Source organism: Haliotis rubra, unplaced genomic scaffold (genome assembly GCF_003918875.1).
Source record: "Haliotis rubra isolate DU_JTF1 unplaced genomic scaffold, ASM391887v1 Scf454, whole genome shotgun sequence".
In the NCBI taxonomy this organism is placed as follows: domain Eukaryota; kingdom Metazoa; phylum Mollusca; class Gastropoda; order Lepetellida; family Haliotidae; genus Haliotis; species Haliotis rubra.
The window spans coordinates 590904-834641 of record NW_025767140.1 but is presented as its reverse complement, the minus strand read 5'-3'; the positions used below and the strand labels follow the sequence as shown (position 1 = coordinate 834641).

General features: G+C 41.6%; 6 protein-coding genes across 23 annotated transcripts; 1 reads left to right on the top strand and 5 right to left on the bottom strand.

Annotated features, from left to right (window-relative positions):
- Nucleotides 1-10933: 10933 nt before the first annotated feature.
- Nucleotides 10934-25510, bottom strand: LOC124289991. Its single transcript, XM_046726652.1, has 7 exons — nt 25027-25510; nt 16708-16788; nt 16011-16061; nt 15659-15832; nt 14538-14570; nt 13600-13740; nt 10934-12967 (listed from the first exon to the last, which is right to left on the bottom strand). Exons 1-7 carry the CDS (start codon nt 25123-25125, stop codon nt 12863-12865), a joined length of 684 nt encoding a protein of 227 aa, XP_046582608.1. The 5' UTR covers nt 25126-25510; the 3' UTR covers nt 10934-12862.
- Nucleotides 25511-40477: 14967 nt separating this feature from the next.
- On the bottom strand, nt 40478-52234 carry LOC124290005 (salivary glue protein Sgs-3-like). Its single transcript, XM_046726682.1, has 7 exons — nt 52049-52234; nt 45753-46094; nt 45174-45500; nt 42771-42798; nt 42412-42443; nt 41949-42041; nt 40478-41084 (listed from the first exon to the last, which is right to left on the bottom strand). The coding sequence occupies exons 1-7, from the start codon at nt 52119-52121 to the stop codon at nt 40861-40863; spliced, it is 1119 nt and encodes a 372-aa protein (XP_046582638.1). The 5' UTR covers nt 52122-52234; the 3' UTR covers nt 40478-40860.
- Nucleotides 52235-53621: 1387 nt separating this feature from the next.
- On the bottom strand, nt 53622-63251 carry LOC124290003. Its single transcript, XM_046726679.1, has 8 exons — nt 63092-63251; nt 60891-61214; nt 60288-60488; nt 59815-59836; nt 58181-58221; nt 57463-57549; nt 55578-55697; nt 53622-54983 (listed from the first exon to the last, which is right to left on the bottom strand). The coding sequence occupies exons 1-8, from the start codon at nt 63159-63161 to the stop codon at nt 54931-54933; spliced, it is 918 nt and encodes a 305-aa protein (XP_046582635.1). The 5' UTR covers nt 63162-63251; the 3' UTR covers nt 53622-54930.
- Nucleotides 63252-73055: 9804 nt separating this feature from the next.
- Nucleotides 73056-108726, bottom strand: LOC124289999. Of its 18 annotated transcripts, none has more exons than XM_046726662.1 (14): nt 108215-108726; nt 86856-86982; nt 86033-86190; nt 84842-85120; nt 83753-84025; nt 82668-82922; nt 78503-78721; nt 77462-77743; nt 76848-76961; nt 76486-76510; nt 75879-75913; nt 74080-75378; nt 73703-74003; nt 73056-73657 (listed from the first exon to the last, which is right to left on the bottom strand). In XM_046726662.1, exons 1-12 carry the CDS (start codon nt 108294-108296, stop codon nt 75338-75340), a joined length of 1890 nt encoding a protein of 629 aa, XP_046582618.1. In that variant the 5' UTR covers nt 108297-108726; the 3' UTR covers nt 73056-73657; nt 73703-74003; nt 74080-75337. The 18 variants fall into 18 exon arrangements, with proteins under 18 accessions (XP_046582618.1, XP_046582620.1, XP_046582629.1 ...); XM_046726664.1 differs by having other exon boundaries at nt 73056-73642; nt 73959-74003; XM_046726673.1 differs by having other exon boundaries at nt 73056-73642; nt 73959-74003; nt 74395-75378.
- Nucleotides 108727-110829: 2103 nt separating this feature from the next.
- LOC124290001 (ankyrin repeat and SAM domain-containing protein 3-like) lies at nt 110830-142321 on the bottom strand. Its single transcript, XM_046726677.1, has 13 exons — nt 142207-142321; nt 136287-136491; nt 135116-135314; nt 132867-132988; nt 126917-126998; nt 125291-125423; nt 124277-124366; nt 123760-123837; nt 122676-122813; nt 119806-120673; nt 116624-116765; nt 115882-116045; nt 110830-114058 (listed from the first exon to the last, which is right to left on the bottom strand). The coding sequence occupies exons 2-13, from the start codon at nt 136478-136480 to the stop codon at nt 113764-113766; spliced, it is 2505 nt and encodes an 834-aa protein (XP_046582633.1). The 5' UTR covers nt 136481-136491; nt 142207-142321; the 3' UTR covers nt 110830-113763.
- A 302-nt stretch (nt 142322-142623) lies between these two features.
- LOC124290002 (dynein axonemal assembly factor 8-like) lies at nt 142624-224364 on the top strand. The gene is made up of 27 exons (XM_046726678.1): nt 142624-142760; nt 143508-143695; nt 145188-145800; nt 147297-147395; nt 147955-148089; nt 148827-148904; nt 149064-149190; nt 149806-149931; nt 150371-150544; nt 151038-151173; nt 152044-152185; nt 152778-153019; nt 154129-155200; nt 155590-155787; nt 171516-171622; nt 173068-173200; nt 174572-174751; nt 175414-175678; nt 175844-176081; nt 176817-177012; nt 179816-179910; nt 180267-180378; nt 181079-181202; nt 182112-182202; nt 185739-185824; nt 188455-188524; nt 223392-224364. The coding sequence occupies exons 1-27, from the start codon at nt 142739-142741 to the stop codon at nt 223482-223484; spliced, it is 5142 nt and encodes a 1713-aa protein (XP_046582634.1). The 5' UTR covers nt 142624-142738; the 3' UTR covers nt 223485-224364.
- Nucleotides 224365-243738: the final 19374 nt, after the last annotated feature.

Here is a 243738-nt window from a genome sequence, read left to right as displayed (position 1 = left end):
CTGAGTTAAATGTGCAACGATACCTGTTATTGGCAAACACATGTATCAAGCAACAAGAATGATTGGCAGTGATTAGATTCCCATGCATATAGTATTATGTCACTAAAATGGGCAGGGTAGCCCTGTGGTAAACGGGTTCGAAGGTCTACTCCCCATATGGGTAATCCCACTGCTAGAATCGACGTAAAGCTGTATATCTCACTCACTCACGCGATTCTGTCTACACAATGCAATTGCAGGTAAAGCTAATATCTTTAACAACATTCTTCTTCCTGACAGATAAACAGGCGGAAAAAACACCAATCACAGTTCTGTATACCCGTGTAGTAGGTGGAACCAAATGCATTGTACACACACTTTAATGGCTCTCATGCGTGAAAATACACCCGAGATAAACAGGCGAATAGTTTTTCCTGGAAGTTGTGTGACCAATGTCAAAGCTAATATCATATTTTAATTTGGCATTTCATCTATTCATATCAGCCACTATTTTCCTTGTTTGCACGTGCTCTAAAACAGTTTACTGGTTTCGCATTCAGAAAATAATAACCTTATCGCTAATAGCAGGGTTCATGGACATGTCGGTAAGTCGCACTTTGAACAGTAAGTCACAGCAGACGGGGCCCAACATGGGAGCTTCAACGTCAAGTGATGTAATTTTTAGGTGGCCACAAACCACTGATATTGATATTAGTATTGATACTGATATTACGAGGCGGCTTAATCAGCCAGTAGGCTAACCAAAACATGAACCTGCTTCAAACATGCCGACTGGGACCAATGATATTCCGGAGTCTCTTCTGGGCACGAATTCGAAATCATGATCAGAGATTTGGTGCATGTCTGTGGGACGTTTTCATCCATGTAGATATGTGTTGTTTTCTGCTGTTGTGAGGGGATGAATATCCAAAATCAATTGTACTGTACCGTATGCCATTAAGCACCATATTAATAACAGTCAAAATCCTCTTTATCTTATCGAAAACACGTTTCAGCGCCATACACTCAAACACATCACCAGATGACAGAATAGGGTTGTTAATCAAGTCATATTGAATCCACAGCTAAGATGATACTATCAATCTATGTCAAACACAAAGTACCTTAATGTCAAATGTAAATAACCTACGCAAGCAAGACATTTAACAAATATGAACACTCGCCCGGCATCACGGGGAAGGTTTGTCCATTTGAGCACCTGTCATCAACACCTCATCAACACTCGCTAAGCATTTTTAGGGGATTTCCCTTTCGTCCACAATTAATTATTACAATTATGATCAAATTATGACGCTAGCGGAAACTCGCTTGTCGTCCCAATATCGGACCACCTCTTCTTTCATTTCAGCAATATTTGTCAGATTTTTCTTATTGACACTTTCCTTCATAAGACTCCAAACATTTTCTACTGGATTTAGGTCAGGGCTATAGCTTGGCCAATCTAATAATGTCATATTTTGGGTCTTTATTATTTTCGAACCAGGCCTCCAGTGAATGCTTTAAATGATGTCAAAGAAGTTGGGTTGTTGTCCTGCTGGAAAATCCTTCAAAGACATTTCCATTTAGAACACGTGTCATATTTTGGGTCAGATGGAGCTTTGAACGATAAAATGTCCCACGAGCAATATCTGGACCGCTCACTGTTCATATTCCTTCAAATACACAGAGGGGGCGTTGCCCTTAACACAAATATGCCACCCCACACGTTAACTTTCGGACTGTACTGTGGGCGCTGATACAAAGGTTTTTCAGTTTGTTTGGTCCAGAATTTCAGTGTATTAGGAAACAGCCACACAGAACTTTCATCTGAGAAAATTACATTGTCCCAGTTAAAATTTCTATGCTGTAAGCACCAGTTCAACCTTCGCTCCTTTTGTTCAGGTTTCATGATCGGTGATGGAATTCCTCGACTTTTCTGCCAACCCATTTCACAGCTCAGTTCTAATCATTTCCTTACAGACAGCCACAGTTCCTCTATCAATCATATCCAGCCTTAAGTTTTCTAAACTCCTTCGTTTGTTTTTAGAAACAAGAATACCAAGCCGCCTCCTGTCACCGACAGTCAATTTTCTGGGCTTACCTGCGCCTCCCTGGTGCTCAATGCCATATCCATTTGCAATATTTTTCAAAACACGATAAACAGTGGACAAAGGGATGCCTGTTCTACTTGAAATCACTTTAGCTGATCTGATGTCCTTGTTATAATACTCTAAAAATCAACTTCCCTTCTCTAAATCATCCATACTGAGGATCACTGAAAATGTCGTCTGCTAGAAAGTAAACAAAGGGGCATAACTCTTCGCAAACTAATGAAAATGATTAACGGAGTTGTTTCTCTTGAATGAAACCAAGCACTTGATAACTGGTCACGGTTGTTTATACTAGAAATCCAATTAAACATATTCCTAAAAACGACAATAATTTCTCGTCATAGTATATTATATGTTTTAACAATGGACAAACTCGATATAGGGAGAATCTCCCATATGTGCAACTCTCATCGACATGTCGACAGCCACCAACGCTCGCTAGACCTCATCATGAGATTCCCCATTTGTCATTCACACCCTGATAACCACCAACTCCAATGTGGGCAAATGTCAGCCAGGCCTTCATAACAGTCGGCCCTCGCCAGGCGTTATTCTTGGATCTGCTATCATGTTTCCCTGTTTTCATAAGGTAAATGTCAACAGCTCAAACCGAAAGTTTCAACAACTGCCTGTACTGAGGGACGTAAACAGTAAATAGCTATTTATACTTTATTTGAACACTGATTAGCTGTAAAGGGAAAGACCACTGATGTGTAACGTAATTGTAAATGCCACCTGAGCTTGTTAATGTATTTTCATGTTGTTGTTCTCGACTTAACTCGCTCAGTTTTCGGGCTACTTTATGCTGCTCTAAGGAACTTAAACATATTTTCGCTATTTGAAATAGTTATTTCAGGGACAGTGCAGCCATATAACACATGTATATGCATCAATGGTTGTCTCCCAATATACTGTTACGTGTAGATCGTGTTACATGTTTAACATACAGGTTTAACTTGTTTCACGGATATCCCGAGATAAAACCAGTGAGTCCTTTTGTCCTGGTATAAACTCAACGTCACTTGGGTTCGTTGAAGTGTGAACGATTTATAGTTGCTGGTTAAATAATGTAAACCTATTCGAAAAGGAAAATGTAGAAAACGTTACTGGAAAGTAGTCTGAAGTAGTTTCTACACACGGAGAATACTTAAGCAATTTTATGTTGTGCACAGTTACTTGTTTCCGACAGTATACATTTCAGTTTATCTCTAAACATACTAACGGAAAAAAGCAACTGTGCATAACATAAAATTGCATTAAATAGAAGTTATTTGAAAAGTTATAAAAACAACCCTAAATAAACATGTAGCGAAGCACTTTGTCTGAAACCTGCATTGATGACACGATCTAATCTTTTCGACATCTTTTTGACGTTTTCAACATAATGGGAGTACAAGAGATTTGCCTCGGACCGGCTGTCCACGAGTGACGTCACGTTAGCGGGACAACCACATTCGGATGACCCATCTAAGGAATCAGGGGAAGGATAACAATATATGGATGAACAACTTCTTTATTGCTGTGAGAGCGACGTTTCGGTGTAGGTTCTAACACCATTATCAAGCAAGTGATGAACAGCATAAGGACGAAGGAGCATATATTCAAGTTAGGGCAGATGTTTGTACAGTACAATGGGGATTAAGAAGCCAGACACAATAACAACACAAAGGCTGGAAGCCAGACACAATAACAACACTAGAGCTTAAATGAACGCGTTAACAATTGAAGCCTGCAAAGTACACAATGGGAAGTGAATCCTGTGATATACATATATATTTTAATTATAGTTTAGCGCTTTAGCGCTCTTAAAGACTTTTTATTGTAATTTAGTGTCCCATATGCCATTTCTGGCCGGACAACGTACTGTGAATAGGTGTAATATTTAATCTATTGAGAATGTACGTTGTGTGACACCTAAATAAAAAAAATTCTTCCTCTTCTTCTTCAAAAATAGGTGATTATGAGGATGATGCGTTGTATACATAAATGGGGGATTATCGATGATGAGGATCTTTAATGAGCTGGTAGTACGTAGGAGGTACGTAGTAACCTTGGTCACGGTTGATTGATGGCTGGAGTCTTTTGATGTAGATGGCTTCTTGGAGTTTCCTAAGTTTATAGTCTTTGAGGTTGGTTGTTAGGGTTTGGGTTTTGTCCCACTGGATATTGTGGTGGGGATTGTCTTTGATGTGATCTGAAAGGGCTGATTTTGAGTCTAGTTTGGATACTGAGGTCTCATGTTCTTTGATTCGAATTTTGAGGGGTCTTGGTGTTTCACCTACGTAGGTATGTCCACAGTCGCATGAGACGTGGTAAACTGTTCCCTGTTCCCTGAATTATGCCTCTCAGAGAAGTCATCTAAGGAATCGATTCCAGACTGCCAGTTTGATTGCTCGGACCATTCCTGGCTTACGTCCAATCAGTTCCAGGACTGTACAGAACCAAGGAAGCACACACGTTCGACCCGACGGCCGGCATTACGGCCAGTTTTATTGCAACGTCACCGACAGGCACGTCTTGATGATTGGGATGGTGTTTAGTTCACTGATGAGTCGAGATTTCATCTGGACAGCTCAGGTGGCAGAGCAAGGATGTACAGACGTCGAGGTGAACGGTATGCTGACGCGTGCGTTGTGCAACGTTGACAGTTTGGTGGCGATAGCGTTATGGTGTGGTGGAGCATCACATCTGATGGCCGGACACAATCTGACGGGTTTGCAATACAGGGAACAGATCAGTGGGCCTCATGTGCAGCCGTTCATTCAAGGCCAGAGACGTAACTTCACGCTTTAGCAAGATAATTCCCTTCCACATGTTGCTCGTGTTGCTACAGCAGAACATTCCTGAGACAGTAGAACATTCCCTGGCCAGCTGTGTCTCATGACCTATCCACTATCGAGTACGCTTGGGATGAAACGGAGAGACGTTTACGTCAAGCCCAGATTCAGCCACTGACGTTAGCTGAATTGGGACAAGCGTTGGTTCAGACATGGAGCAACATTCTTCAAGCTTTCTTCAATCTCTTAGTGTCGTCTGTGCGTTGTCAAGCCTTCATCAACGCCCAAAGTGGACACACACGATACTGAATTTGAGAGCTCACTTTTCACACCACATCTCTTCAAGGTCCTAGTGTCAAATCATAGAGATGTCCATGCTACCCTGTCAACAGTTAAACATTGATTAAGGAAAACACCACAAAACATGTTATTTTCTTTGTGCATTAAAAATGACATAACATCAAATAAGGCACAGTTATTTTATTCCAGTAGTAAATGACGAAAATATGATACACGAAACCACGTGTCTGACATGGCAAAACGGATAATTTTCCCAAACTCAATTTAAGTATAGATTTACTAAACTTAATAAGCACAGCAAAAGGTGCCCATCAGTGTAACTAATATTCATACTACAATACTACTAAATTTTCTTGGCCACTTGCATCCCTACAATAGTCAGTTACAGCAGTGAACATCAGCCATGTGCTATCGTCGCCCTGAGGCGTCCAGATCAATTACCGGCAGCGACCAACTAAAATCCGGATCATGTTACCGACAGGGACCCACTAAAATCCGGATTATGGTACCGACAGGGACAAAACAAAACCCGGATCAGTTTACCAGGAAAATTCAACTTTAATATTAACCTAAACAAACCATTGCTGATAATGTTGACCGAGGGAGTGTATTTCGATTTACGACACAGTCAGTTGTATACAGATTCCTGTAAAAAGTCTGATAAGTCCCCTATGTCCAAGCAATATCAGATCCTGTAGCCCGTGTTGGGTGTAGGGGTCCAATGGGTGGGTAAAAACTCGCCATGGATGGATCTGAAGGTGCATCTCTCCAGAGAAAAAGAATGCAACATTTGCAAGGAAATATTCTTCATATCAAGTAATTGGTACATTTTAAAGTGTGCCCTGAAGACAATATGCAGATGTTACGGTATGAAATGAGTGGCATGGCGATATAGTGACACAACTCACAGCCATGGCTTCAATAAAACCTCTACAAGGTTACATGGTGAACGAGTAAATGGCAAACTGAGATGTCCTATGCTCTTTTTCAATTTGGCCCAGTGTCGTCCGTTTCCGAAAGAAGTGATAATGCGACCATCAGCGTCGACATGGTTTGACGTAATTGATATTTCTGGCTGACCAATCAGATTACATGATTGTATAATGTCATGGTAGAATCCTTATTAACGTACATCCATGAGACCAATCGTGACCCGTGACTATAAAATATCACAGTAAAACCCTCATTAGCGTAATTCTATATCTCTGGCGGACCAATCAGAACGCGTGATTGTAAAATGACATTGTACAACCCTTATCAAACCGGATGATCTAACTCTTCCTCCTACAAGGTTAATATGTTCCCGACGACTGAACCCGATAACATTCAGCACAAAGTATTACCGTTAGACTGAAGTCACATTCTGGGAAAATGGAATATTACCAGACATAAAACATTACTGACTATGTTCACTTCTGAATGTAGCCGCTCACAGTCACTTGCCCGCCCGGGTTGATCAAAACGCAATAAAGAGAGTTATCGCGAGCGAAATGGATATTTCATGTAAAGAGCACTTTGTTACGACCTATTATTGCCATAACTGGCAATCGTCGTCGGAATGGCCTATTTTCACTTTGAATGTATCAGCACCATGCAGCTATCTTTGTTAATGGATGATCCGGCTATATATATATAATATATCGTGATTCGTGTGTATGTGTGTGCGTGAATGCGTGCGTGCGTGCGTGTGCGCGCGCGTTTGTGTGGGCGGGCGTGTTTGTTTGTGTGTTTGTGTGTGTTGTGTGTATGTGCGTGCGTGTGTTTGTGTGCGTGGTGTGTATGTGTGCGCGCGCGTGTTTGTTTGCTGCTGGGGTGTCAACATTACCTTCATTACATGATGGGTCATGATAGAACAATCTGGACTTACCGCCCAGTAACTGTCCTCAATGGCATTGTATTACTCCGTTATTACGCTTTAATATGAACATTGTTCAGTGTGTCAAGTTTGTATTCAATTTGAAAATAACTCCCACGCATTGTTTCGTTAACAATATATGAGAAGAACACTTTAGTTTACCGAACTGGTGTGCATGCATGCGTGCACACGTCGTTGAAACTACCATCATATATGTGTGGAGTTGTGTTTCACCAGTATTTAGTACATGGGAAATGATGACAATGGATAGCCTGTCTCACTAGACATTCACTTGACGTGATCTGAATCCTGTTCAGTGGTACGTGATATGATACGGGGTGTGACATATTTCTTGACGTGACGTGATATTTGATTTGATATGATACGGGATAAGACATGGTGAATCTTGACATGGCGTGTTACTTGACGAGAGAAGATATAGAGCTATCTGACATGGAGGTAATTCTCCGCTTGACATAATACATGATAACTGACGTGGCTCATACTTGGCCTGATATCAGCAGTGATCAGAATTGGTCTTCAACAACACACGCTTGTCGTAAAAGGCGACTAACAGGATCGGGTGGTCAGTCTCGCTGACCATGTCACCATATCCCAACTGCGTAGATCGATGCTCGTGATGTTGATCACTGGATTGTTTGGTCCGGATTATTTACAGACCGCCGCCATATAGCTGGAATATTGCTGAGTGCGGCGTAAAACAACAATCAATCAATCATTCAATGATCAGGCAAGGTTGTTGTCGTAACTTGAAGGCATGGAGGTGAGTATAAGATGTAGTAATACTTGACATGCCCTGACAGGTTACCTGATATATTACTTGACATTCCCTGACAGGTTACCTGACATATTACTTGACATTCCCTGACAGGTTACTTGACATTCCCTGACAGGTTACTTGATATATTACTTGACATTCTATGATAATGTATCCAAGGTAGGAATATCCGGGGTAAGAAGCAGGACAGGCGACCCCCAACTAATTCGGCACATGCCCTAGTCAGTGAGAAACCTTTGTCATCTAATCATACCTGGAGATGAAACAGGGAGTTAGTGAGCTTGTGGATTAGGTTCGATGGTCACCGCTAATCCCTCGGATTTCAGTCCCCACTAAAAGAATAGCTGGCAGAGGTTTTCAACAGTATCCTTTGACCAACAGGTCACTGGCCATTCAGACATATATACACCCTACATCTTATCGTGGTCAATTGAAAGGAGAAGTTCAACCCAGGTCATTATGGTCCTGACCAGGTGCAGGGTGTTTCGAGACCAACCCTAAGTGTGCAGGCAGTAGACTGGGAAGTCGGGTGTGAGTTGGGACTTGACTTGAGTCTTTCATTTGATGCCATGATACACAGCAGTGGAATCCTCAGTCGCGGGTGTGCTGTTCATGCGGACGACATCCAATTACATCAACAAAACACGATAGTTGACAAAAGGTGATATGTAACATGACATGATTCTTGACGTGTGCTGATATCTGAGGTGACGTGGCCAGACGTTACACTTGTGACCTGACACTTCACGTGTCCTGATACTTGACGTAACATGATTCTTGACGTGTGCTGATATCTGAGGTGACGTGGCCAGACGTTACACTTGTGACCTGACACTTCACGTGTCCTGATACTTGACGTAACATGATTCTTGACGTGATACGATACTTGACGTAACATGATTCTTGACGTGATACGATACTTGACGTAACGTGATTCGTAACTTGATACGATACTTGAAGTGACATGATACATGTCCAGCCATGATGTTTGATCAAAGAAGATACATGTCCAGCCATGATGTTTGATCAAAGAAGATACTTGACCAGACATGATACATGTCCAGCCATGATGTTTGATCAAAGAAGATACTTGACCAGACATGATACATGTCCAGCCATGATGTTTGATCAAAGAAGATACATGTCCAGCCATGATGTTTGATCAAAGAAGATACTTGACCAGACATGACGAAGCTAAGTTGACACCAGGAAGTCACTGCCCTGTTACTCGCTGTTGTATCTCAGATGTTCGCTGTATGTTTCAATGATGGTTGTAAGAGGTGCTGTGCGATCGATCAACTCTTAGCATCGCTTCATCGCATCGGACAATCATTTCGTTGCACCGCCAAATCGTTTAGCCCATTAATCCCCAACTTTTAAATATTGCTTACATTCAAATATAGTTTTGCACTCAATTAAGTGTTGTTTTCAGCGTCTTCATATATTTTTTGAGACACTGCAAGATATGTTTCCGCAGCCTAATAGGGTAGATGGTGCCGAAGGTCCCCAGGTATATTCGTGTATACTTTTTTTAAAAAAAAGTAAAATCTGTTCAGATATATAAGTTCGTATTAATTAAATTTCAGCCAGTTCGTGGTGTATTTTATCAGCTCATTCAAGCATTATCATCTTAACCCAGCATCCGCACAACTGTTCTCGACATTATCAGGAGAAGCGATACATATAGAAGCGTCAACACAATCTACTTCTATGATGTTGCCAACTTCATGTTCACTATTACAAGATTACACATTAATCATGGAGTTTCAGGAAGATACTGAGTTCTAGTTGTTATGTGTTATTTCTAAAACTGGAAAGAAGAAAAAACAACTTCAGTACCATTCCTTTGTCTGACAGCAATCAAAGCCCTTCAAAGCTATGCATCCTATTGGGGTGCGCTGAAGAATCATTGTAAAATCATACAATGTAATCATTCTTGCACAAATAAGGTATTGTTCAGGTAAATTACACAGAAGATACTATCTACATGTATATGCAAAACGTCGATATTAAAAGTTGATATTTCCCAATATGTAACACGTCTTCTCACTCGCGGTCAACCGTCCCGACACCGACTCAGGTGGAATTACCCCCTTAAAAACTACTTCACACGCGCAGCCTACTTCATCTCTCTAGCACCTCAGTAATAAATGTCAGCAAGTATTTATAAGTTTGTTTTGTGGGGTTTTTTTTAGGATAAGTCTAAAAATTCGGGGTTAATGGGTCAATTGCATCGTCCATCTTTCTACCGGCCATGCAATTCAAGGGCGAAAAAGCAACACCTCCTCGGCCAAAATAAAAACCCATGATAAATAGATTCTGGCTGAAGAACACTTTCATTTGTTCTGAGGTAATAAATAGAGGGTGTTTCTTGTGTCTGGTGAAATATGATGTATCTCCCATTGAGTGATGTAAAAATATGACGTCTTCGCGTAACGAGATTTTTGTGTCAGCTTTCATAGGGAGGAAAGCCCGAAATAATGCAGGGCCTCACATTATCCACTCTGATACAATCCAAGAAGAGCTGGAATGGTCCCGACAAACATCGGAATTGACGCATAACCGTACAGGGTTCATCCCTCGTCACTAGTGTTTTCAATTGGTGTGTGCTTGTCGCAAGAGGCGACTAACGTGATCGGGTGGTCAGGCTCGCTGACTTGGTTGACACATGTCATCGGTTCCCAATTGCGCAGATCGATGCTCATGATGTTGATCACTGGATTGTCTGGTCCAGACTCGATTATTTACGCACCACCGCCATATAGCTGGAATATCGCTGAGTGCGGCGTAAAAATATACTCACTCACTCACTCAATTTGTGTGAAGATCTGGGTTAGAATTGGTCTTCCGCAACCCATGCTTGTCGTACGGAGGACTAAAGGGATCGGGGGATCAAGCTTGCTGACTTGGTTGATACATGTCATCGTATCTTAATTCTGGATCACTGGATTGTCTAGTCCAGACTCGATTATTTATATACCGCAGCCATATAGCAGGAATATTGCTGAGTGCGGCGTTAAGAAATAAACAAACAAGTTTGGTGTTAAGCAGACAAAGTGGTCCGAGTATTCTAATTAAGACTATTGTAGTTAAAATGAACTAAACACAAATATTATCTAAAAGGAATTTTTATTGATTTTTGTGTGTAAAACAAGGCTCCAATTAATATTGTTTGAATCTATTGGTAGGCACTGCTCTAAATACAAACAATTGAAAATAATACAACTAACCAGCATACCAATCGACATACCAGCATACCAATCGACATACCAACCTGTCCGTAGAAAACTCAACCTGTGCTTTACTTGTTAATAATGGGTAAATATCTATCAACCAATCACTGAATCATCCGGGTCTGTAAAGCAGTACCACGATATGTTATTGCATATAATAATTACACATCTTTAGATTATCTGATTATAACTTGCATATGCCAACGTTATGTCATTGTGGTTGAGGTCCGACTAATGATACTTTAAAACACATGGAACAAAACATTATTAAAAATCACGTGTAATCAAAACTAACTAGAAGTGTATTTGACACAAACAACGTATTCTGACAACACTGCAACCCACAGCCTCGCCCTGAAAGGGGCATTGTGTATTCACTGATATGTGTACATTCAAAAAGGCAAAGTGCGTATCGTTAAAAACATCTACATCATACTACTTAAGGAGCGAACAAGCGTGACACGAAGGATGCTTATTTGAAGATAAACGATCCTTCACGGTAAATACAGTCAAACGAATGTGCGATTACAAACGCTATATTTTCTCTATGTAGTGGCTGAGATTTACATGTAGGATGTATGAGTGCCGATTGAGGTGGCTTCGTATTAGCATTACCACGTTGTGAGCCAAACATTCCCATCGTTTGCTATGATGGATCTCACAATAAGGGGAGATAATTCCGTCTGGACTAGCCCGTGTGTTTTGTGAAGATTTTGGAAAATGAGAAAAATGCCACACCAATGTGATCTGAATCATTGTCAATGAGTGATGTCAATGAAGGTTTACGAAGAACGAAGAACAATTGTCAAGTTCTATCATATGTGTTTCACAGTAAACACATAAGGCTGATATCCATAGATCAACTCAGTCTTCATTACCCCATCAAGCTGTACCAGGAAGTCTCGGAAATACAGATCCGAGTCTTGGAAACCGAGTAAAACACTCATAATGAACTTTATAAAACTAAATATACAATGTAGCCTCCATATGATTTACATAGACAAGGAACAAACAGCACCCTAATCTAGTTCCTAAACAGGCATTATAAACAATACTTACATACATTAAATGCGGATAATGCAGCGATTTAAATACATGTACAAGGGTTCAGTATAAAACATGATGGACGCAATATAAGACATATATTACCCAAAATGACTTTCATATAGCTAGATGTATTTCACAAATCCAAATTATATACAGCTTTGTGTACAAAAATGGTGGGGTTTATAAAATGTTTCAATCGCATTTGTCCTATATAGCTATCTATATAGGTGTTCAAGGGGCCTTTCATAACGGTAGCAGATTAAACCTGGTCAGTATTATGGAAGATGGAGTACAGCGAAAAACAGTTAGTGTGAGTGAGTGAGTAAAGTTTTCCGCCGCTTTTAGCAATATTGCAGCAATCTCACGACGGTGGACAGCAAAAAATGGGCTTCACACATTGTACCCATGTGGGGAATCGAACCCGGGTCTTCGGCGTGACGAGCGAACGCTTTAACCACTAAGCTACCCCTCTGCCTCAGCAATAAACAGAAGACACAATTATGGATGGGAATTATCTACAGATACATTTTGGGGAAAACGTCAAAACGTCAAATGTATTTTGATAATGCACCTGGATTATTCAGGAACAAATATCGAATTCTTACAGAGGTTGGTTACAAGAGAGTCTGGTTTAGAGAAGTTCCATTGTAAATATCCACAGTGTATTCATAACGCTGAAACTGTCAAGAAAATTACCTATCAAGTAAATAGTAGAAAGAATAAACAAAGAGGGCAAATTCTTGGGGGGTGGGGGTTACAAGTTAAGCGACGGCCTCCCTCTCTTCCTTGATAAATGCCTTGGCTTCCTCCGTTGAGCCAGACTTCTTCCCCTTCCTTATTGAAGACTTCCGTGAAAAACAGTCCCGCTGAAGTGAAGAAAGAAACATATGAGAAACACTTATTATGTAATATAGTTCTGGACTGAATGGTAACAATAAACGAAAGAGAGGAAGAGAGAGAGGAAGAGAGAGAGACTGTTAGCTAGCCTGTACACAAGCAACATTTCAAGATTTGTACGTGTGTTTATGTGTGTGGGTGGGGGGTTGGGGGGGTGCATGTGTGTGTGTGCAGTCAAGACTGAAAGATAGCCTGTATACAATATTTCGAGATTGGAGTGCGTGCATGCGTGCGTGCGTGTGTGTGATGAGAGAGAGGGATGGGACGGTGCAGTCTAGACCGTTAGATATCAAATATACAATCCATAGTTCGGGATGCATGTCTATCATGTACAGTTAGAGATATTTGATGACTGCAACTGTTACTAATGGGTACCTCGGAAGTAACAGAACATAGCGATGATTAGGGACATCTTTAAGCAGTTGAAGTACAATGAGATGACCTCGATACAATACAGGTGTCGACAATAGCGAAGATGCATATGTACAGTGGTGTTCGAGGAACAGCAGGGCTGTGATATATCGACACAATCTTTGAGGTAGGATGTTCGAGAAACACAAATAACTAAAACTTGGATGACGAGCAATGGCGATCTACTTACACTTCTGTAACAAAAGCAGACAATGAAGATGCAGCTGATGATGCCCATGACGATGGCGATGGGGATGACGGGTGTGATGTCGTAGTGGTCAGCTGGGTTAGGTGCTGGCACGGGATTGTACTTGTCCTCAGGCTTGGCTCCCTGGAGTGAACAATGAAAGTCTGGACTTGCCGAGTATGTGTATCAATCAACATGGCCACGTTTTTTACACTAAATCGGAGTTTTCCACATGTATTTCATCCTATTTCCAAAGGACATGGAACCTCGGTCTGACAGTCAACCAGAACCCAATCACCCAGAACCCCTACACATGAAGTAATACTTTTGTCTTAATGACATTCAGACGAGTCCATTCGCCGGCTCTTGGTGGCAGATTGTTTCTGTATTGACAAGAAGCCTCCAACCAGCTACAGAGACATTTGTTGTAAGACGTGGTTTTAAAATCGTACTTGCATTCTTACAAACAACCTTCAAAAACCAATTGACGAAAAGCAACAGTGCGTAATGACATTGAGGGAACACAAGGGAAAGTGTTGATGTCGCACGTGGCCCACTACTTACGGTCGTTGGAGAACGACACAGTACGAGAGAACCTGACAGTACGAGAGAACACAGAACGAGAGAGCCAGACAGTAAGAGAGAACACAGTTCGAGAGAACCAGACACACACAGGCACGAATAGACACACAGATACACACAGGCACACATATGCATACATGCATATAGATAGATACATGTTTCAACTGAGACTTTATAAATGTACACAAACAAACACATGTACCCATACATATGCATATGTGTACATACAAATACATACACACCAACATTCAAACATTATGCGTGAATGTATTTGTAGGTTATTGGAAGATCATTACATTAGCGCTGTTTGTACATAACCGAGCAATTTCCAAATAAGATGAAGAGTAGGCTGTACTTACCTTTTGTGCAACTATGACGTGCATCACCATACCCTACAAGAAGAGGAAGAGATCACGTGGTCAGATAATGTATCAACAAGAGGGAGACGGGCATGGAGGTGAAAATAGTCTAGTACTATTGCCAAGGAAAGTAACTCTGAAATTCCTTACATGGTTCCTTGAATATCCTATACCCCGTGGGCAAAGCAGCAATACAGTCATTCCCTTTGTAAACATGTTTCAGAGTTTAAAGTTGCTGATGCTTTAGCTCAAAGTTTATGTTTAAATTATGCTTTGCATAGTTTAGCAAAGTTCAACTGTGCCGCCATTTTCATGCTTCGAAATGCGTTTTACTACGCGCGATTTGATTGGTTTGCCACGATTCTTGGCAATAATGGCGTACGGCATTGGTGCGAGTCTTCTTGTAGGTCACGGAAAGAGGCGAGTAGTTACGAATGAAACAGCACAGCATAAGTTATGTGTGCGTATGTGCCACCACACGTGTTGGCGTAGCATGCATTTCTGCATGTCATGTCCTTGCACGTCACTGTGTTTCAAGGTCGGCGCTTCATATTCCGACTAAAACATAAAGCAGCTTTTAACAGAGCTGTATATTATGTCATTCGGAATAGCCTGTACTACGAGCTCCCTACATCGATATTACAGCCTTTAAACAGAGCTGTATATTATGTCATTCGGAATAGCCTGTACTACGAGCTCCCTACATCGATATTACAGCCTTTAAACAGAGCTGCAAACGTGGCATGCATTGGGACAGAGCTGGTTATGCTGTTCTGCATAGATGTGTTTACGCAATGTGTAATATATTAGGACTGGAAATGCCTCTGTATTCCAATAAAAGAAGCGTTTAGTTTTCAACGTTTGATTCACGCCTCTGTATTCTTGAGTTAGGCAGTGTAAGAAGCGTTTAGTTTTCAACCTTTGATTCACGCCTCTGTATTCTTGAGTTAGGCAGTGTAGGAAGCGTTTAGTTTTCAACGTTTGATTCACTCCTCTGTATTCTTCAGTTAGTCAATGTAAGGCACGTTTAATTTTCAACGTTTGCTATACTTCTCTGCATTCTTGAATTAGGCAGTGTAAAAAGCGTTTAGTTTTTAAAGTTTGCTATAATGCGCACGCACCTGCCTCGCTGTGGTGCCCTGGCAGTTGAGGCCGAACAGGCTGTACTTGGCGTCGGCGGCGATGGTCAGGTTGCTGATGGTGCTGAAGCATACCATTATGTCGTCTTCGTGGTCGAAGCAGCTGGCTTGACCGGGTTGAGCTGAACCGGACCATATTGCCTTCGTGTCGCATTTCTGTAACAACAATGATGATGATGATGATGATGATGATGATGATGACAAGAAGACTATAATATATATGCAGATTGAATAATAAATTGTAATGATTATAATATATATTCAATGTTGCAGTAGCTGCTGCTGATGATAAAGGAAATTAATATCACATCGAAAATGGTAAAGATCAACTTACTTGGTCCACTGAATCCGTCTCCAGCACCATGAATGTGGGAAATACGTTGTTCTGTGCAAACAAATAAACACGATTAAAATATGACCTCTATGCATATAACGGTTATTTGATAAAACGTCTTGTCCGTCTATTTAGAATGGTACATGCTCCTGGTGGTCTGGATGACGTATGCCATTCAATGTGTAGTTGAAAGCTGGCTGGCACCGAGGCTGTGTTACACCGCGGGCCACAGTGGGCAAGCACCAGGGAACCACCATCAGCCTGGATACGTATAGTACGAACAGCCACACACACGTGCATTTACGTGGCTTTGTATGTGAAGTAACTATGAGAACGACATTGAACTCCACTTCGCCTCGATAGACACTATTTTCATGACAGAAATTATATTTAGGAACTTGTCCTGCAATCTTGACTTCTGTCGCATCTTAATCTATATCTTGATAACAATACGCGGAGCGTAGTGAAACACGTATTGTCACAAACTTTGGCATTTCTCAATTATGACAAAAATCTTATTTTTCGTAAAGACATATTTTTTCTTTCAAAGTACCAAAATACACTCTCCACATGTCTATATTTCTGGCTAAGTGTGTACATTCTGTATGCGAACTGATTCTTTATTACTGAATATATAGTTATGTTGTCTCCTAGTTAATGTAGAGAACCATATAGAACACTCAGGCCCAGCTCCAACCTTGTTGAACTTTGCGGTGACGAAGTAGACCTCACTTCTCGCTTCATTGTTGACACTGAAGTTGGTAATGGTTGCGACATGCTGGAAAAAAAAGATGAAAATATAGGATATGCACAGCGACATAGGATATGCCCAGCGATATGGGATATGCCTAGCGACAAAGGATATGCCCAGCGGTATGGCATATGCCTAGCGACACAGGATATGCCTAGGGATATGGGATATGCCTAGTGACATAGGATATGCCCAGCGATATGGCATATGCCTAGCGACACAGGATATGCCTAGGGATATGGGATATGCCTAGCGACATAGGATATGCCCAGCGATATAGGCTATGCCCAGCGGTACAGGATATGCCCAGCGATATAGGATATGCCTAGCGATAAAGGATATGCCCAGGGATACAGGATATGCCCAGCGTTAATGCACAAACCCTGTAGTGCTAAACTACACCAACTTGGATACTTGATTGGTTGCTTGGTTGGTTGTTTAACGCTGCACTCAGCAATATTCCAGCTATATGGCGGCAGTCTGTAAGTAATCGAATCTGGACCAGACAATACAATGATCAACAACATAGACAACGATGCGTGGACACGGAAGCCCTAGGCTGACGATTAATCTTTAATTATACATAATTTTGATAGTAACAAAAAAACTTTAAATTGGAAAGCAGATGGGGTGATGAGATGGGGGATTCAGAAGCTGAGGAAATCTAGACTTGCAATATTGCTAAACTTTACAGATAACATGTTTTTATCCATGGGAAGGGGAGGAGGGGGGTCGTTGATTTTATAGATGGAATGCGGTGGGGTACTTACTTCATACATTTCGTGGGGTTATTCATATTGTACATGCTTCTACATAAAAATCATCATATCACATACACACACACACACACACCACCACACCACACCACACCACACCACACCACACCACACCATACCACACCGCACACCCCGCCATAAATTATGAACGGTCTCTTTGCAGGAAGGGCTAAGCTGTAGGGAAAATAATGCTTTTCATGGACTGTGAGACCTTGCAATTTGACAGCGGGGTAACGCATCTTTCCAGCGTAAAAACACAAATCACTTGGACTCCATTGTCAAGGCTTGTAAATCAAGGATATAACTAGCACTGATTCACAAACACCCTTCTTTTAAATGCAAATGTTTGTAAATCAACATGGGAACCATTTTGTCTTGGCTAAACCGGGATTTAACTAAGTTGGACACGCAAACCTTGTCGTAAGAACTTAACGGCTGAAAAATCAGTGATACATGAAATCATCCTGCTGTTTCCAATTAATGCATTTGATTATGGCAAGCCAAAGCATTCTATGATCCTTCAAGGTTGTTGAAATTTAGTGTCATTCAATTTTACTATTACATGAGTAATATCCTCCTACATGGCAACAGGTAACAATACAGGTGTGTGACACGTGGACATGGTGCAACAAAACCCATCAACAGTGTTCCGATCCAGCCGGGTCCAATCAGACATAAGTATTCATGAGTGACCTCCCTTTATCAATATTTTACGTGCGTTTTGAAGTTGACTTGGTGAAACATACACAGTATTAACTTCACTAAATGTCATAAGTCCGCCATTACGCCGTCCCTCGCCACGGCCCTCTTTACCTCTCACACCTGGCCCCGGTCGGAGAAAATAGAACAGAAAATAGTGGGAGAAATATCAATTCCCCTGATACATCAACACTGGGTTGCATCAGTCTCAGCTCACGCCAGACTCCAGAAACAATAAGTTTATGTTTTTTATGAGATATACATAATTTAAAGAGGCGCCACCTACGTTGCAATAACAAGCTTTGAATCGGGCCTTAAGTTCACCATTCGCATATTTGACGGATTGTCAGATGACGGCATTTCAGATGCATGTAGGCTGTCTGAAATATGTACATGTGTACGATGATGAACAATGGTGTGCAAAGATGGTCAATGATCTTCAAGCAAACATTCCCTACATAATAACAATATTATACGTTGTTTATATTTTATCAATTGTGATCTGCAATGGTGTATTGTACATTGAATATAGCAATTGTCGGTCAATTGAGAGGCACGTAGTGCAGAGTTATGTCCCTTGGTATGTGTCGCCGCCAGTCTCTCCTCGCTTGCCCTCATATCGCCTACACCTCATATCGCCTACACCTCATATCGCCTACAATAATTACAATGGCCAGTTCTACCACCCCTATCATAATAATGGGTATTACCCAAGTGGCTGTTAACATTAAGCAAATAGATCTTGTAAATCGTCTGTGTGACATGACATACTCATCTACTTACATTAGTATCACTTGATCAACCATGCATGTTTTCATTGTATAAACATAACTTATTCACCATATTAATTAGGATACTTTGATCAACCATACATATGTTTTTGTAGTATGAACATGACTTACTCGTCTACTACTTTGATCACCTTAGCTGTTTTTTCTGTGTTAACAAGACCTGCTCATCTCATCATATTCTTTTTTTTGCAATGTCGTATACAAACGCTGTATGGGGCTGTCAACACACTTTTCATGCTTCTTGATTCCTCCAGCCTTGAAGAACGTTTGTATTTTCATTCACTATTGGCATGTTGACATTCAAACGAAGCACTATTCAATTAGGCGAACTCTCCTAACTTTAAATCATCTGAAATATGAAACTAAATATATCGTGTGTTTTACTCGCTGCATGCGAGTATAACACACAGTATATTCCTGTCCCTCCTAGACTAAAGCTTAGACCCTGACTACATATAATTGTGATAGTAACAAATAAACCCATCTAAACTGAAAAGAAGCCCCATGGAGACCAGAGATTTAGAACCTGAACCTGGGGAAATCTAGACTTCCTTCATTTATGGCTTTAGCATTACAGGGAGTCTAGGCAGTAGGGGAAATGTGGTTCAGGGACTGTGAGACAGACTAGGCCCTTCATTATGAGCGCGATATCTAGATTACGGGCTAAATACTGTGTAAACCATACTCTTCTAAAGTTTAACACATAGATGTCTAACGAGTAACGCCGATCAACACTTTCATTTTCAAAATATGAAATATATAATCAAAACCGGCAGATGTGTACCAAGGGACTCTGGCATCTGTTGAAGACCTGCACTCAGCTTGTTAAGACATGTTTGATCATTTTACATGTTTGCTGTGATTCCCAAACCTAAAAGATCGCCTGGTGGGATCAACATAGACCAACATACAACCGACATGTGTCCACTGATACCTTACTGTTACAGGTAAAAGTCTCCTACACGATTACATTCCACTCACCCCCTTTACCATGTCCTACCACCCCCACCCAGCTGCACACACCTGTCTTCCCCTCTACACAGTCTATCTTCTACGCTGTCTATCTTCTACTACCGTGTATTCGGTTCTACACGGTCTATCCCTTACACAGTCTACCTTCAACCCTGTATTCCCTTCTACACGGTCTAGCTTCTACAGTCTAAATTCTACCCTGTCTCTCCTCTACACGGTCTATCTTCTACACAGTCTACATTCTACCCGGCATTAATGGGTACAACAAGGACTGGTCGGCTCGGAGTCAGTATAATGTGTCTGAGTGGGGTATTCATGCTTCACTGCGGCATGGTATCTCAGTGGGCTAGCACTATAAAACCAGCTTATGTCTGGACTAGTACAAGCAGCCACACATACACATACACATGCATGCACGTCGTTAAACCCAATTTCACCTCACCTCACCTACCTTCTACCCGGTCTTCCCCTCTATACCCTGTCACACACTCTGTATTGTATTCCCGTCTGCCCTGACATTATTATTTCTATCTAGAATATTTCTATCCGGACATTCGCAGGTTCTGAATCTCCCAACTCATTGGGTCTCCGTTGCCATATAAATGAAATAAATTGTTTCTACCAAATTTTATGTATCCAGGGCAGTATAGCTGCACACCTGAACCTCATGATTGTCACCATGAAGAGATTCCAGGTCAGTATAGCTGCTCACCTGTACCTCGTATTTGTCACCATGTAGAGATTCCAGGGCAGTATAGCTGCTCACCTGTACCTCGTATTTGTCATCATGTAGAGATTCAAGGGCAGTATAGCTGCTCACCTGTACCTCATGATTGTCACCATGTAGAGATTCCAGGGCAGTATAGCTGTTCACCTGTACCTCGTATTTGTCACCATAATTGTAGAGATTCCAGAGCAGTATAGCTGCTCACCTGTACCTCATGATTGTCACCATGTAGAGATTTCAGGGCAGTATAGCTGTTCACCTATACCTCGTATTTGTCACTATAATTGTAGAGATTCCAGAGCAGTATAGCTGCTCACCTGTACCTCATGATTGTCACCATGTAGAGATTCTAGGGCAGTATAGCTGTTCACCTGTACCTCATGATTGTCACCATGTAGAGATTCCAGGGCAGTATAGCTGCTCACCTATACCTCAAGATTGTCACCATGTAGAGATTCCAGGGCAGTATAGCTGCTCACCTGTACCTCATGATTGTCACCATGTAGAGATTCCAGGGCAGTATAGCTGCTCACCTGTACCTCATGATTGCCACCATGTAGAGATTCCAGGGCAGTATAGCTGCTCACCTGTACCTCGTATTTGTCACCATAATTGTAGAGATTCCAGAGCAGTATAGCTGCTCACCTGTACCTCATGATTGTCACCATGTAGAGGTTCCAGGGCAGTATAGCTGCTCACCTGTACCTCATGATTGTCACCATGTAGAGATTCCAGGGCAGTATAGCTGCTCACCTGTACCTCATGATTGTCACCATGTAGAGATTCCAGGGCAGTATAGCTGCTCACCTGTACCTCGTATTTGTCACCATAATTGTAGAGATTCCAGGGCAGTATAGCTGTTCACCTGTACCTCATGATTGTCACCATGTAGAGATTCCAGGTCAGTATAGCTGCTCACCTGTACCTCATGATTGTCACCATGTAGAGATTCCAGGGCAGTATAGCTGCTCACCTGTACCTCATGATTGTCACCATGTAGAGATTCCAGGGCAGTATAGCTGCTCACCTGTACCTCATGATTGTCACCATGTAGAGATTCCAGGGCAGTATAGCTGCTCACCTGTACCTCATGATTGTCACCATGTAGAGATTCCAGGTCAGTATAGCTGCTCACCTGTACCTCATGATTGTCACCATGTAGAGATTCCAGGTCAGTATAGCTGCTCACCTGTACCTCATGATTGTCACCATGTAGAGATTCCAGGGCAGTATAGCTGTTCACCTGTACCTCATGATTGTCACCATGTAGAGATTCCAGGTCAGTATAGCTGCTCACCTGTACCTCATGATTGTCACCATGTAGAGATTCCAGGTCAGTATAGCTGCTCACCTGTACCTCATGATTGTCACCATAATTGTAGAGATTCCAGGGCAGTATAGCTGCTCACCTGTACCTCATGATTGTCACCATGTAGAGATTCCAGGTCAGTATAGCTGCTCACCTGTACCTCATGATTGTCACCATGTAGAGATTCCAGGGCAGTATAGCTGTTCACCTGTACCTCATGATTGTCACCATGTAGAGATTCCAGGTCAGTATAGCTGCTCACCTGTACCTCATGATTGTCACCATGTAGAGATTCCAGGGCAGTATAGCTGCTCACCTGTACCTCATGATTGTCACCATGTAGAGATTCCAGGTCAGTATAGCTGCTCACCTGTACCTCATGATTGTCACCATGTAGAGATTCCAGGGCAGTATAGCTGCTCACCTGTACCTCATGATTGTCACCATGTAGAGATTCCAGGGCAGTATAGCTGCTCACCTGTACCTCATGATTGTCACCATGTAGAGATTCCAGGGCAGTATAGCTGTTCACCTGTACCTCATGATTGTCACCATGTAGAGATTCCAGGTCAGTATAGCTGCTCACCTGTACCTCATGATTGTCACCATGTAGAGATTCCAGGTCAGTATAGCTGCTCACCTGTACCTCATGATTGTCACCATGTAGAGATTCCAGGGCAGTATAGCTGTTCACCTGTACCTCATGATTGTCACCATGTAGAGATTCCAGGTCAGTTTAGCTGCTCACCTGTACCTCATGATTGTCACCATGTAGAGATTCCAGGGCAGTATAGCTGCTCACCTGTACCTCATGATTGTCACCATGTAGAGATTCCAGGTCAGCATAGCTGCTCACCTGTACCTCGTATTTGTCACCATGTAGAGATTCCAGGGCATTAGTGCTGCTCACCTATACCTCAAGATTGTCACCATGTAGAGATTCCAGGGCAGTATAGCTGCTCACCTATACCTCAAGATTGTCACCATCCAGAGGTTCCAGGACAGTATAGCTGCTCACCTGTACCTCGTATTTGTCACCACGTAGAGATTCCAGGGCAGTAGTGCTGTTCACCTATACCTCATGATTGTCACCATGTAGAGATTAAAGGGCAGTATAACTGCTCACCTGTACCTCATGATTGTCACCATGTAGAGATTCCAGGGCAGTATAGCTGCTCACCTCTACCTCATGATTGTCACCATGTACAGATTCGAGGGCAGTATAGCTGCTCACCTGTACCTCATGATTGTCACAATGTAAAGATTCGAGGGCAGTACTGCTGCTCACCTGTACCTCATGATTGTCACCATGTAGAGATTCCAGGGCAGTATAGCTGCTCACCTGTACCTCGTATTTGTCACCATGTAGAGATTCCAGAGCAGTATAGCTGCTCACCTGTACCTCATGATTGTCACCATGTAGATATTCCAGGGCAGTATAGCTGCTCACCTCAACCTCATGATTGTCACCATGTAAAGATTCCAGGGCAGTACTGCTGTTCACCTGTACCTCATGATTGTCACCATGTAGAGATTCCAGGGCAGTATAGCTGCTCACCTGTACCTCATGATTGTCACCATGTAGAGATTCCAGGGCAGTATAGCTGCTCACCTGTACCTCATGATTGTCACCATGTAAAGATTCGAGGGCAGTACTGCTGCTCACCTGTACCTCATGATTGCCACCATGTAGAGATTCCAGGGCAGTATAGCTGCTCACCTGTACCTCATGATTGTCACCATGTAGAGATTCCAGAGCAGTATAGCTGCTCACCTGTACCTCATGATTGTCACCATGTAGAGATTCCAGGTCAGTATAGCTGCTCACCTGTACCTCATGATTGTCACCATGAAGAGATTCCAGGTCAGTATAGCTGTTCACCTGTACCTCGTATTTGTCACCATGTAGAGATTCCAGAGCAGTATAGCTGCTCACCTGTACCTCATGATTGTCACCATGTAGAGATTCCAGGGCAGTATAGCTGCTCCCCTGTACCTCGTATTTGTCACCACGTGATTATTCCAGGGCAGCATATTTAGGTGTTCTGCAGTTCACGATTGTACTGCCGTAACGAATCCGTTGGAGAACAGCTTTCCATGCGTATCAGCTGCCACCGATGAGCGGGCAACATGTGACCTTGAGTGACCTCGTTGTGCATCACCGTATCGATGGCGAATAGCAAGTCGCACGGTATCAGTCACATGACTATCTGAGTCTGACTTACAGGCCATTACCGTAAAGCTTACAGGTCACAGGGTGATACATAAAACAACATCTTCCCCACCTAACCAAAACCATACCTCCCTGCATATCTCGTGTTAGGCGAACAAGACAACTTTACTGTGCATTGTTGAACTAATTATAACAGCACATCGGAGAGCAGTGAGTGAGTAACAATACACATTCACATCATAAACAACAATACACATTCACATCATTAACATCAATACACAGCATGAACAATTCTAACATCGGCACTCTACTTTCACTGTGGGAATTCAGGCAACACAGATGAACCTGTTCAAGCCCATCTGTACATGATATAGTAAAGGTCTACATTTGTATAGGGTCAATCTAAACCACTAGCTCTGGCGAAGGCTTGGTTCCAAGCCCAACATCTATTTTAAGCCTGGTTGTTTATAACTGGTGCCATTTTCCCCTTGCTTCTGTGAGAATTTCGCCCTGCACACAAGAACTGAAATATCGCCCGGTTGGAAACACGTCGATCCTCCAATACTCGCAACCCATCGGCTGTGTGTTATACGGGACGTTGTTGGCATAACATTCTACACCGCTCCATTAACGAACGACGAACCTATGGAATATATATAGCTCCTATACAACGACGATAGCATTCTGCTGGTATCTGTGTGATGCAAGAAACCCCGTATACAGCCATGGCGATTTGACCTACATAGCAACGAGAACATGCATTGCCCATTGCCAACAGAACACAACTACGTCATATCAAAACATCTGCTTGTACTTACTGAAGGAGTGTTGACGTCCATAGACTTAAACAACTTCTCGGATTCACATGCGCTGATTAATATCAAGCCGAATATCACGGTATGTGTGAGGGCGGACATCTTGAAGACTGTAGCGTCACTTGTGAAGGTCGGGTAGACTGTCGCTCGTAGCGTCGACCACCTAGGTGCAGTCAAGCTTGTCCGCTGGGGCTGGAGGACGACAGTCGCGGTTAGCGTTCACTACGCCGGGTTGTATTGATTCAGGCGAGTCAATGCAGTGAATGACAAAACAAGCTTAGAGCCTGTCGTGAATAGCGGTTTCAATGTCACCTTAGCTTGCTGTGCAGTACAGTCAACGGTAAATACACTGTAACGTATCTTATCTGAGGTCGGTGCAGGTATAGCTGTGTGTATGGAGACAATGTTGAACACGCCAGCACTCCACGTGCAGGTATTGGGGAACACAGTGAAGGGTGAACGCGTGGCGGCGACCAGATGCCCGTAGCGATAGTTACCACACTTTCAGCTAATGCATCCCCTGGATGTCGATGGCTGCATGTTTAAAGGAGCAGTCCGCCGAATGTGGGATGGTGTAAGTGGGGTTAAAACAGAAATATTGCAGGAACCACGACAGTACGGCCATGACGGCGTGTACACATCAGATCATGGACCGGGTACCAGTGGTTAATAACACGAGCAACGTCCTCAGTGCAGTAAGATCTTAGCACAATCTTGTTATGGTGGTCGACTATCCCAAGAGGTGAATTCTCTTCTGTACAGTCACACGTATATAACGGTACGACACGGCAGGAATTGTTCCCCTACATGTTATGTCTTATATCTTCAGGGAGAAATTAAGACATGACGTCACTAAATTATGACGTCATATGACAACTGTTGACAATTCTGTGACTCGGCACTGTCTAGACGCTACAGTGGTGGTTTTACAAGGGTAACATCAACAACACATACACACATACCTCATACAGATCTATATTGCATTACGTTTTTTCACGAAGGACACATTTTTTTACGAAAATGGAAGTTGAACATTCATTACATTATCTGCAACTGTAATTACTTTTTCGTAAACATATAAACTGTGAGAACCAATCTGTCAATATTTTGTGACTTACTTACACCATATGGAACATATTTACGACGTTCCGTATGTACATTACGTTTATCACGTTCATGAAACCGAAGGACACGGGTACATTGCAGACAAAGGGTTTCTTTGTGTAAAGGGGGGCGGTGGGGTAGCCTAGTGGTTAAAGCGTTCGCTCGTCACGCCGAAGACCAGGGTTCGATTCTCCACATAGGTACAATGTCTGAAGCCACTTTCTGGCGTCCCCCGTCGCGATATTGCTGGAATATTGCTAAAAGCGGCATAAAACCATACTCACTCACTGTAAAGACCATGTACAGGGTGCGCCCTTCCAATAAACCGTGACTCTGTGTGTGACTTTGGATAACAAGACCTAATGTCATGTAAGATTTACATGATTGTGAAGTAAAACATAATCCTTCCTTAGAATATAAAGCTGACTAAATTCACCCTATTTTCTGTGGTATGTAGAAAGAAAAAAAAAGCTACAGTTGCGTCCCTCAGCTGTGTTGCTGCGTGTCAGTTATTGAGGCAAAGTTGTGCTTGACACAAACAACGTCCATACGCAGTCGACGCAGTGACTTGTAGTCAACGACGTCGCACCTTACGACAAGCAGTGTTGTAGTGGGGACTGCCATAAACGGAATAGCCACGGGTAGGTTACTGAGTAAATATGAATATTTATGTCAGTTAACTGTAAACATTTGAGCCAAAAGTGTAACGACAGTGTGCCCACAGGTACGACTCTCGGAATTCACGTGTTGACCAGACTGACATTGATGTATTGCTCTAAGCTGAATATAGTGTACAAGTATAAAAGAAAACCGTTATCGCTTCGTGCCTCGTGGCATTTTCCGTTTCAGTGTACAACACAAGTGTCCCTGCAGCTAACGAAACGATCCGGTATTTTGCTGTACCCAGCTGGTGTTAGTTTTGTTAGAACTTGATTAGACTTGCACAAGTCTCTAAGGTGATAATTAATAATTAGATCGAAAATTTCTAAAGGGAAAATATGCATAACAGACTGGCGTCCTTATCTAAACTTGCCTCTTTAAAGGATAGAATTACTATACATCCATATACTATGGGTTTAGTATTCAGTACAACCTTGGAGCAAGGCTAGTACTTGATCAGCTTGAAGACCTAGCCTGTCTTAGGCTGCGTTTACACTATTACTGTGAAGCCACGCCCCCTCGTTGGCGTTTTTTTAAGATTCGTTTGCTTTGTTTGAAATAGGTACCTTCGAATACGTACTTTTGATTAAGTGTATCAGGGTTCGGGTTTTTATTGCAGCTATCGTGTTGTACATTGAAAATGTTACAACTTTTTTCAGGATACTTGCAATGTATCATGCAACAGTTTGCATATCTATGTCAAAGTGTGAGAGACACCCATATTAACGGTAAACGCTAGAGATGGCGGGATGTCATCACTTCATCGTATCCGAACACATAGACACAAAGGCATTGACCTGGCTGGGTTTAACCGAGTATTCGCCATATCCGATTTCGTTATAACCAGTCATCTTACCCTTACCTCACCTCAGTCCAATGAGATAAATTGGATGTGTTCCATAGTTTCAATTTGATATCTTGTAAGCTTCAAAAGTAAAAATACAAACAAAGTCATTAACATGGTTGAAGGTTCGTGTCGTATTTTACGCGTAAATATTCGAGTGTGGACCAGCCGGTCAAGTGATTGGTATCATGAGCACGGCCCATGGTATTGGGAATGATGACCACCCTCTCCATACAGACATCTCGCACTGCATGCTGGGGACCCCCTTCCAGCCGGGAATATCTGTAGGGATCTCCCAGATTTACCACTCTAACAGTTCAAATATACCCAGATTCAATTTGTTAGTGTTTTAATAATGGAATGCAGTAGTGTGCGATATGATAATATACTTTCACACAAATAATATTTCCTTGCTTTATTCGACATAGTTTCCAGCTGAGCACGCCCCGAGGTTCAAAGTTCAGTGGCTGGAATTTGTTGTTTTACGCCGCAATATTCCAGCTATATGGCGGCGGTTTGTAACTAATGGAGTCTGGACCAGACAACCCAGTGATAAACGGCAAGGGCATCGATCTACGCAATTGGGATACGATAACGTGTGTCAACCAAGTCGGTGATCCTGACCTCCCGATCCCGTTAATCGCCTCTTACGAGAAGCATGGGTTCCTGAGGATTAGTTCTAACCCGGATATTCACGGGTCTCAACATTTCGTGATTCCAGGGAGCGTATTCTGTCTCACAGTCCAGGAACCGCATTATTTTCCCTACTGTCTAGCCCTCTATGTAATGCTAAAGCCCTAAATGAAGCAAGTCTAGATTTCCCCAGGTCAAGCTGTAGGTTCTGAATCTCCCGTCTCTTTCAATTAACTTGGGGTAATTTGTTTCTATCAAAATTGTATATATTCAGGGACTAAGCGTTTGTATAGTGAGAAAGTTACAGATGTTGTTACCGATATTTTGTATTGAGGGAAACTGATGTACAATTCCAATTGAAGACGAGCAATATACTGTCGAGAAGAGCGGAGCCTATGTACATCTTCAATGCACTATGTCTATTGAACACACAGGATATCTAACAAGGTATTGAACTCTGATATCGATGTATAAACTGACGGACTACCATGCATCAATAGCTAGATACTTCCATCTTTTACGTGGTCCCAATACGTCGTTTTTCCCAAATCGTGTGTCGTACGTATAAGTATTATCACAAAAATCTTTAAAAATCTACACCGAAAACAACTTAACGGCCTGTCACTCTGCCGAGTGTGGTTTCTAAACGACAGTTCAAATTAAATAACGGTTTGCAAATATTCATTGGGAACACCTCTCAGAAGTGACGATCGTCGACACGTTTCAAATAATTTGCCATGGACCTCATTTCAATATTTCATAATCGCTCGGAATTAAGAAAGCAAGGAAAGAGCAATTGTCGATTTAATATAACATTTGTCTATCGGGACAAGTATTACAAAACAACATATATGTTGCATATAATGAAAGGCATTGCCTGTTTTGTAAATTAAATGGTATCTTCGTTGTTGAAGATGAATGGCATGTGTTTTATATCTGTGATGCATATTCTCATATCAGATATAAGTACATATCAAAATATTTTAGTAAATGTCCATCAATTATTAATTTTATATCAATATTACAGAGTAAAAATGTTTATATTATCAAGGATGTATGTCTATTTTTATACTTTGTTGACAAGAGGCCTGTTACTGAAATAAAATTCTATTCGGTAAATGGGAACTACGGAGAACTGTTGAAAGTGGACATGGGGGTGTCACTTGTAAACTGACATAGGTTATGTGTACGTGCGTGCGTGCTGAAATGATTTCCTCGCTGACACGCCCTGGTAGCTACCTGAGCATCCAGCAGAAGTTCAGATCGGTTCAGATCAATAGCTGCAGCATCAGCACAGCCGACAGCGCTCTGAACATGCGCGCGGTGTCATGTTGATAATCTAGTTCAGATATCGGAGTACAGTGAGGCGGGAAGGGCCAGCTCATTGAGTGGGATTGGCCGACAGCGGGGAATCCTTCAGTGAGTCATCATGCTGAGCAAATAAATCTGGCAGCTTGATAAAGCATGCCCAGTTTCAGTAGCGAACTACCCCTGAACTCAGTGGATAGCGGTATGGGCGGGGACACACACGAGAGGGAGGGAGAGGGGAGGGAAAGATGGTCCCAGCTGTCAACTCACCCCACACATCACCTTCCTTACACAGTAATACACAGAGTTGGACTAAATCATTATTTTATACCTTAAGCCGCGCCCCAACTTAATCTGTTACCTGGAATTATAGTTTGATGAGATAGATTTCCTGAAAGAAATGTAAATAATGCGCGCTTAAAAAAATATTTTCTTACAACTAACCGCTCCCCTGTCTAACAATTCCCGAACCGCATTATTCCCCTCCCCCTAATTGCGAAATCACCTGTCTGACCTTGTCCCATTTGTATAGGGAAAGGGTCAACTGGTTAAACAGGATACACGACCTCACTGCCGACCCCGTTGTTGTCGCGGCTTCACTCTGTCGCCATGTCGACACAGAAATTCAGATAGAACATAAACAAATAGGTGATTAGGTTTGCTGCAGTCCTCGGTCAGGTATAGACCGGGCAAACAGCGCCACACAAGGGCTAACTACTTTAGATGGACACGGGTAGCTGAACAGGAGGCCGGCCAGCTGAACAGTTCTGTATCATATACCCACGTAAATAGCTACAATCATCCGAACTGGCGAAAACAACACCCTGGGGGATCACACAACACAAGGCAGCAGTTCGCAAACAGTCCTCATAAAAATTATACTCCTTTTGTTTGGACACAATCCTGTGAATATTCATGTGTGAATGGTGCATTGTGGCAAGTGCTTTGTCAGCGCGGTTGGTGATAAGGCAGTGGAGCTGTGATAAGTCTCAGTGTGTTGTGGGTGAACGAGTAATCAGCTTGACTTCTTTCTGTACGTGCCCAAGGTCGAGTGAAAAGCATGTCCGCGAATGTAGGTAATCAAGCCCTGAAACAGTTAGTGACTGAGTGAGTGAGTATGGTTTTACGCCGGTTACAGCAATATTCCAGCAACATCGCGGCTGGGAACACCAGAAATGGGCTTCACACATTGTACCCATGTGGAAAATCGAGCAAAAGTCCGTGCTTTCGAGCCACGAGACCGTACAACAACACATAGGCCGTATCATTATCTCAGGTCAAAGTATCACCATATTAAACATACATAGTGGTCAAAAGAGCGGCTTAAAACATGAGGTACGTGGTTTGTTGAGAATAGTTGTGACGAATGTGTGTATGTAACTCCCACGAACAGTTTCACGTTGATATAGTGGTCATCTGATCCTCGTGACTGTCAAGGTCATCCAAGCAAGGTCAGATACCATCCGTCTCGGCAGATACCCTCCATAGTTGTGGGCTGGTCTGCGGCGTGCGAAACACAGTGAATACGTTATCGTTGATAATTCATTGATAACTGACTATAGCCCGACTGCACAACAACAACAACAACAACAACTACTACTACTACTACTAATAATAATAATAATAATACAGCAAACCAACATCTCAGCAAACTCGCAGTTCGACTGTCGAAATAAGGTGTATATATCCGACAAGTCCGTATTTTCGTAAAGTGGAAACTGGACAACGTTTCGGCATATCAGGACTATTGATATATCTGCATGCATGTACATTGTATATCACTACATGGGATTTGCATGTCATCCTTGTTTGTAGAGCAGTACAAAGACGAATGTGCCTTATGAGGTTAGTAGGTTGTAATCTGCCTGGTTGGCGGTGAGATCAAAGGATTATCTTAAACAGCAGATAGTGTGTCGATCTACAGTTGCGGACTGGCCTTCTTTAAAGTCATAGAGCTGGGAGGAAGAGGGAGAGAGGGACAGGGTGAGAGAATGGGATGGGGAGAGTGAGAAGGGGAGAGAAAGAGAGAGAGATTAAGAGAGACGGAGAGAGAGAGAGTGAGTTGAGATTGGAAGATAGAGAGTTGTTAATGAAAGAGAGTTACTGAGAGAGGAGAGGGAGGGGTGGGGTGTGTGTGTGTGGGGGGGGGAGATTGAAAGCGAGATAGAGAGTTTCTGTAACAATAGCATGCTCATTCGGTGTATCGAATTTGTTACATCCGGGTTACAATGTGTGACGTGTTGTATCCTGGTACAGTGACACGACACCTTGAACACCTGACACACCACACACCTGACACCTTGAACACCTGACACACCACACACCTGACATCCATCTCTTGCATTAACGGCACATTTCATACTGTTCCAGGGATGATAGGTTTAGACGAGATGCAGATATGAACAGTTGATATAGTGATGTTAAAGCAGGGATAGTCCCCAGCAAACAGTTCTCGTCTTCTATTCTCCCTTGTTCAAGTGACGAACGGAAGAGGCACATCGGTAGTATTCGTGTTGCAACCACCCTGAATTCCTCATTGGACTCGACCACGGTTACCACGTGGATTCACAAACACTATACACATGATATACGTACACTATATACGTGTATTCATATACATGATACGTACACTAGATACGTGTATTCATATACATGATACGTACACTAGATACGTGTATTCATATACATGATACGTACACTAGATACGTGGATTCACAGTATGGCGCTGAAAAGTATCCCAGTACACCACAAACAACGGCGACAATATACCAACAGACATTTGCTCACATGCAGTATTTCCATAATACCGAGGCCAGACAGTGCGGGGTAGCTGCTCGTCCACCACATGCAGCACGAACCTGACTGTCTGTCTGGTGTCTCTGGATCGCGTTATTCATTCCGCCCTTACCGCACACGTGATGAGACAGCCCAAACACCACCACGTGCAGCACGGGCTGTCAGTCTGTCTGGTGTCTCTGGATCGCGTTATTCACCCCGCCCTTACCGCACACGTGATGAGACAGCCCAAACACCACCACGTGCAGCACGGGCTGTCAGTCTGTCTGGTGTCTCTGGATCGCGTTATTCATTCCGCCCTTACCGCACACGTGATGAGACAGCCCAAACACACCACGTACAGCACGGGCTGTCTGTCTGTCTGGTGTCTCTGGATCGCGTTATTCATTCCGCCCTTACCGCACACGTGATGAGACAGCCCAAACACCACCACGTGCAGCACGGGCTGTCAGTCTGTCTGGTGTCTCTGGATCGCGTTATTCACCCCGCCCTTACCGCACACGTGATGAGACAGCCTAAATATTCAGCATGTCAATTGTTTTCAGTTTCAGGTTTGGAATGTCCCTTTTAATTGGGGTTCCTTTACAATTTTATTATCTAACATAATGTTATATTTGGAATTACACTTTCTTAGTAAAGTAGATATTCTTGTACTTTTGTTGGGTTGCGTCCCATCCGGGATTCGAACCCACACCCTCAGGCAGGCACCTAATCGCCAGCACACAAAGTAGATACTTGCCCATATCAAAATGTTATATATTCAGAGACTTTTTGTACAGGAGATGACCTGAAGAATCCAAACATTCCGTATTACAGGAAATCCACAAGGGATACATAAAGAAAGAGGGTTCGATCGTGTTGCTAACACCAAATTTTGACATGTGCGCCACTTCTCTCGAACACATTCACTGTCTCCACTCTAACACATTCACACACAGCAGTCGAATCATGTAAAATATTACATGAAACCACTTACATAGGTTTCATTGTCCAGCGAAACAAGCTCTTGCTGAATAAGCTCAATAATCCCGACCGTGACATTAATCCAATATCACCCTACCAGCTGCAGCTCCTGCCACAGAGAATGTAACATGAATGCATATTGGCGCAACTTATGCATCGTTCAGACGCAAAGCTTCAGAAAAGACTAACTGTTATTTACTCACAAGGTTCATTACAACCGGCACCAGATGGGCTCAACGATGAGATGGCAGAGATCCGAAACATGCAAACATTATAATTGATTTCAGCTTCGTGTCAACCTTCATCTTGTATAACGAATCTATCGATCAGTAGCTGTATGTGCCTAGCTGCTAATCAATTACAGGGGATGTGTCATATTGAGGCCGTGTGTATGATAATACATAACGCACCACTGCTTTAGAATGTCACCGGGATGTTAGTGTGTCTGACAGTCCGTGAGGGGCGGTGGGGTAGCCTAGTGGTTAAAGCGTCCGCTCATCACGCCGAAGACCCGGGTTCGATTCCCCACATGGGTTCAATGTGTGAAGCCCATTTCTGGTGTCCCCTGCCGTGATGTTGCTGGAATATTGCTAAAAGCGGCCTAAAACCATACTCACTCACTCACCCAGCCCTTTCTACAAAGCTAAATCCGTACATGAAGCAAGCCTACATTTCGCCAGGTTCTTAATCTCCGTCTCACTGGGACTCCTTTTCAATATAAATTGCATTATTTCTAACCATCAAAATGACATATATTCAGAGACTAAGCGTTAGTCAAACGGGATGTGTGAGTGGACGGTGCCGTTCCGACCGTGAAGTGGTCATAAAATCTTCTTCACTTCTCTCCGCAATGGTGATCATCAGTGCATGCTATATTTCCACAAGTCTGTCTCACCAGAGATCATGATTTATTATATGGTCTCTGGTCTCATAGTCACTGAGCCTCACTGTTTTACTCTTCTGCCTAGCCTTTTGTGCAACGGTAATGAAGCAAGTCCAGATTTCATCAGGTCCTGAGTCTTCCATCGACAATCTAAAATAAGTGCTTGTTTGTGTCACAATTATAATACATTCGGAGACTAAGCATTAGTCTGTAATTCCACGTGACTGCTCGGCGCCTGGGTCATGTGACCATTGGGAATAAGTAGGAGATACACAATAAAATATATCACAAATATTGATATTGAGAGAAATAGTTTAACTGTAAGACAGGGACATCTTAGTGGCATTTGCATTAGTCGTTGAACGTCAGATGGCCATAGATTTTGTTAGGTATCCATCACGTGATTAACTATGAACAGTCAAGGTCAATAATATACGTTAGTACGCGTATATTCCCAAGAAGAGGCATACTCCTGACCAACGTCCAATGTCTTTCCATCCCATTCTGCATGAAGGGCAGCGCCAAGTTCTTTGAGAGTGGTCAGGCATGTTCGAACACATGAATACCGCTTTAATCCGTCTCTATTCTCAAGACAATCCCAGATTCGACGAGGCATCCTCATAAACAAATGGCAAAGTGTTTCACTCAATTCCATTCTGCCTGCAGGGCAACGCCAATTTCGTTGAGACAGACATGTTCAATGGGTGACAAGATTGTTGATGGTATGGAATGGCGTACAACCAACCACGTGTCTGTGTCTGACAACCCGATCCTCTATAAACAGGCACTGGTTACTGAGTACAGGAAACAAAACATTATCTCAGTGCAATAAAATAGCCTTCAGTACGGTTGGATAGGAGTAATGCTTTACTCGTCGCACCGATGGCCCGGGTATTATTTCCTAGTCCTATTTTTGGTGTTTTCTGTAGTGAAGTTAGTGGAATAACGCTAGCGCTACAAGCCGCGTAAAGCTATATTCACTCATCAAAATATTCCTTCACAAATGTAGTGAAAAATGTAAGCATCAACACGAAGGCAACAAATCATTGATACGTTATTACCATGACGCACAAATCAAATTTGCAATGAATTCATTTTTCAAAATGTTGAATCACACAAGCATTGATATAGTAACATGAAGAGTATTGATTTCAGCTCATTCCCTAATTCGGATTTAGTCAGAATCGTACACTTGATTCAACGTCTAGCAGACATTTATTATGATGGAATGATGTTAGTCTATTTGCAAATAATATTACTTCTTATACATGCTTTTACTACTACACGAGACCACCTCCGTGGTGTAGTGGTTAGAGCGTCAGCCCGGAGAGTGGAAGGTCGCGGGTTCGATCCCCGACCGCGTCATACCAAAAGACGTTAAAATATGGTACTTGTTGGTCCCTGCCTGGCGCTCGGCATTAATGGGTACAACAAGGACTGGTCGGCTCGGAGTCAGTATAATGTGTCTGAGTGGGGTATTCATGCTTCACTGCGGCATGGTATGTCAGTGGGCTAGCACTATAAAACCAGCTTCAGTCTGGGCTAGTACAAGCAGCCGCACATACACATACACACGCATGCACGTCGTCATATGAGCGAAATATTCTCAAGCACGACGTAAAACCCCATTTCACCTCACTTCACCTCACTACGACACGATTACCTCCCTTACATACTGAATTTCGCCACACACGGACTTTCCACAGTGAATGAATGTCATTTCTGTGTCTGGTCACGTAATCAAAATGATTCCTTGTGTGATCACCCGGCACCGTCTCCATGTGTTGAAACTTCAGGAAAGAACTGTCATGCTTTTCAGAGGTCAACAAAATCAACCCGTGAATATCCGGGTCAGAATTGGTCTTCAGCAACCCATGGTTGACACATGTCATCGGTTCCCAACTGCGTAGAACGATGCTCATGATCAGCACTGGATTGTCTGGTCCAGACTCGATTATGTACAGACCGCCGCCATATAGCTGGAATATTGCTGAGTGCGGCGTTAAGCAACCAACCTATAAATTCAAAATCGGATAATTATACAACAGATGTGAGTCACAAATGGACCCAAATTTACACACTATGAACAACAGTTTAAAACAAACAGGAATTCATTAACTTCCAATTCACATGCTCATTAAGTCCCACATACCCCATGAAAAATGCTGCTAATAGACCTCTCATCAGCAGTGTTGTGCCCAAATTAGCCGTACGGAGTTGCCTCCCTTAACCAAGCTCCCACGTCCGCTTGTCGCAACTGCCCGACAATCCCAATCTCCGGAGTGTCGGAGGGTTAACAGTGCAGCCGCTCTAATTATGTATGAATTATTTTCTAAGGATAAAGTTATGGAAACCTTAATCGAAACATGCATGAACGGACATATGGCGATTTCGACCTGTCGCATATGGATATTACAAGTGTTTCAAACCAAGGCTATCTAACATGATAGGACATTAATTAACTTGCAATCCTGGATATATGCAAGAGATAAATCTTTCAAAGGTTCCATTGAAACTGAGTATAATTGTGGAAAATGACAGTTCATATTTTGTAGTATGTTGATAGTCTTTGGGTGCCCTTAAGTTTTCAGTCACTATTTACCGGTTAAATCAGGCCATTTGAAGGAGAGAAGAAACAACTCATTCACAAACACTGTTACATTAACTCCAACACTTACAAAATGAATTTAAATTCATTAAGATTAGATTAGAAGAAAACTAAACATCAGAAAAAACATAAAAGTTATGTAACATAATCATGATAAAGTTTAAACCTGGTAAGAATATTTCATGATGGTATGCATAAATCCTCAGTTGTGTTTTAGACCTGACCCGACGGCTCGACAAACATGTAATAACCCTGTAATACTGCTTTCACCTGCATAACATTATTTGCATAGTCAGTACTTGAATTGTCCTCTAATGTCACTGTTGGCGACCCCTGAGTGCTAAGTATGCAAATCTCAGTTCAGTTTCCTCATACCAAGAGTGAGTGAGTGAGTTTAGTTTTACGCCGCACTCAGCAATATTACAGCTTTATGGCGGCGGTCTGTAAATAATCGAGCCTGGACCAGACAATCCAGTGATCAACAGCATGAGCATCGATCTGTGCCTTGGGGACTGATGACATGTGTCAACCAAGTCAGCGAGTCTGACCACCCGATCCCGTTAGTCGCCTCTTACGACAAACATGGGTTACTGAAGGTTCTCTCTAACCCGGACCTTCACGGGTCCATACCAAGAATGTACATTAGGATGTATATACATACTTCATCCGTTGCTGCATATCCCCTATTCTCTTTAAAGCGGAATTGAAACAATTTTGCACAATCTGGCAGCCTTTTCGTTACATCCTGGTTGTTGGATAATTTGGATATGTCTGAAAATGGATGCTTAAACAGACTATAATGAAATGTTCCCTTCTCGCCGTAATATAAGTGCTACATTGACTAGGGAACAGTGGTATGGTTTGTGGTGACTGTATTGTCAGCCAGTGTCTTATCACCAGAAATCACAGTCGGTGTTGTACGTAAAATTATTAATATATATACGGTAAATGACTCTGCTTAACGCTGCAACACCGAAAGTCAAATGTCACTCACTGCATATGTGGTACGTGTCATGACAACAAAACTGTAAACCACCTGACATGTGGTACGTGCCATGGGTGTGGTTAACACTGCAATACTTGAAGTGAATCGGAACAACATATGTAGTACGTGTCATGGACATATGTAGTACGTGTCATGGGTGTGGTTAACACTGAAACACCCGAAGCCAAGTGGCCCAACATATGTGGTACGTGTCATGGTGTGGTCAACACTGTAACACCCGAAGCCAAGTGGCCCAATATATGTGGTACGTGTCATGGTGTGGTCAACACTGTAACACCCGAAGCCAAGTGGCCCAACATATGTGGTACGTGTCATGGTGTGGTCAACACTGTAACACACGAACCCAAGTGGCCCAACATATGTGGTACGTGTCATGGTGTGGTCAACACTGTAACACCCGAAGCCAAGTGGCCCAACATATGTGGTACGTGTCATGGTGTGGTTAACACTGAAACACCCGAAGCCAAGTGGCCCAACATATGTGGTACGTGTCATGGTGTGGTCAACACTGTAACACCCGAAGCCAAGTGGCCCAATATATGTGGTACGTGTCATGGTGTGGTCAACACTGTAACACCCGAAGCCAAGTGGCCCAACATATGTGGTACGTGTCATGGTGTGGTCAACACTGTAACACCCGAAGCCAAGTGGCCCAACATATGTGGTACGTGTCATGGTGTGGTCAACACTGTAACACACGAACCCAAGTGGCCCAACATATGTGGTACGTGTCATGGTGTGGTCAACACTGTAACACCCGAAGCCAAGTGGCCCAACATATGTGGTACGTGTCATGGTGTGGTCAACACTGTAACACCCGAAGCCAAGTGGCCCAATATATGTGGTACGTGTCATGGGTGTGGTCAACACTGTAATACCCGAAGCCAAGTGGCCCAATATATGTGGTACGTGTCATGGGTGAGGTCAACACTGTAACACCCGAAGCCAAGTGGCCCAATATATGTGGTACGTGTCATGGGTGTGGTCAACACTGTAACACCCGAAGCCAAGTGGCCCAATATATGTGGTACGTGTCATGGGTGTGGTTAACACTGTAACACCCGAAGCCAAGTGGCCCAATATATGTGGTACGTGTCATGGTGTGGTCAACACTGTAACACCCGAAGCCAAGTGGCCCAATATATGTGGTACGTGTCATGGGTGTGTGCAACACTGTAACACCCGAAGCCAAGTGGCCCAATATATGTAGTACGTGTCATGGTGTGGTTAACACTGTAACACCCGAAGCCAAGTGGCCCAACATATGTGGTACGTGTCATGGGTGTGGTCAACACTGCAACACTCCCAGTCACATGTCACTGACAGCATATGTGATACGTGTCATGGGTGTGATCAACAAGGCAACACTGGAAGCCACGTGGCACTACATATGAGGTACGTGCCATGACTGGTTGACACTGCCACACTCGGAGCAACGTGGAACAACATATGTGGTACGTGTCATGGGTGTGGTTGACACTACAACACTCGGAGCCACGTGGCAACATATATGTGGTTCGTGTCATGACCGTTTGACACTGCAACACACCAAGCCCAGTGGCCCAATATATGTGGTACGTGTCATGGGTGTGTGCAACACTGTAACACCCGAAGCCAAGTGGCCCAATATATGTAGTACGTGTCATGGTGTGGTTAACACTGTAACACCCGAAGCCAAGTGGCCCAACATATGTGGTACGTGTCATGGGTGTGGTCAACACTGCAACACTCCCAGTCACATGTCACTGACAGCATATGTGATACGTGTCATGGGTGTGATCAACAAGGCAACACTGGAAGCCACGTGGCACTACATATGAGGTACGTGCCATGACTGGTTGACACTGCCACACTCGGAGCAACGTGGAACAACATATGTGGTACGTGTCATGGGTGTGGTTGACACTACAACACTCGGAGCCACGTGGCAACATATATGTGGTTCGTGTCATGACCGTTTGACACTGCAACACACCAAGCCCAGTGGCCCAACATATGTGGTACGTGTCATGACTGGTTGACACTGCCACACTCGGAGCCACGTGGAACAACATATGTGGTACGTATCATGGGTGTGGTTGACACTGCCACAATGGAAGCCACGTGGCACTACATATGAGGTACGTGTCATGGGTGTGGTTGACACTACATCACTCGGAGCCACGTGGCAACATATATGTGGTTCGTGTCATGACTGGTTGACACTGCAACACTCGAAACCACGTGGCACTACATATGAGGTACGTGTCATGACTGGTCGACAATGCCACACTCGAAGCCAAGTGGCCGAACATATGTGGTACGTGTCATGGGTGTGGTTAACACTGCAACACTCGAAGCCACGTGGCACTGCATATGAGGTACGTGTCATGACTGGTCGGCACTGCCACACTCGAAGCCACATGGATGGTAACAGGTACCTTCTGGCTCAATAAGGGATGAAAGAACGTCTCCGGGGGATTGTGATTTTGATACTAAACACTAAAGATTGCTCTTCTGATTACGCAATGCAAACATGATCTAGGCAGGTGATTTGCTCATCAAAGTTGTGAGTGAGTTTAAATTGTATGTCACATAAACAGTATTTCAGCCATATCGTGACTAAATCAAGTTACAGTTTTATAGTAATTGAAAAGACAGTAAAACAACTAGATTATCACAGATATAAATTAAAAAACTACTTATCAAATCAAAAACATATAGAGGACAATACATCATAGGAAACAGGCTATAGATTGCCAACAACTGAAGGTAGATCACCACCTAGGGACCATGGTGACTTACAGTACATTTGCTTCCTGCATGGACCCGAGCTGGATTTACACTGTCCCTTCAGATGTTAGCAATTTCCATCACATTTTAATTCAGCCATGGTTTAATGCAAGACAAATTATAATATTAACTTCACATCAGATTACAAATGCACTGTGAAGGTGGGTATTCACATAACAGGCTAATAACATGACGCATGTACATCTTTAATACAAACACTTGGTTTTGTTGTCCAGTCAGCAGTATTGTCTTACTCATCTTCATCCTGTACCTGGGTGGGATGGTTCCTGGGAATCTGGTTCTATCGTCCAGTAAACAGCATTGGCTTGCTCATCTTCGGCCTTTACTTGAGTGGGATGGTTCGTGGAACTTGGTTCTATGGTCCAGTAGACGGGATTGGCTTGCTCATCTTTATCCTTCAGCTGAGGGGTGGAGTCCCCGGTTGCGTTGTTAGAAGTCCAGTAAACCGGATTGTCTTGCATCTCTGTGAACAGTTAATTGATCTTTTTATTACAGTCTCTGAGGTGAGTATTAATCAGTTAGTGGCTGCTCGTCAAACAAAATATACAAATGAAGTTGACAGTTCACATTATCATGTTACCATTGTGACCTCCTTTTAGACTTTCCTTGCCACCCGTGAAGGTCCGGGTTAGAATGAACCTTCAGTAACCCTTGCTTAACGTGATCGGGTGTTTAGGCTTGCTGGCTTGGTTGACATGTCATCGGTTCCCAATTGAGCAGATCGATGCTTATGCTGTTCATCACTGGATTGTCTGGTCCACACTCGATTATTTACAGACCGCCGCCATATAGCTGTAATATTGCTGAGTGCGGCGTAAAACTAAACTCACTCACTCCATTTCCTGCCCTTGAGCGCTTGCTCTCCTCGTCCAACTGTAATGACACGTGAGGCCGCCAGTTTCTAGAAGAATCCCTTCCTGTAATCTTCGGGATGATTTGCAACAAAAAATTATGCAGGAACCCAGGAAATATGTGCTACTCTACATTTACTCCAAAAACTGATAATGTATTTGCCTCTGGATATGAATGCCAATGCGACTTTGGGTGTGACAAATCAGCTCCAAATGTTGACAAAATAATACGTTTTCTACTAAGCAGTTATCTCGAAATCATGGAAAAATACCCTATTGATTTAACATATGCCCAATGAACGATTCCTGTTTTTCGGTCCTGACCAATCGTTTCTGCAGTTGCCAGGAAGCGAAAGGTAACTTGGATGTTGTCATGTCAAGCACATTTTCGGCTCGGGAACCCTGGTCAGGCTGGAGACAACCTTATGACATGTCCAGCTTGCTTATTGTCAGCACACACAAACACCCCTTCTTACCAGCTTTAACAAATGGTACGGTATCTTCTGATTTTGAGGAACTGCTTTCGGCTGCTTCCATGGACGTCCAGTAAGCAGGGTTTTCTTCCATCTCTGTAAAGACAACGTAATGTGAAGGCACAGTTAAAGACACAGGTAGCACAGGTGGACTGGTGTTTATGTGGGTGTGAACTTTATCTACAAACACCCCTTCCCCACCTACCCACCCAAAAAAAAATCACACAAAAATAAATATTGCTATATGTCGTTTCGTATCATTTTCGTTCAATAAGTTTGTTTTGCAGCCAAGACCAAAGAGCTCGGTGTGAGACAGGGGTATACTACACAAAAATTTGTACGCCACTTTCCTAATCATTCTGTTCTTGTTGGCCTTGCATTCTGTTGTCTGTTCACTACATAATAGCAATGCCTCAGCCTACTTTACTACATGTACCTTTGTAATAATAAACATTGTATTATTTACCAAGTATGTCTTCCTGTGAATCAGTTCCTTTTCTGAAAAAGAAATAGTCAACCGTCATAAGTTAAACACTGATAATTCATAAATGAATGTCGGAATATGCTGAGGTCGATTTTCTTTCACGAAGAATTATAAATCATTAAATAATCAAAATATTTACCTTCCTTCAACACTTGCCAAGAGTCCAATTATCTTTTTGAGGAAAATTACTTTGTCAGTTTGCAGAGTCTAAATTCATCATAATCCTTTCAACCGGTGGTGAAATGGAGTACTCAGTGTGTTGCCAGTACAAACATATCATGGAAAGTTCTACATTTTGGGGGTTACTTTGAAGTGAGGAATTTTACAAAAGAAACACTTACTTTCGTAGGGATCCGTTTGATAGGTTTCCTACAATATGACGAAAAAACAAATAGTTCACTAAAGAGCTAAAAGAAATAACGAATTATCCCTCGCCGGGGCAGGTTTGGTATCAAGCATCCAATGCGTGTGCGTATAGCAAGTTGAACGTAAAATATTGAAGACAGATTACACAAACTCTATTGATGATTGAATGTCAGCTACGAGTATATTCGATTTTCTACAGGCTGCTATCAATAAACTCTAGCGCAAAGAACCGCAGGATAAAATCAAGGAATGGTTTACAAATACCGTAAATAAGATATGAGTCTAGTCTAGCGGATTCTGGAACATCTTCTAGGTATTAGTATATTACATCGACATGTGAGTATATAGGTGTCTATGGCCCTGCATAAGCTGTTCCTCTGACTGACCAGTCCTGCCTCCTATTCCGCAAGGATCTATGGTTTACATACGACACTCTTACTCAAAATGGTCAAATGGAAATACCATCAGCTGCGAGAGATGGCCATAAGACAGATAGATCTGAATACTAGTATGTCTAATGGAAATACCATCAGCTGCGAGAGATGGCCACAAGACAGATAGATCTGAATACTGGTTTGTCAAATGGAAATACCATCAGCTGCGAGAGATGGCCATAAGACAGATAGATCTGAATACTAGTATGTCAGTTGGAAATACCATCAGCTGCGAGAGATGGCCATAAGACAGATAGATCTGAATACTAGTTTGTCAAATGGAAATACCATCAGCTGCGAGAGATGGCCATAAGACAGATAGATCTGAATACTAGTTTGTCAAATGGAAATACCATCAGCTGCGAGAGATGGCCATAAGACAGATAGATCTGAATACTAGTTTGTCAAATGGAAATACCATCAGCTGCGAGAGATGGCCATAAGACAGATAGATCTGAATACTAGTTTGTCAAATGGAAATACCATCAGCTGCGAGAGATGGCCATAAGACAGATAGATCTGAATACTAGTCTGTCAAATGGAAATACCATCAGCTGCGAGAAATGGCCATAAGACAGATAGATCTGAATTTTGGGTTCGGAGAAAAATGTTGATTTCAACATATTCATATACTAGTATGTCAAACTGTGTTGGAAATATGGTACCATGATTCATCTTAAAATGTCGACAAATGCACCTCGCCATCGTTAATGGTGTTTGGCACACATGTCATGGCGCTTTTATATACATTCTTCGTTTGTCCTGGTCAGAGACCATGAAACTGGGTTTGCCGTTAGGCGCCTTTGGATGGATCTGATGATACAGGACCATGGTGACGTTGAACCGGTACACTTCCTCTGGGCGCTGCATCTCTCTGGGCGCTGCATCTCTCTGGGGAAGCAGCTGCTCACTCTGCTATATTGCAGACAAGATGATGATGTACTGATAATGTATTTGCCTCTGGATATGAATGCCAATGCGACTTTGGGTGTAACAAATCAGCTCCAAATGTTGACAAAATAATACGTTTTCTACTAAGCAGTTGTCTTAAAATCATGGAAAAATACCCTACTGATTTATAATAAGCCCAATGAACGATTCCTGTTCAACGGGACTGCCCAATCGTTTCTGCAGTTGCCAGGAAGCGAAAGGTAACTTGGATGTTGTCACGTCAAGTACATTTTCGTTCATTTGAGTGTCAAATCCCTCTTTTGAATCAGCGTTAGTAGTGGCAAACTGTATCATTCACTGATAGGATGTTCGTCTTAAAGAATGAAGTCATTCGTTGAAAAGTTTATATTTTAAACATAGCCGAAAGGGCAGTTTTGTTTCGTCCACAGAAAATGTCGGTTATAGCACAGTAAAAAGTTGGAATAGAACCCGGGTCTTTGGCATGACGAGCCAACGCTTTAACCACAAGGCTATCCCTATGCCCATCATTTGATCAGGAACATTTAACTTTGTTACGTATACATTACCTGTAATTATTTCCCATCAGTTTGGATTTATTATTTTTCGTTTGAGTATATATACGTGGTGTGCTAATTTTGGGGTCAATATCTTCAATTATACATTTAAAAAGACTTTACGTTTGGATACGTATGTGGTTTCCTGTACTATGACTCAAATGGCCTAACCCATATGTATTTCAAAAGAATTTGAAGTGATCGTCCAAACTCTCTCACAACCTTGTAACATAGGTTTTGCGCTTTTACATAGAAACACAGAAATAAAGACATAGCAATGACATGCAATAGCAAAAACGCAAAATCCCATTTATACAGGAGAAGTAATAAACAACTAAACATGTGTCCTGTTGTTTTGTTTCCCGAAATATTGCAATAATGTTACAACAGGGAGTAAATCGAACATGGTGGTCCATGACTAGTACCCACCCAACAACCCATTACTGACCTCCCAAAAATATTTACTCCAAATATTTACTTTTTCTTGATGTTCGGGTTCTCCACGCCAGGAAGACGCATAGCGCTAACGTCACAGCTCCTCCTAGTGTGCTGGGCAATATGATGTACAGCCGTGTACCTCCGCCATACGTCTCCTCTCCTGTCGTCTCTGTATGGTCTTCCACAGATGTATCTGTCTGCTCTCTGGAGGAACTGGAGGAGTGACTCGGGGGAGCTGTTGGGTGTCCATTGGTCACTGATGTAGATGTAGTTGCTGGGGGTTCTGTTGTTGGTTCAGGTGTTGATGGTGGTTCTGTTGTTGTTGTTGTTGTTGTTGTTGTTGTTGAAGTTGACATTGAACTAGAAACTGAGGTCGAATATGATTATGGGCCAGTGTATTCGTACTGGTTTGCAAGAGCCTTTGATATATTTTGTGACAGAAAGCCATAATCGAGGTGAGCGTTGCTGTGAGGCTCATTGCTAATGCTTGTTGATAATTGTTACAATTAAATAACGTGTTGGCCTAATGGCAAATTACATATCACAGGCACATCATGGTGTATTCACCTACGTACAGTGGCACGCGCAGACACACACATGTCCCTCCCATTCAGTATACCTGATTGTACTTCCAACGTAATGCTTCGGTGTCCAAAGTCCTTGGGACTACACGTCCATTCTTTAGAATCGGTCTTGAGTACACCCTGTATCATAATGGTGGACGATGTTCTGTTACAGTGAAAATATATTTTTCCGCCGTTGTTATCAAACTGTCCCTGTAAGACGGTGCAATTTTTTGTCGTGTCATTGAAGCTTGTGGTCCCAATGTTGCCACCCTTGGACCAACGCACTGGCGGGAGATCGCGACCGTCTCTAGAGTAGCAGGTGAGGGAGACGTCCGTACCCTCTGTCACAGCAAGTGTGTTGGTTTGGTCGGTAGACGGAAGGGATTTCATCAATACTGCAGTATAAACAGGGAGTAAATCGAAGAGAGTGAGTGAGTTAAAACAATTCGTCACATAGGTAGTATTTCGGCTATACCGTGACTGGAAACCTTTCATATACATCATAAATACATGTTGCTATTTTATAAAACCAGTCATGAAAGGACATAAAATAACTAGACTAAAACACATGTTCTTAAAAATTAGCACGTACTCATAAAATTACATCACCATATTTAACAATACAATATAAAAACGGGCTATAGCAAACAAATGGAGATCACCTCACTAGGGACCATGGGGTCTTACAGTACCTTTGCTGCCTGCATTGACCCCATCAGCCCTCCAGCATCTGGCGATCATCAGCAAATTTAAACAACAAAAATCCTACGATTATAAACCCTCGCAATGATAAACAGAACTTAAGTCTTACGTACTCTGTCCTGAGGACAGTTATTTTACACTACTTCAACCCCGAAGAATGAGGACTATTTTATGAACCTGCTTGACAACGACATTAGAATCTATGTCGAAACGTCGCCTATACAGAATAAAAAGTTGGATGTTCATAAAAATAGTCCTCATTCTTCATGTGCCCAACTTCTAGAATGCCAGTCAAAGAAGACATACTTCAACCCCCTTTGAGGGGACAGCCAATATCCATCACAGTTATTCATTCATTTGACCTAATTTAAAATCAAATTATTTTATTACAGTACACGATCCAAATTTATCAAATAAATCAATTTCTATCAAAACTCCAAGTACTAAATGAGATATCAGTGAAAGATCCTTCATAGATCATGATGATACGCAATTTTGATACCTTGTAATGGAAACATCTATAGTCACGCAGGACATGCAAGGCCACGATTCGTTCATCACAAGAGACACGTAATAGACGATCCTCACCTTTCAATACTAATACATTTGTAATTCTCGAATGAACAGTATCCTTTTTAACTAATCAAATCTGGACGGACAAACCAAACTGGTGTAACCGATAATTGATCCATGTAATACATTTATAGCTACTTGGGTGTCAGGCTCGATTCCTTACATGGGTGCGGTGTGGTACCTGCTCCTATTCATAACAAAAGTAAATGTGCCATTTTGTCATTTGTTTTTATTAACAGAATGAAACAAAATTCTAATGAACCAAAGTTCCATTCCTCCAGTTATAGTGTGTCATTTACTGAAGGCTCATTGGGGTGTTTTGACAGTCAGGGCGGTCGGGTAGCCTTGTGGCGTTGGCTTGTCACGCCGAAGACCCTGGTTCGAATCCCCACTGTGGTACATTTCTGGTGTGCCCCGCCGTAATATTGCGGGAATACAAATACTTACTCACTCACTCACTACTTGGGTGTGACACGTCATTAGATCACGGATGCAAGGTCTTACCAGAGTATGGGATGAAAAGTGATGTCAGAGATTCGTTGCGTGCTGCCTTTGCAGTATCACCAGTCATTGTTTTACCAATGATTCCCAAGAAGCTCGGTAGCCAACAATAACGACGTTGTATTGTCCAGCAGCAAGATCATTATATAATTCACTTGTTCAGCAGTCTTCCAGCTATATGGCGTCGGTCTGTAAATAATCGAGTCTGAGCCAGACAATCCAGTGATCAATAGCATGAGCAGTTTGGATACGATGACATGTATCAACCAAGTCTGCGAGCCCGACCACCCGATCCCGTTAGTCGCATTTTACTATTTCTTCGGAGTGTTTATTGGGGATTTACCCCTTGCCTTTCTTGAGGGTGACAAGCTATAGATTTATTCGGACACACCCATGTCCTCTAATGATTATTGAAAAGTATTTTGTTGTTAGAACCTCTTGCGACACTTTTGTGAAGATTCACATCTCTATTTTATCTTGTTTTTAGCGTTTTCTTTCATGTTTGTTAGAGATTCGGGTTTTGATGTTCACATTGATTATTTCGCCTTGGATAAAGATGCTGAACACAGGTTGGTTCTAGAACTACAGTCTGAGTGAATGTTTTCGTTGACAAAACATGAGGAGAATCAGTTCTTGCCCATGTCAAGTTGGTTTGACTGTTTGTAGATGATTGGGACACATTAGTGAGTGAGTGAGTTTAGTTTTACGCCGCACTCAGCAATATTCCAGCTATATGGCGGCGGTCTGTTAATAATCGAGTCCGGTCCAGACAATCCAGTGATCAATAGGTGTTTGTCGAAGTGGTGTGTGGGACAAAGAAAAACTGTTCCTGGAACCGGTGCCCTCAACCCACCAGATTCCCGTAATCCACCGACTCGGGGGGCGCAATCCGCAGCATCAGGTTGTCCAGTTTGTCAGCATTGGGGTGCTGTGGATCCTGTAGTGAACATTCCCCATCCCACAATTCTGATTGGCATTGGATGCCCCAGGCAATGTCTGGGCTCTCATGGAGGCAATACAGGAAATTGGCAACAGATGACATTTACCTTGACATTCGATTGTTTCATTGTGAACTTCGGTGACAACAACGAATGCCTAATTTAAACAATTTATTACGATATGTGGATTATTTATATAATACGTAAAGTATACATTTGAAACCACTTCTGCGTTTGTGTTGTTGTTTTGGGGTCTCTTTTGCATATATAACAATGTATATTTAACAATGACTGAGCTGTTCATTCGTGACTAGTCGTTTGTTTCTCAATTGGCTGTCATCCATAATATGACAGTTAGGTATTTCAGCATTGACAGAATGTGAACAGATAAGGGTTCATAAGAATTTGAAAACTGGAACATTTGGTATCATGTTTACCCAGTCAATTTTCCTTTTTGCAAGTCTGACAAACGAATATAGTGCGAGAACTTCGGTCTCCGTCTTTGGTCTGTGCAATGTAACAGAGTTGTACAGCATGCAGTGTTCCCCCACATGTCACATTACAGATGACTGATGCTGACGAAAAGGAAACTTTGTATTATAGACGAAGCAATTACCGTGCAACGAAATAATTGTATTTGACGTCTAATTGTAAACTCTCAGAGACCAAAATACTACCCTACAATCACTGTATGTACTGTTCAGACATGAGATATGTATAGTATGGTTGTTGTAAGGGGGGGTGGGGGAGGGGGGTTGAGGCTCATATCCGCCATTTTCTTTTTATGACGTAACATAGGTGTGACCTTTGTGTGACCCATCCTCCTTCGGGAGTCCCCTTTCCGGTCAAGGTGTGTGTGTGTGTGACCTTCAGGTTCACCCTAGTGGTCTGTGATTATTATTTTATGAGTTTGCCGTCTCGAGTGTTCACACAGCAAACCTTAGACTAATGCTTAGACTCTGAATATATATATAATTTTGATAGTAACAAACAAGCCCATTTAAATTGAAAAGGAGCCCTAAGGACACCAGAGATTCAGAACCTGAGGAAATCTAGACTTGCTTTATTTAGGGCTCTCACACTGCAGAGAGGGCATGGCAGTAGGGAAAATAATGTGGTTCAGGGACTGGAAGACAGACTAAGCAAACGTGTTCAACGTAGAATTAATATCACACTATGAGGGGGAATTAAGCTGCTATTTATTAGGTCAAAATATCAGAGCGCAATCACTAGCCAGTTTAAAATACGCTGTCACACAAGGAACAAGTCTTAATCTTTCGATATCTGTCAACAATAAACGGTCGTAGCTGTTAAATTTCATGTGGGCCCGTATATGATTATTGCGTGAATGGGGCGCTGTCTATGCACTACTGTCAGTACTACTACTAACAGCAGAATCACTTGCTCGCTGAGCCGTAACTGAAGAGACATGTGACAGCCGTGATTGGATGAAATAGTGTAAGGTGTTATGTTTGTTAAAAGCACCAGCATCCAGTCATTAAAACTGACAACCATTTTAAGTATGTAATGCTGTCATTTGTATCTCTTATGCTTATGCGAGTACAGATATGTTCAAGTAGGTGGCAGTTGGTGCGGACCTTGGAGGGTTGATGTGTTTAGCTTCCTGTGTGTGACTTCCTGTGCTCGCAAAGTTAGCCGGTTCAAGTTCACCAGAAATTGTTTGTGAAAATTGTCGTATTTTGCCTCATTTGACATTTGTTTATCATATAACATGGCGGCCATCTTAGATTTCCTTCAGCAAACGATATGTTTTCTATCCTATTACATCATCCAGTCTACAGATGTTATGATGAAGGTCAAATATGGGGACTAATTTTGATTCTGTCATGTTTTGATATCAAAATGCAAGAAATATTATCAAAACTCGTTTTGGAGAAAACTTGGGACCATCTTGGATTTGGGAAGCAAGGATTTGGGAAGCAATCATATTTGCCACATAGCATTAACAATATCTTAATTTACAGATTGAGACACGAACACGTTTAATTCACAGAGACATTCTTTTGTAGGAGCTGGAACAAAAATAGTGTAATGTAAATGGCAGCCATCTTTGTATTTTGAGTGGCCAATGTTATTTTCTCAGTAAGCGTACCAAAGTGAACATGTATGCTAAGTTTATTGCTTGTATCTGCCCTACTACTGGTGCAAGAGGACACGTCCATAGAAAGATGAGGATTTCTTTAGCTGTACTATTGCCGAAACACTCCTTGAACGTTTTATATGAAACTGACATGTTTTTGTTTTTTATGAAACATAAAGATAGATTATCTGTATTCACCACGTCCAACTAAATTTAGTTGTTATATGATTGCCCCTCAAATAGTAGATTATGTTGCCCTGGCATCCATTTGCTCCCAGGGACGAGATACATACCTTCTTGTATACTGATAAACAGTAGGGGATATTCAATCAATATGTGTCTATTGATATTCTATAACTTGAACAGTGTAACTGGGACATCGGAATGAGAATTGCTTTAGATTTTGGTAAAGGTTTCATCAAAGCGCCGCACGATCCATCAGGTTAAAACACATTAACTGATGTTAAAACAATATCAGATCAACGTTCAGCATACATTTATCACTGAAAAGTACAGTACCAAACTGACACGTTTCACTGTATATTTCGAATTTTATCCAGACCATTTTCACGTGTACATAATGAAAACGTTTGCACGAAATTGGCGTTTTTGCACAAAATTCGATGGAATAATCATTTTGAAAATCCACATACAATCATGCATCTTGATGCATCCCAAATAATGTCACCTCAAAATGGAATAGCGACATTTCAGTCATGATATTGACAGACAACAAATAGCAAGTACGTGGTTACCGGGGAAATGAGTGAAGTGGGGTATTACTTCCTTGTTTCTGTGACGGGTTAACTTCTTCCCTCTGCTTGAAATTACGCAATAGTCTGAGATATTATTCACAAATAAAGTATGAACGATGTTGTATGATGGGGCATTATGTATAACAAACACCTTGAAAATATATTTAAGAAAAAATGTTCCTCTTTGTTTCAATCGATAACATTTTATGTGAAATAATGTATCTGAGAACGACTGTGAATATTTTAACATATTCTACCATGATATCCGGATACAAATGATGGCTCAACAACAGCTGTAGTACATTTTTATAATTTGCATCCCAATTATTTTCCAGTTTCTAGATCCGTAAGCACAATACCAGAGCCCTTTAGTTGCGTGTAAGTGATATTGTTTTGTATAATTATTGCTTGGGATATCTGCTGTACTTGGAGTTGGCAGGCCCTGATATAACAGGGAAAACTTTCCAAGTGAAGAGAAACACACCCACTCTTGTCATTTGTTGTGCTGAACCAAAACAGTACTCATTAATTCCGGTTTCATACAGGGTGGTTTCCGGATTTCATTAAAACTGTATGTGTTTTTCTAAAATCAACTGGTTTCATGGGGATTACAAAACTATTTGAAATATAATTATCACTTTTCAACCGATTGTCTGTACCTGTGGCACATGTATGACCAGGAACTTGACGACAAGGACAAAGTGAAACGCAAGACATGACCTCAATATTTGTTTAGCTATATCTCCATTACAAATAAATATAAAAATATATCTACTTACACTTATCCCCAGCGACTGCACCATTAATTACACTGATAAGGGCGAAGTGGAACCATTTCACCCGAGTACCCATACTGCGTCAAGATCGTCAAAGCGTTAGTGACGGACAGGCTGTGGTGTAACGTCCGGGTGTTAGTCAATTTTCGTGGCGTACATTAGAACGAAAGTCGTGACAGTGAATATAGGTTTCCATAGCAATACTGTAACCGGGGGTGTTCAGTCATGACACACAGGTCGGGTTTTAAGTTTAAAGGATTTATTGGCGGAGTATACGTCAGAACAAACGCCCTGAAACATATACACATCAATGAGTACATAGATATGTACACACATGCATATGTAAAGATACATTACAATCACAATCATAATCACAATTAATATTTATATTCATATATATTCACACATTCAATCAAGCGGATGACGTGGTATAATGTAGTCAACTCATACATTTATCAAATACATTCAAGGATACACTACACTGACTATGAATACATATGATATACATAAAGACTAGCTTTTATAAATACACAACAATATTTATAAGCGTACCCTGTGGTTAGTACTGGGGCGCGGACTTACTGCACCAGTTGATTATAGCAACTGCATCTAAATACAAATAAATATACAAATATAAATACTATGGAAAGACTGGGTAACATATCATGTATGACCCACACCATACCTGTGAACACTTCAAATCATACATACATAGTTATAGACAAACACATAAATGATAAATAATACTCGTTCACTCATTCTCAAGGGTAGAAATAGGAAAGTGAAAAGCTGATGTTTAGGTGAATTAAACTGTGTATAGACTTACTGTTTTAGTTAAATTACATTTTTTGGTTATACCTATATTGATTATATAGATAATATTAAAACATGATTTTACTATAACTGCTTAAGCACTATATACAAGTACATAATGGTAAAATACAAAATGCATAACTGACCTGTAATAATGTCTGTTCAGTCCCAGTCTACAGTGGTTGTGTGCTGTGCTGGTGAAGTGCTCAACATTAGTATTTTAAACAAGGCCAATCAGGCGTAAGCTATCTTAAACAAAGGAGTGACCCAAGCTATGCACTCTAACCCCACAGCTATCCAAAGGCAGTTAAATAATATTAAAGGTGAATTAAAGACAAGTCAACGAGGAGCTAAATAGAAAGGAAGTTTATTTTATTCTGTACTTCACAGTACAAATTAGTACATTATTTCATTACAACAGTGAATATATACAAATATGTAAAATACAGATATATACATATGCAACACTGCCACAATACTTATCAGAAAACTCACATTAAATATTTCCTTATGAAAATTTGCATCCTGGCTGATCTGGACTTAGTGTGACATTTTGCCCGCGCTCCTTTCCGATAGATGGTCAGTACACCCATGCTCTGCATACCGGACTTTAATGCCAAAGTAATGAAATGTAATGTGCACTTTACACACATATTTCCTCTCTCTCTCTCTCTCGAACCCGCGACCTTCCACTCTCCGGGCGGACGCTCTAACCACTACACCACGGAATGTGATTGTAAAGCTGATATAAGATTTATTCATGTTTAAATATTCACCATTTATTACGACACGAACTATCTGCTACAAGTAGAGTGAATTGTACTCATGACCGTCTGTCTATGAATCACAGTGAAAATAGTGACAATAGCGGGATTTGCCAAAACGTAATGTACAAATAAACAACATCCTGAAGTCAAGAAACAAAAGGCAGCTCCCACAGTTACTGTCAATTCACCGGAATAGGAACACATGATAAAATACCTAACTTCTCTTAACTGTCCTCCAATTCATGTTTCTTGTCGGTCTTCACAATGCATAATGAGATCATTTATATTATAAGTTGTATGCTTCTCTCGAGGGTAATACGGTCTGATGTACGCCTCTTTGTAGCAGTGCCACTCGCGCCGGTAGACGAGGGATGATACTGCTACAAAAAGGCGTACATCAGACCGTATTATCCGATGGAGAAATTTAAAACGGATTTATCTTACCGCCCTGTTAAATGTACAAAATATGATTTGATTTGATTTTGAAGATCGATAAGCTCGCTGCTATATGACATGGAAACAAAATGGCGACAGTGAATCAGTGAAACATATTCACAGAAGCTTAAAACTGCAATATAAATGGTTTATTATTTTTAAGTTGGGTGTGCAAACGATTCAATGTATAAAATAGTTTAAATAAAGCAGTGAAAGTCGGGTAAAATAAATGTGTACACAGTGAACTCAATTTTTTTTTATTGGAACGGTTTTCGAACTCCGTGCACTGCGCCCGGCATATTATGACGTCATACTATTGTTATCGATAAAGCTTCTGGCCGTTACCGTTGCAGGTCTTAATATTTTTTTCCTGTTCGGTTCAACAGATCACTTTGATCCAATATTTGACTTACGATATCAAAGTTTCTATGGCGCATTTCGTTATAGATTTGAATTATGCTTTGGAAATATATATATAGTCAAAGGAAAATTTTAAGTATCTAGAAGCACTAATATTAGATTTACAGTATAAAATATATGTGTTATTTATTAAGTCAATAAATCAGTCGTCCCTGATCACGTGGATCTGTATGGTATATTTGTAAAAACGTGGTTGCCAATGCTGGATAAAATAGAAAACAAGAAAAAAAGGTTCACACTGATACTTTTCTTATCCGGCTGTTAAAAGCATTGAAAAATCATTTCAGCACGTATGTACGTGTGTAGCGTCCGGTCATCATGGCTGATATGTACATGATATGGTTATCCTGGTTGATGTTGGTGAAATGTTCAACTTTGCCCTTCCTGTTCATTAGATTACTCCCTTTCTGCATTTCCAGTTTAGCACAGCGCTGACTCCATTTCCGCCTTTCAGTTTGCCTCGGATCTTTGTACTTTACTGTAAAGTGCTCCAACATTAATGGCTGAAAGAAGTACAAACAGACAGATTAGATTCATTTGACCAACACTGCGGGTGTTTCCGTATCATGAATATCATATATTAGGAATAAAACTTATGTATTCCTAATACAGTATAAACCTGATAAGTAAAATTTCAAGGGACTCGCCAAAATTGTTTACTTATCAGGTATTTTACTTATCCAAACTTATCAAAACCCGGAAATGACGGCAGAACAACAGACAACATTTGTAAGTAATATGACATGTTTTGTTTGATATTAATGATACGGAAACACACGAGGTTAATAATCTCTTATTATATAATGTCATTCTCGTCCACGTAAAGTAAACTCGCGACGATGTCATCGATGAAATGTTAAACGTTTTAGGATTCGCATGGCGTGTATGGAGTTTTGTGAAGTAGTTCGTGGATTGACGTAATTTGCATACTTATCAGATTTGGATACCAAGTTTATCAGATTGCTTTATTGCACCGATAACACCATCCATTAGATGATAAAATCCAGCTCTTATGACATATATTGGTTGCTCTAGTTTCGCTGCATGCGGCGTTAAACAACAAAAAATACACACAAAAGACACAAATAATCACAAACCATCACATGACTGTTCTTCTACCCTCCCGCCTGACTGAGTGTTGTTGTCAGGGCAAGGTCTGGCTTCTGCACCTCTACCGTTTGACTTTTGAACCTTTGCATAGAGATCTGATACCTCCACTGAAAAGAAAACATACACACTTTACTAAACATTTCGTATAATTGTATCTATGTGTGACTCAGATCCATGACAGTTGTAGGATCCGGGTTGGATTGTCTCATTTGTGAAAGATAGACATATCAGCATGGATGTGTATATACATGGCACATTGCTCATATGTTATACAACTGGGTCTCTTACATCAATCAATCAATCAAGTTTATTTCGTAACAAGGCCTTAGGCCCACGTACAATATAATTAAACATGTATAATTATAAGATAGTGGTATTTGACAATCAGATTCATATGTATAAAGAACGCAATGACAATGCTTCCTTAATGTAAGAAGAACAATATGTTAGTGTTGAAAACTTGGTACAGGATAATGTGTTCAGAAAGAATTGTTGATCTATGTAATTTGGTAATGATTTAAAATATTTACAGCGCAAATCATGATAAACTTTACTCTCAAATAGGAAATGAAATTCATTTTCTACAAAATTATCATTACAAATATTACAAAGTCTTTGGTGCCTCGGAACTCCATCTAATCTACCGGTATTTTTATATATTGGAAGTGCACCGATTCGTAACATTGTTATTCGACGCCTCGCATCTTATATGTATTACGAATGAAGTTACGAACCTCCATAGATTTTAGTTGCGCATGACTCTTTGACAAAAGAACACATGAGTTCTGTCATCTTATAACAGAATGTCTTAACAAGTGCTATCGTTTGGGTACCAAAGTAAACTTGAAACCAGCCGGTTACTGCGCCGTAATAACTACATCACTAATCTCTCTGCTACATAACCTGGTCATTCCTGTTTGGGAATTTAGTGAGTGAGTGAGTTTAGGTTTACGCCGCACTCAGCAATATTCCAGCTATATGGCGGTTGTCTGTAAATAATCGAGTCTGGACCAGACAATCCAGTGATCAACAGCATCAGCATCGATCTGCTCAATTGGGAACCGATGACATGTGTCAACCAAGTCAGCGAGCCTGTCCACCCGATCCCGTTAGTCGCCTCTTACGACAAGCATTGGTTACTGAAGATCACTATTCTAACCCGGACCTTCATGGGTATGGGAATTGAAAATGGTTGGCAAAATGGTTTTGGATGATACACTGAATCTCACCTTCGACCGTCCAGACTCTACACAAAACTTTCATTTTGAAGATTCCTTAACAAAAGAAGAAGTCTTGGAGACTTCAATAACTCGTCTTGATGAGTTTCGTGTCGAGAAGAAGAAGTACTTTCTCTCGGTATTTGAATGTACATGTATATGCATAAATATCAGAAAGAAACCACCAAAATGCAGTTAAATCAGAACCAGAATCCCCATTCATGATACTTTCTTTGACACACAATAGGAAAACCTCAGTTGTACATATATTGAGCTAGGACCCACTTGGTCTGAGGGTCATGTCGTTAAAACATATACATTTGCCGTCTTCATCGCACATGTTGACAAATACTGATCATTGCTTGTTATCTCTTCCAGCAACCTTCCCCCAAGGTTATCACTTCTGCCTGTTCTGCATCCCTTTCCAATTCGAACAGGCTAATGCAGTTTATTATCACCACATCTAACTTGTGGAGTATTTCGTGTTTTAGGTATGGTTGACTTGGGCGATGATATAATATATATAACATACTGCTGAGTGCCGTTGTATCATGTGGTTATATACTGCGACGGCGCTGACTTTCCTTCTCATTTCCTTGCGCTTTCGGTTGGATCTAATCGGTCACACACAATCACATTGCGAGACAATACTTACCGCTATCAGGACGATCATTTGCTACAGGCACAGCATGCCTTGCTTCCGAAGCAGTCACATTCCCAGCTGTCCAATAGACAGGATTCTCTGTGATCAACATACAGTACACACATCAGCACCGCTTCCCATACACTCGGACCAAATATCAATTAAGCAAATGACTGAAAGGAATTTGGACATCTTGCTATCGTTCAAGGTGGAGTATGTTTACAAGCTCTAGCAGTACATGAATGCAGTGGTTATGGGATCCAGTCCAAGCCTCACACTGAGTAGGATACTTGCTTTGTTCACTTGATCATCGATCCTCAATAGTCCTTTTATGATTCTTCAACACTAAACATTACAGTTGTAGACAGAGAAGGATCTTTTATGTTATAGAAATAATAGAAAACAAGCATATTGAGTTGTTCGAATTCCAGATGTCTGGCAGATGCTGTGCTTCACCTACGTTCTTTGATTTCAGCAATGTCGTAAGCGTCTAATATCTGCTGTTTTCCCAGTCACACGAAATAAACCGTTCTTGATAATGATTTAACATTGGTGACATGTCATTAGCCTCGATAAATATAAAAGAAGACTGTTCATATTGTGCTCAAAACACTGTAAGTGGTAACATTGTGTGTTTACTACATGTCGTCTTTTTGGCCATGTGAGAATAAGCTTATGGGGAACAATCTAAATGATTTCCCAATTCTGAAAAGAACAATGCCATAATTACCTGCCATTTCCGCCAGGGATGATGAAGAGTCTGATCTCATCCTGAAACATATTTATTTCAGGTGTATTTTGAAAAATTAAAATAACATACTAAGACATATGTTAAATGTACCGAAACCGTCACCTGGTTCCGACTCGGTGAACACGTAGATCATTCTGCAGGAAATGCACTCATATATTTCCAGTCAGCTTGTCATTAGGGCTTTAGAGTAGGTTCGTTTTAAGGTTTCCTTTATAACAAATACGTGCATTTCACATGTTAGTTTATAGATGTTTTAGCTCTACATACCCGATTACCGTACACTGGTTTTACACATCATCTCATAATCTACCCCTTATCAACAGAACAAGAGTGCATGTCAATCAATGTTGACATGTTGGTTTTTTACAAGCAAACATTTTGTGTGTACAGTTAAAGGGATACGGGGATTGTTCTTTATAAGTTGTTCACTAGTCTCTAGAGGGACATTGGTTGATGTTTGTATTTGTTCCCTGAGCCCGAAGGGGAGAGGGGAACATAAAGAAACATAGAGGGTACATCAACCCATGGGCCCTGAGGGACCAGTGAACAACGTACTAGTATTTATCTTACAGAACACCTCAATGGTAATTTTGAACTGTTTGAAGCACTGGTATCGGATCATAGTATGGACTACCAGACGACAAGAAAAACAAACTAGAGTTATCTCCCTTCCATCGATTTGCATTCGCAAAACATCGGTAATTTCCGTACATCATATGTGATTCAAAGTTATTCGAGATAAAGAATTACGAACGAAATGAGTTCGGCATTCCCAGCGGGGTACATAGAACATGTTACTCGCTTGTAAGCGGGGTACATTGAAAATAACAGAAGAGCGCTCAGCCAATCAGTAAACGACATTCATGTGTGAGGCAAGATAATTGTGCATGTCCCTCACCTAACAGGAAGAGAGTCCTAACACAGCGCAACAATCAGGAAGCACTGAAACGTTACTGGGTATTGATGCAGATTAGATTGTGTCTGTCTGCTGCTGCAGCAGCATCTAAGCTGTATTTACATCCAGACATGTGCGTGTTGTTCTCTTAGGCTGTAACATCATACAGCGACTTCCTCAAGGACAGTTTTTTATCAGACAACCGGACAACCTCTACACTTGAAACCTCAGCATATTATGCATTATTCCCAATCGTGACACTGTATTAATGTTCCTCAGAATAAACGTGGGCACTCTTTAAGTAGTGTTACAAGGTCTACAAAATAATGTTCAACATCCCCAGAAAGTTTTTTCAATTGCAAAAAGACGGGTGCTCAACTATTCTGCTGACGTATTCCCCACACAGTAGGAAGATGAACACAATATTGATCGAAAATGTTCTTCCCCTATCTCCATACCATTACACAGTTCAGTGGACTGTGTGTGACCAGATCGTCTGTCGGTGTGACCTGTGACCTGAAGTGGCTATAGCTGTGGATGAGGGTGTGAACATCTATCCTCACACTGATAACCACATCTACTCGGGCTCGCAATAAAACGTTCTATTCTAGTGACAGGGACGTGTGTAGCCCATACTCATCTGCCGTGTGCTGATCTAGATCTGATTCACATCTGAGTTCATTATGGAAATATCGGGAAATAGATAGCTATGACTTACCTCCCTCTTTTGGAACCACGGTCTGATGAAGATAAATAAACATATTCTCAGCAATTGTTTTGTAATCGAAAATCAAACTACAGGGGGATATTTCAAGATGTTCCATTAATATTTCACAAGCTAAATGATAACACTTGTATTTTATCAGACAGCAGAAGGCTCTTAGGTCATAATATAAAAAAAAAACAGACAGCCTCTTCGTTTTAACAATATAAATGAGCACAGTAGTACTATCGTTTCCTGAAACATGTTATTGCAAAGTTGTGTCTGTTGCTTATCATATAATTCAATCAACTTTTCACACAAAGTGACCTGAATGACACAATGCATTTTATTTGTGATGACCCATGAGCTTACAATGAATAACATGCTGACTTGGTCACCCAGTTATAATTAATCCCATTCAGTGTGTTGGACATGTTGCTGTCATTGGTTCTACCACCAATGAGGCGTGGATGATAGGACATACTCACCACGTCTGGAAATTCGTACTTTCAGCACGCAAACAAGAACAAGAACAAGCACAAGAACAAGGATGCCCGCAGCAGTCAAACTATATATCATGGCCAAGTTGTCATCCACATCCATGGTTGGTTGTTGGTATCCCGTACTTGCATTCTCTAATCTTCGGGGAACATCAGTGGTTGCAGGTGATGTTGGCAGATCTGAAGAATCTAAAACCATTGTAAAAATATTCATGATCTATTCTGATGGCTCGCCTTGTCTTCAGGCACTTAAAAGTCTCTCCTCGAGTCATCAAACATTGATGTTCATACTGAAGCATTGGATGTTGCAAGGTGGTCCCTTTGCGGAATAATACTCTCTTTACGTGTGGTTATTCAACGTGAAGCATATTGTGGTAAAAGGAAGGGAAATATGATTTATCTAAAGAAGACGATTTTAATACAGACAGTGAGTGAGTGAGTTACATCGCAACGTGCAAGCACACGTGTTGACAACGTCAGATAGGACTGGAGGTGCCCATGACAATTATAACATGAAATGGGGTGTTTGGTAGAGAATATCTTTTTGGGTGACCAGCAGGATGTGACGAGTAGAATGTTTGGAGAAAGTACCTTGTTTGATGACCAGCAGGATATGGACGCTTTGCCTTCCGGAACTGCACGACCAGTTCTTCGCTTCAACAGTAGTAAAATTCTCAATCATTAACCAAGAGGACGTTTGGTTGCATGAGGCTGTCGTGGTTACCCCAGTGTATACATTGTTCGGTCCATACACGACATAACATTTACTAGAGTTTCCAGCTGTCTTCGCGACAAACAAACCTTCGATATTCCACTTCGCATTTAACATGCCCTCGCTGTCCTTGATATAACAGGTGAGCATGACATTCGTTCCCTCTGCCACTGTATATGTGTCTGTGGGTGGGTCTATCAATACTGAAAGATGAAATGTAACGAGTTAACAAAGGTGGTGAATGAATGGACTGAATTGCAATAATGTAACAAACCATCTGGTGAAACGCATCATGTACCCGTTGAGTGAGCGAGCGAGTGAGTGAGATTTACGGTGATTTTAGCAATATTCCAGCAATATCACCAGAATTGAACACATTGTACCCATGTGTGGAATCGAACCCGGGTCTTCGGCGTGACGAGCGAACGCTTTAACCACTGGGCTACCTCACCACCACTGTACACATGAAACAGGGGCAAGTAGTCCTAATATATTTACTTCCAACTGCTACCAATAATTTCAACAGTGACAGCGATGGTAATCGTTTGTGAACTTAAAGTGACACTTTATCCAGAAATTACCATCTGTGTATTAACTCCATATGTCAGCGAGTCTACGGGTTAAAACATCAGTGGTGATTGCGTTTCAATAACTGACAATTAATAACTGTTTTCCTACGCTTTACATTCCCACGTTTATCCCAACATATACTCAGCAGCAAAGAAAACGTCAGTACGAATTCAAAATTTGATAGGCAGTGTAATCAAATCATTACAGAAATGGACACAATAAGCGGATAAAAAACATTTTTTGTGTACAATATCTTGACACATCAATTAATAACTCTCCAGTATAACAATTCCAAGAGATTACGTGAACGTTTGCAGTCCATTCAGGCTCTTGACTTCAGTATCTAGTGTGACCACCACAAGCGGCAAATGCATGGAGTGCACCAATCGATTGATGAAGGCCATAGGCACCTGGAACCACACTCTGTGAAAGGCCTGGTGCAATAAATCGGCTGTGTTCGGACTTGGTATGACATTATTCAGTCTCCTCTGAATTTCATCCCAAAGATGCTCCATTGGGTTTAAATCAGGACTTAGGGCAGGCCACTGCATAATATTGACACCGTTCTGTTGTAGGAAGTCCCGTGTAGCTCTGGCAGTATGGGCCCGGGCGTTATCATGCTGGAAAATATTCCGGTGACGTGCGAAATGTGGTATGATGTGGTGCCGCCTCCTCTCCCGAGACCAAGGTTCAGGAACACCACATCAGTTTTGATTGGTCTTCCGTGTGTCTGGCGTGCTGTTTCGGATGCCTGCGTGAAGGGATTATGTACATACTATCGCACAACATGGCGGCCCTGCCGTCTTGTGGTCACCCTTGGTCTGCCAGTACGGGGGCGATCATGTGTGGTGTTGGTATCGTTGCTGCAGCGTGTAGATGGTCCGAACGTTGACCTGGAAGTGAATGGCAACGGCTTGTGCAGTGTGGCCAGCTTCAAGTCTTCCTAGCGCCTGGTTCCTCTGAGCTGTCGTGAGTCGCGGCATCCTTCTAACGTTGTAATGTGAATGTTTCAACCAGGTTTGGGGGGTGCATTTTATAGGGCTGGTCCTTGTGAACAGCACGTGCAGCATGAGTTGCATGGAAAAGATGGAGAACACCGCACCATCTCCGAGATCAGGTTGCGTTTTTGAGACCATTTCCTGGGTTCCATTCTGAGTTTGGGAAGGAATGTCTTTGCTCAGGTACAGTTGGAGATGTTGTCAAAAGTATAGTCAATCAAAACATTAAATGATTTTTACAGTTATCCGTTCCTGCGAAGAAAAATTCCAAACTGACGTTTCTTTTGCTGCTTAGTATGGTTTGTCAGTGGTTTCATTTCAGGGACCTTACTCATAAAACGCTGAGGAAAGTTTTAACCGTATTTAATGTAAATCCTGTCCTAATCAAACAAACAATCGTACTCTTTGACTTTGCACGGAACAGTTCTCTTCATGTGACTCAACAAGAAGAAACCATTTAGTGCCTCGGAGAAAACAAAACCATCGGGAAGCGAATCTATGTAAGTACTTACATTCCCCTTCAGAAACTCCAGAAAACACACACACTGACACTATCACAGTCACATACATCAATTCCTGCATAATCCTTCAGATAACCAACATTAACAAGAAAAATGCGATAGCGCTCCGACATGTAGAATACTCAAGGTTGCCACGTATGTTGATGATGCGTTGTGTTTCGGCTCAGTACACATGTCGGAGGGCGTTCACGTCCGTCATCTCTATCGTGAACAAAGAAGCAACGTTTCCTCCATGTATATAAATAGTCTAACAATACAGTGTCTCTCCACGTAACTACATCATTGGTTCTTCATGTATTCTAGATCATTCTATTGCAAACTGGACCTACCTCAATTGTCGTAGCATAGAATTTAGGTCATTCTAATTCAAAACTTCAATTACCTCGATTTGTTGTAGCATAGAATTTAGGCCATTTTAATTCAAAACTGCAATAACCACCTTTCTGTGGCATAAGATTTAGGTCATTCTAATTCAAAACTGCAATAACCCCCTTTCTGTGGCATAGGATTTAGGTCATTCTAATTCAAAACTGCACTTACCTCCATTGTTGTAGCATAAAATTTAGGTCATTCTAATTCAAAACTGCACTTACCCCCTTTCTGTGGCATAGGATTTAGGTCATTCTAATTCAAAACTGCACTTACCTCCTTTCTGTAGCATAGAATTTAGGTCATTCTAATTCAAAACTGCAATAACCCCCTTTCTGTGGCATATGATTTAGGTCATTCTAATTCAAAACTGCACTTACCTCCATTGTTGTAGCATAGGATTTAGGTCATTCTAATTCAAAACCGCACTTACCCCCTTTCTGTACCATAGAATTTAGGCCATTCTAATTCAAAACTGCAATAACCCCCTTTCTGTGGCACAGAATTTAGGTCATTCTAATTCAAAACTGCAGTTACCTCCATTGTTGTAGCATAGAATTTAGGTCATTCTAATTCCAAAATGCACTTACCCCCTTTCTGTGGCATAGGATTTAGGTCATTCTAATTCAAAACTGCACTTACCTCCATTGTTGTAGCATATAATTTGGGTCATTCTAATTACAAATTTGACCTATCTCCATTGTTGTAGCATATACTTTACGCCACTTTAATTACAAACTGGACCTACCTCCATTGCTTTAGCATATAATTTAGGTCACTCTTATCACAAACTTGACATAAAGCTCCATTGTTTTGGCGTATAATTTAGGTCACTTTAATTACAAACTGGACCTATCTCCATCGTTTTAGAATATAACTTAGGGCTCTCTAATTACGTAATGGACATAAACGTGCGAAAAATGCCATTATATATCTCTATGTTTATTTTTATTTGTTTGTTTGTTTGCTGTTTACCACCGCACTCAGCAACATTCCAGCTATATGACGGCAATCTCTAATAATCGAGTCTGGACCAGACAATCCAGTGATCAACAGCAAGAGCAGCTTCACTAAAGGCTTTATTGTAAATGTATCTCCTACCTCTGGGCTGATGACCAAGGTGTCATATTCATTTGATTCTGATTCAGTTTTTTTTTATATTCACTGCTGTTATGGATTCAGAATCTACAAAAAAGACAAAAGATTATCTTGCTGAATATAATCCTTATTCCCTGAATACCAAGGAAAACAGAATAAATTTGTTTTCAAAGACAGGTCGTTTGTTCTTTCAAGTACTCAGGTTTCCCATAGCCACTCTAAACTAGAGATGTAGATGTAAAATAGATGTAGATAAAGACCTATCAAGACTCTGTTTGTTTTCTACCCATCGAACTTGAGATCACGGTGGCAACGTGTAACCGTTCTGAAAAGTGCTGCCCTTAGACAAATGTTCAGAACAGACAACTGCTTTTTACATGTAAAGTGGACGCGCTCCTGAATGGTCATAGTTCATTACCTCTACTATTACAAGAAGACAGTGGTGTCATAATCAATTTAGTTTTACCCTAATTGGAAGCTTGGCAACTGATACACATAGGTGAATATTACCAGAAAACAATTGCTATGTTATCACATCTTACCAAATTCCTTTAGGGGATGGTTTTCAATCAACGTATGTGTATGTATCAGAGTGTGTTTGTGTGTCTTTAAATTACTTTCTGTCTACAAACTGTTTGAGCTTGTGTATTGCATGTATTAAAGCGAAACGAATAACATACAACTCTTCAAGTCTGATTAGGGTTTCAACACACCGTACAACTAAAGGCGACGACCAAGTGAAGAGAAATGTGTATTGTTCACTAACCAGCGCACTTCACAGCGCTTGACTAATAACGATCTCTTGAGTAGGTCCTGAGTAGGTCGGACTTGTCAATTGAACGCCCTGTCAAGACCCGGAAACAAAGTGAGTGAGTGAGTGAGTGACTGAGTTAGCGAGTGAGTAAATGGAAATGGGCTTCAAACATTGTTCCCATGTGGGGAATAGAACCACAGTCTTCGGCGTTACGAGGGAACGCTTTAACCACTAGGCCACCTCACTGGAAACCAAGCATGCAATACATTATATATAACGCTCGCTTCCTCCTCCTTGGAAACGTTCCTCTCTTCAACGAAATGACGTATAAACGTAATATTTATCACTGTGTAAATTAAACACACGGTCTGCCAATTATATGAAACAAATTGCGTGTAGATGTGTAAAGTCGAAGAATATCTCTGTTATTATTTGGCATGTTCGATTATGTGGAAAAGCTGGAGTGACAGTGATCTTGGACTTTTTAAAGTTACGGGAATCCCACCAGAACAGCATTGTGCTGACAAATCTGTGGTGAGAAGAGGGTTTGTACCTAGAGCACGCCTAAGTGATGTTACTCTACACAGTGAGTTGTGACGACCACGGTGACGGTGACGAATACGATGACGGTAACTTTGTGGCAACTACGACGACGGTGACGTTATGGTGCCTACATGGACTTGACGTTGTAATGACCGCAGTGCCGGTGAAGTTGTGACGTCTACAGTGACTTAGACAACAGTACATAATGTAAGCCGAGAAACAGGATATATACACAAGGATGTGATACTACAACCAGGAACACAATTATTTAAGAGCATTCATCGCAAACCTAGATGCGCACTAGGGAGAACGAGGAAGTAGCAGTAGTAGTCTCACTTTTCTTACTAAATAACATGACACGTTGTCAGGTCACGAGATATTTGATAAAATGTGGCCTTATAGAGACTCATTAAACACGTGTTTTATTCAGTTTTCAAAATTATCACGTAGGAACTGCAACATTACATTTTTCAGTAATTATATATGATGATATTTCATTGTCTGTTTGCTTGCGTACTGGTAGTTGGCTGCAATTGAAATTGGCTATTTCTAATAAACGTGCAGCCAATAAGATATATTGTTTATCTCAACGTAGGTGATCTGATTTGCAAGTGGGTACGCATTATCACGTGCTGTATCCATGGTACGTATGCACGTACACATTGTTCAATACGTACATTCCATGCGCTCTATGCATGCTCAAAACGTGCCATGTATTTCATTTCCTAACGAGGAAACAATTGTGGTCGTGACTTGATAAATAGAAAAGAAAACACAGGCGACGCTCACTGAACAACTTTAGGTAATCTTATACAGATTTACTTCTGGGGGAACACTACAGTGTGTGTGTGTGTGTGTGTGTGTGTGTGTGTGTGTGTGTGTGTGTGTGTGTGTGTGTGTGTGTGTGTGTGTGTGTGTGTGTGTGTGTGTGTGTGTGTGTGTGTGTGTGTGTGTGTGTGTGTGTGTGTGTGTGTGTCGGGGGCGGGGGGTTAATAATTCACACATGTTCAATGTATCTTGGGTTATATTTTACTCGAGGATGTTTGATTATGTATAACATGACTCCTTGACAGTATCACACCTCACTTTCAATCAGTCAAGACCCAGTTCTCACATCTCGTTAGCGTTTTCCAGTACACGGTACATGCACATCTGGGGCCGGATTCACTAAACTTCTAAGAATTTTCTTAGATTTATGCTTAAGTTTCCTTAAGAATTCTTAGCTGAGAATTTATCTTAAGTAGCAATCCACCAAGCCACTAAGCATAAATCTTAGCTGAGATATTTACAAAATTCTTAGAATTTTCTTAGTGAGAAACGCATGGGATTATGGGATACAAATTTATGCTAAGAATATTCTTAGATGACGTGTTGGAAATACCCGTATCTATTAATAGCATAGTTGAAGTTTAGTGAATCCGGCCCCTTGCGACATCTGCAAACAAGCAGGGACATAAAAAACTGGTCTGTTGTATTTTAACAACTAACAGGCTAAATTTAAATTATATTTGTTGATGTCGTTTCATATTTTTTACTGGCGTTTTCAATACTCAAGTTCACTTCACAGGTTTTTATGCTGATGTAATCTATGGTGTACAGCAACTGATATACAGTACATGTTATCAGGAAGTATACAATGTTTTCAGCGTGTTTTTTATCTCCAGCCATAAGATGGCGACCTTTGAAAAATGAAGCCAATACTAGTTAGTACAATTGACCCAAGTCAAATACACACTCGATAGCTCTGATTATAATGATTCCACGCTAGATGTATGGATGACTGGCGACTACTCGATGACGTTGTCGAAGTTTATGTTGTGAGTCTTTTATTCACCAGTTTTTGTTTTTCTATAAATGTGAGTTTTCTTTGCTTACATACATTTAAGATAAATGCGGAATAATCTTCCAACCAGTGTTTCACTCGTGGTATGTGTCATCTATGTCAAAAGTAAAAATGAAAGGGCAAGCCAACAAGCCCAATACAGACAGACACGCAGGAGTTAGGAGAAAAGCACCGCGCCATCTGTCGGAAGTAAACTGAGTCCTGATACTCAAACCCATTGCAACAAGACCTTATTTAGAGTACGTAGCAAGTTTTTTATCCAGGGAAATAATAAAACATCATCAAGAAATAGCGATTATAAAGAAACTGTAAGTTAGGTGAAAAGAGCATAAACGTCACATTCGAGGATATTTCAGCCGTTTTCACGAAAGTTTCAATGGCCATTTAATAAACTTTGACGGGGGTAGGTGTGTGTGTGTGTGTGTGTGGGGGGTTGATTCGCCTATGGGTTGCTTGTGCTGGTCAGGACGGGAATTGCTTCAGAGTGTTAACTGTTTTCCTTTGCCTCAGTTTTACATGGACTCTCTCCCAAGACACAGTGTGCCAACTGTGAGTCGGACAGGCAATATTTGGTTAACTTAAAACAGGACGACAGGCAGTGTAACCCAAATTATCATACAATGGCTAGCGTTCTCGACAGGATAAAGCCAACGGATATTTTCGGTATCCGTTTGGGTTATATACGGACATCGATGCAAATTAGAGAGGTCATATGCAGATTTTAGGGACTACAATTTTTAGGGACTACTTTCACAGTGTAAACAAACATGGCGTCATGACGGCCGCGGTTACGGTAGTGTCAGTACCAGAAAACTCATTTCTGTTAATGATGGATGGAGTGAATTACGAAGTGAAGATAGAATTCCATAGGCTTACGGAGATACAAAGTATTACAAACACGAGTTCCCCGACCGACTGGCAGTGTTAGCGGGGCGGTGGGGTAGCCTAGTGGTTAAAGCGTTGGCTAGTCACGCCGAAGACCCGGGTTCGAATCCCCACATGGGCACAATGTGTGCAGCCCATTTCAGGTGTCCCCCGCCGTGATGTTGCTGGAATATTGCTAAAAGCGGCGTAAAACCAAATTCAGGCAGGCAGTGTTAGCGGAATCCAGGTTTCGTACAGTACATTAAACTGTATTTGCTGTTGAAATGGTTAATCGCTAAATACAATATATTCCTTATACAGGATATCAATCAATCCAAAACACTCTCGCGTGATAACCTTTATTTACGTGTTTTAGTATAAAAACTTTGATAGTTTTTCCCGGTTTGTCTTTTGTTAGTTTGTTGTTTACCCCCTCACAAAGAAATAGTCCAGTTGTACGGCGGCGGTTTGTAAATAATTGAGTCTGGACCAAACAATTTAGTGATCAACAGCATGAGCATCGATTTACTCACCTGTGATACGATGATGTGTCAACCAAATCAGCGAGCGTGATCACCCGATCCAATTAGCCGCCTCTTACGACAAGCATGGGTTGCTGAAGACCAAGTCTAGCCCGAATCTTCATGGGTGACTTTAACACTTCTAACGCGGAGACGGGATCGAACATTCAACTCATCGGGCAACGCTCCATCCCGGGAGTCCTGGCAGTGATTATAACAACTAAAAGGCAAAAACTAATACGTAAGAACGAGTGAACATGTTGAAAGTGATGACTACGAATATGATGCAAGTTATAGGTGATAATCCTCCCCAGCAGTCCCTCTGCAGTTTGATAATACTGCTTCACGGATAAAGATGTGTTACTTTACACATTTCCTGATATAAGTACTGTACACTGCAAATCTTACTAAATTGTAATTATCGCACAAAACATTAAAATATGTAAACATTAGTATACGATTGGGATTGACATGGTTATATCTAGAAAAGGTAAAGGCTGAGGTAGTGCATAACCTTTTTGGGGGGAGAGAGAGATGGGGGTGGGGGGAGAGAGATGGGGTGGCGGCGGAGAGAATGAAATCTAGACAATTTGGCGTCATTATTGGGGTGTAAGATTAAACCATGCATGTGTGTAGGCCAGTTACTGTTAGCTGTTCATCTGCATGTTCTTGATCATCATACTGTACATGTGGTTATGATCTGGAATTTCTAGATCTTCAATCTCTTTACTTTAATTGCTTTTTTAATTACTCTTTTTTAATGAAGTTAAAATATGGACTTACTCGTAGGACGTCTTTTTACATTTACCAAAAGCACCATGTAATGTGACTGAAATTGTAATTTTAAAAAGCATCTAAAAAAAGTGCTTGATGTAAAATTCAATAAAGCAGGCCCATCAAAAAGCAAAGTGTTCTCCACATCAGTTGTAAAGATTTCACACACTCTGACGGATCAACCCTACATCACGCGGGACATCGTCATGAGATCTCGTGGTTCCGATATCCTACAGATCTCGTTCCTGGTGGCTCCAGGATCCTGTTCCTCAAAGCTGTGTTAAGTTTAGTAACAAGATTGTCCTACGTAAGAGAGTAATGAGTGTCCTGCTCTATCATAGTTTGGGAGTTGGTAGAGATCATGTGTTCTCAACGTTATTTGGCACTGTTGGTCAGCCTCACATAGTAAACGAAAAACAAATGTTCCTGGTATCATGTAACAGAACATCTTAGCCTATGAACACATGTTTTCATCATCTGTCACAGGACTTCTGTAACGGGGAGATGACAGTGTAATTTGATAACTGATGTTAGTTTACATGTTGAACAGTCCCAGTATCTACATTCAGCTGTAATCTAGCTTCAACCCGTCTCATATTGAAGTTAAACATATCGCTCTTCACCTTCAAACAATCAACAACAACGGCTCGATACCAAGTAACGTTCAGTATTTCCAAACAGAACAATGGGCTGCATTGCCCGCATACTACAAGTCTGATTTGTATCCTTGTCTTTGCTAATCTCGGTGTATATGTGCCAGTACGATACAGAACCTTGGCTTCATATAAGAGTTTCCTCTGTGACAAGATATTTTCTCTAATGTGACAGTTTAAGTCGCCCCTCACAAATGGTTTTAGATTGCGAATCAGGTCCATCGTCCCATTAAAACTAACTTTTCAGCATATTTTGATTGATATATATTCATGGTAATGCTAATAATTATTATATATATCGCTGAATTTTCGTTCCCTTTTGACAACAACGTGATTGGAAAGATACAGGAAAAGTATGTTAAATATGCGGAAGTCGCCTTTGAAATGTTTCGCTTGCATCCCAAGTACACTCGTCAGACTCCCCATTGTTCTCGGTGCCCCTTGGCCAGATCAGGAGAGTGCCCGGGTTCTCCACCGGGGGCACAGCCTTTCTGACACTCTGGGTGATGCAGAAGGCTGCAGTGTTGAGGAGCCTTCATATTCTCCGGAAAGGGCTGTTCGACTAGGCAGCGTTCCCTGAGAGAGGTCCCATTCGCTGTGTGGGCTGCGTGAAGTAGGGGGCAAGGGCCCTGAGCTGATGATGAGCATTACCAGCCTGACTGTGCCAGGATCACCCGAACCCTCTCTGCTGCATAATGATTTAATCTGTAAAGCATAAAGTACTGGATTTGTACACCGACAAGTTTCCACATACGGTGCTCAACGGCACTGACTATTATTAGCCCGGATAACCCTAGCTGCCTGTAAGGCGCTAGACTGTTAATAGTCTCATGACTTATCCAACCGGGTACCCATGAAATTACAAATTATAATGTAACAGGATATGAGTTGCTAAGTGGTTGGTTGTTGTTTAACGCCACACTCAACAATATTCCAGCTAAATGGCGGCGTTCTGTAAATAAGCGAGTCTAGAACAGACAACCCAGTGATCAACAGCATGAGCTTCGACCTTTGTAACTTGGGTGCGATTCCATGTGTCAACCAAGTCAGCGAGCCTGACAACCCGATCCCATTAGTTTCCTCTTACGACTAGCATGGGTTACTGAAGGTACATTCTAGCCCAGATCAGGTTATCAGAAAACATAACTCGGTGAATATGTACATCGTACCTGACAGCATCGACACCTGTTAATAATATCAATCACTGGATTGTCTAGTCCGATATTCAAAGGCCGCCGTCAGAAATGTTAGACCAAACATCAATGGAATATTTATTTACTGTCAGACAACAAGAAAAAGGACACGTGTTACTTCCCCAATGAGTGAGTCTTCTACTGATAACGGATGCAGTAAGACTGTACCATATTACACTCACATGTGGTATACTAAGTAACTGGATCATACACTTGACCTGAGTAGCGTGTATCATCAAACATCGAGGTTTCAGGGATATATATATAGTTACAATCTCGTAACGGAAACGCACTGAAACTCCGCAGTGGATGCACACTGCATAATGTAGTGCAGTACAATGTATAAAGTTAAGAAAGTAAGAATATTTATGGATAACAACTTCTTTATTATATATGATGCGACGTTTCGGTATGGATTCTTATACCGTTGTCAAGCAAGAGTGACAACGGTATAAGAATCCATACCGAAAACGTCGCATCATATATAATAAAGAAGTTGTTATCCATAAATATTCTTACTTTCTTATTAGTCACCAACTTCTAAATGCCAATCAAACAGATCAATGTATAAAGTTGCAGCAAGATGTTTACGCCGCGTTTGCTATGTTCCAATCCACTGAGATGGATGGGAAACCAGAACTGGATGTAACATGTTCACCCATGATGTGGCTCAAATCCGGGTCCGTTGACGTGAGGGCCTATCACTGTGTACACGACCCACCGCGGTCATCAACCTTGGTAGATAACAGCTCGTAGCCACAGTTGTCAACTCTACTGTATACACACATCGGCAGGGAAAGATACGAACACCTACGCGCGCGCGCGCGTGTGCGTGTGTGTGCCTGTGTGTGCGTGTGTGTGTGCGCGCGCGCGTATGTTTGTGTGTTTGCTTTGAAATGTAACAAAGCAAGTTACCCCAAAAGACCTAAGTTTGCCATGACATGTGGTAATAACATTTGCTTAAACGGTGTGGTATTGTCCGAAACAGTTTCCCCGGCAATAACGTTTGGAGGAAGCCATGTCCACTTCTGACTGGCCATTGCCTTGTGGGCACCTGGAGATGTTTTACTAGAGGTGATGTTACATGCACGGTGGGTACGTCAGGTTATATTAGAAAACTTACACCAGCAGTGGCGCACTCTTCGCGACTATAATGTCTCGGCCGTACTGTGCACTGACCCTTCCATGGACAATATATAGTGGCATTGTGGCAGACATACGGCATTACCATCACGATCAGAACAGAAACCTTCTTTTAGAAAATCAATTACATCAAGTGCAATTTCAAGTCAAGAACAAAAAATATATTCGACCAGTGAGCAAATAAGAACATAAAGTTTCCAGTTGATCCAAGTTTAATAAAAGCTTCAAATTACAGTGTAATATGAGCATGGGAAAACAAAACACTGGCTACAATTGTTTTTATATAAAGTCATTATTGAAATAAGCATTGCGTTGATGTAACAGCACGTTAAGAAACAGGTATAGGGAAGGCATACTATTACGCAAAGCAAAGTCCAAATATCAGTTCATCTTGATTACACATTGAAAGACTGTCAGTGGAGGTCCGTCACGCTTCAAGTGGTATGTCGAACACTGGATTGAATATCACAGTTATATCTTTCATGTAACGAAACATAATTTATGGATATAAAAAGCCAAATCATATTATCTGGAAATATAAACTAACCAAATGAGGGTTATTTAAACAGTTACCGACGCTGGGGTACCTGTAAACGAAAATGGCTTGTTTGAGTTGATGCACACTTTTCAACAGAAGCCCCTTTCTCTAAGTTTTTTACATAAGTATGAAGTTATTACTTTAACAAAAGTCAATATGCACCTTTGGAATACCTTTCAGTACTATGGTCTCTGAAACAACTGACTAGTATGATATGACCTTCAGTACTATGGTCTCAGGCACAACTGACTAGTATGGTATGACCTTCAGTACTATGGTCCCTGGCACAACTGACTAGTATGATATGACCTTCAGTACTATGGTCTCTGCCACAACTGTTTAGTATGGTATGACTTTCAGTACTATGGTCTCTGGCACAACTGACTAGTATGGTATGACCTTCAGTACTATGGTCCCTGGCACAACTGACTAGTATGGTATGACCTTCAGTACTATGGTCTCTGGCACAACTGACTAGTATGGTATGACCTTCAGTACTATGGTCTCTGGCACAACTAACTAGTATGGTATGACCTTCAGTACTATGGTCTCTGGCACAACTAACTAGTATGGTATGACCTTCAGTACTATGGTCTCTGGCACAACTGACCTATGACCTTAGTACTATGTCTCTGGTCTCACAGTACTAGTATGGTGACCTCTACTATGGTCTCTGCACAACTAACTAGTATGGTATGACCTTCAGTACTATGGTCTCTGCCACAACTGACTAGTATGATATGACCTTCAGTACTATGGTCTCTGCCACAACTAACTAGTATGGTATGACCTTCAGTACTATGGTCTCTGGCACAACTAACTAGTATGGTATGACCTTCAGTACTATGGTCTCTGGCACAACTGACTAGTATGATATGACCTTCAGTACTATGGTCTCTGCCACAACTGACTAGTATGATATGACCTTCAGTACTATGGTCTCTGGCACAACTGACTAGTATGATATGACCTTCAGTACTATGGTCTCTGCCACAACTGACTAGTATGGTATGACCTTCAGTACTATGGTCACTGGCACAACTGACTAGTATGGTATGACCTTCAGTACTCTGGTCTCTGCCACAACTGACTAGTATGGTATGACCTTCAGTACTATGGTCTCTGCCACAACTGACTAGTATGATATGACCTTCAGTGCGAATACATGGACAGAAACACCTTATTGTTCTCAACGGAAATCTATAAATACTAAAAGAACGTAATAACTGAAAAATAATGAAAACTAAACATACCAGTTATACATTTATTGTGAAACCAAGAAATAAAACAGCAAATCAAAGAGAAGGCAATATGAGAACAGAAAGATGTGACAGGAATTTCGTCCCTGTGTGTAGAACTACCAGTCATCTAGCGATCTTTACGTGCAAGAGCCACATAATAAGAAGAAAAGTTTGTCGGGAGTAAAATTAATATTTAGCACAAATGGTAAAAGTCAATATAAAATGAAAACAAAATACGCGATGTAGATACAAATTTCACGTACAGTGAGAAAAGGGAAATAGTGTACTATATCTTCACGCCATATTGATACAATCAGACAAGACAATCCTTACATTTATTCTCAAACCGAAAACCACCTTACAGAGAACAAACGAAATTGTCACTGTGACATCGTGTGAGTGAGCCATAATGGCTACGCTTTGAAAATATTATATTTTCTTTCAAATGCTAGCATTCCAAGAACTAAGATTTAAAAACAAACATTTTCAAAAGAAGTCTTTGCTAAAAGCAGACTCCGTGGTACTCTTATGACTTCATCATAACATAGCGAGTTAATGACATACTACCAAAGAGGGCGATACCATATGCTCGCCTAAAGGTGAGCGAACTACCCCCAACGGGGCAACCATCACAGGTCAACACGTTGACCCATCAACCAAGATACATCCTTCTATGGCCATCTCATAATTGTCCTCCTGGTTCTCAAGCGTTTTCGTAAATGTCAGATGGTGGAACTCCTTTTACTGCAAAAAAGAACAATAGTCTCACATATTACTCCTGACACATCGTAGACACGTTGTACCAAAGGTAAAACTGACCAGCGTTGTATAGTAAAGTCGAACTTGGTCTAGACTAATCATATGCCGCTATGATAATACTCTCATGCAATAGCACTACCCAATTACAGTATCTCTATAAACTGTAGACAGGAAACAGGTTATGGAAGATACGAGGCGTCCATATCCACGGAACCTTCACCAACACAAAATATACCACATTTCATTGATCACATATATTGACTAAGGAGTGAGTGAGTATAGTTTTACGCCGCTTTTAGCAATATTCCAGCAATATAACGGCGGGGGAACACCAGAAATGGCTTCACACACTGTACCCATATGGGGTATCGAACACGGGTCTTCCGCGTGACGAGCGAACGTTTTAACCACTAGGCTGACCCACCGCCCCATTCGACTAAGGAAAGCCTCTGCAGCGGTTCATATGAAATACAATACCCACATACCTGGTTCCGGCGTGGTGAGCAGGGGAAGCATTTTCCTGAAAAAAACAACAACATATTGCCTGCAGCTAAATGGTGATACAATAGCTAGATACAATAGCTGGATAGTACAGAATAGTTGGATACTTTTATTCAGTTTGTTTGTTTGTTTATGCCACACCGAGTGAGTGAGTGAGTTTAGTTTTACGCCGCACTTAGCAATATTCCAGCTATACGGCGGCGGTCTGTAAATACTTGAGATTGAACTAGACAATCCAGTGATCAACCGCATGAGCATCAATCTACGCAGCTGGGATACGAAGACATGTGTCAATCAAGTCAGCGAGTCTGATCACCCGATTGCGTTAATCGCCTCTTACAACCGACACAGGTTGTTGAAGACCAATTCTAACCCAGATCTTCACCTGGCACCATTTTTTCAGGAGATATAAGTAAACGAACTGGCCCAAAACTGGCGTCTTTACGATCATACAATAAACATTTTGAATTTAGACGAATACTAAACCTGACGCGTTAAAGCATAAGAAATCCATATAGCGTAAATATCAACCATTGCCTGTGTCACAGATATATGTTAAAACAATCTGCAGAAGGTAAGGAAGAGGCTCACGTTGGTTGGTTTCCGCGCCGCTCTTCTGAAAGGAGAAAAGAATGTCATGTCACCGTAGATGAAACAGAAAGGTACAGGTATTCTAACAACAGGTATTGCAAAAACCCACTGTAACACTTAGTTGTTGCCACCAATATAAGTCAAAACAATAGTTTAAATACAAACAACATTTCTTGATAAGCAACAGTGATTATTCCACATTTAACGTCCAGTATGTTTGCTTTCTGATAATGCAATGTGAATACCAGGTTAAATAAACATCTATAACTACATATAAGTTAAAAGTGATATAGTCAATATAAATCGAAATGCTAGTGTATGTGTGTGTGACATTGATGCGTTTCATCAGCTGCATACTGTACCTCTCCGAGCTACGTGGAGTAATCCACTAAGAACACCGACCACGCCCATCAAGCACACCAACAGAAGAGACAACACGCTGGCAACGACTGTGACCGTCCGCTTGTCCCCCTCAACTATAGACAGTATATGGAGAAGTGTTATGACTCGCTAGATGTTCTCTTTGATAAGCGAGATACATGTAGTTGAATGTTAACACTACACATGTAATATAGTGACTTCCAGACACCAGGCAGATTGTGTCAGTCGGTGGAGGAGTGATTCATAACATGAAACATTTTGTGCTGAGCGAACCGAGGTATTTAATCAAACCCTGCAGAATTTCAGTGGGATATGTATGTAAATGAATGCTATGTATGAAAAGTAAACTATATAGCTGTGTATGTAACATTGATATACATATCCCAGCATACGAGCATATAGGAGGGGGACACCATAAATGGTTTCACACATTGTGTGAAATCATTGAAGTCGAACCCGGGTCTTCGGAGTGACAAACGAACGCCTTATCCTCTAGTCTACCTTAACTCAGATAGATAGATAGATAGATAGATAGAAATTGATAGGGAAAACAATTACAATCCAGATCACTAGATTCAGCAGTCTGCATTCTTACCATACACATCCAAAGTTATTGTGCAAGAACCATTGCCCTCGCGTGTTTCATTGGAGCAGTCGTCGACCATTGTATTGTAGGCGGTACAGGTGTAGCCTCCCTTGTCTACCATCCCAATATCTCCCAGGTCCCACGTGTCAGAGTTCGTGTTTCCAATGACTTCACCGTGTCTTGTCCAGGTGATGTAAGAAAACCCGGGGACGGCATTAACTGAACATTTCAGGCTTACTCTGGTGCCAAGTGGATGAGAAACCTTCTGGTCGCACGTCACCTCTGGCTCGTCTGTAAACATTCACATTCAAATCTCATCTTTGTTCTCGCTTCTGTTAAACAAGGATCTGAGGATATCCCATTGCTCTTCACAACAGCATATTCTATTTCCAAGATCAGGGGAGAGTGTTTTCAAATGATGCAACCTCGAAGCAGTCAACACTGGTATTACAAAGGACGGTCACTCGCATCAATGGGCTAAACATGTGACTTTCAAAGACAGGATAAGTACTGCTAGGTCATATCGGCCATCTCTATCACACAAGAATTCCAGTTTGTTCAGTTTTCAAAGTTTGAACAACATTTCATAGAATGCAGACTGGAGTGGATGTCGCCAATTTGTAGGACTGTAAAGCTCCAGAAAGCTTAATAATAAAATGGCCACTTCATGTAAGTCATTTTGTGTTTAGAATAAGGTTAGCGAAAGCCTGTCATGACTCGTAATGGGACGACCTTAAGTCTGTCTGTGGCGATAGCGAAAGTTAAGATCACATGATAATATGTATCTGTAAAATATAATGGTTTTTTTAATATGTGAAATTCGCAGACTAGGATGTCTGATTCCTCATTGCTAAAAATACGTTTAGTTCCAGTTACCTAGAGGCATGGTGCCAATTTAGACTTGTATGTGGTAGGTGTTTGAACTTCAGCTAATCCTGCAGAACGTGCACGGAAAGAATGCTGCCATGATTGTTTGTAATCATTGAACGTATTTTTATTCTTCAATTTGTTAACAACATTCACCGGAGCTCACAGATCGATACTACATACGTAAGACTTCAAGCTTCATCAAAGTATTTGCCATTTTCTGCGAGAACCCCACGTAGTTAGCAGATGTTGTAACATTGTATAACTGCGAGTGGTTTCCGGACACCTTCCCATCATCACTGAGGATCTGCCATGTGTAATTGTTAGAGTTGGTATCAGAACAGTTGGGTGAGTGTAGACTGATGTTAGACCCTGTCATCACAAGAACCGTCCAGTTGGCATCTGAAATTACCAGAAATAGATTCTGACATTTTAAATATATAGTGATGTGTTCGATTCAGTGAGGTTAGAGTCCAGCACTTTTCTGTCCACGATTACTGTATCGTTTACCATTCAGATGTATCGTTTACCATTCAGATGTATCGTTTACTATTCAGATGTATCGTTTACTATTCAGATGTATCGTTTACCATTCAGTCAGATGTATCGTTTACTATTCAGATGTATCGTTTACCATTCAGATGTATCGTTTACTATTCAGATGTATCGTTAACAATTCAGATGTATCGTTTACCATTCAGATGTATCGTTTACCATTCAGATGTATCGTTTACTATTCAGATGTATCGTTTACCATTCAGTCAGATGTATCGTTTACTATTCAGATGTATCGTTTACTATTCAGATGTATCGTTTACCATTCAGATGTATCGTTTACTATTCAGATGTATCGGTAACCATTCAGATGTATCGTTTACCATTCAGATGTATCGTTTACTATTCAGATGTATCGTTTACCATTCAGTCAGATGTATCGTTTACCATTCAGATGTATCGTTTACCATTCAGATGTATCGTTTACCATTCAGATGTATCGTTTACAATTCAGATGTATCGTTTACTATTCAGATGTATCGTTACCCATACAGATGTATCGTTTACTATTCAGATGTATCGTTTACTATTCAGATGTATCGTTTACCATTCAGATGTATCGTTTACTATTCAGATGTATCGGTTACCATTCAGATGTATCGTTTACCATTCAGATGTATCGTTTACTATTCAGATGTATCGTTTACCATTCAGTCAGATGTATCGTTTACTATTCAGATGTATCGTTTACCATTCAGATGTATCGTTTACCATTCAGATGTATCGTTTACTATTCAGATGTATCGTTTACCATTCAGATGTATCGTTTACAATTCAGGTGTATCGTTTACTATTCAGATGTATCGTTTACTATTCAGATGTATCGTTTACCATTCAGATGTATCGTTTACTATTCAGATGTATCGGTTACCATTCAGATGTATCGTTTACCATTCAGATGTATCGTTTACTATTCAGATGTATCGTTTACCATTCAGTCAGATGTATCGTTTACTATTCAGATGTATCGTTTACCATTCAGATGTATCGTTCCCCATTCAGATGTATCGTTTACCATTCAGATGTATCGTTTACCATTCAGATGTATCGTTTACAATTCAGATGTATCGTTTACCATTCAGATGTATCGTTTACTATTCAGATGTATCGGTTACCATTCAGATGTATCGTTTACCATTCAGATGTATCGTTTACTATTCAGGTGTATCGTTTACCATTCAGTCAGATGTATCGTTTACTATTCAGATGTATCGTTTACTATTCAGATGTATCGTTTACCATTCAGATGTATCGTTTACCATTCAGATGTATCGTTCCCCATACAGATGTATCGTTTACTATTCAGATGTATCGTTTACAATTCAGATGTATCGTTTACCATTCAGATGTATCGTTTACCATTCAGATGTATCGTTTACCATTCAGATGTATCGTTTACCATTCAGATGTATCGTTTACTATTCAGATGTATCGTTCCCCATACAGATGTATCGTTTACTATTCAGATGTATCGTTTACTATTCAGATGTATCGTTTACAATTCAGATGTATCGTTTACCATTCAGATGTATCGTTTACTATTCAGATGTATCGTTTACTATTCAGATGTATCGTTTACCATTCAGATGTATCGTTTACTTTTCAGATGTATCGTTTACCATTCAGATGTATCGTTTACCATACAGATGTATCGCACGGTCTATCTTCACAGTGTTTAAAATGGCATTAAATAGGAAAATGTTTGCCGCACAGAAGTTGTAACAGGGACGTTTGACACGACAGCCAGTTGCACCTGTCAAAATTTATAGAGGATAAATGGTGTCACATAAACGCTGCTTTTTAACGGGGCTCAGGATGGTCCGTACAAATGGCTTTCTTCAAAGTTCGTGAAATATTCGTTCATCAATGGTTTAGAAAAAAATATTTATTTATTAACATTTAACAAGTTATTACAAATGGCTAAATGTAATTTAAAAGAAATACCGTGAATCGTATCATTTCATAAAGTTTAGAGGCGAACATAATATATAACCTTTTCGCGTACGCCTGGTGTCATCTCTAAAGAATATTTATCCTAATACGTTTCAGCAATAGTTTTGTCGCTACTACGATCAATAGAATTCATTTCAGAGGATGACGAGGCTGAAATTTCTCAAGCGATATCGTATTTGTAAGTGGTGTGACGATTCATCGATATGCATCGATCCATAGGCTTCCCATACAGCGAATCGATACAAAGTTTTACATTGTCGTATATCCCGAAACGATACTTCAAATGGGCTACGATACATCGATGTTTAACTTGAATATTGCCGAATCGCGATATCTGTCAAGACAGACTTACTTTTGTTTCATGATTAAAATATATGCTGACTTATTTTCCCTTCATATGTGTCTCGAACATTAATTCTTGCGTCAGGGACTCTGTCAAACATAGCGCTTGCATTTTATTAACATTCACAGTATAAACCTAATTATCTCACTTCCGAATGAACAAGGAAAAACGCTGGCTGAATTTGACGCAATATTTTAAAATGTTTTGTTTTGATCTTAAGGTGTTTATTAGTTGGAGTTAGAATTAAAGATTTTAGTATCGTATAGCATCGCCACTATTGTATCGGAATTCATATCGCATCGCAGTGCACAATACTTTGGCAATATATCGTCGTGACAAGAAGTTTAGTATCGTGATTTATTACCCAAGTGGTCAACGTATGGGTAGTTGCATACTAATCTCGTATGTCACACGAGTGTCGTATCGCGTTGACCTGTGTCGTAAAGACTTGACCTGAGATTCTAACGATTTGATTGGATAACCGATGGCCTCTCAATTAGGTCACATTCTGACGTAACTATTTTTTCATACAAACACGTGCATTCATTCATTCTACAACTTAAATGCATTGTGGGAATGTAAACATCGCGAACGTTGCCGTGTCGCTGTTTAATTGTGAGTCGAACTGAGACATTATATCCGTCGAAAAACATAAACGCAATGTTTCCACCAGTGATGTTAGCCGAATGGAGCAACTGGAAACCAAGAAACGGGGTGCTACGGAGGAGGCTGTACGAGGCTGTACGAGGCGATGACAACTGACATGCATCGTGACGTCGGTTACCAAGGCAGTGACGTCATTACAGTGTGACGTCATGCAAATATTGTACTACAGTACAAAACTCTTCCGCGACCTCTTTATGAAACCGGTTTCGGTTTGAAACCAAAATATGAACAAAAATACGCTATTTCGCTCGGTCAGATACCATAGGAAGCACACTCGTTTCGTATAATTCGTATGTAATGAGACCTCGTGTAGTATTCTCTATGTATCGTATCGCAGGTTGTATGCCAATACCAGCACTAGTATCTGTATTAAGTCTACGTCACCATTTTCCCTCTACATAACCTAGCAACTGGACCTTGCTACCACATACAGACCAGGGCCTACATTTTCGAAGCTCTCTTAGCGCTAAGATAGTCGTAAGTTAATGTTAATGTAATTGAATGGCACTTACGACTATCTTAGCGCTAAGAGAGCTTCGAAAATCTAGGCCCATGCTTTACATGTTCAGGCCTAGTATTTCGTATCTCTCTTAGCGCTAAGATAGTCGTAAGTTAATGATAATCTATGGCACTTACGACTATCTTAGCACTAAGAGAGCTTCGAAAACCTAGGCCCAGCAGTGGAGAGAACTCATTGTACAGAAGATTATCACGATTACCGAGATCCACAGAAGATTTAAATCTGCCATTGAGAATCTGGCAGATAGATAGATTAAGGAAACAATAGAAAACATATCTCTTGTTGGGGAAATGTATAGAAAAGGGTCTTACTCAGAATATGGAGACGTATATTGAAGGTTGTTGAGTTGGACTCATTCAGGCGCTTGTTGGAGTAGCCCACTTCGCAGGTAAAGTTTCCACGGTTGTGTATCTCATTAGTATGGATGCTGCAGTTGATACATGACGCTTGCGGATCACCAGTGCAATTTTTTATGAACCATGGGCTTTGGAAACGGCACATTTGGTGTCTCTTGGAACCACTGCTGATGACATACTGTTGCTCTGGACACTCGATGGTTGGTTTATCTAAGAGAACATGAACATGGTCCACAATTCTTGAACGACAAACCTGCCTCATTATAGAAGACGTAAATAGCATATATATTTACTCAATTTGCTTATGAATTACAATACTACAATCAATAATCGTTTGATGTATCACACGTTCGTTATGTATGCTTGCTGAGGTATAAAATATGTTTGTATTCTCAATTAAATTAACTTCGGTCAAATAGTATAATACAAAGGGTGATTATATAGGCGCAAATATATTGCACCAACAAAGCAAATTAAAATAAAGAAACATCTCTCAAGTGTGCTGACATTGTGGCTTTAAGAGCTATTTTTCGGAAATACTTAAAAATATATGCATGCAGCCATCAACAGGGTGCTACACATATAAATACTAAACTGACAGTCTGACACAGAACCCAACTGGCAACTAAACTGACAGTCTGACACAGTATGAAATATAATTCAAACAGACATTGTCATATAATCCAGTAATTATCATAGCCTGAATAAAGATTACAAGATATCAGACAAACTGAGAGCCTAAACAAAAATGTCAGACAAATTGGAAATTTAATGTCATAAACATGCACGAAGTGAAAAAGTGAGTTTATGGCCACAACGGCGATATTTCAACCATATCGTGACTGAAATAACGTGCACGATAGCTTTCAGATGACATTGTTTGGTTACCACAATCTCACCAGACAACACATCACCTTGAGCAGACAGAACATCCACGTTGCCGGCCCAGCGGTAGCAACATCTCTACTGGGCTACAATGGTGTGGAGACATCATCACCTTCTTTTGGTGTCTACCAAATTTATATCAGAATAAAACTCACCAGATACTTGAATTTCTACTACTTCGGCTGAGATCCCTTTTCGAGGTTCACCAATCGTGACATTGAGGTAGTTTGTGCGTCTGATGATGTACAAGCCACTTTGTGATTTGTTGGTTATCGACATATTACAAGGTATTTTGTCAAAGCTGTCTTGGTCCCTGTGACCTTTTACCTTTCTCAAGGAACAGTTACAACGAGCTTTACAATCTTTGTCCAATTCTAGAATCTCGCCAACATGCAGGTCATATGTGGCTTCCAATGGCGGGGGGTCACCTGGAAGAGTGAAACTGGGTAACGCATCGAGTGTACTTTGTGAGTGTGCTCAATAATGGCTGAAGATTGAAGAGGGTTTGCAGAACCGATTTGAAAGGTGACAATAATTCACGGAAACCAAAGGAACGTTTCTTTATCCTTTGAGAATTGATAGTTAGGTCGCTTTCACAAAATTTCAAAGGATTTTAAAAGACAGCTTGGTGATGAAATCACGCTTAGCGTTTGTGAAGGAGTGAGTGAGTTAAGATTTTAAGTCAAGTCGGCCATATTTCCGCCATATCGCGACTAAAACAAGTTATAATGTCATAATAAATCGGCGTAGGACAGTACAAGTAACTAGAAAGTCACATAGATAATTGTAAAACTAGTAGGAAAATCTAACTTATCTTAACTATGTAAGACGATACAATCTAAAATATTGCTATCATAAAAAAAAAAAAAATAATAATAATAATAGTGGATTTGTATTGCGCTTTTCCATACTTGGATATTATGCTCAAAGCGCAATCTATCGCCAACAACTGAACGTAGACCACCATACTAGGAACAATGGAGACTTATAGTACCTTTGCTACCTGCGTGACCTTAGCTGGATTTACATCGCGTTTGTGAAGGACGTGGTGCCTAACACTAGTTTTAAGTGTGAACATAAACTTAGTAGAGTACATTCACTGCACATAACAAGGTCAGTGAATAAAGTATCATAACTAGCTCCAAGCATGCGATATATGTGGACGATAGATTTCCTGGAGGTTTAAAAGGAAAGATTTCTATCATACAGTTGTAACATACTTAGTAGACTAATACAATGCCTACCGAGGACCTGCAGATCGATAGATTTATTCCCTTGGGTTTGGTTTCTGACAGCCACTGAGCAGGTAAGGTTCTTTTTGGTCCGGAAGGCCTCGTCCAGTCGCAGCGATATTGAAGGTGAAGATCCAACAACATTGGAAGTATTTGCAAGTGTCCAGGTGTACCAATACTCTGATGGCATGTACCTGCCCTTAGCTAAACACGTCACAGTGACAGTTGTCCCATTGTACACACGGATGCTGTTACTTGGTAGCACAGTGATGTTCGTCTTTTGTTTCTCTCCTGAAAGAAAACATGTTGTGACTTCATCAAGATAGTAAGTCCGTCAGAAAGAGTTGTACAGATACCAGGACCACCCGTGCACCTTAACTGAGAGGTTAGAAGGTAGAAATAGGTGAGGAAAATATATGAGAACAGAGAGAGTTCTGATTAGGTGTAAGTAAAGTAGTCGAGTACGTGAGTGAGTGAGATCGGTTTATCTCTCCTCCGAACAAGGTTTCATTCATGTGTCCCTATGTAATCGTCCTGTGGATAGGACCCAGTCCATCATCATGCGATTCTGGCAGACCCACAGGAAATCGTGTCTAAACAGCGAGTGAGTGAGTTTAGGTTTACGCCGCTTTTAGCAATATTCCAGCAATATCACGGCTGGGGACAACATAAATGGGCTTAACACGTTGTACCCATGTGGGGAATCGAACACGTGCCTTCGGCGTGACGAGCGAATGCTGTAACCACTAAGCTACCCCCACCGCCCCCGTGTATAAACAGCAGATTGGGGCGCATTAGGCGACTGGGGGAGCAATATATTCACCGTCGATTCTCCAGTAGAGAAAGAATAGTAATGATAGTTGCCCACAACTGTTGTTTGTTTGTTTAACGCCGCACACAGCAATCTTCCAGCTTTATGGCAGCCGTCTGTAAATAATCGAGTCTGGACTAGACAATCCAGTGATCAACATCATGAGCATCGATGTACGCAATTGGAATACGATGACACGTGTAAGCAAGCCAGACCCCTCGATCCCGTTAGTCGCCTCTTTCAAGGAGTACGGGTTGTTGAAGACCAATTCTAACCCGAGTCTTCACGGGTCAAATGCCTGTGAAGTAAGGGGGGGCGCAAGGGGGGGGGGGGGGGGGGGTGTGTGCTGTTGTGTTGTTATAAGCTAACAAAGTGGACTATTAGAAGTGTACCTTTATGACACATGATTGAAACAGGTATTGTACGCCTGCATCCAGACTTGATACCAAAGTAGCATTGTTGAAGTCTTGTCTCACTTCCTCTGCACCCTTCTCCTATGAGGGATGTGTTCGCTTTTGCCGTGCCATCATACATTATGTTAACATGGGAACTGAAAGAGAATAGATTGAATAGGTCGGTAGCTATTACTTTCCTGTGCAGTAGTGACTTCTTTCAGTGGCTTATAGAAGTACGTGTGGTGAACAACGGGAGAGTTATATGGTACAACTTCTTTATGAATTTATTGATATGAGCGACGTTTCGGTGTAGCTACGAAGACCGTTGTCAAGCAAGTGATGTACAATACTGCAGAAAAAGCATATTGATAATATAGAAGTTGTATATCCACAGAGCTCTCCCCGTTGGTCATAGATCAGTTGTTGTGAGTGATTGTTGCTGGTATGGGATCAGCAGTTTAAACTGATTTGTGACAAATGTTTGTTTGGTGGGTGAGTATGGTTTTACGCCGCTTAAAGCGATATTCCATTCCATTCCATATTCCATTGTATCCATGTGGGGAATCGAACCTGGGTCTTTGACGTGACGAACGAACACTTTAACCACTAGGCTCCCCGACCGCCCTTTTGGTCGGGCGTCACCCTGGCTGTATGGACATTTTAACGAAATTAAACCAAACCTGAAACAATATGAATAAGGGAAAAGGTAAAAAGAGCTATTTGTTTCATATACTTAATGTTTTCCACATGGTCGGACTGCAGTAGGGATACTGTGAAATGTGAGTATTTGAATCCTGTCAACGCTATGTATGACACTCACCTGTCGTTACCCATTTGCCGGCACACAACAGCAGCATCCAGCATAGAAAATCCCTCGTTGCACACCAGCCTGCCATTGATATGTAGGAAGTGTCCACTGAAGGTGACATTTCTGAGATGGTAGGCCACTGTTGGCAAAGATATACAGCTTATACTCTCTGTCAGTCTGTTGTTTAACGCATCAACCAATGAATCGAGATGAGCCTGGGCTACTGAAGACCATTTCTAACCCGTTCGCTAGATTTTATATTTAGGTCCACTTTACATAGCACACCTTTATCACATAGCTACAATGTTTTGTCTGTTGTTTACCAGAGCACTCAGCAATATTCCAGCTATATGGTGGCGGTCTGTAAATAGTAAATGTATATACGACCACCCGTGCACCTTCACCGAGAGGGTGGAGGTAGAAAGTATAGACGGGTGGGTTGGTGGGTGTTAAATCGAACCCAGGACTTGGGCGTGACGAGCGAACCACTAGGCTACCCCAACCCGCCCGTCGTGTAAATACAGCAGATTTTGGCGCCTTCGGCTACTGGGCGAGTAATATATTCACCGTCGATTCTTTAGTAGGGAAAGAATTGTAATAATAGATGCCCATAATATTTCTTTCTTTGTTCACAATATTCCAGCTATATGGCGGCAGTCTGTAATTAATCGAGTGTGGATCAGACAATACAGTGATCAACATCATGAGCATCGTTCTACGTAACTGGGATACGATGACATGTGTCAACCAAGTCAGCGAGCCTGACCACCCAATCCCGTTACAAACATGGGTTGCTGAAGATCTTCACGAGTAGAAATGTTTTATTATTGTAAATGATTGTATAGTAGATGATGAACAACTGATTAAATTACGCGCAGAAACTATATATTTAATCAAACAGGACATGAACATCTATGTGACATCGTTTATGATGTAATTCGCTTTGTATTCGTTCTGTTGAAATGAAAACATCATTACGTTATTACGATCGTTCGAGCCGTAACACCGACACATAATTATCTGATAGTTTGCACACAGTAGCACCATGCACGAGCAGTAAGTCTAATTCCTGATTTTGGCATGTGTTACAGTTGCCATGTGTTACAGTTGCCATGTGTTACAGTTGCCATGTGCATATGATTTGTTTCTTTTGGTTATGCTTGTTGTTAACAACATACTCAATAATACTCCGGCTAAATGACGCCTGTCCGTAAATTATCGAGTCTGAACCAGGTAATCGACCACTATCTAATCTCACAATCAAATCTACATATCTTAAAGCCATCTGAAACAGCTACTGGATCAATCGAATTGAAGCCTGTGTGGGCGAGATTAGATCTTTGGATGACAGTGATTTATTGTTCAAATTAAATGACAATAAAACAGAATTTCTACTGCTTGGTTATAAACATCAGTTTTTGAAAGTGTCTGCAGGTCTGTCACTTGACATTGGCAACAACAATGTCAGAACCACTCCATGTACAAGAAATCTTGGAATCATTTTTCAATCCAGCATGTCCCTTGAAAAAAAATCTCAAGAACTTGAGCAAAACTTGCATTCACAACATCAGTAAAATTCGACATCTTCTTGACCATGAAACGACAAAACTTCTTATGCAGACTCTCATCACATCACGACTGGATTATTTTCTCTTTTCTTCCATATTCCTTCATCTCTGTTCACAAATTTACAGCGAATCATGAATGCAGCAGCAAGGGTTGTGAACAGAGCATATAACACCTGACCTGAAGGTCCTCAACTGGTTGCCCGTGAATATCAGGATTCAGTACAAGACAATTGCTCAAACCCAAAACTGTGTCTAGGATGAATCATCATGTCACGTTCTCAGAAGCCGTGTCAGCATATACCAACCACTCCATACCCTTCGTTCTGTCGACCATTTTCGCCTGTCAGTCCCATTTACGACATCATCAATGGGTCATCAAGCCTTCTCTGCCTCAGCTCTTCTACTGTGGAACGACCCGTGAAGATCCGGGGTAGAATAGGTCTTCAGCAACCCATGTGCTTGGCATAAAAAGGCGACTATGCTTGTCGTAAGAGGCGACTAACGGGATCGGGTGGTCAGTTTCGCCGACTTGGTTGACACATGTCATCGGTTCCCAATTGCGCAGATCGATGCTCATGCTATTGATCACTGGATTGTCTGGTCCAGACTCGATTATTTACAGACCGCCGCCATATAGCTGGGATATTGCTGAATGTGGCGTAAAACTAAACTCACTCACTCTACTGTGGAACGATCTACCTCTTACTATAAGGACTGTCTCTGACAAACATCAGTTTAAGACTCTTCAAGCAAAGATTTAACTAGCTATTCTGGATGACTTTTTTCTTATATCTCCTGTACAAAGCGCCACTGAGAAACCTGTATGGATGGAAGTTAGGTGCATAATAATATATACAATAACATAAAGCAATTCATTGGCTTATCCAAAAGGACAAGATATATCGTTCGAAACAGTTCATTCGTTGTTTTCTTATCGATTAATACAGTGTATGTGAATATATTGATTTTAACGATGATCCTGCCAATGTTCCCGTATGGGAACATTTAACTTCATTTCAAAAGTTTGACCTTAATTACTGCTACCATGATGAAATTTCTTTTGCCATTTTATACCTTCATCATTTCTTTATAAGGACATGTGAAAAACAAGTTTTAAAATAATGCAATTATATTTGTCAATTTTTTTAGAACGTTTCGGTTGAAAACACGCTTTGGGGGCATTTTAGGACCCTCGTCAATTCTTTTAAAAAAATTCAAAATATGAAATGTTAGAACATTGGCAATTATCTTAAAATCGATATGGTCCAAAAAAATTAATTTATCTTCACGCATAAAAAAGTTACAAAGCTTTTATGACATTTCCCCATATGTGAACAATGGCATGAAAACTGGAATTAACATTCACATGTGAACATGATTTTTTTTGTTATGCTTGTTGTTTAACGCCACAGTCAACAATATTCCAGCTAAATGACGCCGGTCCCTAATTAATCGAGTCTGAACTTACTTATATCGTGAGCATCGATCTACACAATACTACGATACCATGCATCGGGAACTCTGTCCACCCGATCCCTTCAGTCGCCTCTTACAGGCATCTGTTGCTGAATAACAACACTGATCCGGATCGTCAGGTGTGTAAATAAACTGCTCCTATTGGATAGCACAGAGCCAGGAACAACGTTCCTTTTGCCCAACAAACCACCTCAACCCTGACTTCACCTGGACGGGTGGTAGAAAGTCCCGGTTCTACTGATCCGGATCGTTACGTGTGTAAATAAACTTCTCCTATTGGATAGCACAGAGCCAGGAACAACGTTCCTTTTGCCCAACAAACCACCTCAACCCTGACTTCACCGGGACGGGTGGTAGAAAGTCCCGGTTCTACTGATCCGGATCGTCACGTGTGTAAATAAACTGCTCCTATTGGATAGCACAGAGCCAGGAACAACGTTCCTTTTGGCCAAAAAACCACCTCAACCCTGACTTCACCTGGACGGGTGGTAGAAAGTCCCGGGTTCTATCGATAAGCTGGTTATGCCAAGGGCTGAGCGTAAACTGTATACGCATATAAACTATATTTTTTAATATAAGATGTGTTTTGTTAGTGTGGGCTAAAATAGTTACGTTAGCAAAGTGAAATCTGTCAGAAGGCAGTGGCTCAGGGGCCTAATTGGCAATGCTTACCTTCTAAATCTGTATGTTTTCAATTTCTTGAAAGCCAACCACACATTCACTTGAATGTTTTCTACTACATCTTTTCGCTCCCTGTATCGCATGACTGCACGACAGTTCATGTGTCTCAACAGTCTCAACATTGCCTCGTACAGGCCGCTCAAGCCGATCCCGGTGTAAACATGTATATGCAGATACTGATAAATCTGGTTGAATCGTAAATGTGTCGCCTGTATATGATTCCTGGGCTCAATTAGTTTGTCATCGAAGCAGCAGAGGTAAGCGACCGGTTTAAACTCAATCCATTAACCATTTCCAAAGCTGTTTCTAGAATTTGTTTAGAAGTGAAAACCGTGGCAAATCTTCACAGTGGCTCGATTCTTGTCGACTGTCCAGGAAGACAACAACTCATCAGCCTGTTAACTTTGACAATATTGAGGTTGCTGTACAGTGGAGAAAGCTTTTAATTCTTGCCGAGGCATTGTTCTCATCAGACCTCGTGGCCTGTCCGACATGTCTGAGCAAGAACTGATACATGAACTCAAAAGCGGAAGACTGTGAGCAGTCAATAAATTCTGGTTACGTCAACATTAATTGGAGGTGTATGTCCCCAATCAATCCCGAACTTTTAGGTGTCAAATGTTTATACATGGCTCCAAATCATGCATACAGTTGCCCTACGTCTCTCACTACCTGATCACCGACTTCGGAACAACGGAAATACAATGTGTACATTGAAAGGCAGCATCGACCTTCACCAAGGGTACGTCCTGTGTTGCAAGGCCAATCCAAAATACATAAAATGTAACATGATGACACCTCTTTTCTGGAGGTAAAAAAGCTCGTTTCCCATAAAGCCACAAAATAACACATATTCTGCATTTATTGTTCATTCTGCTTTTGAATCCAGACATATTTGCAATTAGATCAACATAAACTCCGTTAGTGATTCTCAAATATTATCAACCCAATCTAGATGCGATGATGACGAACCTGCCCCCAATGAACCTGAAATGTAGAACCACTTGTTCAAACCGAACAATAAGATAAAATGGAAAACAGAAATCCAGAAAAAGTTCATTTGCGGAGACATTCATTTGACGCCCTGGGTATGGACAACCCATTTATGGCAGTGCCGGAGGAATACTTCCTTTAACGTAAACGTTCACCATGACATCGTCCAACATAATACATTGGAAGCCGATCCCGGTGTAAACATGTATATGCAGATACTGATAAATCTGGTTGAATCGTAAATGTGTCGCCTGTATATGATTCCTGGGCTCAATTAGTTTGTCATCGAAGCAGCAGAGGTAAGCGACCGGTTTAAACTCAATCCATTAACCATTTCCAAAGCTGTTTCTAGAATTTGTTTAGAAGTGAAAACCGTGGCAAATCTTCACAGTGGCTCGATTCTTGTCGACTGTCCAGGAAGACAACAACTCATCAGCCTGTTAACTTTGACAATATTGAGGTTGCTGTACAGTGGAGAAAGCTTTTAATTCTTGCCGAGGCATTGTTCTCATCAGAAATACAATGTGTACATTGAAAGGCAGCATCGACCTTCACCAAGGGTACGTCCTGTGTTGCAAGGCCAATCCAAAATACATAAAATATAACATGATGACACCTCTTTTCTGGAGGTAAAAAAGCTCGTTTCCCATAAAGCCACAAAATAACACATATTCTGCATTTATTGTTCATTCTGCTTTTGAATCCAGACATATTTGCAATTAGATCAACATAAACTCCGTTAGTGATTCTCAAATATTATCAACCCAATCTAGATGCGATGATGACGAACCTGCCCCCAATGAACCTGAAATGTAGAACCACTTGTTCAAACCGAACAATAAGATAAAATGGAAAACAGAAATCCAGAAAAAGTTCATTTGCGGAGACATTCATTTGACGCCCTGGGTATGGACAACCCATTTATGGCAGTGCCGGAGGAATACTTCCTTTAACGTAAACGTTCACCATGACATCGTCCAACATAATACATTGGAAGCCGATCCCGGTGTAAATATGTATATGCAGATACTGATAAATCTGGTTGAATCGTAAATGTGTCGCCTGTATATGATTCCTGGGCTCAATTAGTTTGTCATCGAAGCAGCAGAGGTAAGCGACCGGTTTAAACTCAATCCATTAACCATTTCCAAAGCTGTTTCTAGAATTTGTTTAGAAGTGAAAACCGTGGCAAATCTTCACAGTGGCTCGATTCTTGTCGACTGTCCAGGAAGACAACAACTCATCAGCCTGTTAACTTTGACAATATTGAGGTTGCTGTACAGTGGAGAAAGCTTTTAATTCTTGCCGAGGCATTGTTCTCATCAGACCTCGTGGCCTGTCCGACATGTCTGAGCAAGAACTGATACATGAACTCAAAAGCGGAAGACTGTGAGCAGTCAATAAATTCTGGTTACGTCAACATTAATTGGAGGTGTATGTCCCCAATCAATCCCGAACTTTTAGGTGTCAAATGTTTATACATGGCTCCAAATCATGCATACAGTTGCCCTACGTCTCTCACTACCTGATCACCGACTTCGGAACAACGGAAATACATGTACATTGAAAGGCAGCATCGACCTTCACCAAGGGTACGTCCTGTGTTGCAAGGCCAATCCAAAATACATAAAATATAACATGATGACACCTCTTTTCTGGAGGTAAAAAAGCTCGTTTCCCATAAAGCCACAAAATAACACATATTCTGCATTTATTGTTCATTCTGCTTTTGAATCCAGACATATTTGCAATTAGATCAACATAAACTCCGTTAGTGATTCTCAAATATTATCAACCCAATCTAGATGCGATGATGACGAACCTGCCCCCAATGAACCTGAAATGTAGAACCACTTGTTCAAACCGAACAATAAGATAAAATGGAAAACAGAAATCCAGAAAAAGTTCATTTGCGGAGACATTCATTTGACGCCCTGGGTATGGACAACCCATTTATGGCAGTGCCGGAGGAATACTTCCTTTAACGTAAACGTTCACCATGACATCGTCCAACATAATACATTGGAAGTGCAGAGGACTTAAGAATAAGTTTAATGATTTAATGATTTTAAGTCAGATATGTGTTTGCAAGAAATATATCTAAATTATCATATCAACAATGATATCAGAAAATACGATTTGTGCAAACACGTTTCGCCGCCAAGTACAAATGTCACTGGTGATTCCTCCAAGTTGGTGAGACAGGACATAATTGCAGTCCGACTTTTCACATTGCCTTCACATTTTGCACTTCGTATGCCCCACCCGCTTCGGCTTTTCAGAAGGTTGAAATTCATTTTTCATATAGTCATCTCCCTAAGTCCTGTGCCACCATGCGTGATCTGAAGGCCTTGTGAGTGTGGTTTTACGCCCCTTTTAGCAATATTCCAGCAATATCACGGCGGGGGATACCAAAAATGGGCTCATTTCGGGAATCGAACCCGGACCTTCGGCGTGACGAGCAAACGCTTTAACCACTAGGCTACCCCCACCGCCCCTAAACCCGTGGGAAGGTTGTTGGTACTAGCGCTAAATGGTACAATAACTGAAGATTATACGGAATCCGGACATCCGGAATTGACAGCTGCCGGGTAGGAGAGCTTTTAAATGATGATATGTGTACTAGCCACGAGATTTAGCTACGAGTACTAGACTGAGATTTAATGCTGCCGTTTTATAACTTATGTATATAAGAGATGGTTTCAACACGTATTTACATCCTGCCACAGGGATATATTCAGCACTGGGCCTGACTCAATGCTAATTTAGTAAATGAATGGTCAATCACCGGTGACCTATGTGGAAGTGACCATTTCTTTACAATACTCAAGGCTTCAACACGATCGAATTTCATCAAAGATTTATTTCAGATCCTTTGTTCTGAAAGATTAACCCAGATGCCTTCAAAATATTTAAGATATTTTCACTTCATGAGCTCAAATTCGCTTTTGGACAAGTTAAAATTCTAAGTCACATCGGCAGTATTTCAGCCATATCGTTACTAAACCAAGTTATATATTTATAATAATTAAAGGTAAATTATAAAAACCTGTCAACGAAGGACAGTAAAATATCTAGTTTATCACGATATGGGGCGTAGTGATGTCCTGTTGAAATATCAGTGTCTAATCCTGTTGGAGGTTAGTGCATTGTCTTGTGGATATAACATGACACCTGACCAGAGGTTGTTAAGAAAAACAAATCGTTTCCATGTCTGATATATTGAAGAGCTGAAAAATTGTCTGAAAAATTCAGGCTATTCCATAGTCAAGCTTTGGGCATATCAGTGCTCTGTACAGTTGGAGGGGGTTTTCATAGCCCCGCCCTGCTTTGAATAAGTGACAAATTTTAACAAATCAAGGGCCTCCCGGCATTTATTCTTTAAATATTCATGTGGAAAGATTATACCCAATAACTTGGCTTCTATTACACTTTAATAGGAGTATCGTCTAAAAGTAAGTCAGGGTCGTTATGATGTCTATAATTTCTACAATAATGGGTGCAGTTTGTATTAGATTTTGAGAACATAAATACCATTTCCAAAGGTTATTTCCGGATTTTATTTAACCATGGCTGTAGCAGCATTTCAATAGTGTTCAACTTTTTTTGTGACCAAAAATATTCAAATCATCCACAAATAGCGATCTATAAATTAAGTCATTTAAAACTTTAGTTAGATAATGCTCAGTAATGTGAGAGACAAAATACTGACTTCTGGGACACCTTGATCATGATGACAATTGGATTCAAAGGACCACGTCAGTCTACTGATTTTGCAAACGCATGAAATTGGTTGATAATTTGAAGGATTGGTATAATCACGTAAAGGTTTTGGTATGGGTACAACTACAGCGTTACAGCATTATTACAGTGCATATATTTCTTCATACATTTTTATATTTTTCACAAATTATTCATAACAAAGAAAATTCGTATACGTGCAAGTCGCAGTGCATAGTGTATCTTGTTTATAGCCCCGCATGTCAAGCACAGTAGTAGGCAATTAGCAAACGCATCCACGCCAACCTAAACTAATTAATCAAAGATGAAGCTAGCGAGCTGTGTCGGCTCCGGCCTTTCTTCTCGGGTACATCCCTTGGTCAAGCACAGATAAGTAGTCCCATCCCAGCAGGAGCATGTCTACCACCAACTAAGTCGTAATCGAAAATCAACTTTTGTTGAACAAGATCGAGATTACCATCATGCCATCCTCTTTGTCCTGTCGTAAATGCCATGGTCAAGCGCTGACAGATATTTTGTTAAGCAGCTGGCGCAAGCTGACCGTGGCTACACCATAAAGAAAATCAAACCTTGTTAGGTAATCATCTTCTTACCACCTACCTCGTGTAGTAAACCTTATCAGATAACGCATATGGAAACTTCAACTTTATAGAAACTTGATAATGACAAACGAGTAGAGCTGTGGGGTATAAAATCCTAGGTTCTTCCATCTCAGGCACACTTGCTTGAATAAACCCTGGATCTCACAGCTCTGCCTCCTTTCTTGTTTCAACGTAAATAACATTTAAACTTTATTATTGTTTATGTTTCACTTGTTTCTTTGTCATTATCGTCTAGAATATGTTAGAGTTAGGTTTGAAACATTCCTACGATATTGTAGCACTTTTTAAATACCTATCGTTGTAAATGCTAGTTCTAGATAACCGATAATTCTTAGGCACTATCCAGGGATATTTATTTATGCGTCGTGGGCTCATCACGTTTAATGTTTTTCATGTACAAACGAATATTTCTTTTCTATGTTTCGACACACATGTGTGTATTCCCAGTCCTTGTCTAGTTTCATTCATGTTTGCGTGTTAGATCTGTATATGCAGGTTAGATTCCCGTTCAGTAGCCTAGATTCTAGTAGCTTAGTCACAAAAACAGTTCCGCGAGTTTATACAATCATTTCCAGCAAAGATGAATTTATATGTAGGTCAGTTACTCTGTATTTTACAATAGTCCGCCGATCAAATAATATATGCGCTCACAGAATAGGTTACAACAGCCAACATTGTATTTTGATATTTCACCAACATAAGTATTTGTATAATGATATATTAAACGTTCCGTTCCGCACAGCAGTTAATGAACTATAGGCACTACATGCTGTAATTGAATTGTTGGGCGCTCCGCTCAGTACTTGTTCTTTGCAATTATTGTTGATGATTAATTTATCCGTCAGGTTATGTTGTTTATCAGTATCGTAGTTACCCAAGGATAGGTTGTGTTATTTGTATTATGTTTCTGTAAGCAGTTACCGTACATGCCCTGTTGTACCACACTTTGCTTATATTACCTGACTTAGATATAAACTGTATTAGGATATCACTGATTATTATTTCTATGATTGTATGTCATTATTATGTATGAATTGATACAATGTGAATGTCATATATTCACTTGCTTGAATAAACCCTGGATCTCACAGCTCTGCCTCCTTTCTTGTTTCAAGGCTTGCTCCCTATAGCTAATTCCCCCAATCGAGGCCTGACAGCACCTTTAGTACACCTAGCGCTAAAGGTCGTCCTAACGGACACAAAAAGAAAAGCTGTCTTAGCATGATGAAGGGGGTTCAAATATAGTTAATAAGGTTTCTAAACAGGATTCTGGTAAATGTGTAAGGAGCTGATAATGTATATATATTTTTGGTTGTAATCATTCCAGTTATCTGAATTGAAACGAATAGTTTTCTTTTCTACCTGATGTTGATATTTTCACATTTCTGCACATGATTAGACGACAAGAATGTTTGACCACAGTTTCACCAGCAGTATTTGTTGTATCTGTAAATACAAGTTCCACGACTGGGACATCGGTGTTCGTGAAGTTATTTTTGAGACAAACTTTGCCAAGATTGTCGTTTAGTTTGCTTAAATGTACACCTTCCTTTAGTAGTCAAAATATGTTCAAATTATGTAACATAATCATAGCGGCGATGGAAATAGTGTTCAGCCTGGTTCCGTCACCGCCCAAGCCTGTGTGCAGTCGTTAACCCATTAAACCACGGTTGACACATGTGCGGATTCAAAGAAGACTTCGGAACACATTCATCAGCAAGTTTGTGACGTTTGTCGGAAAATATACTAGCCACATAAAGAAACTGTGCATTGTCAAAATAGTATCCCAGTTGATAAGTACGATAACAATGTCAAAGGTAGATATAAACTTTAATGGAGGGATCATGAGACCATAACAAGTCGGGAGAATTTCAATTGAAAAGTCAATCACAATGACGTCCACAAGCGGGACAGGGGTCAAACGATCATTTCACCAGCTCAATAACGGGTTTGTCCACCATCGGCATTGAGAACAGCAGTGCATCGACGACGCATAGAGCCTATCAAACGTGCAAGGAAGGCTTGTGGGATGTCACGCCAGATTCTCTCAAGTTCTGTTGCAAGGTCAAGGACGTTATCTGGCGGATGAGGAAGACGGCGTAGACGTCGATCCATCTCGTCCCAAACATGCTCTATCGGGGAGAGATGCGGTGAATTTGCAGGCCAAGGCAGTAAGTCAACGTTGTGGTGTTGCAAGAAATCCATAGCAACCCTTGCCGTATGAGGGCGGGCATCGTCCTGTTGGAATGTTAACCCAGGGCCATGACGTTGCAGAAAAGGAATTGCCACAGGTCGAAGAATCTGATCCCTGTAGCCCACACCAGTTAAGTTGCCCTGAACAACCACCAAAGGAGTTCTTTGGCGTGCTGTTGTTCCACCCCAAATCATCACGGAACCACCACCAAAGCGATTCCTCCCCAAGACACAGGCTTGTGCATAACGTTCTCCCACGCGTCTATAGGCACGTTGACGTCCATCACTATGGGAAATGTTAAACCTGGACTCATCTGTAAAAACAACATTTCTCCACCAACACAAGGGTCTGCGGACATGATTTCGGCACCACATTCGGCGAGCTTGTCGATGACATTGTGTCAGGATAGGCCGTATGGCGGGACGTCGTGGTCTGATCCCGTGATGACGTAAACGTTGTCGAACTGTGTTGGGGTGGATACGGCGAAGTCCTGGGATGGTTCGGGCAGTCATCACTGCAGTCTGAAACCTGTGGCGAAGATAGGTCACCCTTGTCCATATGTCCTGTCTTGGCGTTGTTACACGTGGACGTCCAGAACGTTGCCGATCGATGACGTCATTTGTGTTCTGGTAGCGTCTCACCAGTGCAGAAATGGTGTTCCGGTGGCAGTGGAAACGTGCAGCCACTTGTCGTTGAGACATTCCCCTACGGACCATCCCAATGGCCTCATGACGTTGTGCACGCGTGAGCCTTGGCATGCTATGCGTTTCAATAGCAGTTTAATTTTTTGAACAATCGCAAGGGCAGGGGTTGAGCTTTCCAAAGTGACAGTATTGTGTGGCATTCATTTGCTCTGTTTCTCTTTCCCGGAATGCACGTGCAACAACGTATTGCACGTCTCAAGGACGAACCCACTAACGTCACGGAACGTGGCACGTGCATGCATGTTGGATACATGTCACTAATCTCTGAGTTTGAATCCGTATGTGTCTACACAGGTTTGATAGATTTAGATTTTCAATTTCTGTATGCACAGTTTCTTTATGTGCCTAGTATAGTTGCACCTACTCAGGAACATTAATAAACAGGTCAGATTTTCACTTATTTGATGGTAGTCATTTCAAACAAATGCAAGTTGAAAAAGTGATGGTTTAAGTTTGGTTTTACGCCGCTTTAAACATTATTCCAGGAATACCACGAGATGGGGGCACCAGAAATGGGTTTCACACATAGTACCCATGTAAGGAATCGAATCCAGGTCTCTTTGGCGTGGCGAGCGGATACTTTAACCATTTGGCGACGCCACCGCCCCCTTGATTATAAAGTGAGTTCAGATTGGCAGTATTTCAGCCATACCGTGACTAAATCAAGTTATAGATTTATACGGTTTACAGGTAACTTTAAAAAGAATTGTCAATGAATGACAGTTAAACAATCAAATTATCTCAGGTGTAAATCAACAACAAGTAATTTAATGTTAAACATTTCAACTAAGATGACAATGCAATATAAAAACAGGCTATAGATTGCCAACACCTAAACGTAGATCACCACACTAGGGACCATGGGGACTTACAGTACTTTTGCTTCCTGCATGGACCCTAGTTAGATTTACACCATCCCTTCAGCTTTTAGCAGTTTTTCACAATCTAGCCATAAATTAAAATAACGTATACTGAGTCAAAAAAGAAACTTCACATTCTTTCTTCAGGGCACTATAAAAGAACAAGAGATGGTAAGATTGTTAAATTGTTATTATTTCATTGCTGAGATCTGTGTGATGTACTCAATACACTGACAGTGCCATAATCAGTTCCATTAGGCTACACCACCGTTCCAAAACATGGGTATACAGAATGTCAAGTCACAAGAATAAAAATGCGAAATTTCTCAGTTCAATATCGTGTATGGCCGCCCCGCGCATTCACCACTGCCAAACACCGTCTCCTCATCGACTGCCTGATGCTTGTGAACACGTGGTTGGGGATTCTGCGCCATTGCTCTTGCAAGGCAGCGCCAAGTTCCTGCAAATTCTGAGGCTGCTTTCTAAGACCACGAAGCCTTCTCTCAAGTGCATCCCAAACGTACTCTGTTGGATTAAGGTCAGGGGACCTCGATGGACAGTCCATGACGTTGATTCCAGCGTTTTGAAGGAATTTTCGTGTCAACATCGCGGTATGCGGCCGAGCATTATCATGCTGGAACTGTAGACCTGGGCCATGAGCTGCCATGAAAGGGACGAGTTCAGGGGTGAGCACCTGGTCGCGGTAAGCAGCAGCTGTGAGGTTTCCACGGATGACCAGAGGTCGGGAACGGTTGTTCCCACAGAAAGCACCCCACACCATGCAACTTCCGCCACCGAATCTGTCGACTTCCTGTACACAACATTGGGCATACCGTTCACGACGTCGTCTCAGACTCTATGTCTGCCGTCCGCAAATCTGAGGGTAAACCTGGATTCATCGTTAAAGACGACTCGATTCCAGTCTCTCTGGGTCCATCGGAGGTGACGTTGGGCCCACAGCAGACGTTGACGTTGATGAAACGGCGTCAATATTGGCCCACAATATGGACGTCGAGAATGTAGATTGGCAGCCCGCAACCGATTTCGAATGGTCTGTGAGGACAGTCGACCTCTAAACATCTCAGCCCTGGTTCGTGTAGTCGGCAGAAATCTGTCACGTAGGTGACGTAGGACGATTTGACGGTGTTCTGCTCGTGACGTCACACGTGGACGCCCCGACCTAGGGCGATCAGAAGTGGTGCCAGTTTGTTGTAGACGACCTCGCAAGTCATACACAGTACGACGGCTGCATCCCATTGCTCTTGCGACGTCAATAACTGATCTTCCCGTTTGCAACATGCCAACGGCACGTTTACGTTCCACATTTGACAATCGTGGCATTTCAAGTACCGTTAGAACTGTGGTTTCAAAGTGTTTTTTTCAATTCTTGAGGCCAATGCTAACACGTGCATATGAAGAAAACTTCGATGCGAAGATCACGTGATCGACTGAACGTGCATAACCTGATTTGGCACTAACGTCATTTGCACGACGAATGGATGGGTTTGAGTAAGTTTTGCTAACGTTTTTCTAAAGTCGAAAGATAGGGATCCCATTTCGGATATATAGATGTATCATCAGAGAAAAATTATTCATTATTTTTCAAATTACGTTTTGTGAAGTTTCTTTTTTGACTCAGTATATACTGCAGTTAAAAATCAGTCTAAGTAAACTGAGGCTCATTATTATTCGTTACACTACTATACTGATCAGTATAGCAGTGTAACGAATACTACTGAGCCTAAGTTTACTTAGACTGGTTAAAAATAGTAGTGTGTTTAAATTTACTTTAATTGTTTTGTGAATTACTCTTGATTGTAGGGGAACATCGGACGGGATTATAACTTAAAGACTGGTTGTAATGGTGTCACTTAAATACAGGGCGTCTTTAATTAACCATTCAAACTCATACCTCAGATCAGAGTCTGAATTGGATACATCAAAGGAAGAGTTCGTAACTAAACCAGGATGTAAATCCGTTCTCGTGTTATCATTTAATAGACATATTTTACTGTCAGAAATACAATGTAACATAACTTTTCCATTATTACTTGTATGTGTAGTTCTGCAAAGGGTCTGTGTCCATTACAGTCATGATACAGGACTTTTGAAACTGGTCAAAAGGATTAGCCAGGTTTACAGAGGAAGAAGGAGGACGAGAGGGAGGACAAATGTGCATGGTCACAACAACAGTTTGGATAAGAGTATTGAGTGGAACATGGCTGTGGAGAACACCCTGCCTGTCTACACTATTGACCTGAAGTGAAAATAAATGGCAGGAACTGTACCATTGATGTAGATTTGATCAGTATTTTTTAAGTATGTTTCCTGAAGTCATAGTATTTATGGTCTAAAATCTTCCAGTAGTAGTTAAAAATCGTCATGTATTTAGAAGATGAAGCTACTCTGTTTTCAATTTTGTGGTCCTTTATCGTTGATTTAATACCGCTAAATGTAATTTAAAAAACGAACTCGTAAGCGTGAAGTTTTAAATTAAACATTTAGCGGTCTTAAATTAACGATAAAGGACCGCAAAATTGAAAACAGAGTAGCTTTATCTTCATTCTAGCACGACTGATAAGCATTTTAAAACCGAACTGTTTGGCGCCCAAGAACACAAGGCGTGAGGGGGCCTTTTTCCTGGAAATCGCTTGGAATCGTCCCGGGACAGGTTGTGTAAAGAACAAAATAAGACATTTTCAACAACATAAATGCTTTATTTCAGGAACAAGTATGATTGGTATTTGTAACAAGTAGCGTACATAAATATAAAAAAATACATTTTATACTGTGAGCAAGTACAATTATTTGATTTTTCTCAAGCGAATTATTGATCTCCCCTACTGTATGACAATCAAACCGCCCCAATTCAAGCCGTGAACTCGCTAAGTTTAGTCGCCGCTAACTTTATTCATGGAAATAATTGTTGATAACCACCCTACTATTCCCAATTTGGAAAGTACCTGACATGCCACGTTTTATGTGGGATACATGGACAGTGGAAGTGGAAGGACTGGGCATTACGGACGGGACGGAAGCAGTCAGGCTAGGAGGTGTAGGCCGACGTGTGTTGTCGACGTCATGCCCGCTAGATCTGGACCCCGTTTGAATATACTGTCGCTTTTGCGCTGCTGACGGATTTTCCAGCTTCGTAGTTTCTTCACTGGGATTAGGGTCAAGAAATTCTTCTTCAAACCATTCGCTTTTTATTTCAAAAACACCAAAGATGCAGCCGAGGTAGAAATTGCCAATGTCCGACATGTTTGTTTACAAACAGTAGGGTCAACGAGTTCGTTGTATTCATACGCGGTGAATCGGTCACTTTAATTAGCAGTCTTAAACTGCCATTTAAGTACGGTTTTGATAAGCTCTCAGTCAATCAGATTCGAGTATCACACAATGTCGTGCTAGAATTTCCGTTATTCTCTGCAATTCCATTGAATTATTTTTCTGGAGCTACTCATGACGGCTCAACTGGGGATCTCGAGCAGGTCTAACGTCTACTCCCATGAACTATCTGTGTTCGCATGACGTCCATCTCCAAAGGTTTCACATGGGTTACGAACTTCTTTAGAGATAATGGAAGAAGGCTCTGCGTGATGGAATGCCATGTTTTCTTTTCCAGTTTGCTGTGTTTGGTCCAGTTACTGGTTCTGTCTGAGGTGGTGACGTGGAAACTGGTCAAAGCTCTTAGTGACTGTAACTGTTTATCATTGACCCCCGAGATATTAGTCTAGCATGATATGGATGCAGTAGTGATTGGAGTTGAGAAAGACGCTGTTGTGAGTGAGTGAGTTAGATTTTTACGTCACTTTTAGCAATTTTCCAGCAATATCTCATCGGGAGACACCAGAAATGGGTTTGACACATTTTGCCTATGTGGGTAATCAGACCCGGGTCTTCAACGTGACAAGCGAACTCCTTCACCACTAGGCTACACCATCGCCCCCTGCTGAGTAAGGTGTCATGGAAGAAGATTGCGCAGCAGTAGATTTTGCTTCTGAATATGACACATTTTTGTGTGCCTTATTGTCAACATTGTTTACGAATGTGAGAAGCCCAATTCTGGTGACCCCTGTCGTGATATTGCTGGAATATTGCTAAAAGAGGCATAAAACCACTCACTCAAAATATTCCACTTAAACTCAAAAGTTGGACATGACGTAGAGGAGGACATATGGTTCCGTTGCAGTTGACACATTTCATATCATTCGTCCAATCAGATCTGACATAGGCTCTACTGCAACGCCAACAAAGCGGTCCCTTTCACGTCAGGCCCCATCACCACACTATTGACATTTGAAGCACCAAAGTGTTTTTTTTTAGTTCTGCAGCAATCTCTTCCTCTCTCATGCGAGACGAACGATGAGCTAGGTAGTGTACCGTGACGCGTGTTGTATGTGAAGCAGTCATGCAATGCTGGAACAACTCCCTCTGTCGGTCCATAATCGGAAGCAATGACTTCGTTGATGCATCAGTTTGCTGTCAAATTCCCCTGAACCACCACAAAATCAGATCTTTTTGTTTTGGATATCCCATAACACTTCCTCCAGCACGATGTCTTCCATCTCGCCGGTGAAGAAGGAATCGATATTCATCACTGAACCAGACTCGCCTCTAGTTTCTTAGGTTCCATGTCCGGACGTCACCACCCCAAGAGACTGCACCGATTGAAGTCTCTAAAAACAGTGGCTACAATTGGCCGTCTTGGTGGAACCCCCACTTCACGCAATCCGACAGTTTGGTCGGAAACCAGGGATGCGTTGTGCTGTCTCCACGGATGTGGCAAGACGATGAGGCAAGTGAGCAACCCGGATCTAGCGGTCCTGTGCTTGTGTGGTAACTCTTGGACGGCCTCTTCTCGGGCGACCTTGGCGGAGTTGGTCTGCAGAAAACGATCCCAAAGGCGAGATATGGTGCTCTGAACGTTGAAATGTCGGACAACTGCAGACTGCGACTCCCCAGCTTCAAGGCGGCTTATGTCCATGTTTCGAATGGTGGCACTCAGTCGTAGCATGATGATTTCCCCTTTTACAGGCAAAAGCAAATGGCAACATTAAACACAACGTTTGTGTTTTTATAGTGATCGATATCGTATGCTTTTCCACTTACTTGCACGTGTATTGTGCTTTGCATGTTTTCTTGGTGACGTTTTGGTGAATATTTCTTCGAACGCTTCTAAAACAAGGCGAAAAGTTGAAATTGCCGTATTTTGCCACTGAATCTGTTTCCAATCACACAAAGATGACATTTTGGAATGAAAAAGTATATTTGTATTGTTTTTGCTGCAGCTACATGAGTCTCATATTATCAAAATCACCTATGCGTTTCTTTTTTGAAGAGTGTATGTAGAAATACGTGGCTCTCTGACTGATTATTATAACACAAATCTTAGTAGACTGGAAATTTGAAGTCAGAGTGAAACTTGGTTTAGCTTTTTTCAGTTTGCTGAAATACCCGACGTTCATCTTTGGATGATTATAGTCAATGGTCAATAGTTATTGTCAACCTCTGATAATATGTTAGGTGAAGCAATTAGCATGTGTGAAATGCATGCTAATAGCAACAAACTTTAAGTTATTAGGCGGTGGGGGAAGATTGAATACGTTCTGGGAATTTTCTGGACATTTTATTCAGTTTTTGTTGTGATAAAGGTGAGTTCCCTATATCCTCGTCCAAAGCTATCGTTATCCCATTTTATAACAATTACCGTGCCATATAACTTCTCAGTGTTTTGAGTGAGTGAGTTAAGATTTTAAGTCGCATCGGCAATATTTCAGCCATATCGTGACTAAACCTTGTTCTATGTTCATGATAAATACATATAATGAATAATGTATTAAACCCTGTCAACGAAGGACAGTAAAATTACTTGGAATCACAGATTTGTTAAAACTAGAACAAAGAAAATATACTAATAATTAACGATACGAGATAAAACGTTGCAAGAGATCGCTAGCACCGGAAGTGAGGTCACTTACAATAATTATGCTTCCTGCACTGTCCCTTATCTGGATTTATACCATCCCTTCAGCTGCTACCGATTGTAGGTAATGTTACCCACTCAGTGTTTTAACAAATTATATACTAGTAATATCTTAAACAATAGGCTTGTATTCTGGGTTGAGTTTTGTTATAAAATTAAAGAAGAACAAGCTGGTTTTAGAACAGGATATGTAGATACGTTAATTGATAAAGTCATTCGGTCTGTGAACCAAAGGTATGAGTATATGAGTATGGTTTTACGCCTCCGTTAGCATTATTCCAGCAATACCACTGCAGGGACACCAGATATGGGTTTCAATTTTTGTACTTATGTGGGGAATCGAACCCGGGTCATGGGCGTGACGAGCGGAAGCTTTAACCATTAAGGTACCCCACCGCCCCACCAAAGTATTAAAGCATGGGTGCGAAAAATGTCAATGCTTACTTTTTTAAATGTCAACTACGTGTACAGCAAGGTTGTGTGCTTCGTTTGTTTCTGTTCTTGTTATTCATTAAAGAGATGGTTACCGATATCTCGACCACTTGTACAAATTGTGTTCATACTGCAACTGGACGGGCAAATAGAAGAATAGTATGAGAATTATTGTGCTACGGGGTCTTCAAGAAAATCGTCAAAACAGGATTTTGTGGTGTTTAAACATTGGGGCAGACTTTCTGGAATGGAAAATTGGATTTACGAACTTACTCCAATTAAAGTTTCATAGTGGTAAAACAACCATGGTATGATATTTTCTATAAATACACACTTGGCAAGCATCGATAAACCATCTGATCGGATGGACTTGGTTGACCACTTGTCTTCGTATCCCAGCTGCATATACAGACGCACATGCCGTTGACTACCGAATTGTCTGTCAAGACTCGATTATTTACAGATCGCCGTCATAAGAAGCCAAGTTTAGTGAACGACGTTTATACCTGGGTCCCGTTGTACAAAGCGATCTTAATTAGCGCTAAGGGGATAGTAATTTCCATACCTTAACATACATGTAGACTTGCGACTGGCGTAGCGCTAAGGTTGCTTTGTACAACGGCACCCTGTACTATAGAAAGCGCTTGAAATCTTTAAGGTATCAAATGCTGTGTGGAGTGGAGATCGACAAACACTGCTCCATGACTATTGATTTTGATGAGTGAGTGAGTGAGTGAGTTTAGTTTTACGCCGCACTCAGCAATATCCCAGCTATATGGCGGCGGTCTGGAAATAATCGAGTCTGGACCAGACAATCCAGTGATCAACAGCATGAGCATCGATCTGCGCAATTGGAAACCGATGACATGTGTCACCAAGTCAGCGAAACTGACCACCCTATGCCGTTAGTCGCCTCTTACGACAAGCATAGTCGCCTTTTATGGCAAGCACATGGGTTGCTGAAGACCTATTCTACCCCGGATCTTCACGGGTCTGATTTTGATGAGATTGAATGTTGATGGTTGATGCAATTACAGTTTAGATCGTTCATAGTTTCGCGATTTCGACACCAATCATCGTCAAGAACATTCGCCATGGAGTAACATGAATTTTACTGTCATTATAAATATGGCAAAAGCCCTTCTAATCCAGCATCTAGATAAAAAAAATGAAAAATAAAAAAACCGCGATTCCACCATTTGGCATGGACATGCTACACCATATCATAGGTGCTCGTTGATGCTATTGCTGAAGATCAATGACAACAATGCCTATTGGTTAAAAAAGAAGTCTAAAACTAATCAAATACGTTATCAACAACATTTTCAAAAATCATAAATCAAAGTCAATATTTACAGAGATGAATAAAAATCGGGTGAGAAGGTATCAGGTAGCGTTCCTAATATTTGTACTTTATGAATAACTTATTGAAGCTCCACTCTTATTGAAGACACAAAGACCATAGTATTAGCTTTGAAATATAGTGAAAGGTCTTTCGAGAAAATCGAAATTCTGATCTTCTTAGCTGAAATGTGACACTGTCCTTTTGATCCTTATTTAGAAGCTGAACAAAATTAAAATGTTATGTAAATAGGGAGGATTGTTTTTAAGGTATCGACCTGTACACAATGTGATGTCTGCTGTTTAAATGTATTCCAAAGAATCTCCTCTGCAATGTCATGTTTGCTAAGTGATATCTAATATAACATATGTTATATTTGGGATTACACTTTCTCAGTAAAGAACAGATTCTAGTACAATTGTTGGGTTGAGACCCATCCGGGATTCGAACCTACACCATCAGCGTCAATCACGTAATCGCCAGCACACAAAGTCAGCAGCCTAGCCCAATCAACCACTGCGGCTAGACTACCAGTTGTCCGACTTCCAATTTTGTGAAAGCCGCGGTAGCTGAGCGGTTTAGATGGCTAAAATTGTGCGTTGGCGATTAGGAGCCTGACTCTGAGGGTGTGGGTTCGAATCCCGGATGGTACTTAACCCAACAAACGTACTAGAATCTGTACTTTACTCAGAAACTGTAACCCGAATATAACATGTTACATTTGACCACTTTCTAAAGGGCACTGTGTATTGATATCTAGTACTCCGCTGTAGTATGTTAGATCTGGCTTACCTCCGTGGTACCGACGATCATGTGCTTGTGTGTGTAGTAGAACACTTGTCACGACCAACAGGTATCCATAGATGAGCCCCATGTTGAAGCCAGTCTGTGTTTTCCCCCTGTCACTAGAGCGTGATCCAACACGTCATGCCTCCCAGACCACCAGAGATGTTATCAGCACATGTTCCACACTGGAGTCAGAAGGCCTACTATTACGCCAATCCGTAGAAGACACGCCTTTTACTATCATATATCCCTGCCACGTGAGCTTCGTTGGTGTTAAGTTCGTAACATCCTCGTTGCAAGCTACGTTGTACATATATTTTCTACCACTGTTCCATTGGTGTAGACCCTTTCACCACTTGCTTGAATGTCAATATTGTGAAGTGGTGGTTTTAATTATAGGTTACCCTGACATTGATCGTGAGTGAGTTAACCTGTAACGTCACCTCGGCACTATTTCAGCCATATTGTGACATTAACAGCATAATATGTAATATCTGCCATTATGCAGCTATACCGGGTCCTATGCACAGAGAAATGTTGGATTCAGTTAACCACTTGTCGACACTGTGTTATAGCCACAGACACAGGAAGCACCCACTATGTTGTCAAGAGGCAACGTGTACAAGTCTCCTATGTTAAACAGTATGGGCGTGTGTAAGTGTTTGATCCTATAGACAATACAAACATTATCTGGCACAGAGGTACTCCACAATGTGTTTGACTTACGTCCCATGACAGTGAAAGTATTTTCATCCTCCGTGTTTTTAAATGGTAGCATTTCTGTTAGATTTAGTTGTTTGGCTTCACTGTCCGATAATCGACAGTAACCGAAGGAATGGTTTTCATCCAGCTGGGGTACCATGCAGGTAACAGAAGTATCGTAAGCCCTAGTCTTTGACCTATATCTGTGATAATCTAGTTACTTTACTGTCATTTTCTGACAGGTTTTTAGTTCGAAATGTATCAGTATTATTAGTGTGCAACTAGTTTTAGTCACCATATGGCTGAAATATTGCCGATGTGACTTTAAATATTAACTCATATATTATCATTCAGAAATGTGTAATGCCATCTAAGGAGATATTTATTGAATTTGGCAATCAAAATATGTTGTAATACGTCAGTTAAGGTCTAAGAACTTATATCATTTCTTTGTGGAAGATCACAATGTAAAATGCCCAAAACAGACTGCTAATATTTTCAAAACTTCTGTAATGCTCGCTTTTCCATGTAACAAGCTTTGTTAAAAATATCTGGATTGGGTTTAAAATAGATTGTTTCAATAAACATGATACCCAGTGTTGCAGATCCTGGTGAGCATCCAAACATTTATCATCTATATGTGAACAGGGAGACTATATAAGACAGTACATAGTTTAATATTGGTAGTGCTTAATATGCACCTTAATTGTATCTTTAAAAGGAGTTGAAGTAAAATTACAGTCCCCCTGAGAGGTTATGTCAGACAACATAATAGCAAAGTAATTTATCTAAATCACAGGTTTAGTCGCACTAAAATTTCACTTACTGAATAAAAATATCCTTCAAATGTCAGAAGCTAGAGTGATCGCGTAAATCTGGTTGAGGATAACTCTGGTGTAGGAGGTAGAAGTATTGTCATTCCTCACGGCCCCTAGTAGGGTGGTCTACCTATTGTCCGACATCAACATGTGTTGCGGAATAATAATTTAGTAAATGGTCTCAAACTAGTGTTAAGTGTAATCTGTGATATTCTAGCTGTTAAAGGCCGGGGTCAAACCTATACACAGATGGGGCGTGGCCTCTTTGCCTTGTCAAAGCTGTCTTTTGATGCAAAGCAATGCAGTATTCAAGTACATTCCATGAAATATCACAAAGCTGCCTTACCAAATCAGGCTGATATTAAGTCACAGTATAAAGAAGTATGTTGTGAAGACTCACAGCAAAACGTATGGATGCAGAGAGTCTACAAAACATACATTTTGAAAATATATTTCTCATTTTTAAATCCAGATTTGAATTTCCCACTGTGCCAGTCAGGTGGCCAGAGGAGGTGTGTTTCCATAGAAACAAGCCTTGGAGTGGGGGAATTGTTTTTATATTTCAATGTCTTTCAAGAAGTATATATTTACTGATCACTAATGAATGACTTTCTGTTGTCAGATATGGCTGAAATAGTGCTGATTTAACTCAATCACTCATTCAGATTGAAATTACTTGATTATCATTAATAAAATTCGACTCCATCAACCCCTATTCATCAGACAGGGTGAGTGAGTTGGGTTTGACTTGCTTTCAGCAACATTCCAGCAATATCATGGCTGAAGACACCAGAAATGGGCTTCACATATTGTACCCATGTTGGGGTTGGGAATTGAACCCGGGTCTTCAGCATGATGAGTGAACTCTTAAACCACATGGCTCCTCCTACTCATTAGAACTTTTGGTGGTCGTACACACTGACTTCATTGATGCAAGTCGGCGTATTCTACCTGTATAGATTGCTACACATGTCGTCAATCACTGGATTGTCTGTTCCAGGCTTGACTATTGAATGGCTGCTGTCATATGGATGTAATATAGCAGCATTAAACAACAAACAAACCTCAGACAGAGCTGTACACAATGACACAAACAGGAAGTATGTTCATATTGTTTTATTATGCAGACACAATAGTGCCCTGTCTCTGAAAACAGACCTGATAATGTTGGTGTCTATACTGAAGCTGTTGTGCAGAGGAACCAGGAGGCGGGAAGCATCCATCACTTGACGTAAACGAGCACAGACCAGGTGTCTAACTCACCTAACTTAACAGAAAGGATAAAAGCTACAATTCAAAACATCAGATTCATATTTGATAAGTAAATTTCTTTTCCTGGTTACCAATGTGGCCATGCAAATGACAGTAACAAAACCAACTGATGTAAATAGTCAAAGTTAATAAAGGCCTTGCCCATAATCCATCATTAGATTTTCAACGTTCTAAATATTCTTTAATAGAGTACTGGACAGTTGATGTTAACAGTTTAAGGATGACTTACTGGAAGTATGAATGTAGGACAACATAAATCGTGTAGCTCGTCAACAAAACCAGTAGTAAAAATGAGATTTCCTTTGTCTTAGACACATGATAATGTGTGGCTGTGTGCTTGGCAGTGATTCGTGTTGGGATGGGAAGCTTATAATTATATATTAGGGCCTTAAAATATTCTACTTGTTGGCCTGCTAAAGTAAACATGTTGGCAATATTATAGATTATTGTAAGTGGATGAAAATATCTGAATTCAAGTGATGTCTTAATCCGTAGGCTCATCAGGAAAACTGAATCACTTAGTACCTGCCCATACCCAGTTTCTCACAACAGTTCTCTGCACATACCACCATAGGTATTAATCAGCTTTGTACGACATCAACATTACAGTAAAACATTTACCTTGCTTGCACAATAGGGTGCAAATGTCAACAATAACATATAAAGACAACTGGATAAAATCTCTTGCAACATTGTGTACAGGCAAATCATCTCTAACAAACATAGCAGTGTAACAGTGTGGTCACAGGCAAACATACAAAATATTCCGGGGTATGAAAGTTCAAGTTCTTTGGCAGATTGGAGGTACATGTGCTACGTTAAGTAGGCTTGCAGACCAAGTCCATGAAGGAGTGAAACAGTGACAAAAGGTGTGATGCAATCTGTGGCAGCCCGAGTGGCCTCAGCCTTGACATTGCTGGGATCCCATCTTGGATAGTTGACGAGATCTCATCTTGGATAGTTGACAAGATCTCATCTTGGATATCATCTTGGATAGTTGACGAGATGTCATCTTGGATAATTGACGGGGATCTCATCTTTGATTGTTGAGATTTCATCTTTAATAGTTGAGGAGCTTTCATCTTTGATTGTTGACGAGATGTCATCTTCAACACCTGACGAGATCTCATCTTTGACACCTGACGAGATCTCATCTTTGATTGTTGACGAGATCGCATCTTTGATTGTTGACGAGATCGCACCTTTGACACCTGACAACATTTCATTGTTGATAATTGTTGGGATCCCTTCTGTTAGACTTAAAGTGACTGAAATACTTTAACCCTGAAAAGAATCAGTAGCCACTGGTGTATAACAGTGATAACATGCTCATTACACAGTACAAAGCTGGAACAGCAACTAAATAATACATAACTGGTCTGATTCCATCAGTATCAGCTATATTACACCATCATAACACATGGGTGCATAGGCAATAAGTACTGTATAAAGTATATTCAAACACAAAACTAACTACAATCATGTTTCCTATACCATAATGTAATTTTTTAATTTTTACACTGATATGAAATATAAACATATTATTTCCTAAAATTACTCCCGATATTGCATACTCATCAAAACAAAGATGTGCTTGATTATTTCTTCTGGGCCGATAGCATGTGTCTTACACTCTAAAATGTCATAAAATTAGACACATGATTAGTGAAACACATCATTCAAAATGTCTATAAAAACTTTGTTGAATAGCAGTTCCAAAGGAAAAGAACTCTGGAGGTGTAACTTTCACATTGATTCCGATAAATGTCAAATCAAGGTCAAAGGTGTTTGTGTCACACAGTAAAATGGTCGTCCAACCAGTAACACCATACACCCCACACCAACATAACTATAAGAAGTTCTTACTTATGAATACATCCGTGTGATCACAGCTAATTCTGTGTTTGAGTATACAAGCGGATTAAGTTTCTACCATTCCAGACTAAACTTTGTGTTTTGAATACATAAATTATTAACTTAACAATGTTTTTAAGTCTTGGAACAGCTCATTTTAAAGAATATTAGGTGGTAGTGCCCTGCGAAACAAGTAAATAGTTAGGTCAAATACTCAGAACAAACCTTATATCTTTGGAAAGAATAAGAAAATTTATTTGAATTTACAAAAAGTGAGTGAGTCAGTACGGTTATACACTACTATAATATTACAGCAATATCACAGTGGAGGATATGAGAACTGCTCCTCACTAATTGTACCCATTGGGAAACCACTCTGACCACCAAACGCAACTACCACCGCCACAACTGAACACAATATTGTATCATATATCAAAATAACAGAGTTTCATCAATTCTTTCTGGATTCAATCAGATATCCTCTGTATTGATTAGAGCACTTGAATGTTAGGACCAAAGAGTTTGTGTCATCTGTGGACAAAACTTGCATGTATATGTTCTTGAATCACTGCCTTCCTGAACGTTTTAAATAATTATACAGAAGCCATCATAATTTTAATAACTATTTCTTAATGTAGTATTTCCATAAACACGTAATAAAAAACCATCAGGATTTACTGATAAAATACTCATACTTTTCATAATATACTTTTATCTTGGTCGTTTCTAGCAAAGAACATGATATTGCCTTTCATGTTCATAACTGACTAGATCACACACAATAAACAATAATACATAATCAGAACAGTTTCACTACGCAATCATTTTGAAGACAGCATACCCATATATTTGTAAAATGACTAACATTTTGGTGTGAATTGATCTAAGAGTGAACTCCTATTTGCCCTGCTATCCATAGCCTTGATCAACATTGCACTTGGTAGCTTTGTCCATCAAATGTTCACTGTTTACCAGGATTAGAGACACACACTGTTGGATATCTTTCACATAATGTTCTGTTTTTCTGATAAGAATCTCCAAAGACAGAGCTTTGACATCATTGGCTTGTCGTGTTTGTCTGTCATCAAATGAGAAGCCTTGTTTCATAACTTCTGCTTGCCTGGAATGAGATCCGTGATTTGATTGGTCATCAGCTGAGCTCAGATAGGTTGACAGCCTCTCTTTGATTTCAGAATGGAAATGCCTGAAAAAAAAAAAATGAACAACATCATTGTAACACAAAACAAGAATTAGTTTATATAATATGCTTGAAATAACATACTGAAAACACGTTTCAAACAAATTCATATTGATGGGTCCATACAAGTAGTGAAAGCTAAACCTCTTCAAACACAGTAGTCAATTCTATGAGATAAGGATATACTGATACCATTAGCTTGTCTCTTCATTCTCTCAGAAACACATACAAAAAACCCCCAAAACATGTCACTAAAACACACCCTTGTCCCATGCAGTTACATGGGACAGCTATGGGAGACAGCTACAGGAAAAGGGCGACATGGGACAACTGCAGGTAGTGGATACATTGGAAGACAACAGAAGTCAGCTACATGGGAAGACTACATTGAATGGCTACCAGGGAAAACTGCAGGTAGTGGCAACATTGGAAGACAACAGAAGTCAGTTACATGGGGAAGACTACGTTGAATGGCTACAAGGGACAACTGCAGGAAGTGGCTACATTGGAAGAAAACAGAAGTCAGCTACATGGGAAGACTACATTGAATGGCTACATGGGACAACTGCAGGAAGTGGCTACATTGGAAGACAACAGAGGTCAGCTACATGGGGAAGACTACATTGAATGGCTACATGGGACAACTGCAGGAAGTGGCTACATTGGAAGAAAACAGAAGTCAGCTACATGGGAAGACTACATTGAATGGCTACAAGGGACAACTGCAGGAAGTGGCTACATTGGAAGACAACAGAAGTCAGCTACATGGGAAGACTACATTGAATGGCTACAAGGGACAACTGCAGGAAATGGCTACATTGGAAGACAACAGAAGTCAGCTACATGGGAAGACTACATTGAATGGCTACATGGGACAACTGCAGGAAGTGGCTACATTGGAAGACAACAGAAATAGCTATATGGAAGACTACATTGAATGGCTACATGGGACAACTGCAGGAAGTGGCTACATTGGAAGACAACAGAAATCAGCTACATTGGAAAACTATATTGAATGGCTACAAGGGATAACTGCAGGTGGTGGCTACATTGGAAGACAACAGAAGTCATCTACATGGGGAAGACTACATTGAATGGCTACAAGGGACAACTGCAGGTAGTGGCAACATTGGAAGACAACAGAAGTCAGCTACATGGGAAGACTACATTGAATGGCTACAAGGGATAACTACAGGTGGTGGCTACATTGGAAGACAACAGAAGTCAGCTACATGGGAAGACTACATTGAATGGCTACATGGGACAACTGCAGGTGGTGGCTACATTGGAAGACAACAGAAGTCAGCTACATGGGGAAGACTACATTGAATGGCTACATGGGACAACTGCAGGAAGTGGCTACATTGGAAGACAACAGAAGTCAGCTACATGGGAAGACTACATTGAATGGCTACATGGGACAACTGCAGGAAGTGGCTACATTGGAAGACAACAGAAGTCAGCTACATGGGAAGACTACATTGAATGGCTACATGGGACAACTGCAGGTGGTGGCTACATTGGAAGACAACAGAAGTCAGCTACATGGGGAAGACTACATTGAATGGCTACAAGGGACAACTGCAGGTGGTGGCTACATTGGAAGACAACAGAAGTCAGCTACATGGGGAAGACTACATTGAATGGCTACAAGGGACAACTGCAGGTAGTGGCTACATTGAAACACAACCCTGCTATCCACCCAAAAGCTTTTGAGCTGATCCCTCATAGTCTGTAGCAGTTGACAAAAGCACGGTCATTGTAACAGCTCTAAAGTTGTCTGAATCTTACAACCTTATCAATAACATAAATCATAAAGTGCAACTTACTTGAGCCTCTTAACTGTGTCTTTGACTTCAGCACATTTGTGTCTGATATCCATGGTAACATGCTGTACCCGCCCTCGCTCTTCCATCAGGCAGCTCTCTGTGACTGACCTCAACTGTTGTTCCTGCTGCACCTGGGCCTTCAGCTTCTCCACGCTTGCATACACCTGGAACAATTTACATACAAGGGAGTGTAGCAAGTACATGGTGAGTGTATAGGTACATGGTGAGCGTAGCAAGTACATGGTGGGTGTATAAGTACAAGGTGAGTGCATGGTGAGTGTATAAGTACATGGTGAGTGTGTAAGTACATGGAGAGTGTATAAGTACATGGTGAGTGAATGATGAGTGTATAAGTACATGGTAAGTGTATAAGAACATTGAGAGTGTATAGTACATGGAGAGCGTATAAGTACATGGTGAGTGTATAAGTACATGGTGAGTGCATGATGAGTGTATAAGTACATGGTGAGTGTATAAGTACATGGTGAGCGTATAAGTACATGGAGAGTGTATAAGTACATGGAGAGTGTATAAGTACATGGAGAGTGTATAAGTACATGGTGAGTGCATGGTGAGTGTATAAGTACATGGAGAGTGTATAAGTACATGGAGAGTGTATAAGTACATGGTGAGTGCATGGTGAGTGTATAAGTACATGGAGAGTGTATAAGTACATGGAGAGTGTATAAGTACATGGTGAGTGTATAAGTACATGGTGAGTGTACCAGTTGATGGTGAGTACCTGGTTCAGCTGGATTGCCATCTCCTGCATCTCCCCCTCTAGACGGTCAGCATAACACTGCTCCAGGTGGGAGGAAGCCAGTGGGGCGCGACTGTGCCACCGAGCTATTGCATTTGTCATCTTCTTCCGGGGACCAAACAACCTGGATCATTAAGTAAGTCAACCTTTAATAGATCATATTTTACTTCCTTCAAAAGAGCAATACTCACAATTATGACAAATTCATTCAACAACCTATGTTCAGTAGATTTTGTTTTTTACGTTCCTGTTACAACATCAGCAGCAACTGCCAATGTAAGTCCATATTGTTGGCTTTGGTTGGAGTGTTGTTCTTACACTTTAACATAAAGAGTAAAACACAAGTACGGAGCACTGAATAGCCTCATAACACTCATACCATAGTAAATGACGTCACCTAGCAATAAGCATTTGAGGAGAGACACTATCAGCCAAGTCACCTAGCCATAAGCGAATGAGGAGCTAATATCAGCCAAGTCACCAAGCCATAAGCATATGAGGAGACAATATCAGCCAAGTCACCAAGCCATAAGAATATGAGGAGACAATATCAGCCAAGTCACCAAGCCATAAGCATATGAGGAGACAATATCAGCCAAGTCACCAAGCCATAAGAATATGTGGAGACAATATCAGCCAAGTCACCAAGCCATAAGAATATGAGGAGACAATATCAGCCAAGTCACCAAGCCATAAGCATATGAGGAGACAATATCAGCCAAGTCACCAAGCCATAAGCGAATGAGGAGCTAATATCAGCCAAGTCACCAAGCCATAAGAATATGAGGAGACAATATCAGCCAAGTCACCAAGCCATAAGAATATGAGGAGACAATATCAGCCAAGTCACCAAGCCATAAGCATATGAGGAGACAATATCAGCCAAGTCACCAAGCCATAAGAATATGAGGAGACAATATCAGCAAAGTCACCAAGCCATAAGTGAATGAGGAGACAATATCAGCCAAGTCACCAAGCCATAAGTGAATGAGGAGACAATATCAGCCAAGTCACCAAGCCATAAGCAAATGAGGAGCTAATAGCAGCCAAGTCACCAAGCCATAAGCATATGAGGAGACACCAGCCAGTCACCAAGCCATAAGCATATGAGGAGACAATATCAGCCAAGTCACCAAGCCATAAGAATATGAGGAGACAATATCAGCCAAGTCACCAAGCCATAATGTTTAATGAGGAGCTAATAGCAGCACCAAGTCACCAAGCCATAAGCATAATGAGAGGACAATATCAGCCAAGTCACCAAGCCATAAGTATGAGGAGACAATATCAGCCAAGTCACCAAGCCATAAGCATATGAGGAGACAATATCAGCCAAGTCACCAAGCCATAAGCATATGAGGAGACACTATCAGCCAAGTCACCAAGCCATAAGCATATGAGGAGACACTATCAGCCAAGTCACCTAGCCATAAGCATATGAGGAGACACTATCAGCCAAGTCACCTAGCCATAAGCATATGAGGAGACAATATCAGCCAAGTCACCAAGCCATAAGCATATGAGGAGACAATATCAGCCAAGTCACTTAGCCATAAGAATACGAGGGAGACAATCAGCCAAGTCACCAAGCCATGCATGAGGAGACAATATCAGCCAAGTCACCTAGCCATAAGTTTAATGAGGAGCTTATATCAGCCTAAGTCATCTAGTCAAGCGTATGAGGAGACACTATCAGCCAAGTCACCTAAGCCATATGAGGAGACAATATCAGCCAAGTCACTTTAGCCATAAGCATATGAGGAGACAATATCAGCCAAGTCACCAAGCCATAAGAATATGAGGAGACAATATCAGCCAAGTCACCAAGCCATAAGCATATGAGGAGACAATATCAGCCAAGTCACCAAGCCATAGTTTAATGAGGAGCTAATATCAGCCAAGTCAAGCCATAAGAATATGAGGGAGACAATATCAGCCAAGCAAGCCATAAGAATATGAGGAGACAATATCAGCCAAGTCACCAAGCCATAAGCATATGAGGAGACAATATCAGCCAAGTCACCAAGCCATAAAGTGAATGAGGAGACAATATCAGCATAAGTGAATGAAGTCACCAGCCAAGTCACCAAGCCATAAGTGAATGAGGAGACAATATCAGCCAAGTCACCAAGCCATAAGCGAATGAGGAGCTAATAGCAGCCAAGTCACCAAGCCATAAGCATATGAGGAGACAATATCAGCCAAGTCACCAAGCCATAAGCATATGAGGAGACAATATCAGCCAAGTCACCAAGCCATAAGAATATGAGGAGACAATATCAGCCAAGTCACCAAGCCATAAGCGAATGAGGAGCTAATATCAGCCAAGTCACCAAGCCATAAGCATATGAGGAGACAATATCAGCCAAGTCACCAAGCCATAAGAGTATGAGGAGATAATATCAGCCAAGTCACTAAGCCATAAGCATATGAGGAGACAATATCAGCCAAGTCACCAAGCCATAAGCATATGAGGAGACACTATCAGCCAAGTCACCAAGCCATAAGCATATGAGGAGACACTATCAGCCAAGTCACCTAGCCATAAGCATATGAGGAGACACTATCAGCCAAGTCACCTAGCCATAAGCATATGAGGAGACAATATCAGCCAAGTCACCAAGCCATAAGCATATGAGGAGACAATATCAGCCAAGTCACTTAGCCATAAGAATACGAGGAGACAATATCAGCCAAGTCACCAAGCCATAAGCGTATGAGGAGACAATATCAGCCAAGTCACCTAGCCATAAGCGAATGAGGAGCTTATATCAGCCAAGTCACCTAGTCATAAGCGTATGAGGAGACACTATCAGCCAAGTCACCTAGCCATAAGCGTATGAGGAGACAATATCAGCCAAGTCACTTAGCCATAAGCGTATGAGGAGACACTATCAGCCAAGTCACCTAGCCATAAGCGTATGAGGAGACAATATCAGCCAAGTCACCTAGCCATAAGCGTATGAGGAGACACTATCAGCCAAGTCACCTAGCCATAAAAATACGAAGAGACAATATCAGCCAAATCACCTCGTCTGAAAGCCTGATTCATATGATCGCCTCTAAAGGCCAGCATAAGTAATTGGGGGCCCAATCTATACCTATATTTACAATTGGGTTAGAATGGCAGCGACAAACTTATAATTTATGAAAATGCTACTCACTTTATGCCTATCTCCTTAAGATCATTATCTGTGAGAGAGAGGAACACTGGCAGATCAACATCCTGCTCCTCGAATGTTGCCAGATATTTTTGTAGCCCCAACTGCTGCAGCAGGGTGTGTAGATCCTGGGGGTCACCAGGGAGTATGCATGCAGTCTCCGCCAGCGGCCGCCGCAGCCCTGACGGTGTGTCCCGAGGCTGCAGGGGGGGCAAATAGTCATAGGGAATACTGCTGCCACTGCCATCTTGCCTAAGTGCAAGTGGTGTGGGATCCTTTGTAAACTCTGAATCTTGCACAATTGCGGAATCTTTGTCACTGCCATAGTCTCTCATAATGGAAGGAGAGGTCATTGGTGAATAACTGGAGTCAGAGTCAGATTCCTTCCCAATCTGTGATATGGTTCGAGATGTGAAGCTGGGACTAGAAATGTCACTTGTGTTTGAGATCTGGAGATTTTCCATTTGAGATTCGATGTGTGGTGTTTGCTGCAGATTTTGTTCATGTCTGTCATAATCAGACATGTGAGACCAGGCTTTCTTTCCTGAGGTCTGATCACGTGATTTCGACTTCCTGTCATGTGACTCTATTGTCTTGTCATGATCCACAGACTTCTTTTCATGTGGAATAATATCCTGTGCCTCTGATGCCCTGATGTGTGAAACACTCGTCCTGTCCTCGATCATAGTGTCATGTGACTCTGCTGGCCTGTCATGTGACCCTGACATGACAAGCTCGTCACTGTCACTACTGCTCTCTCGGTGGAGTCCGAGGGCAGCCACCAGTCCACCACTAGAGCTGGAGCTGCTCTTGATGGTTATTGCACCAGTTTTGGAGAAGGCATTGCTGTCATCATCATAATCACAAGACTCTGCAACACACAAAGCAGGCAACAGTTGAGCATTTCAAACTCGCACTACCTAATACATGCAACAATGAAAAAAAAAGGTGTATAAACTGTATTTATTGTACAAATATAAGTTGTGTACAGATACCCAGGGATGAATCTAGACTTGCTCAGAGTAAATATTTGGCCTCAAGTCTTCAACAAATGTCCCATTATCAACAGTCTAAGTAAACTTAGCCTCAGTATTATTTGTTACACTGCTATACTGAGTCTAACAAAACCTTGTGGAAGGTTGCGTCAGGTAACCTTTGAGCGACCTATGACCGCCCATTCAAACGCGAGACGGACGAACCAATCAGACAACGGCTACTATTTAGAGTTCGGCGTTACTTACAAAATGGATTTTCTCTTCCCCGCTCACCAACACTGATCTCACAACAAATGAAAACCCGCATACAACACAGGTATCATTCTCTTCCCACAGAGGTTACTCCTGTCATATCTTCCTACGTAACCTCTGTTCTAATACGGCCCTTTCATGGTGTGAGCGTTCAAGACTCGTGATTGGAGGCAATCAGATTTAGTTGTGCAATCAGCGACGTTGTTTCAAAAGTGATCATTCGCAAGGCCTCGGTAATTTCCGTATGCTTCGCGAAAACTAAACTTCTTCCCCTGCGCGATGCGCAAACGTTTCTTCTAGACAGAGCTCAGTCATGTTATGGTGGATCAGTGGCGTTTCCATCGCCCTCGTTGACAACGGACAAGTTAGCCATTAAACGCCTTGTGTGTAACATCAACACAAGTCCCCGCAGATGGGGATATTTGTGGCCCCACATTTGCTTGTGTTAGTCAAGTTGAATCTAAGTCGATGTAACACGGTTCTGATTGGATAGAAAGAAGGGAGATAATTCGTGGTATGCGATCTTTTGCCGCTTAGGGATTTTACGAGAACCGGGAAATATGGCCGTGTATTAGAACAGAGGTTCAGAGGAAGATATGACAAGTAACCTCTGTGGGAAGAGAATGCACAAGAACCTGACATCCTTGAATACTGACAAAACACTATTTTCAGCGACTGTTTACTCACTGTTGTGGCGTGCTCTGTGTGCATCACTCGGAAGCGATTGTACAGAAAATAGCATTCGGAATCATTCGGGTACAAAACCTTTTCGAGGTAAAAGTTCAAAAGGTATACATGTGCGAATGTCAACTTTCGTGACTTGGTATGCTATGTTCTGATTGGCAATTGAAAAGGTTACCTGACGTGACCTTCCACACACTGCACTCCATGCCCCACACACAGCACTCCATGCCCCACACACTGCACTCCATGCCCCACACACTGCACTCCATGCCCCACACACAGCACTCCATGCCCCACACACTGCACTCCATGCCCCACACACTGCGCTCCATGCCCCACACACTGCACTCCATGCCCCACATACAGCACTCCATGCCCCACACTGCACTCCATGCCCCACACACTGCTCTCTATGCCCCACACACTGCACTCCATGCCCCACACACTGCACTCCATGCCCCACACACTGCACTCCATGCTCCACACACTGTACTCCATGCCCCACACTGCACTCCATGCCCCACACACAGCACTCTATGCCCCACACAGCACTCCATGCCCCACACAGCACTCCATGCCCCACACACTGCACTCTATGCCCCACACACTGCACTCCATGCTCCACACACTGTACTCCATGCCCCACACACTGCACTCCATGCCCCACACACTGCACTCTATGCCCCACACACTGCACTCCATGCCCCACACACTGCACTCTATGCCCCACACACTGCACTCCATGCCCCACACACTGCACTCCATGCCCCACACACTGCACTCCATGCTCCACACACTGTAGTCCATGCTCCACACACAAGAATTTGTGTATGCCCACACACTGTGCTCCTTGCCCCTCACAATGCACTCCATGCCCCACACGCTGAACCTCATGCCCCACACATGGCACTCCAATGACCCCCCTGAGTCCTTCAGCCTTACCTCGCCCCCCAGAACTGTCCAGTGTGTAGTCTTCTGGGTTGATGGGAGAGGTAACATCCCTGTAAGAGAGTTTGGTCTCCTCTGCCTGTGGTCCTTCTGCCTGTGGGAATGTCATGTAGCCTTTTGGCACACAGGAATCTGTCACAGCAGAGTGAGTGGGGGTGTGAGTGAGTTAGAGAGCAATATCAGAGCAGCTTACAGCCATAGGGTGAGTAATAATTCTGTATCTAATTACTAAAACATTATTTTTATCTGGGTTTGCTTGTAACCACTGGGCAAAACATCTGGACATTGGATCAAGTTTATAGGTGAATTGTTGCTGAATGACCTGACTAACTATTGGGTGGGAAGGAAAGGACTCTTTTCAAAAGTGTAATCTCGTTCCACAGTTGTGAATGTCTGGGTGAAATGTACATAAATCAAGACAGTTAACACTTTGACAGATTGCAGGTTAACAGCATGGGGTCTCACTGGATGGGAGGATGAAATGACCGAGCAGACAATCCATCATTGACACTTCATGGGAGATATCCCATGGGTGAGATCAATAAAACCGAGATCAAAGTCAATGTGTTTGGCAAGGAGTCGTGATATCATTTGTTACTATACTATGATATCAAATGACTTCAAAGATCTCTCAGCCACCAAAACGGGTCAGCTGCACTATTCACCCTTATGACACTGTCTTTGATTATTTAAAAACTAATATAAGATAATATAATATAAACTTAGATAAGGACAGTGAAATAGGATGATAAAAAGAATGTCATCCATTTGTTTTTTTATATCAAACATGAGCTTCTGTTGACATAGTTCATTTCAAAAAGACACTGAAGATTACTTCTTTGAGAGGCATTTGGAAGTTGGGGCAGTAAGAAAGGATTACAATATATGGATGAACAACTTCTTTATGGCTGTGAGAGCGACGTTTCGGTGTATGTTCATCACTTGCTTGATAACGGTGTTAGAACCTACACCGAAACGTTGCTCTCACAGCAATAAGGAAGTTGTTCATCCATATACAGTTATCCTTCCACACTGAAGATTGTCAGTGTATGCCACCAGGAGCCACAGGTCAACCTACTGGGGTGGCCAGGGTGGCCGCTGTGGCCTCTGTCAATCAGTCGGGCTATTGCCTTTGGCCCATCCGTGATGTTTGGGTCTGCAAGAAGAACACATAGGTGTGACATTTTCAACGACAAACAAGAAGAATAAAGAAATGAAATGACTAGACACATAACACAAAAGGAGATACACAGAAGGAAAGGTGTAATTGGAGTCAATGTGCAAATTAAAGTTGTCTGACACACATAGATCAAGAATAGATTTTATTCAAAAGGTTGTTAAATTATTCAACAGACCTAACCATGATTGAAACTATCTGAGGTCAGCAGCAATTTTGATCAGAGTCTTGACACATTTTAGCGGTGAAGGTGAGGTGGAATTGGGTTTAACGTCGTGCTTGAGAATATTTCGCTCATATGACGAAGACATTTTAGCAATGGGAGATTCTAAACCCTAAAGCCAGAACTTTACTTAATATTAAGTGTTGTATATCCAACAAAGACTACCGAGAATGGAAGAAGAGAACATGGTGTCACCTCTCAGTTTGTTCTTGGAGTTTCTGAGTGAAGGGTGGTGTCTAGGTCGCTGATAGGCTTCGTCTGAGGAGCTCAAGTCTCCATCTAGATCTGACAAATCATCACACTTAATACACCATACAGTTTGTAATAGAACGTCAATGAATCTCAAATCCTGCTCCAAGCATACATTAGAAAGAGTTACAGATAAAACAAAAACATAGCCAAGCAACTGAGAAAATGTTTAATTTACATACTATAATAATTTGTGCGCAAGCAAAAGACTAAATTTCAGAAATAACTTAAAGCAGTAACCAAAGTAGCACATGCGTTACCTCTCATTTAATCAAACTTTCAAAGGACAATTTGGGATTATACTCCTCCTGCATCACCTAGTAATGCCATTGCCAATGTTTTTGGTATAATTTTAGGTTCCTCCACAATGTATCGTTGCAACAAACGGATACTTTGTGGTAATGGTAGGTGCAGTTGCTGAGTGGGTTCGATGACTGACTATGTGTGCTGGGGATGAAGTGCTTGACTCTGAGAGTGAGGGGTTGATTCTGGAATCTGTTCTTTACTAAGAAAGTGTAATACCAAATGTAACACGTTACACCCAGTGTTCCTACAGCAGTAGGGTATTGGAAATAACAGGCATTGTCCTTCATACACCATCCTTCCTATCTAAATTATATCACCATGATCTGTAATGAAATTATTTTACTTTAAAAATGATTCAAATCTTATCCTTTTTAATTGTAGTGAAATTATATTATTTCCATTTTAGATACTTCCTTTCTGAGAAATCCAAGCCTTAAAATGAGATAGGACTCGCACTGAGTATCAAGATAAATAAAGAATGAAGTCAGGAGGACCTTGCCCCAACCCTTCTGTTAATTGTTAATGATTTAAGGGTCCCTAGCTTTAAATACACCCGACTAAGGCCTCAAGGACCAAGAATGCCCTGAATTTCAAACACTGCTTATGCTGCCATTATAACAACACAACATAATGATGTGACCATCGTCAGCTCACCTGGCTCTGACCGTAGAGTCGATATAGGCATGACATGGTTCTCGATCAAACTGACTATCTTCATGTGGCCGTTGATGAGAGCTAAGGATCTCGCCATGTCACCATTAAATGCACGTGCATTCACATCAACACCCTGTAGAGAAAGCCAGACACTGAATATAACAAATGAAGGCAACAGTTCACTCCCAGAGAGATAGGGATCTACTTACAAATCATCCTCTTGGAAACAGTGAGTGAGCATGGTTTTACACCATTTTTAGCAATATTCGAGCAATATCATGGCGGGGGACACCAGAAATGGCCTTCAAACTATGTTACCATTGTGGGGAATCGAACCCAGGTCTTCGGGGTGACGAGCGAACACTTTAACCACGAGGGTACCCCAACGCCCACTCTTGCGAACAAGAATGGGAAAAAGTATTAGCTTCACGGGTCAAGTGGTTTGTTAGGAGATGATTGAGTTCTGCGCCACTACACATTTCAATAAAGGCACGGGTTCAAACCATCTACTACTACAAGTAGCATCACAATGCAAGAAAAATTAAAGACTCTTCAAAACACGTTAGCCATTCTTGAAGGCTTTTATTAAAATTTAAATCAGTAAAAGCCTGTTCAAAAATACTTGAAGATATTATGTCATTTAACCACACTTGACTCTGAAGTGCAATGTCTAGATGAGCTACTATAGAATCTAAATATGATACTAAATTACACTTCTGTTGCTTTGAACTAAAACCTTTGTGGGTTGTGGGTTAGCACCAATCTTCAGCGAACACACTGTACACAAAACTGTCTAGTGAGAACACTGTACAATGATTAACATTACCGGTATGTAAGAATACTGCACAGACTCACATTATGTAGAAAACACTGTACAATGATTAACATTACCGGTATGTAAGAATACTGCACTGACTCACATTATGTAGAAAACACTGTACAATGCTTAACATAACTGTACGGTATGTAAGAATACTGCACAGACTCACATTATGTAGAAAACACTGTACAATGATTAACATTACCGGTATGTAAGAATACTGCACAGACTCACATTATGTAGAAAACACTGTACAATGATTAACATAACCGGTATGTAAGAATACTGCACAGACTCACATTATGTAGAAAACACTGTACAATGATTAACATTACCGGTATGTAAGAATACTGCACAGACTCACATTATGTAGAAAACACTGTACAATGATTAACATTACCGGTATGTAAGAATACTGCACAGACTCACATTATGTAGAAAACACTGTACAATGATTAACATAACCGGTATGTAAGAAATACTGCACAGAATCACATTATGTAGAAAACACTGTATAACGTTTAACATTACCGGTATGTAAGAAATACTGCACAGACTCACATTATGTAGAAAACACTGTACAATGATTAACATTACCGGTATGTAAGACTGACCGACTGAGTTTGGTTTTACACCACTTTTAGCAATATTCCAGCAACATCACGGCGGGGGACACCAGAAATGGGCTTCATACATTGTACCAATGTGGGGATTCGAACCCGGGTCTTCGGCGTCACGAGCCAACGCTTTAACCATTACGCTACCCCACCGCCCCTCGGTATGTAAGAAATACTGCACAGACTCACATTATGTAGAAAATACTGTACAATGATCTCATGCCCCTCTGCTGCAGCCTCCAGGAATGGTGTCTTACCAGAGCTGGGTTCTCTGAAAATACAGACGACCCCATTAAAGTGCTCCTAACACATCTACTCAACTGAGACATAAAACAAACAGGTTAGTTCCATGGTAACACAACATGAAATGACAACAGAAAATGAGGCAAATATTTAACATAATACCTTCTTACCAATCTCAATCTGTTAGTGGTGAAGTCCTAAGAGATAAGTAAGTTGTGGTTCATTCTAGCTCAGTTATCTGGCATTGTTTTTTGGCCTAACGTGTTTTGTACACAGGATGGGTGCATTCTGAGGTATTAAGAGAAGCACCAGACTCTAATTCAATAGATCACTGTGGAACCAACTCGATCAGGTGTGAACACTGCAAGGGTGATTAAAATGTTTTGTAAAATTCCCAAGCGTGATGGTTACTGCCAGTCATAAAAAAAATGTAATTTTCTGACTAAAATTTATATTTTATACTTATCCTGACTCATGCTAAATGTTTGTCTCCTTCTTCTTGCGAATGATAGTGGAACACTTGAAATCCCTTGAAGTTCCCTTCTAAAAAAGCGTAAAAGCATCACTCACCCACGAGTGGCCTCCTTTTTGCCACATGACCAGCAATGTTTTGTCACTCTCTCCGTATGAATGCCTGACACCCAGATGATTCTGTTCTTTCAACTTCCTCTGATGAGTCTGGGGGGAACCACAACTACAGCCCGTTTGAGTCAGAAACGGACCGATGAATTGCAAAATTTTATCATTGTACAAAATTGCCACATAAATATAAATAGTACACATGTTTATCATTTACTAATACCCAACAGCTTTCTTATATTTGAAAATTTTCCGGACTCCACCAAAAAAGTTGTTTAAGAAACTATCATCATTGAAAACGCAAAAAGTTGTTATCTGTCGTGGCGGGGTGAAACCGCAGAAACGGAACAGCCAGTCATGGCGGGGGACATCTCAACGACTTAAAGGGATGACAAGTGGTGCCACAGTTGCCTGTTGTAAGCCATCCCGAGACCAGTAACCTTGTTCAATGACGTTAGCTAGCTTGTTGACACAGTTTTGCCAAGTTTCAGTCGTGATTTTGTTAAGGGATTCCTTAACCAAAACCTTTACGTCACGTAAAGTTGTGTTTGATCTGGCAACATCTCCTTTGACAATACCCCATATCATTTCAATGGGGTTAAGGTCACGATGATAGGGTGGAAGTCGCAGAATATCGTGACCCTTACTTTTTATGTAACTGTCAACTTTGTAGAAAGGATCACCTTTGTGGGTTTTTATGATCTCATATAGCTGAGGCTTCGTTGCCTTTGAAGGCCGTGCGATCTGAAATTTGTCGAGCCATGATATCATATCACCTTTTCGACTTTTCGATGTCGGGGCTTTACTGTCGGGGTCCTGCACGCTGTGGTATGGGGCATTGTCCATTACGATAAAAGACTTCTCTGGTAGAGCTGGTACCAACTTGTTTTTAACCCAATCGAGCAAAACCCAACATTCATCTCGGAATGGTAGTCTCTGTTATCTGTGGACTTTGCCCTGAATACCAAGTCGCAGCCTGGGAGAAAGCCTTTACTGGAGCAACCAGCATGGAGAATAATTAGTCTCTCTCCTTTCCCTAGAGGCAGCTTTCTACGTGACCCCTTATCACCCCCATCGGGTACCCACTGACTGCTGGCAGTGTACAAGGCATTGACCCAGGTCTCATCCAAGTACCGTACACTGGCTTGAACCCTTCCTCGCGCTTCTTCTTTATAACCCTGAGAAAATTATTTCTCACTTAAGCGATATCAGGGCGTTCACAGAGTACTTACCTATTCTCCCCCAAAATTTTCTTATAACGATACCCGAAAGAGTGTTGAGTCACCAGAGTGTGTACTTTGATACTCTGAGGTTGTGTTCTTGCTTCAAATGCTTTTTTAAAATTTTCAGCGACATGTATTTGTTTTCAGAATAGAACTTGTTGATAGACTGCCTTACAAGGTTCTTTTGAAAGTTGTCCAAATGTTTTAATTTGTGTGATTTTGACACGACCCCTACCTGCTTCGCATCACACTCACACTGTTTGTGTTCCAGAACATTTGTCAGTACCCTTGCTGATACTCCTAAAGCTTTTGCTGCCCGCTCACGGAATTTATTAATGGCATAAAATGGTTTGGCCCTTTCGGCTTCAGCATGGAAAAAATCGTACACACTTTAATCATCACCTGTTTCACGTCAGCATTCAACTTCATTTTTCATCAGGCATGTGTATCCCGTGCACGACGAGATAGTGGCTGTTTCGTTTCTGCGGTTTCACCCCGCCGCGACAGATAACAACTTTTGCGTTTTGAATGATGATAGTTTCTTAAACAACTTTTTTGGTGGAGTCCAGAAAATTTTCAAATATAAGAAAGCTGTTGGGTATTAGTATATGATAAACATGTGTACTATTTATATTTATGTGGCAATTTAGTACAATGATAAAATTTTGCAATTCATCGGTCCGTTTCTGACTCAAACGAACTGTAGTCAGATTTCTTCCAAAACTTCTCCTGACATTTTCGTGTGGATTTTAGATATACTAATGTTCCATTAGTTATCTATTGCAACTCCATCTCTTGATGCGCACAACAAGTGGAGATGTGACCCTTCTTCACGTACGAGTATGTCCTATACAAGTACAGGGTTTATCACTCATGCTAGCCTGTCCTAGACGTGTGTATGGACTTTAACCATTTGCTCTCCGGAGCGTTGGTTTTCACAAGTCACGTGATTGTTGTAATCGAGCAGTTTCCATGCAGAGCAAGTGTAGACGCCAAGGCTCTGACTTCGAGGGGATTGGAAGCTCGTGGAGTCCACGCTGCTTTGTAGGCCCTTAGTATAACGGCTTTCATCCATATCGATATCGTTGTTCGTGAGACTTCCGTGGGTGTCTCAGTGGATAAGGGGATGAATAGGCGCTTGAATATTCGTCTCCTTGTTTTTGTCCTTTGTAGGTAGACTTTTAGTGCTCTGACAGGGCATAAGGATAGATCCTGTGTATCCTGTGGCCCAAGGACTGTAGAGAGTGCAGGGATGTGGAACTGTCTGTCAGGCTGGCCAGGCAGTTGGTTCTTGGCAATAAAGTCCCATCTCAGTCCTAGATGTACGATGTCACGATGTCTTGATTCAAATCGTATTCGTTCAAAGTCCAGAGCATGTATTTCTGACATCCGTGCTGCTGTTGCTAGGGCGATGAGGAACAGTGTTTTCTGTTTCAGTAGTTCAAAGGATGTCCGTTCTAGAGGCTCGTAGGTGTCACTGGTGAGATGTTGTAGAAGTATATATATACTAGAACTACGTTGAGATCCCAGGCAGGAGCCTTGAATTTCTTTTGTTGGTCTTGCAACTTGAACGAGCGTAGTAGTGCCAGTATCTCTGGTACTTTGGTCAGCTTGACACCTGTCTTCATGGTGATAACTGTGCTGAGAGCTCCTGGAATGTGGCATGCCTTCATGTAGATGTTCAGGTCATCGACGATGCTGAACAGGAGAAAGCTGTGTTTTAGCAGACTTGTTGACCTTGTTGATCCTTGTTTGTTGATGTAGCACGCAACTGTGGAGTTGTCCGTGTGGACCGTGAGTCTTGTGAGCACCATTGTTCTTTAGTACGCTGGACCAGTGTTGTAAAGCGTTGATCACTGCTTTCATCTCCAACAGCTTGATGTGCAGACTCTGATCCTGACTCGACCACTTCCCCTGCTGCCACTTCATTGTCAAGGTGAGCACCCCATCCTTGTAGCGATGCATCCACGTAGAGATGAGTGTTGCAAACCGGCTCTTACATAAAGGTTCCTCCACAAACATTCGACTTCCAAGTCCACCATAAGAGGTATGGTTTCAGGCTGTCCGATAGTACCAGTTGATCCAGACTGTCGAGATGGGCGTTCACAAATATTTGTAGTGGGCGCAGTTGTAATCTCCCTCTGCGAGTCATGTCTTTGCCAAGCACGTAGTGTCAACGAAGAGAGCATTGCTTGAGATATCATATGTTGAATCTTGACCAAACGATCCTCTGGGACGACTATGCGATTCACCAGCGTGATGAGTCGTATTCCTAGAAATTAAAGATCCTGTTTCAGCTCCAGTTCCTACTTGAGGAGATTTACCAGCCATCCTAACTGATCCAGAAGCCTGATGGTGAAGTCTAGTTGCAGTCTGAGTTGACCCGGATCTTGATGAACTTGAAATCTGTCGTCCAGGTAAAAAAGCACTGCCTAGACCTCGACGATGTTGATATGTGACGATGGGCTTGGTCACTTGAGTAAACAACCAGGGGGCCGACGATTTTCCAAACGGTAGAACCTTCCACTGGAAGTGATAAGGAATCTTAGGTATTTCCTTGAGTCTGGATGTATCGGGATGTGTAGGTATGCATCTTGTAGATCTATGCTGGCGAGGTAGTCTGCTGGACGAACGAGATGTCGGAGCTGAGGAAGATGTATCATCTTGAATTTTGCTGGTCTGCAGAGATACTCCTGGTTGAACTTCCTCATGTTGTAGATGAGCCCGAAACTTCTCCTTGGAATTCTTCTTCGGTACAAGGAAAATTGGGGAGTAAAAACCGGGCGTGATGAGATCTTGATTTATCTCTTCTACTGCATCTTTGTTGAGTTGAGTCTTGATTGCGTCATCCAGTTTCTCTGAAGGCCAGCGGGTTGCTTGTAAGCAGCGGGGTGGCTTACAACTGTCTCTTGTATCCTCTGCACAGTATCTGGGATATGTAGTCGACCTGTAGTATTCCTCAATTCTCCCAGTGCCTTTGAAGACGTCCACCCACAGTCGAAGGTTGTACAGGAACGGCTGGGGGTGGAAGACGCCAGTCGTTCCAAACCTGTCCTTCAGCGCGCTTTCCCTGGCACCTCTTCCTCCTCTTGAGCTGGAATACGTCTTTTCTCTGGCTCTCTGGACTCCTGCAAACTTGGATTTGTTGGAGTAGCTCTGGGACGTCTGGCGAATCACATTTGCCAAGGTATCTATGGACTTTATCATCATGACCTCCCTTAATTCGTGTGTAACCTCTTTGGCGACTTCTTCAATTCTTCCTCCGAAGATTGATGATGCTGACCATGGGGCTCTGTATAAGGACTTGGTGAACCGCTCACTCCAGGTGAACAATGACAATAATCCTTGTCTCCTCAGGAGAGTCAGGCCTGCTGATGTGGATGCTAGATGTTCCGACATAAGTCTGGAATTATGAACATCGGCAGCAGTAGTTAACACACAGTTATCAACGCAATCACTCGTTTTAGACATGACTTGTGAATACCGTCTTACCCAGTCCTTTGCACGTCTATGAATGGAAAAAAGGTAGTTATTGAATTCAAAAGTGGTTAAATTCAGACAATGCTTACAGCGAGACCTGAAAGAACATGAAGTAGTGCAATTAGGACATAATAAATGTGGGTCAGCCGCAGACAACCGGTTCCTAAAACGAATACAAGTTTTCATCAAATGTAAGCACGATGAAAAAACATGTCAAACAACGTATAATTTAGATCAAATTTCAAACCATATAGTAGAATACAATCCTAAAAGCCGTATACAGCAATAATTTTGATGTAAAGGTCCTAAATAGAAAAGGATATGTGCCGTATAGGGACCCAGGTGCTCTCACAACCGTCCTCAAGGGCGAAGAAGGAGAGAGTGACAAAACATGGCTGGTCATGGGACGAAACGGGAGCCAAAGGGGCAAGGGAGGCCACTCGTGGGTGAGTGATGATTTTACGTACGCTTTTTAAGAAGGGAACTTCAAGGGATTTCAAGTGTTCCACTATCATTCGCAAGAAGAAGTAGAGAAGCATTTAGCATGAGTCAGGATAAGGAAAAATAACATCTTCATTGCTTGTTCCAAAGAGATTACAAAGGAAGATACTCACACAGCACTCATGTTGGCCCCCTGTTCCAGGAGGAAGAGGACAAAGTTCTGGTGGCCGGCATATGTAGCATGGAACAAAGCTGTCCATCCTTTCTTGTCCCACTCTTCTAGCTCTGCTCCATTCTGTTGGCAACATCACATTCTTATACATAAATTTGCACCCTGCAGAGAGTTCACAAAGTCCTGCCAACAATTGGTATGCATCCTTCAGACAGTCCTGCCAAAACATGCACATTCCCTGAAGCGACTTCTGCCAACAGATAGTTTCTGCCAACAAATGCTCAACTAACTACCCTGCTAAGAGTCTTGCCTAGAGATAGTTTGTACCCAGTTTGTACCCAGCAGACGGTTCAGCACATTCCCTGAAGCGACTTCTGCCAACAAATGCTAACTACCCTGCTAAGAGTCTTGCCTAGAGATAGTTTGTACCCAGTTTGTACCCAGCAGACGGTTCAGCACATTCCCTGAAGCGACTTCTGCCAACAAATGCTAACTACCCTGCTAAGAGTCTTGCCTAGAGATAGTTTGTACCCAGTTTGTACCCAGCAGACGGTTCAGTACATTCCCTGAAGCAACTTCTGCCAACAAATGCTAACTACCCTGCTAAGAGTCTTGCCTAGAGATAGTTTGTACCCAGTTTGTACCCAGCAGACGGTTCAGCACATTCCCTGAAGCGACTTCTGCCAACAAATGCTAACTACCCTGCTAACAGTCTTGCCTAGAGATAGTTTGTACCCAGTTTGTACCCAGCAGACGGTTCAGTACATCCCCTGAAGCGACTTCTGCCAACAAATGCTACCTACCCTGTTAAGAGTCTTGCCTAGAGATAGTTTGTACCCAGCAGACAGTGTAACGGTCTGTCGTTGGACGAAGCTTCTATACCATGATCATAGATCACAACACAGCTTGGTGTCCAATAGTTTCTTTACTGAGACCTATTGTGGCCTCGTAAAGACATTAAGGATTTGAAAAACATCGCAAATCGCACATGTCAATTTGAAATAAAATCGCAAGGAGAATCACACATATCCTGAGGTCACAACTGGCACAGCACCAAATCGCATCAAATATGCCATGTGCTCCCTTTTCACTTCCGCCCAAAGGAAACGCAACTCGCGCAAGTGCACAACCGTATACTGCCGATAATTTACCTACATTTACAGACAGTTCAGTCCATTCCCTGAAGCAACTTCTGCCAACAAATCCTATGTACCCTGCAGGGAGTTCTGCCAACAAATGCTACGTACCCTGGAGGGAGCTCTGCCAACAAAAGCTACATACCCTGGAGGGAGTTCTGCCAACAAATGCTACGTACCCTGCAGGTAGTTCTGCCAACAAATGCTACGTACCATGCAGGGAGTTCTGCCAACAAATGCTACATACCCTGGAGGGAGTTCTGCCAACAAAAGCTACGTACCATGCAGGGAGTTCTGCCAACAAAAGCTACGAACTCTGCAGGGAGTTCTACCAACAAATGCTACGTACCCTGCAGGGAGTTCTGCCAACAAATGCTACATACCCTGCAGGGAGTTCTGCCAACAAATGCTACGTACCCTGCAGGGAGTTCTGCCAACAAATGCTACGTACCCTGCAGGTAGTTCTGCCAACAAATGCTACGTACCATGCAGGGAGTTCTGCCAACAAATGCTACATACCCTGGAGGGAGTTCTGCCAACAAAGCTTCACGTACCATGCAGGAGTTCTGCCAACAAAGCTCACGAACTCTGCAGGGAGTTCTGCCAACAAATGCTCACGTATAACGCACTCTGCAGGTAGTTCTGCCAACAAATGCTACGCACCATGCAGGAGTTCTGCCAACAAATGCTACATACCCTGGAGGGAGTTCTGCCAACAAAAGCTACGCATCATGCAGGAGTTCTGCCAACAAAAGCTACTTAACTCTGCAGGAGTTCTGCCAACAAATGCTACGCACTCTGCAGGGAGTTCTGCCAACAAATGCTACAATGCAGGGAGTTCTACATACCCTGCAGGGAGTTCTGCCAACAAATGCTACATATGGGAGTTCTGCCAACAAATGCTACGTACCCTGCAGGGAGTTCTGCCAACAAATGCTACATACCCTGCAGGGAGTTCTGCCAACAAATGCTACGTACCCTGCAGGGAGTTCTGCCAACAAATGCTACGTACCATGCAGGGAGTTCTGCCAACAAATGCTACATACCCTGCAGAGAGTCCTGCCAACAAACGCTACATACCCTGCAGGGAGTTCTGCCAACAAACGCTACATACCCTGCAGAGAGTCCTGCCCACAGTCTCATTCCCACAGCTGGCAGCCAGCATCAGCGGTGTCTGTCCCTTGTGGTTCTTGACATTCACATCACACCCTGAGTCTATCAGCAAGTTGACGATGTTGTCATGGCCGATGTAGCACGCATACATTAGTGGAGTCCAGCTCCCTCTGTTCTTCTTATCAATCTCCACATCTCCCCTTAAAGTGCACAGAAAGAAAGTGACCATGTTAACATTCATGCAAAACTCCAAATTACATATAAATGTATTAATCTATTCAAAAAAGTCTTTACTTATCTTGACTCATACTAATTGCTTATCTCTTCATTCCTCCAAAATGTAATTGCAATTTGCTGTGCTGTTTATCTGGAAATATGATGGTTGAATAAAAAGCTTCTTCGAATCTATGCATGACATATTGTGCCATTATGCTAATCCTCTACAAAGATGGTAATAACACAGAAATTAAAAATGCACCAAGAAATACGTGACAAGTGACATGGCACAAAGATAATAGTATCAAAATGATAATGTCCTGACTACTCTTATTGTATATCTTGGAATTGCAGACCCATGAAGGTCCGGGTTAGAATATTGATCTTCAGTAACCCATGCTTGTCGTAAGAGGCAACTAACGGGATCGGGTGGTCAGGCTCGCTGACTTGGTTGACACATGTCATCGGCTCCCAGTTGCACAGATCGATGCTCATGCTGTTGATCACTGAATTGTCTGGACCAGATTCAAATATTTACAGACCACCGCCATATAGCTGGAATATTGCTGAGGGCGTCGTAAAACCAAACTCACTCACTGGAATTGTAGTGATCAACATTTAAGACATGCATATAACGTTAAAGAAAACATTAGGCTTCATCAGAAGAGTTTAGTGCCATTTTGAACAGTATTCCAGTGATATCAGTGTGTTAGCTTGATGACGGAGCAAAACCTGGAGAAATGCAGGTGTTAGGATGTACCACATTAGTGAAACCCAGGAGCATAGGAATGATGCTAAGAACAGTTTTTCATAAGCAGGGAAAACTGGGATTTGAAACCACAATAAATTTACATGGCATGCCCCTTCACAGAGCCAATTACAATACTTCGGATTCTTATCCCTAATGCCTCTGGTTGTACTTTGTACTGTGTGTGACATGTCATACATTGGCATACCTGATAATGAGAGACCTGACATAGTCATAGTGCCCAATGCTGCAGGCTGTGTAGATGTCATGTGGCACCGGCGTGAACACCTCCTTCTCCACCACTCCCCATCCCTTCCAGAACGACAGACTCTTGTCCAGAAGCTCACTCTCTGATGCCTCATCAGATGCTTCATATGCTTCATACGCCTCTGCAGATGTCATGTCTCATGTGCCTGTAACCATAATTAAAAGGAACTTTAGTTCCTATAACTCATATACATCATGTTCATATAGGTTTGGCCTCATATTGTCTGTCAGTATTAGTGAACTGAATAACATTAATAACAAACAGATTATACTTATTAAACATGGGGATGTATCAAATATTCCAAACTAGTCAAAAGACTCAAATAAACCGATTGAACAAATAATCGGCCATGACATCCTTAGTCCCCAGACACTGGATGTTGAATAACCAGTCAGGCAGTAGTCACATCAATCTGCTTTATAAGCTAAGATTTTAGCCGACATAGGATTCATTTATTAAATCTATCACTTTCCACAATTATACTGATATTACTGTCGGTAATGTAAAGCTATCCTTTTTAGAGTAAAAATAGTATTCTCAGTATTTATAGGTCAGGATAAATATTCTGACTCTGACTCTCCTCATTCCCTTAAACTATATTACAATATTTTGTGCTGTATTCCTCAAGAAACAAAATCCAAATACACTGTGCAGGCACACAGCAGCCATATGATCATCTGGCTGACTTTCTTTTTTCCCCCTGCTTAACAGCCTGAAAACACAACAGGGAGGGCAGAAGTGTTGGGAGTGTACTTTAGCACATGAGTTCGGATGGGTATAAAATAATAGTTTTACTCTACAAAAAAGTAATTTTTTAAGCAAAATTGATATTTTATACTTATCCTGACTCATGATATTTTGCTTATTTCCTTCTTCTATGCGATTGTTAGTGGAACACTTGAATCCCTTGTAGTTCCCTAAAGAGGACGTAAAAGTTCTCTCACCCATGAGTTGCCTCCCCTTTCCCGCTCAAACAGTCACGTGACCTGCCATGCTTGTCACTCTCTCCTGAATAAGCCCATGCACCTGGGTTTGCTGGGAAACCCGAAGTGTCTTCTGCGGGGAGGTTGGGAGGGCTTGACCTCCTGAGTCAGGATAAGTATAAAATATCAATTTTACTTAAAAATTTACTTAATATTTTTCCTTATCCTGACTCATGATATTTTGCTTATAGAATCCAACGGATTGGTGGTGGGTCAAGCCACTTCGTGGTTTCATCAGCTATCCTTAGATACATCCTGTATCCCCATCGGAACTGCAGAATGGCACTTCCTAGATCCTATTCTTCCAACTTCCGTTATCAACTTGGGTGACGTGAGGTGAAATTGGGTTTTACGTCATGTTTGAGAATATTTCGCTCATATGACGCCGTGCATGCGTGTGTATGTGTATGTGCGGCTGCTTGTACTAGCCCAGACTTAAGCTGGTTTTATAGTGCTAGCCCACTGAGATACCATGCTGCAGTGAAGCATGAATACCCCACTCAGACACAGTATACAGACTCCCGAGCCGACCAGTCCTTGTTTTACCCATTAATGCCGAGCGCCTGGCAGGGACCAACAAGTACCATATATATTAACGTCTTTTGGTATGAGGCTATCAACTCAGGGGGACCACAATCTTGTTATACTTCTCTAAGACAAGTGAATCTTTTAGATTCATGTGGATTTTCAGATACACTAGTAACTTCTTCTTAATAGTTATTTATAAACAACCCATAGATTATGATAAGATCATTACCATAAATGAGTTGCGACCCATTAGCGTACAGGTAAGATCGTTACCTGTACAGAGTCTTAATCACTCATGCTAGTCTGGTGTAGATAGTGCGCATGGACTCTCAACCAAAACTCTCCAGAGTGAAGATTATCAACAAGTCAACGTGATAAAGGGTGAGATTTCCAACTCAGCGCGCATTTGTAGGACCGTCAGTTGTAGTGCTACAACAAGTGGCCCTTCCAACCCTACCACCAAGAGGACATGTCCGGTCCACCCAAGGGCTTTCTGTCCAGAGTGGTTTCACCCGGCTACTACTGCCCATCATGCTACTCAACCTGTGATGATCAACCTACCGACTGCACCAACACCAACGACACCTACCAGTCTCTCAGAACTTCTCATGTAGTCTACCAAGTTTACCAACATTTGATACTGATAATGAGAAGGATTTCAGACTATTGAAGATGTCATTTGAAAACCTCATTGACCGTCACCTTCATTTGAGTGAGAAATACAAGTATCAAATATTGATGGATCACCTTGGCAGTAATGCCAAGAAGCTACCCTGTGCCTCTGAGTCACGCCACGCCATATACCATAGCACTGAAAGCCCTAAATGAGAAGTATGGTCGTCCTCGCCAGCTGGTTTTAGGAGAATTAAACTCTATCTTTGTAAAATCCAGCGACCATGCTGCTCTCGACAACTTTGCCCTCTCGGTACAATCTCTTGTGGGCATGTTGACTTGTATTGAAGGCGAATCAAGTGTTGAATTGAAATATGGATCCCACGTACACAAATTATTGACAAAACTGCCCTTTCAATTACAAACGAGTTTCATTGAGTACTGTCTCAACCATGGTACTCTTACCCATGAAGCACAATCTACCTACACTTTGATACATCTGAACAATTGGCTCCAGGCCAAGTCCAGAGCTAGTCGCATTGCCCAGCAGGCTGTCAGCTCTGTGAAGTCTGATACTCGACAACCAAATCATCCTGTCTCTCTCAACACTGTAACTATGTCTTGCAAGACCTGAACCTGCTGTTCCTACAGGTGGAAAAACAACTTACAAGTCCTACTGTTCCTTCTGTAACAGCGAATATCATCACATCAGTTTCTGTAACAGTTTCAAGTGATCACATGGATAAGGGACAAAAAAAAGGTGTTGGAAGTGTGGGAGATCTCATTCACCTAATGACTGTAATCTGACTGACTGACCCTCTGAAAAATCACAGGACCCATAGAATAAAATTAAACTCATGTCAGATTGAACATTTCTTATAACTGGCATTGAAATTATTAACAAACATAAGATTTATAAACAGCAAACAAGTGTCACATGTCACATATAACAACTTCAGTCAACGGCCGTTTATGACGGAAGACTTTGGTTTCATGAAAAATAATTTTTAAAAAACCAAAAAAACAACTTCAGTCAAAGTCATTGTGAAATATACAGTCAGACACTGGGGCTGGTGGGTTTTAGACTTCTATCAGACTGTTGGCGAATCTGCCGGATTTGTCAGAGGGTCAGACGCTATTCGTGAACACTGCAGAGACAGTGTTATGACTGCCAGCGATGGAGAGCCAATCCTGAGGTTCCAAAGATGGCTGATCTACCTCCTGCAAGACTACGGCTCTTCATGCCTCCTCTCTATTCCACCAGAGTAGACTATTTTGGGCCAATATACATCAAAATTGGCTGCCGAAGAGAGAAACAGTTTGGAGTGATCTTCAAGTGTCTCACACCAGAGCCGTTCATCTGGATCTGCTGGAATCCATGGGCATGAATACATTCCTGATGGCTCTCCGTCGTTTCATCTCCCGAAAAGGTAAACCTCATGAAATCCTGTCTGACTGTGGAACGAACTTCAAAGGTGGTGAAAGGGAATTGTCTCAGGCATTCCAATCCATGAATCCAGTCCTAGCCGAGTGTCTCTCCAACCAGCAGATCAAATTCAAATTCAATCCACCATATCCTCCTCATTTTGGTGGTACATGGGAACGAGAGATCAGATCTGTGAAACATGGACTTTGTACTGTTGCAAGTCTTGAAGCAGTGCACAAGAACACTCTACAGACTGTGTTGGTTGAAGTTGAATACTGAACTGTAAACCCCTTGGCTATGTATCCAGTGATGTCTCCGATGTCAACCCTGTTACTCCCTTCTCACTGCTGACTGGGAGGCCAGATCCGTCCCTTCCCCCAAGTGGTCTACCCTGCAGAGCAGAGACTAGGGAAGAGCCGCTGGCGACACTGCCAGACTGTAGCTGATCAGTTCTGGAAGAAGTTTATCCAGTTCTACTTGCCCAGTCTGCAACTGAGAGCTAAGTGGTACAAAGATGGACTCGAACTCAAAGTTGGAGACCCTGTTCTGATCGCTGATAGCCAACGGGTCCGAGGACAGTGGCCTGTTGGAAGGATTGTTGAAGTCTGCCCTAGCCCTGATGCCAGAATCCGGTCTGCTGTCGTACGCGTATCTGGGGAAGACAAGTTCCACAGACCAGTGACCAAACTGGTACTGCTGCCAGAATTGCCATGATTGACTGTAATTTCTATGTGCAAATTTATTCGATAAATTTGGGGGCGCGGCTGTCCTAAAGTGTCAGGAAGTGTTCCAGAGTTTCAGGGATACTTTTAATTCCTATTTCGTTATAATGTTCCTTTTCCGTCTTTTATGTCCATTTACTAGTCCTATTTTTTATTGTTGTGATCCATGCCATTCCACTGAACCATGTGCTCCGATCTGCGATGAACCTTGTTGAGTTGTTTGATGTACTTTGTGGAAAAGTGATGTAATTAAACAGCTGTCAAACTGAATCAAATCGAATAGTGCCTTCTATTCAAGACAATCCTTTACATTCAAAGAATCAAACTGCATACTGGAAGTGGAAGCACATTTCTATGTCATGTGAAGCCCTCCTTCAAAATGTTTAACATTTTCCAAATTCACTAGAATGGCATTACCAATGACATTCTCATAAATATAAATGTCACTACAGTTGGGGTCTGAGGAGATTTTGTCCAGATTCTAATGACAGCAGGGATATTCCCAGAGGTGTAACTAGAAACAGTGTTAAAAATATGTCAAAAGCTTGAAAGGATCTTTCTCTAAGAAAGAAAAGGGTGGCCTCTCCAGGAAAGGAAGTGAAGAGCCCTGTTCAGAAAGGGACATTTGTCCAACATGTCAATTAATATGGTCACTGAAGTAGGAACTGAGATGGTAGTTGCATCTTGTGACATCAAAACATTATTTCCAGATACAATGATCCCGCACACATATTTTACTAACTCTATATTTTGTCTCCTTATCTTTTATTGTCAATAGGATTAAAGTTTACCATGCATTGTTTCAAAGTACACTTTACTTGCCTTATATAGCTATCAGCAGATCAGTCTCTGTTACAAGAATCCATGTCTCAGCTCAATTTTTCTTTGAACACAGTTCATGGGCCCCGTTCCTAAAGCAATCGTAGGGCTAAGATTATCGTAACTCCCATACTTTAACATAAGACTTACGACAGTCGTAGCGCTACGATCGCTTTCAGGAACGGGTCCCTGATCCCTCACACTTTACGACTGGTTAATGAATTACCTAACTGTCAGCATCGTCAGGTCAATCATTATAAGACATTATTATATATACATGATAACACTACTCTATTGGAACTGATTTTCAGTAATTCAAGCCTGTCCTAACAAGGCAACTAAGGGGATCAAATGGTCAGACTTATTGACTTGATTAACGTATATGTCATCGTATCCTAGTTGTGTAGATCATTGGTCGTGATGTCTGTCACTTGATTCTCACATCCTCACTCCATTATATATCTTACTGACTGCTGTCAGGCCAGTCTGGTCTCTGGTTTGTTATCAGCTGACAAGCTATTGGACATAACATAATATTGGCAAGCTTGACATATTTTATTATAAAAAAAAGTATGAAATTAAATTTGTTGAAATGTATTAAACAAAAGGTCGCTCGGCGAGTAACAGTATGTCCATCGACCTTCAAATTATTTTATACATTAATTTGTAAACTGTCATCGTTCATAAATCTGCAACTGTAACAATAATCATGATAAAGCAACGATATCCCTGAGATGGCAGCATTACTGATGAACAAAACCAATGATTACCTTAATTTCCCAAATGTCACAAATGAAAATCCGTATTAATGCCACATGCGAAAGCCTTAGAAGAATGGAACCACTAATGACAACATAGTGCCGAGCACCTATCGGCCATATTTACAACAAGTTGAATCTCGCGATAGATCCCGAGTATACATCGTAGAAACACTTTGAATGCAACTATTTCTAATTGTTGCCAAAAAGCGAGATCCTGGGAAGACTTTAGTTTATATATGTTTACTACCGGTAAGAGATATCAAATACGTATAACATTAAAAACATGTAATACATCTAAGACAAGAAGCACATTTTCATAGCATTATTTGTTTTCTACAAGGAATAGATATGATGGTTGTTGATAGGTATATAGTATAATTATTTCACGGCAACTACCGAAACTCACCGTATAATCCCGAGTCTATGACAAGCATCATGGCTGCAAAATATTTTGTGCTCGCTCAAACTTAGAGAGAACAGAAACTTAGCTTTAAGAAAGTATTAATTAATTTGTTTGTACAGGACGGACTCGGCTCTTAGGATGAGGATGACCAAAATCAAGGGTAAATTACACTCTATCTGCTTTTTTAATGTGTTGGTTTATTTGATTACCGGCGTTCCAAGATAGTTGACATAATTACCATGGAAGCAGGAGCATCTATAGCCGTTCAAGAGATGCAGTGCTTTCAAACTACTCGTTGTCGGGTTATATTATACAGCTGTGACATACTCTACAGTTGCACATAACCTTCTGGCGTCATGTATCTGTGCCCCTTGTAGGCAATTTGCCAAGTATTAGTATCGATCACCCACTGAACAAGCCTATGTTGAGTATACCAACCATGATTTTGCATTTCTGAAGTTAGATATTTTTTGCACTATGACCATTGCCGTCTAACCGATATGAAGGTAGGACCAATTTTCACTGGCTGTTGAATTTGAGATGATGAAGTTTAATACTTTTATAACTTTTATGTACCTTTTCTTTTCTGAAACTTGTTGAACTAGAATAAGAGGGAAAATAATATTTTGCCTCAGTTAGACGATAGTATGCTACCATTTGTGGTCAATTACTAACTTGCTATATTACATAGCAGATACTCAAGACCTGCCTTTCCCCAGAATTGTTTTTGTACTTTTAAAATAATAATCATATGTGTAAGCACTAAACATTTTTCAATTGAAATATTCTTTCTGCACCACGTTTTCACATGCCACACTTTGAGTGGAATCCAAGTGGGTATTATACAAAATAAAATTTAAAGTTTATATTTTTATTGAGCAGAATATTTATGAGGTGTATTTTTCAGGTTCAATGACTATGAACTCATCAGGGGAAGAGAGTGACTCTGAAGTGTCAGTGGCTGGAGCTGCAAGTGGAGGTCAGGAAATGAAAGGAACATCAACAGCCAAAGGACCTCAGCTGAAACCACAAATGGACTCCATATTTGCTGAAGTTGAAAAAAGCCTTCCATCAATAGATTTTGATCTGTCGGATGTAAGAGGAAAATTGATGTTATTCTTTTCACAGGCACTAGTACAATAATATTGGGGAGCACCTTTTGAATATAGGGCCTACCTTTAGAATTACAGCAGCACAAACTTTACAAATTCCATCACATACCTTATGACGTAATTTGTGAAACTTTGGTAGCAAACACAATGCTCTGTGATCAGCTCTCAAATAATCAAAAATTGGCAGTTTCAAATATTTGTAGGCCCTTGTGACCTTCAGTAAATTTTTTCCAACTGGAATCTTTCCCATATTTTTTTTCTTTATTAACGTTCGGGAATCATCCATAATCCATCACTTCCTGATATTTCAGCTCTTTGCACATAGGAATGTCAACCCCAGTATTTAACAAATAACAACGTCTCTCTGCACCATAGGCTTCGCTAATTGATTTTGTAGAAACAATGTGAAACTGTGTACAGTGGAGTCTATTTTGTTTTCATTGTTTTGACCTCAACAAAATGGGCTTGCAGATTTCATCCTGTAGATTTTAAAGCCTACAGCCGGCAGCAGGCCCTGATGGCCAATTGGCAAATTAAAGTATTGCGAACATTGTCTGATGTCAGGCTGTTGCTGGGTTATCGAGTGTACCTAATCTCCACTCAGTGTTCTGTCATCTCTGTACGCATTGTCATTGAGTAAGTCAAGTGCTGTAGGGAGTTTATGTGCTAACCATAGATGGCAGCAGCGCATTTTATTGCAAGCGCCAATTTATGAAAGTACTTCTATTTCAAATACATTTTATATAAATGAATTGTAAATGTGGACTAACATACATATATATTTTGTTCAGTTAGTAAATTGCACCATTACACAAGAATGGAGTTTATTTATGCAAATTTCATTTTTTGAAGCGGTAAGAATGGATTTCACTGGACACGTCAGCCATTTTCAAGGCAGCTTAGGTCAATCTATTTTAATTGTTAGTATTATTTGAAAGGGTTTAAGGCTAGGGACCTGAACCAATATGGTAGGTGGATGTCCAGTGTAATGCATTTATACTATTTGTTGTTGCTGTTTCTCCTTTCGCATTTCTAATGCTACTTTTTTTTTCACACAAATAACATTGAAATTACACAATGAAATGGTATAATTTGGGCTAATGGAAATTGTCCTGGAACTTGCACAGGATCATATTGTTAGCATGTCCAATTCATTGCGTGTTGGCGTACATGCATGCACACACATGCACATTCGCACACACAGACTAGCACAAACACTGAACAATTCTTAAACAACATTTCTATAGCCTGCATTTTGCTAGAATTGTCTAAAACATAAGGGACCGTTCATAATTTATGGCTAGGGGGTGATGATTATTTTTATGGAAAAGCATTTCACAATGTGAATGACCCTCCTAAAGTTTATGTACAAAGTACGTGATCCCCGCTGCATGTCATGTACAAATCATCATCAACCCCCACTAACCATAGATTTAATGAATGGTCCCTAATGTGGAATGTTTTTGGTTTTGCAGATAAGCTCAGATACTGATGAGCCAATTATATTCCACCGAAGTTTGAAAACATCTGACTATTTGTTTGATGATGATAAGGACCTTGACACAAGTCTCAGTGGTGAATCCTTAACAGATATGATGCAGCCAATGAAACAAGCAATTGACAACATACCAGAGTTACCTCCCCCTTATGACAATGACCTTGCACTGTTGAAACCAATGTTTGGTGAGGAATCCCAAACTGGCTCAGGGGGAAGTTGGGAGGCATTAGTGACAGACTATGAACAAGACACAGAAAATTCAAAGTGTCCTAAACCACAGATGCAGAATTGGATGGCACTGGAACAAGATATGTCCCAAAATGTGGCCTTTCCACCAACATATACAAACAGTGGAACATCAATGGATGATGATTTCATGGATAACAGACTAGTTGTTGAAGAGAATTATGAAGAAGGGGGAGACAACTCTCAAGCAGGTCTTTCCATAGTTGCTGACACAGAAGCAGCTGATATGAACCAGAAGAGCAAACAAGATAATGAGAAACAGAAGAGTAGAGCCATCGCATCAACGTTTGTGTCAGCCCGACCTCCAGTGTTGTCTCTTCAGGCTTTGGAGAATATTGATTTAGGTAATCAGAAGACCTTTCAGTTACCCACTCTTTGTCGTTCACCTTTCATATTGATAGTTTTCTTAAGTATTCAGTATATTTATACTCCCTTGAGTCCAATCTACTGAGCATTTCTATATTAATAAGTAGATACAAGAATGCAGTTTCAGCATGTTCAGGTGAATTTTAATTTTCTCCTGTTGTCGAAAGTGAGTGAGTGAGTTTAGTTTTACACCACACTCAGCAATATTCCAGCTATATGGTGGCGGTCTGTAAATAATCGAGTCTGGACCAGACAATCCAGTGATCAACAGCATGAGCATCAATCTGGGCAATTGGGATTGTCGAAAGCATGTACTGTGTACTGTCCATATAGATATGCTTATTTCAATTTCAATACGTGAGATCTCACTGTTTTTGTGCATTCTCCACAGCAGTAGATTTTATGAACATGCTTGCACTTGAGCTGTAAATAAGGATGTGTATAGATATTCGGGTATATTAAATAAACGGTTACATTTACTTAGTGATGCACATTGTAGTCATACTATTGTGTTTTTTAACATGTTCATATTTCATGTATATTGAAAGCAACTGATATGGTGTAATGGGTAATGGTGGTTTGTTCTGTGTATTTTATGAAAATGTGCTTCTTTTCTGGAGCACTTGGTAGAATCCATTGTCCTGCTGACACTCCATAGTGGACAGTTGGTGATACAGACAGGACTAAGGAAGCACATGTTGAAATTCCGTGATCAGAATATAGCAGCTGTTTATCATTCATATTGTGAAAGGGGAACTATTTAGAATTTGCTCATAAACTAAGCTGTAAATAGCAATCAGCTGTACATGCATGTTCTCTCAAGCAACCAGTGATTTACATAAAACATTGTCACATGATAATCTTCATAATAAGAATTTGGATGCAGTGGTGGGAAACGATTGTATCTGAAACAGTTGACTTATCAGGACTAATTTGTTTGAATGTCATCTTATTTAATTTTTTGTAGGCACTTTTACATTATGTATTTAGAATAACTGTAAACAAAACAAACAATTTGGTATTATTGATATTGACACATTGTTTGATTGATAGCCTAGTGCTTTAAGCATTTGCTCATCACACTGAAGACCCAGGTTCAATTCCCCACATGGGTACAATGTGTGAAGCCCATTACTGGTGTCCCCTGTTGTGATATTGCTGGAATATTGCTAAAAGCGGCGTAAAACTACACTCACTCATTCACTCACTTGATCCATAAAAAGCATCTGGTGATATGTCATTAAATACCAGACAAAACAGTGGAGATTCATGTGGATACCTGGAAACAGCACCTGGTTGCGTATAGATGTATTTGAAGCTGTCAGAAAACCTGTCATTTGTCAGATAATATAAATTCAGAAAATCTGATTTAGGGAGCTATTCATGCACAAAATAGGTATTTGACATGTGTCAGTGTAGCTGTGTAGTGACACTGTACTGACTGTAGCAGTCACTGACTCAATGCTTTGTGTAGATGTGTTGCTGGAGAGCTTGAATGAAGACAACCAGTATGGGCCCAGGACAACGTTAACAACTAACAACAGAGGAGGAGGGGACACAGCAGAACACCGAGGTAGGTCATCGCACACTGAATCCAAGGTAGGTGGTCACACCTGTATGCGCTGAAGCCAAGGTAGGTCATCACACCTGTGTACACTGAAGCCAAGGTAGGTCGTCACGCCTGTATGCGCTGAAGCCAAGGTAGGTCATCACACCTGTGTACACTGAAGCCAAGGTAGGTCGTCACGCCTGTATGCGCTGAAGCCAAGGTAGGTCATCACACCTGTGTACACTGAAGCCAAGGTAGATGTTCACACCTGTATGCCCTGAAGACAGGATAGGTGTCACACCTGACACTAAAGCTAGGTAGGTCGTCACACCTGTATGCGCTGAAGCCAAGGTAGGTCATCACACCTGTGTACACTGAAGCCAAGGTAGGTAGTCACACCTGTGTACACTGAAGCCAAGGTAGATGTTCACACCTGTATGCCCTGAAGACAGGATAGGTCGTCACACCGTACACTAAAGCTAAGGTAGGTCGTCACACCTGTATGAACTGAAGCCAAGGTAAATTTTGTTTAAGCTGAATGTAGTCATGTGTGTTGTACTATCACTGTGTCTGTCTGTTGCAGCCCCGCCCGAGGATCTGACCCTGATACAGAAGCTGGCTCAATTGTCTGTATCACAAGGGGGCTGTCATCTGTCAAGTATTGACCCCCGCACTGGGGCCATCAGGGAGGAGGACAACCGGAAGACGGCAGAGAAGGGTAGGGACAATTTACAGGGAACTTTACACAAGATGTGCCTGATATCTCGTATCAAGGAACACTTGTCTTTTGTTTATCATGTCCAATATGCCAAGATATTTGTGACATTTTAAAAGATCAGGTTATTTCTCATCCTGACCAAACACTTCATGCTTTGCTGTTTCCTCACGAACCTTGATCCAGTAACAGAACCAGAAACAGCGGTTCGGCCCCTGTCAGGGGTGGAAATAACTTTAAAATTGATAGTGTACTCCGGTACAGTGGCACATGTAAAGTCACTTGCCCTGACAATTTTCCCACTATACCGACCGTTTTCTTGCTGATTTTTTAAATAAACAACATAATTAACATTGGAAAGTCAACTGGACACCGGTACAGTGTGATATACAAATTTGCTTGCCCGACAGAAAAAAAACACTGGACTCGGACGTCGGGCAATGGGTTATTTCCACCCCTACCCTGCCCTTGATTACAAGTCAGGAACAGTCTTTAGAATACTACCCTTGTGCCTTAACACAAGGACCCATGTTGTTAGTGGGTGTTTGATTTGTGAGCAAATACAAATGTTGGTTTCATGGGCTGGGTGTTCCTAGGGGATGGGAATTGAACAAGGGGAGATAATTATTCAGATTGTCTCCCTTTGACCTCATGCATGACATGTTTCTCAATCACAGGAGAGATTATTTCTTCAACCAGATTTCTTAGTTTGGTTCTTATTGGACTCTTCTTCCTTTAAGAAATCAAGAAGACGACATCATGCATGGGAACAAATACCAGTGACCTTTCAAGGATGTTTCCCCCATCTTTAAATCCAGGTGAGTTTGAGATTGTTCTGTGTGTGTCGTCCCAGCATCTTTATGAAGTGACAAAATGAAACTGCAGATAACCCAACATTTGAGTTGAATGAAAACCACAGTCATTAAACATCAGCAACATTGTAAACACTGAATTGTTAATTTGTCCCTCTGCTCCAGCTCCTGCTCAGCCAAAGGTGGAACCAGACACAGTGTTTATTGATCTCCGCCACTTTGAGGAAAACCGCCAAAAGGAACAGAATAACATTGAACGTGTGCAGCAGATCCTGGGCATCCAGCATGACGGGTACATGTTCCCAGACCCCTACTGGCTGTGGTTGTATTTGCTTCAGGCATCCAGCAAATCTATTCAGCTGCCATTGCCTTTCATATCATCTAAGAACAGCGCCTTTGAGCAGCTGAGCTGGATATCGGCGCTATACAAATGTTAGTTAGCATGTATGTAAGAAGCTGTTTGCTCCTCAGGATTAATAATAAAAAGCAAGAGCCTGGTTTTGGTTTAAGACAACAGAGCATGATTACTGTGAAAATGGACTTAATATAAAAAGAACTAGAATGTTTTCCAGTTTGTAAACCACCAGATAATTCCAACGATTTGTTTATCAGTGTGAAACATTATGGAATGTAGCTGTTCATATCATAGATTGAGTTTGACAGTGTAGTGCATCTGTGAATTTTTTATGTTTATCAATGATGCCAGTCAGGGATCCTGAGTTAGAACTGGTAATCAGCAAGTTATGCTGGTCAGATTTACCAAAGGAGATTCCTGGTATGAGGGAATCAAAGGGATTGGATGGTCAGTTTTGGTGACTGGGATTGATGCCATGGTGATGTGGATGGTTGCTCATAATATTGATCACTGAATTGTCTGTCATGCAGCTGAGAGTGTTTACTGTTGCAGCTCGGACTCGAGTGACTCGGACGACGACATGGAGCAGTGGCAGACACAGAGACGTCAGATCAAGGACACGCTGATGTCAAGGGGCTTGACTACTCAACCTCTACCATCAAAACCTAAACCATTTCAGTCAGTTCATGTTTACATTTCAAACCTGTGTCCGTATTCCACTTTGATTGTCCATCTAGAATATGAAACATTGCTCTTTGATAATATTATAAAATTTGAAAACAATCTTCAAAACATTTTGAAGATTACAGTTGGCCAATGTTGCCTGAATTTTCTGTGCATAATAGCACTGCATTGTGAGTTCAAATCTGGGGCGCTTCCATTATATGTCTATGTCAGCACCATACATATGCTCCTGGGCTTCACCAAAGTGGCAAAAGTCTGACAGGTCATCAACAACTTGAATGTTGTTTTGTGCAGTGTGAAACCCAACACACTGTAGAACATTGTGGGTGACAGTCAGTCTGTGTCTGGAAAACTAAACCGTTGGGAAAAGTGAAATGATAATCAGAACTTGACCAATGAAGTTTTCAAACTGCTGAGTATGTTTTGTTAACAGAAACAGAAATATCAAACAGCCAAACAGAGTGATCAACCTGAGTGAGCGAGGGACAAATGTTCAGAAGATGACAGACAGCCAGGATGAAGACAAACAGAAGGCAGTTGATGATGAACAGAAGAAAGCACCACATGCAGCATCCGCAGAGAAGGAACGACAGATGGAAGCAGCAAGGTACAGAAGACATATTATCTTACCTTCATGTGAAATACTTTAATTTCATTGGTCAGTGTCGCTTTAACAAGTTTCCGTGTCACCCCTCCAAGGGGAGAACTGGAAAAATATTACCCGCTGCCATGCTAACCGCCAAACTCTCCACGGAGAAGCTGTATTGCTAACAATCGTACGACGTCGTAATGTAATGCACGCAGTGCACGGAGTTTGAAAACCGTTCGATTCACTGTGTTTGAGTTACCGGCTCGGGTGACACTGCTACAAAGAGGCGTACATCAGACCGTATTACCCTCGAGAGAAGCATACAACGTATAATGTTGTGGGGAGTAGCTTGTCCCAACAACCGGAACATTGAGGAGCGCAATGCATTGAAGGCTATTTGTTTTTACTTTTGTGTTCCTATTAGAAAGGGTTTCAGTGTATCAGTCAGACATGACCATCATGCAGTGATGTGTTACTTCACCTGAATTAAGCTGGCAATTTTCATAACCAGGAAACTGAGAGAGCAGCGAGAAAAGGAGCGAGAATCGCGGGTACGAATGGGGAAGAGAATTGAAGCTGTACGTCCAACTGCCTCTGTCAGTGGCCGCTACCCCTCTGCTGAAAACACTCCAGTCATATTTGACATTGTAAGTATGTTTGTTTATGTATGAACAATCACCTTAGCACTAAAATCGTGCGATGAAAGGACCCACATAGCATTCCCAACACAAGACATGGAGAGAAATACTATTTGGACTCTTTTGTTGTTACATTGCAGCTATAAACAATTTTCTACTGTCATTAGATCAGTTATCAAAACTATTATATGATAACCTTAATAATAATAATAATAATGTGTCCATTTATATAGCGCCAAACTCCACACTAGGTATGCTCATAGAGCTAACAATCAAGGCCATTATTACCCCGGATAACCCAAGCTGCCTGTTAGGCGCTAGAAGGTTATAGTCATATGACTTTTTTCCACCGGGTACCCATTTTCCTGCTGGGTGAACAGAGACAATTTTGAACAAACTCACTTGCCTAAGGTGAGACCACATGTGTCACATGTGCTTCGTTGTGGGGCAGGACTCAAGTCCTAGAAACTCTCAGGAGTCAAGCTGCCAAACACGGTCACCCATCCAAGGACTCTCCGAGCTCGACGCTGCTTAACTTCACCGATTTGTGACCCTTCATCAACAATACAACACTACTATAGAAAACATTGCTTTACTGTACTTTTCCCTATCTGTGACTGTATAATGTAGCATGTGGTCTGTAATAGATCACTCAGATTTATCTTCTTTGAAGGCTTCAAATATACAGATTGACCTGTTTTCGGTTTTTGAAAATGGCATCAAGTATACAGATGTATCTGGTTCAAGTTTAAAATTGATTTCAAAAAGAAAGATTTATATGATTTGTGAGTAATCGATGCATCAACGTATTCACAATTGCATGGTTTGTGTTTATTGGATGCATCATGACTGTACAGATTTACCTTTTTGTGTTTAAAGGATGCATCATATGAGCCCCCACCAAAGACCTTGCCTGGAGTTATCTCCCCTGACCAGGAGTGCGTGCTGTTGACTGTTAACTTGTCCAGCAATGGAGAAATAGTGCTGCATCGAAACAGGACAAACAAAAGTGTTGACACTGGTTAGTGTGTTGGATGGTAAATCATTGTGCATTGCTGTGTTGCGAGAGTTCTCATTGGCTTTGAAGGGGTCTTGAATCTGGCAGCCTTAATTCCAGTCATGAAAATACCTGTTTCGGTGTAATCTATCTTTGTCTCCACAGTTTTGGCTGAAGGCAGTTGAGATTCACATGTTGGTGAATACATTTAGGTTAAAAAAAAAACACATAGGTATTGCGACTTTCTTACAGATCAACATATTGTAAGAGGACACAGAGATGCTGGTCATTCAGGTTGAAGAACGCTAGGATGTGGGAACTTATTTTAGCAGTACGACTGCAGTAAGCTTATGTTAAAGTGTGGCTATTGTCATAGTGCTATGATTGCTTTGTGGAATGGTACCAAGGGCGAAAGGTTCGCTTCTGTCACACGAAGGATCATCAGGATTAATCTGAATCGTATGCTTTGAATCAGGGTTCATACAAAGCTTCACCCCCAAATTTGACATCTCCTTGAGGTCTTTCAGCCAAGTGATAACAGTATCTGAAAAGAGGAGATTTTTTATTCAACCCCAGGAAAAACTTTTTACTATGCCTATGGAGTATCTGATTTCAGGTTGTGGTCTGTCTGCCAGCTATACCACTCTACTGACCTGGCTGCTCTCCCTTGTCCCTGATGACTTCACATTTCTCCAGGGGGCAGCACAACCAAAAGACAATGCCATGTTTTTTGGCCCCTTCCATGTTGTGGGTCTACAGCAGATGTGGATGGACGAACAGCTCTGTCTTGCAATTGCTGTCTCTCCAGCTAAAGAGTTTGATGCCAAGTTTGTCCCTGTCAAATCTAAAAAATCAAAGGTAGGTGGTTGTGATTCAGAGCTAGTATGTTTTTATGCGATTTATTGGGAATTGTAAATTTTCTGTAGATGAATGGGTTTTTTCCTCCTGGCATATAATATGATTGATACAGTCAATAACTCATCTGTCCATGCGTCTGTCCGGCCATCCATCTGTCCATCCAACAGTCCATAATCATTCGTTTCCAGAGTATAACTAACAAAAAAGTTCAATATTTTCATAAGTATTATCCAAAGGATGAAGTGGTGCCTTTTACTACTAAGGAACTTTTCAAAGTTTGACTTTTCCTTGTTCCCATGGAAACAACTTACACTTAGCTGAAAAGGAGGTAGGTGTTGTTTCCAGAGCACAACTTGAAAACCGTTCAATGTCTTTCAACAAAACTTGACAGACATATCAAGCGGATCCTGAAGTGGTGATTTTGGGCAGTTGTATTTTTCTCAACCTACATGGAAATGATTTGGACTTAGCCTCAAAAGGGAGAAGATTGATTTGTCTCCGGGGCACCACTCAAAAGCTTCAAAGACTTTCCATCGCAGCCTGCTACAAGTAGTACCCAAGGGCTGAAGTGGTGCCTTTTGCTTTTTAGAAATTGCTATTAGGCATTTTTTAAATTTGTATTTTTTCCTTTGACTTTGATATTGGTGTGTAACTGACATAGAAGTACAAAGTTACGAATCCCAATTCCATGTTATTGCTTTGACAGTTCAATTACAACTCTTGTATGCGGATGGACAGATAAGATAGAAATTCTGTCCTCAAGTTTGACTTTAAGTAACTGTCAGATGATTTATTCTTTCAAATTGGTGGCGGCCGGACAATCTGTCATCTTCTGATGACTCTTGTTTACAGTTATTTACAAACTGTTGGACATGTAGTCAGTGAGCTGTGTGTGAGAGGGACACCCATGTCGAACTTTTGTGTGATAGCTCAGTGAGCAGCAGATTTGTACAAACCAACATATACTACAAATATCACTACTGAAGGGACTAGTGGAAGACATACAATATAAAGAATCATAAGGTTATACAAATGTTCCAATGCAAGTAACTTTTGTCTCCAGCAAAATGTCTCTGAAGTGTATGAAGAAAGGATGTTATGTTTGTCAGGTTCGAGATGAAGTGAAGGGAAGTTCCCCCTTCATGCAGCATGTCAGCAAGTTCCTGTCCACCAACACGCTCCACACTGTGTGTCCCTGGCTCCAAGCCTTTGTCTCAATGGACGTCACATGCGCCAATAAGGATGACCCAGAACTTTGCGCATCCTACACTTACCAACCACCTCTTCCCAATGTCACTACCAAACCTCTCTCCACGTACATTCACCTGAACCCAGATCAGAGAGCTGCTTGTAAAGTGTTTAATACTCCCGTAGGCTTCTTCTGGCAAACTGTTGACAGTGATGATGGACACTTTGAAGTTACTCTTCATGACACTGATGTGAACTATGAAACCCAAAACACGATGTCATTGATATACAAGAAGATATTCCGTGAGCCTGGTGCCCTCATGGGCATCTTGAACCGGGTCCTCCAGGAGGGCCTTGATCTCAGTGGAGTCCGACTCCTCTACCCTACTGCTGAATTGCTCAATTCAAAAGAATGTGTTAACAGTGAAAAACAGTCTGACCTTGACCTTCTAAATAATATAGGCCCTGTCCTTGCTATTGCATTACGTGGAACATTTGCTCGGTCAATCTGGTTGGACGCTGTAGGACCTTCAGATCCTGCTTTGGCAAGAAGGACTGACCCCATGTCCCTCTGTGCTCAGTTCGGTGGTGCTTCCAGAGATGAATGTCTCCTCTTCTGTCCACGAAATCAAGGCCGGGTCCACTCAGAGCTGACCCGTTGGTTCGGGGGCAGGGTTCCATCTGGAGGTGTCATTGAAGTGGGGACACCTTACACCAGGAAAGAACATCTCAGAAGTGGCAGCCCAAAAGGGAGGAAAGGAAAACGAGGATCTGCTGAACCAAAAGAAGCAAAGGAAGATCGAGATGAACTTTTGGCTCATCGGCCCCCTGCCACTTTGACAGCTACCCACAAGAGTGACATCTTCCTCATCCTTTCCCCCCTGGTGCCTCTTCGCAGCTATGGCCTCATCATGTCTACTTGTCAGAGAAGGGGCTATCAGATTCATGGGCTGCGCAGACTCAGGCTCACATCGAAGAGAGCAAGTGCTTTAGGTACATTGTTAACAAGTATCGTAACGACTTAACTTCACTTTGTGTACACACTGAAATCTCCTCACCAAAAGATTTCCTCAAAGGCATACTAGAATATATTTACATTTAGAGAGCTGTCGGATGCCTCAGCAACTATATTGTATATGAATCCCTTCTGATATCGACTAGTTTCATGGTTTGACAGGACATGTTACTTATGCATCTTTGAAGAGTGAAATGTTTTATAAGTCATTACTGACACATTAACTCTCAGAAATATATGACTGAAATAACAGGATCAATATCATACTGTTCTATAAATATTGAGTCTTAGGAGACACACAGATTCCTTGTACATATCACACACAGTGGAACTCCATCACTATACATACTTGCTGTTTCTTCTCAAGGTATTTCATCGGCAGAGGCACATGTCTTCTGTCCTGGAACCAACTCATCTGATGATGTTGCTGACACCAACCAAGGGAGACAACTGGAGGCTACAGCGCCCTCTACTGTGTTAGTGTTACAGAAGGACAACTCCTCACACAATGCTGCTAGTTTGATAGAGGCATTCATGATCCAGATGACACTTCAGGGAGTTCTAGGTGAGTCTAGTTTAACCCTTTCAACACCGCAGGCCGCTTAAGCGGCCACAACGTTATGAGTCCCCAGACACCGGAGGCCGATTAAGCAGCCAGGCAGTAGTCACGTCAAAATGAGACATAATTTTAGGAACCTACCTGACTTATGATTCATATATTAAATCTATCACATTTCACAATGTCTGAAAACACTTATTCAATTTCAATTTATCATATATTATCAGCAGAATTAAAATTATAAACTATTTTTCGCAATGTTATTGAAAACAACGATTCTCGGACACATGCTTGACATGGCGGGTCTACAATAACATTGTGAAAGAGCAAAGTAACGATGTTTCGAGGAATTCATTAAATAAATTGAATAAACTAATGAATAAAATCAACAACAACATTCATAAAAGTTGTCAAACGTACATATAAAATTATCATTCCATCTTTTTGGGCGATCATGTAATGCAAGTCAAGTCACTGACGAGTGACATCTCGGCTCTCGCCCGCCTCAATCTTCACGCTTCGGACCACGATGTTTAATGCGAAAATATATACATGAAGCATTTTGTCACAGGTCTTAACCTAGCACGATCACGTCCAATAAGTTCCATAATTTACGTGCAGGTAGCGATTTCTTGCTTAATATGTTCAGAATAGCATTATTTTACCCAAAACTTTTGTCTAAATCTGAAGGTTTTCGTTTCGAGGGCGGTATCCATTGCCGTAATATGATTGGCTGCCTTAGGTCACGTGTCTGATTTTGACCAATCACGACCCTTATAGCAGACTGTGGCGAAAAAGCATCATTAGAAACCAATCTTTATCCAATAAAATCGCTTCTTACAACTGTGAAAATACTCTTGGCAAGGGTAGAGTGATATTGTTGATGTTCAAAGCTTTCGAACGATGCCCGACATCAAGCGATTTCGCCTGCATGTTATGCATCTGAAGCTTCAACGGAGGTATTTTCCGTTGTTATGTCATGTTACCGAGCGGAAAGCCACAGATATCGGGAAATAGGCGACCATACATATTATTTAAGAAATCTTTTTATAATAATTTTCTGATGACGTAAAAATGAACATATAAAAGAAAAAGGCATGGGCATGTTATCACATGTCACAAATGGAAAAAAATCGCCATAGTTTTTGCTTCTTTCGTGGTTTATCTGGACGTTATAAATGTAAGCTTGCATTTTCATTCAAAAATACATTTATTTAAGTTGTAGTTGTATTATTTGAATAATATTATAAAAATTAACTTCATATTTATCAACAGTAGGATTAGATCTTTTAAATGGTGTATGGGTTGTAGTAGCAATAACGTTTTACAAGCTTATATTCTTTTTTATATATTCCTCCTTGGGGTACTTATAAGCATTTAAATGTCCATTTAAATTCCCTACGACAGTTGTAACAATATTTGAATAAAATATTTACAAAACAAAAACTACGTTTTGTCTTGTGAGACCACCCTTACAGGGCCTTCCGGCCCCCTACAGCCAAGAGCAGGTAACTCTAGACCGTAACCTCGTACCTCACTTTCCATGCTGTCGTTGTACCGACAAGACGTGGGTCCATACCAGAAGGTTTTTCCTTGCGACTAAGAGAGTTATGAGTGTTTCAGAAACAGCAACTGTATGTATGGTTCTCTTTTTTCCCGGCATGGCGGTGGAGGTGTTTTCTGAATTTTTCATTCATAATTTCTCGTTGTAACTTGGTACCTGTCGCGTCGGCTCGCTAGTGCGTGGCAAGATGGCGGACAGGTGCCTTAGCTAGCCTTCCTGTTCATTGGTTTCCCCTGTGGTTTTCAATGTTACAGGTGGTTTTAGTGATTTTTATTTGTATCTTTATGCGTGTAGAGGCGTATGTCTACTGCTCGCATTTTCTATATTAAGCTAAAAACCGTGAATTGTTAGTTCTGCTGCAGTATGTACTAGGTTGTCAACTGCATGCTACGTTGTCGCATTAGTTGTATTAAGCCCATCGTCTTTTTACATGTATTTGTATGTGGGTATAGGGTAGATTGCTGCACAGGTTTTTACTTGTTGCAGTTTAAACCCTGTACCGTGCCTTGCTGCAATTCCCGTCACGGGATACCCACGAGGTCTGCTTACGGCTGTTTAGTGCAGAAGGAACATGAGGAAGAGGGGTGTGCGGCATGTGCCAAAGTTCGCCCCAAACCATTGGCGAGGCGGATAGACTGCGCTGTTTTACGGCAACTTGCTTCGGGCGGGGTGATCTCTGGGCACAGGATCCCCGTCCAAGCGCTCCCATAGTAAAAAGGGGTCCCGCGGGGCCGCTTCCCCGCGGAGCCGGCTCCCAAGAAAGCTAAGGCGACCAAGGCGGCTTCGTCTTCACGCACTCATGCCCCTTCTGCATCTCCTACTGCTTCCGTCTCTGTACCCGCCACCCCCCCTCTTGATTCAGCACCTGTAAAAAGTGTTCCTGTTGATTCGTTAACCGTTTTCTTCCAGGAGCAGATGTCGTCAGTCAAGTCCCTGATTGATACGGCGTTAGCGGGGTTCCGTAAGGAGCTCAGCGCGCCGGTCGTCGGGGGCGGGGCTGACACATCTGGGGGGGTTGGCTGCGGCCCGAGCTCGGCTCGAGAACGAGCGCCTCCCGAGGCGGCTTGATCCTGGCCGGCCCTGGTGGCGGCATGCCCTCGGCGTCTGGTGGCGACCTGGCTTTATGCACTGGTCTGTCACAGGTGCCTGGTGCGGCGATACAGGGTTGCCCCTATCATTACCTGGTGTCCCGACTGGCGGTGCGCCCAGGCGCCGACCAGTTCGAGGGGATACCTCGGCCCGGCAGTCAGTCGGGGTTGCCGGAAGCCTGTTGCGGCAGGTTCCTCGGCGACTTCGGCGACCTGGCGAGTTCCTCCCGGCAGGCGATGTTTTCCCCTGGCTCCTCTTGACCTTATGAGTTTTTCTGGTCCTGCCTCTGGCGTCTCCTCGGCTCTCTCAGGAGTCTGAGATTATGGCGACCGAGGATTCTGCCGAGGTCGATATGGAGGAGGAGGAAGGGACGGTGGAATCGAGGGCGGGAGTGCCGTGCTCCTTTGCCTCGTCCCCTGCGGCAGGTTGAGGGAGAAAATCGCCGAAGTCCTGCCGCAGGTGGCTGTTCCGATCCGGCACCCGACCCGCAGAGTTTCGGCTCCCGGGGGAGGCGTTTGCACCCAACCAGGTCGCAGAGGCACGCTTGCGCATTCTCCCATCACTGGTCAGTGAGGTGGTGAATCCGCTCCTGGCTGGTACTCGATCGCGTTTTGATTTGCCTGAAGTCGGCCGGCGGTACCAGTTAGGTGCGGAGACGCTCTTCGAACCACCAGTGGTGGGACGAATCGTCTTTGCCTCAGTCGCGTTAGGAGGGTCGTCTTCGTCTTCCTGGCCTCGGCCAGGCAGGGCAGGCGTCTCCCCTTTTCGGCTAATGCGTCACTGCGGCTGAAGTCTGCCTACCGGTCATTCGAAGAATGTTGCGGTCGCGCCGCTCAACAACTTAAAGTAGCAGTCCATTCAGCCTACCTGTCGGCGTTGCAGGGACAGCTGGTGGCCCTGGCTGGCGGTGCCGATTCATCGAGTCGGTGCTTTCGCCCGGCAGTTAACGGACGATACTTTCGCATCTGGCTCGGGACAGCATTCGGTGCTGTGCCAGCCAGATGATGAGCCGTCATGGGCTGCGCCGCCTGTGGCTGTCTGTGGGCGGTATTCGCCGCCACACAGCAAGCTCTACTGTCATTGCCCTATACCATGGGATCTTCCCTGTTCCCTGGGGCCTTGCAGGTGATGCGGGAGGCAGCGGAGGCTGTCTCTACCTTTAAGGACTCAAAGCCTTTGTTGGAGCAGCCCTCCGGCTCCTCGCCATCGGCCCTCCCGGCTTGCGTCCGCTTACCCTTCTGCCTCGGCGAAGGATGTTAAGTGGGCTGCCCTTTGCAGTCCAAAGCGAGCAGGCCACGAGAGGCAGGGGCAAGCCTGCTCCAGCGCAGCAGTCTTTTGGGGCAAGGGGAAGCCAGCCCGGCTTCCCACTGATTCATTCCCCAGAGCCCTTGTTGCCCCACTCCGCATAGCGGAGACTTGCCGGCGGTGGGGTGCACTGCCTCTTGCCACCGTCCTGTCGGCGGCCGGCTGTCCCTATTCCTCCGGGAGTGGGAGGCAGCCACCTCAAATCCTGGGTCCTGTCCAAGCTCAGGGATGGCCATTTGCCACAGTGGAGGCGAGATCCTCCGTCCTTCTCGGGGTTCGACTGCGCCTGTGCCGACCCCCGCGACAAGCGGGCGTCCTCCGTGCCGAGGTTCAGTCTTTACTGACCAAGGCGGCCATCAGAGTGGTTCCTGTGAGTCAGCGAGAAGAGGGGTTTTATTCCACCTACTTCCTCGTGACCAAAAAGGACGGAGGGTTCAGACCCATTCTGAATCTCAGAGGGCTGAACAACTTACTGGAGGTGCCGTCTTTCAGGATGGAGACACTCAGGTCAGTGATCTCCTCCGTCGAGACAGGGGATTGGCTTCGTCAATCGATCTCAAAGACGCATACCTCCATGTTCCAATGCACCCGAATTCAAGAAGTACCTCGGTTCTCCTTCGGCGGGACGTGCTACCAGTTTCAGCGTGCTCCCCTTCGGCATCTCCACGGCGCCAAGGGTGTTCACCAAACTTATGCTAATCCCAGCTCAGTTAGCCAGGTCTCGGGGCAGGTGTTGTCACCCGTACCTGGACGATTGGCTTCTACGGGCCTTAGGGCCTCAGTTAAGCAGAGCCTCCACACTGTGCGTGCTGGATACTCTGGTGTCACTGGGCTGGATTATCAATCTCAAGAAATCAGAACTTCGTTCGGCGCAGGATCTGATATTCTTGGGAGCCAGATTCAACACGGCGCTAGGGATTGTTTCCCTTGCTCCGGACCGCATAGTCAAAGTCCGGGGGACTGTGTTACAGTTCCTCCAGTACCCCGTTGCGTCGGCCCGAACATGGCTTCGGTTGCTCGGCAACATGGCGGCGACAGTGGGCGTGGTTTGGCGTGCGGCGTTTGAGGATGCGACCAATTCAGCAAGCATTAGCTCAGCTGTGGTCCCACTTTCGCAGGGCTACGAGATTATGCTCATAGCGCCAGAGTGGTTAATCCCTCACTTGCGATGGTGGGCGGGCGTCGGGGAATTTGTCAGGGGATCCCCTCGACACCCGACACCTTCCCTCTCAGTTCAGACGGACGCCTCCCTCACAGGTTGGGGGGGGGTCCTGGGCGAGCACTCAGCCTCCGGCCTCTGGTCGGAGCGGGAGGTCAGCCTACACATCAATGTGTTAGAACTGAGAGCAGTCCGCAGGGTGTTCGAGTGCTTCAGGGTGTTGGTGCAGGGCCGTGTGGTTCGTCTAGAAATGGACAATCAAACGGCCATGTCTTACATTCTCAAGCAAGGCGGCACAGTGTCTCCGTCGCTCCTTCAGGAGGCGTGGCAGTTTCTACTGTGGTGCGATCAGTTCAACGTTCGGGTTTTGCCTGTTTATCTCCCGGGGGTAGACAACGTCCGTGCAGATGCTCTCTCAGGGCGTATACTAGCCCCACACGAGTGGATGCTCGACCGGGAGATATTCGGGATTATCTCCCAGTTGTTCGGGTCGTTCCAGGTGGATCTGTTTGCGTCTGGGGTGACGAACCAGATTCCTGTGTTTTGCTCCCGGATACCGGATCCGGGTGCGTTAGCCAACGACGCCTTTCAGCTAGATTGGACGGACAGGGTACTGTGGGCGTTCCCCCCGATACCACTGATTTCCAGGGTCCTGTCGCAGCTGACCGCACAACCAGCTCGGCTACTTGTGCTTCTGGCACCCTTTGGTCGGCACAAAGCTGGTTTCCGGTAATTCTCAGGTTTCTGGCTCAGCCTCCTGTTCTATTACCTTTTCGACCGGACCTCCTATCCCACGAGCGGGCCCCACCGAATCCCAGGATTCAGTGGGTGGCAGCCGCTATCGGGATCGCCTCCATGCGAAGCGGAATTCCTGCACCAGTTGCAGACACAATTCTGGCTTCGCGGAGGGATTCGACAAACGTTCAATATGAGGATAGATGGGCCTGTTATTCGCGCTGGTGTGTCAACAGGGGGATTCTTGATCCCTTTTCTACAGATTTAGTCTGTGTGTTGGAATTCCTCCAGTCTCGGTTGGAAGCCGGTCTAGCGGCTTCCACTGTTCGGGGATATTCTACGGCTATTTCTGCGTTTCATATTCCTGTTGACGGTGCTCTCTTGGGGCAGCACCCTCTTGTACAGCGCTTTTTAGCAGGCGTGGACAGAATCCGTCCGGTTGTCCGACGGATTAGTCCCCCGTGGGACTTGTCAATCGTTCTTGATTGGCTGTCCGGTCCACTGTTTCACAATCTGTCGGCTCTTTCCCTCCAGCTGTTGACGTGGAAGACGGCGTTTCTTGTGGCGGTGACTTCTGGCAGGCGGGTTGGCGATATTCATGCAATGTCGGCCGATCCCGCGCTTACTGTTTTTCACAAAGACAGAGTTAGCATTCGGCTGCCTGAGACTTACCGTCCTAAGAAGGATAGTCCCTTCCATGTGACGGCGCCTATTGAGCTCCCAGCTTTCACTCAGCCTTCCCTGTCCGGTACCTCTCTACGACGTGCTCACGTCTTAGATGTCCGTAAGACACTTCAGGCTTATATCAAACGAACAAGGGGTACCCGTAAGGGTAACCAATTGTTTTGTTGTTATGGCGGGGTTCAGGCTGGTCTTCCGGCGACCAAGCAGACCATTTCTCGGTGGCTTGTCTCTGCCATACATATGAGTTATACTCAAACAGGGCGTATCCCGCCTGTTGGGTTGAAAGCTCATTCGGTTAGGGCAGTGGCTACATCGACAGCTTACGCTGCAGCCCTGCCCATTGAGGAGATCTGCTCAGCGGCTATTTGGAGCCGTCCGAGTGCGTTCATCCGTCATTACCAACTTGACAGACTCTCCAGTGGCGTGCTTTCGGTTCGGTCAGTCAGTTCTCTCCAGTGGGCATGGTTCCACCTCTCTAGCCGATTGAGCTTTCGAGGTTTTTAAAAACATTATTGTGTGAACCATTATCTGCCAATTTTTAACACTGGTGTTGGGTTTTACAAATCTTGTTACATTTTTCCCTTGGTGATGGGTTTTATGTGGTGCTGGTTTTTTATTCCCATGTCTCTTGCTTTCTAACGAGAAGCTCTAGACTAAACTGCCCTTGGAAACTTTGCTGTTCATATTCCGGCATTTCGTTTCTGGGTTTATTGCGGGACCCTTATCTTCGCTTCGAGTAGATTACGGGAAGGGAGGAGGTGTGTCTCGTTCGTTGCATTAGCGAGGTTTCGCTGGACAAATTTGCATACGTTTACCCCTGACCCTGGCTCATGCCCCTGCCTGATTGGCTTTGGTGAACACGTGACCGGGTAAGTGTGCCTTTTCTGCTATAATTAGCTTGGGAAATTCCACTTCTTGTCGGTGGTGTTTAAGCAGACAGAATGCCGCTCCTGAGATCCGTCTTTAGGAGTCTGTCTTATGCTTATAAGTACCCCAAGGAGGAATATATAAAAAAGAATCGAACTAACCTGTAGAGGTTTAAGATTCTTTGAATATATTCCTCCTTGGGCATACTTCCTCCTCCCGCATTCTGTCTGACTTAGTTCAGCATGGAAAGTGAGGTACGAGGTTACGGTCTAGAGTTACCTGCTCTTGGCTGTAGGGGGCCGGAAGGCCCTGTAAGGGTGGTCTCACAAGACAAAACGTAGTTTTTGTTTTGTAAATATTTTATTCAAATATTGTTACAACTGTCGTAGGGAATTTAAATGGACATTTAAATGCTTATAAGTACCCCAAGGAGGAATATATTCAAAGAATCTTAAACCTCTACAGGTTAGTTCGAATTTCCTTCATAAACATAGGCTTCATCTATGACCTCAGAGTCTCTGGGAACTCGGTGTCATGGCAGTAAATGCCTCTGGTTGACTGGTGTTGAAAGAGTTAAACAATGAAATGTTCTGCCTAGATAGTGTTTAGTGAAGTCCCTAATGTTTGATGCAAGGTGTTCATGATCCCATATTGTATTTCACAGACGTCATTTGCGTGAGATCAAGCGAGATCACCAAGGGATATTGCTGAAATAAATTGCACCATAATGCTTTGCAGATCATTGTAACATCATCAGTTACGAGAAATATGTCATCACTGATCCCTCTGCCACTGAAGCTGATTAAAGTACTGTCGGAAATAGAAAAAAACTAATTTTTCGCATTTATATCTACAATTTATGTAGTTAATATATGAAAGTGTGAAATATCTGTTAAACTAAGTTCGGCCTAACTACAGTCTCAGTAGTAGGGAGATAGGAAACGTAGAAAAAGGACTTTACTGAGGAGAGATTAGTGCAGTAAAATGCAATGTGTTTTTTTCTAAGTCCAAAGCGACTTATTCAGAACAGACCATGGCATTATGCAAATTAGTGTATGATGATATTGTATTACAAAGGACACTTTTTAAAAGCCCATTTTATAATTAAAGTTAGCTTCATTATAAACGATAACTGACATGAAAAATAATATTTATTTTACTTATCCTGACTCATGATCTCTTGCTTATCTCCCTATTCCTTGTGAATGGTAGTGGAACACTTGAATCCCTTGAAGTTCCCGAAGCGGACGTAAAAATACACTCACCCACGAGTTACCTCCCTTTTCCCGTGTAAACAGTCATGTGACCAGCCTTACTTGTCACTCTCTCCCTTTTCGCCCAAGTGGATGGTTGGGCGAGCACTCGAGTCCCGTATACGGCATTATATCCTTTCTATTTAGGTCCTATTCTTCAAAATTACGCTGTGTATAGATTTGGCAATAACTATGAAGTCGAGGCACACAACTCATCAGCGTCAGCGAACGCTTCTTCTACACCGCAGCAGCTTCAATCAACGCAGAACTTCATCCGGGTGAAATTATGAGACAATTCACCAACCAGATGATGGCCATGATGGAACGTAGGTTCGAGGAAGAAGTGAAAGGGTCGGCGAAGCCTCTCATCTACTGACATCGTGCGCAAACCTACAGACCTGCGCGAACCTACTCCTCAGACAACTACGTCTCAAGACTACGTTGGCGAACGTACACCTTTGCGAAGGTCTCCACGGTCTGACGACTCTGTCATCTTGGAGGAGGATAGAAGACATGAGATGCTTACTCATCATTCTACATCTGCGAACCCTCAGCGTTTGAGAACATCGAAGGATCCATCTCCTACACCTAGCTGCTCTAGATCGACATCTCATATCTCTCACTGAGGTTCGCGAACAGAAGGCTCACTTCACAGACATTCGCGAAGGGATATATCTAGTGACAGACGTTCGCGAAGAGAAAGCTCACATCACAGAGGTTCGCGAAAGGATACATCTAGCAACAGACATTCGCGAAGAGAAAGCTCACATCACAGAGGTTCGCGAAGAGAGGACTCTCAAGATAGACTTTCGCGAAGGGAGGAATCTTCAGTTCACGAAAGGATGATGGAGGTTCAAGAAGGGATACAGGTTCGCAGAAGGATGATTCACGGAGGCATAGCTCTACCGACCAGGAGATAACTGATGAATAACCAGGCTTCGTCTTCCGGGACTCAGAGGTTACAGATTGGATAGCGAATGGTTGAACTTGGAGTCTCCTTCTTAGAATGAACTTCTATGAACTTCTAGATGAACTCTACACTTATAAGATGCATAATGACGACTTTGACTTGGTGACTATTCCTCCGATTGAACCTATATCCAAGCTACCTTCTGACCGACGCACAGCTTAGAGTAAGCTACAGACGTCTACAAGGTTCGAGATCTTTCAGATCTACAGGCAGATAACAGCAACGCAGACATCTACAGGGTTCGGGAATCCTAGGGTTAACAAACCCTTACATCAACAGGCAGGATGTTGACGTCGACTCTATTACCATGTGGCTGAACAAAACGAAGCAATGATGAAAACGGATGGTTTTGTCAGAGTTTTAAACTCAACAAAAAGATCTATAACATGTGCGATCTCTACAGTTTACAGCCTGCACAACTCTACTACCTGCACAAACCTTATACCTGTATAGGTTCAGTTTCGGACGACAATCTACTTGATGAAAGGAATCACTTCATCTATACGGATGCTGAAGTCTTATACTGCGGATATTGTCCTTCACTCACTCACTCCAACCCAACAGAGACGTATTGCATATATGCTGATGACTTCGACTCCAATATGATATCACCTTTGAAGCCGATATCTCAAGTACTGGAGAGGGCTTAAGGTTAACAACGCCTTCAAGTATCCTTGAACAGACGTACAGATGATATTATTAACACTCGTCACTCAGCGTGGGGATTAGGATTTTATATCCTATCAACTAGATTCAACTCCGGTATTTCTTCAAGATCCATACAGACATACATCTCGACAGCCTCCTTCGTCATTGCTGGCTTATATTATCCACAATGGGAATACGTGATTCATATCACTGAACAAGATTTTACTCTTGGAGCAACCCTTATTCAAGAGGTTTATATGAGCGGCGCTTTTACTTTAACCAACTAATTGCATCAGATTTTATGGAGGCCAACTTGCTGCAACACTGGTGACGTCATGCTTGAAGCTGATTGGTCCACGTCAGACAACGCCTCCCTCTGACAGAGCAGGCTCCAGTATGTTTTCTGATTTGTAAACAAACCCGTGGTACTGGGGAATACTTCATCGGCAGCCTTGGAAACAGTGTACAACTACGGCCTGTTATCATCATGGGAATCTAATAGATGACAGCAGGATAAACGATGTTTATTTTGGATACAAGTACCTGTCCCCTGCGATGCTACACTGGAGCCAGCCTTGCTATAAATAGACAACGCTTCGATGTCAACACAGATCGCCTGCGTATATAAGGGGAAGAATGATGTATCATCACTGCAATCAGAGGTTAGCACTTCCAATGGAACGTCCTACCGTTTGGAATATCGTCGGCTCTATGATTATTCATACGAATAACCAAGCCTATCGGCACCTATCTGCAGCATCAAGGTCTACGCAGTGCCGGTTATCTGGATGACGGCATTCAGGTTCTTCAAAGTGCCAATCAACTCAGACAGCAGCTGAACTTCACAATTAAGTTGCTCACGCAACTAGGATGGCTAGTGAACCTGATAAAGTTGGAGTTAGAATCAAACAAGATCTTCAATTGCTGGGAATAAGAATTATCACAACACAGAATTGAATTGTGGTCCCAGAAGATCGTTGGGTCAAGATACAAGCCATGATTCCACCAGCAGTCATCTCTCCGTTAACACTACGATCATGGCAAGTTCTACTCGGTCTACTAACCTCTGTGCAGGACTTGACTCGCACAGGACGGTTACAACTAAGAACGCTGCAACGGTTCCTGACAAAACATCTAGACAGCGTCAACCCTATCTTGCTGCCAGACAACCTCAAGAGGTATCTACTGTGGTGGACGCACAGGTCGAACGTTTGCGGAGGGACCTATTTACAAGAAGCCGACGCCTTGACACACATCTCTGCGCAGACGCCTCGATGCAGGGCTGGAGTGCGCATCTCAACAATCAAGGTGCATCAGGAGGGTAGTCCAAAATAGAGCAGCATCTTCACATCAATCTGCTGGAGATGAAAGCCGTGATCAACGCCTTACAACTATGGTCGAGCTCGCTGAACAACAAAATGCTGATGGTCCACATGGACAAATCTACAGTGGCATTCTCCATAAATCTGCAAGGATCCACAAGGTCTCCAAGCCTGCTACAGCTCACATTCCAGTTGTTTGACATCATGGAGGAGGCAAACATCTGGATAAAGGCGTGTCACATACCTGGAGCCAAGAACGTGCATGCAGACGCTCTCTCCCGACCACTGGACCCGTCACCTACAGAATGGATACTCCATCCAGAAGCATTTCGGCTCATCATAAATAGGAAATAGGATGCCCCATGCAACAAACCTGACGTTTTAAGCCACCGGTTCAACAAGCCTGGGCAACTACTGAGGCGTTTGTCTCACCAGTTCCAGATCCTCAAGTACTGTTGAAGATCAAACAGACACAGGCGCTACAACTGACTTTGGTCGGGCCCTACTGGCCAGTGAGAGTATGGTTCCTAGACCTAATAGAAGATTTCGGTTGTCCAGCAATCAAGTTACCAGATTGGCCGAACCTACTCATACATCCGCACACCAAGCAAATCCACGGGAACCCAACAGTGTTCCAGCTACACGTGTGGACCGTAGCAAAACATGTTTGAAGAAAAGAGGATACTCCGCCAGGGCAGCCAAGTCAGTAACGCTAGCGTTACGCTGATCTACTCGTAACCTGTATGATGACAAATGGCTGAAGTTTGAGACTTATACAAGGCGGAAAGGCTTCACTGCGATGATAGCTACTCATCCTCAAGTGGCAGAATATCTGTGTCATCTTAGACAGACCAGACATATGAAAGGTTTGACATTGTCTACATACCTCGCTGCCATCAGTACAGTGATTACCACGAAAACAGGCATCAAGTTGACGAAAGTACCAGAATTACTTGCTCTGCTGAGATCATTTAAACTGGAGGACCAGCAAAAGTTCAGAGCTCCAGCCTGGGATCTGAATGTAATTTTACGTCATCTTACGAGTGATGCCTAGGAACCTCTAGACCAGACTACCCTTGAGCTGCTGACACAGAAGACTCTGTTCCTGCTTGCGCTAGCCACGGCAGCCTGAATATCAGAGATACATGCGCTGGACTTTGGTCGAACAAGATTCGACAGGGGGCAACATACTGCAGTTCATCTAGGACTTAGATGGGACTTCATTGCCAAGAACCAACTACCTGGTCAGCAATTCCACGTACCAGCGCTATCTACAATCCTCGGCCTCGGCCCAGATGATATAGAAGACCTATCCTTGTGTCCGGTCTGAGCCCTGAAGATATATCTTTAAAAGACTGAGACTAGGAGACAAAAATTCAAGCGCCTGTTCATCCCATTATCAACAGAGACATCAGCAGAAGTCTCAAGAACGACCATATCATTCAGGATGAGAGCCGTCATATTGAGAGCCTATAAAGCAGCAGGACTAGAACCTCCTAGAGCTTCCAATCCACATGAAGTCAGGGCACTGGCGTCAACACTGGCTCTGCACGGAAATTGCTCTATACCAACAATTATGGAGGGCTGCTTTTGGAAGTCGGACACAGTGTTTGCCAACCACTACCTCCGAGACATAGCCACCCGAAGACATCTCAGGCATTCACCAATTTGGGCCTCTCGTTGTAGCACAGCAACTAACGGTTCCTCAAAGGCGCTGAGTTGGAAAATCTCACCCTTTATCACGTTGACTTGTTGATAACTTTTACTAAGGAAAAAGTATTAGTTTGAAAGTCCATGCGCACATTCTAGGACAGGCTAGAGTGATTAAAGATCCTGTACGGGTAAATATCTTACCTGTACGTGAAGGTGTCGCAACTCATTTATGACAAAGATCTTATCATAATCTATGGGTTGTTATGAAATATCTAGTAATAAGAAGATACTAGTTTATCTGTAGCCACATGAATCAACATCATTCAACTTGTCTGAGACTAAAGTAAGACAAGAAAGTGGTCCCCCCGAGTTATAACGGAAGTTGGAAGAATAGGATCACAGAAATGCTGTTTCACAGTTCCCATGGGGGGGATACAGGACGTATCTAAGGACAGCTGTTGAATCCACGAAGTGGCTTGACCCACCATCAATCCGTCGGATTCTATAAGCTAAAGATCATGAGTCAGGATAAGTAAAAATATGTAATTTTTTAAGTAAAATTGATATTTTTTTACTTATCCTGACTCATGACGAGAAGCCCTCCCAACCTCCCTGCTGAAGACACTTTGGATTTCACAGCAGATCCAAGTGCATGGGCAGAAATTCAGGAGAGAGTGGCAAGTAAGGCTGGTCACATGACTGTTTGCGCCGGAAAAGGTCAAATGGGAGGTAACTCGTGGGTGAGTGTATTTTTACGTCCGCGTCGGGAACTTCAAGGGATTCAAGTGTTCCACTACCATTCGAAAGGGAAAGGGAGATAAGCAAAAGATCATGAGTCAGGATAAGTATAAGTATGAAAATATCAATTTTACTTTAAACATTACATTTTTCTAAGTTTTGCCTGATTTTACGAGTAAACATGCTTTCCTGGATATCCTATTACGCACCCCACTGAACACTCAGTTAGGCCGATGTGGGTTATTTCAACATATGCTATTTGCAATTGTGTAAATTTTAGGGATACAGAGTGACAACCTAAAAACTGTTTTTTTCTATTTCCAACAGTACTTTAGTTGTACATTCTACACTCAAGACACTGGTTATAACATTTTACAAAATGAAAAGATTAGAAGAAGGATTTGAATAAACTTCCCATGACATCAAATATGTTCACTCCCAACAATGAAAGTTAATAGCTCCCTTGCCACACTTGTTGATGAATATTTAAGACTCCTCTGGTCCTGAAAGATTTAAACTGTTATGGACTTGTGTTGATATACTGACATCGAAAGACACTTGGATTCAAATGAACCTCTATTTGATATATTTTGTCTGAGCTTCCCAGTTTACAGCAGTGGTTGGGTAGCCCAGTAGTTAAGGCATTGGCCCATCACACTGAACATAGGTTTTATTCCTCATATGGGTTCAATATGTGAAGTGCCTGATGCAAATGTTAAAAGCTGTGTATAACTCAATAAGTACAATTTTCTTTTCAAAATTACCCAAAACCTCATACAGATAACATATGCCAGAGGACACTGGCCAGTAGATGTATTGTCTGTGCTACAGTTGGTCTTACTCTTTGAGAACCTTCAGGATGTCCTGGAAGGTTAAATTGTTCTCGAAACAAATAAATCTGGTTCAATTTTCTGTTTGGGATCTCTGCCATGATAAGGGTTTCTGCAGGTGACAATAGATTAAACCCACAGGAACACTGGATCTAGTGAAACTGTTCTGGGGACATTTGCTCATTACCAAGCCTCATTATGATAACTGAGCTGGAATTACTGACAACATTCATATGCTAGCATGATCGAGCTGGAGCCTTATAGACAACATTCACTTATTACCATGATTAAGATGGAATATTATTGACAACATTCATTCTCTGCCATGATTGAGCTGGAATATCTTTGACAACATTTATCATTTAGTTGCAGCCATGTTTGAGCTGGAATATCTTTGACAACATTTAGTTGCAGCCATGATTGAGCTGGAATATCTTTGACAACATTTAGTTGCAGCCATGATTGAGCTGGAATATCTTTGACAACATTTAGTTGCAGCCATGATTGAGCTGGAATATCTTTGACAACATTTAGTTGCAGCCATGATTGAGCTGGAATATCTTTGACAACATTTAGTTGCAGCCATGATTGAGCTGGAATATCTTTGACAACATTCAGTTGCAGCCATGATTGAGCTGGAATATCTTTGACAACATTCAGTTGCAGCCATGATTGAGCTGGAATATCTTTGACAACATTCAGTTGCTGCCATGATTTAACTAGAATGTTATTACTTGCTGGCATGATTTAGCTTGAATGGTATTGACAACATTTAGTTGCAGCCATGATTGAACTGGTATATTATTGACAACATATTCTCACTGACATGATTTGCTAGAAAGTTATTGACAACATTTAGTTGCGGCCATAATTCAGCTGGAATACCAAGATATATTTGAGATTGTTGTGTATTTCAGGCCATGTACAGAAGGAAATGGCCTTCAAACTGACATCAAGACATCTGTTCCATGCTGCTACCTTCACCGACGGATTGCTCAACCTGCTGGGAGGGGACTTCAGCAAGGTGCGTCAAGTCAATAAGTAGCATCAGCAGACTAGAAATAACCAGATGTTTCTGGCACCTCATACTAGCTATACACATGCATATTTATTGAAAAGTTAGTATGTTGTATACCTTGTGATGAGAGAATCATTGTAAAAAACCAAATAGAATTGTTTATTAATCTGATGCATAAGTTCTATATAAAATGAATTCCTATTAATTTGGAATATTAACTCAACACAGATTCTTACTGCCTGTTCCTTTGATGGGCTTTAAAGTAATGAAAAGTAATTGTATCTTAGAAAGTCCACATCATTCACAGTATATTTATATATTCCCCAATTATAAGTGTAGAATATGTGTTGGTTTTATGTGCTGACTAACCTTGCCAACAGATGAATGGATGTGTAATCCCTGCTAGGAATATCATGCAGGTAGTAAAGATACCTTTAGTCTCCATCTCCCTGAGTATGGTGGCCTAACTTTTGCTTCTGGTGAGCAATAGCCCAGCTTCTTTGTGACATGTTATATAGTGGTATCCTTAAATGCGAATATACATTGTACTAGTTTTGAATATAAACCTATGTTAAGTTTAGTTATTTTGTACATGTGTATGTAACACATAAATGCAGTCTACTGTTGTTGTACATGTGTATGTATACAGTTAAACATGCAGTGTTGTCCATGTATGTACTGATGTTGTACATGTGTATACAAGTTAAACATGCAGTGTTGTACATATATGTACTGATGTTGTTCATGTGTATACAAGTTGAACATGCAGTGTTGTACATGTATGTACTGATGTTGTACATGTGTATCCAAGTTGAACATGCAGTGTTGTACATATATGTACTGATGTTTTACATGTGTATACAAGTTGAACATGCAGTGTTGTACTTGTATGTACTGATATTGTACATGTGTATACAGTTAAACATGCAGTGATGTACATGTATGTACTGATATTGTACATGTGTATACAAGCTAAACATGCAGTGTTGTACATATATGTACTGATGTTCATGTGTATACAAGTTGAACATGCAGTGTTGTACATGTATGTACTGATGTTTTACATGTGTATACAAGCTGAACATGCAGTGTTGTACATGTATGTACTGATGTTTTACATGTGTATACAAGCTGAACATGCAGTGTTGTACATGTATGTACTGATGTTGTACATGTGTATACAAGCTGAACATGCAGTGTTGTACATGTATGTACTGATGTTGTACATGTGTATACAAGCTGAACATGCAGTGTTGTACATATATGTACTGATGTTTTACATGTGCATACAAGCTGAACATGCAGTGTTGTACATATATGTACTGATGTTGTACATGTGTATACAAGCTGAACATGCAGGGTTGTACATATATGTACTGATGTTGTACATGTGTATACAAGCTGAACATGCAGTGTTGTACATATATGTACTGATGTTCTACATATTGCAGTGTCCAGAGTACGAGCTCCAGTGCAGTCCCAGCTATCTACAGCCCAGCATGTACACCAACCCCGAGCTGGAGCAGGTTGCTGTCCTGTTACTGTGTGGCCATGACATACTCAAGTCCTGTGGCCTGCTCATGGGTAGGTAGTCTTCTGCAACAGGGATGTTCACATTGTCTGGTAGTTGTGGTTGCCCATTTTACCAATGCCACTAAAAAATGTAATCCCCAGTATAACATTTGTTACAGTTGATCACTTTCTGAAAAACAGTGTATTCACAACATTCACAATTGTCAACAGACTCATGTTTTAATGGATATACCTCTTTGACACCATGTAACTTTCTCAGCAAAGATTCTACAGTTACTAATATTTTTCTAATGTAAAGCATAGAACTTAAACCTTTGAGGTAATAGATAAGGTAGAGTACTGTCAGAAATAGAAAAGAGCATATGTCGAAATAACCCAAATCGGCCTAACTGGGAATTCAGAGGGATGCGTAATAGGATATCCAGAAAAGCATGTTTACTCGTAAAATCGGGCAAAACTTAGAAAAAATATGAATAGCTGCTCAAAACAATAGATCAGACTATAGAGACCGCCTCCATGGTGTAGTGGTTAGAGCGTCCGCCCGGAGAGCGGAAGGTCGCAGGTTCGATCCCCGACCGCGTCAAACCAAAAGACGTTAAAATATGGTACTTGTTGGTCCCTGTATGACGACAGACCGTCGACTCACCTGGCATGAAATGCATGTGCTGCCCACAGGCACAAGGGGTCATCTCAAAGATATTTTATGTTTTTTCATGTGTATTAAATCTGTCTCTATTGATTATCTTACCTTAGCTAATATCTTAGTTCCCCAGCCCGACCCCAACCACCGTCTGTGACACCCATCCTGATTTTGCTTTTGAGACGACCCCTTCTACCTGTTTCTTTTTATAGTGATAGTGAGACGTCATGGTAGCTACATCCTTCATAGTTTCAGTATTAAAGTTGTTATTTTTTAAGTCCGCTATCGTTTATAATGAAGCTAAGTCTAATTTCAAAATGATCATTTAAAAAGTGTCCTTTGTAATACAATATCATCGCACACTAATTTGCATAAAGCCATGGTCTGTTCTGAATAAGTCGCTTTGGACTTAGAAAAACCCGCGTTGCTTATTTCTGCACTAACCTCTCCTCAGTAAAATCCTTCTTTTACGTTTCCTATCTCCCTCCCACTGCAACTGTAGTCAGGACGAACTTAGTTTAACAGATATTTCACACTTTCACATATTAACTACCTAAATTGTAGTTATAAATGTGAAAAAACAGGGTTTTTTCTATTTCCGACAGTACTTTAGTAATTTTCAAGTTGAAACATAATGAGAAAATATTGACTCCAACTGGTATAAATTATTTGGCGAAATGTTCAGGCGTGAGAATAACAGTCGAAGCATAAAAGTTTGCTCAGATAGATCTTATGTAAAATATTTCTATCATCATGCAAAAAATTTCTTCTTCTTTTTTCAGGCAAGATTCTGAATTTGGTGCCACACAGTAAGACACCAGTTGTCTCCCCTTTGAGTACAGGATTTGAGCTGCTGGGGTTGAAGTGGCTGCCCTCTCTGTCCTTGTCCCAGGCGCGGGAGGTCACACCTTTCGAGGTCGGGGACAAGCAGTGGAGGGAGAGCATCCACACTCTCACACTAGGTGGGTTCATACACTTGAATTCACAGAACAAGTTTCTAATGAAAATTTGATTCATTTTGGAACAGAAATTCAAGAATTGATACCAAAGAATCTAAATCTTTAGATTTCTAAATGTCAGTCCAGGACGAGTCCTTAGTGAGTCATACATAGTATTAAACAAACATTAAAAAAACAAATCAGAGCGAACACGCAGGCTCAGGAAGTTTGTTTCAAGATCATCTTATACCACTTACTTATCTGGTAGTTTTATTTTGATGATGTGTATCAGCCTAGCAGTTGTTGATCACATGGTAATTAATGCCTCCATTTTACATATGGCCTGACACCAACAGAACAGATGACATCTTGAAACATAGTCCACTTCAACAGGCACCATTTCTACTTGTATACTAGCTGATTACAGAGGTCCCATCATGCAAGGATCAGTTGTGGTATTACTGCTATATGGGGTATAAATGCTGTAAGATATGTGATATTAGTTATTATTACTGTTTGCAAGTAGGCCATGAGGTAAGGTAAGTATTTAAATATCTAAAATATTTAGATTTTAATAAGTTTGCTGATAGTGGTTTCAGCTACAACAGTCAAGTGTTTTTTCTAGTCTTGGAGTCTCGTAAGTGACATACTGCTTATAGACCTCCACACACAATGTTCCTTTGCAGAACCTGTGCTAGTGCTGGCTGTCCGTGGGGTCAATGCTTTCAAGATCCTAACAAGTCTCTTCCCAGACCGCAATGCTACTGCTGGTCACTCTCCTCGGGGTCAGAAGCTGTCCCTGGACAAAATGATGTCTCAGACTGCTGATGAAGCTTACACCTACATCCGTCTCTTCTTTTCACGTCATGACCTCTACCCTGACCCGAAGTGTCGGCCTCTGCTGCCCTACCTACCAGAGTCAAGACTTCATGATAGCTCAGCACATGCAGAGTGAGGGTTCTTGCTTGTTAGGTTGAATATATTGTACAGCAGAGCAGAGAGATAAAAAACATATCCTTGATCTATATCATGCATTGGTAACCAATTTCCCATTGAGTATTGATTAAGCTTCTATGAATTTACATCCCAATTAATGCATGTGTTACATTTCTGCAGCTGGAAAAAATTCCGCCCATCACATCCTCCCCAGGTACAAGAGAACATATTTGACTTCATGCTAGCTGGCCCACAACTGCTCACAACATTTCTACTCATTAAACCGTCAGCTGTAGTGAAACACCTGGCAAGACTTTTCAAGAAAATAGCTCAAGAAGGATTCCAGATTGTAGGACTAAAGATGGCTGTCCTAAGTATACAACAAGCTCAACATGTCCTGTCTACTGAAGTTTTGCAGGTTTGTAGCAGCTAAAGTATTCAATTATCTTGGCCTTCTTGTGAATAGATAAATGCAAAGTCTTACGAATAACTTCATAACAGATGTCATAGAATCGGGAGTTCCCATACTTCTGGTAGTGTTTGTATATCAGTATGAGTAAGTGTTGTTTTCAACAACTGACACTAACACAAACATCTGACGTCTGTTTGAAGCTGGTCTTGCAGCTGACACTGGAACAAACATCTAATGTCTGTTTGAAGCTCCTCTGTGTGACGTCTGTTTGAAGCTCCTCTGTGTGACGTCTGTTTGAAGCTCCTCTGTCTGACGTCTGTTTGAAGCTCCTCTGTGTGACGTCTGTTTGAAGCTCCTCTATCTGACTTCTGTTTGAAGCTCCTCTGTTTGACGTCTATTTGAAACTCCTCTGCCTGCCTCCTTGAAGCTCCTCTGTCTGACTTTTGTTTGAAGCTCCTCTGTCTGACGTCTGTTTGAAGCTCCTCTATCTGACTTCTGTTTGAAGCTCCTCTGTCTGACTTCTGTTTGAAGCTCCTCTGCCTGACTTCTGTTTGAAGCTCATCTGGCTGCTGACACTGGCTGGTTTTTAATTGTAACTGACTGACATAACTTTAGATTTCAAGGATTATTGACTTTAAGAACTTTTGAAAATCGTCCAATTCTTGTAGATAATGAAAATATTTGATATTTCTCCAGTAATGTAACTGTATTTTAAAATATTTTATGTTGATTTTCCTCCAGGATTTGGCCCTATGCAAGAGCCACGTTGACCACCTAACGTCCAGTCCGTCTTTATATGTGTGTCTCCGACGGGAGAATGCAGTCAAGCGATTAGTGGACATTCTTGGACCAGAGGATCCTCAGAGTGCACGGCGTCAGAGTCAATTTCTGTGGAGAGGAACATTTGGCAGTGACACAGTAGCTAACGGCCTTTATGGTGAGATCAACACTGATTTGTACCACACACCATCTGACAGAGGGTAGTAAAAACACCATACTGGGGTATCTGTGGGACATATGTTGTCATACCATCAACCACTGGTTGTCTGCTTCAGACACAGTTCCACTAATTGTAGACTGTTACACCATAGCTTACACATTGATGGGTACATGGTAAATCTCAGTCAATCTACTTCTATTGTCTAGTGGATGAGGGGGTCAATTGTCTGGAGAGTAGAACGTCACTGCTTTGACCCTAGGTTGTGTCATACCAAAAGGACTAGTACTGGTCATCTTGAAGTCTGTAAACTATGTCTAGTGTAGGATAATCATACTGAGTCTAGTGTGGTATACCCATACCAATAATATACGAACTGGTCATCTTGAAGTCTGTAAACTATGTCTAGTGTAGGATAATCATATTGAGTCTAGTGTGGTATACCCATACCAAAAGGACTAGTACTGGTCATCTTGAGTGAGTGAGTGAGTGAGTGATTGAGTTTAGTTTTACGCCGCACTCAGCAATATTCCAGCTATATGTCAATGGTCAGTGAATAATTGAATCTTGACCAGACAATCCATTGATCAACATGAGCATCAATCTGCGGTCATCTTGAAGTCTGTAAACTATGTCTAGTGTAGGATAATCATACTGAGTCTAGTGTGGTATACCCATTCCAAAAGGACTAGTACTGGTCATCTTGAAGTCTGTAAACTATGTCTAGTGTAGGATAATCATACTGAGTCTAGTGTGGTATACCCATACCAATAGGATACGAACTGGTCATCTTGAAGTCTGTAAACTATGTCTAGTGTAGGATAATCATACTGAGTCTAGTGTGGTATACCCATACCGATAATATACGAACTGGTCATCTTGAAGTCTGTAAACTATGTATAGTGTAGGATAATCATACTGAGTCTAGTGTGGTATACCCATTCCAAAAGCATAGGTACTGGTCATCTTGAGTGAGTGATTGAGTTTAGTTTTACGCCGCACTCAGCAATATTCCAGCTATATGTCAATGGTCTGTGAATAATTGAATCTTGACCAGACAATCCAGTGATCAACATGAGCATCAATCTGCGGTCATCGTGAAGTCTGTAAACTATGTCTAATGTAGGATAATCATACTGAGTCTAGTGTGGTATACCCATTCCAAAAGGACTACTACTGGTCATCTTGAGTGAGTGATTGAGTTTAGTTTTACGCCGCACTCAGCAATATTCCAGCTATATGGCGACGGTCTGTGAATAATCAAATCTGGACCAGACAATCCAGTGATCAACAATATGAGCATCGATCTGCGGTCATCTTGAAGTCTGTAAACTATGTCTAGTGTAGGATAATCATATTGAGTCTAGTGTGGTATACCCATACCAAAAGGATACGTACTGGTCATCTTGAAGTCTGTAAACTATGTCTAGTGTGGGATAATCATATTGAGTCTAGTGTGGTATACCCATACCAAAAGGACTAGTACTGGTCATCTTGAGTGAGTGAGTGAGTGATTGAGTTTAGTTTTACGCCGCACTCAGCAAAATTCCAGCTATATGTCAATGGTCTGTGAATAATTGAATCTTGACCAGACAATCCTGTGATCAACTTGAGCATCAATCTGCGGTCATCTTGAAGTCTGTAAACTATGTCTAATGTAGGATAATCATACTGAGTCTAGTGTGGTATACCCATACCAAAAGGTCTAGTACTGGTCATCTTGAGTGAGTGAGTGAGTGATTGAGTTTAGTTTTACGCCGCACTCAGCAATATTCCAGCTATATGGCGGCGGTCTGTGAATAATCAAATCTGGACCAGACAATCCAGTGATCAACAATATGAGCATCGATCTGCGGTCATCTTGAAGTCTGTAAATTATGTCTAGTGTAGGATAATCATATTGAGTCTAGTGTGGTATACCCATACCGAAAGGATACGTACTGGTCATCTTGAAGTCTGTAAACTATGTCTAGTGTGGGATAATCATATTGAGTCTAGTGTGGTATACCCATACCAAAAGGATACGTACTGGTCATCTTGAAGTCTGTAAACTATGTCTAATGTGGGATAATCATATTGAGTCTAGTGTGGTATACCCATACCAAAAGGATACGTACTGGTCATCTTGAAGTCTGTAAACTATGTCTAGTGTGGGATAATCATACTGAGTCTAGTGTGGTATACCCATGTAAAACACGATGCAATTACTTGCATATATACACATTATTTTCACATTTTCTCGTGCCTCCATGAAGTGTGAAATTGTCCGAGCCAGCAGCTGGTACCACATACCCGTCAGAGCCAGCAGCTGGTACCACATACCTGTCAGAAGTACTGCTTCAACTGATCACTGACTGGTCAGACTCTGTCACCAGGTTGATTGTCAGTGAACCTGATGTCAGATGTTACTGCTCATGTTTCTACGTGTTTGTGTGTGGTCATTGTTAGGAGTGAAACGCTGTGCTCTTACCATGGTACGGTATGTATTGCAGTACAAGGCCTTCGGTTCAGTACATGAGAACTTCCTTCTGGGAAAATAACGTTCGTCTAGCAAAGAAATGCTTAGATTTTGACAAAATGATTCAATTACTAGACATTTTAGAAAAGGTTTAAAGGTTAATAAAATGACGGCATGACAACTGCAAATACCAAATTTTGGGATTGCATTACGGCATACCAAACTAAAGGCAAAATACCGCGTCTCTACTAATACCGTGGTATACCGTTTAATCCCTAGTCATTGCTAGCTCTGTTATGTACCCAGAAATGTCACTTGCAAGAATTTCTCATCACCCATCCATAGGTTCCCATGACTACTACCGGGCGATGCTGGACCTGGCGTTCTTCTTCCCTGAAGGTCTGTGTTGTGAGGAGACGCCAGAATTAGTCAACCATGGGGTAAGTGGAATGTTACACTGTTCTTCACTCCAAGACACAATCTAATGTGCATAGGTATTTATGCCTTTAGGGTGTGACAATCCATCCTCGATAATCTCCAGGGCATACGTTCCGATAAATCTCCACTAGTACCCTGGATGCATTTAATTTTATTACCTCCGAGGATGGTGGCAATCATGCCTTAAGCTTATGTCATGACTAAAAGCGTTAGTTACATGATAAGTCAGATTTAATTATATTTAGGGCAGTGTTTCAATTATCTCGTGACATGTCAACTTGATGTGACACAGGTTTTCAATGTTTTCCTCTGTGATGGAACTCACAGGATGGTGCTGACATCTGGTATTGTGTTACAGATTGTGTGTCCAGCTGAAGACCTGTCTATAGATCTACATCACTTTGACAGTCGAGATGTAAATCTGGTACATCACAGTCAAGCTCTTGAGTCCTACAGCACAGATATGGCAGGTTAGTGATCACTGATCTGGACAAGATATCTATAATGAATCCTGTCCAAACACTACATCGACACTCACTCTTATCAGGCGACCAGTTCATCATCTCAAGTTTGAAATCTTTATGTTCTGTTTAGCAGTGTGATATTTCGGCTTCATAAAATGAGAGCAATAGAAGAAGCAATGAGTCCTGTTAGCTGTCCAGAACAGATACTATACACCAGTCTCATTATTTGAAAGTTACCTCTTTTAACTTTCTAACACAGATAATGATTTGGTTTCACGAAAGTAGTGGAAATTGTCTCCCTTGATGCACAGAGGTTTGATACAATAGTTGTTTCCCTTCAACTGAGAATCCATAACTTGACTGGACTTTATGATGTTCAAGAGATGTTGCATTTATAGGAGCAAAAGTGGGTTAGTTGTCTATAACTCCTCTAATGGAGTTGCCTCCTTCAGTAGAGCAAGGATCTGCTTATCACTTTCACAAATCCAGACCTATCCACGTTTTATGATCTTGTTCTATCAGCACATACCCGTGCACTGCAACCAGTTTTTCTCCAGAGCTGAGCATCATGAAAAAGAAATTATTGAGTCCGTAAACCAATATTACACAGCACATATAGGTTTTAATGGTGAAGATGTTATAAATGGTAAGCAGCAGGAGAGCACACCAGGTTTGAGTCGCTACTATATTTGTTCCTGTGTTTCAGAAATCCATGAAATGCTGCTGCAGACAATGTGTCTGGTGCTGACGTCCCCAGTGCTTACTGGGCGTGGCCGGGACCAGCTGGGGGTGGGGCATGTGGAATTATTGGACGCTCTGCTCACACATGGGTAGGTGCAGTCATACAAATAGATCTTGGCTCACTAAAACTTACACAGATGTGTTACTGATCCAAAGTGGCGGTAGATAGTGACATTAAAATATTCCACAAGCAGTCTGTTGCTTGTAGTAAGAGACCACCAATTTGAGTTGTGTGGTTACGATGGTGTGTCCTCATACTATGTGGGTCACAATAGCAACTACTGGTCCGTATTGTCAGCTGTTGCATGACAACCATTCTTTCATTCATTCATTCATTCATTCATTCATTCATTCACTTGGTTGATGCACGTCATCATGTCCCAGTTACGGAGATCGATGTCCATGGTGTCAATCAGCAGATTGTCTGGTCTGGACCCAATATGTACAGGTCACTGCCATACAGCTGGGATATAGCTGAGTGCAATGTTAAACTAAATACAAACAAACAAAACTGCACAAACATCTTATTGCATCATTACACTGACTACACCTGCCCCGATACATCTTATTGCATCATTACACTGACTACACCTGCCCCGATACATCTTATTGCATCATTACACTGACTACACCTGCCCCGATACATCTTATTGCATCATTACACTGACTACACCTGCCCCGATACATCTTATTGCACATTACACTGACTACACCTGCATCATTACACTGACTACACCTGCCCCGATACATCTTATTGCATCATTACACTGACTACATCTGCCCCGATACATTGTTTGGCATGATTTTTAGTTCTTTGTTTTTTTTATTCATCAACTATGTTTAGCTCATGTAACTAGTTGTAAAGAATTGTTTTGACTCAACCTGCAGGCCATATTATAACAGAAAGTTGCAGCATTAAATTTGTGAGAAAACTGCTATTTATTATCAGGCAACTTTATAGATCCCAGAACATGAGCTGAGATCCTTGTGTGTTGCAGGTTTGAACTGAGTGCTGCACGGATGCTCTGGTTCACCAGAGCCCAGGCAGAACACTTTCTCCATCTAGTGGATGCTGGCAGCTTCAGACAGGTAGCTACATCTTCGTTATTCTTCCAAACCTGGGTTTGGTTTTAAGGGTGAATGCTTGATTGAGGTTTGAGAGGCAGAGGTTGACTGGCAATGACATTGATCCTTCATCATTGTGGACAAAAGTGAGCTGAATTGTTTGGCAAATGATCACAATATGGCTGAAATATGTGACGATAAATTTTAACTGACTCACTCACTGTTTGGCAAATATTCTCAATCATTTCACTGGCTTTATCCTTTGTTGTAACTGTATTACATACCAGGGTGTCGTTGTACAAAGTCATCTTAGCGCCAAGGTGACCGTAACTCCCATACCTTAACATAGACCTAAGGTAGTCTTAGCGTTAAGGTTGTTTTGTACAACGGCACCCAGGACTGATAGGGTCGCAGGTGGCCAGCCAACTCAGGTGCTACAGCGTCCTGTGCAGAGTTGTGTCCCTTGTGTAGTCAAGACACTGTGACTTGAGGCTTCGAATCCTTGTTCACCGGAGTGTTTGCCATGACACACAAAACCTGCATATTTGACGAACAAATTATCTCAAATACGCAGTAAATATAGAAGCTTGTGTCATTGTTGACGCAATGCTACTGGGACCTTAGTTCAGATAATCTAAACTACTTAGTTTAATGTTTGCCAGTTAACTGCTCAGTGCTGACTAAACACCTGGCCTGCCTTACCTTGTTTTTTTGTCGTTATTAAACAATCACAGCTGATATCTTGATGAAAGTTCCAAAATGAAGTTGACTCCCCAAAACATGCCCATGACTCCCTCTCATGACACCAGGGAGTCATGATGATTTGGAGTGGTTACAGTCTACCACAGTAAGCAAACATGTTGTGATATAACTGGTCATAGAGACTGAAACCCAACTCTGTAAGTCATGAAAATAATACAAAAACAGCAAGTTCTCCTTGCTCGCATTAATAAAGTTACACTATTTTATCACAATATATTGGAGTTCATTGTCACGTTCGCTGCCCAGGGATGGAAACAATGACATGTATATAACAAAACTCACAATAAACAGTGTAATGAAGCCCAAGGTTTTGACAGTGCTTCTCACCAAGTTCCATGTCGAGTGTGGTGAGAGTGTTCACACAAGTTGATCAAGCAGTTATAACACTCCCAAACATGTATGATGACCTCTTTGGTGTTGGTAAGTTTGTGAAAACATTGCTGCATGTACTAAATAACTGCCACTCACCTACATGGTGAAAATGTCATGGTTTACATAAAACCTACTCTTGTAGACACACTAGAAAGTTCTTACAATCAGTAGTGACCTAGTACAGTTTATTATGACTACAGTCAAGCACCATTGTGTCAAACTAAGATCTGCCCCACTTGTGATCGTCTCTCAAGTAAAAGCTTGGTCCAAGCATATTCCTTGTTCAGTCAGCATCTGTTGATGTGTCCAACATTGGATAACCTGAGGCACTTAGGTAGAACCATTCATTGACATAACAGTGTCTATATTTTGAATTTCGAATTTCGCTTAGATCACACACGAAGAGTGAGCTCGTGCAAACTTTAAACAGTCTGTATCCACCTGCTACAGTACTACAGTCTTTTCAATGTCTTGATTAATAGACTGTGGATTCTACATTTGAAGATTGGGAACCTCACACAGAGGCCCAGATAAGCTGTGTATCCGGGTAAAATGCGCATAGAATTAAGCATTGAAAAATAATTGTTGCGTACCAATTACGCATTTAAAATGTTAGATGCGCAGAAAGTTTAAAACAAATGCGTACGGAATATATTTATAAAAATCGCTTGCGTAATGAAAAAGACATCGATTGTTATCAAGTTGTACTGTTAGTATAGGACAAGTGTTGTACTGTCAGTATAGGATGAGTGATTTTTTATGAAATCATTTCCATTATATTTAAGTTGGTTTTGATTACCGCCTCGTTTTCCATCGACTGCTAGTTTACAGTAACATCTGTAAAAATGTATGAATTTTTTGCAATGGCTTCCGTATTTTACCCCATTCCATGTGCGTATAACTTCTGCTTACCATGTTCATGAGGGTCCATATGACCTTAGTGTTGATTATATATATTCAGAGACTATTATATGGTCTCTGATATATTTTACATAATAACTGTAATTAAAATTTCACAATGCTAGGTTATATTTCTTTGGGTTAAATAATAGTATTCTGTATTATATTTTTACTGATGACTGCGTCAGAATTCGTCCTGTTATATTATTGTGCATGTTTGAACTTGATCGCCGGGAAACATGTGCACAGCTGATTGCTATTTCCGGCTCAAATACACACGGCAATCTTAATCCCTGCAAATAATACAATGCCCAGCAAAAACAACTTAGAGCTTAAAAGGAAAATAATCTTGTCTAGTGATGTTTAATTGCAAATTTGACGTCTCTACTGACAAAGTCGTCTTCTGTTGTATGTTCACGCGAAGTGATTTGATGTTGTTTTCTTACCCCTGGAAAAAAGTTTGACGATAGCGTAACTCATGGATAAGACGACCCCCTTCTACGGACTGCTTTTTTTTTGCTTATAGACGGTAATATACGGTAGGTATGACATAAGGCAGAACATACCTGCTTAGTAAACTTACTCAATGGCATATACTTAGGTGAGTAAAATGACTGAAATACGCACATATTTGAAAGCAGTGGGTAACAGCAAAAGAAATACCCACTCAACATTCATAATACCCACTCCAAAAAAATACAGTGGGTACAGTACTCACATGAGCTAAATCTTATCTGGAGCTCTGCTCACATTAATTTCATGGTGTAAGGCTCGGGTCAGCATTAAGAGGTCATATAAATTTGTTACCACAATCATGATTTATAATCATTAGATAGATTTGTGTGATACTTTCTTTTCCAGAAGCTGAAAGATGTTGTGAACCTCCGATTCAGTAGTGACACAATATCGTAACATTATTTGTGTATTCTTGAAAAATCTAATGTTAGCTGAAAACATCCCATCTGTACAACCTTCGTGTTTGTGTCTTACTTTACCATCCTTATAACACAACACTGAGATATGATTTCATGTCCTGATTTCAATCTAACATTTGCCACTGTGACTGGTGGGATTACTTCTGTGTAGGAAGGGTAACATATGACAGGTTGGATCCTACTTATCTTGATTGAATAAAGGGGATTGGAATTCTAAAAGTGGCCAGATGGTAGAATTAGCCATAGTGTGGCTGTATATGGATCCTGCCATACCCATGGAGCGGGGATCAGCTGACAGAAACCGGATTTCTTTTTCTGATCACAGATCACATATTTCACAGTCACACGTTGAAAATTAACTTATCTGAAATTATTCTGGTATTTTCCCATGAATCACAAATCTAGTTAAGAGTCCACCATTTCCCTGGATTGTTCCTCCAAGTTAACATGTACTGAACAAGGGTTGTCGTTGGTAACCTTGTTAAGAGATCTCTTGTCCTGCTTATTTTGTTAGACAAATTTGGTGTCAAGAGTGGAATTAAAGTAGAGGGTAAGATTGATCATGTCTCTTTAAATTCATTCTATTTGCAGGTTCCGAGCCTGACGTCAGGCCCCACATTGGTCCTCGCCTTGCAGAGAGATAACGCCGTGTTTGCCTTTGATTCAGCCCTTGGAGGGTGAGTGAGCCAACAGGACTCGGGGGATTTCCCAGGATGCAACAGGAATAGCTGCCAGGAGAGATCCTAGTCTCTCAATTTCTCATATAATTTCAGATTAAAGATGGAACAGATATAAATGCATCGCAGTTTTAAATCAGGGAAAAGAAATCATTTACAGTTTACAGTCCTTTTTCTATTAATAAAATTGCCTTTCATCTGTGATAACCCAGCAAAACATTGCTTTCATTTTTCTTACATTGTGTTACTCATCTTCGCAAATATTCAGTGAAACCATATTAGGACAAACACAGATATTAGTTATCTCGTAATATACTCTATTGATCCAAGATGATAGAATTATTTATTTAGATATTTTCAACAGGTGACATTATATGGTATCACCTGTCCTAGTTTAGTTTGTGTGAAAGATTAAGGCCACTATGAGAGATATAGTGACTCAAAAAATATATTTATTGTATTTGAAGGACAGTATTTGAATAGAGAGTTTGTTTGAGCTTAATTCTTGATGCACAGAGTAAAAACCTATCAGTGTTCTTGATGTAAGTGTATTGGAAGGCAAGCACTTAATTTTGACAATTCTTAATAGCTTGTCACACCATTTCACTTGTTACAACATCCGTTATTCTTGTAGGCTTGCTTTAATCTCAGTCTGACATCATGATGTAGTACAATGCAGGCAATGGTCCAGGGCTTCCCAGCAAAGCCAGATAACAGCTTTATTACAAGACACAATTTTCCCAATTTTACCCTAAAACATGGTGTTGAAACAGTATGGCAAGCATATTTCTAGGATGCAGCGTAAAGCCTGTTATAAAGTGTGATTAAGTCCGTCGTCTCTGTCCAGGGAATTCATGCAACTACCAGCACACTAGAACTGCGGGGCAAATTGATTGGCAAGGACAGATAATGGGAGCAGTTTGCTGCCTCTGCTTTTTCTCATAATGTAACATTATTCTCACTGAAAAAAATAATTATCCCAAAAGATTTTTTTTTCCCAAACATATAAATAACTGAAGAATTGAATTTTTCAGTGTAAAGAAGAAATTATATTGATTTGAATGTTTTTGCTTTTATGTTTGCTTATGTATGATGGCAGTGTGGTTGAGATATGACAGAGCTGGATGAAAATATGGGTATATAGTTTTATTAATTCACACAAGATGCAAAAGAGATTATTCAAGTGTTTAGTTTTTCACTTGGGGTACACCTGCCTGTGGGTGAAGTCTCTGATGGTGAAACATTTCTATTGCTGATGAGTGTGATGAGGTACATTTCAAACAAATACTGGAGGTTGATCAAATAAAACCTCTTATTGAAATTAATGTTGAGGAAACGACATGAATCATGAAGGCTGGCTCCCACTAAATACACTTCATTGCACATCTTTCTAGCAAATTTTGTCAGTATGTTCTAAACTTCATATGTTACAAAGAAATTACAGCAAATTTTGTTGAGAGTTTATATGCGATCAAATTTATAATGGAACTGAGTACTGTGTGATATTTGTAAAGCACAAGTTTCCTACAATATGAAGTTGCTTTCTGACGTAGAGATTATTAACAAGATTTCTTAGAAGTTTTTATATTGTGCATCACGACATATCTTCGAGTTTCTTGGGCACTTTTTTATTACAGAAAAAGTCTTGGATCTTGGACTTGCACATACCCAATATATTTTTGTAATATCTTAAAACATGTCCTCTAAAATAATTCTTTATGAAACTGAACTTGTATGCACAAAATCAGATTTCATCCCAAGAGTGATTATGAGTTACTTCTGAAAAGTAATTTGGATAGATCATTACTTGAGAGTGCTTCCTCACCAGAAACAACACATATAAGTAAATGTATGATGTGAGCCATTTTACAAGTGGAATCCTAATGGTTTTTAATCATAAAAATATATCCTGTATAATATATATTATAATACTTTTACAATACAGAATAACCTCTGCCCTTTTGAAAATCACTCAAGTTTAAAACTTAATTCAATGAAGTAACTTTAGGACTGCCATGTTTTTACTGATCTGCTTCATTAATCACAAGGTGCCAAGTAGTTGGCAGCCATGTCTTTAGATACACACACTTGTTGGGAAAACACTGTGTTAAAATATCAGGAATGTTATGCTAAATTCAATCTTATTCAATTAAGCAGCCATTGCTCGAGGGAGCATGTAAGTAGTTTGGGTCGGTGACCTCTTTTCCATGTTCATCAGATCATCAGATTGGTTACTGCATTGATAGTAGTATCCATTATATGATAATACCATCTGTCAATATTATATGTGATGCATATGCTGTGTGCATGTAGTTTTAAGTTCACATTCTCACAGAATGTATGTATGTGTAGCGACTGATCTGGTTGAGCTACAGATTCTCAGAACATTTTTATTTCTTACATCCAAAGAAAGGTTGCTGTGCCTAATGCCAACATGGTGACCAAGGCCCAACAGGCAGCCAGAGGCTGTAGCTTACCCCACAGTAATTGTTTAGTTTTGACAGGGACAGATTTGTTAAAACACTAGTTCCATTAAACAGAACTGCTTTGGGACATTGGGAAGGGTGAAAAACGCCAGTAACAATGACCAGTCTCCAGATGGACGCTAATCGCATCAATTTACTTTCCAGAACCCTTTCCTCGGAGTCCATCTTGAGAAAGTTTGGTGATTACATACATCGTCCCAGCAGCATCAAACAGGTCAGTTGATGTGTGACTCTCTCAGGGCGACCTGACACCACAAGATGTATAGTTGCTGTACAGTGGCTGGCTGGATAACAGGTCACTTTTGCTTCACTGTTGGGATATCATTCTTGAATATAATAAACAGTCTGTGTTGTAACAGACCAGTGAAGCTCCATGTTGGAACTAGCTTTGTGAAACCCATGCTTGTAGTAAAAGGTGGACAGGGGGGGTCTTGGTTGATGCATATCATTCTGTACGATTTCCGTAATTGATACCCATCATTTTAATCACTGGACTGTGTGGTCGATTGTTTACAGATCCCCATCATATGGCAGGAATATTGCCAAGTGTGTGTTACAGTGTGCGAAATAGTTTCCAAATTTGGCTAGCCATTCGGGCTATGCCTGAAAGTTACTAGGCCGCAAAAAATGATTCACAAGCCCCAAATTTGAATGTAGACACGGGTTTCATCATTAAGCTGCTGATATGATGAACATTTTTATTAGGCCATAATCTTGCATGATTTAAAAGTGTGTTATAACTTAACAAGTCAGAGAGAGGGATATATTTACAAAATGGCCCCATGAAAAGTCTCTTACCAGTTGGGCCAGTGACTGTGGAGATTTATTACCCCGACTGGATTTTTACTAGCCACAGGCTAGCGGGCCAGTGGCTATTTCAAACACTGGTGTGTTACACAACAAACAAATGGTTCAGGGTACACAGTGGAGGGTTTTTAGATGGCTTCATTTAATAGGATACTGACTGACGGTTTTGGTCAGATTTGGTCAGGATATAGAAGAATGTGCTCTCAGAAGTTAATAAGATCAGTGAAATGCCCTGTTGCCATTTGTTTCAGGCAAAAATAAGTGATGGAGAATATGTAATAGATCATTGTTCTACATCGTCCTATCAAGAGCCATGTTTATCTCACGTCATGAACAAAAACACGTCCAGTCATGACCTTTAGACAATTCTCTATCCCCTGATGTGATAAGTGTGACTTGAAACTGTTTTGCAGTGTTAGAAATATTATATCATGTTTGTAAGATTGACTACTCCTTAGCTTCCCTCTTGTCAAGTGGCAGCACCGAGATAGTATGTACTGATTGAGATGAATCTGGCTAGGGGGAATCCTGGGACAGAAGGTGCCCAGTGCATCACTGAGTGTCCTGGCATGGAGGGACAGTATGTAGTAGATTGTGTTTGTCACAAGACAGGAAGGTTGTTACATGGTCTGTAAATTCATAGTAAATAGGTTATGAAATCATACATCATCCATAATTGGCTTACCAGAGCCATCTATATTGAGCTCTATTTTTTTTCCACTTTCATGACTTTCTCAACAATGTGTTGTCCACATTTCAAAGATATGAATATTGAAGAAAACAGTGTAAAATTTCTAAATGGACCAATGTCAGATCGTCACTTGTCCCAATCTGCACCTTTATCATAATCTTTCAGTAAACGCTTATCAGTGTTCATTATTACATTAAATTATAAAGAGTCAAGTATAAAATATCCATTTTATCATAATAATTACATTTTTAAAACACTTAGCATTTATGGGCTTTTTTTGCAATAATTCTATTAAAAGGTCTATTTTGAGCTTGTAGTGTTATTCATGCATACATTCATTGTAGTATGATACATACAAGACTTAAAGATACATCCTTCCCACAAGTTACAATGAACTACGCCATCTCATTACTTTACAGAGCCCTAATGTATCCTGTAAGGACCATGAAATTGATTTTTAGGGGTCCCCAGGACAGTGAAGGTAAACCCATGCTAACCATTTCAAATATACACACACTTCCACTGTAAACCAGGGGCTCCTTTCATGAAGCAACCTTTACTAAGGTTAACCTTAACTCCCATTCTTTAACATTGCACTAAGGTTACCTTAGTGACTTACGATCACCTTAGTGCTTTGTGAAAGGAGGCCTAGGGGTGTGGAGAGGAGGGGGGTTACTGGAAAGTCCATTGCTTCCTCTTCAGGCTGTATTTCAATTCAGGGAATAATTCTCGGAAAATTCCCCTGAAATAGAACCAGACCCTTTGTTATTACTGTTGTAACTCTCATGCTGATACATTGAACTGGGCTTGTCATAGCACTACAGCATCACTTTATGATCCTGTTACATCAGCCACTGAGGATGGATGTCAGAGTGTTACAGTGTTCGCTCGTCATGCCCAACACCAGGTTCATGTACATTTGATCAAAACGGAAATTTGAAACGTCAGTACCAAAGAATAATCAGTCACTTTATCTGACAAAACAGATTCCATTGGGCGCAAAAGGCAAAATCTTCTTTCTTGTCATGTTCTTCTGTGTAATGACTCAACTGCTTTAAGCAGCGTAGATCTAAACTCACTCACTCATCACGTCACTGACTTGGGGCCAAAAAAATCAATGTTGCTGTTCATGTTTTGCACCCGGTAAGATGGTTAGATTTTCAACTGTGATTCCAACTGCCACTGGGGCACGGCTTTCTTCATTAGATACGCCTCCCAATAACAATCCAAGTTAATAAAATGCACAATTAACTTCCTAGCAAGCTTTGTCATCGTCGAAAAGCATATTGGATGGGCTATTTAATGAGGACATGTTTAAAAAGCCGGACAGAATTGAAACGGAGGGCTAGATTAGTGAGGACAGTGTGGTCCTCTGGAGGACATGTATCTTTGACCTCAAGTTGATGATTATTGATTCGTCTAATCCCACAATAAAATAAATATGTTGTTTCACTGTTTTACGCTGTTTGAAACGCTAGGGCTCTAAAGCCAGATCCCAGGGGAGACGCCAGGGTCATAAGAAGCTCTCCGATAAAATCTTATGACATGTGGTAGGAGCGTTGGAGAAGGGACCTTATTACATGCGAACAGATTAGACCCGACCTCGGCGTGGCCGGCTTCACATGTGTAATCAATGTGTGAGTCAATCATACAGTAACAACATTTTATTGAAATTGAACTTTTTTGTTTATTGTTTCATTTTCTTATGAATGATTCTAATCTCTTGAATGTCTCTGGAATAGGCATTTTCAATCACTTGTGAAATCTCGAACTTTTACAAGTGGCTATGCTTCATAGTGTAGTGTTACGTCACACTTGTATGGCTGTATGCAAATGATTAAATGCCCTTCTTGTCTTAATTTTCTTTGACTCTAATGAGGATTTTGAGACCAAAAGTGAGAATGGAATAATACAAAGTGACCACCTTTGGTGTTTGTATGCCTCCTGCTCTCTTTGTTGATCCTTACTTTGTCAACCCATCCTATCCTTGTGGATTTCATCTAAGCTGTAAACATCAATGACATACTGTGGCTTTGGAAGTATGTCATAAGAGGCTACTACATGGATCGGTTGTCAGCTTTGTGACTTCGTTATTTGCATGTCGTTGTTCATTATATCAGTCACAGGATTGTCTGGTCCAGGCTTGATCATTTCGAGGCTACCATTATAATGCTGGAATACTCCTGAGTTTGGTGTCAAACAACACACTTTAAGTTTTTTGTAAGATGAGTGACCAGTCAAAACTGATGTGAGTTTCCAGCAAGCATAAGAAAGGGTAGGCCCATTTCATGAAATGTTTGGATAATTTGTTTTTGAATCAGAATGATCAATAATGTACCAGAACATGATATGACATATGACCAGACGGGAGATAAGATAACCACTTGTGTTGATAAGCTCAAAAATTGTGGTGTCTGGTAGATTTCTGTGTTTAAACATGGAACCACCTTGTTTGTGAATGTCACAGCATAGTTTCAACCTTGTATATGGCAGTATTTTTTAGATAATAACATCAGAGGAATGTTGTTTGTGCAAAAGTATATTACAATCAAACCTTCACTTTCTGACAGAATTGTGTAGTCAGGTTAACATTGTTTATGATTTGCGCTTATATGTACATGACTTGTGATGAAGAGTGCATGCTGTTATTGCCATGCTTCTAGCACAGGAAGAGCGGGAAGACATAAAATTGCACAGAGACTCCCTGTCTCGTCCCTCCTCTCATCTTGGCTGCACATCATCCAGCAACAGCAGCAGCAGCAGCAGCATCTGTTTCATCGCTGCCTCCAGGAGATCCATGCAGGTCACCATGTACCACAACATCCACGTTCTGTACTGTATGGCAAAAACAGTGCACTCAAAGATCTCTGTCACCAGTATTTATTGTTCACAGATAAAACAAATAATGTCTGTCTCAATCTCATTTTTATTCGCTGTTTGACATGTTATGCCCTTTTTTGCCACTTTGTTCTTCAATGTTTCCTCCATACCCCAGCTCACTGTTTCACCAAAGTGGCACGTGTCTGTGACTCCTTGGCTTTCCTTCCACCTGGACCTGACACGACATAAAACATTTGATTGTTTTGTTTACAAAGATCTTTGTCCAGAACATAAATGATTGGGGTATTTTTAAGAAAAGGGTGTAATTTAGTTTCCAACATGTCCAAATTAACTTACTTTGGATGAATGAAATAGCAAAACACAAAACAGCTGGCAAGGAAGAAAAACGATATAACTGATGTGAATGTATTTGTGCCACAAATTAGCCCAAACAAATAGTTTGTTGACCTTTAGCCTGCTGAATTAATTTCAGCATAAGGCGCTTTAAACAGGATGGTGATTACAAACAGGTGGGGTGTCATTAAATAAGGTACAGCTGAACCAATATTTTGCACATGAATACATTGAGAGGATTAATAGGTAGATAACGTTGGATATTGTCAGATATTCATATTTGGTTCATCTGAATGTGAAACAGTCAGATTGCTAAAATGTATACCTTCTTTTTTCTTTTCTTATGCTAGTAGTTGTTAGTGTTGGGAATTGCTTAAAATCTCACAATTGATGATTGGTTCTTTACAACCGATCAATAATCGAAAATAATTGGTTAGCGTCATTTATCATGGTTATGTTTGTTAATGCACAAAAAATATAGAAAAAACATGTAGTTTCGTTTTTTTGCAAATTGCACAAACTGCATTTACAAATTTTCACAACTTAAAGGATGACGAGTATGTTAGGAACATAAATTTCCTGGAGTCTTTAAGATGAATTCAATCATGACATAGAATGAGCTTGTAGTGCTCATGAAACGCAGCAGACAAAACCAAACTTGTGAAAAATGTTGTTAATGCAAACAGGTGTTTCAAAATTGTTTGTGTTCCATTATGAGAAAACATGATCGATTGCTTGGTCGTTTAGTCATTGCGACCAATCTTCGAATATTTCAATTAATCGGACCACCACTAGTAGTTGTTGATACCCACCAATAAACCATATTGGCCTTATAAACCATACACTATTTAAACCCAACTCACTCACTCACTCACTCAGTGTTATTCTATGTTTCTGTTACAGATTCCAATTTTGAGTAACATCCTTAGATGACTGCTCGGAATGGCAACAATTCAGTTTTGTATATATGAGATAATTTTTGTGGATGAGATTTTTCACTTTCTTTAATTCCAACCCTGTGCTTTAATTTCCTGCACTGAACATGAAGATATGTTTGATTTTATCTTGCATGAGTTACGTCAAGGTACAATGTGTCCCACGCATATGCTCTGGCTTGATTAGTCGCTATTTCAACCGATTCATCTTCTTGGAAACTGAAGCAATTCTGAAAAAGAGAAAAAAAAACATAATTAAATTCCTAGAAACCAAATTAATTTTAAATCTGCTACTCCATGTTTAAGTGTTTTCACATTTATCTTTAGATGTTTGTTTTTGATGCCAGAGTAAACGTAAGAGAGTTGTTCAGGCCTTTGCTTTAATGATGTACAAATACCTGCAACTTGAGCATGTTTACTATCAATGCTGCCAGCTAGGCCAGAATGTCAGCATAACCAGATTTGTCACCAGGTCTATTGACACTCCCTCAAATGTGACTGACATCTTCAAATGGGACGGTTTTCAAGTCAGGAGTGTTGCTGCCGAGACTGGCAATTTTTGCAATGGCTCAAACTCTGTCATTGTTAATAAGAGTAAGGCTGAAAACGTTTAACTAATCCAATCCTCTGCTTCAGTGAGTTTAGATTAAAACAGAAACGCTATTGACGTGAAGGGAGTGAAATGTACGATCACCTGATTTGAAATAGACGACTGACGACTCTGTAATAGACAATTAAAATGGCGGTAATGGTCTCATGCTTGACGACTGACGTCTTTGTTTGGAGGAAGAGCACAGCATCGCTTGTCCTGTCTTTCATGGGGATCGGCCACTTTAGGATTGCAATTTCTAAAGCAGTTTGGAATGGGGTTTATTGATGTCGTAAATAAGAGCATGGGGATATTAATGATGATTATGATGTTAATATCTGTGGTCTCTGTCTCTGTTTTGTTTGTTATATGATCGGCTATGTTCACGGTGATTGATACTGGATGTTCACATTGTGGACAGGGAATGCCACTGACAAGCAAATTGATGATAAAGCTCACTGTAAATCAATCTCCAGTAATTTTTGTCCTGGCGAAACAAGTCAAGCAATTAGAATGACTGATCTAATGGTTTTGTTTGATTATTGACAGCAGTTAAAACATGTTTATGAATCTGGGTAAACGTGTAATATGTTATGAACATTGGTTATAGTCATCTCCTGGCTTAGATTGTAAACTGTGAGTGTGACACATACAGAGGGTGGTTTCACTTCTCACATGTGTGTTGATCACAGCACACTACATCATGGCCCTGATGTTAACATTTTAAATTTAAGGGGTCAGAACATTCAAATACTAAAGGACTTTTTCATTTTGGACACTTAATAATTAAAACGTAAAATTCTGTAATGCCTATGGGGCCCTAGTGTCAGGATTCAGCCTGCAGAGCTGCACCCATCAGCCATGGCAGGATCTGTAAATCTCCGTTTTGAAGTCCTTTTTTGTGCTGATAAGTATTCTTTGTTTGTCCACACCTATCTGTGATCATGCTTTCCACAAAAGTGATTAACATCCATAATCTTGGTCACTAACTCACTAAAGCTGTTTTCACTTGTTAGAATGTTGTCTTGGATAAAACAAACTGACTCCTCAGTATTCTAGTCATTGCAAACATGCTTGAGTCTATTAGCCAAACTTGTGTGTTTGTCAGTAGTGTTTTTCTCCTAGCGTAATGACCTTCATTAATTGTGCACTCTTGACCAAGACATTTTTTCCTTTTCTACTGCATCAAACTTTTGGCTGAAATTGTAACTTGAAAAGTGGGAATGTCTCAATTCGCACTCAAGGCAATACATGACTGGTACTGTTGAATATTTTATCCTGGGATGACATCGGTACCTGTCTCCTGGTGGAGATACCAACATGCCGAGTACAATAAGAATAGTAATGATTTCAAGGTCAGTCATTTTTCTTAATAGATTCTTTAGATCAATAATACTTAAAAAATACGGAATAAGACAATAGTGTTGTTGATGTTGCTGTTGTTGCTGAAGCTGTTATTTTCATTGGCTAGTTTAGCAGCATCTGATCCATATTAGAAGAAACAGTTGGTCTAGTCTGAACAAGACCAATGTGGACCCAGATTCTAAATTGTCTTGTTTGTTTTATGTTATGCTGTGAACTTTAGGAGAGTTACAAAGAAAACTGTGATTATGCTCTGCTTCCTGCATGTTAGCTTGAAGTGGATAATCCTGCATCACAAACCTGTAGTTTTTAATTTTTAATCAGTGTTAATTATCCAGGATTATAACCTGCTGAGTTGCAATTATTTGTCGTAGACTGGCGACACCAGGTTGATGATTCATCATATGTGAGGGCCGCAGCAAACTGCACCAGTTTCCTCGACCTCATTCGCACAAATTTTGCAGCCTGAAAAAAAATTAATTCTATTAGATCAGTACCAAAATTCTCAGAAAATGTTGTAGGAAAATTGGCTGGTCACAATTTATATTTTTTTATGAATTTAATTGTTTAATGTAATTGAAGTAACAGAAGTGACAGAATAAACTGAATCAGTAATTTAATAACAGAATCCTATTATTCAAGATTGGTAATATAACTAGACTATGCTGTGATTGAACTTATTCATCCATAGTTGATGTCAATGTCATGTTCTATAACTAATTTGAATTTCACAGTCTAAATTCTGGCCAGCTTTGACTGCTGATATACCATTGTTTGGCCCAGTGTTGGAACTGTTTCACAGCTAATAGTGCTGGGATACACAACCAATAGCACAGTGTTTCACTGTTCACTGGGCACTGTTGGACTGCTAGTCTGTCTCACAGTCCCTGAACCATACTTTCCCTAATGCCAAGCTCTCTCTGCAGTGCTAAAGCCGTAAATAAAGCAAGTCTAGATTTCCTCAGGTTCAGGTTCTGAATCTCTGGTCTCCCTAGGGCTCCTTTTCAATTTAAATGGGCTTGTTTGTTACTATCAAAATTATATATCTTCAGAGACTAAGCATTAGTCTATTGGACTATTATTAGACCAGTGTTTGACTTCCTCTGGGTCAGTGTTTACCTGCTGTGAGGGCAGTATCGTACAGCTTATAGATAATAATATAACAATACACCAGTGTGGTCAGTGTTTACCTGCTGTGAGGGCAGTATCGTACAGGTTATAGATAATAATATAACAATACACCAGTGTGGTCAGTGTTTACCTGCTGTGAGGGCAGTATGGTACAGCTTATAGATAATAATATAACAATACACCAGTGTGGTCAGTGTTTACCTGCTGTGAGGGCAGTATGGTACAGCTTATAGATAATAATATAACAATACACCAGTGTGGTCAGTGTTTACCTGCTGTGAGGGCAGTATGGTACAGCTTATAGATAATAATATAACAATACACCAGTGTGGTCAGTGTTTACCTGCTGTGAGTGGCAGTATCGCATGGTACAGCTTATAGATAATAATATAACAATACACCAGTGTGGTCAGTGTTTACCTGCTGTGAGGGCAGTATGGTACAGCTTATAGATAATAATATAACAATACACCAGTGTGGTCAGTGTTTACCCGCTGTACAGTATGCTGTGAGGGCAGTGTTTACCTGTATCAGCTTATACAGCTTATAGATAATAATATAACAATACACCAGTGTGGTCAGTGTTTACCTGCTGTGAGGGCAGTATGGTACAGCTTATAGATAATAATATAACAATACACCAGTGTGGTCAGTGTTTACCTGCTGTGAGGGCAGTATGGTACAGCTTATAGATAATAATATAACAATACACCAGTGTGGTCAGTGTTTACCTGCTGTGAGGGGGCAGTATCGTACAGCTTATAGATAATAATATAACAATACACCAGTGTGGTCAGTGTTTACCTGCTGTGAGGGCAGTATGGTACAGCTTATAGATAATAATATAACAATACACCAGTGTGGTCAGTGTTTACCTGCTGTGAGGGCAGTATGGTACAGCTTATAGATAATAATATAACAATACACCAGTGTGGTCAGTGTTTACCTGCTGTGAGGGCAGTATCGTACAGCTTATAGATAATAATATAACAATACACCAGTGTGGTCAGTGTTTACCTGCTGTGAGGGCAGTATCGTACAGCTTATAGATAATAATATAACAATGTTTACCTCGCAGGGCAGTGTGGTCAGTGTTTACACCTGCTGTGAGGGCAGTATCGTACAGCTTATAGATAATAATATAACAATACACCAGTGTGGTCAGTGTTTACCTGCTGCTGTGAGGGCAGTATGGTACAGCTTATAGATAATAATATAACAATACACCAGTGTGGTCAGTGTTTACCTGCTGTGAGGGCAGTATGGTACAGCTTATAGATAATAATATAACAATACACCAGTGTGGTCAGTGTTTACCTGCTGTGAGGGCATATAATACAGCTTATAGATAATAATATAACAATACCAGTGTGGTCAGTGTTTACCTGCTGTGAGGGAGGGCAGTATCGTGCAGCTTATAGATAACAATATAACAATACACCAGTGTGGTCAGTGTTTACCTGCTGTGAGGGCAGTATCGTACAGCTTATAGATACTAATATAACAATACACCAGTGTGGTCAGTGTTTACCTGCTGTGAGGGCAGTATCGTACAGCTTATAGATACTAATATAACAATACACCAGTGTGGTCAGTGTTTACCTGCTGTGATGGTAGTATCGTACAGCTTATAGATAATAATATAACAATACACCAGTGTGGTCAGTGTTTACCTGCTGTGAGGGCAGTATCGTACAGCTTATAGATAACAATATAACAATACACCAGTGTGGTCAGTGTTTACCTGCTGTGAGGGCAGTATCGTACAGCTTATAGATAATAATATAACAATACGCCAGTGTGGTCAGTGTTTACCTGCTGTGAGGGCAGTATCGTACAGCTTATAGATAATAATATAACAATACACCAGTGTGGTCAGTGTTTACCTGCTGTGATGGTAGTATCGTACAGCTTATAGATAATAATATAACAATACAACAGTGTGGTCAGTGTTTACCTGCTGTGAGGGCAGGGCTTATAGATAATAATATAACAATACACCAGTGTGGTCAGTGTTTACAGCTTATAGATAATAAATATAACAATACACCAGTGTGGTCAGTGTTTACCTGCTGTGAGGGGCAGTATCGTACAGCTTATAGATAATAATATAACAATACGCCAGTGTGGTCAGTGTTTACCTGCTGTGAGGGCAGGGCAGTATCGTTGCAGCTTATAGATACTAATATAACAATACACCAGTGTGGTCAGTGTTTACCTGCTGTGAGGGCAGTATCGTACAGCTTATAGATAATAATATAACAATACACCAGTGTGGTCAGTGTTTACCTGCTGTGAGGGCAGTATCGTACAGCTTATAGATAATAATATAACAATACACCAGTGTGGTCAGTGTTTACCTGCTGTGAGGAGGGCAGTATAACAATACAGCTTATAGCTTATAGATAATAATATAACAATACACCAGTGTGGTCAGTGTTTACCTGCTGTGAGGGCAGTATCGTACAGGCAGTGTGGTCAGTGTTTACCTGCTGTGAGGGCAGTATCGTACAGCTTATAGATAATAATATAACAATACACCGCTGTGAGACTACTGATAGGTGTAGACTAACAGTTTGATTGCACTGGTGATGTGTAAAATGTGTCATAAGAACTGAATACTTGCTATAATACTCTACTCAATTGTGATGAAACAGATAAATTGAGTGAAATCTTTTATTCTTTCTGGGGTATATAAAATATACAAATTGACATAACAGATATCACATGTCTACAGCAGGTCATATTGGGAACAGGCAGGGAAAATATTCACAGACTCACATTTATCAAAACAGTCATTTCTAAATGAACCTGGTTATAAACAACTTCTCAATCGTTAGTCGGAAATAATTCAAGTGTTCTCTACTCATATGGACTGACTCTTGGAATAACATGACATTTTTGTGATATAGACAAATCTTGGGACTATTCAGAACTATCCAATAATATACGGACATGAGTAACACTCCATTCTGAAGTAATTATAAGTGTTTTACTTGGGTCATTTTGGGTAGGATTTTCAATTCTTTGTTACAGTTAAATCAAACTCCTCAAAATTGATTTAATTTTTATTCAAATAAAACCTCAAACACTTAATTATTCAAAAATACAAACATGCAGACTGAAATGTACTAATTGACCTTTTAATTGATACACAAGTAATTACAAGGGTGGGGGACTGTGTCCTGACCGTTACCACTTCTTAGTCACACTATGGATTGTGAAATAAAATTCATAAAAATCTTTTAAAGATGGCAGACACAGCTTTTACACAGACTTAATCAAACTTGAAGGTAAAAACTATCATCATGAATCTTGAAAGTGTTATTTTGTTTTATTTACCACAAAATGATAGCATTTTTCTAAAACATTATTCTGTATATAGCCTTCAGCAGGTAAAATTGTCTAAAATAAACATCTGCTACTAAGCCCAGAACATCTTTTGATGACACCAGCCTAAAGAGGAGTGTTTCATGTATTATCATGAATTAATTAGAGCAGTCAATTAACACCAGTAACGGTTAGGACAATAGTGGTAACGGTTTGGACAGGAATGGTAACGGCCTGGACATAAGCCTTAAACAGTTTAATTCAACATAGAAACAGGTAACATGAAAGGAAAAAAAATGATATCATTTACTTGAACTGATAACCCTATTTTGGACAGACAGTGAAATGTGTATTAGAAATTGTAACTCGTAACTAATATGACATGTTTTCTTCCATGTTGTGGTAACGGTTTGGACATTTGTTATATCAATATAAAACTTGTGAATGAATTTAGGCTTTTGAATAAAAACAAACTGTAGCTTCTAAAAAATAGAAAAACATACCTGTCTAGGTTTAAAATCACTTATAATCTAAAGAAGAGTGCAATTGGGGAACGAAATTTGAATGAATAGTAACGGTTGTGACATTATTGGTAACGGTCAGGACATCAGTGTAACAAACAAATGTTATCCCTCTAAAAAGTTGCACAAGATTAAATTCTGAAAGGTACTGCAACAACTATGATACTGTACGCATGGTCATGCTACACAGGCCACTGCATAGATATCATTTTGCTGTTGATATTATGGTGCAATATTAGTCTCCACGATATATACTTCTTTCATTCACTCGGATACTTTTAGCTTTTGTTAATAGTGAGATGGTAACACATATTTATCAAATACAAAGGCCCACATATTAGCACCTATCAATATTCAAAGTAAATGGTAGTCTTACATATCTCACAAAGTCAAAACAGACTACACCAAAACAATCTTTAAAGGTTGGAATACAATTAAGTTGTTTACCATTACTACATTTTGTCCTAACCGTTACCTTTAATTCATAAAGACTATACATCTTATAGAAAATAGAAATTTAACGTGATAAATTTGTTTTGGTTTTTATTATCAAAAGCAGATAGATAAGTAAATAGAAATTTATTATCACACCATAGAACATATTCTTAAAAATTGAAATTTATTAAAGAAATGTCCCGACCGTTAGTATTATTTGTCCAAACCGTTACTAGAGACTGTGTTTTTTATGCTACTACATCAAAACTCCTTTCAACAGTACAAGTCCATGCTTAAACTATCTTAACTCTTAAAGAAATTATAAATTTGTTATACTTCAAATATTAATGAATAACTTTTTGAAATGCAAATCATTTTGTCCTGACCGTTACAAGGACTGTCCAAACCGTTACTTTGCAGAATGGTAACGGTTTGGACAGTAACGGTCAAGACAATTTGTAAGTAAATCTTAAATAAAAAAATGAATGATCCCTAAAAGATTTCAAAGGACATGCCTTCAACCTCTTCCACTTCTGGACACGATATCCATTGAAATTTTAAAAAAAAGAGATACATATTTGACACAAAATACACTGGTAATTTATAACGGTCTGGACAGTTAAGGTTGACACATAACATTTATACTTATTTGACGGTGTCAGTTTTCTTCAAAATGTATTGAATCTCTTTATTTTATCTGCTGTCACAGGGGCTAGCTCAAACAGACACAGGAAGTAGTATTACAATCCAGCTCCAGGGGGAAATTATTGCAGGAATTTCATACACTGGTAACGGTCAGGACACAGAATCACAGGACAAGCATGTTACAATTGTAGAAAAAAACTTCTTTTAAGTTAAAAATAATTAATTTCAGTCTGAGTATGCTTGATCAATCCTAATTGGCATAATATGAATTAATTTGTTTATTTGCATTTATATTTACATTATTTGTAATCATTGATATTATGACCGTCACCGGATGGAGCAAATCTGCCAATTTTGACCCCAAAATGTGGTTAAGTATAAATTTCAAAATGACAAGACTAATGATATACTAGTAACACATTTACTGACTAATCAACATCTAAGTATGTTTTCTTGAACAAAAAAATCCTTTTAAACTCACAGATTTTTTTTTTATTCGGAACGGACAGAAAATCCTACCAATCTTGAAAATGACCCACTTATATTAATATCAGAGACAAATAAGAATAAAGGTTTGTCTCTGAGAAATCCTCAATATTGACATATCTATATTACTGTGCAACGTAATTTTCTGCAATGACCAATATTTACATATATTGTAACTAGACATTCAAATATTGCCAAACAACAAAGACATAATTTGACTTTTCTCCTCTTCCGTTAATGAGTAGATTGTATTAAACTGTGTAACAGCCCCTCACTGAACATGAGGTAAGAGTTGTGAGGAGGACACCCTGCCAGCAGACGTTCCACGAGCTGTTCAGTGATTCAGCAGCTACTGGCCGGTGTTCATCAGCTGGAGTCAGCTTCTACCACCACGGACATATATGTAATGACATTGGCTGTTTCTAGGCTTTAGGTAATCATCATAAACGTGTTTGCTCCTCAAATACAATGAGACAATTATTCTTCACAAGCCAAGTCATACTATATGTCGCCTTCGTGTTCACGATGATGCCTTTACACAGGCTGTGTTCCTGTGTCTGTGTTCAGGATATTGTGGGCGGTGGGGTAGCCTAGTGGTTAAAGCGTTGGCTCGTCACGCCGAAGACCCCGGGTTCGAATCCCCACATGGGTACAATGTGTGAAGCCCATTTCTGGTGTCCCCCGCCGTGATGTTGCTGGACTATTGCTAAAAGCGGCGTAAAAGCAAACTCAGTCAGTCAGTCAGGATATTGTACCCTATATATGCCAAGTTTGATCATGTCAGGATTCATGCCTATTTGATTTAAAAAGTTTAAAATTTCTATTTAAGGTCCCCAACAACTTATGCTGGTCAAAGAGTCAACCAATTGGGTTAGTGGTCAGTCTGTAACTTTGTTGCCTTGGTTTTTGTTGCTCTTAATGTCAATCACTGGATTGTTAGGTCGAGAGATAACTATACACAAATTGTGTCTGTCATAAAGATGAAATATTGTTGAGTGAGTTTAAACAAACAATATTGAAAAAATAATCAATATTGTTAAGAGTTCAGTACAGCACTCTGACATTACATCTTTGAAAAAATCAAGTTACTTTAGGAAATCTTTTGCGTTAAAACTTACAAAAGCAATAAACTTTTATGACATCATGATTGAAAAATCACTAACAAATTATCAGAAGTCATTAGGAGACAAATGACTATTGACTGGTTTATTATCAATCATAATTTTATTCCTGATATCTTTCTTCACACTGAACACAAACAGTGTACAAGACAGACAAATACAGCCAGGACCCTGACCTAAACAGTCAAAGATCAATGTTCAGAAATCTGGATCATTCAATGAATGCTGAAGGGCTACCAAGTCGATATTGATGATAGTGATTAATGAGAAAACTGAGTTGTGGAACAATCAACAATGTAGGAAATGTCTCATATATAAGTGGTATAGTTCACAGTATTGCAAGATTACTTTTTACAAAAACATCAGTCCGTGTGTTTGCCAGGGCTACAATTTATATATATATGAACTGGATAGTCAATATACAAAAACACTCTCACAAATATGGCATGTTGTTTAAATCCAGAAAAGTGATATATGTAGATGTGAAGGTTCTTGAGATCAGTGGAAGAATTTGAAAGTTTATGCTTTTCAAAGTCATACAAGTAATAATTGAGACAGTATGCATTTTAAACTTTGAAATTCAATTTCTGAAGAAGTGGAATAAAAGAGGAACAAAAATCAATCAGTAAGCATAAAGAAGGCCATGGTGGTAGTTCGCGACAGCCTTTGTTGTAATTTACAATTTTTTGTTGTCAATTTCTGTCACCATCTTGTCATAAATCTTAATCTTAGTTGGAAAATAAATTAGTTTGCCGTCTAGGGCAGAGATAATTGGCTTAAAATCTAATCAGCGTTGATCTAATTATCACCTAGGATGGAGATTGTAATTGACGTGCTCCTTTCCCAGATGCTGTCATTCATTCAGATAGCTAAAGCCGCTATATACCACAGCTTGCTAAAAAACAAGTTTACATAATTGACAATGAATGTGTTTGATGCCATTGACAGCATTATTCGTACCATCTATGTGTCATGAACATGTAAACAGAATTGGGACAGTAATGAGAAAGTTATAAGAAGGCAATATACTGGTAGGATTTATATAAAAATGTGAATGGAGTATTAAAAACTATCTTTTAAGTAAGTTTCTTCACTGAATCCGAATTCCATTCTGTCATGTTTGTACATAGTTTGATATTTGAGTACCAGGAAATACTATTCCGTGATAAATGAAGAATATTTGTAGGAGTTAGCTGCTTGTCTTATGTATTGTCTTAAAAACATATTTCACATAAAAGAAACTACAGTAAGTTTCGTTAGGTTTTGTTTGGGTAATTGATTTGTGAAGCGGGTATATATTTCTCTGCTTACCCTACCACCATTAAACGTACAGAAAACCAACAGTATTTCTCATCTGATACTCTTTGGGCAGTGGACTAGCCTGGTGGTTAAAGCTTTCGCTCGTCACGCCGAAGGCCAGTGTTCGATTCCCCACATGGGTACAATTTGTGAAGCCCATTTCTGGTGTCCCCTGCCTTGATATTGCTGGAATATTGCTAAAACCAACTCACTTATTCTGATACTCTTCTCCTCTACACAGACATATCATGTTGACTGACGAGGCTCAGACACTAGATGATGTACAACAGGTCAAAAGGCACTTGTTTGTGAATTTTAATTATGCTCATTAACACTGATAGGAAAATAATCTGCCCTGAGCTATGCTCACACTGTCGACCACTAGTTTTGTTGTTCCGTCTGCTGCAGTGTACATATTGCTTCAATGTAGCTGTGACATCTGTCACGTTAGCCATTTATAAAACCTGAGTCTTACAAACATCCTACTTAGTTCATCCGGCTTCAGAAGAAAATGTTTATTGAGCGTCAAAGACCACAAGAGTACAGTGTTTAAAACAAGGTTTTTACAAACATACAGGTGAGACAAATATTATACCATCTCACTAAAACATTTTGTGACATTACACAGGCTGATATCTCTACAAATCAATGTATGGCAATATATTTATAAGTTGAATATTCTTTGTTGCTTTGATTTTGTTCCTCATGGATACTTGTAATAGAAACTGCGAACTTAGTCTCCTGATGATCAGACATCATGGAATAAGTGAGAGGAAACAGTGTTCATCTTCATTTGTGTACTGAATAAAATTGTTGCATTGAAGGAAATAGTAACTGTCCATGTAAACGCTTAAGTCACTTCAAGTGTTACTCGGAGAGCTTGGTCGTGTCTTGTCCACTCAAGTGTTCAGACTGATATAGAGCACTGTAATGTCAGTATGGTAGTGAGTGCTTTCTGAGGTCATGAATATGTAGTTTCTGTGTTATTTTGTAAATTTGATTATGACCTGTAGCAAGTGATTGTGAAGTAAATTGCTGTAATATTTGACAGGGAAGTTGATTTCTGATCCGATTGTGAGTTGTGATTCCTATTAATGTTGAAATTCTGGAATCAAATTCCTCTGTTCCAAATCTCTTGGAGAGTTTTCTGCTTGTCAACAAATTACTTCTGATGACTATTTTCAATAGAATTAATTCAATATTAATTCATCCCACGTTTCTCGGCTCCCACTGAGAGTGAACCAACCCAAATTATTCACTCTCAGTTTTATAAAAATAATCGAGGCAAATGCAGACATGAATTACATTTTTAAGCTTTTAGCGTTAAAAAAAGTCTCCATCAGAATAAAAGAAATTTCCAATGAAACTATTGCTGTTTCTAAAGCGAAGGCTTGGATTGGAGAAATAGAATGGAGGTTGGCGTTTACCTAAGAACGCGCCCTCCTCGCTAATGGGGCTATGGTCTGAAGTGTATTTTGAGAGCAACTCTGTTTCCTCAACTCTAAACTGATGTACTTCCGGGGATCAATTCCTGCGTTGTGTTCTATAATGGCATCGTTGACCCAGCCAAAATAGCGTGAAGCACTTCAGTGTACAAGGCCATTGATTCAGTGAGAAGTTTTTCATCCAAAGGGTATCTGGAACTCTGCTTTAAATTTTCTTCTGGGAGTTGAAAGGAATAAGTGTCTGAGTTTTTGACTTGATGATCTGAAAAGATAATGATTAGAAAAAATTGTATTAAATTTTGCTATCAACATGTCAAAGAAATTATCTTGGAATTATTTTAGAATTTCTTTTGTTGAATGCGGCTAAGGCCTAACAAAGGACAGATGTAAGGAATAACCATGGACTGACATTTATCAATAGAGTAGTCATATATAAGAATACAATCTGAAGTTTTTACATGTCCACATCTTATATAATCATGCTTCATATTTACTTCTTATGTACCAGCACAGTTAAGAGACAAAACTAGAATCAGAATCTCATTCTGTTCACAAGCTGGAATCAGGCCATATATCACTGTTAGGGCTACAACGATTCATCTAGACTTAAATTCAATTCGATTTTCGATATTGGACCCTCGATTCGATCATTTTCGATTCGATTCTTCATACAAGTAAAAAACATCAGATTTCATTTAACTCTCAGAGTTGGCATTTTTAGCATGAAATCCATCGCCAACTTGGCGATGTCTACTAACAACAGTTGTCATTTTATTATCCCCTGCCGCGCGTTTAGCGAAGCGGGGGATATAGTATTAGGCTTCGTACGTCCGTACGTACGAATTGAAATATCTTAAGTACTGTTGACTGGATTCTTTTCATATTTGGTACCTAGGTTCATCACAGTAAAAGAAAGGTCCCAGTCAGGTTTGGTGACCTTGACCTTCATTTCAAGGTCACAAGGGGACTTTAACGTTTTACCCTTGTCAGCGAGATATCTCATGAACCGTTCACTGGATTTTCTTCATATTCAACACCTTGGGAAGGCGCAGGGCCCAGTCAATTTTGGTGACCTTCACCTAATTTTCAAGGTCATGGTGACACTTTGAAGATTTCAGCATGTTAAGCTGCATGTTAAGCTTGTCAGCAAGATACCTCAAGAACCGTTCACTGGATTTTCTTCATATTCGACACCAAGCTTCATCTTGAGAAGGTGCAAGGCCCAGTCGATTTTGGTGACCTTCACATAATTTTCAAGGTCACGGCAACACTTTGAAGACTTCAGCATGTTAACCTGCCTGTCAAGATTGTCAGCGAGATATCTCAAGCACAGTTCACTTGATTTTCTTCATAGACTTTCAAGACTTCCCTTGAATGTTTTTCAATAAGCAATTTCTTTATTACTATTTTTGCATATTTCATACACTAAGACATTCATGTCAAGGTCAAAGTGAGTCTAGAAAATATTTGTGCGTTTGAACAACTACAGAGCAAGAAATCAAGAGAGGTTGACTGGTCATGTTTTTGTTGACATTTAACTTCATCTTAAATTGCGACCCTCACTTTCATTACTTTTTAAGTTTGATTTGATAATTTGCGGCGGGGGATTATGTCACCTTAGTGACAATGCTTGTTATTAGCCCGGTGTCAACCAATCAAGTTTCACCATATTTCAGCGTTCGAAACTGCCCGAGTTGGAGTCAAAATTACGCTCTGGCTGTGTGGAAATAATTTAAATTTGTATTCAAATATCGAATCGAAATAGTGATAATGGTTATAGAAAATCAAAACTAAAGTGTCAGATTCGATTTTCGATGAATCATACTGAATGGTTGCGACCCTAATCACTGCTGGTCCTGAACATATTTGTTTTGTTTAATTTGATCTGACAACCAGGTTGAACTTGGATTTGTAATACATACAACATATGAAATATAGATGGCCTCCTTGATGATGTTATAATTAATACACACTCTACAAGATGTTCTGCTGGTTGTCCACATGTAAAGTGAAACAAGGTTGAGTGTCTTCCACTTCTCCTTCACATCTTTATTTCCACAGCATTCTGATCCATCATCTTGTAATGTCTTGGACAATGAGTTCTAGCAACGACTACAATCAAGAGTTGATAGTGCCAGCTGATTGCACAAGGACTGGGTTTTAGTACTTGCTTGCTGCAGGATTTTTCGCTACCATATTAAATTTATAGATTTAAAATTCTTTTTTTTAAATCTTTTCATACAGTGTGTGAAAGGTATTTTTATAATGGAAATATAAATTTTAAATGGTATTTTTATACTGATAATAACCTGCACTGAATTTTCTTACTGAAGTCACAGACGACAAAAGTTTAAATTTATTCAGTATTTGTCAAGGAGCAAGTAATTTAAACAAGATTTCTTGATGTAAGCACCTACATCAACATATACAAGTTTCTGGTGTGTTGGCCTGTTTTCATCAGTGCATTAGTTAAAATTACTGCAATAAGTGGAAACTTCTCCGAGATATGAGTCACTCAGGAAATAGAAAATGCCACTAGGTATTTGATTTAGTACTGCTTTTGATGTATGAATGTTTTCATTGCATGGTCTGTCTATGTAAAATACTGTGAAACAACGGAACATTGTGGCTTATATGTTGGTTCTATTTCATCGCCATAAACGTCTCCTATCGCTGTGTTCCCTTTCATTTGCACATCAAAAGAGGTGAAGTTTGCCGGAGTTCATCAGAAAATCACAGGATTATATTGGCTGGAGCCTCATGAAGAGAGGAGTGGTTTTAGAAAAACAAACACACTTGTACACAGTTAATCAAGCAAAAAGCCAATCTGCCTCAAGCAACAAATATATTTCTATCACCAGCCGGCTTTCGTAATTGCAGATTCCCGTGGAAGTGATCATTATAGCTGATCACAACAAACTAGCCCCATACATCGCTATTACAACCAACAAATGACATTTATCTTATTGTGTTTTCTTTCAGCTTTCTTCGTTATTCCGAAAGTTAATTCAATTCTGCTAGCGATCAGCTTAGACACATGACATCTGACTCCGAAATGCCTGTGCGAAAAACGTGACCTTGTCATTCAAGCCAAAACATAAAATATTGATGCAAATGTACTTAAAATTAGGCTCCACATAAAACTCTCATTCCTGGTATAACAGGGTTGCCTCCCTTTAATTGATTCCGACACAAAACAGACTCGTTCTGGGTTGTGTTATAAAGGACAAGATAATTAAATTTCAGATCACCAATGCATTTTGAGCTGAATGGAAGCATGATCCGAAAGAAGGTGCCGTTACGCGATTTATTTCCCCGCTTAATGACATCATCATCTTAGCGTTTGAGGAGATATTGAAAATATCAAATCAAAATTCATCATTATCATTAGCAGACCTCAGCATGACATGACAACGAGGTCGCATCCTCCTCTTTTCTCCTCCCGCACGAACCCAACACGGATTCCACAGCCCAATCCTCACAGAAATAGATTCACGATTTCGGTTAGATCAATACGCTCGTAAAAAATGTAATCTGTTTCTACGGTGATTCGCCATGCCCTGCCTGTTTCCCAGTTCTACATGGAAGAGCTATGGGTCTGAGTTACTACAAGATTATTGCAGTGGCAGTGTGTTAAATCTCCTACACACAAATTTGGTCAATCGCGAATAGCAACCAAGATGTATGGCATAATTTGCACTGCTTGTTTATGCACAGCAAATGAGTATTTCTTGGAAGGTTGGTTTGTGCAGTGGGTGAGAACATACAAAATGCATTAGCTGGGGGTGGGTCCACAGCTTCATTCAGCCTAGTCTTTTATTATGCGTAATTTTAAGTTTCTCAAAGCCTTCGGCACAAGTTGCTCAGGATATTTGAAATGCAGCTTTTATCAGGTCAGGCTGTGACAGAGCTTGTTTCTCCACTATTTGCATAATTCAGCTTTCATTTTCATCTTTGTCGTTTGTACTTGCTTTTTGATGATTGGTATTAATAAAATGAATCCTGTTTATGCTGTATGTTAGCTGCAACACTACAGTTCAGGGTCTGAAATTTGGTATGTTAATGAGGCCTCTAGGTTTTTCTTATGCGTTTGAAAAGAAAACACTTTCTCAAATGTCAGCTGGTGTGCAACTGTCTGCGATAGCTTCAAGCTTTTAAAAAGTATATATTCTTGCTTTTAAGAACATCTGTGATAATGTCAAACATATGAAATGTTTCAATGAAGGTTTTGAAAAAAATATTTCTTAATCTTTTTTCATGTTTCATATCACTGCTGTGTCATGTCAAGGCTATCTGACCTTATGTGTCATTTTACAGATATGTCATACCCAGTGTTTCTGTATGTGCTGGCTGTCCTGGTATCCCATCTTACCCGTGGGACATAACTTGTGGCCTATCTTGTCCTGGTATGAAGTCTGATCTCAATGAGATGGAACAGTGCTCAGTCAGGTGCTGGCTGTACTAGTATCTCATCTTACCCATTGAACTTAGTCTTGTGGCCTATCTTGTCCTGCTATCTCATCTTACCCATTTGACGTTAAGTTGTACCTTCTCATGTGATGGTAAGACCCTAATGAGATGGAATAGTGCCCAGTCATGTGCTGGCTGTACTGCAGTTTCATCTTACCCTTGGCGTGTGGACTTGGGTTCAAGTATATCAGGTCATTTAGCTGAAAGTATACAGAATAAGAACATCTAATTTAAGATGTTTATATTTTTCATTTCCTCAAGCTGATAATGAAAAAGGTAGTTAAGTAGGTGCAGGAATTATTAAGATGATTTTCAAATTTCAAATAATGGATTTATAGTTACAACAATAGGAAATGAGATGGTTGTTTTAACATTTAAAATATTTCTGGTTGATAGAATGAAAAAACACTGCTCTACACTTTTTTTCTATTTTCATTTTGTTTAAGATCAGCAGACTTATAAACCAAGTTTTTAAAAACATTTTTATTTTTTTCCAATGTTTTCTTTAGCTCGAATAATTTTTTTTAAATGGGCAATGCCCACATGAACCGGACTGGCTTCAATTAATCTGTGAAATCAGATAACTGGGTGCACATAACTGATGGTGATTTATCACAACAATAAAGAGCCTAAGGGAGGGAAGAGACATTTTTCAAGTCTGTTATTCCCTCTTCCATAAGACACAGTACAGCTCTGCTACACACAGAGCCATCATCACACATGTGCTCCGTCACAGAGCACTGCAGAACATCACCAAAGGGTATATCCGAATCTTTATGTCAAAAGGGACAGATTTAATCCCAGTTAATAAGTGCATGTGGTGATGTGTTGGCATACAGTACATCAGACGTTTAACAGCTGAATAGAATAAGCCATCTTCAAAGATCCACTGCTCTCTAATGAATAGTCCCCTTCAAGGGAAGAAATCGCATTAAGTCACTGTAAGTTCATTCCTTCTGCAGGTTTTGGAAATGGACTTCCTTGTAAACTATTTCATCATCTGGGCACAAGCAAATTTAATTTTTGGTTTAGTTTTCATTCTACTCCTGAAAGGTTCAATGCTGTTAATCCTTGTCAAGCATTATGTTGTAAGTCGACTCTTGTCATGATTCACAGTGCTCATGATCTCGTTCTTTGAAGTAGATGGCCTGACACTAGACATCTGTTCCTTTGATGATAATATATCACAGGAGTTATCAAATTATCTTTTTTTTGTTCTTTTTATTGATTGAAAAACATGAAATGGTCATATACAATGATGGGAAATGCCAAAGTCATTTGAATGTTTTCATGTTTCCAGACTGTATGATGGTGTAATTACAGACAAAGCTGTTCAGGACTACTTTTACCTCGTGCATATATATATACTTCTAATTTATGTTGTTCAAATGCTGTAAATTAATTATGCCACATTATATAGTTGTTTATGTAGATCTTTTTTATATTCTTCTAAATGTCATTCAGTACAATTGTATTGAAATCAGTGTGGCAGATTCAACTTTGTATTGTATATAGTTGTAAATATAACAAACATGTGAATCTCTTAAAGCTCTTGGCTCCTAACTTTACCAGCACACACAGGGAAACTGTAACCCCTTTTTGAATCAATATTCGGTAAAATGTGTCATTTTCAAACAATTGCAGTGACCCCTATTGTAAGATTTCAAGCAAGGGCTTTCAGTGTGACAGTATCTCCCTGCATGATGTGGCCTTATTAATTAAAACACGAGAGTTTAGAACCCATGCAGATGAGACCCTATAGTTAGATCCTGGATGAAACTGTAATTCCGTCTACTGTTGTGCCAGAGTCTTCTATTACCGTTGTTTTAGGGGGTGGTCAGGAAGGGGGGATTTGAACCCTTGTTCAATTATTAAATGAAAGTTACAAAATGTAATCTGCTACTTTCAATGTTTCTTCAATGCAAATTCAAGCTGTATTTTGTGATTAAGTGCTCCACGATTGCAGTTGTAAAAAATGGACTTGATTTTTATTTATTTCTTTGTTTGTTGTTAAATTAACTGCACTTAACTATACAAAACTATATTATTGGCATCCTGTAAAATAAGCCGGGACCTGACAGTCGAGTGGTTGATATATTGAGCAGTGATCCATATCTGTTGGAAATGATGGCTTGCTATCAGCCCAGTCACCAGCTTCATCCATTTAGTCCCACCCTTGACCAGCGTAGGCTGCTGGGAACCTATTCAAATCTGAATCCTATTGGGTCTTTGTCTTCACCCTTGTGATGATGTAATCAGGTTCTGAAGTCAGACCTATGTTAAAACACCAGTACAACGTATTGGCAAAATGATGCACACTGTAATCTTAGGGTAAACATTTGGGATCTTGGGGATAGGATCATTTTATGATCATGATCAATTTGACAGAAAAATGGGAGAAATGAAATTTGCTATTTTTTCCAAATTTTCCAATATGGTATTAGTTGCCTTCAAGGAACAATAGTAACATATGACTTGCCAATCTGCTCTTATGGATGACAATATTTCAATTTGATCATCCGCTGAGTCAGTTTTACATTACTGTCTCTTTATACCCTCAAATTATTTCCAGTTCCTTGTCACCACTAGTATCAATAGCACATTTATCTTTGAGAGGCATTTAGAAAAGTGTTAAATTCTGATGTTACAGTGAGCTGTCAAGTTGTTCATACACATCTTGATCTTACATTTAATCTTGATCAGAGGCATTTGGCGGAGAGTTTGGAGCAGTAAAAAGGAAGGAACAATTTGAAATGTATGGATGAACAACTTGATTTATTTACAGTAAAAGAGCTGTCAAGTTGTTCATACACATGAAGTTTGTTATCCTTGTCATAGTCATACATTTAATCTACATGATCAGATTTCAGGCCCAGCTTTCAGCCAATACAGGACCAGGGTTGGCATCTCATTGAGGAAATGTCTCCCAAACATATGGCAGTCTCGTAAAAAAATAATACACATTTTTGAGAAAGGTCATGAGGAAATGGTACTTATATTTGATAATATGCCGTGCTTTTGCATTTTGTCTCTTTGGAGAGGGTTATGGAAAAATGTACAAGGACATTGGGGGGTATGTAATATGACAATCATTAGGATAGGGACGTTATTTTCAGCAGGTTAGTACATCAATAGCCTGTGACCCACCCCTGTGATGACAGGTAATGATGGCCAGCCTCACAGACTTGAACTTTGACCAGACATACACGGTTGAGTGTTAGAAGACATAATGATGGGATCAGTCTCATGTAATCAGTAATGCATACCAGAAATATTAACTCAACATTTTGTACACAAGAATGAAACATTCTCTATTTTTCTGAAATTGTGTTCATGTAATTATACATAATAGATTTATCACCTTTGGGGTATTTTTATCAACTCTCAGGTTTACATTGATACTCTCGAAGAGTAATTATAATTAAGGAATTAACAATTAAGCTTGTACATTAAAGTATTAAGATAATGTCGAAAGAAAATTAAATTTAAAGCAATAATGTGAATAGAATTAAAAGCTTTCCCCTCACGGTTACAGCATCTTTTTCTTGACAGAAGCTGAGGGTTATCCTACAATGGGGCTGTCTCTCCATGTGTAAAGCCCAAGTCATATGATATTCCTGAGCTATTGCTGCAATTAGTTTCACATATTTTCACCCAGTCCCTAAACCAGACCATACCAGCATCAATGAAAATATACTGCATCATTTAAGTAGGAATTTCCTGGCCCAAAGAAGACACAAGTTGGCCAATGTAGTTTTTTAGCTCCAGGAAACCCCTCAAAACCAAGCCGATTACACCAGCACTAAATCAAATCCAAAACCATGTAATAAATGCATTAGATGGCCAGTGTTTTGCTGGTTTATGAACAGGACCTAATAAACCTTACTGCTTCATGTATTAATAAACATATCCCTTCTGTCCTTGTTTTCTAATCGGAACCGGAGGACAGAGAAGTGAGCTGGCTTCAATCTCAGGTCCACTCCGTTATTACCCAGGCAGAATGGTTGCAATAATCAGCTAGCCCGAGGAGTGTTACACTGATATTGGCCCCGATTCACGGCACACTGGCTTTCTCAAGTCCTACCCTTCCTGCATGTTTGCTCGTTGTGGGTTAAACATGCAATCTTGGGGTGTATGGAGATGAAATGAAAACAGATGGTTAGGTGAGCTGCAGAAATGATTAGCTCTGGAAAGAAGGACCTTGATTTGGGTAATGACACTTTAGGGACGGGGATGGTGTTTGTTGGCAAACAATAGAGTAGCAGAGATTAGGGAAGCTGACAACAAACGGCCTTTGTTCCATTGCTGCTGGTATTGTATCCTGTAAACGGGCCTAGTGCCTGATAAACACTTCCATTGTTTACTAAAGAGCCCTCTGATAACTCATTTTAGTTTTCTGTCAGGTCCATTCCTGCAATTGTTACTGCTTTGAGTTGATTAAATAATATGCAAATGGCTGATCGTCCCATGATCCTGCAGTGTTGCATGGTGGGATAGCCTGCTATATATTCAGAGTTGATCTGTTACGGCAGTTGGATGGTTCAACATTGCATAAATTTTACCAAATATACTGGAAAATTGGAATAATTATTATCCGATTCTACAGCTTAAATTTTGAACGTTCAGATAAGGGTAAAATGGACACAACTAAAATTCCTCTTCCTCCCTGACTGATTAGTGTCAGTCACAGTGAATCCTGATATGTCGCTGGTATATGTTTTGGATGTTCTGAGTAATATCCAGCAAGTTCTTCTTAAGAATTATAGTTGTAGATCCTTTCACCAAAACAGGCCGCTGTGATAGAAACAATCTTGTGTAGTCCTATCTCCTTGGTACAATGCTGTTCACTGTGAAACATAAAGTCCTTATTCTCTGCCTTACTTCAAACAGCTTTGTCAAGTTTTGCTCTCACTCATCTCTGACACTCACTCATTTTTCTCATTTGCGAAACAGTTTCAAGAGTGTTATTTGTTTTTTAAACAACCTTAATTCCCTTGCTTACGTTATTGATTTCGTATATTATCATGTGCTTGCAAAATGTTTCATTGACTTCCAAAGAAGATATTGTCATTCATTAAATTATTTGAAGATTAATAATTCATATGTTCCCCAATGTCAAGTGTTTGCACTAACTGTGTTAGTTTCCGTGTCACTAACAGTATGACAAATGAATGCTTGGATGGTTAATCCGGAGATTGAATATGGGAGAGAGAGATGCAGACAATTTGTGCTAAATTTTGATTTGAGTAATGACAGAAATTTGTAATACTGCCAGTAGCAAAACTTTTTATTCCCTTATGTGTGTAGTTAAAAAAAGTCAAATATTTTGCAATCACACACACACACCAACTCAAATTATATTTTTTGTTTCTTTAAATTCTCCCACATGAACTACCAAACAAAACCACACAACTCAAATCATTTTTAAATTGAATTAAAATTGAGGAAGCAATTAAAATGAGGAAGCAACTGATTGACACATTTTTCCAAGTAGAAAATAACCAGCAAAAATGTTTTAAAAAATTGAGTTACAGATTTTGAGTTTGTAAATGCTTATGAGTTGAGTTAGCTGTCATATCCTCATTGCTTCAGCTGATGTTAGTTCAGGCTCTGTAATACACTCTAAGTCCAATCTTTAACATTACACTGAGGTTACCTTAGTCACTTACGATCACCTTAGTGCTCTGTAAAGATCTGATAGTAAGACCTGTAAAGATCTGACAGTAAGACCTGTAAAGATCCGACAGTAAGACCTGTAAAGATCCGACAGTAAGACCTGTAAAGATCTGACAGTAAGGATCCGACAGTAAGACCTGTAAAGATCCTACACTAAGACCTGTAAAGATCCGACAGTAAGACCTGTAAAGATCTGACAGTAAGACCTGTAAAGATCTGACAGTAAGACCTGTAAAGATCTGATAGTAAGACCTGTAAAGATCTGATAGTAAGACCTGTAAAGATCTGACAGTAAGACCTGTAAAGATCCGACACTAAGACCTGTAAAGATCCGACAGTAAGACCTGTAAAGATCTGACAGTGCCTCCATGAAAACTGTGTCAGGTGAACCCAAGGTACTAGTAATTGCCCAGTCGGACAGAATGATGCACATGTTCTTCATCTTGAATCAGATGTCAACTTTCGTATGTAATATGGGTTTATTATCTTTATTGCCTCTATTTGGAATGAATGATTTCAATGAAAGAAAACTCCCAGAGGACGTAAATATTCTGAAATATCCACAACAGATAATGTCAGGGTCCTCAATGTATACATTTTAATGTACAGTGCTCAGATACGCTGATATGTCTGCTTTGTGCTTTGATGACTGCTGTGTGCTTTCATGACTGCTTTGTGCTTTGATGACTCATACAAAAAAAATTGAAGTAGGTGTCTATGCAGGTGTCCACGGATTTGTATGCAGAGATATGTCTTTTAGGAGTAAAAAATTGGATTTTGATAACATTCCCAGATTCAGGGAACACCCTCTAGGAAGCTGTCATTGTTGCTGGGGACCAGTTCTGGGAATCTGGTAAAGTTGCATTTAAACAACTTAGGGGACTTTCAAAAGTTGCAATTTAACGACTAGGAAATATTGATAGATTTGCATCAGAATTATTCTAGAAACTGTCCTTCTTGCACCTAAACATCTCGGGAATCTTCCTGAAAGGGCCCAACAGCTATGCTAACCAGTTTCCTGAGGCTAGAAAGTTTTTGTAAGGAGTAGTAAAAGTAACAAAAACGTCGTTTTACTTTCTAGTGTATATTGCCTTTTATTTGTCATGAGTGAGTGTCATGGCCAAATAAATGTTCAGGGTCTTTAGAATGCTTAGTATGTACAGCAGCACGATGATATCAAAAATATGAAGATTTGGCATGAAAATTTTCATTCAAGCAAGGACTAGTTAATTATTGTCCACAAGCATAGAGCAAGAAATATCCAGCTGTTTCCTGCTGTGTATAAGATACTCTCATAGTCACATGAAAGAGGCTAAAGTAACCTTTATAGCTGCATGATGAGGGTTTGGGGAAAACTTCTGTAGGAATTGTCTGAAGAGTGAACATTTTATGTAGGTTCACTTAGTGTGTTTGACAGTTTAACGTTGAAGATGTCCAATATACAAGTAGAAACCGAAGCTCTTCAACAAGTGTCCTTAGATGTTGTGTTTATTTGGGTGACTGAAGGGTTTTAGGTTCATTTGCTTTGCTGAGTAATTATCTCCTAAAGTAATAACTAGTAGAGACGTCCTTGGGTTGACCGAAGAGCTTGTTCTCCAATGTAGTTATGGTTATTGAGGTGGAGCGTGTAGACATTGTCAAGTGGAGAAGGCCATAGATCTACACAAGATTCTCCGCAGGGATACAATGTGTAATCCCATCCTTGTGTCCCGAGCACTGATATGGCAGCTGAAACTGGGTGGGGTGGGGTGGGGTGGGTTTGGTGGGGTGGGATGGTGTAGCTGTACCAGGACAACTGGAAGTTGGTATGTTTCTCACTGAAGCTGAATGAGTCTGAGCCAAGCACGACCGCCCTGGAGCAACAGCCTCAACACTGTGTCACCGACATCCCTTGCTGGCTGAATGCTGTATTGAGTAACTCAAGTTATGAAAATTCAATACAAATTGTAATGCCTTGACAGTCAACTGACAGCCAGCTAACCAGTGATTTTGAAGAATTTCAAAATACCAGAATAATTACTATTAATTCCTCCTCACTCCCTTTTAGAGACTCGTTTTAAATTACAATGATAGAAAGGGTATCAGCTTCCAACTGCCGTCCCTAACACGTTTTACCAGAATAAATTGCTCAAGTCAGGGTTCACAATGATCAATTAATTGATCCCTCCCCTTTCAATGCTCATGAATATTCATGTTCACTTTCTGTGAGGTAGGAAGTGACAATTTCCGGCAATAACTTTGTTACAAGGCATGCACGATACACAACACAACACATACTAGAATTAATGCAAGCCAAATTATGGGAGCTATTAATCAAGGAGCTATTTCATAGTGAGGCCCTGTAAGGGTGCTGGTTTTGTTAGACATAAATACATAGCACATCCTGCCAGTTTTTCTGTTCTTGAATTACAATATGGAGGATAGGTTTTGACTGGGTTTATGTTGAGTTCAGAAATTGTTTTTGTGTATATTTCAATGAACTTGTTAGCAGACAACCCAAACTGGACCTCGTTTGCAGCTTTTAGGCTAACTTATTCATCCAGTACTTCAGAATTACTTTAAGTGTCTTGTTACTTAATTTCCTCCGTTAACACTCCAGGTTGATGAATTTTTTAAAAAGTTTTTTTCTGAGAAATGCATGATTTCTCATGTAATCAAGTGGAAAGTGATTACATGAGATGTTTAGGGAAACTTGTGAAAACTGATACTACTTTGGTTATAAAGAAGAATTGCATTTTGCAGTTGTCAGTCAGTTTTGACAGTTAAATTTCCTGTGACATATCACAGCTAGGTTCCTGGTATTCTGTTCACCTGTGTATCTGTGACACAGGGGATATCAATAGCCATATCATGCTGCCTGTACACGGAAAGAGAGATTTGACTCCTATTGTTGGTGTTTATGAAACATATAACGGAATTGTTTATTGACATGATTTTAATAGCCAAAACAATTGATTCTTTTGTTAAGTAACACCACACACACCACACCACACCACACCACACCACACCACACCACACCACACCACACCACACCAGACGCCACGCCATGCCACGCCACGCCAAACACCACACCAAACGCCACGCCACGCCACACCACACCACACCACACACCATGCCATGCCACGCCACACCACACCACACCACACGCCACACCTTTGAATAGGGGTAGTGGGGTAGCCTAGTGATTAAAGCGTTCACTCGTCACGCCGAAGGCCCGGGTTCAATTCCCCACATGGCTACAATGTGTGAAGCCCATTTCTGGTCCCCTGCCATGATATTGAATATTGCTAAAAGCGGCATAAAACCCCACTCGCTCACTCACTCACTTACCTACTCTTGAAGATCTGGGTTAGAATTGGCCTTCGGAAACCTATGCTTGTCATAACAGACAAGTAACGGAATTGGGTTCTCAGGTTCGTTGATACATGTCATCTTATCCCAACAGCTCATGCTGTTGATCACTGGATTGTCTGGTACAGACTCAAATATTCAAAGGCCACAGCCACATAGCTGGATTGTTGCTGAGTGCGGTGTTAAACATCAAACAAACAACCCCACCCCACCAAACCCCACCCCACAACACCACTCTCAACCACACCCCACCATGCTCCACCCTAACCACATCCCAGAACCCTCCACCCCACTACACTATACCCTACCATACCCCACCACAGACCACTCTCAACCACACCCCACCACGCTCCACCCTAACCATATCCCGGTACCCTCCACCCCACGACACTATACCCTACCATACCCCACCACAGACCACTCTCAACCACACCCCACCATGCTCCACCCTAACCACATCCCAGTACCCTCCACCCCACTACACTATACCCTACCATTCCCCACCCCACCACAGACTACACTCAACCACACCCCACCACGCCTCCACCCTAACCACATCCCGGTACCCTCCACCCCACTACACTATACCCTACAATTCCCCACCACAGACCACTCTCAACCACACCCCACCATGCTCCACCCTAACCACATCCCAGTACCCTCCACCCCACTACACTATACCCTACCATACCCCACCACAGACCACACTCAACCACACCCCACCACGCTCCACCCTAACCACATCCCGGTACCCTCCACCCCACTACACTATGCCCTACCATACCCCACCACAGACCACACTCAACCACCCCCTACGCTTCCACCCTAACCACATCCCAGTACCTCCACCCTACTACACTATACCCTACCATACTCCCACCACAGACCACACTCAACCACACCCCACCATGCTCCACCCTAACCACATCCCAGTACCTCCACCCCACTACACTATACTCCTACCATACTCCCACCACGCTCCACCCTAACCACATCCCAGTACCCTCCACCCCACTACACTATACCCTACCATACCCCACCACAGACCACTCTCAACCACACCCCACCACGCTCCACCCTAACCACATCCCAGTACCCTCCACCCCACTACACTATACCCTACCATACCCCACCACAGACCACTCTCAACCACCACACCCCACCACGCCCACTCTAACCACATCCCTGGTAACCTCCACCCCACTACACTATACCCTACCATACCCCACCACAGACTACACTCAACCACACCCCACCACGCTCCACCCTAACCACATCCCAGTACTTCCCTCCACTACCCACTAATACACTATACTCCTACCATACCCCACCACGCTTCCACCCTAACCACATCCCAGTACCTCCACCCCACTACACTATACCCTACCATATACCCCATCACAGACCACTCTCAACCACACCCCGCCACGCTCCACCCTAACCACATCCCAGTACCCTCCACACTACACGACACTATACCCTACCATACCCCACCACAGACCACTCTCAACCACACACCCCACCACGCTTCCACCCTAACCACATCCCAGTACCCTCCACCCCACTACACTATACCCTACCATACCCCACCCCACAACACCACTCTCAACCACACCCCACCACGCTCCACCCTAACCACATCCCAGAACCCTCCACCCCACTACACTATACCCTACCATACCCCACCACAGACCACTCTCAACCACACCCCACCACCCTCCACCCTAACCACATCCCGGGTAACCTCCACCCCACTACACTATACCCTACCATACCCCACCACAGACTACACTCAACCACACCCCACCACGCTCCACCCTAACCACATCCCAGTACCCTCCACCCCACTACACTATACCCTACCATACCCCACCACGCTCCACCCTAACCACATCCCAGTACCCTCCACCCCACTACACTATACCCTACCATACCCCACCACAGACCACTCTCAACCACACCCCACCACGCTCCACCCTAACCACATCCCAGTACCCTCCACCCCACGACACTATACCCTACCATACCCCACCACAGACCACTCTCAACCACACCCCACCACGCTCCACCCTAACCACATCCCGGTACCCTCCACCCAACGACACTACACCCTACCATACCCCACCACAGACCACACTCAACCCCTTTCCTTTATTCAACTGTGGGCGACTCTGCCGTTCTGTTATGTAAGCATGCCCTGTAATTGTAATTGATGGTTGTCTGTGTCACCACAACCTAATGTGACTGACATCATGATAGTGCAATGGAATATTCCCCATGACTGTTTCATTTATACTGTCAATAAACATGTTTTCAGTAGTGCCACGTCCTGGTACTGAGGATTCAGTTTCCAGACATTTGTATTTCTATCATCTGGTAACACTATCAATTACAGATAAAGTTTCCAGGGTACAAATACTCAATAACAGGATTAACATCTGCAAGTCTGGAAATACAGGATATCTCATGTTGTTGGAACAGAGAAACTTGTTGTTGCTGATTCCCGATTCCATGCCTATGAATATATAAATTGAACCAGTGGATGTTTTAACCGCACATGATTATATGAAAACAAAGAATGCTGTTAACGCTTAACATTGAAACTGGATCACAATAGCTTATAAATATTCCAGAGTGGAACAGACGAACCTTTGACTGAAAGGTCATATTTGGTATTACAGTTTTTCAGTAAAGTACAGATTCTAGTACTTTTGGGGATTGAGTCCCATCTGGGATTCAAACCCACCATCTCAGAGAGACTCACCTAATCACCAGCATACAAAGTCAGTGATCTAACCCACTCAGCCAACGTGGCTTCCATAAAAGTGGACATCAGACAACTAGTAGTCACATACTTTGTGTACCCCTCTGACAAGTGTATATTGGCATGGCTCCCTTGGCCAAAGCTATGAATGTTTTAAATATTTACTCATTAATGACCAATGATCCCTGATATGTCCTGACGTGGGCCTAGATTTTCGAAGCTCTCTTAGCGCTTAGATAGTCGTAAGTTGATGTAAATGTATGGCACGTACGACTATCTTAGCGCTAAGAGAGCTTCGAAAATCTAGGCCCAGGTCAAGTGCTGTCTAAAATCTCAGGGCTTTTTTTGAGAATGGAGACACCAGTTCAAACTAGTAACCACTATGTTGATGTTTTCCTTGTTTCATTTGTGCCAAATATTATTTATATTTTTATTTTGTCATGATTAAAAGTTTTTTGTTAAAGCTTAATCAAGCAAAGTAATTTTGTTGTGTTTTATTTATACATAAAGCGATTACTTGCTTGACAACGACATTAGAACCTATGACGAAACGTCGCCTCCACAGAATAAAAGAAGTTGTATATCCATAATAATTGTCATTATTCTTCATCAACTCAACTTCTAAAATGCCCATCAATTATGTCGATTATAAGTAGTTTATTGTTACAAAAAACTTCTTGCAATACATATCGCAATATATGCTTTCACATCGCAATATATTGCAATATAAAAATTCTCTGCAATACCCACCCCTAGATACTGGGGACCTGTTCTGGCTCCCATAGGTGTTATATTATATGAAACATCACAGGAGGGCTTGTATTTACTGATATGTTTCTCTTGTTTCAGTCTCATCAGCTGCTGACCTTCTTCTTTGACCACCTCATGCCAGGGAGTCAGCTGGACATTGTCCATCTCAAGCCAACATCTCACCATTCTTAATCCACAACAAATATAGGACATGTGTGTACACCAGTTCCCTCCGAAACACAACTAATAAATGAAGAAATGCAACTCAAGACCTTCCCAGGAGACCCAAGTGTCAAGAAGATACCGCAAGTCTCGATGCAGGGAAAATCTTTACATCTTGAGGTTCCTTTTTATATTTGAATGATTTCAGATGGTTATTTAACATTTTCTCAATGTGTGACACAGTATGAGACAATATGATAGTCAGGACATAATACAGTGTGCCACGACTGCTGATTGGTCGGTGTAGCAGAGGTCATGAAGCCAAAGGGGAGATCACTCTGTGTGAAGTATTATAATGAAAGCACTCATACTCAAATTCCGTCCTTGAGCTACTTTCAGATATTAATGAAGTGTTATTGCCAGTGTAAGATGCTGTAAGTGATGATCTAGAAGACATTATATGATAACAGTCCACAAGCGACCTGGCCAAGCCTAACCAACATGATTTATGAAATTAGCAAATAGTTTAGTAATCATTATAAAGGTAATGTATGTTATTCTATTGCTTGCATGTTTTGGACTTAAAACAACACTTGATGTATTGCAAGACAGAAGATGTGTCAAAAGGGTTGATGTTACAGGTTTCCATGAAGATATGGATAAATGGAAAATCTTTGACCCAAGCTGGTGTATAGTGTAAAAATCATTTTGACCCACTGACCTGTTCCAAGCTACATTTAAAGTACAAGAATTCACATTCAGTGATTTAAGCCATACTTTTTCATTTTATCATTTTGAAGACTAATGCCTGCAGTTGTAACAAAGGAAAGGACTGAAGAAGACAAAATTTGTCTTTGAGAATACCAATATTGACAAATTTACAACTTTTTTATTCCCAGAGTCTGAATCTGTTAGATATATACACCACAAACCAACATAGGACTGGTAAAAGCATCAGTGCGACTATGGACTTATCTTTTGGAAGTGACTGGCAAGCTAGAGAGCCATGACAGATGATGTCGAATGCTGAAAAAAGAGATGAAAAATTGTATTTCAATTTTGAAATCCTGTAAATCTGCTGTTCAACTTACACAAGAAATCAATGTGGAATTCAGATTCTTTTAACTTTCATGCCAATAAAGAAAACAGGTGGGAAAACAATAGCTAATAGATGGATATTAGTAATACATTTTCATTTTCTTTATTCTGAAACATATATTTTCGGCTCACTTTTATAGTTATGAAAGCATCCTATAATTTGTAGTTCAAATAAATCAACTGTTTTAGGCTACAATGATTCACTATTTCTGTCTATTGTAGTAAGTAAATGGGGCTAACATGTCAGCCCTGTTGCACACCTCTTTATGAGAAATCCTATATGTGTATCAGCAAAAGCTAAACTGATTGCATTGAGCTGATCTTCACAGAATTAACAGCCATGAATCATAATCTCTCCAGTGAAAAGATGTTATGAACGAAAACTTAGTGTCCGTGAAGGTAATTTGATACAGCATAATGTCAAAGACATAACAATTCACATTAATTTCTCATGTTTTTAAGAGATCTGAGCTTGCATTATTGTAACAGTAGCTGGAAAGATGCTCCAGATTTAGTCCAAACATAAATTTAAAGAAGTAAGGGATTAAATAACATTTGTTGATGTAAAAGCATCTGGAAAGTAATATCTTGACACATATTCCCCATACATAGTATTACTTGTGAAAGGATGCGTATGATAAGTGAACTGTATTGACTGATCTAGCTCAGAGGTAGATGAGAAATTAAATTCATACACATATTAAGTTTCAATTGCCTTGTGTTATTTGTAATAAGTATACCTTGAACTGTTTGCAAGATGAGAAGTGTAAAACCCTACCAGCCTTCACATCTATCATTTGACACTTGTTGGAGATATGTTAGATGGATTCATTTTGTCATAGGACTTCAAATTTAGTATTACTCTTCATTTAGTTGTGCAGTGTTTGTGCGAAGGATATCTCCGTAGGCTGATTGTTATTATATCATATTCCATGCCATAAGTATTAGATATTCTAACTCAGATTACTTTGTTGATATACAGGCAAGTTTCCCAAGGAGTGTTTTTTTCTGAAATTAATGTTATCCTGGGGTTTTTTTCATCTTGTTTTTTTCAAAAACCTTTTGATGGAAATTATTTATTAGAATTTAAACATATCAGTTTTTATGGATGTTTAAAGTATATATGCTCACAACTTATAATATTTTCATTAGTTTCCCTGAAAAGTCATGAGAGGTTCATTTCGTGTTACATGTGGTCATTCCCATTACAACAACTGCACCTGAGGGCAATACTAAAGTACTGTCGGAAATGCTAGAAAATGCTTTTTGACTTATATTTAAAATTCAGAGGTATTACAGTTACTTAAATAACAAATATCACTTCAAGAAACATCTACCTAATGTAGACCGAGGGAATAAAGTTTGAGACGTGCCCTAAAATGTGTTTTTACTGATGAAAATACCAAAAACTTAGAAAAATAAGGGGTAGTGGGACGTTATTTGATACAAACATTAGTTGCCTGTGTTACGTCATCAGCATGCACGGTATCGACAGGTGAAATTGACACCTGAGCACACGCTCGGGTGAGGGTCATCTCAATAGATGTTTTCTGCAAAACGTTGAATATGTGTACGTATAGTATACTTATCGGTTATGTAAGGGATCATTTGTGTATGTGTGTTTGTTGTGAAATAAACATACGAATTACTGTACATTGGAAAGAATCCTATCACTTGTGTTATCTTATCGATTGATTGTAGAAATGTGCAACGTTTTAATAAATGTTTTGCATGTCAACAGTATATTTCATTGAAAAAATATGGATGTAATTCGGTCAGTTTAATCTAGTTGTGAACATTGGCCAAAGATTTAACAAAGTCACTGGTGTAGCTTCTTTAGAATATATATATTTTTCTTCTCATAAAGTTTGTAGACCGCCGGTCTAAGCACTCCCTTGTCAAAGTTGTCAAGGATGGTTTTATGTCCCGGTTTTGCATTTGAGACGGTCCCTGTCTTGTCTGATTTGTTTACAATATTGTAAACTTGTTGGTAAGACATGCCAACAGCTCTACAAGTTCTGTAATAAACCCTTTCTAAACTAATGAAAGGTTTACCTATAAACTATAAACCTTTGCAACAATCGACTACAAAGCCTTGGCCATAGTGGACGCTGTGATAAAGATGTGCATGCATGACGGGAAACTTATTTATCAAGACTTAACATTTATATTAATATTTCTTCAATAAAGAAACGATAATTTAGTAAAGTAACACAAACATTCAACATTTATTTGTTTAGAAAAAATGTTAATTCATATTTTGACACCACCTGTATTATTAGCATAAATGTAAAGACTATTTCAGATTTCTGTTGTTGAACTCTGAAAAAATCTTAAGTTGCTGTTTTGGTACCAAATTCTCTTCTGTAAACTGCCCTTTAAATGCATGGGAATGTTTAATTGATTGAAATAAAAATTAGGTAGAGAATAGGTGAGTTGATATATTGACAACATAGTACATTTATCACCTTTATAAAGATATTAAGGCTAAAAAGCATTTTTCTAGCATTTCCGACAGTACTTTAGTTAACCTTCAAATCAAGCCCTGGCAATGTACCTGTAAGAATAGTCATCAGAACATTATGCTTCTGATAACTGTATGTGTGACAACTATGTGATATTGCTGATTGTATACCATTGTACTTCAAAGGGTATGGACTGTTGTTCATCTGTCAACCACTTGTTTTTCTGGCCCAGACCTTACTTTTTACAGCCATTGTGATATTTAGTTGCTATGTGGCTGACTGCGGTAATGTAGGTCGCTGTTCTGAGAGAAATATAAAGTATTGACTTGCAAAGCTACGTTCAGTGGGTTTATGATTTTTCCATCTATCACCTGAACTTAACCTTGACGGCATGTGTTGCAACATGTGCAGAACATATTAGGAGTGTTTTCAAGATTACCTTCAATGTAGCAGTCTAGCTATTGGTGTTCCATTGAAGGGAGTTGATTAAGATAAATGGCAGCTAACATTGGATATTCTTTGGAAATTAAGTCATTTGTGATACACATAGTTTGGGTGAATATAATCCGGGCAAAACCTCAGGCACCTCAGCAGAGAAACAATTTTTCTGTGCCTTGTCTGTGTCCACTTCTGACTGATTGTAATGCCAGCCTTAATGCTGGGACATATTTTCCCTTTTTAGACAGACAGAACTAACTTAGATTTGCTGTAATGCTACAGTACTTAATACCTGATCTGTCAGTTGTGTTACATGTTTTCAGTGAATATTTAGATGTTTCATCCGAAAAATCTGTCAAAATACATTTGTGCATGTGAATTGATTTTGTACATTCTGATTTTGTGTTCAAGAATTGTAAATATCACACTGAACCATGATCCATTTCCATGTTTGTGTGTCTTTGAGTGTTACATATTTATTCTGTATCATTCCATCCAAAAGCATTATGTGATTTGTTGAAGTATTTTATATTTGATAAATCAGTTTGTGATATGAGCCTGTTTTACATGAGATTGTTCGCCATGGAGGATGCTGTCCTTCAGTGTTGAAAACTTAACCTGACAGTTTGACCTGTTATCACAGTATTCAATAAATCATTTTTGAGGTACTTATGTTGGTTCTCTGTGTTTGTAACTTGGCTTGTCTGGTCTATAGTTCCAGAAACATCACCATGTTTCACAGTTATTGAATTGAAAGAATTAATGCCCTCACAGCCATACTTTCCTGAGCTTGATATCATTAGATGTATGTAACAGCATACTCAAAGTATGTAAGTCAGCTCCAGAGCCAAGGGGGATCTCGCTGTGAGTTTGGGTTTCAGCCAACAGTAGTTCAAGTGTATTAACTTATGAGTGACACATGTCTTAGATTGGTGAAACAACTAAGCGCAGTTGTGTTGTTGACAGACAACAGTCACTGTTTAATTACATATTGATATACCTTTGCATCAACTGCATCCCTGATGTGTAATGCTCAGGCCCATGACCTGGAGACCCTGTTAGGAAGCCATGAGTGCACCATTGTTGCAGTATACAAACATGACATGTGCCACTGTACACTTATGGATTCAAACTTGGATATTCTGCATGTATTTTACCATTATTAGTCATACACCCCTTATCTGCCCTTTGGACCCTGTACATGCCCTCTGCAGCCTACATCTGCCCTCTGCTGCCTACATCTGCCCTCTGTAGCCTACATCTGCCCTCTCGACCCTGTACATGCCCTCTGCTGCCTACATCTGCCCTCTGCTGCCTACATCTGCCCTCTGGACCCTGTACATGCCCTCTGCTGCCTACATCTGCCCTCTGTAGTCTACATCTGTACATGCCCTCTGGAACCTGTACATGCCTTTTGCAGCCTACATCTGCCCTCTGCAACCTACATCTGCCCTCTGCAGCCTACATCTGCCCTCTGCAACATACATCTGCCCTCTGGACCCTGTACATTCCCTCTCCTGCCTACATCTGCCCTCTGGACCCTGTACATGCCCTCTAGTGCCTAGATCTGCCCTCTGCAACCTGCATGTGCCCTAGGTTGCAGAGAGGACAGATGCAGCAGAGCAGCATGTACAGGGTCCAGAGGGTAGATAGGCAGTGGAGGGCAGATGTGGGATGTTGCAGAGGGCAGATGTAGACTACCTCTGCCCTGTTGCCTACCTCTGCTCTCTGCTGCCTACATCTGTCCCCTGTACCCTGTACATGCCCTCTGCTGCCTACATCTGTCCTCTGCTGCCTACATCTGCCCTCTGGACCCTGTACATGCCCTCTGCTACCTACATCTGCCCTCTGGACCCTGTACATCTGCCCTCTGGACCCTGTACATGCCCTCTGCTGCCTACATCTGCCCTCTGCAACCTCCATCTGCCCTCTGGACCCTGTACATGCCCTTTGCAGCCTACATCTGCCCTCTGCAACATACATCTGCCCTCTGGACCCTGTACATACCCTCTGCTGCATACATCTGCCCTCTTGACCCTGTACATGCCCTCTGCTGCCTACATCTGCCCTCTGGACCCTGTACATGCCCTCAGCTGCCTACATCTGTCCATCTGCCCTCTCTGCAACCTACATCTGCCCTCTGCAACCTACATCTGCCCTCTGCAACCTATATCTGCCCTCTGGACCCTGTACATGCCCTCTGCAACCTATATCTGCTCTCTGGCTTGTACATGCCCTCTGCTGCCTACATCTATGCCCTCTGCCCTCTGCAACCTACATATGCCCTCTGTACTGCCCAACCTCTGCAACCTCTGCCCTTCTCTGGATCTGCCCCCTGTACATGCCCCCTCTGCAAATTATATCTGCCCTCTGCCTTTTGTACATGCCCTCTGACCCCCAGCTGCCCTCTGCAACCTATCTGCTCCCCTCTGCATCTGCCCTCTGTGATGCCCATCTGCCCTCTGCAACCTCATCTGCCCTCTGCAACCTATATCTGCCTCTCTGCAAGCTACATCTGCCCTCTGCAACCTATATCTGCCCTCTTCTGCAACCTACATCTGCCCCTCTGGACCTCTGCTGTACATGTCCCTCTGCAACCTACATCTGCCCTCTCTGCTGCCTACATCTGCCCTCTGCAACCTGCATCTGCCCTCTGGACCCTGTAATGCCCTCTGCCCTCTGCCCTACATCTGCCCCTCTGCCCTCTGCAACCTACATCCATATCTGCAACCCCTCTGACCCTGTACATGCCTACTGCCCTGCTGCTGCCTACATCTGCCCTCTGCAACCTGCAACCTACATATCTGCCTCTCTGACCCTGTACATGCCCTCTGCTGCTTTACATCTGCCCTCTGCAACCTACATCTGCCCTCTGCAACCTGTACATGCCCTCTGCAACCTACATCTGCCCTCTGCAACCTCTGCCCAACCTACATCTGACCTACATACATGCCCCTCTGCAACCTACATCTGCCCTCTGCAACCTGCATGTGCCCTCTGGACCCTGTAATTCTGCTGCCTCCATCTGCCCTCTGCAACCTATATCTGCCCTCTGGACCCTGTACATGCCCTCTACAGCCTACATATGCCCTCTGCTGCCTACATCTGCCCTCTGCAACCTGCATCTGCCCTCTGGCTTGTACATGCCCTCTGCTACGTACATCTGCCCTCTGCAACCTACATATGCCCTCTGGACCCTGTACATGCCCTCTGCTGCTTACATCTGCCCTCTGCAACCTACATCTGCCCTCTGGACCTTGTACATGCCCTCTGCAACCTACATCTGCCCTCTGCAACCTACATCTGCCCTTTGTAACCTACACCTGCCCTCTGGACCCTGTACATGCCCTCTGCAGCCTACATCTGCCCTCTGCTGCCTACATCTGCCCTCTGCAACCTGCATCTGCCCTCTGGCTTGTACATGCCCTCTTCTACCTACATCTGCCCTCTGCAACCTACATATGCCCTCTGGACCCTGTACATGCCCTCTGCTGCTTACATCTGCCCTCTGCAACCTGCATGTGCCCTCTGGACCCTGTAATTCCCTCTGCTGCCTACATCTGCCCCTCTGCAACCTATATCTGCCCTCTGACCCTGTACATGCCCTCTAACCTACATCTGCCTCTCTGACCCACATGCCCCTGCAGCCTACATCTGCCTCTCTGCAACCTTACATCTGCCCTCTGCTACCTACATCTGCCCTCTGCAGCCTACATCTGCCCTCTGAAGCCTACATCTGCCCTCTGCTGCCTACATCTGCCCTCTGCAACCTGCATCTGCCCTCTGGCTTGTACATGCCCTCTTCTACCTACATCTGCCCCTCTGCAACCTGCATATGCCCTCTGGACCCTGTACATGCCCTCTGCTGCTTACATCTGCCCTCTGCAACCTACATCTGCCCTCTGCAACCCATATCTGCCCTTTGTAACCTACACCTGCCCTCTGGACCCTGTACATGCCCTCTGCAGCCTACATCTGCCCTCTGCTGCCTACATCTGCCCTCTGCAACCCACATCTGCCCTCTGGCTTGTACATGCCCTCTTCTACCTACATCTGCCCTCTGCAACCTACATATGCCCTCTGGACCCTGTACATGCCCTCTGCTGCTTACATCTGCCCTCTGCAACCTACATCTGCCCTCTGCAACCTATATCTGCCCTCTGCAACCTACATCTGCCCTCTGCAACCTACATCTGCCCTTTGTAACCTACATCTGACCTCTGGACCCTGTACATGCCCTCTGCAACCTACATCTGCCCTCTGCAACCTGCATGTGCCCTCTGGACCCTGTAATTCCCTCTGCTGCCTCCATCTGCCCTCTGCAACCTATATCTGCCCTCTGGACCCTGTACATGCCCTCTGCAAATTATATCTGCCCTCTGGACCTGAACATGCCCTCTGCAACCTACAGCTGCCCTCTGCAACCTATATCTGCCCTTTGTAACCTACATCTGCCCTCTGCAACCTATATCTGCCCTCTGCAAGCTACATCTGCCCTCTGCAACCTATATCTGCCTTTTGTAACCTACATCTGCCCTCTGGACCCTGTACATGCCCTCTGCAACCTACATCTGCCCTCTGCTGCCTACATCTGCCCTCTGCAACCTGCATATGCCCTCTGGACCCTGTAATGCCCTCTGATGCCTACATCTGCCCTCTGCAACCTATATCTGCCCTCTGGACCCTGTACATGCCCTCTGCAACCTATATCTGCCCTCTGGCTTGTACATGCCCTCTGCAACCTACATATGCCCTCTGGACCCTGTACATGCCCTCTGGACCCTGTACATGCCCTCTGCTGCCTACATCTGCCCTCTGCAACCTACATCTGCCCTCTTGACCTTGTACATGCCCTCTGCTGCCTACATCTGCCCTCTGCAACCTACATCTGCCCTCTTGACCTTGTACATGCCCTCTGCTGCCTCCATCTGCCCTCTGCAACCTATATCTGCCCTCTGGACCCTGTACATGCCCTCTACAGCCTACATATGCCCTCTGCTGCCTACATCTGCCCTCTGCAACCTGCATCTGCCCTCTGGCTTGTACATGCCCTCTGCTACCTACATCTGCCCTCTGCAACCTACATATGCCCTCTGGACCCTGTACATGCCCTCTGCTGCTTACATCTGCCCTCTGCAACCTACATCTGCCCTCTGGACCTTGTACATGCCTTATGCAACCTACATCTGCTCTCTGGACCTTGTACATGCCCTCTGGACCCTGTACATGCCCTCTGCTGCCTACATCTGCCCTCTGCAACCTACATCTGCTCTCTTGTCCTTGTACATGCCCTCTGCTGCCTACATCTGTCCTCTGCAGCCTACATATGCCCTCTGCTGCCTACATCTGCCTCTCTGCAACCTGCATCTGCCCCTCTGGCTTGTACATGCCCCTCTGCTACCTACATCTGCCCTCTGCAACCGACATATGCCTCTCCTCTGACCTCTGTACATGCCCCTCTGCAGCTTACATCTGCCCTCTGCAACCTACATCTGCCCTCTGGACCTTGTACATGCCCTCTGCTGCTTACATCTGCCCTCTGCAACCTACATCTGCCCTCTGCAACCTACATCTGCCCTCTGCAACCTATATCTGCCCTTTGTAACCTACATCTGCCCTCTGCAACCTACATCTGCCCTCTGGACCCTGTACATTCCCTCTGCTGCCTACATCTGCCATCTGCAACCTTTATCTGCCCTCTGGACCCTGTACATGCCCTCTGCAACCTATATCTGACCTCTGGACCTTGTACATGCCCTATGCAACCTACATCTGCCCTCTGGACCTTGTACATGCCCTCTGCAACCTACATCTGCCCTCTGCAACCTACATCTGCCCTCTGCAACCCATATCTGCCCTTTGTAACCTACACCTGCCCTCTGGACCCTGTACATGCCCTCTGCAGCCTACATCTGCCCTCTCCTGCCTACATCTGCCCTCTGCAACCTGCATCTGCCCTCTGGCTTATACATGCCCTCTGCTACCTACATCTGCCCTCTGCAACCTACATATGCCCTCTTGACCCTGTACATGCCCTCTGCTGCTTACATCTGCCCTCTGCAACCTACATCTGCCCTCTGGACCTTGTACATGCCCGCTGCAACCTACATCTGCCCTCTGCAACCTATATCTGCCCTCTGCAACCTATATCTGCCCTTTGTAACCTACACCTGCCCTCTGGACCCTGTACATTCCCTCTGCTGCCTACATCTGCTCTCTACAACCTTTATCTGCCCTCTGGTCCCTGTACATGCCCTCTGCAACCTATCTCTGACCTCTGGACCTTGTACATGCCCTCTATGGCCTAGATCTGCCCTCTGCAACCTGCATGTGCCCTCTGGACCCTGTAATGCCCTCTGCTGCATACATCTGCCCTCTGGCTTGTACATGCCCTCTGCTGCCTACATCTGCCCTCTGCAACCCATATCTGCCCTTTGTAACCTACACCTGCCCTCTGGACCCTGTACATGCCCTCTGCAGCCTACATCTGCCCTCTGCTACCTACATCTGCCCTCTGCTACCTACATCTGCCCTCTGCAACCTACATCTGCCCTCTGGACCCTGTACATTCCCTCTGCTGCCTACATCTGCTCTCTGCAACCTTTATCTGCCCTCTGGACCCTGTACATGCCCTCTGCAACCTATAACTGACCTCTGGACCTTGTACATGCCCTCTATGGCCTAGATCTGCCCTCTGCAACCTGCATGTGCCCTCTGGACCCTGTAATGCCCTCTGCTGCCTACATCTGCCCTCTGGCTTGTACATGCCCTCTGCTGCCTACATCTGCCCTCTGCAACCCATATTTGCCCTTTGTAACCTACACCTGCCCTCTGGACCCTGTACATGCCCTCTGCAGCCTACATCTGCCCTCTGCTGCCTACATCTGCCCTCTGCAACCTGCATCTGCCCTCTGGCTTGTACATGCCCTCTTCTACCTACATCTGCCCTCTCTGCAACTTACATATGCCCCTCTGGACCCTGTACATGCCCTCTGCTGCTTACATCTGCCCTCTGCAACCTACATCTGCCCTCTGCAACCTATATCTGCCCTCTGCAACCTGGCATCTGCCTCTCTGCAACCTACATCTGCCCTTTTGTAACCTACATCTGACCTCTGGATCCTGTACATGCCCTCTGCAACCTACATCTGCCCCCTCTGCAACCTGCATGTGCCCTCTAGACCCTGTAATTACCCTCTGCTGCCTCCATCTGCCCCTCTGCAACCTATATCTGCCCTCTGGACCCTGTACATGCCCTCTGCAACCTATATCTGCTCTTCTGGCTTGTACATGCCCCTCTGCTGCCTACATCTGCTCTCTCTGTAACATGCCCTCTGCAACCTATGTCTGCCTCTGACCTTTGTACATGCCCCTCCCTATCTGCCCCTCTTGACCCTGCAACCTGCCAGCTGCCCTCTGCAACCTATATCTGCCCTTTGTAACCCATCTGCCCTCTGCAACCTATATCTGCCCTCTGCAAGCTACATCTGCCCTCTGCAACCTATATCTGCCTTTTGTAACCTACATCTGCCCTCTGGACCCTGTACATGCCCTCTGCAACCTACATCTGCCCTCTGCTGCTCTACATCTGCCCTCTGCAACCCCTCTGCAACCTGCATGTGCCCTCTGGTAATGCCCTCTGATGTACATGCCCTCTGCAACCTATACATGTCCTCTGACCCTGTACATGCCCTCTGCAACCTATATCTGCCCTCTGGCTTGTACATGCCCTCTGCAACCTACATATGCCCTCTGGACCCTGTACATGCCCTCTGGACCCTGTACATGCCCTCTGCTGCCTACATCTGCCTTCTGCAACCTACATCTGCCCTCTTGACCTTGTACATGCCCTCTGCTGCCTACATCTGTCCTCTGCAGCCTACATATGCCCTCTGCTGCCTACATCTGCCCTCTGCAACCTGCATCTGCCCTCTGGCTTGTACATGCCCTCTGCTACCTACAGCTGCCCTCTGCAACCTGCATCTGCCCTCTGGCTTGTACATGCCCTCTGCTACCTACATCTGCCCTCTGCAACCTACATATGCCCTCTGGACCCTGTACATGCCCTCTGCTGCTTACATCTCCCCTCTGCAACCTACATCTGCCCTCTGGACCTTGTACATGCCCTCTGCAACCTACATCTGCCCTCTGCAACCTACATCTGCCCTCTGCAACCTATATCTGCCCTTTGTAACCTACATCTGCCCTCTGCTACCTACATCTGCCCTCTGCAACCTACATCTGCCCTCTGGACCCTGTACATTCCCTCTGCAACCTACATCTGCCCTCTGCAACCTTTATCTGCCCTCTGGACCCTGTACATGCCCTCTGCAACCTATATCTGACCTCTGGACCTTGTACATGCCCTATGCAACCTACATCTGCCCTCTGCTGCCTACATCTGCCCTCTGCAACCTGCATGTGCCCTCTGCAACCTGCATGTGCCCTCTGAACCCTGTAATGCCCTCTGATGCCTACATCTGCCCTCTGCAACCTATATCTGTCCTCTGGACCCTGTACATGCCCTCTGCAACCTATATCTGCCCTCTGGCTTGTACATGCCCTCTGCAACCTACATATGCCCTCTGGACCCTGTACATGCCCTCTGGACCCTGTACATGCCCTCTGCTGCCTACATCTGCCCTCTGCAACCTACATCTGCCCTCTTGACCTTGTACATGCCCTCTGCTGCCTACCTCTGCCCTCTGCAGCCTACATATGCCCTCTGCTGCCTACATCTGCCCTCTGCAACCTGCATCTGCCCTCTGGCTTGTACATGCCCTCTGCTACCTACATCTGCCCTCTGCAACCTACATATGCCCTCTGGACCCTGTACATGCCCTCTGCTGCTTGCATCTGCCCTCTGCAACCTACATCTGCCCTCTGCAGCCTACATCTGCCCTCTGCAATCTACATATGCCCTCTGGACCCTGTACATGCCCTCTGCTACCTACATCTGCCCTCTGCAATCTACATATGCCCTCTGGACCCTGTACATGCCCTCTGCAACCTACATATGCCCTCTGGACCCTGTACATGCCCTCTGGACCCTGTACATGCCCTCTGCTGCCTACATCTGCCCTCTGCAACCTACATCTGCCCTCTGACCTTGTACATGCCCTCTGCTGCCTACATCTGTCCTCTGCAGCCTACATATGCCCTCTGCTGCCTACATCTGCCCTCTGCAACCTGCATCTGCCCTCTGGCTTGCACATGCCCTCTGCTACCTACATCTGCCCTCTGCAACCTACATATGCCCTCTGGACCCTGTACATGCCCTCTGCTGCTTACATCTGCCCTCTGCAACCTACATCTGCCCTCTGGACCTTGTACATGCCCTCTGCTGCTTGCATCTGCCCTCTGCAACCTACATCTGCCCTCTGCAGCCTACATCTGCCCTCTGCAACCTACATCTGCCCTCTGCAACCTACATCTGCCCTCTGCAACCTATATCTGCCCTTTGTAACCTACATCTGCCCTCTGCAACCTTTATCTGCCCTCTGGACCCTGTACATGCCCTCTGCAACCTATATCTGCCCTCTGCAACCTACATCTGCCCTCTGCAACCCATATCTGCCCTTTGTAACCTACACCTGCCCTCTGGACCCTGTACATGCCCTCTGCAGCCTACATCTGCCCTCTGCTGCCTACATCTGCCCTCTGCAACCTGCATCTGCCCTCTGGCTTGTACATGCCCTCTGCTACCTACATCTGCCCTCTGCAACCTACATATGCCCTCTGGACCCTGTACATGCCCTCTGCTGCTTACATCTGCCCTCTGCAACCTACATCTGCCCTCTGGACCTTGTACATGCCCTCTGCAACCTACATCTGCCCTCTGCAACCTATATCTGCCCTCTGCAACCTATATCTGCCCTTTGTAACCTACACCTGCCCTCTGGACCCTGTACATGCCCTCTGCAGCCTACATCTGCCCTCTGCAACCTACATCTGCCCTCTGCTACCTACATCTGCCCTCTGCAACCTACATCTGCCCTCTGGACCCTGTACATTCCCTCTATGGCCTAGATCTGCCCTCTGCAACCTGCATGTGCCCTCTGGACCCTGTAATGCCCTCTGCTGCCTACATCTGCCCTCTGGCTTGTACATGCCCTCTGCTGCCTACATCTGCCTTCTGCAACCAAAATCTGCCCTTTGGACCCTGTACATGTCCTCTGCTGCCTATATCGGCCCTTGCAACCAACGTCTGCCCTTTGGACCCTGTACATGCCCCTTGCTGCCTATATCGGCCCTCTGCAACCAACATCTGCCCTTTGGACCCTGTACATGCCCTCTGCAACCTACATCTGGCCTTTGGACTCTGTACATGGCGTGTGTGTTGATAAACCCATGAATATCGGGGTTAGAATTGGTCTTCAACCCATGCTTGTCGTAAAAGGCGACTATCGGGATCGGATGGTCAGGCTCGCTGACTCGGTTGACACATTGTATCCCAATTGCGTAGATCGATGCTCATGCTATTGATCACTGGATTGTCTGGTCCAGATTCGATTAATTACAGACTGCTGTCATATAGTTGAGTGCGGGATTAACCTACAAACCCAAACCCTCTGTAAAACCTGCCCTCTGAAGTTTATTGTCATATCTCTATATTTTTTTCTGAATCACAGAACAAACAGTATAGGCCATGTCACATTTCTCCACAAGGATTCATGTTATAATAAGTACCTAGCACCCTGTTACATGTGAAATGGGTGACACTGGGTTACATGGTCACGCTTGGGGACCGATCATCGTACAGGGGGATGCTAGTCACATGTGGCCAAGATGGATCATTTTGCAGACTGAGGATATATAATGTCACACCTGGAATAAACACTCACGTTTTAAGATGTTTGGTGGTAACTTTGGTGAATTGGTTGTCATCCTATACAGACCAACGTGGGACTCTGCTCATATGCTCACAACGTCCATCGCTACGTTGTCTTTGTCTAAACTGTATTATTTACAGACTGCCCCCATACAGCTGGAAGATTGGGATGTGTGGCGTTAAACAACAACCACAGTTTACTATATCAAGCGTATAACGTTTTGATGGAGATTTGTTGATTTAAATACGTAGGTCAAATTTTAAATGAGACTCGTGCCCTTGTAAAAAGAGCGAATTAATATGGTTAACGAACTCAAAACTGGCCAGTTTGATGCCGTTTCCGCGTGGCGTATTTGGTGATGGCGTCTGCTGGCACTGGTGTTACCAGGATTCGTTATTCCTGTCAGGTGATGATCCAGAAGATTAACAGGGTCTCGATTTTCTGCACCGCCTTCCTAGGGGATTATCAGATAACTGTGAATACTTAATCACCGATGATGGCTTATTTGAATTTACAAGGGATTTGTGCTTTCTACATGTGTCACATGGATACAGGACATCGAGATATTGATGAAGGACCAAATTCAGTCTAATTCTCATGACATATTATAAGGGAACACGTCCTACAGAATAATATTGTGTTCAATATATAGACTACGTATACATTTATGCTTTGGAGTGAAGCACTTCAAAGTATTATTTTATTTCTTATTCTTACTGTTGTTTACAGAAAAAAAGAAACTGTGTGTATATATACACAGGCCTTGTTGTCTCAGTTCAATCGCTGTACTGAAATTTTCACTGAGCTACACGTCAGTATAGCGAGGGAATACGAGTATTGTTGCGTTCGAACACTTTAATATAATGTTTCATATATCAAAACTATGGTTTAATGGTTTTCTAGTTTGTTATATTAAACAGAGTTTCTTATGACAAACGGGCGAGACAGAGTCAGCTGGACAGTTTTTACCGACAGGCGTAGCAGTTAACTGTCAAGTATCAGTGTTTTGTCTCCGTCAACTTCAGGTCGTGGTCAAGTATCAGTGTTTTGTTTCCGTCAACTTCAGGTCGTGGTCAAGTATCATTGTTTTGTCTCCGTCAACTTCAGGTCGTGGTCAAGTATCAGTGTTTTGTTTCCGTCAACTTCAGGTCGTGGTCAAGTATCAGTGTTTTGTTTCCGTCAACTTCAGGTCGTGGTCAAGTATCATTGTTTTGTTTCCGTCAACTTCAGGTCGTGGTCAAGTATCAGTGTTTTGTTTCCGTCAACTTCAGGTCGTGGTCAAGTATCAGTGTTTTGTTTCCGTCAACTTCAGGTCGTGGTCAAGTCATCAGTGTTTTGTCTCCGTCAACTTCAGGTCGTGGTCAAGTATCAGTGTTTTTTGTCTCCGTCAACTTCAGGTCGTGGTCAAGTATCAGTGTTTTGTCTCCGTCAACTTCAGGTCGTGGTCAAGTATCAGTGTTTTGTCTCCGTCAACTTCAGGTCGTGGTCAAGTATCAGTGTTTTGTCTCCGTCAACTTCAGGTCGTGGTCAAGTATCAGTGTTTTGTCTCCGTCAACTTCAGGTCGTGGTCAAGTATTAGTGTTTTGTCTCCGTCAACTTCAGGTCGTGGTCAAGTATCAGTGTTTTTGTCTCCGTCAACTTCAGGTCGTGGTCAAGTATCAGTGTTTTGTCTCCGTCAACTTCAGGTCGTGGTCAAGTATCAGTGTTTTGTCTCCGTCAACTTCAGGTCGTGGTCAAGTATCAGTGTTTTGTCTCCGTCAACTTCAGGTCGTGGTCAAGTATCAGTGTTTTGTTTCCGTCAACTTCAGGTCGTGGTCAAGTATCAGTGTTTTGTCTCCGTCAACTTCAGGTCGTGGTCAAGTATCATTGTTTTGTTTCCGTCAACTTCAGGTCGTGGTCAAGTATCAGTGTTTTGTCTCCGTCAACTTCAGGTCGTGGTCAAGTATCAGTGTTTTGTCTCCGTCAACTTCAGGTCGTGGTCAAGTATCAGTGTTTTGTCTCCGTCAACTTCAGGTCGTGGTCAAGTATCAGTGTTTTGTTTCCGTCAACTTCAGGTCGTGGTCAAGTATCAGTGTTTTGTCTCCGTCAACTTCAGGTCGTGGTGATGCTCATATATCTGTTGCATTGGCCTTTGGCTGAAACGAAGATATTGCTTTCGAGTGACAACATTTCCCCAAACCAGATCGTTTTATTTGTCTTGTTCAATTGTGTTTCAGATTGCTAAATCCATTTTCGTACAGAAGATATCTTTTTAATCCCACCGTATCTCCTAATGCTGTACCCGCGTTACGGATTTCTACACAGGAGGATTGAGAACATTCATTCAGTATTTGACTGTTTTAGATGTTCATGGAATGAGGACATAACCTGAAACGAACAGTGATTTTAAAATATAACTACAATTTACGTCAGTGAAAGTACATCCAGGTGAACTTTTCATTGTATTAATCTTGTTTTAGGAGATATGAAGTCTCCCTTTCCAAGTAACATCCCCATTCTGTGCGTGTCTAGACGACTGTTTCTGCGAGCCTTATCTCAAGTTCAAATATCTGCATGCTCTCTCGTAACCTCTCCACACCTGCAAGCTTTAAAGCTTTAGTCACGGTGGAAACCTGCAACCAGAAGCTCCTTTACGTGGTTGCCTAGCAACGGATTTTAATCTGCCTTTGAATTAAATGAAATAAAATATCGATAAAAGACAAAAGTTCGGGTCAGCCTGCACTGTGAGTTTGTTTTGACAGGTGCAATGGTGTTGAGAGTCAACAGAGCTAACACGACAATTTACCCTGGCCGGGGTATCGGAAAGTCTAGCGGGAATAACGGGTTTTAGATTAACTTCCCCCAAACCATTGTCTGACGCTGAAACGTCCTGGTGGCCTGGTCCAACTAATAAGTGGACTAAGTGCTTTCCCAAATTAGACAAAAGGTGATGGAATTTCATTTTGGATCTAAATATTTGAAATTCCTCAAACTCGCGGCCGGTAGATGGCATTGGTATCTTGAATCTGGTCGCCATTGTTTATTGACAATGGAGCTCTCTGTCCTAAAATTGGTTACTTCAAGGTGATGGTTCGATAACTCCATCACAAGTGCACATTTTGCTTCACAAATAAATATGAACAAAAGCGATTATCGTTTCTTGATGGTTCTGTATCGCGGCATGAGAGATGGGACATTTGGAGATGTTTTCCCTCCCCTTGTGTATCAGTGGGGAAAGGAAGGGGGCAGTTTGGCGAGGGGGAAGGGGCCGGGCGCGTGACAGTCTGAGGATCCATACACGTGCCGTGAACCAGCTAGTTTCAACAAACTGGCACCTTTGACGACCTTATATTTGACGACCTTCATCTTTGACGACCTTTATCTTTGACGACCTTTGTCTTTGGCGACCCTTATCTTTGACGACCTTTATCTTTGACGACCTTTATCTTTGACAACCTATATCTTTGACGACCTTTGTCTTTGGCGACCTTTGTCTTTGGCGACCTTTATCTTTGCCGACCTTTATCTTTGACGACCTTTATCTTTGACGACCTATATCTTTGACGACCTTTGTCTTTGCTGACCTTTATCTTTGACGACCTTTATCTTTGACGACCTATATCTTTGACGACCTTTATCTTTGACGACCTTTATCTCTGTCAACCTTTGTATTTGACGACTATATCTTTGACGACCTATATCTTTGACGACCTTTGTCTTTGACGACCTTTATCTTTGACGACCTTTGTCTTTGACGACCTTTATCTTTGACGACCTTTATCTTTGACGACCTTTGTCTTTGGCGACCTTTATCTTTGCTGACCTTTATCTTTGACGACCTTTATCTCTGTCAACCTTTGTATTTGACGACTTTATCTTTGACGACCTATATCTTTGACGCCCTTTGTCTTTGACGACCTTTATCTTTGACGACTTATATCGTTGAGGCCTTTTCGCTCATATTGTGGCGACAATCTGTTCCAAGCGGCGTGAAACTCACTCACTCACTCATTCCCTGCGGTTACTCCATTTACCTGTGATAATTTGTGACACAGCATCACCTTTACATGACCTGTATATATTACGTTATTGGTGTGTGAGTAACGTATATTTATTACGTATGGGTGGGAATCGTACACGTAGCTAGATCAGTATGTGTGACGTATGTTTATGACGATTTACATGGCGTGCATTGACTGTGCTGGTATGCAGTCAGAGCCCTATTGTAATAATTGTTATTATTATTACTACTGTGAATATTGTTGTTGTCTATATGTATGGCTATTGCATATTACGAGTGTTTAATCTATATATTTGTGGAATATTCAAACCAGCGATTGATATTGTGAGGGCTGTCATTCACGTCACTGACCGCCCAGTCTGATCGCCATCCAGCATTGGCTGAAGACCTATTGTACCACTGCCTCCCAACAGATCCTTTACATGTATGTATGACGTTGCGAATGTGCAACATGTCTTAGAAGATGATTGTGGTGTAGCCTAGTGGTTAAAGCGTTCGCTCGTCACACCAAACACCCGGGTTCGATTCCCCACATGGGTACAATGTGTGAGGCCGTGATATTGCTGGAATATTGCTAAAAGCGGCGTAAAACCATACTCACTCACCCACTCATGGAAGATGTTAGGAATTATGTAACTGAACAGGGGTAGTATAATTGAAGTGTTCGTTCATTATAAGAAATGGTGGAATTTTTGTATTTTCCCTTGAAAATAGTGGCATTTGAACATGTAATGGTATTCATCATAAACATCCCACATTTCAAATTCTTTCTGAGAGATTCATCCCCCTGTTTCAGTGGGTCGTTGGGTAGCCTTCTGGTTAAAGCGTTAGCTCGTCACATAGAAGGTCGGGGATCGATTTCCCATATGGGTACAAACCGTGATGTAGCAACATACTGCTGAAAGTGGCGACATTCTCACTCCAGATTCACCCATGAAGATCCGGGTTAGAATTAGTCTTCAGTAACCCATGCTTGTCGTAAGAGGCGACATACGGGATCGGGTGGTCAGGCTCGCTGACTGGGTTGACACGTGTCATCGTATCCCAACTGCGTGGCCGATGTCCGTGCTGTCGATCCCTTGGTCCAGACTCGAATATTTACAGACCGCCGCCATATAGCTGGAATATCGCCGAGTGCGGCGTTAAACAACAAACAAACAAATATATACGCTCCTGATTCCGTTAGTGAAAGTGACATAGTGTTCTGAAACATAAACATTTTACTAAAATGAAAGACACGTAGGATCATCTCAAGGATAAAATACTTTAAAACTGTGTTATATCCCAAGTTGTTATGAACATGAGATCTTTTCCTTCCTATTCTGACGACACATATCTATTTGTCTACAATGAAAATAGGGTAGTAATTCCGGAAGACGTAAACCTCTGCCAGACGTGCACAGACTGGGGTTTAATTATAACATCATCCATCTGTCTTGCCTGTCGTTATT

Coding starts and splice junctions, on each gene's coding strand:
- LOC124289991 (XM_046726652.1), bottom strand. CDS start 25,125: ATGTCCGCCCTCACACATACCGTGATATTCGGCTTGATATTAATCAGC. Junction 16,789..25,026: donor TGGACGTCAACACTCCTTCA/GTAAGTACAAGC, acceptor TTTTTTTTCCAG/CATGTCGCAACCATTACCAA. Junction 15,833..16,010: donor AGACGGATTCAGTGGACCAA/GTAAGTTGATCT, acceptor TTGTTGTTACAG/AAATGCGACACGAAGGCAAT.
- LOC124289999 (XM_046726657.1), bottom strand. CDS start 108,296: ATGGGGCTCATCTATGGATACCTGTTGGTCGTGACAAGTGTTCTACTA. Junction 84,026..84,841: donor TATCGATCTGCAGGTCCTCG/GTAGGCATTGTA, acceptor TCACTCTTCCAG/GTGACCCCCCGCCATTGGAA. Junction 75,379..75,878: donor GCTCACCACGCCGGAACCAG/GTATGTGGGTAT, acceptor TCTTTTTTGCAG/TAAAAGGAGTTCCACCATCT.
- LOC124290003 (XM_046726679.1), bottom strand. CDS start 63,161: ATGCAGGAATTGATGTATGTGACTGTGATAGTGTCAGTGTGTGTGTTT. Junction 60,489..60,890: donor CCTGCTGGTCATCAAACAAG/GTACTTTCTCCA, acceptor CAATGGTTTTAG/ATTCTTCAGATCTGCCAACA. Junction 58,222..59,814: donor CGTGGTTCCAAAAGAGGGAG/GTAAGTCATAGC, acceptor AATATGTTTCAG/GATGAGATCAGACTCTTCAT.
- LOC124290001 (XM_046726677.1), bottom strand. CDS start 136,480: ATGACATCTGCAGAGGCGTATGAAGCATATGAAGCATCTGATGAGGCA. Junction 124,367..125,290: donor GACTCTACGGTCAGAGCCAG/GTGAGCTGACGA, acceptor ATGATTTGTCAG/ATCTAGATGGAGACTTGAGC. Junction 114,059..115,881: donor GACACAGTTAAGAGGCTCAA/GTAAGTTGCACT, acceptor TTTTTTTTTCAG/GCATTTCCATTCTGAAATCA.
- LOC124290005 (XM_046726682.1), bottom strand. CDS start 52,121: ATGGGTACTCGGGTGAAATGGTTCCACTTCGCCCTTATCAGTGTAATT. Junction 46,095..52,048: donor TGCAGTCGCTGGGGATAAGT/GTAAGTAGATAT, acceptor TTTATACTGCAG/TATTGATGAAATCCCTTCCG. Junction 41,085..41,948: donor CGTACCATTTGTTAAAGCTG/GTAAGAAGGGGT, acceptor AACTGTTCACAG/AGATGCAAGACAATCCGGTT.
- LOC124290002 (XM_046726678.1), top strand. CDS start 142,739: ATGAGGATGACCAAAATCAAGG. Junction 149,191..149,805: donor CTGGGCATCCAGCATGACGG/GTACATGTTCCC, acceptor TTACTGTTGCAG/CTCGGACTCGAGTGACTCGG. Junction 175,679..175,843: donor GATAGCTCAGCACATGCAGA/GTGAGGGTTCTT, acceptor ACATTTCTGCAG/CTGGAAAAAATTCCGCCCAT.